Below are 288,358 nucleotides of genomic sequence, written 5' to 3' on the forward strand. Positions count from 1 at the left end.
GGTATGACCTCCAATTAATTAATACCTAATACGTTTTTCTTTCGCACATTCATTTTCGTTTTAAGTAAATCTTACCTTTAAAAATATAAAGTTTTCGAAAATTTTAATGGCGGGTCACAAGACATCTGGACCATGCTGTAGATTATATTTTTGCTGTGAGCAACTTTGTAAACCATATCTCCTTAAAGGCAAATGCTAGTTTAGATAGACTCTCATCTTGTTGGAAATATATCTTGCATAAGTGACAACAAAAGTGAATATTGACGTGGAGAAAGCGATTCTGCATTGTATCTGTCAATGCATTTTCTATCCAGTAGGGAGCAGTGAAGTTGAAATCATCGGCTGATGCAATAGCCACCGGAAGTGTTATCAAACTTCAAATACTATTTCGAGAACACGTCCAATTTTTTTTATTAATTTCAAAATAAAGTGTTCTATCAGCACGTTATAAAATGGAAAATAACGACAATAATTTTACATTTTATGCCATGGCTAATTGTGTTTTAGTTATAACTCATCATTTACTGCATTGTCCTTAGTCAAACCTACTGCTTTTCCATGACGTGTGTTATGAGTGGTCGTGAGCCCGTACTGCACCACGCTAGTCAGTACAGGTCGGTGATGTGGAAGCTCAAAAACCGGTTCAGCAAGTAAGCCATGACCAGGAATGAAACCAGAGGTTGCAAACGGGTTTAGATTTTTTTACCCGTACCCGGCCGCACCAGGGTCGCAAACGGGTATCCGTACCCGGCCGTATCGGGTACCCGATTGCGACCTATGGGATGAAGCCATGTTGCAGGCGCGGGTGGGTTGATTCTAGGAACTTGAATTGTGAGAAGAGACAAGACGTTGGGAAATGAGTGACAGTTACTCACCAGTGACTCACGGTCTACCCGTACCCGGACGCACCAGGGTCGCAAACGGGTACGGGTAGCCGGGTATCGGGTAGGGTACGGGTATCGGGTACCCGGTTGCGACCTCTGAATGAAACTCAGCAAGCCGGGGTTTAGTGCAGTACACGAACCACTGTTCCACCCCACAGGGTTGCCACCTGTACTGGTTTTTCCAAGATCGTCCTCTTCTTTGGAGGTAGCTGTGCTGAGAAAATCTCTTAAGTCTTCCCAGCGCATTAAAAGTTCTGGTTTTTTTAGTTGGAATAATAATACAGTACACAGCTCAAAACAATGCTGGCGTATCGTTTTCCATTCTGATAATGTAAAATATATGTATCTTGTTTAAGATATATCCCGGTTATTTGTAGCTCAGATGTGGCAACCTTAGCCACCCCTTCCCCTCCCCCCGTTTACAATCTAAATAAACAGCAAAGCTTAAAGTAATGGACAAAGTAGCAAATGAGCAAATCAAGTTTTTGTCCAACCATTTTAAAAGTTACACACACTTTATTCTTCGACGAGTACGCATTCGTTAAAAGAGAACAAAATAATTGCTAAACCATACTGTATAACCCGTGTGTGCTATCTTCATGCTTTTGGTAAATTCACAACATGTCAGGGTCACCCGTACCACCTACATTTATGCCAAAGTCCTCCCACGAACAACTAACGCCAAAGAGGCAGTGAGTGTGAATAATTATGTGCGCTTGTGTTCTCTGTAGTCAGGGGCGAGCAGGGGAAATGAATGGATTGTAACGCTAGCAGGGTAAATGAATGGATTTTAACGCTAGCAGGGGAAATGAATGGGTTTTAGCGCTAGCAGGGGAAATTAATGGGTTTTAGCGCTCGCAGGACGTGGAGGATTTCGTGCGAGCACATCCGTTGAGAAAGTTTTTCAGGGGTTCGGCACATGCCTGGTGGGGTTTAGTTTTAATAAAGTAACATTTGCCGAAAACATGAGTCACGCATTGAACACATTCCATAAAACGCCCACGTAAACCACAAATCGAAGGCAACTGCATTCTACACCATACAGGAAAATTTAAACTTGGTAATTTGGAGTTTGCACCTATAAACCACAAACGAGATAATTTAAAAAAAAATGTTACGAGTTGTCACCTAATGGGCAAATATTTCAACAATGTCTTGGCATGCTTAGGTGAAAACAAAGAGGAAGTAAAGTTGTATATGGTTAATAAACACATTCCTCAATACTGACAGTTTTTTGGAATCGATCCAACAGACACAACGACATAAAACAATTAAAAGACGCATAAGCAAATGTAATTAACAAATACGCAGACAGACGTCAACATAAAACGACGCATAGCCGCTGAAATTAAACAAAGTTAAATTAAATCATTAACACAAACGCGCATGCAATGAAATCGAAACAGGGTTTAATGCAACAATTTAACTAATACGCATACATCAACATAAAACAAGACACATTGACAAAGTAATGAACACAGCAGACATAAATCCAAATAAACCCAATAAATGGACGAACAGACGGCTAACCTAACAATGATCAATTATAGTATAACAATGATAAATTACCTGATTACCTTAACACACGCGGACTGACTTGCACAAAACACGCAACTGCCCCCCTCTGAGTTAATTGGCTTAGCCCCCCCCCGGGGTGAGTGATTAGGGGCCGTCCATAAATGACGTCACGCGATTTTGGACGATTTTTGACCCCACCCCCTCGTCACACGGCGTCACAAAAAATCAGACCCCCCCTCAAATATGACGTCACAAAGCTCTGCCCCCCCCCCCCCAGAAACCATATTTCCATTTTGAAAATAAATCATGCTTCAAATCGCTTTAAACTATTGTCATTGTAGTGCGTATTTAATGTGGCGCTGCACTCTGATGTTGTAGGAGAAAACATTTATAAAAAAAGTATATTTAATTAAGTAGAACGTGTTGTCTATATTTATTGAAAGTTGCGCATTTTGATGTGACGTCACATTTCTCAACCCCCCCCCCTCGTCACACATCGTCGCAAATGTCTGACCCCCCCCCCTAGGTCCGTGACGTCATTTATGGACGGCCCCTTAACCCCGAGCCTCATGCGGTTCTAATTGTACGACGGAACCTGCGGAACACGTGGCGATCGAGGAGATTGTCGACATTCCACGTTTCCTCGACGGCACCAAGTACATCAGCCATGATCCACTGCTGGATGAAGGGTCCAGGGATTTGGAAGTGAGTGCCTGCAGTGTGATGGTTGAGAAGTAATGCTTTATACTGGTAGGAACCACCTGGTTCCACCAGCCCACAGGGGATTATTGTGTCCGTCCGTCCGTCGTGAATCCAAAAATGGGAGGAGTGGGGCTGGGTGGAGAGGGGAGGGTGGGGAGGGGCTGGGTGGGGGGGTAGGGAGGGTAGGGCTGGGTGGGGAGGGGCTGGTCACCCCGTGGTGCCCTTATAAAACTCAACGTTTAACCTACTCACGCCGGCTTGTGCCCGCCCTCACAGTCGGGCATATTTGCGGAATACACCACGCCGCCGTTGACCCTGGCCATTGACCGAGCAACCCAACGTTCCTACCAGCTCCCTCCGCAGGAATGTGTTATTACTTGATGGCAGGACTTTGATCTTGTTTTTATCTTAAACGTAGAAAAATTAGGTTAATTAACTTGAATATTTTAACAACGCAGTCGAGGAGCGTAACGCGTTCTAGAGAACGGTGGAGAAGACGGAGCGATTAAATCGGTGAAAGTGCAGATGCTGGATGGACTGTTGCATCGAAATATTGTCAGAGGTGGCAGCGGTTTGAGGCCTTCATCCAGCAGTGGATTGATCATGGCCGATGATGCATTTCTCAGGACTCTTGATCGCATACATTCTTCATCTCTACTTCATTTTGAGAACACTATACATGGAAGTGGTGTGAATAATATTTGTCAAACTCGACACGTTGCTGTGAAACGGCAGTCACTGTGTAAATAATGACATCCTTTCATTTCTTTCCTGGGTTTTTGTTATTGTAATGTACCCCCCCACCACCCCAACACAATGTAATCCCGACGGATGGATTGTGCGATAGGCGTTGTCATGAGATGGTGAATTAATACTGGTACGAACCTCCTGGTTACACCAGCCCACAGGGGATTATTGTGTCCGTCCGTCGTACAGGGAGGGGCTGGGTGGGGAGGTAGGGGCTGGATGGGGAGGGGCTGGGTGGGGATGGTGGGGAGGGGCTGAGTGGGGAGGGTGGGGCTGGGTGGGGGTGGGAGAGGTGGGGCTAGGTGGGGAGGGGCTGGTCACCCCGTGGTGCCCTTATAAAACTCAACGTTTAACCTACTCACGCCGGCTTGTGCCCGCCCTCGCAGTCGGACATATTTGCGGAATACACCACGCCGCCGTTGACCCTGGCCATTGACCGAGCAACCCAACGTTCCTACCAGCTCCCTCCGCAGGAATGTGTTTCGGTCACCTCCGAGATGAGTTGAAGTGACGACGCCTGCTCCACGCAAGTACAGGGGGCAAAATGTTTCTACCTGCTGTGCGTATTGAAAGCGAATATTATCGACCGCACGACGGTCAAACGATGTTTAAACCGAAGAAAAAAATAATTGCAGAAAAACACTTTTTTTTGTTAACGTGAAACCTATATTAATTTGAAAACGCAGGAAATTGGTTGAGGGGAAAGGAGTACTGGATATGAATTTTTTTAAACTAGGTCGTTATAATTACGTCGGCTAGGTTCCTCAAAAGGACTCACAACGAGGTCAATGGTGGATAAAGTAGAACACATAATTGGAGAAAGCCAATTACTCAGAAATGCGAGCCGCGGTTTGGTGTGATTTAGAGGCATGGATTACGTGCACACGCCCGTGCCTGGCCTGAAATGCGTGCTTTACAAACCCACGTGGCATTAAACACATTTGACCCACATGTACAGCCTGTAATAATTTAAATAAAATCTTATTGAAATCTTAATTTTGGAGCTTTCGTGACTGCAGGAATTATTCTTTGTTTCTTTCGGTTAAGTCACGTCTAAAGATAAAATAATAAATTGAAATAATAGCATATTACTACGACGTTTCGATTGCAACACAAGCAATCATCATCAGGCATAAAAGAAATAGCAAACATCAACTAGAAAACTGTGTGCCGTTGTGATGTCTGTCTGCTTGTATGTCTGTCTATAGTTTTCTAGTTAGATTTTTGTTGCTATTTCTTTTATGCCTGATGATGATTGCTTGTGTTGCAATCGAAACGTCGTAGTAATATGCTATTATTTCAATTTATTATTTTATCTTTAGACGTGACTTAACCGAAAGAAACAAAGAATAATCTTATTGAAATTATACGGTATGTTTTTTCCCTGCACTCATAACCAAATTGGAACCGTCTGGGCAAGGAACGACGGATCAAGTCTCCCAACAGGATTGACACCAACTTCATTTGGCAAACAACACAAGTTGAAGCCAACTTTCGTGTTATTATTCACACACAGAGAGAAAACAATAACTTTCATGAATGACCTAAGTTGGGTATTTCAGGTCACCGTATTGAGTGATCACTACTAGCTTGAACTGGGATATGCTTCATCATGGGACCTCCTTTGTCAGTACCAAAATATGAGAAGAGGTTTTCCCCTTTTTTCTGGCAACAAAACAGGTGTTAAGATGTTAAAACACCAAACATACTCTGATAATATATGCATTGTCTGATTGAAACTGATTGATTGGTCCACACCAGAGACACCGTTTGAGACAAGGCTCTAAAGAAAGCTGTCTCTGGTGTGGACCAATCAGTTTCAAAGACAATGCATATATTATCAGAGTATGTTTTTTGTTTGCATTCTGACCACAAGTCTTGTGGTTAATGCAGACATGATTCCTTGTAAAAGGTTTCAGTTTGGTGTTTTAACATCTTAACACCTGTTTTGTTGCCATAAAAAAGGAGAAAACCTATTCTCATATTTTGGGATATGATTGTTACTAATACTCAACTCTTAATACTAACACTTTGAAACGTGCCAATTTCACTCACCAGCATCAGGAATCATCAGAACAGTAGTTTTAAGTTGATTTACGCATTTCATAACGGTTACAATACAGTACACTATAGGTCTGCACATCTGCTTCCAGTTTGAATTGATGTTAGTGTTCCTCAGCTATATGTGAGTCATCATGTTTCAAGTTTCATTTATTAGGTATAGCCCTGTGAGCCATTCGGCTCTTGAATCGGGTGCAACCGCAACAAAAAAAACTAAAACATGAACAAGAAAACATCTTAAAGTGTTAGTCTAAAGTCTAAACCAAGAAAAAGAAGGCTCGTCTCTATGAGCCCTAACGATGTAACAACTTATCGAGTATTGTATTGGCGTTTGGAAAAAAGAAATGCACAAATTATGGTCACATTTCAACAATTGGAAATGAAGCTATTTTAAAACTTTACTCTGAACAGGGCCCAAGGTGTTAGGTGGTCCCTAACCCTTTTTTGGAAGCAGGGGGATTGCCTGAAACGTCGCCATATAAAATGCAGCAAGGTCAGGACACTTAAAACCACTGCTTAAACTCCATGCAGTTGCAACACTGACAGTATCAGTCTTGGACAGCCCTTTGCACGTGTACAAATGCACCACGCACGCTCCGCAAACACGGTGACTCAAGACGACACAAATACGACCTGGAAACAATTGACCCCGTCAAAGAACCACGTGACAAACCGGACGTGAGTCATAATAACAAGCGAAACATCAAATATTTGTCCATTAAAGCGGGCCAGGTTTTGCAACACAACCACCGGCAGCTGGACGTGGCGTGGGTTGGGGGTGGAGGCTCGTGCTCAAAGTGTACCTGGCCTGGCACAGGTGCATGGCCGGGTATTGGAGGCTCGTGAAGGACGCTGCTGCGACTGGGCAGTTGGTAGGCAATCATCCCTCCAGCGGCTGAAACGCAGCAAGTTGGCACAGTATAGGGGGAGTACAGCTGGTGGTGCATCTACCGGTCATCTCAGTCGGCCAACCCATGGCACCTGCTGGAGTCTGTCCCGAGACCTCCTGCACCTAGCCTGGCACAGTAGGGGGTACAGCTGGTGGTGCATCTACCGGTCATCTCAGTCAGCCAACCCATGGCACCTGCTGGGTCTGTCCCGATGACCTCCTCCTGCCAGCAGCGAGCTTTCAACACTTTCACGTGGCAGCCTCAAAGTGCACCTGGCCTGGCACAGGCGCCGTCGTGGTGACGTCACCGTCACTTCGTGGCGCCTGTTGGAATGTGGCGGGGGCGGTGGCCCGCGCGCGCGCGCGGCTAATTATGCGTGACGTCACGACACACCCGCCCACGCCCACATTTGTTCGAGCACGTGGGGGCTTACTCCGCCACGTTTGCTTTTGACGTCACCAGAAGCCGCTGTTGCCACGTGCGCGGTCCCCTCCCCCCATGACGTCACGTCGCCTGGAGTTGACGTTGCCATGACAACGCGGCGCGTGACGGGACAGCGCGCGAGGCGCGTGCCTATTTTTATTAATTGATGAGGTTATCGGCGATAGATTAATGAGAGCGATATTAGCGAGGGTCGTTATTATCAATACATTTTTTGAGGGGGAGAGAAAAAAAATGTGTCCGTCACTTCCTCGCGACGTGAGCGGCCGTCACCGCTGGCCTGTGACTTGCAACGTGGACCAATCGGCGCGCAGCTTCCTGCTTGCGAAACTTTGAATGGCATTGGCCTTGGCTGTTGCGGTGGGTCGGGCAGCTTTTCCGTGCGAGTCGTTTCATTCTCAAAAAATACAGATACGTCGACAGTGGTACGTACTGAAAGCGCATCACTTAAGAGAGCGTGGAGCTTGAATTCCGGTGAAATTAGCGCGCGGGACGGCTCAATTTGGCTCCGCGAAAACCAGGCCTGGATGGAGCCTACGGGCTTTCCTAGAAACATGCCCGGAGAACGGTGGAGTGTTGACGCCAGTATATGGCATTCGAAAAGTAAACATTTACCGGATTTCCAATTGTACTTGAGATAGAATTACTCCACTTGCCGGGCGGGGCGTTGCTCCCATGTGGTCTTGCCCTTTGGAGGCAAGGGTTGGCGATTCGCGTCGAGGTTTTCAAAACTTACAAACCTGCTGGAGGAGGGCAGTACACAAAGTTGGTAACTGGCCTTCTACTGCAGACCTTTGTGTGTTATAATGTTGTGATTTGTGACTGGGTATTCCGGTTTCAACCCAAAATACTCTTCAAAAGGAATTGGTCCTACTGCAAACTGCAGGTCCTTATAACACCGCTTCCTAAATGCAACTATACGGACAATTTGAAACATTTTTGCAGCGAGTTGTAGGAAACATTTTAGGGTATTCACCTGCCATTGAATTGTGTTATATGCAACCAGCCGGAGCTGCTGTGAGTGAGGTACATTTTAAATGGGGGAGGTCTTTTTAAATCCATGATGAATCCCAGTAAATTGGGCAAAACACCCACCTTGAAACTAAATTTGCAGAATGTTTCGAATTACAAACCACGCCGTTTTTTTTGTAAAACTGTTAATCTAAATATGACGGCAGGCACTGCTAATCCTCCATAAGTCGTGTATTGGTTAACAATATTAGTAATTCAGATAATTCGCGTGCACCTGTGCTTGTTTATAATCTTTACTACCAGCCAGGAAGACCTCATATCACATTGCCCCGTGCAGTGGGCAAGATATTTTTTGGGAAATTTAAGATATAAATTGGCTACTTCAGTAATTTTTTACAATAGCAGGCTAGTTAAACCAACGTTACTTCTTTTTACTGCCACAAAGCATAAAGAAAGATGTCAATGACAGTAAAAAAAATATATATAGCCGTGCTTTGAATAACAATTCAATTGTTATTTATTGGAAGAGAAAAGAGGAAGTTAATGTAAATTCCTGGTATGGCAACATTCTTTTTGTCCAAAATTACGCAATGAAATTATCTAATATTTGTATGGGTTGCAAAAACTTGGGGAGAACAATGTGAGAAAATCCAGCAAGCTAGGCAATAACTAATAATTGCTCTTTGTACTTGTGTACTGACGAAAGGCCAGTGAGTGATCTGCACCGTTGCAATATTTGACGTGTTTTGGGTTGTACCACATGTTGGGAATGATGTCCGACTTTTCGTTCCACGTAATGGTATCGTCAGGCACTTTACAATTCAGTTGTATACGAATTGAATTAAGTTCCTCGAGCACGTGGAACGAAACATAGGAACACCGTGCCAAACAACATACAATTCCACTTTTTAAGCCGCCAGGAAGCAGAGCGAAATTTTGGACATGATCTTCTTGGTTCTTTCGGTAAAGTCACGTAGAAGGGACGTGACTTTACCGAAAGAACCAAGAAGATGAATCCCTGCAGTCACGAAAGCGGTACAACCAAAAAAACATCGCAGAGCTGAAAACCTATGCTGTTTGATTTGTGTTTTCACAGAAGAGCAATAATGAAGGCCCTTATCCTGGTGGGTGGGTATGGCACCAGGCTGCGACCCCTCACACTCAGCCTCCCCAAACCGCTGGTGGATTTCTGCAACAAGCCCATCCTGTTCCACCAGGTGGAGGCACTCGTCAAGGTGCGGATCTTGCAATGGAATGTTTCATTGTTTAACATTGAAACGCACAAAGCTGTGATCTGAATGTTTTCAAAGTCCTCACAAAGTTTGCGCCATCACGCTTAGACCGTAAATGCTTGCTGTCTTTGCTGGCCACACCCTGGCACTCTTATGTAGTTGGTATGTTTGTATCCGTTTATACTTGTCCAAATAGTATATTAAACCCTTTGACAGTATGTACAACCCTTTTTATTCCTTGATTGATTGATACATGTGTCGGAAATGCAGGCTGGCGTTAACCATGTAATCCTGGCGGTAAGTTATATGTCCGAGTTGCTGGAAAAGGAACTCAAGCGAGAGGAAAAGAAGGTTGGTACATACCAGCAAAGCTTAACCTTAAGGGTCACATTTGCATGCATTTATTTTGCGTTTCTTTTCAAATTTAACATTTCAACAATTTTCATGACGGTGACAACTCTGGGTAGAGTGGAGTGGTGGCACAGTGGTGAGCACAAGGTACTAATATTTTGGTCATCTGAGTTGGATTCCTCGCCATGGGTAACATAAGTGGAGAGTGGTAACTGGACCAGTCCAGGATCCTTCTCCCAACTCCTCACCCACACTGACCAGCATGGCAAATGTGATCAAATTATCCTCATGACTGACACGAATTGGGGATGCCTTGAGCAGTGTTATTGACAGAGTGCTGAGAATATATTAAATATGTTTATTTATAATATCGCTCATTTATGATCATTCCTGATACGTCATAACTTGGAGCTTAACTTTTCCATGAAGATTCTTGGCTGCCTATATCAATCTACATTTTTGTTTTCCCCATTGCAGTTAGGGATCAGAATATCTATGTCCCATGAGACGGAGCCACTCGGTACAGGTAAGCTTACCAAAGGCATGTGGCCGAAACATCCACCGCATGCCGTGTAGCTGAAAGCACCTTAAAACACGTTTCCTTGCTACCTGCTGCTACCATGTCGTGCATGGAGGGGCTTCCCGTTTTGCGTGTGTGATATGCCACAGCTGGACCACTTGCCCTGGCACGAGACATTCTCAAAGAAGACAACGAGCCCTTCTTTGTCCTCAACAGCGATGTCATCTGCGAGTTCCCCTTCGAGGACATGATCAAGTTTCACAAGCAAAGCAACAGGGAGGGCACTCTTGTGGTACGTCCGAACACTCGGGTTGCCACATACAAGATACCAAAAGTACCCCGGGGCATATCGTGAGAAAATAATACCTCGCAATGCCAAAAGAGGGGAAAATTACGTGTGAATGCAGTTTCCTTCGTCGTGTGTTATTGTTTAACTGGCAAAACAACTGGACTTTTATCATTTGATGTTATGGGAAGATGACTTTCTCAGGACAACTACATCAGATCGTTTGTTACAGTACCACAATGTGACCGGTGTTCAAGGTTATGCCATCTTGGTTGTCTGCCAATTTGTATATGCAGAGATAATTGCCAAAGTCAAGATGACCATTGGCAAGAATCAACAATGTGGTTCATTCATGAGCTAAATTTGGATTGGATGCTGACAGGTTAGGTAATTATTACCTTCAAATACACACAATTGGAATACTATTAATATTTCTGCAGTCTGTCTTCACTTTAACATTAAATTCGTCACACGTGCTTGTCTGATCAGAAACTGCTCCGTATTCAAAGGGCTGTACATTCTTCAGTGGCACATCAAAGAAAGAATGTCATTCCCTCTGGTGTGCAGGCTTAAACCAGCCCTGGCTGTTATCCCACTAAAATATATCTATTTTCTGAAAATTATATCAAATGTGTGGCATATGTAAAGTTGGCTGATGTAGTGACACAAACTATATAAAATATTGCAGGTCCAATTTCATGAATGGGATGTACCAACAAACCCTGATCTTCCTTTTAACCAAAGACATGCATTAAGTTTGTCACGCACACATGCTTTCAGCATCCAAGGCCTTCTGTCAAAGCCCCCAGTCAATATCCACTCTTTGAGAGGTAACTTTTTCTCTCTTGCCACACCTTTGGAATGGAAACCCCCATCCCCTGTCTATTCGCACTGCCTATTAATTCCTTTGTTCAAATCCAGGCTTAATGCTCTGCTGTACTTGTGTGTGGATTTGTTTTGGGCTATTCCAAGATGTTGCTTTAACCTCTCTCCCTTTTGTGTGTTACCTGCCCTGACCCCACCACCCCTCTCTTCTACTCTCATTTAGTTTAAAAAATCTTGCAAAGTGTTTTCAGATGTGATTGCACTTCGATGCAATACATATATGTATTTTGAACTTCTTTCGCACCGTACGTAGCCAACCATCCTCATCGGAGGTACGAAGGAAGGACCATAAACTAAAAACAAAAAGCAGTGAAATCAGAAGTTACTGTTGAACTGCTTTAGCTCCAACCGAATGCCCCTTCACATTGCAAAAGCTTCCTTTGCGCCCTATATCACAACGGTCTTCTCCTTTATAACCTTGTAGCCTTCTACCCCCAGCTCCCTTCTTTTCAAAACAACAATAATGTGAATACACTCCTCTATGTACAGTGTCTTGAAATGCCGATTTTTAAAGACGTTTTTAATCCAAATAATTGTATGGTAGTGTATTTTATATATATATGCATTGTAATACACAGGTTACGAAGGTAGAGGAGCCTTCCAAGTACGGCGTGGTGGTTTACAACTCCGAGGATGGCAGGATCCACCGCTTTGTTGAGAAGCCGCAAGTCTTTGTCTCCAACAAGATTAACGCCGGCATGTACATCTTCAGCCCGCGCATCCTTGACCGCATCCAGGTACGAGCCGGAACGTTCCCTTTTTCTTGTCCCCCTCGACTCTATCCTATGGCACAAGACATCCATTGTTAAGAGCACTGCATGATCAACAATCTGGAAGATTTGCACAATTGGACATTGTGCTAAAGCGGTTACTCCTTTGCAATTCCTCACAAATGTATTCCGATTGTGCTTACTTGGTAGAAATTCGCTGCTGCAGTATGTGTAATCGATGCATGATAGTGTCATGTTTGTTGACATGGGAGCTTTGTGTTTTTTATTGCAGCTTCGACCAACATCCATTGAGAAGGAAATTTTCCCAGCAATGGCTCAAGCAGGGGAGCTTTATGCCCTGGAGCTGCAAGGTAACAATTCTGTTGATGCCACGAATCATTATACGCTTATCTTTCTGGACACTGCATGCTCATGCAAACTATTACTTGTGTATGCTGAGTCAGTGTTTTAATGTGCCAAGCTCTGATAAGGCCTTATGAGTTAAAGAGCGAAAACTCACAGTGGATGATGTGAGTGTCTTGGTGTCAGCGCCGAGTATATCTTCAAATTTGGGGTGTAATAATCGTCCACGTGTCATCGGAGTGCAAATTAAGTTATTATCCTAGTCACATCAGCCGACCTTGAGCTGCGTCAGGATGTGCAAAGTGGAGCCACGTGACATTGTGTGCGCAGGCTTCTGGATGGACATTGGGCAGCCCAAGGACTTCCTCACGGGCATGTGCCTCTATCTGCACGCCGTGCGCCTCAAAGCCCCCGAGCGGCTCCATCACGCGCCGGGGATTCTGGGTAACGTCCTGGTGGTATGCTGACGCAGCGCACCCGTGTCACTGAAACGGCGAGCGAAGGACCCGCATTGATATTTATAACGCACGCCATGTACGGCAATAGATTGCATTGTATTAAATTTATTGCTCACCACTAGAGGGTGCTTTATATACGCATAGTAAAGTGGGGAAATTGCTCTCGGATTGGGTCGTTAAAGATGTACTCTAAAGAATGAGTTGCATTAAAAAAAAAGTTTTATATTATAAGGACGTTTTTAAAAATTCTATAAATAGCTGTAAAATGTTGCAAAACTTTACAGCTAAGATTGTAAGCAACTAAGATTTTAAGCATTTATGTATTATCTCCTTAATGGGGTTTTGGTGGGGGAAGAGGATATCCAGTTTAAATTAACCTGTAGTATTTAGTTGTGTTGCTATTTGATTAATGGATTGGCCAAAACTTGGAGGGACAAACCAGCGCAATGAGCAGTACTTGCAAATAAGTAAATGCATTTGCCCTGAGCTGCCCGTCGACTTCCTTGCTATGAGCGAAATACTTCTGAAGACTAACGCATCTTTGAAAGAGTCAGTGTCCCATGCACATGCATGATTTTTATGTTATTTTTCTAAACCTTACTCGCGATGGTGGTGTGTCTGTGCATGCGGAGCCGTAGCGTAATGGTAAACGCACCTCACCACGAACCCGGCGATCCGGCTTCAATTCTCGCTCGCGACCAACATCGATGACTAATATCTGAACTAGTCCTGGGCCTGTCACGAGCTTGACTCCGCCCCAATTAAATAACTGGTATGGCGTGTAAACATCACCACTTTGGGAAACACAGGCAATTACTCTTTGGTTCTTTCGGTAAAGTCACGTATAAAGAGTGTTTTATCTCTCTCTGAAATTTAGCATTCACAGGAAGAACATAATCAACCAGGTAGGGTGTTGACTGTTATGTTATCCGACTCTCTGTTGTATTACATTACATTTCTAGGTATACTAGATTTGTGTTTCTATTTCATTTATACCTGATGATGATTGCTCGTGTTGCAATAGAAACGTCGTATGCTAGTATTTAATTTATTATTTTCTCTTTATACATGACTTTACCGAAAGAACCAAAGAGTAATTCCTGCAGTCACGAAAGCTCCAAATTAAGTATAAACACAGACAAGCCGGGCATGGAGCTGGGCAACCCACCTCCCAGTGTGCCGTACCGGCCGTAACATATGCCTCACTAATTGTAATTTCCCCAGCATTCTACTCAAGGCTATATGTAGGGGTGAACCTTTGTCTTTGTGCTCCATCCTCCAGGACCCCAGCGCTAAAATCGGCCAGAACTGCCGGATCGGCCCCAACGTGGTGGTGGGGCCGGGCGTGGTGATCGAGGACGGCGTGCGCATCCAGCGCTGCACCGTGCTGCGTGACTCGCGGATCAAGTCGCACTCGTGGCTCGACTCCTGCCTCATCGGCTGGAGCTCTGTCGTCGGGCAGTGGGTCAGTTCTCACTCGCGCTAACGCCAGTAGCAGCAGCGGCATCAGCGGTGGTGGCAGCAGCGAGAGTTAACGATGTTCACGCTCGTTATTTGTGTCGTCACTGCCATTAGCCGCGATCAATCCACTCCTGGGTAAAGGCCTCCCCGAGTCGTCTCCATCTTTATTTTGTGCGTGTATGTTGAACTTCTTTTGCACCGTACGTAGCCAACTGTGATAATCAGAGGTGCGGGGGGCGGACCACATACTAAACACAGCGTCTTTTTTTGCCCTGCTCCGCGCCACAGGTGAGGATGGAGAACGTGACGGTGCTCGGCGAGGACGTGATCGTGAACGACGAGCTGTACCTGAACGGAGCGAGCGTGCTGCCCCACAAGGCCATCGCCGATTCCGTTCCTGAGCCCAAGATCATCATGTAGCGCTCGCTCCGTCTCGTGAGAAACGCGGAGAGAGCGAGATCCCTGTCCGCGCGGCGCTTTTCGTCTCGTCTCGAGTCTTTTCTCTTTTTAGTTACGAAAGGTCAATTGGCTTATGGGATGCTCTTGACATATATAAAATATGTGCACACCGACACAAGTGGACACCATCCGTCTTTCGATCCTACGTGCGTTTTCAAGGAAAACCAGATGGCCCGGTCGGGATGTTTCTCGTTCACTGTGACGCATGCACCCAGCTGAGAAGTCGCCCACTGATGGCGATACAAACTTGTAACATATTGTAAAATGTTTATCGGAAACATCACGTTGTTGCTGTTGTTGTGGACGGCTGTGAACATTTTGAAAGAAGAAAACTGCTGCAAGCCGAGATCGGTTCTTCTAATGTGTAAAAGTTTGGTCCGTTTTCAAATTTTGAAGTGGAACACTGTCGATTGTTCAGGGTCTCTCCAACCGAGGGCAATTGCAGTTGACAAAAGGGGATTGCAATATTTATGAAGCTGCTTAGAAAACAAAAAACCAGTACATTTCACATGTCTGCATGGTTTTTGTTGATGTTTAACCAGTCTTGCCAAATGGTGGACTTAAGTTGCAAATACAATAGGCGTCCTCTTAGCAGCCTTGTATAAAGCATTGCCTGTTAAGTAAACCACGAAACGGGAAACGTTATTCAAGTGCAGGAAAAACTATTGCTAAAAATTTACACATGTAGGAAATACTTTTTGTCTTTTCTGAGAAGCCTACTGACTTCTTAAATGCCTGCCTGCATTGCAATCTACCTGAATTCGAAAATGGTACAGCGCAGTGGTTTTTACTGGGTCACGGAGATTCGATGACGCATATAATTGTATTACTGTAAACTGTTTAAAATGAGCCGGTCGCGTATATATATGGTAGTCGACATAAGACAAATATAAATGCAGTGCTTGTTTATAGACATGTCTTTCACACCCAAATGAAGTTAAATCACGTGCACTTAATGAAGTGTACGTAACATTTTATATCGTCTAAACTGAATGCCTTATTTTTATTTTTGCTTTGGAGAACAACACTATTACAATCCTATTACAATCCTATTCATGAATAGGCATATTATCATTTTGAGATTAAAATATGTAAAATTGTAACGACTGGTTCTATTAAAACTTGTTGGTGGATGGAGTGAAATCGTGTCTGGCATCCGCATTTTTATTTTGCCTTTGCTACATGTGGAGATACAACAATTCCTGTGTTGTGAAAGATATATGGCGCAGTGCGTGACTAAATCCTTTTAAGACGATGCAGTTTCCTTTGAAATCGTTTTTTCAAGTTGAATAAGATAGTTAATGGGGGAGTTGGTGATGCAGTGATTAATATGAGTGATATCTGAACTGGTCCTTGGTGCCAGTTAACTTTCACGACTGACAGCAATGGGAGGGCTTTTATCCAGCAGTGGATTGACAAAGGGCCGTACATACACAAGCGAGTAGAATTGTAGTAACACGACCTTCCCCACGATGCGTCCAAGGATCGGCAACCAAAATAACAAGAAGACATTTTCATTTTCGAACAGTGTAACAAAAAAAAAAACCTTTCAACAGCCGCAATGCGCGTGGTGAACACGAGACGGTGGGGTTATAAATAAACAACGTCACGCTACAGGCCCTGGAAGAGCCGCAGGTTTGCCGAGCCCTGGCCGAGTACAAAAGTAAAATGTGTTGGCTAGCGAGCTTTGAGGGCCAAGATATTAAAGACCGATGAAATCGCGTGACTTGGAGCGGTGATGTGGGCCCGCGGTCGTGCGTTTTTGCCACTCGTTGCAGGGGTTCCACGGTTTGAATCCGGTGGGCCGCACCAGTTAATAATGCAGGTACATGAACCATGCAATACTACGGCGCTGTCTTCTTCAGGGTGGACGTTCAAGGTCCCGTTGTCGTTTGATGAGAGCAAGCCGTTGTGCGCTGGTGTCATCCAAATTTTAAAACTTGGCCGCACTTTACCCAATCGGGATTACACGTACTCTTAGGTTTTTTCGGTAAAGTCACGTAGGTAAAATATATATATATATATAATAAAATAATAATAAATGAAAATAACTAAAACATTTCATTTATTATTTTTACATTTAGTTATTTTCATTTATTACTATTTTATTATTATTTTACCTACGTGACTTTACCGAAAAAACCTAAGAGTATGAATCCTTGCAGTCACGAAAGCTTCAAATCTGGGATTACACGTGGCAACATCGCCCCCTACGGTACTGCAGACTGAAGCGTAGCGTTCTTCGTGATAGCCTTGCCCTCAAAGAATGGCACGAATACCCAATGTACGAAAGATCGTAAGATTATGCTCACATGACTGAAAGTTAATCATGGGATCTTGACCCAGATATTAATGTTTGACATTGCATTACGTGTGTTTAAATTGCATTTATTAAAGCATCTTTTTAAAATAAAATGTTTTTAGCTTTTTGTAATCGCCTGCCCTGAATTACCATCTTTTGTTCCAGGTCCAGAACAAACCTTGATTCTCTTAGCCCAGCAGAGTGCAACGACTAGAGATTGTATATATTTTACTGATGAGCTACCCCCATATTACTGCCAGAATAAAATGAATCATCATTTACCACAACAACAACAAACGGTTTAGCTTACGTCTAACTAAAAAAATCACAGAAATATTCGTAAGGTCAACAATCAAACATAACGAGACATTTAACATGCTTTTCTGGACTTCGTGACCACTGGGGATCTTTGTCAACACATTAGACCAGCCTTGCTCTCTGTTGTGGCGTCATTATGCCTTGGTACACATGGGGTATGATGTATTGTTATTAGGCAGGCAGTGAGCAAATTGGGTTCATAACCCACAGCACTTTTACAGAGGAATTTATGATGATGCGTGCAGCCTCAGACAAGCTACCACCTAATGCAGTGAACTGGCTGCCCATTAAGGTCCGCATAGCCTCCACATGGCAAGTCAGCGAGGATGACCCTTAATGGGATTTTTATTTCCTCTGCTTGAATATTTCTTCTCCGGTCCAAATGCTGCCACGGACACTTTTTCATGGAAAAGCATTTCGACCTACCGATGTCTGCAAAGCAATCAGGGGAGAAATAAAACTCACAGTGTGCTTGTAAAGAGGCCTCCAACACGACTCCCTTCCCTGTGGTTTTAGGACGAGTAAAATTGCATTTCAAAAAGGGTTGCCACGTGCACGAAGCAAGTGCACGAACGGGTGTGGTGGGGGTAATCAACGCAGATAACGAAATGTAGCGCCGGCAGTGTCGCATGATCCTAGTAGCAAAATTAGCTACATATGTGTAGTAGCTACATATGCAGTAGCTACATATGTAGTAGCTACTGGCCCCGCAGTTTCAAGGGCCACGCGCTAAATGTTTTCAAGCTATCAATTCCGGTTCGGAAATTCTGCACTTGCTCTATTATTATAGTACTATACCGCCTTCAACTTTTATGAACGACTGGGTGTTTAAGGTTAGCGATTTGTCGTATTATCTGTCCGGAAAGCAGATGAAAAAATACAATTACTTTGCTATGCAAGTAAAAAATGTGTGTTTTAATATTTGCGTGTTTTTTTGTTATTTATTTAGGGCCCCTTTATAAGATATGCTACAGGCCCCGCACTAGCGGAGTCCGGCACTGAACACCGGTATCCACCCGTTGATACAGGTGGATTCGCCAGGTCAGCGAGAGAAAAGCACCCTGAGAGAGTAACACCCACGCGTGACCAACGACATCAACGCAACGCCCTCGCGTGAGCCTAAAATGACGGATGGCCATTCGTAAAGAGGAAAGGATAAAGGCAGTGGCAGCCAGGGGGTGATGTAAAGCGTCCCGAGAGGGACCTCGCAGGATCGTGAGAAATTCACGGCAGCGGCTCGGACAGGGCCCTTCGTCCAACGATGGATTGACCACGGCTGCAATAATGAGGTGTGCAAAACATATGAACGACAAGCTGACATAATGGGCAATGACCTTTTCCCCAGCGCAGGGGTGGAGTGGGGGGGGGAACCAAGAAGGCAATAAGATTGTTACTCAAGAAGTCATCGCCACGGTGCGCGCACGTGGTGAGCAATTGCTTAGCCTAACGAGCGCCGCCAATGGACTCACGGTTGATGTATTGGTACCGTACCGAGCTTAATGGGCATTGGGGCGGTCGGGAAGGGCTTTGTGGGATCGCCCGGCACAAAGGCGATCCCCGTGTCCTCACCGCGCAGGTAACGCGAGCCTCGCGTGCGCAGTTAAAGCCTTGGAGAAATGAGATAATATTAGAAATCAGAATAGAAGCAATGAGCACAGTGCATGTCGCATGTTGACCTTGACGACATGATTGTCTATTCCTCCAGTAAAATAGAGAGCCACGTGCAGAGATGTATATGCGTATTTTCACGGTAACAGAATAACAGCAGAGCTACAAAAATAACAATCGTCATCGTCAGTCGTAATCAAGCCACCTTCGGATGAAAGCCTCCCCCCAAGACATCGCCATCTGTCACAATCCTGCGATACAACAGCAAACCTTTTCAGGCCATTTATCGATTATGAATAGGCTATCTCAGCATTTATCATTCAAATAAATCAGCCGCCACGCGTTATGTAATTTGTTTTACCTTGAATGCAAAGCAACCAACGTAATACGGCAAAATCGTGCCCAAAATGTGACTGCAGTTTTGTGGCACGTTGGAAAAAAGCAGAGATGGGGATGTGCGTTCATCACGTGCAGTGCTCGATATTCGTTTGCGGCCTTGTACTGCTTAAGTCGGAACGACGTTTCCCTCCACGCGCTGAAGAATCTCCCAGCACGTGGGAGAGAATAATCCAGACATCGCACTAAAGGGGCCGTCCATAAATGACGTCACGCGATTTTAGACGATTTTTTACCCCCCCCCCTCGTCACACGGCGTCACAATAAGTCAGACCCCCCCCTTCAAATATGACGTCACAAAGCTCTGCCCCCCCCCCCCCCCCACCAAAACTATATTTCCATTTTGAAAATAAAACATGCTTCAAATCGTTTTAAACTATTGTCATTGTAGTGCGTATTTAATGTGGCGCTGCACTCTGATGTTGTAGGAGAAAACATTTATTAAAAAGTATATTTAATTAAGTAGAACGTGTCGTCTATATTTATTGAAAGTTGCGCATTTTGATGTGACGTCACATTTCTCAAACCCCCCCCCTCGTCACACATCGTCACAAATGTCTGACCCTCCCCACCCCCCAGGTGCGTGACGTCATTTATGGACGGCCCCTGTAGCATGTGTCATAGATTGTTTATCTGGATGTGCGGTGATGACGAGCTGCACCTTTTCATCTGCGTGCGGTGTAACAAAGCTGCTTGTTACCTTCTAGATTTGAAGCTTTCGTGACTGCAAGGATTCATATTCTTAGGGTTTTTTCGGTAAAGTCACGTAGGTAAAAAAATTAATATTCATAAAAGACGGAAGCTTGTGTTGCCTCCGAAACGTCGTGATTTTTATTTTATTTTTTATTTTACTTTTAATAATTTTAATTTTTTTACCTACGTGACTGCTTGTTACCCCCCATCCCCCCATCTCTCATCCTCCAGCAGAGTCCGACTCGGGCTGCATTCACTGCTGCTGCTGCTGACCGTGCAAGCCCCACCCGGCGCTCCGTGATTTGTGATTCCCATTACCGCGTGGCGCGCGCGGTCCCAGTGATGCCACGCGGTGACGGGCCAGGGGGCCTGGAGGTGACCCCAGGGGACCTGCGGGTGACCCCCGGGGACCTGCGGGTGACGCGAACGAGAGGGACGCCGCGCCCAAATGTCGCGAAGATGACGCGACAAAGCACAACGTGCAAATACGTTGCGGGAGTGGAGGTGAATCTATGTTTTGAAATAAACAACGAACGCAGGCTGTTGGAGTGTTAGTGCAGCTTGCTGATGTCAGGCTCTAGAGCTGTGGTTCTTTCCGACAGCTCTGTTTCTTCACCTGAGGACGGCTGCTTGCGTTGTGGCCGAAACGTCGTGAGAATTGTATTTTGTTTAATTTTGTATTATTTTTTTATTTCCCTTCTACGTGACTTTACCGAAAGAACCAAGAATATGAAACAAAGTTGGTTGTAACTGACGTGCCCGTTCTTAAATTGTGTTTTGATTATTTACCTTAAATATAAATAAATATAAATCTGGTCGCGTTTCGCATCCCCAGGAAGGACATCTCGCACCCCCAGGGGATGCGTGCCCCCCAGGTTAAGAAGAACTGTTAAAGCGCATTGCCTGTTTTAAATGTCTTAACGCGGCCCATCATCACTCTGCGGTCGATAGAATGGCTATCACCTTGTAGTCCTTCTCCACGCATCTCGGATTAGCACGGCTGGCTACGTATGGTGCAAAAAAAGGTCAACATAATGTACATACATTAAAAGGATATCTGAAATGGAGAGACTTTGTGGTTGGATGTCGATTCAGCTCTTAATCCTTTTTCACGATCGATAAAATAGGTACCACTTTGCAGAATGTCAATAGTGGTGATGCTGCTTGTGGCAAGCCTCAAGCCGACCGTGGGAATGTGGAATTGTAACACCACGAAGTCATGGACATCCCCCGAATGCTCACCTTAGGAAGCGGATGCTTTGACGAGATATCGGACGAACACGAACGTTCTCGCGACCAATATTTTTCCACGATGAAGGTTTGGTTTGGGTTGGTTGCAATCGCCAGGGAAACGTCGTTTTCCATTGTACACGTTGCGCGTTTGCTATCCAACACCACGGCGTGCTGAAGTGGTTATACATTGGCACGCTTTGTTCTCGTGACAAACCTTACTGATTTGCCGTGTCGGGTGGAGGTGGGTGCACGGACACTTTCACATTTAAGCGACCGAACCCACTTTTATTTTTATCATGAATGGATGTGGGCAATTTTAACAAATGTAAAGTTCTGTCATCAATTCATCATCAGCAGCCACGGTCAATCCACTGCATGATGAAGGCCTCCCAAAGTAATCGATTCCTCTCCTGGTTATTGGTTACATTACTCAGCGAATCTGATATCACGGAATAAGTTTCACCCCTGTTCCCACATGTGCCACTGGACGGGAGGTGGATGGGCGTGGCTTGATGACATCATCGGGATTGTTGGCCGCGTCTTTCGATGTTGTAGGGGCTGTCCCACCTTTGGGAGATGGAATCAACTTTCAAACTCTTGAATTCCCGAAAGGAATTAAATAAGCATGAGATAAGACATTGGACATTTCGCAGATGCAGAAAACCTTTTTCCAACCATGCAATAGGACCATGTGGTTTGTATTTATACAGCCTCTATCATCATCTTTCGATGCTGACTCTATGCTCGTGTCTCGCAAAAAATCTGCAAATGCAACAACAACACAAATGTTTTATGTCGTATAATTTAAAGCACTTTATCAATCAATTTTACATTAATAAAATATATTACGGTGCCAAAAAACGTATCGAGCCACGTATTCTGAAAGGTTGCCAAGTGGAGAAATGTGGGACTTAAAACTACTCGCAGATTACCTTTAATTGAAAGCGACGGGCGCCACATAATTCCGTCGCTCAGCGTTTGTGCCGCGCGCTTGTGACTGGATGGGATTGTTTTCTTTTTAACCCTCCGTTGTATTCGCAGCCGCGACAAAATTTCACCGCTTTCCCGGGAGCTTCATTTCTGCCGGAGATGTCTTGTGCTGAGCTTTGGTAATAATCCAGCGGGTTTGAAGTTGTGTGGCCCCCTTGTCAAATATTCCGTGAGAAGTTTTTAACCCTGCATTTCGCCAATTGTGCAATAAATGCCGCATCAAATAAATAAAAAAAATCACTACAAAAAGGTCAACCTCATTTTTTGTCCGACCACAAATTCCCCACAACCGAGGATTGCGTCAGCACAGAGTGTGAAATAGACGGCAGTGTGCAGCGATTACGTTACCCGACATCACGGGGCCCTGGCGGATGAGGGTTTTGCAACGGACGATTGCAATCTCGTTGGAGATTTCGGCGTCCATAGCGCCAAGGCCGCATGCCCCCGACCCCCCGTGCCTTGCGTCTTCTGGACACGCGTGACATTTTAAGAGACACCCACAACATCGCTCGGTGTGGCTAAGAGATCGCGTAAATATATAAATGTGTCATTAAACCCGCCACATCGCGACACAGCCAATTCGTAAACAGAACATACTAATTCGTCACTAGTACAGCAACACCGGTGTGTTGGAGAGCCAAACCACAACATTTACAATTACCACCAACATGTGCAGCTGTGGCTAAGAGACACTCACACCATTTTTAGGTGTGGCTACAAGATACCCATCATATGTCGAGATATGGCTGAGACACCCACGTTTTTATACCTTCCAGCAAGGTGACATAAATGCTGATTGTGATGATGGAACCTTTAAATACACGGTAGCGCACTAATAGTATGCGCAGCACTCAGTCAGTATAGGTCCGTAGTTGCGTAGCTGTAATGTATCAAGAGCTGTAATTCTTTATAGTGACAGACATGGTGATGAAACCGGTCCACAGTTGCCTGTCACAGCATCACTGCCGCTCTCAGTCAGTCACATGTGCTCACGATGGTGCCTAAGACAAGAGGCCCACAATTCACCTCTTCAGGAAATGCTGTTGGGGCTTTATTTTTTTTTTGTATAATGCACCAGGGGGCCTTGCAACGAAGGCCACCGCTCTAGGCCATCCGTCACTGCATTATCCAGGACGAGGATTCACCGTGCTTGTGATATTTTTTGTTATACACATATCTTCCCGTGCATGCCGATGTCAGTAGCCGCCACTCACCACTCATCGATGTCAGTGACTCGTTGGCCATGTCGGCAAGGAAGCCGATTCCGTCGCAAAACAATAACAAAGACCAATATCGTCCATAACAAAGAGGTCTTTGTTATGGATGATATCGGTCGCGAAAGCCTTCGTGTTAAACTGAAAGAGGTCTTCACTGGGATCCTAGGCAGGTAAACAGTACGCACCATTGTGTAACCTAATACTGGTAGGAACCGCCAGGTTACACCAGTCCACAGGGGATTATTGTGTCCGTCCGTCCGTCGTGCAGGGAGGGGCTGGGTGGGGAGGGGAGGGTGGGGAGGGGCTGGGTGGGGAGGGTGGGGCGGGGCTGGGTAGGGAGGGTGGGGCTGGATAGGGGGTGGGAGGGGTGGGGCTGGGTGGGGAGGGGCTGGTCACCCCGTGGTGCCCTTATAAAACTCAACGTTTAACCTACTCACGCCGGCTTGTGCCCACCCTCACAGTCGGGCATATTTGTGGAATACACCACGCCGCCGTTGACCCTGGCCATTGACCGAGCAACCCAACACGTTCCTACCAGCTCCCTCTGCAGGAATGTGTTGTACACATGCGTTGCATTATCCCGACAGTGGTGGCACGCACGACAGTAATCGAGCACTGTGAAGTCTGGGGGTTGGCGGATCACGCAAGATGTTGTGAAACTCTCTTCCTATGGCCTGTCGAGGTGCCATACCCCGGCTCGCCAGGAGAAATCAGTACAGCAAGCGTGGACTCCGCCTGCCCCCGTCTGTATGGGATAGTGTGTTGCTCCCTCGCACGCGTGCGTTTCCTCCGGGTGCTCTGGTTTCCTTCCGTATGTATTCGCGCACTCATTCATTGGCTGCAACACTTATTTTAATATACAGAGGACTGCAGAGCTTGGACAACTGTTGTCGTGGGCTCACCGCATGGATGTTCCCGTGAAGATGCAATTTTTATGAACGACGTGATATAAAACTAAACGTTTATTATTGTATCCATGTTTTTGTCTTATCAGGGCAACCGCTCACCCCCATTGCCGCGGAAAATGAAGAGATGATGGTAAATGTGATACATGTGCAGTACACACTTGTATACAGTAGATACATATTATTTGTTTTACTCCCATGGTTATTTGTGCCAAAGAGAAGTATGGTGCACATAGCTCGTGGTTTTAATATTACATGAGATTAGAAGCCAGGAGGCTGGACTGCACTATTGTTCCAACCCACCTTGACATTCGCTGGAAGGCAGCTTCCACTTGAAGCCAGGAGCTCTGCAATAATTTCCAAACTCACCGACACTGTCCCTTGGTCCCAAGAGGAGTGGCATGCCGTCGTGGTTTGAATGCCGAGGTCCAGGGCAAGACGTAACACGGCCACAAAGAAGGCTGTTTGTCTCTGGTGTAGGCCAATCAGTTTCAAAGACAATGCAAATATTAGTATTAGAGCATGTTTGGTTCCATGTTTCAGCACAAGTACGTGTGGTTAATGCAGACTTTGATGCCTTGCAAAAACGGTTTCTATTTGGCGTTGGAACATGTAAACACAACTCCCGTTTTATTTCCGAAAAGGTTTAAACCTATTTATATTTTTCATCATTTTTTCACACGGTGCGTTTACGCAGGCTTACGCATCGCTCTGTCAAAGAGACGATGTCCTTACACAGATCTCAGTGCGTCCGTCATTCGTCGAGAAAAAAAATATTTGCGACGTTTTGGGAAATTACCCTTATTCACAGATATGGAGTCGTGTAGCAGAGAGGCAGAAATGTGGTCTCCTGTGCAGGATAGGCCCAGTGTTCAGTACTAGACAGAATCGTTATCGTCATCATCATGTAATTTACAATCCATTGCCGTATGAAGCCTTCCCCAAACCGTCGCCATCCGCTCACCGTCTTGCGATGCAACAGAACAAATCCTGGCACACTTCGCCGCTCCGTCTCCGTGGTAGACGTCCTCTTGGGCGCGTTCCCTCTTTCTGCTGCCACTCCGTCACGAGTCTCGACCACGCGCCGTCGCTCAACGTCTCACGGCGCGTCCTGCCCATGCCCACCGCTCGTTCTTAACAGTCAGTAGGATACGCACTTTGAAAACTGAGACAAACAGTTGTACGGAAATGAGGATCGAGCGTTCTGTAGCAAGACACACGTGATGTCGTAGTTTTGACTAGTTCGTACTCGGCAGATGAAGTGTTTGGGAATGAAACTGGTTCCGAGTGCAGTGTGTTGACCACTACGCCACCGCTTCACCCCGAATCCGTAAGAACAATCGTGGAATTCTTCCAAGAGGGCATCATTGAGTCTCAATGCCTCTTTTTTAAGAAGGGTCCTGTATTGGTTAAAACGTAATATCTCCATATTATGTTTTAATATGGATAATATCTTCATCTTCATATTTTGCAGCGTTACATGTGTTATTGCTTGAAATGTTCACATTGTAAGCTGTTGTCTGACCTAAGAATACATTTTTAATATCATCAATTGAATATCACCTGGTTAAAATAAAGGATCTGTTAGACGTGTAGACGTGAACCAGAGCACATGGGGGAACCCCCCCCCCCCCATATATACAAGGGCATTACATGCAGACGGCCACACAGATATGCTATTGCTAAAATGCCGTCTCCTGGCCTCCTCGTAGCACAGTGGACTTTGGAGTTTCACGAAACTTTACACGAGTCACCGCGGCTACGTACGGTGCGAAAGAAGGTCAACATACATACAGACAGACATGCCTTGTCTCCAAAGCGTCAGATTACAGGCACGTGGGCTAGCACCCAACCACTTTAAGAGTCGTGATTTAATATTCTCTGCAGGAGAAGCAAGATCTGTAGTGGGAAGTCAGAAGGGAGGCTTTAGGACAGATCACAGAATTGTTCCATGCCAGACAGTGGCACAGTGTTCTCGACTAGACATTAAAGAACTCGGATAATCTGCAACTGGACGATGTCGTGTCGACTTTCAGATTTTCTCCAGTAACGAACAACACTTATTAACTAACATTGTGCATTCCTAACTAAACAAATATTGCAATTTTAAGCTTCACGGTAAACTAACAAAAATGCTTTGCTCAGAACATTTGGGGATAATATTCTGCATTAGTGAGCGTAATACATTGGCAAGCAAACAGGGCACTTATGAGATATACGTTGGGTCAATAAAAAAATGTTGAACGGGCATTCGCAACATAACACTGCTTCCTTTTATGATGCAATTGTCCAATGTTTTGCGACGCTTGACATGGCCTTTTATCAATTTTAATTCCAGTAATCAGCACTCTCAGGTACGAGCCATTAAACTTTACAACGTTCCCTCCCAAACCATTAGAAGTGCGATAAAATATTAACGGTGTTTGGAACTGCAGGTTCACCATCGGCTCACGTGGGGATGTACGGCACGAGATCATCGGTGGAGACCAACCATCACGGGATTCGTGCCCAGAGGAGGAGGAGGAGGAAAGAGGATGAGGCCAAGTTGACAACTCAGCGATTTGTCGCCGGATCAGGCCACTTTGTGGGTTTTCATTAGCGACAACATTTCGCCAAAGTGAAAACTTTCTCGCGACTTTTTTATTGGGACGAGGTCACAATTACAGATCGACGCGCAAGTCCAGGTGCGTGTCAAGGAAGCTTCAAGAGTTTGCGATGTCGAATATGTGCCAAGCGCGTACGCTCTTCACGGCTGCCCATGATGCACAGCTCGTCCGCGATATTTTTGTCGTGAGCCACCTGAAGAATCCTCCTAAAAGAAGCTCCCAAGCATGCGGAGGCCAAAAACGTCGGACATCGTGCCGAACAAAACATCGGAGGGCACGTCTAAGTTGGCATTTTCGATGCGTTTAGTCGCTCTATCGAGCACCGTCGGGAAAACTCTTTGGGGTTCGTGTGCCCGATTTTTTTTTCTCTCTCGAAGGAATTGGTAACGGGCGCTGGGGAGGAGGCAGTAAGCACGGAGAAGACACCACGGGCGGTAGTGCTGGTGGCAAACGTCACGCCAACCAGTTTAACACGTAGAAGTAGTAATAGTGCTTTCACAACCAATATTAACACAATAGAGGGGGTGGTTTTAATGGATTAGATCGCGTAAATATAAATGTGTCGTTAAACCCGCCACCACCCGACACAGCCAATTAGTAAGGTTCGTCACGTGAACAAAGCGTGCCAATTCGTTACTAGTTCAGCAAACGGGTGCGTTGGAGAGTAAAGTCACAACAACATTTACAACTGGAGTACGGCGTATCGCAAGTAATTGCGTCTAGCATCATCAGGTGGAGTAGCCTACGTGTTACACCGTCTTCATCGTCGATTTGGTTTCACTCCTGAGATCGTGAGCCGATTTCGAGTCCAAGGGACCATCTGCGCACAACTCTAACCTGGACGCGACCTGCGAGACGAACTCCCAACACAATGGCTGGAACCATCATTGCCAATGTATGGATTCAATCGTGGAGTTACTTTGCTCTCCAAGGCATCGGTGTGCCGAGCCTAGCAACTAATTGGCACGTTACTCTTTGGTTCTTTCGGTAAAGCCACGTAGGAAATAAATAAAATAAATAAAATCACGACGTTTCGGAAGCAACACAAGCGTCCGTAACGTCGTGATGTAATTTCTTTTATTTTATACCTACGTGACTTTACCAAAAGAACCAAAAAGTATGAATCATTGCAATCACGAAAACTTCAGATCTAGATTAATTGGCCCGTTCTTGTTGAGGCGTTTCACCGACCAGCGAGTTCCTCGGCCGCAACTGAAATAAGAGAACCAACGAAGGCGGACGGTCACGTGAGCTGAGTAAACACTTCAGCAAGAGGGAGCAGCACTTCAAATGAGCGAATTCGCACCGATTTTTTGTGTTTGTGTGTGTGTTGTTTGTTGTTTTGTTCACGCTCGCCGCACACAAGAACGACTTTCTGTTCCGTGAACTATATCGGCTCACTTTCGATGTCCGTCAATTGCATGGATCACGTTGTCAATCCGATGCTGGATGAGAGGCCTTCCTACACCGAGCGACTCGTGGGGAAGATAATCGACCGCGCTGGGTCAGTGACAAGGTTGGTGAGGGCCAGGAGCAAAGACGTGGAAGCACAGAAGTACGTTACAACAATGGATTGCGCTGCACGTTACCCTCTGTAGCAGTGGTTCTTCTTGTTAACCTGGGGTTCACGCCACCCCGTGGGAATGCGAGATGCCCTTTCTCGGGGAGGAGGGGGGTGCGAGACACGGCGCAGATTTCTTTTCTCAAAGGTAAATCATCGAAAACGCACAAATGAATCCCGGGACACGTAAGCGCAACTTACTTCGTTTCATCAAATTGATGCATTTATTAACAGTAGAAACAACACGGCCAAGCCTCCCCGTCGTGGCGCAGAGCGCAGCAAAGTGAACTCTGCCCTCGGCGGTGGCCCCTTCGATCGTTAAACGCTGCGACGGTGATCGCGTGCATCGCCCGAGACGGCGCGCTCGAGGTGAAACAGCGGAGGTGGTGGGAGCCACGGGGCAAGTGCGGCTGTGTTGAATAATAGATAGAGTCGGAGGCTCCTGCCAACTGCGGCGTCACGCGCCCAGCGAGCGCTGCAACACGCCGTGGTATCCGTGCGGGCCCCGTATCGTCAATCCACTGCTGGATGAAGGCCTCGCCCATGCCACCGGGGAGGCGTTATTTGACCATACTTCACCACGCTGGTCAGTGCGCGTTTGTGAAGGCGGAGAGGGTAGGAGTAGCAGTATAATGGGGGATTTTGATTTTGACTCACCGCTCATCATGTAGCCCCGCACCCTATAACACCACTCGTGTGTGGTGATCACGCACCCAAGCGCTATCCAGGCACAAGCTTGATTAGCTTTCCGAAAGCAGACAAGATCGTGCGCATTCTGGGTGATGTGGTCACAGGCGGGGATTCATTCCAGAGGGGGTCCGCGTCCCGATCAACCGAACCGTGTGATGTGATGTGTCTGCAAAGCGGCACACCACATCCTGTATTTACCTCTCGCTATAGCCGTGGCTACTTCGTCACGCGCCTTCCTGCAGTCCACACGCGACTCGGAACATAATAATCAGTGTGAGATTCATCCCTGGTCACAGGCATTCGGTTTGCTTGAAGGTAAAGGCGCGGCCCTGCAATTTCTCGCCAATGCTGGCGAGGAAGGACCCTCCACTCGAGGCAGCTCTCGAAAGCCCCCTAGAAAGGGTCTACTTCCTTTGGCCTACTCTTCTACGCTGGCCAGACCTCGTGTAAAAGGGGGGCCGGTGTACCCACACTTCACCACCCCGCGCACGCGACCTTGCCCGTCGAACGTGGCCAACACAATGAAGACTTTGGGGGTGGTGCATAGAGGCAGGGCGCCACTTTGCAAAACATGGCCAGGGGGAAAAAATATATATCATCGCTCATGAATAATTAACGACACCGACACTTCCGCTCTCGTTACAATCAACGCCGAGGTTAAACTCATCCCGCATTTGACCGAAGCAGCTCCAAATGCGCCGTCCCAACGTGGTCGGAGCCAACTTAGCAAAAAAAATGCAACTGGCCGCCAAGCAGCAGATGTAATCTGCCGGCTTATCGCACGAGACAGCAAGGGCACTCCGGCGTTTCTATTTTGAGGTTCACAACGCAGATATAGGGTCTGGGGTTCCCAGAGAATCCCGGCTTCGTGACAGGGGTGATCGATGCCCTTCCAAGCACCGCGAGACACCAAATACGTGGAACTGCCCGGTATTTTTTTGCTTAACGTGCAAAAGCGAAATTTAACCCGTCAATCCATCGCTTTTCATAGAGCCAACGGGGGAATTGAGACCTCATGGATTCTTTCCCTTCTTCCATAATCATCATAGTCCAGCCAGCTTACGTTTTTTTGTTGTATTGTGACGCAAGCTAGCCTTATATAGTATTACTATTTTTATTCTTGGTTCTTTCGGTAAAGTCACGTAGAAGGGAAATAATAAAATAATACAAATAAAACATTATAAAATGATATTTTCACGACGTTTCGGCCACAACGCAAGCAGCCGTCCTCAGGTGAAGAAATAGAGCTGTCGGAAAGACAGCTGTCTTTGAGAATTTTACTTTATGTTAAATTTTTATTATTTTATTATTTCCCTTCTACGTGACTTTACCGAAAGAACCAAGAATATGAATCCCTGCAGTCACGAAAGCTTTAAATCGAAAAATATTATTACGACTTTAAAAAAAGCCTTTCCAATACTCAATGGGAATTTTAATCATTCATGATCATGACAATAATGGTGGTGATGATGATGGTTGTGCTCTACTGCTCCTATTACTGATAAGGATGATGTTACATATTTGGATACTGCTACTACTGACGATGATGACGATGATGACTGCAATAGCAATAATGATGATGATTCTGCTGCTACTGCTGCTACTGATGGTGAAGATGATGGCATAGATCCCTAACGGCTGTGACTTAAACATTAACCATCGCGTGCTTTCAGTGCACAACTCAGGGTTCATTAGCGCAGGTCGTTAAAATCAATGTCAGCTGCCAGTGGGAAATCAAACAAAATAACAAACCACGGCTTAATGCAGCCCCATATTTCACGCCGAAATGAAAATTCACCGCGACTATATTCCCCGTCGGTTAAAATAACATTTCGGTAAACCTCGGACACATTACGTGGAGCCATCGTCAGGAACTTGACCACCCCAGATTTGTTGTGCCCGCTTCGCAATTCCAAACCGCCGCGTCTCGCAATCGGGCATTTCCCACCGCCGCTCACGAGCGCCGCGCGAGACAGAGAGACAGAGAGAGAGAAAGACAGAGAGAGAGAGAGACAAAGACTTTGACTTTGAAACAACTTTTATTGCCGCCAGCAGCAAAAGCACGGAGGCGATTCCAATATGAAAAAACAGTCGCCAACAAACGAAAAGAAGAGACAAAGAGAGAGACAGAGAGAGACACACACACAGAGACAGAGAGAGAGACAGTTAGAGATAGACAGAAAGAGAGATACAGAGAGACATAGAGAGACACAGAGAGACACAGAGAGACAGAGAGAGAGAGACACACACAGAGAGACAGTTAGAGAGAGACAGAGCGAGAGAGTGAGCGAGAGAGTGAGCGAGAGGTGGGGGTTTACATAAAGCAATTTTTTTTTTTTAAACTACGAAATGATGAACGAAGCAAAGTGCCGACTACACCGAGCATCTTTCTTGTTTCCACTGATCGTAAAAAAAAAGAGACAGAGAGAGACACACAGAGAGAGTGAGAGTTAGAGATAGACAGAGAGAGAGAGAAACACAGAAACACACAGAGAAAGACAGAGAGAAACAGAGACAGAGACGGTGACCATCCGTCTGCCCCCCCCCCACCGCCGCCGAGAGAGCACGCGCGTGGCGTTTGTCGTTTGCTACTGCCCCCCCCCCCCCCCATTAACCTCCGGTGCGAGTCGGGAAATTCCGTCCGGGCTTCTCAACAATCCATCACGACTAACGAAGGTGGAGGGAACAGCGAGCCGACTGTCATGCCCCCCCCCCCACCCATTATGATAATGTTGTTGATGCTGCCAGACCCAAAAGAGATTATAATTATTTTTTTTTCGTATTACACTGGACTTTGAAGGCAACCAAAACTCACAAATTGTCAAAACGATTGTGTATTACCAACATAAATGTATCAATTAGCAACCCAGCTCCCACAGGTGTAGCGAGACCCACGCAGATCTCACGAACTGCTTGATCGAAACCAAATAAGTGGTCAATAATGAACTACGGCAGTGAGTTATTTTCAAGGACCCACGTCGCATTGCCAGTACAACACGACAGTGAGATGTGTCAGCCCTTCTCACAAGATCGGTGCCTTCGCGTTCAGGAATGATTAAACGGAATATAATGTTTCGACGGGGAAGACAGCAAATAAAGTGCGTAAGCAATTTCAATAATTGTATGCAATTGGGAGGACCAAATGCAACGTTTTTGAGTGAATATCATGGACAGATCACCGACGTTTTTGTGAAAGCACATGGCAAACAGATTCTAATTATTCTAATTGAGCAATTACTCCAATCAAGAGATGTACCCCAGGCTCAATTATCATATTTTAATACGCAGCGTGGCAAAATAAGTAAAGATTCGCCAGCCACGAGCGCTGTCTCTTACTGGGCATGTTCTTCCCACGGGAAACCCCCAACGCAATGAATTTGTCCTGCCCCATTGCACGAGCTGGGAAGCGCGGAGCGACAGAGCCGCGCGCGAATATTTAACAAAGCTGAGCGATCGAAACGTCGTGATGTATTATTTTTTGTTTTATTTTTCTACCTACGTGACTTTACCGAAAGAACCAAAGAATAAGTGGGAGAGTATTTGACCTTTTCAAGCTATTAACATACATTGCTTATTATGTTACCGTGTCTTATCCGTTCTTTATCAATTAAAAACGATAGTCCCATCTAAGTGTTCACATTCTTTTTTGGAAGCACCCTGTATTTGTATTCTTCTTCCCGTGACGGCGTCCCTGGACATTTGTACCGCAGCGGTGGCAATGCTCGTCCGGCGACGTTGGAACACAAAGTGCCGCTGTTAATCGCCGTGACGTCCTTGCTGGGACGTGCGTTTGTTTTGTTTCTCACTCCCCTCCCCAGCCCCACCTTTTTCGAGGTGCGCAGATACATTAATCGCTGCGGTGATTCATCAGCTCCGCCACGCTGAGAAGAGGAGGCACACGTGGGTTTTTTTTTATTTCTGTAGACGGAGCCACTTAGAGCACCCCAGCCCTCCCCCCACCACCGTGTGCTTCACTGGCAGAAGAAGAAGATGATGATGAAGTCCGCGCACCGAGCTGGATTGGTGCTCGCACAGCCAATGACGAGTCCCCGCGGGTGACTGGCCCCAGGGTTTGGATTATATATCGCGAGGAGGGTTTGGCGGAGAGGAGCTGTCAGAGCGTCGCCCTTGGTGCGGGAGGAACGCGCAAAGAGGCGCTGACGGCGGCCACGAACGCTCCCACGCTCATCAAGCCATCACCTCTCGGGGTCAAGTGGACCGAGTCCCCCGGGTCTGCTAGCGAATCTCGTCACTTCATGTTCTTGGCAGATCAGCGGCTGCAGGAACTTACTTCGGGATTTATTTTTGTTATTTTTTTTGTTCTTTAATTTTGGGACAAAAAAAGCGTGCGGCAGGTGGCGGTGATTTATCGCGTGGCGACTTTTGAGTCTCCTTGGGCTTTAACATTTAAATACGCGACTCGGCTCACTGCGGCGCGAAGTGGCGAGCTCTCATTTCCGTTTGGGGTCGCGACGAGCAGTGGGAACGCCTCGTCTTGCCGGGCCCGTGAAGACTGACAACGTCTCTTAAGAGAACAAAATCACAACTCTGCCAGGTAAGACACGTGACACGAGCTTCAAAACTCTGTCTGCAAGGAGTTTTTTTTTTTTTGCAGAAATCTTCTCGCAGCGGGTTTAATGTTACCACGGTGAATAAAGAACATAAATAATTCCCAGCTAACGCAAGTTGTTGCCAAGATGCTGCAGAAGGATACTTAGAGGTCAGTAATGTGATCTGCGATCGAGACTGAAGAAATGTAATGCGACCAAATTCCCCGGTGTCTCTCCGAACGCAGCCTTCAATTCTTTCGGCCAAACATTGCAGATACCGCAATTCGGCAACAGTGCAGAGCGAACAGCAGCCGGGCACGCCGCTGTTCCTGGGGCTCCGCAAGTAACTCCATCGTCACGGACACAACAAATGTCGCGCAAAGGACAATGAAGACGCAAATTGGAAGCATCTTAGGCGAGCGGTCGCCACCGCCGCAGCCGCCGCTGCTGCTGTGGCTGCTGGCGCTGCTGCCGTTCAGCTCCGGGCACCGACATCCACCGCTCTGGGCAGGCGAACACGCGGACCTGTGCGCCATCAGGGGGGACTGCGTGTGCGCCGGCGAGATCGTCGACTGCAGCGGCGCGAACCTTTCCTCGCTGCTGCCGCTCTCCGCGCCGGACTACGCCTCCGTCCTCGACCTGAGCCGCGGTCACTTCCCCGCCGTGTCGCGAGGCTGGCTGAGCGGGGCCCGCCGACTGCGCTCGCTCTCGCTGCGCCACTGCGGCGTCCGCAACGTCTCCGCGTCCGCCTTCGACGGCCTGAGCCGCCTCGCGCGCCTCGACCTGTCGTCCAACCGGCTGCGCAGCGTGAGTCGCGCCGCGCTCGCGGGCCTCGCCTCCCTCGAGGAGCTGCTGCTCTACAACAACCGCATCGCCGACGTGGAAGCGCTCGCGTTCGCGGACGCGCGCTCCCTGCGCCGCGTGCTCCTCGCGCGCAACGCCCTCGACGCGTTCCCCGCGGACGCGTGGCCGCCCGGAGCGCTGGCGCGCGTGCACCTGCTCGACCTCTCCTACAACCGCATCGAGGAGGTGCCCGTGGCGCGCGTCGGCTCGCTGCCCGCCGCGCTGCGCCAGAGCCTCCTGCTGCACGGCAACCCGCTGCGCTGCTCGTGCGCGCTCTACCTCATGCTCATGAGCTGGATGAGGCACGAGCTCACGTCCGTCCGGAGGCACCATCGCGAGCTCACGTGCCGCCTGCCCCACGCGCGAGAGCCCATCCGACTCTTCCAGGTGACGATGGCGAGGGTTGGGGGGGGGCAGTGGGAGCAAGGAGAGGGGGGGGGTTAAACATGCAGCTACGCGGTCCCGTGTCTTGAGGGTCGGACGGTGCATTCTGAGATCCAGACAATGCATCTTGAGATTTGGACTCGACGATACTGAACTTTTATGTTTTTAAACCCCGGTCGCACTTTCACGCGTCTCGATGCATCCATTTAATTTCCTAGTTAGAGAACAGATACCGACGGAATATTAAATATTTATGTCCGCATAAGGCACGTTTGGGATGGAGCGGCGTCGCAGTTATTAGCGCAGCGCAGCGCGGATCCGAGGTCGCCGTGGGGTCGCCACTCTACAGAGCGTCGCGCAACACGATAGACATCGTGTCGACCATTTAGCAAAGTATCGTCACATCGTGAGTATCTTTAGCCGTTTAATTGTCGTGTTAAAAAATATATATTTTTTTATCTTGATTTGAAGCTTTCGTGACTGCACGAATTCAAACTCTTTGGTTCTTTCGGTAAAGTCATCACGTAGGTAGAAAAATAAAATAATAATAATTATAGATTTGAAGTTTTCGTGACTGCAAGGGTCCATACTCTTTGTTTTTTTCGGTAAAGTCACTTGATACAGTCATTTTGCTGTGACGGTTCCACCTGAAGACGGAAGCTTGTGTTGCCTCCGAAACGTCGTGATTTAATGTATTTTTATTTTATTTCCTTTTTTTACCGAAGTGACTTTAACGAAATAATAAAATAATAAATCACGACGTTTCGATGGCAACACAAGCGGTCGTCCTCAGGCGGAAAAAATAATCCAGCAGTGGAACTGCTGAACCAGGAGGAACACAGCGAGAGAGCTGCTACACTGTCGAAATCAATTGTCTCCAAAAATAACAATGAGCGATTTACCCGTGAGCCCATGCGGCTCTTGCCCCAGTGATGCCGCCGGTTGGGTGGGTTTGGCCGTGAAAGTTAGTTGGCGATGTTACAGAGTGAGTGATGAAAGTAGTAGTAGTAGTAATGATGTCAACTTTCACCGTGCCACATGAGTCAGAGGGACGAGGAACCACAGTCAGTAAGACAGCAGCCAGGCGGTGAGCAGGAACCAAATTACACCACGCCCTGCCCACCTTCCCACCAAAAGCTCTGCGGTCCTCTACGTATTAAGGTGCTTTTGGTCAATTCTTGAGCATGGAGATCCACGTACTCAGTGATTGAATCCATACATTGGCAATGATGGTTCCAGATTTCGTGTTGAGTTTGTCTCGCAGATCGCGTCCAGGTTAGAGTTGTGCACAGATGGTCCCTTGAGTGGAACCAAATAGACGATGAAGAGACGTACGCCATTCGCGAGTAGCTGAACGACGCGCACATTTGATCCGTTGTTACTTCGTCAAGACAGACTCCGAGTCTCAGGATAAATGCATGGAATCGAGCATCTGACAATCTCTGTTCGGTGTATGTCCAGTACGTATGTACAGTACGTTGTATACAATGGGTTTTCATAACCCCTGCAGGCACTGCCAATCAACAACTTTTATTTTATTTAAACATTGATTCTGGAATCGTATCGTGACACTGAATTGCAACAAATAATTTAATTGCTCTGAGTGGTGGGTGGGGGCGGGTCGCGGAGGGGTGACAGTGGGCAGGGGGCACTGATGGGGGGGGGGGGGTGACAGTGGGCAGGGGGCTCTGATGGGGTGGGGGGGGGGCAGTGGGCAGGGGGCACTGATGGGGGGGGGGGTGACAGTGGGCAGGGGGCACTGATGGGGGGGGGGTGACAGTGGGCAGGGGGCTCTGATGGGGTGGGGGGGGGCAGTGGGCAGGGGGCACTGATGGGGGGGGGGTGACAGTGGGCAGGGGGCTTTGATGGGGTGGGGGGGGGGGGGCAGTGGGCAGGGGGCTCTGATAGGGTGGGGGGGGTGACAGTGGGCAGGGGGCTCTGATGGGGTGGGGGGGGGGGCAGTGGGCAGGGGGCACTGATGGGGGGGGGGGGTGACAGTGGGCAGGGGGCTCTGATGGGGTGGGGGGGGTGACAGTGGGCAGGGGGCTTTGATGGGGTGGGGGGGGGCAGTGGGCAGGGGGCACTGATGGGGGGGGTGACAGTGGGCAGGGGGCTCTGATAGGGTGGGGGGGTGACAGTGGGCAGGGGGCTCTGATGGGGTGGGGGGGGGCAGTGGGCAGGGGGCACTGATGGGGGGGGGGGGGTGACAGTGGGCAGGGGGCTTTGATGGGGTGGGGGGGGGCAGTGGGCAGGGGGCTCTGATAGGGTGGGGGGGGGTGACAGTGGGCAGGGGGCTCTGATGGGGTGGGGGGGGGCAGTGGGCAGGGGGCACTGATGGGGGGGGGGGTGACAGTGGGCAGGGGGCTCTGATGGGGTGGGGGGGGGGGGTGACAGTGGGCAGGGGGCTCTGATGGGGTGGGGGGGGGCAGTGGGCAGGGGGCACTGATGGGGGGGGGTGACAGTGGGCAGGGGGCTCTGATGGGGTGGGGGGGGGTGACAGTGGGCAGGGGGCTCTGATGGGGTGGGGGGGGGGGGCAGTGGGCAGGGGGCACTGATGGGGGGGGGGTGACAGTGGGCAGGGGGCTCTGATGGGGTGGGGGGGGGGTGACAGTGGGCAGGGGGCTCTGATGGGGGGGGGGGCAGTGGGCAGGGGGCACTGATGGGGTGGGTGACAGTGGGCAGGGGGCTCTGATGGGGTGGGGGGGGGTGACAGTGGGCAGGGGGCTCTGATGGGGGGGGGGTGACAGTGGGCAGGGGGCTCTGATGGGGGGGGCAGTGGGCAGGGGGCACTGATGGGGGGGTGACAGTGGGCAGGGGGCTCTGATGGGGTGGGGGGGGGGTGACAGTGGGCAGGGGGCTCTGATGGGGGGGGGGGGGGTGACAGTGGGCAGGGGGCTCTGATGGGGTGGGGGGGGGTGACAGTGGGCAGGGGGCTCTGATGGGGGGGGGGTGACAGTGGGCAGGGGGCTTTGATGGGGGGGGGGTGACAGTGGGCAGGGGGCTCTGATGGGGGGGGGGTGACAGTGGGCTGGGGGCTCTGATGGGGGGGGGGGTGACAGTGGGCAGGGGGCACTGATGGGGTGGGGGGGGGGGTGACAGGGGCAGGGAGCACTGATGGGGTGGGGGGGGGTGACAGTGGGCAGGGGGCACTGATGGGGGGGGGGTGACAGGGGCTGGGGGCTCTGATGGGGGGGGGGGTGACAGTGGGCAGGGGGCACTGATGGGGTGGGGGGGGGGGTGACAGGGGCTGGGGGCTCTGATGGGGGGGGGGATGACAGTGGGCAGGGGGCACTGATGGGGTGGGGGGGGTGACAGTGGGCAGGGGGCACTGATGGGGGGGGGGGGGGTGACAGGGGCAGGGGGCACTGATGGGGGGGGGGGTGACAGTGGGCAGGGGGCACTGATGGGGTGGGGGGGGTGACAGTGGGCAGGGGGCACTGATGGGGGGGGGGGTGACAGGGGCAGGGGGCACTGATGGGGTGGGGGGGGGGTGACAGTGGGCAGGGGGCACTGATGGGGGGGGGGGTGACAGTGGGCAGGGGGCACTGATGGGGGGGGGGTGACAGTGGGCAGGGGGCACTGATGGGGGGGGGGTGACAGTGGGCAGGGGGCACTGATGGGGGGGGGGGTGGGGTGACAGTGGGCAGGGGGCACTGATGGGGGGGGGGGGTGACAGTGGGCAAGGGGCTCTGATGGGGGGGGGGTGGGGTGACAGTGGGCAGGGGGCACTGATGGGGGGGGGGGTGACAGTGGGCAGGGGGCACTGATGGGGGGGGGTGGGGTGACAGTGGGCAGGGGGCACTGATGGGGGGGGGTGGGGTGACAGTGGGCAGGGGGCACTGATGGGAGGGGGGGGGGTGACAGTGGGCAGGGGGCACTGATGGGGTGGGGGGGGGGGTAGCACGATAAATACGTTGCGAGGCTGCGCCTCTGGAGTTGCTTGTTCACGGCAAGCCAGTGGTGAGTCGCACGTCCCAGGCCTGGTGAATGCGGGTACCACTTTGCCTTTTTTCCGATCTTGGCCCTTTCTCGGCAACTAAATCACGCAATTTATTTCGTGTCGAGTCGGGAAGCTGAGCCAGCACGTGGGAAAAAAAGGGTTGCGGATTAGCGAATCCTTCTGACAAAAACGCGGCCGAAATTTTGCACCGCACGAAATTGCCTCCTCGGATTGGGAGTGGCGTTTTATTTCGTTTTTCCCTCTCGGGCATCACAAATTCTCCGTGGGCTTCATCTCTGCGCGCGGTCGCCTCCCCGCGGTACCATCTCTCAGTCAGTGACAACTTCCACTCACCGACCGGAGGAAGCCAGGCAACAGCAGCAGCAGCAGCAGCGACTCCTGCCAGCTCAATATTTGCGATCTCCCTCGACTTGGGAATGTAACGGAGGCCACTCGCGGCAGGACAGCCCGCAAACCACCTGCCCGTGCCACGAGTCAAACGTGAAGTAGTGCCCAGACTACGCCACCTAAACACGCGATGGTCAGCACTCATCTCTGTCGGTGTTCCTGAGCCATGGGTGGAAATTCCACGTTCCTTTTGGCCAGTCTCTTTGTTAAACCCCTGCTAATGTTCTTTGCTCAAAAGCCATAAAGTTGAACTTTATTGAATGGCTCCTTAGAGAGCAGCAAAGAGCAGCAGAGGGCCGTGCAGCAAAATCCATTGTTGTTTTGTACTATGCCCACAAGTCTATGCCCCCGCCCCACCTTCACAAAGCTGCATTTACCAGCGTGGTGAAGTATGGTCAAATAGCCCCCACGAGCCCCATGGCGTGGGTAGGCCCTCGTCGGGCAGTTGATTGACCAATGGGCCGCACGTGTCCACGTGGGAGTAGAATGTTCTAGTCACAGTGACACTTGACCAGGTGGTTTTCTGAAAGCCAAAGCAAAGCCATCGATTCACTCTGCTCGAGTAAGCGCCAGTCCTCCACCACGCCTTTCACAACCTGCACTCACCGGCATGGCTAAAGTGCAGCCGTACAATCACACGTTTATAAAACATGTACCAAAGTGCAGCCGTACAACCACACGTGTATAAAACAACTACTGCATTAAAATAACTCAGGCCTTTGTGTATTATGTAAAAAAAATCAATTAGCAGTTCCTGAATAATAATTCTATTTTATACAGCACTCCTCATCAAGGATCTCAAAGCGCTGTACAGGACACAGCATCAGACACTCCGCGTTAAAATAATCCTATTATAAATACATTTTAAAAATACATTTACTAAATAAGTGCATTGTGGTCCCCTTGTCTCCTGAGGTCACCATCGAAATAAATTGGAGCAACATTTTGACGGACTAACAAGGCAACAGTTGACGATGCCCGAACAATAAAGAGAGAGGACCCACAATGCACCCCTTCAGGCACTGCTGATGATGTTGTTTTTGTTCATAATGCACAAAAAGGGCCGAGTGCTTTCCGTGCACCTTGCTCTGTGTTCTTTGAGACGTCGGGTTCTTTTTGTCCGTAATGATGGGTTTTTCATCTCACCCACGAACCCGCACGGCACGGAAAAGCCCCCCCCCCCCCCATTGACCCCCCCTCCCCCCCACATTGACCCCCCCCCCTTCCCCGGGTTGGGGGTCTCTGCGCTCCTGCACAGGTGCAGGAGGACCTCATGGGCTGCAGCCCCAACGCGTCGCTCCTCGTCAAGTCCAGGTCGGAGTACAGCGCCAACGTGGGCGACACGCTGCTGCTGCAGTGCGACTCGCGCCTCGCCCTCGAGCCCAGCACCACCTTCGCGTGGCTCGACAAGGGCGGCCGGCGCCACGTGCACCTGCACCCTCGCCGCGTCGACAACGGCAGCTCGCCGCTTTACGTGCACGCCAACGGCTCGCTCGAGATCCGCGACTTCAACGCGAAGCTGGAGGGCACGTACGCGTGCCAGGCTCTCAACCTGGCGCTGGAGCTCAACGAGACCCTGTGGGTGAACGTGACGGTGGCGCCGCCCGCGGAGCCCTTCAACACCGCCTTCACCACCCTCATCGCCTCCTCCGCCATCCTCTTCGTCGTGCTCGTCTACCTCTTCCTGCCGCCGTGCGACTGCCACTGCCGCAGCCGGCGTTGCGGCGGCGGCGGCCGCTGCTGCGGCTGCTGCCGCTACGTGGGGGTGTCCGGGTGTCAGGCGGAAGACGCGGCGATGAGCATGCGCGACTCGCAGGCGTCCATCCTGAGCAACGCCACCATGTCGCCACCGACGCCGCCGCAGCAGCAGCAGCTACAGATGCAGCAACAGCAGAAGCACCACCAGCAGCTGGTGGGGGAGGAGAATGGAGCCGGGCAGCAGCTCAGGCGCAAGCTGAGCGGCGTCAAGCGAGTGTCGATCATGGAGCCCGAGGGGCAGGGGGCCCACAACGGGCGCGCGTGCGCGCTGCCGAGCGACGACTTCCACGAGGAGCACCTCCTCAAGATCCTCAAGATGAAGTCGGACTCGGAGTCCAACTGCTCCGTCTACTCCGACACGCCGATCGTGTCGTTGTGAGGGCCGCAGATGGGAGGGGGGCTCGGAGGGGGCTCCCCCATCCCCCAAGGGGGGGGGGTCATCAGCAAGTTCCGTCTCCACTCGCGAGGACGCTTCAGGCTGCAAGGCGGACGCGTCCACGAGCGGGGTGAGGTCACCCTGAGGTTTACGTGCGGGGTGAGGTCACCCTGAGGTTCACATGCAGGGTGAGGTCACCCTGAGGTTCACGTGCGGGGTGAGGTCACCCTGAAGTTCACGTGCGGGGTGAGGTCACCCTGAGGTTCACGTGCGGGGTGAGGTCACCCTGAGGTTCACGTGCGGGGTGAGGTCACCCTGAAGTTCACGTGCGGGGTGAGGTCACCCTGAGGTTCACGTGCGGGGTGAGGTCACCCTGAGGTTCACGTGCGGGGTGAGGTCACCCTGAGGTTCACGTGCGGGGTGAGGTCACCCTGAGGTTCACGAGCGGATGAGGTCATCCGACGTTTAATTCGCAGAGGTCGACAGCAGCGTGCGTCACGTGGCAGGCGTGCGTGTGCGCGCTGGTCGTACGATGGCGAGAAAACAAGTTTTGCTGGCTGGCTTGCTGGCGCACGGGGCAGGCAAGTGTGTGCGGTGGTGACGTCATGCCGCATCCCCCCCCCACCCCCCCCCCCCGGCTACCAACCCTCCACCCCGCGTGTATTCCCACGCAAATGCATGGGAAGTGCGAATCAGAAATTTTAATGGTTTGGATTCGGAAGCATTCGGGTGGTTCAGAGGTCAGAGCACTTCGCTGGCACCGCTGGTATCCTGGGTTCAAATCCAATCTCTCAGCCTCTGCCCGATCATCAACGGCTGCTCACGACAAAAGCATCACATTTGGCTTTGCACTTCATTCCACCAACGTTCCAGCTCTGAGAATCGTAAACTAAAAACTCTGGCTTGGCTGTCATGCTGCCATGTGACAACATTTACTCTGCATAGCAATGTGGGTTGGGAAAGTGCTGCCACCACCCCCCTCCTCCCCCCCCCCCCGAGTATGGATAAGAGGTCACTTGAAGAGATTTCAGAAGCGACTCTGCGATGTCTCCTTCTGCGGACCGCTCCCCAAAGCTCGGCGGTGATGTCCTGCTCTCCGAGACTTCAGAATGGATGTTTCATTTCCTGATGCCATTGGGAAACGTTGAGCAAAAATGTCTCCGAATAATTTAAATTCAGAAGGAAAAAATGACGACAGCTCTCACCAACTAGGCCGCTGTCCTGAAGTCCGATTTGGGTTGTTTTTGTTTGACGAGCCCCACTCTTCGCACACAGCATGCCGGCACGGGCTGCAAAAATGCAGATTATTCACCTTGAGTTCTTCACTTTACCGATTCGAAGACGATGGGGAAATAAAAACCAGGGTCACGAGAATGCAAATGAACTGTTTTGTATTTCACTCTCAAGGGTTCAATTTGAATCCGAGCTCAGCCCTAAATGAAATGCAGCCAAGGCGGACGTTGGCAAAAATCAACGTCACTGTTTGAGTGTTTAATCCCACTTGAGACTCAGCTTGAGACATCCTTAACAAGGATGGAATGATGAGAGGTTGGGACCAAATTTCAATTCTGCATCCGGTTTGTATATCGTGTGCTACTCTGAAGGCATGAAAGGGGTTTTATTCAAAACGTAAAGTGCTTCAGAGGCGAACGTAAGCGATGTTCCCGGAACACGACGGCAATCGAATGACCTCATACCGACCACCGCCGCACCAGTGGGAGAGACACATTTCTACTCGTCCGCGTGAAATTTCGCAATTTTTGCTGAACATCTCTCAATCGATTCTAGATTTGAAGCTTTCGTGACTGCAAGGAATCATCTTCTTAGGTTTTTTCGGTAAAGTCACGTAGAAAGTAAAATAAAATAAAATAAAAAATCACGACGTTTCGGAGGCAACACAAGTCTCCGTCATCAGGTGGGACCGTCACAGCCAGATTAGCTGTATCAAGTGAGGCAATGATTCAAGATGTAATTCCTTAAAAGCGAGTTGAGGGGGGAGGGAGAGGGAGGGGGGAGCTCATCAGACTATGGTAGCCAATGAAAGGAACGTATCGGGAGGGAGGGGGGGGCGAGGCCAAAAGGGTAGGCGATGGACGTGGAAGCGCTTGTGCGCAAGCGGCCAATTACTGCACACGCCAACACAATGGAGCGATTGTGCGCAAGCGGCCAGCCACTCAATCGGCGTCGTTTTTTGAACATCTCCCCCGTCAAATTTTGACGACGTCGATTCACGCGCAAGAGTTTTGTGCCTGCATGAGATCGGGCGGAAAAACCCACTAAAAAATCTGACGAATTATTTGGTGATGAATTTCGTATTTTTTGTTACCTGCTATGTAGAAGGGCCATTGCTCAAAATGTCACCTTGTTGTATAATGCGTTTTTTATTTTATTTAAGGCCACGCGGTGTCACTGACGAATTTATTGAGTTTGGTTTTGACTTTGGTTTGTTAAGCTGAGACCGTGGCATTGAGCACACGCACGCCGCCCATCTCGACGTGAACCCAGATCTGCCCTCTGACGCCCACCACTCGCGATCGCGGCGTTTGAACGCAAAGCGCAATGCAGAAGGTTACACGCGGCAAGATGCAACACGACGCTATTTATACAATGTCAAGACGTAGGCTTTCGCAGCCAAGGCCATGATTCATAGTTAACCGGGGGTCGTCATTACGTGCCCTAACCAGAAAATCAACTGTGAATCAGAGGATAACCTTGATTATAATTCAAACTGAGCAAGTAAGGCATCTCCAAGTCAGCCGATGGCTTTATAGCTTCCTAAACTGCATCGGCACACGAACAACGGCAGCAAGTGGCATATGCGGCGCATACTTGGTGATGCAGAAATAGAATACTAAAACACTAAAACACTCTCCCGCAGTGCGTGGGGAACTGTGGTCGCTCAGAGCGGATCACGAAACATGGAACGACTCAGCGCCCGAGTCGCGTATACACGACGGAGACATCATCATCACAGCGGTACACTCCGCGACTCTTGACGCGGGTATCTGGGCTGAACCACGTGAATGTAATGATCACAGTAGGTGCTCTACATCACCGTCAGTCCATTCGAGGAAGAAGCGACTTCAACGTATCTCGGTTTTCTTTTTGAACGGCAAGGGTTCCGGACCCGTGTCTCCCTGCACCATATTCCTTAAACCCTTGGAGAAAAAAAACCGTGATTGAAGAGACGCCTGCATTTGCCACGACGCCTTTGCCGGCACACGTGGGCCCTAGCTATAAAATGGAAATAGCCTCGTGCCTTTGGGCCGTGGTTGTGCAGCTGCACCGCCTGCACGATCGAGAGCTGCGTCACTGATCCCAGTTGCATGTGCCGCTGTCACACCACGTGATCATTTATCCCCCCCCCCCACCCTCTTTCCCAAGCGGGACACAGTGAAATGTCACTGCGCTCAGAAGAAAACTAATAAAAAAAACTTTACTTTGGGGAGTCAGTCAAGCTGCTCCGTGAAGGAGGGAAAGGAATTAACAGCAGCACACATTGGTGATTGTTTAATAATCATGAACCACGTAAAATGTGAAAATATGAAATCAAATTAGCTACACTTTTTTATGGCAGTTTCCCAGCCGGTTAAACTATCGTACGGTATTAAAAAAAACTATTCTGTGAAAACCTTCAGCATGCAAATTTACTCCTGTAAGGTTATGAATTGCAAAAACTAAAATAGAAACATTATTCTGCTAAAAGCATCATCGCTCATGGTGTAATGTGTAATCTCAAGGTTACACGGTGATAAATATTGTAAAAATTAAATAAAGCATATTCTGTATAAAGATATATATATAAATTTTATATCTTACTGTTATATTATACATATGAAGATGTCATGGGTCTTACTATATCCTGTATATGAATGATTTTGCAAGTTACCACTGTCATATGAATGCAAATGAAAGTGCATAAAAAATTAAACGGAATAATTTTACTGGCGCGACTACTCACGCAAATGCTTGCTTATGTTTTTCATTGCCAAACGTGCGTCAGTGACATTTATGGGGGCAAAACGTACAAATGTCGACGTCGCAATGTTGGGTTTGCGGTTGTTTGGAGAGAGAGAAATGCTCCAGGAGTGTCCGAGTGAGTCAGAGGGCCGAGCTGGCAACGTGGAAATCCTGGGTTCGAATCTCGGCAGCCACCCGTGATGGAACTGGGCTCTCAGGTGTAGCGAGTTGATGGGCTCAGTCCCGTCACAAATTACTCATTCGGCTGAAGTCCGGCTGTAAGAATGAAACATATTGGTTTCATCGTCATGTCAAACCTAGCGCGCCACGCTGGCGGGATGTTAACTACCCTGACTGGTATGCAGGAGGACGTGGGATCAATCCCAACCCTGACGCCTGCTCTACATTTGCAGTTTGCGTGTTCTCCCCGTGGTCGCGTGGATTTTTCTCCGAGTCCTCGGGTTTTTGCCCTTCACTTTTAGAAACATGCGTTTAGAGTATTTGGCTGCTATACATTTCCACGTGATAAGCCACTTCGTTGAACTATAATTTGTGGTCAGATCGCTTCTGAAAAAATAGTTATATAGCTCAGTGGGCCTTCTTACCTTGTCAAATAAAAAATAGTTTTAATAATAGTTCGATGTGACGAATGTCAATCTCCATTTGCAGTGGGTGGGAAAGTGCTGCCCTCTCCTGTGTGGGCCAGGGGTCACTAGAAGGGATCTCAGACGTAGCTCTGTGATGTCCGCTTCCGTGGGCCGTAATCGAGCACGAAGGATTGTCGTGGCATGTGAGAGATCCGAATGTATTCTTAATCTCGTGACAAGATGCTAATATCTTCTTGGTTCTTTCGGTAAAGTCACCTGAGCATGGCTGCTTGCGTTGTGGCCGAAACGTCGTGAGAATTATTTTATTATGTTTATTTTTATTATTTTATTATTTCCCTTCTACGTGACTTTACCGAAAGAACCAAGAAGATGAATCCCTGCAGTCACGAAAGCTTTAAATCGAAAGTTGCTAATAGCACAATAGGGATAAAATGAAGGCAAGATTACACAGACACACACAACATCTCCCTTCCTCCAAATACTTTTAACCTGCAATCACTCATTATTTGTGTGTATTCTAGATTTGAAGCTTTCGTGAATGCAAGGATTCATACTCTTAGGTTTTTTACGTGTAGCTGTGACGATCGTGATTTATTATTTTATTTCTATTATTATTTCTATACTTTTTATTATATATTTCTATTTTTACCTACGTGACTTTACCTAAAAAACCTAAGAGTATATTTGTTTGCACTTTATTGATAAACGCCACAGCCACGGCCTTACACCCGACCTCTAAACTACGACTTCCCAAACTCTGTTCGTCACGGCCTTACCACAGTCCACCCCGCGCATGATTACCAATCTTTTCCGTCGAAGAACACGACACTAAGTCGTGACACAGCTTGCGTGCCTGACGATCGCTAAACAACAGCCCAGCGTGGCGCGGAGATTGCCGAATCCATTACATGTGTCCCACGCGATGCAGAAGCGTGATAATTCACGCAAAGAAAGCGAGCGAGCGGCATTGTGTGTGTCTGCGTGTGTACGTGTGAGTCACGTCGCAGCAGTGGGGAGCGGTGGTGCACTGGTTAGCGCTACGCTGCGCTACGAACCCGGCGACCCGAGTTCGATTCCCGCTCACGGCCAACACCCGGTGACGACTACGAAAATTAAGAGTAGGTTTGACCTTTTCCGGCACCAAGACAGGTGGTGTTAAGGTGTTCAAACACAAAATAGAGAGACCTTTTGCAAGGAATCAATTCTGCATTCACCACACGTGCTTGTGTGTCAACATGCAAACAAAACATGCTCCGGTAATTATAAGAGATGCGTTGCCTTTGAAACTGATTGTCCTACACCAGAGACAGCCCTCTTCATGGCCTCGTCTCACCGGTGTCAGACGAGAGAACAACGCCAAAAGGAGCAGCGACGATTATCTGAACCGTTCCTGGGCCTCTATCCCGGTCGACTCAGCCTCAAGCGAGCACCTGGTGCGGTGTGTAAACATCGCCACTGGGGGAGACAAAGGCGGTCGGGCGTGGTGCCGGCCACCCACCCCCTCGTGTGCCGTGCCGACCTTCATAGGACCTGCGAATTGCTAACAGCACTTGCCCCAACAGTCTGTTAAGGCTACACGGGGGATCTTTGTCTTCGTCACGCAGTACGTAGAGAGTGTCCGTTGCGAGAGATCGGGGCCTTTATTCTGAAGACATCTGGGAAAAACAAAAAGGTGGTTTGGCTGCTGCAGCTCCTTACTATTAAAATGTCCCTCCCTTTATTACTGCTAATCCTACTTCATCCCTTTATGACTGCTAATCCTACATAATACACGAGCATAATATTACCTTGAGACCCCCCCACCACCGCCTACACATTCCACAAGTAGTGACTAATCCCATATCTGCATTTTCCATAAACATTCTAAATTCCTCTGTTGATATGTAAATTCCTTTGTCAAGGCGCTCTCCTCCTCTAACCCAGCTTAGATATACGCTGCCAAGCTTGGTGGTGTTCATTAGGACGCTGTCTTTCCGACAGCGCTGTTCTTCACCTGAGGACGGCTGCTTGCGTTGTGGCCGAAACGTCGTGAGAATTTTATTTTATTATGTTTTATTTTAATTATTTTATTATTTGCCTTCTACGTGACTTTACCGAAAGAACCAAAAAGAAAAAAACAAAGAGCTTTATAGCTCATCGGATTTCCCCACTATAAATACATTTTTTTATTTGTTTTTAGGTAGGAGGGGGTAGAGGGGGAGTGAAAAATGTTGACACTCCGACTGATGATCCTGCTGTTGTGGAGTGACTCATGCAGCCAGCTATGGCTGCAGAGTTTTGTAATACATGTTGTTTACGTCGTATATTGTGACCATTCGGTCACAGTTCCTATGATCACTGTTTCATTGCTTTTATGGCTTTATTTTGGTGATTTTTGAAAAGTTTTTCGGTTTGGCCATGTTTGTTTGTTGTAGTACAGAGTTAGACTGATGGCCTTCATCTAAGTTGTCTTGTGGTTGTTGTTGTTGTTGTTTGACTTGCATCCCACTGGGATTTTTGCACACAGCGTTGGTGTACGGTGCTTTTTATGCAATATTTTGCTGTCTTTTCTTGGAGATTTTCTGTTTGCACATAGTCACTTTAAGATGTTTTCTTGTTCATGTTTTTGTTTTGTTTGTTTGTTGCGGTTGCACCCGATTCAAGAGCCGAATGGCTTACAGGACTATACCTAATAAATTAAACTTGAGTAGGGGGGTAACCAACCCGGGTCTGCAGCCCCAAAATCTTCTGCGTGAATCCGGCCACCGCATCGCGCGCACGCACGCGGTTTTTATTTCTCTCTCGTCAAGTCAGCAAGCAAACTCTGCCGACAATAAAAAAAAGTCCTTGGCGCAGTGCAGAGAGAGGTGGGGAGGGGGGAAGGAGGCAGTTTTGTCGCGTTTCGCTGTTGTATAAAGCACGCGTAGGCATGAAAGCGTGTTATTATGATTATGTAATACATCTTACAACTATAATTCATTGTAGAGGAAACACATACTTATTCACTGATTACTAATCTATTATATAATTACAATAACCCCCCCCACCCCCACGTCCTCCGCCTATGATCTCTGCACCTGATGTGTCCACTGATGACGTCGTCCTTCTGCTGCTGCTCGATTTAAGACCGGAAGCAGGTGGATGGCTTCAGTATTCTGGCAAATTGCCCGATGATGCTGGATGATGTAGTTACCAGCGAAACGTCGTACTACTCAAATTGTAAATCTTGTGGATTTATTCTCCAACACACCGGTGGGTTGAAGTAGTAAACTAATTGGCACGTTTTGTTCACGTGACAAACCTTCCTGGCTGCGTCGGGTGGTGAAGGGTTACTACACATTTATACTTACGCGATCTAATCCAACAAACTTTGTTACGAAGAAGCGATTCTTTTTTTTTTTGCATTGTACCAAGACGTCCCGGTTCTCGAATTGTAAATGTTGTGGGTTTACTTTCCAACACACCGGTGTTGTGTGCTAGTAACGAATTGGCACGTGTCGTTTACGTGACAAACCCTCCTACTAATTTGCTCTGTCGGGTGGTGGCGGATTTAACGACACACATTTACGCGATCTAACCCCAAAAGAAACACAAGGACGAGAAGGTTCCAGAAGACGGGGGGCCCTGAGGAGTATGAAAGTTGAGAGCACGAGAAGTGGTGACGCTGGGAGGAAGCTACGAGCTGACGACACGAACGAATCCTAGGGTCCCGTATTGTGGCTGTGTGCAAGTAAAATGTGTCTCTCACTACTTCGTCAAAGTCGTTGTTACACATACGCAGCAGTGTGCCTCTCAACCTGTGCTTGACTCCTACTGTGTACCCCCACGTGTCCCCCGGGTGTTGAATTTTCTTCAACCGAGTAACCCCGCCACTTTGCCCGACCCAACATGGTTCTGAGAAAGAATATGTTTTTGTTACCAAATTGTAAATGTTGTGAGGTTATTCTAATCTGGCGAAGTAACTGCAGGCGAATTTAAAAAAATCTACGGACGCTCTGCACGCGTGAGGCAATTTGTTAGCAATCTATTGGGAACCACATTGTTCACGATCAATGAGTTTAGAAATGTCGTTTATATCATTAATAGATTACCACATGGATAAAAATGTTATCGTAGTTATTTTACATTGGCAGATTCATACACGATTATTCACCAATGACTCGGGTGCATGATATAATGCCACGCATTTATGAATCAGCTCACGTACCCCCCAGGGAATCTGCGTACCCACCCACCTGAGAACCACTGCGGTAGTAATCTCCCAGCTGCTTTCCCACGAGACGGGAGATTCACGGAGGTGAGCGGCTGCCCGCAGGACACGCGGCAACACGTGACTCGACACTGCCGGGCACCACGGTGGCTCGGAGATATTGACTACCTCGCCTGGTTTTCAGGAGTTCGTGGGTTCGATCCCAACCCTGACGCGTGCATATTTGTAGTTTGTGAGTTCTCCCCGTGGTCGCATGGATGTTTCTCTGGGTTTTCCCTCCACATTCAGAATCAACATCACGCGTTTAGAGTATTTTGCTGCTATAAGTGTATTTTTTTCACTTTATTTGTATTATTATTTTTCTATCTACGTGACTTTAACGAAAGAACCAAAGAATATAAGTGTCCACGTGATAAGCCGCTTCGTTGAGCTATCCATTGTGGCCAGGTCACTGTGACAAAGAGCTACATAGCTCAGAGGACCTTACCTGGTAAAATAAAATAAATAGTTGACAGTAGTTTATTTAGTACATCGTACTGAATTTCAACCGAAGCTGTGCCTGGGCTGGGCTCCAGAAAATTAAATGTCCCTGGGTGCATGGGAAATATTTTTTGGATTAGAGAACGTCCATTAGACGCATCGCGTCCTACGTTAAATAACCCAGAGGGACCTTGGGCACTGGAGACGTCGTTAGTTGAGATCATGAGTGGCGTCCAAAGGAGAGAACACGGCCAGAGATGGCATCTAGCCCACGTGCTGATGCTCGTTCGAAGGATTGGTGTATCACGAGAAAGACGGCGACATTTTGCAGAATCCTTAACCCAGAAGCAGATAGATCATGACCGGTTATGATTAATTGTTTGTATGCGCGTTGAACTTCTTTCGCACCCTACGTAGCCAAACGCGCGCTATATTTTCTGTTGCTTTCATCATTGTCGGAGTCGGCGAGGACAGAGGGTCAAAGTTGGTACCGGCATCATTTGCCCACGTCCGCCTTCGTCTCCCCGGTGATGATATTGAAAACATTGTGCAAAATATATCTATTTTAGGCCGAGTCAGCATAGGAGAGGGTCAAACCAAGCTCACACGGCATTTCATATACAGTGTGTAAACCTTAAAACCAGCAGAATATCCCCCCCCACTCAAGTCCAAAACGCAATTGCGTGGCGCTGTTCCTGAGCTGCCACTCACTCGGTCTATATTTGATAAACCCCTGCGGTTGCATAAAAGTTGGCTGGCGCCAGTGGCAAGTAGCGATGTGCAAAGTGGAGGATTCCTCCCTCCCCAGCACCCACTCGCGTACAAATGGGGTCGTGTTCCCAGCCCCGGGAAACAAAGACGAACGTAGGAGAGAACCACAAAAACCCAAACGGACCACACCAAAACACAATCATCCAAACGAACCACACCAAAACACAATCACCCAAACGGACCACACCAAAATTATTCCAAACCACGACAACAATGAAAGGTCAACGGTCCAGTGCTGCTAACCGATCGTCTCACTCCTCCTGGGCGCCACGGTGACGAGATGTCATCTCCCTCGCCTGGTGTACAAGAGGTCGTGGGTTCGATCCCGACCCTGTCGCTTGCTGTATGTTTGATTCCAAGAATACAGGATGAGATGTTACTATCCTTTGTGCAAGCACTTCCAAGAGTTCATGAACAGTGAGCCTGGTGAAATTTGGGGAGCGCATCGTCAGTAGTGACCCTTTGGTTCCTAGGGTGTTTCGGCCTTTCATACTATACACCCTCCCCACAGGCGGCCAGCGACAGGGTGATCAATCCTACGCTTGCGTCCCATTCCCAATTAGTCATAGGAGTTGCCTTGTTGTTGATAGCCAACATCCCATGGGACTATGCATGGCAGGGGCGTCCTCCTCCCTGAGTCAAGCATTGTTGACTGCATACCTCCTGGCCCTCTCACTTTGGGGCACAGCTGGGGTCTTTCCTCTTCATGCAGAGCCACTGACTGCTGCCTTCTGCCGCCTCCTATACAGCTCTGATTGCCGAACGCTGACTCTGGCCCTTAATTCCCAGTTTGCGGCGTCTCTATCCCCATGGTCGCGTGGGGTTATTTTTCCTCCTTCACATTTAGAAACACGCGTTCAGAGTATTTGGCTCCTGTAAACTTCCGCATGATAAGCCACTTCGTTAAAGCTACCATTTGTGATAGCCAGGTCGCTCCTGAGAAGGGGCTATGTAGCTCCGTGGACCTTACCTAGTAAAATAAAAACACATTTTGTAAAATGTAGTTCGTTTACAGGAGGCCGTCCTCCTGGATACGTCCTCGCATTTCACTGCCATTTAATCGCCGGTCTCGCCAATGGCCATCGTCATTCCGTCTTGCAAGAAAAAAAAATCGAGCTCGTGCCATGGCGACATCGTATTGACAATCGCGTACAGTACTAAATGTGTTTATATATATATAGACAAGGCGGTGGTCCATGGACGAGACCCGTGACGGAATGAAAGACAAACGAGGGTAAACGCAGCCGAGAGGCGAAACAGAATCAGAATATTTATGTGTTACTGCAGGAGGAATCCGATGAGCTATTACGCTCTTTTTCACAGATGTCCAGTTCGGTGCACGGGGTAAGAGCGCCCCAACAACAAACAGTACAAAACCACCATAGTAGTGCAAAAGAAATCACCCAAACTCATACAAATTAAACTAAACAATCCCCATCCTACCAGGCAAAGCCGACAGAGGTATTCACTTATGTTTCAGAAGCGGCCTGGCCACAAACGATAACTCAACAAAGTGGCCCATCATGAGGGGTGGTGATATTGTAGGCCTTCATTCAGCCAGCAGTGGATAAATGTTGACCGATCATGACTCGCTTTGAAAATCAATTGGCCAAACGTCTTCCTGTTCAAACGAGCAATCATCTGTCGGGTGCCATGGGCTGTTTCTTGTTCATGTTTTTGTGTTGCTGCGGTTGCACCCGAGCCAAGAGGCGCATGGCTCACAGGGTTATACCTAATAAATAAAACTGAAATGAAATGAAACTGAAATGGGCCCTGACGTGAATCGCAGACGTCCCGCGTCAGGGTCTCTCAGAGAGAGCCCTGCGGCATCCGCCACTTCCGTGGGGCCAATTTTTCTGAACGCGACGTGGGGTTGCCGTGGTCCCTGCGAGACATTGGAACGGTGACTTTGTCGCACCACGTGACATTGTCGGTAAAGGAAACCCGGTCCACGCCCAGAGCGCAAATTCACACGGTCGAACGACGTCGTAAGGAACGCAGCGAGCGGGTGGGAGTGGCATCTCCGGTGCAAGTGGCGACTCCCAACCCCGTGCCCGTGGGCTGGCGAGGGTTAAGCACTCCCATCGTAGCTGCATTATTGAAGCTTTGCCTGATGCACTTTGAGAGGCAGAGGCGGAGTGGGGCATGGGGGGGTGGGGGAGTGCGCGGAGGGTTGAGAGGAGGGTTTGGCAGACGCGGGGAGATGCACGGAGAGAGATGGGAGACACAGGGATGGGAGACACGGAGAGAGAGAGATGGGAGACACACAGAGAGGTGGGAGATACACAGAAAGATGGGAGACAGAGAGAGATGAGAGACGGAAATGGGAGATAAAAAGAGAGGTCAGAGACACAAAGAGAGATGGGAGACACAGAGAGAGAGATGGGAGACACGGAGATAGGAGACACAGAGAGAGATGGGAGACAGAGATAGGTGGGAGACACGGAGATGGGAGACACAGAGAGAGAGATGTGAAAGGGCTGGATCGTGGTTCACTGCTCTGCCCGTTGAAAAAAGGAGATGTTCCGAGTTTGTTGCTGGTGGCACGAGAGACGTGAGAACCCCAAATCGCCGCCCTCCCCGCGGGTCAATCTGGAACGCGGTTATCTATCGCGCCCTGCCTCCATCTCTCCACCGACTTGGGTTTTGAGTTATAAACAGTCAAACATTTAAGGGAGGCTTATTGTGACATTGGTGCACGTTACTTGTTTTTTTTTTACGATGCATATTTCATTCCGGTGTCCTTGATGGAATGAATAAAGTATAAAAGCAGATATTTTAATTTCGTCCACGTCAACGGAGACGTGAAATGTACGCGGCCTGCACTGTAACCAGGGAGAGGGGCAATTGCTCAAGTTGCGAAAAACAAGAAATAGGTTTATACCCTTTCTGGCAATAAAACTGGAGTTTTGCTAAGATGTTCAAACCCCGACATGGGTCTGATAATAATGTGCTTCGCATTGTCTTTTGAAAAATAATTGGCCATCGAAGGAGTCCGGACCGAGGAAGACACTAACCCATCTCCGCTGTAGATCAAGGAGACTGTTGGGACAAATGCTGTTAGCGAGCGCCTATGAAAAGCCAGCAGAGCACTCAATGTAGGGGGGCCTTGTCTTGCCAGTGTTGTTTTGTGTTTGAACACCGTACCAAGTACTCATTTTGCGGGGCTGAGTCGACATAATGGCAGTCCAAGACCGTTTCAGATATCACCACCACAAACACCGCTTCTTAACAGACTGTTGGGTCAAGTGCTGTTAGCGAGCACCTTTGAAGGCCGGCACGGCACACGAGAGGGTGGGTGGCCAACACCACGCCCGACCGCCTTGGTCTCCCTCGTGGCGATGTTTACACACCGCACCAGGTACTCATTTTAGACTGAATCGACCTAGGGGAGGCCCAGGACCGGTTCAGATAATCCGTCACTGGTGTTGGCCGTGAGCGGGAATCGAACTCGGGAAACGCACGCGCGCGCGCAAAAAAATAAATGATCCTATCAACGAGGGCGGGGAATCAAATCGAGCCTTCAATAACGATCGATCGGAAAGATCCGGAAGAGAACGGTTCATTGGGGGAGAGGCGTCCACGGTTGAAATATCACCCACGACCCGGCTGCTTGCGGGGCGTGTGGAGGGCGGCAGTGGGTGGGTGGGTGAGGCTGGAGGAAATTCAAATCTGCCGCTCATCAATTATGGAGGAGACTGCGACGGCGGTGGTGGTGGTGGTGGAAGGGGGAGTGGTGGCGCAGCGGTTAACGCGCCACGCAACGAACTCGGCGACCCGAGTACAAAACCCGGTGCTGGGACTCCCCCCTAGGTCAACTCGGCCTCAATAGGTATCTGGTGCAGTTTGTAAAAAAACAATTGCCACTGGGGAGACAAAGGCGGTCGGGCGTGGCGCTGGCCGCCCGCCCCCTCGCGTGCCGTGCCGGCCTTCATTGGTGCTACTCGCAAACAGCACTTGCCCCAACAGTCTAAGGCTACGCGGGGGATCTTTGTCTTTGGAAGGGTGGAGCAGTGGCAGGCATGGCAGTCGGTCCATGGTAAAGGTTTTGTTTGAATTCCATCGCGTAAATATATAAATGTGTCGTGAAACCCGCCACCACCCGACAACGGCCAATTAGTAAGGGTTGTCACGTCAACAAAACGTGCCAATTCGTGACTACTTCAGCACGCCGGTGTGTTGGAGAGCAACCCCAGAACAACATTTACAGTTTGAGTACTGTGACGTGTCCGCTGGTGATTGATAACAACAACCACCACCACCACCAGCCTCGTCAGGCGATTTTGCCAGAATTGTGGGCGCGCGTGCGAGCGAGTGGGAGGTGTGAGTGGGAGATGTGAGTGGGAGGTGTGAGTGGGAGGTGTGAGTGGGGGGTGTGAGTAGGAGATGTGAGTGGGGGGTGTGAGTGTGGGGTGTGGGGTGTGAGTGGGAGATGTGAGTTGCAGATGTGAGTGGGAGATGTGAGTGGGAGATGTGAGTGGGAGATGTGAGTGGGGGGTGTGAGTGTGAGGTGTGAGTGGGAGATGTGAGTGGGAGATGTGAGTGGGAGATGTGAGTGGGAGATGTGAGTGGGAGATGTGAGTGTGAGGTGTGAGTGGGAGATGTGAGTGGGGGGTGTGAGTGGGGGATGTTCCCCGTGGTATTGGAGGCTCTTCCGCGCTTTGCTGCTGCAGCACTCCGCGCTGAACAGCACCGCGCATTTTCGCAGCAGCAGCAGCAGCGTCACCTCGTTCACTGCACGTGGGGCACGGCCGAGCCCAACGTTCCACAAACGTTCAAACAACGTTTCTGAAAGATGAACGGAACGGACGACGACTTGGCACGGCCGAGCCCAACGTTCCACAAACGTTCAAACAACGTTTCTGAAAGATGAACGGAACGGACGACGACTTGGGATCTGCTTGCGACTTCAAAGAAATGAACACCCACCACCACCGCCGGTGTTACATTATATTTGCACCAACATTTGGTGTTCTCGTTGTTGTTGTTGTCGTCGTCGTCAAGAATAATGAGAAGAGCGGTCGCCAAGGAACGTATGTGCGTATGTTGAACTTCTTTCGCACCGTACGTAGCCAACCGTGCTAATTGGAGATGCGGGGGAGAAGGGCAAGAGACGAACGCACAGTTCTAAAGAGATGCGTTTTCAATCTAGATGATGACTTTAAAAGTGCATAACCTCCAGTGGATTTCGAATATCAGAGGGGAGAGCATTCCAGACGGCCGCAGAATGGAGTGTGTTCGAGCGGCCGTACCCGGAAGGAGATGGACGAATGAGAAGAGGTCTGTGCAGCTGCTCTGGTGGATTATTACAACGCGAGACCGTGAGAGATTGATACATCGGACTTATATTAATATATTGAATCAATTCATTTATATACTTTTCGTGACCTGCTCCCCCTTTTCCTTTATTTATCGTGTTTTTTGTTGTTGTTGTTGTTGTCACTTGCTAACCCGCCCATCCATACTGGACATCTGTCAAAAAGAGCTTCACAGCTCATCGGATTCCTCCTCAAGTCTAAATACAGATTCTCATTCTGACTTGGTGACGGCTTGACGGGGGGGGGGGGGGGAGCTTAATCCAGCAGTGGATTGTGGCTGACACAGCGAGTGGCCGCTGCTGTGGTGAGCCGGGGCGGTCCGATCAGAACGCAGCCGCGTCACATTCTGGGGTTCACTCTTCGAGCAGCCAATCGACCAATCGATCGATCGATCGCTGCACCTTTATTTAGAAGCAAGCGAAAGCCCTCTGAGACGAGCCGAGTCTAACAGGGGGGGGCGGGCGGGTGGGCTCGATGTTGGAATCCACGCTCGACACGACGTCTCCTCCCTCGCAATCAATGGCCTTTACTCAGAAGCGGATTCCCAAGCGCCAATGGCGTCTCTTCTGCGAGGGAGACTTCGGTGAGATGCCTCGCGTCTGCGGACAGCACCCCGCGTGCGTCCCCGCACGTGGCCTCGTCGTCCGCCATGCTCTCTCCACTGCTGCCGGACGGAGGCCTCCCTGAGCTGCTGCCACCCCTCGCGGTCACGTGGTGCAGCTGTTCATCTTCAGGCGTCTTTCGCTGCTTTGGCTGCCACTCATTCGATAGCCGTCTCCTGCCCAATCCCAATTAATGTTTCCCTCAACAGTGAACGATACTCACCAAACATCCCAATGTGGCAGGGAGGACCCTCCTGAAAATAAAATATTTAAAAAAACGTCTTGACACTCAGCGACGCTTTCACCAAATGAACAATCGACGTTATTGCGATGATGTATCAACCAATTGTGTGCGCCGTTGTTAATGTCACAAATAAAATAAATTGGCGTATCCGGAATAGCCTCGACGTGGCTTCGATGATCTTTCTCAGGCAGCGGTGACCACGTGGATGAATAACGAGTGCGGGCCCGACCGAGCGTGCACATCGCGTACCGCTCATGGGACGTCTTCAACCAACCGCCACTTGCGTTGCGCATGAACGGAGGGGACACGTGACGTTCGCATGGCTGCCCCTCGTTTCTGGTGAACGCAATGGACACGTGACGTTCGCATGGCTACCCCTCGTTTCTGATGGAGGGGACACGTGACGTTCATATCGCTGCCCCTCGCTTCTGGTGAACGCAATGGACACGTGACGTTCATATCGCTGCCCCTCGCTTCTGGTGAACGCAGTGGCCACGTGACGTTCGCTTCGCTGCCCCACGTCAGGTCGCTGCCACCTGGCCGTGTGGTGGAATGCACGCACGCATTTTTCGGAGTGGGGGGGGGCAAAGTGAAACGGACCAAGAAGGGAGAAACTGCATCTCTTTGACGACCCGCATTAAGGATAGACCCCTGCAGTGCGTCTCATCATTTATTCATGAATGTCACAGACGGGGGGGTGGGGGGGTGGTTTGGAGAGAGAAAGATAAATAACCGCGTCGATCCGTTGCAGCAGAAGTTTGTTTCGATGCGAGGGTGATATTTTGCCCATTAAAAAAATGTTTTAATCGTCGAGCGCAGCTGATCACGTGACTTACGACCACAGAAAGACGTCTTGGGGCGGCACAGACACCGCTGCATTCAATCGGCAGTGAGAGCGCATCAACAGCGGAATCCGCAGACCAAAAAAAAGGCATTCATTACCTATTTATCGCTCCATTGTCGTTTTCAAGACGCGTGAAACGTCAGACGCGTTTAAGCCAGCAAGTTTCCCAATAACGAGTTCGCGTAACCCGAGTTACGGGACCGGCGAACAGCGTTCGATCCCTCGCCAGTCGCGGCTAACATCTGTGGCGCGTGATTTCAGAGCCACTCCAGGACCGCGAGGCCCTCTCCGCCAGCCCACAGTAATCAGCGCGTGCGATGAAGCACGGCGCACCGAAACAACCCCTCCCACGAATTTGACAGGGGGAGACGGGGAGACCATCCAGCAGTTGATTGACACAAGGGCTGTTATGAATTGACAGCACCATCACCACCAACAGCTGAGCCAGTTTAAAGTCCCATTGTGCGAGACGCGACATCATTGCCGCTAACTTGACCTTGCGGCAACGGAGTCAGGGCGCAGCGGCAGATGGCACGCATGGGGATCGAATTGAGACCTCCGGCTCGCGTTTCACTGCTCGGTCGAAAGCAAGGAGGTGCCTGTAACTGCAATCGATTCCGGCTAAAATAAGCAACGAGCGGCAGCGGCGGCAGTGGCGTCAGCAGGCCCTGAAACGGATTTACTCTATAGCTCTCACGCCTTCACAAAACTCTTAGAATTAAACCGAACGCGCACGTGTACCCGTTACATGGGTGTCGGGAGCTGCCGAGATGTTGGGTTTGATTGCAGGCAGCCGCCTCTCATTGAACCCGGGGTTCTCAAGGGCAGCGAGTTGTTGGTACCAGCCCGGTGACCGATGGCTGCACACGCGAAAAAATACGCAGAGTAAAATTTGACTAAACTCCGGCTCGGAAAATTCAAAGTTTGACTGCGATGTGCTGCCCGCTGCCCGCTGCTATGCGGACCAGATGTCACTTGAAGGGATATCGGAGGCAGTTCTGTGATAGCCGTATGTGTGGGCCGTTCTCTTTGAGAGATTCGAGAAAAAAGATCTAATCTTCGTCTTAATGCAAAGTCACAATTGGGGAAACAAAATTACAAAAAAGAATGATGCCCTCTTCCATCAGAAATTTGAGGAATAATCACGATCTGCTGTCGCGAATTGATCTGAGAATAAATTTCCCTCCCATTCATTTTTGTTGCCATCTTGTTTGTGTTCTCACTCTCTTGTCCTACCCCAGGTAAGCCATTGTGCGCGCTCTCGTGAGCCCAAATGTAACCCGAGCCACAATTTGTGTACAAGTCGCATGAATTGTAAGTAACGCTTCGTTGCAGTTTCACGCATCGTGGTTGTAAGAATCAATCTTAACCAATATATCAATACGTGCCCAATGTACTGTTGAATCTGCTGGGGGTATACTTATGGGCTTTTTTTAAAGGGATAGATGCAAGGTCAGCAGTTTCGCTTGATGTAATAAATTTACTCAATGCGGTGACACTGGAAAAGTCATCGTTGCACAGATCCGAAGTGGTTTAGGAAACAGGACCATTAAACGCACCACCACCTCTGCAACTTTCGTGGGTCGTTTTCCCAGCTTATTCTAATTCTATCGGCATCAGATCATGGGATGCCAATCTTGTGTGAGTCCATAGCTTCGGGCGCCGCGGTGGCTAGATGTTAACTACCTCGCCTGGTATGCAGGAGGTCGTGGGTTCGATCCCCACCTTGACGCCTGCTGTTGTATATTTGGAGTTTGTTTTCTCAACACGCGTTTATAATATTTGGCTGCTATACATTTCCATAGGATAAGCCACTTCGTTGAGCTATCATTTGAAAAATAGCTAAAAAGCTCAGTGGGCCTTACCTGGTAAAATTAAATGTTTATTTAAAGTTTTCGTTTACTCCCCCAACGGTTTGGTTTAAAAGAAAAACGGTCAAACGTTTATTTCGCATCTGACAGACCTAGAGGATGTATGCAGAAACAAATCAAATACATCCACAAGCTCTACACCATCAGAGTAGTTTCCCCAGGTATTATTTTATTTAAAAATATGATTCAACACATGCAGATCCATAATGTCTACACAACATAAATCTTTACTTAAAATCTCAGCGCCCTATTACAACTTTAAAGTTACGTTATGAAAATATATAAAAACAAAAAAAAAACATTAAAAAGCCGTCACACGCCACGTTCCTCACCTTTCCTATCGGCCACCTCCTCTCGAAGCTCACTGCTGCTCTGAGCTTGCATGCTCGTTGTAGCTTCATAGGACTGCATTCCGTTTTCAAAACCAAAGCCATCGGAACTGTGCAAAGGAGAGCGACGAAGATTGGCCGGATCACAAGGATTTAGGCCTCTGTCACACAAAAACTAACGACTGCCAATAATGCAGGGTGCAGTTCGCGGGCTCTCACTCGGGGTAAAAGCAGGTCCCCGCAAGGGTCGTCATCGGGCCTGATAAATCCACTGCTGTTCGAAAGCGTTCTCAAGCCGCAGCCATCTCTCGTGCTTCTGCTAAGTAATAATCCAGCGAGCCCCCGATAGGTGAAAGCGTCTGAACGACATCTCGATGATAATCTATATCCAGTCACCAATCACCGTGTGATATAAACTATCAGCCATGATCGATAAACTGCTGGATGAAGGCCTCCCTCCCCAAGCCGTGCCTCACCGTCCTGTGATGCAACAATCCATCTGGCTGATGCACGCGGAGTTGATCTTCACCCATGTTACGTTAATTTATTTTGTATTTAATTAACCTAGATGAGCTCAGAGGCTTACATTTGTTTTTTTTTATTCGGAGCTAGGCACAGACTAAACGACTAGTTTTTCTGCGGATCATGATAGTGGGTAGGACATGAATCCTGAAAAGAACATGTGATGTTTTTTTAAATCTAGGTGCCAAAGCATGGTTGAGATGTAGTTTTAAGAAAAAATGTAAAAACTACATTTTACAAAACTGTGCAAAAATTACTTCTGGCCTTTCTGTTTAAAAAAATCAGTGCAAATTAACAAATGTACGTAAGAAACGATGATCGCGTGAATGACGATAACAGACGTCGTCTATTAACATCAGCGAGATTAGAAGGCGTTGTTAGGATTTATTTGAAAAGCAGCTTGCATTTTACCCAACGCGCATCGAAGCTTCCTCGAGCAATAAATAACAAGCGACGGCCTCCAGGCAGGGTTTGAGGATGAACGCTCATCCATCCCTCCGACAGCCGCCGACCGAGAGTCCACAGTTTCAAACGCAGACGGACCGCCGCGGAAACAGCTGGCGGGGTTGACGCGACCATCACAACGAAGAGGCGGCGCTCGGCGTCACCTCGACGACGATTTCACAACAAGAGCGAGCGAGACGTCGACAAAAAAAAGTCAGACCACGCCGCGTTCGCCTGCCTTCGCGTAAGCAACTTCCACGCAACCTTTTCTAGTTTTCCGCAATCCGTCCGGGTGTTCTGCGTAGTGTGCCCCAAACACACTTAGATGGGGGGGGGGGGGGGCGCGTTCGAGACCGACGGTGCCGCGAGATGACCGCGAGTTTCAAGATGCGACGTCGGCGCGCGTGTGTACGCGCGTGTGTACGCACGCACGTGCCCGGAGCGTGCGTGTCTCAGCGCTGACACGAGGGACCGTGTCGTTTCGCTTTTTTTGGCACGGGACGTTGTTGGGGAAAGTGAACAGGAAGCAACGGTGAACAGAATTGGTGTCGGTTCTGCACAGAGGCATCTGGGATCGGCGAGGGGACACAAAAAATAACCGACGTTTCCTTACAAGAACCGCGCGATGCGCACAGCAAGCGCACCCGCTTAAGATTTTAGGCAGGAGACGACGATTTGCTCTCGACTTAAGACCACGGGCAGGGTAGGATTTTTACAGCGATGCTGTATTCACTGGCAAAATAAGTTCCGTGTTAAGCAGCTCCACAAATTGCCAAAAGTGTCGTAGTTTCTATGCCAACCGCCAGCCTTTTATTCCACGGCGGAGATCAAAAAAGAAATCGTTGAAATGCAAATCATTTGAGAATCCACATTCAATTGACCGTCTCTCTCGATATACCGGAACAGTTAACGTCAACAGGGAAAAAATAAAAGACGTTCAGACGTCGATGTGTGTTAACGTAAGTTGTTGAGTGAAAACACAGCCTCTGGAGTAAAATGTATCGGTGCTTTTGACACCAAACGCTCGCTCAAACTTAAACCGGTTCCTCGGTTTAAGTTTGAGCGAGGTTTTGTCCACAACATCGCGAGCTGTCGCACCACCGGCACAGCCGAACAGAGCCCAAGGGGACAACAGCTCCTCTGCATTTCCCAGTCGTGTGAATTGGGTACGGCCGCAGTCAGTCCATGGGCAGGTCGTGGCGCGGTGGGGTAAAGTGTGGGTATTCCCACCTTTATCCAAGATGTCTAGCAAGCAGGCCACATTATCCTCTTGAGAGCGCTCGCTACAACACCCTCCGACGGAGGCCCTGCCGACAGCAGCGGTGCGAGAAATAAATTGCAGGGCGGTACCTTCACCCACGAGAGCCTCACGGAGTTTTCTCCTCACATCCAGCTGGGTCCCGTGTTGGGCCCCATCAGACAGTCCCTCGGGTGCGTTAAGCGTGTGCGACAACATCCACACAATACAAAAACCCGCTCCCTCGCTGCCCAGAGCCTATAATTAAACCTACTTGCTGTACTGACTCGCAAAGGCACCCACACCCGGGTGGATGCCTCGTTCTCTCTGCAAAACTTCGTGTGATCCACAAACCGTCCCCCACCCCGCCGAAATGAATTATGTTGGTGACACCACATTGGCTGCGGCGCACAAGAAATAAAACTCGACCCGTTCGTCATCGACACCGTGGCCTTTAAAATAAACAGCATAGAGCGCGGACGACAATTTCGGGCAACAGTGCCTTCTTCGTTGCACTTCTGATCAATCCGCTCTGATGAAGGGGCCACTGTACGCGACGTTGCCGATTGCGGAATAAACTTTAACTGATCAGGCCACACGGTGTTACTGACGAACAAGGTTTGAGCTCATCATGGCCACCGCACCGAGCAGACATCCTTCCCCCTCCTCCGTCTGCTAAGGAAAATCAGAGCAAGAACAAAGCCACAATGCACAATCCCAGTGTCTTTTATCTCCGTTACGAGGAATTAAGTAACCTTAAAACACGTTATAACATTCAATAAGAAAAATCATATTATCTTCTTAAATTATAATTTTGTTAAAATCGTCAGTCTTGTTGATACGTGGTATGTCTGGTTAGCTGTGTACCGCTAGTTTATACAGCTGACGTGATTATCAGTCGTTTCAGAATATTACGTAACTTCACGTTTTACTCGGAGTAGGCATGTAACGATGCACCAATTAGGCAATTAAACCCGATTCTTGCGCTCACAACCCATGCATCAAATCTCGCGCGGGAGAATCGATCATTTTCAATCCGAACGCATCGAATGCAAGAACTGGATTTCGCGCAATCCCTGCAGCCGGCAGAGGCGCTACATTCTCCCCGACGGCAAAAAAAAGTCTAAATTTCGCTGGTAAAATCTTTACGTGCCCGGTATACACGGGCAGGATGGCAGGTAGCTTCACGCCATTAAGTGTCGTTCTGCGGTTGTTTTTTCCCCCCTGGCCCGAGCACGAACTCCTTCACCGCGCAAGCGGAAAGCGCCCCAGCGTGCCGTGCTTGTACCTCGCAAGCACGCACGCGCTCAGGCTCACGGCAGCCACCGCTTGCCACGCTACGGCGCGAGAGAACTTGCCGCGGTGGTTATTATCGCGGTGCCTCTCGAGAACGCCGTCGCTTTTAAGGCGTTTCTCGTCCGGCGCAGGAATCGGCGGGTCGAGGTTTTCCGAACCGCTCGGCGCCGCGTGATAGAAAAAAAAAAGGAGCGATACATTCGAATGCGAGGTGCGGCGTTTAAAACACGACGCCTCCCGCACCGGCCGCGATCGTCCCGACCGTTTTGCCGAGGCGTTGCGGACGAACGAGAAGCTGTTACAGCAGGATGCCCGACCTCGCCGGGCGAGACCCGACGATCGTGCCATCACGGGCGACAAAACAAATATGCGGCAAAAGGAATGTGGAGAACTTAACAACACGAACCTTGTAAGGCAATGGAGCTAGAGCCGCTTCTTGGAGCCACTTCGGTGAAACGTGATTGGCTAAAAATAGCCTCGCCAGCAACGCCAGCCCACTGCGTTCTCGATGAAATAGAGGCGAGCCGTCATCGGACTGTTACGTGAACGCTGAATGGCCGAACCCACTCTGACGAGGTGAGGCTGCTCTCTGCATCCCCACCGTGGTGAGGCAGTGCTTTGTCTGCGCCGATTAGAGGTATTACCACTGGGGCTGTAGTTGTTTCGCACACTGCCTGCAAACCGTGTGCATGCCGCCCGTTGTGCGGCAAATCTGCGTGTGTGACCCAAACGCCTTCGAGCCGGAACTGTTGAATGCAAAATAAAAATTGAAACAATTTCTGCATTGTTTTTTCTTTGTTCTCTTGAAAGATTAATTAAAATCTTGTTTTTTAAGGTCTTCATGTTTAAGATGACTTTCAAACAATTAATAAAAAATATATATATGATGTCATTCAGTGTAGTGTTAATCCATGAGACACTTAAGGTCGCATGCAGAAGATCTTTCCACGGTAAGACGCTCGGAGAGTTTGAAGAGGACCGCGCAACGCACACACCGACGCAGACGCACGCACGCGCGAGTACACGCACGGACAAGCACAAGCACCGACGCTCAGTATCGCTCACACGTACCGACCGGCACGCTCGACAGCACACTTTACAAACGCAGGCACACGCAGGCACACGCACTCACGCGCACTCACACGCACTCACACGCACTCGCACACGGGCAGGTGCCCGCCACAGTTGCGGACTCGGCTAGGCCTCATCATTTCAGTTCTTCGAAGCACGTGTCGCACACCCGCACTGGCTTCTTGGCTGACGGGATCATCGAATTCCGAGCCGAGCATTCTCCGCAGAAAATGTTCCCGCAGTGCCTGCAGTGGTGCTGCGGGACAGAACAAAAATACAAAGACACACACACACACGCACGTCAGTTGCGTTCTCTCCTAATGGTGTCGTGGCTACATTTAGTTTACAAAAAATGTAAGTGCCACAATCTTCACTTCACCCTCGCTTTCTGTAACAGTCTCACAAATGTTGTGTTTTGTTTGTTTGTAGACAAGGCATTGGCATGTGGTCATGGACGGTAAAAGAAAACAAATTCATTAACAGAATACTATTGAACATAGTGAATATTTTTTCTTTCATTTCACTGCAGTCATGGCAATGACAAATAGTTGTGCACGACCTCAACAAATATTCAGGAAATCCTGCCACAACCAAGCCAGGGATTTGGTCCAAATTCCCACATAATCAGACTCAGTGGGGAATAGATAGGGACTAAAGAGCCAACCTCTGACATCTATATAATTAAATACACGAGGCAACTTAACCAGGCCAAAAGACGGCAAAATGCTGACTGTCACTTGATCCGTACACGCAGCCTTGGCTGTGACCTTTCACCTCGACAGAAACTGCAGCAGCGGCTTGGGAAACGTGACGGTAAGTAGACGTGCATGCACGCGGAAACACGCGGCATGCCAAGACCGCGTCAAGGATCTCAGAGATGCATTAACACAGAGCAGGCTGACATCAGAGGCCGGTGAGGCAGTGTGGGGCGGAGTGCCTCGGCAAATCGCAGTCACTTAAGGTGGCGGCCGCCGACTGAAATGAACCGCGACGTTCCAAACATTTTATTTTCGCCCCCGATTCATATTAAACAAAAAAAAAACTGGACAAAAAAATAAGAGCATCCCCACATATGCGGTCATTAAAAAGAAAACCACCCCGCTTTGTTCAAAACTGAAGTGGCTATCAACTGTTAGCCAAAAGGATTAACAGCAATTCTAGATTTGAAGCTTTCGTGACTGCTAGGATTCATATTCTTAGGTTTTTTCGGTAAAGTCACGTAGGTAAAAAATTAAAATTAATAAAAGTAAAATAAAATTTAAATTAAATTAAAATAAAATAAAAATCACGACGTTTCGGAGGCAACACAAGCTACCATCTTCAGGTGGAACAGTCACAGTACGCTTGCTGTATCAAGTAAATGATTAACAGCAACCCCAACTTAAAAAGGTGTCATCTGCACCACTGGACTCCCCAACACCAAACCTGGTAGGGAGAATGAGAAACAAAATAACTTGTGCTCAGTGATGTAGCGTGGATGGCATTGCCCCTGGGGCACCGAATGAAATGGAGTCGGCCCCCTGTCCAATTCTACCCCCGGTCTTTGTGTCCCAACGCAAGGGCCTCTTGGTCCGTGCGCCCCGGTGCAGTTGCACAGCCTGCACCCTCGATAGCTACGGCCACCGCCTGCGTTTGATAGTCATGATCCTGACGACGACGGCAATGATGATGATGATGGCGCTAATAATAATGACGATGAGAGGGGTGGGTAAGGGTAGCGGTTAAGGCCAAGGGGCAGGGCTGGAAAACACCGCTCACCTTCCTCACAGTGACGGAGAAGCCCTTCCCGCAGCCCATGCAGTTCTGCACCTCGCCGTCTTCCGCCCACTTTCGGCTGAGCAGCTGAGTGTGCTTGATCTGTCACAGGGCAGACGCCGAGTTTAGGTGCACGCGAGAGAGGCGGCTCCATGAATGATGCATGGCGATCTATCCGGCGAGTGTGTCAAAATAGACACGGGATGGATGAGACGGCAACAGACTGCTGTCGCAAATTAAATGTTTTGTGCACGAGTGCCGTCCGTGACTCAAGCGAGCGTGGCGTGCGTTGTGCACGGTTGCGTGGAGTTCAGTATGCGTGCGACGTTAAGTCTTGGGCGGCGACTATTGGGCGCGTAATTATTTACCCGCTTAGAAAATTAACGGCTCATTGTCGTGATTCGATTCAAAGGGTGATCGTAATGTATTGGATTTACCATCTGTTTGTACCTTTCAGTGTGCATATTTCTAATTTGTACACTGTTGTTCCCTCCATTATCCTAAATGCAACATGGGCGTCTGCATGCACAGTCCTTCCTCAATTCCCTGCAGGACAAGGGCCTTCCCACACCTTGTGGAGGATAGATGTGGGGACATAAAAGTGCAATACGATGGATTTTTGCTGCACTGTCCTCTGTTGCCCGCGACGTAGCCCCGCAGCGGTCTATCCACACCAGTTAAGGCATGGTGGTCGCCCCTGCAAGCACTATCCAGGCTTAACACTGATTACATTGCCAATTCACGAGATTGGACGACCTATTCTGGGTGATTTGGCCATAGCCAAACACGCATGCATATCATTTCCATGCATTGTAAATAATCGATTCTCGAACGAATGATTCGGCGCATCCATCTCGAGCATATACCAGCTCGTGTGCAGTTACTCGGTGGATTGCGACATCGCTGGAGCGTGAGAGATGGGAGGCAAATTGGTAAGGGCTTTGAAGATCCAGCAAATTGATTGACGACGATGTGATCTACGAATCTGCGTGTTGCGCTCGGATGACTGGTTGTGCGGTGTCGTGTGCTGGGTGTTGCAAGGGGCCACGTCAAAACGTCAATTCCAGCATCCTTTATGTCACGACAAGAGAATCCAGGAATTATCGCTTACGTAAGACGGATTCATTATTCAGTCACTCGAGCATCTCTTGCTCCGTAACACGGGCACACAATGGCTAACGCTAGGCAAACATCCGAGGGACATTTGTGTTGATAATTAACACCGCGTGCGAGAAGGGGCCACGGTTTGACACTTAACCCACAAGTCAGAAGGTTGCAAGTTGAAATAGCACTGAGGGATTAAACATTAACAATGTACTTTATTCACCCAAAAATGGTTTCGATAAATCTCACAACTTTGGCCAGATTCTCATGTTCACCAAATCATTGACGTTTACGTGATATGAAGAAGGACCATTGTCCAAAACATCGCCTATTACACTTAGTTTTTTCTTTCAAGGCGACAGCGTTATTGACAAATGCATTGATTTGTTTTCATTATTGGTCCCTTGTGAACTGCTGTGCAATGCAGGAACAGCAGGATCACCAAATAGTTTGTTTTCATTTTAGTTTGGGTCCCCGCTTTGGGAAAGTTGACCACTTGCGTGGCTGAGTGGTGATTGTGCGTGCACTGGCGTCACGGCGCAGCCGCGTGTCACGGCGCTAGCGGACTCCCCCACCCACCTGCAGAGACTGGTTCTCCCGGCCCAATTCCTGCATGGCCGCGGTGACGTCATCCAGCTTCCGTCTCAACTCCGTCACCTTCGCCTGCAGCTTCTCGATATCTGCCTCGCTCTTTATGCACCTTGATTGAAACGACACAAAAATAAAAAACACGTGGACGTTTGGAGTGGGCCTGGGTGGGTGGCTTAGGAGGTGTGAGCACGGAACCGATATCGCCGAGATCCCGAGTTTTAGCACGCTGGTGCCTCTTCAGAATCTCATCTACGATCAATCGGAAAGTAACATCTATAAAGAAAAAAACCTGTTTTTATTGTAAAAAGAGATGAAAATACCGGAGTGCATTTGGGCTGACACAACCCAATGAGGGCCCAAGAAGGCTGCATTTGAATGACCGATAACTGCCAAATAAATAAACAAATAAGGGGATGTCTAACATGTACGAGCACAGTAATAATAATAAATAAACATTCACATTTTTGACGCATTTAATTTAGCAACCTGTAGGATCAAATCATTTGTCTTATCACCCGGTCACGCATGAATATATATAACGGCTTTTAATAAACCCAAATGCTAGGTCGTCCGGACTTTTTCTTCTGTGCGTCTTGTTCTCAAAATGTTTTGAGCCTTCCCTTGAACGCCTACGGTTGTGCACGCGCGGGATAGATTGAGTACGCGCAACTCTGCTAACTCAAATTACTCTGTGCCCGCCACTACTGCGGCTATCAACTTGCAATCTATACGGCGAACACCTGATGCGCTTGGGCGAGCGCGTTCAGAAATAACTCTCGCTAATATTTCATTATTGGGTGGGTAAAAATACCCTCCCGCGGGCCAGGGAACAGAGCCGGGGATCCCGCCAGACTACGTCAGCGTTAGGTCCAGTAAGTGAGTCAAGGAAATTGTCGACAAAATAAACCCACACCCGGCGTCACCAACGCCAGAAAGGGACAACGGGCCCAAGTGAGACGGCAGATGACAAATTACTCTGAGCAAAGTGTGCGAGATCGAGACGCAGCGGACAGCCCCATTCAGGAAACGTTTGCGCAATGTCGTTGCCTTCAGCCGAAGTTTAGTGGTGTGTCATTTTCTAGCGGAAAATGTTGTCAACAACGAAGGTTGTACACGTCCCATTGACTCTCATTAAAAGTAAGCGGCCTTGGGGCAGGACACTTCAGAAGCGGGGGGGATGATCGCTGGTGGTGAAGACAAACATCACTGCAGCAACAACAATGAGCGTGTGCAGGTGATCGGCAGATTGCTACATCCAAAGACCGTGACAGATAGCGACGGATTGGAGGAGGCCTTCAACCAGCAGTGCATTTATCACGACTGATGATGATGACGAATGCTGATGACAACAATGTTTTTGTCGGTGTTGCTTTGCTCAAATGGGTTTAATTGACCATACTTCTCCATGCTGGTGGGTGTGGGTTGGGGAGGGTGGTGAGCATAAAAGCAGAGTACAGCAATACAATTTCCTACATTGCCTTATACTTCCCAACAGGGCTTGGTAATAGGCTGGTTGTACACATATTCGGAAATGACCGAGTCTGTTAATCGACTCGAGAGCAAACCAGTTTACCACCCCCCAGAAGAACTCTCGCTTATTAAGCACTACTACATGGGTGGAGTAATTCTCATGCTCAGCACAATCAGCATAAATGATGGCGTTCATAGCACTCAATGAGCTCTTTAAACAGCGCTAATAGCTCTCAGGCTCAGCGGGAGTCAGGGACTAACGAGCGAAATAAAAAAAGTCAGAGGTCAAGGGGTCATAGTTAGGCAGTCAGGGGTTAAACACTCACATATCAAGAAGTGGACGCTGTTCCTTGGCTCAAGTTTCAAGCATCAACTGCCCTAAAACTTCTGCTCACTTCCCGATCCAACCATTTCGTAAACATTACCACGATTCGTACGTGTTTGCCCCCAGATTGTAGCTTTGTTGTTGTATCCGATCAAGATAAAAAAAATATATAACGACAGCTCACTGCTCCACTAACGTGCACTTGTGCAAGGGCGTGGCCAACTTTGATCACAATGCACGTCTGGCATCCAGTGGCAAAATCTTGTTTTCCAAGAATAACTATTTTTATTTTACCAGGTAAGGGCCACTGAGCCATGTAGCTCTTTATCAGAAGTGACCTGGCCACAAATGATAGCTCAACGTGGAAATGTACAGCAGCCAAATGCTCCAAACAATATTACGCATAAGTGCCAGGGGTCATGCCCCATTCGCTACCGCAGTGGCCTCTGTATCAGGGAAATGAAAAGCCCGAGGTGGCTAAGAGCCCGAGGGTTCCGTGTGGATTATTGAACGCCAACCTGTCCAAAAGCACACGCCGCTCCTCCTGGTTGTTCTGCACGGTGGCCTCCATGACCGCGATCTCTCCCCGCAGCTCGTCCCCCTGCTTCTCCAGCTCGGCCGTGCGCCGCTGCGCCGACTGCCACTCCTTGCGCATGGTGCCCAGGTTCTCGTTGAGCGCCGACAGTTGCAGCGCGGCGCGAGACTCCGCCTCCTCGTGCGCCTTGCGCAGCTTCTCCACCTCCTGGCTCTGCTCCTCCTGCGGGGGGGCGGAGGGGGGGGGGGGGGCACGGGCGCTTACGCGAGCGGCACCAGTCAAGACGGCAACACGCGTGCGTGGTGGGGTCAGTAAACATGTGGGCGTTCCCACCTATTCTGAGCCATCTGGTCAGCATGGAAGACGAGGCCAAGTTACCCCCTGGAGGCGCTTTCTAGAGCTCCCTCGAAATCAGGGGTCGTCAACCAAAATAACAAGAGCAGTTATTTGTTTCCGATTCGGTACATAACTCAATATTTCAAGAGCCGCATGATGCACGCAAATAAATACATAACATACATTCATTAATCCCCCGCACTTCGCGCGAGAAGAGCACACAATTGTTGTCATCACATCTACGCCTCTATATAAGGAACGAAACAGGAGGACTTCTCCACAAATCTGTCTGTTGCCTGATGAAGCTGGTTGTAATTACTGGCAAAACGTCGTACTCAGATTGTAAATGTTGTGGCTTGGCTCTCCAACACACCGGTGTTACTGTACTAGTAACTAATTGGCACGTTCTGCTTACGTGACAAACCTTACTAGTTGGCTGTGTTGGGTGGTGGCGGGTTGAACGACACATTTATATATTTACGCGATCTAACCCAAAAAACCTGTATGATGGATACATAACATAGCGTGCATTACGACACCAAGCAGTCCGTAAAGAGCCGCATGCGGCTCCGGAGCTGCAGGTCGCCGACCCCGGCTCGAAACGGTCGTAACGTGAGCGGGCAATTGCTCACTCCACGTTATTGCTCGCACCAACGAAATCGGCAGTCCATCTCACCGACTGCGATCGGTCTCGAAGGGCGTGAGGCCCGCCCGACCGCGCCGGTCTCGGGGAACCCTCACCACTTTCTGCTGCAGCGCGGCGGCCTCCTGCTGCAGCTCCTGCTTCCGCTGGGTGGACGCGTCGCGGGTCGCCTGGTGGTCCTTCTTCTCCTGCTCCATGAGCGAGCGCGCCCCCTCTGCCTTGGACTGCAGCTCCCGCTTCTGCTGCAGCAGCAGCTGCTTGGCCTCGTTCAAGCCGGCCAGCTCCTGGGGTCACAGCGCGCAGGTAGGCGTGAGCACGAGCTGGTGGGCGCGTACCGTGTGGCTGGCATACAAAGATTTTCGTTTTTTCGGAAGCGATGTGGCCACAAATTACAGCTCAACGAAGTGGCTTATGATGTGGGAATGTATAGCAGCCAAATACTATAAATGCACGTTGATTCTAAATGTGGAGGGGAAAACTGGAGGACCCGGAGAAAATGCACTCGACCATGGGGAAAACACGGAAACTCCAAATTTACAACAGGCATCAGTCAGCGTCGGTATCGAACCCACGGCCTCCTGCATACCAGGCGAGGGTGTTAACATCTCGCCACCGAAGTGCCTCGAGTGCCAGTGAGCGACAACGTGTGCCGGTCAGGTGAGCCGTACCTTCTCCCACTGCGCCTTGCTGGACTTAAGCTCCTCGCTCAGCTTGCCATGCTTCTCCTCCAGAGCTGAGCGAGCCTTCTCCAACGCAGCCTTGGCCTTCTTCTCCGCCTGCAGCTCCTCCTCCTTGTGCACCTGTGGGCACAGGCATATCCCATTACTAAAGTAATCGATTAGGCTATAAATAATTATAGGTTCAATTACTTGCTAAATCGCGAAAAAAATGGGCACCTCTGTTACCATATGTGTCGCCAAACGGAAGTTGAAGAGCGGGGCTTGGTAATGACATCGAACTGGAGAGGGGTTTCCCACCTTTATGTAGCAACATTTAGGGGCGGCTATCAATTTGAAAGGGGCCCGAGTTATCGACCACCAAACAAGTAGCCGATTATAATTTTACTTAACCGACAAATCATCCAGGCTCTACGTGGGGATGAGAAGGCCATGCTCACCATCAACGTCCGTCAACAAAGAGTTTGGTGAAGCTTGTAGAGTTGCAAAACAACGTTCCAACGGAATTAAATTCAGGTTCGATTTCAGATAATATTGTGGCCTCACGTCCACAAGCAATTCCAATAACAGACAAGATCGACGGAAAACCGCACCTGCTGCGATGTCACAACGCCGACTCTTAACGGCGACAGACGCAACTTATCAACACTGATTGCGGTGCCTACAATACACTGTGTGATTGGTGCACGATACAGTACAGCACACACACACGCGCACACACAAAAAAACACGCGGAGCAGTCGGACAGCACCGAGCGCTGGCCCTGACCTTGCTGCTCTCGAGCTGCTGAGCGGCCTGAACTTTGACCTCCAGCTCCTGGGCCTGAGAGGCCGCTCGTGCCGCCAGCCCCGCCTTCTCCTGCTCCAGCTCGACGGCACGCTGCTGCAGACCGCTCAGCTCGTTGCGCGATGACGACAGCTCCTCCTGCGCCTCCGACAGCTTCTTCTCCACCGCCTGAGTGCCCCCCCCCCCGCGCCCCCGACACCCCACCAAGGGAAGGACGGATGACAAATAATTAACAAGGCAGCGCTCACACGCATCAGGAACCGATGACCAACGCGGAATTCTGCACGAGCGGAGCAGGAAATGGGTGTGACGCTTCTGTTGCACGTGCACGTCTCTGTGACAAATGCACAGCATAGGAGCTCTGCTGCCACCTGCTGTGAGATGGCAGTTACAACGTGCGATGATGGGTTTTTGAACGGCACATCAACAAGACACTTTTTGTATATCCTGTGGATATGTACCTACCTAATCTGCATGTCCAGCACGGGTGTTCAGCTTTATTATGCGCTGTGACGTTTGGTTCAAGTGGTCTGTGGCTGGGCCCTACTGATATTATTATATTGGAAGGTAAAAAGCATGGAGGTGACATCACAGTGATATAACGAGCTTTAAGCTCTTGCCAGACAGCGAGTATAATAATGCACAGAGCTTAGGCAAACACCTAAATTATAAGAGATTATTCACATATTGAATTTTGGATTAGGCCACGAAATGATCTGGCCATATTTCTGCCGAAAAACCCTCCAACACCCTACATAGAAAAAAACAATTCCAATGTTCATGTGTGCTAGGTGTTTAATGAGCCAGTCATTATAGTTTCCACTCACCGTTAAGCTGAAGAACAAATTTATAAACCAAATTGGCAATTAGATACAACGTTTATCGCTTGAATCTATGTCAAGCATCTTCAGGAAAACCCAGGAAGTCAGCGACTTCCAAAATTTGACCTCGTGGATTTTACACTATGAGACCTCCTTTACCAGTGGCAAAATATAGTAATAGGTTGTTACCCTTTCAACTGGTACAAAAACTGACACCTTTATACAAGGCATCATGTTTGCAATAACCACAACACAAGCAGTCAAAATGCAAACAAAAAGAAACAACTCTGATAATGATAATGATATGCACTGCCCTTGAAGTTGATTGGTCCACACCCGAGATAGCTTTTCTTAGAGCCTAGTCTCCATTGGTGTTGGACCAGATGACGCTTTCTCGGGTGTGGACCAATCCACTTCAAGGGCAGTGCATATCATTATCATTATCAGAGTTGTTTCTTTTTGTTTGCATTTTGACTGCTTGTGTTGTGGTTATTGCAAACATGATGCCTTGTATAAAGGTGTCAGTTTTTGTACCAGTTGAAAGGGTAAAAACCTATTACTATTACTCGTGGATTCCCGTGATTATCCACATACGTGGCCGCCTCCTGCACCATGTTAAAACCGCATCCTCTCCATACAAACGGGCGCAGTAGCGGCCGATACTCGCGTTAAAACGGCAACTTCTGTCGAGGTTGGCGAGGTAACAACCATGGCCTTACCTTGAGGTCCTGATAGGTGGCGGAGACCTCCGACTCCTTGCCGAAGAGGTCCTCCTGCAGACGGGTGCTCTCGGCCTGTGCCGCCTGGAGCCGGCCCTGCAGGTCCTCCACGTGGCCCCTCTCCTGGGCCAGGTGCTCTTTGGTGGCCTTCGTTTCCTGCTGCAAGAGCTGCAGGTCCTCCGTCTGCAGCGCGGTCGGACGGCACGAATGGGACGGGTCGAGCGATACAATTCCCATGACCAAATCGCCCCGACCGTGGCAGATCTCGGAAGCGCAGCGGGGTTAAACCTGCCTACTGGCATGGAGAATCGTTTGGAGGGGAGACTGCATACTGCTTAGAACACCTTTACACCAACCCCGAAGCGTGGTCAGACAAACCCCACGGCTGACATAGCGTGGTGAAACCTTCATCCAGCAGTGGATCGATTAAGAGTTATAAATGGTGACTGAATGAAATGAAATTAACAGGGCTACAAAAATGTGTATTTCAGTTTGTTTCCCAGATGGCTCATACCTAAAACGAAACTATTTTTATTTTACGAGGTAAGACCCAACGAGCTATATATTGCTCTAAATATGGCCCCAAATGATTGCTCAACGCAGTGACTTATCATGTAGAAAATTAAAGCAGCCAAATACTCTAAAAGCATATTTCTAAATGTGGAGGGAAAAACCGGAGAACCCGGAGAAAAATCCACGAGACCACGGGGAGAACACGCAAACTCCATATAAACAGGCGTCAGGGTCGGAATCGAACCCCCGACCTCCTGTATAGCAGGCGAGGTAGTTAACGTCTCGCCACCGTGGCGCCACAAGTTATATCACACCCACCTGAGCCGCAAGTTCGGCTGCGGCTTTGGACAGCTGCCCCTCGTGGTCCTTCCGTTGCTGCTTGGCCGATTTCTCCGACTCGGCTACCTTGCCGCGGAGTTGCTTTGCCTCGGCCTCCTTTTGCCCCACGGTCTGCTTCAGCGACGCCAGCTCAGCCGCGGTACCCGCCGCCTGATCGCGCAGCGACTGCGCCGTCTGGGCGCGTTCACGGCGAGGGGCGAAAAAGCGAGAGTTGAAACATTCTGCGCCGCGCCTGACACCAACAAACGCTAACCGCCGCCTGACCGGAGGAGGACACCCGTCGGCAAAAGTTCACAGGGGTGCCAGAGACACCACTTGAGACGGGAACGCACATGCAAGGCCCCCCCATTAGCGCGGCGTACAGTATATCACACACGTGTGCAGTGTATCATGTGGGAGAGTGGCTTCAAATGACTGTAAAATTACCAACGAGATTCTGCAGAGTTCACGCGATTGATTCTTGCAGACTGAATAGCGATTTCAAATCGGTGTTATTAGCAAAGCACACTATCTGTATTTATTAATTTTAATGTTTTACCTACGTGACTTTACCGAAAAAAACCTAAGAATATAAATCCTTGCAGTAACGAAAGCTTCAAATCTAGAACACACTATCTGTGTTCAAGACCCTATGACTCTCAACAAAACCCAAGAGGATAAACAATAAATGAAATGATTTCTCGGAAAGTGAAGGATTTCTTTCGTCTCATCTGGCCTTTTAACGTACTGGATCACAACCAGAAATTGTTCTCTGGCCGCCAAACATTATCGCTGATAGTCTTCATCATCAGCCATGATCTAACCACTATCGCGATGATGATGAAGATGCAGCAACCTACCGCCTCCGTCTGCGTGACAGTGCCGAGCAGCTGTTCATGCTCCTTCTTCGCCTTCTCCAGCTGCGCCTGGACCTCCTTCATCGCTGCCTTGTGCTTCTTTTTCTGATTCCACAAACACAATTGTGTGAAGGCGTCAATACATGAATGTCGTTACAATGCGGCATATTTCTTGTTTGGTCCTGTTAGAACACGTACGGACGGATCTACGTACGTGTGTATGTTGAACCTCTCTCGCACCGTACGTAGCCAACCGTGATAATCAGAGATAACGCGTACAAATTAGCTGCACTTTGTGCAGATTAACACCGACTCTGGGGCGTGCACACTTAAAGGGACGCTCGTGACACGAACGCGCTCACCGTCTCGGCGACGCCGATCTTGCGAGCCTCCCTCTCGGCTCCCAGCTGCGACTGCGCGTCCGCGACGCCGGCACTCAGCTCCTCCAGCTGCCGCTTGCCCTCGGAGAGCTCCCGCGCGAGGGAATCTCGCTCCGACCGAACCTCGCCGAGCTGCGACTCCAACGCGGCGGCGCGTCCCTCCGCCTCCGCTCGCTGCCTCTCGGCGGCGCCCTTCAGTCGCTCGTGCTCCCCGCGCAGCTCCTCCTCTCTCCGCGCCGCCGCAGATGCCAGCTCCTCGCTCTTTTGGCCCAGCTCAGCCTTGGACCGGGCGAGGCTTGAAGGGAACAACGGCGAGATGTCATTGTGGCCCAAGCGGTCGATGCCGTCACTCAGCTCACCGACGCCGTCGACCCCCTTCCACTTGCCGAGGGCTGCTGCACGGTAGACAAGCGGCCTCCCCAGACCTGTCCTAATCCCCACGCTATCTAGGTGATCAGGTCTTCGCCTCGGTTGTCGGACTCAAGGAAACAAAATGAATCCGTGAAAAGTCTCTAGTGTACGTAGGGACATATGTAAGTACACTACGACATCTTTTGTCAATCGGCTGCTGGAGGAGGGCATCCAACACCGATGTACCCACACATAGCAACCATTTGTCAATAATATAACTCATGAAATCAATACTCTACTTGACAAAATATTGATATAACAAATCTAGCTCATAAGGGAGACCGGTAAAACCACGAAAGAAACTATTTATCTTGATATTGAAAGAAAATAACAAAAACGTCGTAGTTTTTTGTTCTTTTCTCTCAACCTATCCACGTGACTTTACCGAAAGGCCCACAGAATATGGAATTCAAAACATTGGGCTGAATTTGCTTCAGACCAGATAGCACGCTTGGAGGATTCTGCACATCACAACAACAAAAATAAAATCTTAAAAAATACAAACTATGCAAAAATAGGATTTTTTTTTTTACACCTTCCGGGCTTATACAACATGAGACGCACAAACTGGCTCCACAGCAGACGGGCTCCAATCACTCGGCGACGCCGGCTGCTCCTCTTCACAAACCGACCACTCGTTGCTTAAGAAAGGCAAGGCGAGCGTTCCTCGCGGCGATGTCAAAAACGCAAACTACACGCAGTGGGAAAAGTGGTGCGCAACTGACCTCTCTTCTTCTTGGTTCTTTCGGTAAAGTCACGTAGAAGGGAAGTAATAAAATAAAATAATTCTCATGACGTTTCGGCCACAACGCAAGCAGCCGTCCTCAGGTGAAGAAACAGGTCTGTCGAGAAGATAGCGTCTCGACAAATCTGTTTCTTCACCTGAGGACGGCTGCTTGCGTTGTGGCCGAAACGTCGTGAGAATTATTTTTATTATTTTATTACTTCCCTTCTACGTGACTTTACCGAAAGAACCAAGAAGATGAATCCCTGCAGTCACGAAAGCTTTAAATCGAAACTGACCTCTCCTTCTCAAACTCCAGCTGCTGTCCCAGTTCCTGTGTTCGAGCGTCCAACTCTTGCCGCTGCTTGTTGGATTCGCTCAGCTCCTGCCGAGCCTTCTCCATCATGCGCTTCTCCTGCGTCAGTTCCCCCTCCAGCTTCTGCATGGCACATGGACACAGGCCCCGTTCACTGCTGGATGAGGGTCTCCTCACGGCACGTTGGTCGTGGGCGGGGTAGGTTAATTGAACGTAATCGCCACGCTGGTCGGTGCTGGTTGATGAAGGTAGGAAACATAGACGTAGGAGCATAGAAGCACAATACAACAATGGGTTTTCCTGCGTTGCCCTCTGCAACTTAGTCCCGCACCTACGAGACATTGCTGTGCGTGGCGGTCGTACATCCAAGTGCTAAAAGTAGGCTCAAGTCCATTTAGCTTCTCAGATCTGATGAGATCGGGAGCATTCTGCATGATTTGGTCAGAGGCACTGGGCTCTCACCTGGCTTGAAATAAAGTACAGACAGTGTCTGTACTCCTATAACGCGGTAATTGCGTTCCTGAAGAACACCGCATTATGGAAAAGTCGCGTTATAATGTATAGCGTAGGGCAAAGCACAGGCCGCGATAACACGTGAGATGCGTACGCAGGCTGAACAAAGACCGAGGCGTGTGGGTAGCATCCAGCAGCATCCAGCAGCATCCAGCTGCATCCCGCCTCATGCGATGCTGTGCCGAGGCACCCGCACAACCGCCTATTCCTACTCACGCGACGTAGTTCCGTTCACTCGATCGCGTTATATATCCAATTCGCAGCCGCGTTATAAAAAAGATGCGTTCCCTCATACATTCATCTCGTTATATCCAACTCGCGGAATTTTAACCACGCGTTACAGGAGAAGAGGCTGTACATGAACGAAAGAGAGTTGGGACGACGCGGTGAAGCAGGGGAACCAACGAGACCTTGGCTCGCGCCTGCTGCTCCTCCGTCTGCTGCTCAGCCACAAGCAGCTTCTCCCGCTGCTCCTTGAGGCTGCCCTCCAGCTGCGAGCAGTTCTCGGCCCGCACAGCCAGCTCTGCACGGAGCTGCTCCATCTGCGACAGCGACTGCTTCAGCTCCTGCCCGGCACACGAGGAGGGAGGAGGTGGGGGGGGCGGTTAGCGTGAAGGGAAGAAACGAATATACCTCGGACACGGAGGTTGCCCTGTTCCCTACAGTTGGCTGGCTCAGGAGTCAGGATGCTGAGCCGGCACCGATGAGTTTCCTGGGTTCCAATTTGTGTTTGAGACACCGGTGTATAAACCAGGTTCTCTCACGTAATGATTTAGCAGATTTAAGCAGAACTCAGCTAATGTGCGTGGCTGGGAACAGAACCTAGGTCTCATAGACATTTGTGGCAAATGCCATTAGCGGGCACCTATTAAGAGCAGCATGGCACGCGAGGAGAGCATGGTGTGGCCAGCCCAATTCCCAGCAACCGTAGTCTCCCCAGCGCTGATGTTTACGCGAAGCGCCGTGTTACTCATTTGAGGCCGGGAATCGAACTCGTGCCACCGGGTTCATAGCACAATGTGCTAACCACTACGTGCATGCGCGCACACACAGATTCACATTGAGTCTGAGGAGGTTAACATGCAACTCTCACCTGCTGCTTGTCCTGCAGGGCATTCTGCGACTGCTCCGTGTGGTTCTGCAGATCTGCCCTCAGGGCCGCTTTAGCCGCTTCGGCTGCCAGAAGCAGCTCCGACTTGGCTTTCACCTGAAGGGGCGAGAGCCAAGGTGATCACACGGGCATGTGCGCAGCGCTCGCAACGTTTACCAGCAGAGAGGGATTCACGATGCCATGCGTTGAAAGTCCAGTCCGCAGCTCCCGTGAGCACCGTGTGGTAACCCTGGGTTGTGATCGACGTTTTACGCACCAATAATCCAGGGCTTTGAGAGTAAGGGTTGCTGGATCACATATATTTGTGAAGATCCCAAACCTGCTGGGCTGCGGTGTGCGTGGGAAATGACAGTACAGCAAGTGGGTTCCTGTCCCATCTGTGTGGAGCTTTGAGTGTTATCCCCCAATGGAATTGACCGAGTGCACTAAAATACATACACAGTGTGGCCAGGTCAAATATATTCCCCTGCAGTACCTTATTCGTGCTGCTAATATGCTGGCAATGATGAATGCAAGTGACGCGTGAGCCCTTTTATTTAATTGTTTGATCTCGTGCGGCCATGGGCCGTATGAAATAAAGCTGCGGGGGGCCTTATCGGCCCCGTGGGACATCAGTTCCCAAGCCTTGGTGTAAAGGAAGCAGTTGAATCAGGTGTGGTTCAAGCCCACGTGGCAGGCATGGGACAGGGACGTGCCACCACGTGCCTGAGAGTCGAGCTGCGTGGCTTTTTCCCGCACGTCCGCGAGCTGCGAGTTCAGCTCGGACGTCGCCGCCTCCAGCGTGGCGCAGCGATCCTGCGCGGCGCTCAGCTGCGTCTTGAGCTCCTGCACCTTCTTGTGCAGGTCCTCCTGCGCCTGCCGGTGGCTCTCCGTCTGGTGAGCCAGCCGCTCCGTCAGCTGCGACAGCTGCAGGAGGTAAACCAACACGCGCGGCGAGGATCAGCGACAACGACAACAAAGTGTCACGAGGTTTTGGGCGAGTGGGGGCACACAATCGGACAAGATGACTCTGTGGCTTGTCGGTTAGTTTCATACAAAGAGATGAAGCCTCAAATTTCGATTTAAAGCTTTCGTGACTGCAGGGATTCATCTTCTTGGTTCTTTCGGTAAAGTCACGTAGAAGGGAAGTAATAAAATAATAAAAAGAAAACACCTGAGGACGGCTGCTTGCGTTGTGGCCGAAACGTCGTGAGAATTATTTTATTATGTTTTATTTTTATTATTTTATTACTCCCTTCTACGTGACTTTACCGAAATAACCAAGAAGATGAAGCCTCATTTAATATTTTTTAAAACACGGCAATGACTAATGCTAAAATGGGAACAACTGCACTGTAAATACTCTTCAACGTCAGTCAAGTTGTTAATAAACATTATTTTTGGATAATTTTAATTAATATGAAGCAATTGTCGAGCAATAAAACTGCGGAAGTTGTCGCGGTTGTGCTGTACAGCTCTCAGATGTGTTGTCAGGTCGTACCGCGCGGTGTTCGGCTAGGAAGTCCGACGTTCCGCTCCACGCGCTGGGGAGCTTCTTCGGCAACTGACTCTCCAAGCGCATCCCCGAACTGTGGAAGCTCCCAACGACCAGGCCGCCTTAGGAATAGCATCCATATGCGCCCTTCTACCTAACCGTTAACTCTAACCCCCACCCCCAAACATCTTTCCGCCATTCCCCCCGGGGAACCGTCACCTGCTCCTGCAGACCGCTGTTCTTCTCCTGCAGTTGGCTGATTGCCTCGCCGGCACCCTCGCCCGCCTGGATCTTCCCGAAGAGTTCGTCCCGCTCGGCCTCCAGGTGTCCCACGGTGTCGCGGGACTTCTGCAGCAGCGCCTCCAGGTTCTGGGTCTTCTGGTCCTTGTCCCCAATCTGCCGGAGCACCTGCTCCAGGTCACTCTGCCATGCAAGTAGGGGCGGGGGGGGAGTTGACTGCGTGCTTACACTACGCTATGGCATTGCTCGGCACATGCCGGTTTGAATTCTTTGGGTTGTATAACCTCGTACAAGCTGGAGGGAGCCACGAAATGTATTATGCATGGTCATGGTCGATCTTGAGTAATAAAATAACAATAAAACTAAAACTTAACATGCACCACTGCGGAGCTTTATGGATAATGATAATAAACATATTTTCGTCCAAAATAATATTTTTTTGGGGAAATCACCCTCAAGGCCTTGAACACTAATGTTATCCAACAGCATTGATCTAAGCAAATTCTGGAATGGTTTAGAGCTTTCGGATTGTCATCAGCTGAGAGAGGCTTGTCAATCAAACAATGCCGAGCTGCATTCAACTTGTTGGTGAATGGGGTTCCAGCGCCCCCTGGGTGGATTCCCTGGGACTTGTTGGTGCTGCCCTGGCTGCCACAGCTATCACCGGCGCTCGCGATGGGGGGTGCCTTTCAGATTTGTGTATCGTCAAGGGCCGCGCTAAAGGCCACCAGGGGCCGCTAGTGGCCCGCGGGCCTTGCAATGAAGAATACTCACGTAAAGTATCTTCCCACATGCTGTATCTACATAGATATTGCTGTTTTTTTGTAACGGACGCTCGTGTGTTTATTTATTATTTTATGTCACCTGCGCCTCCCGCAGCTTCGCCGTGCTGGTCTGGTGTGCGGCCTGGAGCTCCTGGCTCTGTTTGTGCGATTTGTCCAGCTGGCTCTGCACCTCGGCCACGGACGCCATGCTCTGCTGTAGCTGCACACGCGCGCACACACGTACACGCGCACAAAGACCACCCGTATAGCCTTATTAGACTGTTGGGGCAAGTGCTGTCAGCGAGCACCTATGAAGGCCGGCACGGCACACGAGGGGGTGGGTGGCCAACAACACGACCGGCCGCCTTTCGTCTCCCCAATGGCGATGTTTTTACACACAGAACCAGGTACTCATTTGAGGTTGAGGTGACCTAGGAGAGGCCCAGGACCGGTGCAGATAATCGTCACTGGTGTTACCCGTGAGCGGGAATCAAACTCGGGTCATCCGGTTCGTAGCGTAGCGCTAACCGCTCGACGACCGCTCCCCACACACACACACACACGTACAACAATAATAACTATGTCAACTTCCAGCGCGCCGCCTATCGCCACACAAACCCTCATCTAAAAAGGCACCCTGCCGCCATATGTTACAATTGTGGGCAGCATCACCCACCGTTGTTTTTTTTCATTCAAATGCATTCCGCCCAGCTGGGAACAGCGGGACATATGTCCAGCTCAGCAGGGGAAATGGTGTATTCAAAGAAGCATAGAGTACAGGGCACACTGACAGCATCATATAAGAAGGGGGGGGGGGTAGAGTTGGCATTGGTTGAGTGACTTTTAAAAGTATGTGGTTCAGAGGTGACACGGCAGCTCTCAGGGATTAGAGCACAAATAGGTGTGGGGTGGGGGTAAAAAAAAAAAGGCAAAAAAACGATCATTTATCCAACATCGAGCGATGAAGGGGATACCCGGGCGTAACAAACCTGTTCCTCCATGAGCGACAGTTGCAGGGTGAGGTCGGAGAGCTGCTGCTCCCGTTCCATCACACGCTCGCCCGAGGCCTGCCGCTGCTCCTTGAGCACGCCCTGCACCTCGCCCAGCTGCCGCTCCGTCTCCAGCAGCCGCGCATGCAGCTGCACACAACCCCGCGGTGAAGCGATTGGCGAGGCGGCGGTCTACAAGGTCGCCACCGTTACGGCGCTCCGCTGTGTGTTTTCTGGGTTGTGACCCCCCTCGCAGCACGTGGAGAATAAAACTACCAGGCGTGCCAAACGACGCGTGAAAGCAACCCGAAAACACATCGGCGAGCTGTAAGAGCATCGACTTCGCGGACCGCCGTTAGTTACCGAAGCTCCCAGCACGTGCGGCGAAACGTCGGACATCACGACGACGATGCTTATGTTATTTATGTATGTTGAAATTATTTCGCACCGGGGGAAGAACAAACAACTACACACAAAAAGGCAGTTCTAAAGAACTGAGTTTTCAATTTCGAGAATGATGCTGATGGCGATGCTAATGATGATGCACACCTGCCAGCTCTTACCTGGCTCATCTCTCCCTGCTGCTGGACGTTCTGCTGCTCCTTCTCCTCCTTGCTCTGCCGCGTCTGCTTCAGCTCCAGGCCCAGACGCTGGCCCTGCGCCTCGGCCTCGGCCAGCTCGGCGCGCAGGCGCCCGAGCTCGGCGTCGCGCTCCGCCAGCGTGGCCTCCAGCGTGCCGCGCGCCCCCTGCAGCCCCGCGTTGGCCTCCCGCAGCGTCGCCACCGACGCCTTGAGCTCCCCGTGTGATGCCTGTGGGACGACGGGACTGAAACTAAACTTCTTGGTTCTTTCGGTAAAGTCACGTAGAAGGAAAATAATAAAATAATAATAATAAAACATAATAAATACGCTCCAAGCTTGGTGGTGTTTCATTCTTCACCTGAGGACGGCTGCTTGCGTTGTAGCCGAAACGTCGTGAGAATTATTTGATTATGTTTAATTTTTATTATTTTATTATTTTCCTTCTACGTGACTTTACCGAAAGAACCAAGAAGATGAATCCCTGCAGTCACGAAAGCTTTAAATCGAAATTTGAAACTAAACTGTAAACTATTTTTATTTTACCAGGTAAGGCCCGACTGTGCTATTTAGCTCTTTTTCAAAGCGAGCCAACAACGAAGTGGCTCATCACGTGGAAATGTATTGCGACCAAATACTCTAAAAGCATGTTTCTAAATGAAGGAAAAACCGGAGGCCCCAGAAAAAAAATCCACACGACCACGGGGAGAACATGCAAACTCCAAATAAACAGGCGTCGGGTCACAATCGAACCCACGACCTCCTGTATACCGGGCAAGGTAGTTAACATTTCGCCACAGCGGCACCACCGCTGCTGTCATCGCCACGTGTGGGTTTTAAACGCTTGCTCATAGAGAGAAGCTGCACTGCCACCAGCTGCCAACAGAAGCCTGTAGGCTGCTGCGGGCCAGTGCAGTACACACGCTCTTCATTCCACAGCTCCCCTCTGCATACAGATACAGCTTCACAAACTTCCTAACCTTTTAATAGAGCAACATGCAGGAAGTTCGCACGATGCGAGGGATACTTTTCAGCTGCACTGCCCATGACGATCAGACCCACCCCCCTTCTGACTCCGCCCCCCCCCACGAGGCTCTCTCGCTCGCAGAGCCAATGAAACCGAGGCTCCCACCTGCAGAGCGTTGAGCTCCGAGTGCAGCTTCTCGAGCTGAGTGCGCCGCTCCTCCAGGGTCCCGCTCAGGCCGGCCTGGCCGTGGCTCGCCGCCTGCAGCTGCTCCGACAGCCGCTCGCACTCGGCACGCTTCCCGACCAGCTCCAGCTCCAGGGCCTGGGGAAAAGGCGAACCTCGCGTAACGCGCCGGCGGAGAATACGATCCAGAACAAGGATGTCATCGTGGCCAAAAGCCGTCGATGCGTATCCATCCTTGCCAGATCCTGCAGCTGCTACACAGCAGACACGCGGCCTGCAAGGTGTGCCGTACGATACCACCATCTGGTCTCAGGTCTTCCCCTCGGTCGCCATACTCGTGGAGACTATCCCAATGGCTGTCTCGACAACCGGCCCTTCTCCATCCCGCAAGCATGTGCCACCCAGGCATCACAAAAGCCCCGAGAACGGGTATTCCCGGGTAATCTCCCTTCCGAGTGCTTACCAGGTTCGAGCATGCTTAGCTTGCGACATCTGATGGGATCGGGCACATTCAGGGTGATATGGTCGTAGCACATCTCATCTTGTATTGCAGCACAAAGTCACTTCCAACTTCACTTTGTTCTCGGCAGCAGAGCAATGTGCTGGTTAGATGTGGCCGTTGAAATCAAGCTATAAAGATGCTCTAAGGCAGGGTTATTAAACTTATTTTCTGGTGGGTGACAAGATAAGTCAATAAAATGATAGTCAATTTTTTTTCACCAGGTAAGGCCCACTGAGCTATAGAGCTCTTTTTCAGAAACGACCTGGCCACAAATGATAGCCCAACGAAGTCGCTTATCACGTGGTAAGTACAGCAGCCGAATACTCTCAACGCGTATTTCTAGCGCATGCTGGCAGGCCACGTGACATCTCACCGATCCGCATCTCTTTAGGTTTCGGGGAGCCACTATCTCCTGGAGGGCCACGGCTCGGAGAGCCATTCCAGGAGCCTTCGTGGGCCGCTTCTGTCCCAGGGTCTGCCAGTTTAAAAACCTTTGCCATAAGGCGCTTGCTTGGTGGAGTGACAAGATCCCCTGCGTGAATGTTCCCGTGCGCGGAGCGATCAGTGGCCCTGACCTGGCGCTGCCTCTTTGTCTCCTCGCTGGTGGAGCCCAGCTGCTTGAGTTTCTCCGAGAGGGCTGCCACCTCCTTGGGGGCCTTCTTGAGCTCCTCCTTCAGCTTCTTTATGGTGTCCTTTCACGGCAGCACCGGCACGGCAGAAAGAGTCGTCTGCGTTTAAGTTTCACACGCAGCGGCACTCACGGGGCAAGCAAACAGTGCCGCTACGACGGTGGAAGCCCGAGGATAATAAAACAGTCGACGCTCGGGTAATGGAAATAGTAATTACACAATTTTGAAGTTAATGCGAATGTAAATCACATTTTGTTATTGCCTTGAGAAACACTTAATAAATTATTTAACAAATTAGTAATCGACATGATTATATAATTATACCAGTCAATCTTTTTTTTTACAAACATTAGGTGAGTTGTATAATTGTGTTCTCTTAGATCTCATTAATAAGCTACTCTTCAACGTTGGCTGGCACAACAGCGACAAAATTGATGACGCCGCGCTGATATGCACCAACTTTGGATAAAACTTCCAACGCGGGCCCGTCATTTAAAACAAAACAATATTGGCCGCAACAACTCACTGTGAAGGCGACAGCTGAACTAACATCGCTCATTCGGGGGCAGCATTTGTCAGGGCAGCAATCAATTAATGTTGGAACTGGCCGCTGAACGGAAGCTGCGATGAGTACCTCCAAAGCACACTCATCCTCGGAGCAGCGTGAGTGAGAAAAGACGACAACAATGGGGATGAGCGGAGAGACACAGCGATGGCACGGCACACACTGAACATGAAAATGCACGCGCGCCTTAAGCCAAGCCAAGAAAGGCTGGTCGTAGAGTTTTAACAGAAGCTTGACCAGCGTGTACAGGGATTGATGCTCATACTAATTCGTTTGAAAACTAATTTCTTTCGAACTGTTTTCTGTGTTTAGCTTGTTGTCCTTCCCCCGCAACTCCGATGAGCGCGGTTGGCTACGTACAGCGCGAAAAAAATTACAAACATTACGTAGATCAATAAATATATTATTAAGGTCATGATAGATGGATTAAAACCATGCGCGTAAGGATAGATTATTTTCTGTATCTGCGTGTTGTACGCAACCGTTTTGGGTGACCCACTGCTGCCACGAGAGGCGCTACTCACCACAAAGTTAGAAAACAATCGATCCTTGAATCAAATCGTAATCCAGATTTGGGGAAAGTAATCAAGAATAACCAAGGGGCTGATCATTACATTCCTTATCCTTATGGTAATGTGCAACTTTTGTGTTATGAAACACATGCAATGGGCTTCTCAATGGGGGGAAAAAAAACATGACTTCCGGCCGCCCCGTCTGCACAAGAATGTTAAAACAATCATGACGTAAGTTAATGCAACACAAAGGTAATGCTAATAGCATAGCCGCAGCAATTGATGGGGTTAATACATGAATAATGATGGCAGTAATCACGAATGCTACGTCAACTCTGGTTAGAAAGCACACTTCCAGCCGCGCGCACGTACGGCCCATTTTAGTGCCGTGGCGGAAGGAGAGTTTCCTCTCATGTTACCACGGCATGGCCAAACTGACAACATAGAGAGAGGTCAATTTTCCACGAAACATTAAGTCCCATTCACAAAATATTGAGGCCTTTAAGCTTTCATGACAAGCCAAGCAAAAGATCTTCTTGCGATATCACAACGGTCGGTGCTATTTTCTTCCTCTTGCGAACTTCTCCCTCCTCCCCCCCCCCAAAACATTAAACAAATTGACTAAATTGATCACGACCCGGAGTGTCTCGGCACGTGCTCACATTGAGACACTTTCACAGTTGCCAAACACCCTGCCCCCATTTAAGCGTCAGGCTTCCGATTTTTTAGGATTTTCACCGCATACCGATTGTCAAAGCAACTTTTTTTTCCTCAGCTAATGTTTTAAGTGATACAATTAGCTTTGAACATGAGGATGTGGCGCAAGGATTAAAAAAACGGCAGCCTGCCATTTGTATTCGTAGGGTTGGACAGTATGCACTTTCATCATCATCATCATCTATCCACTGCTGGATGAAAGTCTACGCCAAGCTGTCACCATTTCTCACAATGCAACAAACCATTCACCTCTCACACACTTTATAAATCCATATTTAATTGCATAGGCGTTGTTTAAAAAAGAAGATAATGAAATGCAGCCATGCAAAGCTCCGTAGCAGTAAGTGGGAAGCAGCTGCACCCTTCACCTTGAGCTGACTATTACCCATGCCTGTGCCGTCACCTGTGCACAGGCATGCACCTCATCTGTACCCAGCCACAGTCCCTCACTTGTGCCTACCAATGCCCGTCACCTGTATCCAGCCATGCCCCACACCTGTACCTAGTCATGCCCCTTTACCGATATCTGACCATGCCCCTCGCCTATGCCTGCCAATGCCCCTCACCTGTACCCACAGCCATGCCCTTCACCTGTACCTTGGCATGCACCTTGCCTATTCCCGACCATGCCCCCCACCTGTAGCCCAGCCATGCCCTTCACCTGTACCTAGGCATGCACCTTGCCGAAACCCGACCATGCCCCCCACCTGTAGCCCAGCCATGCCCTTCACCTGTACCTCGGCATGCACCTTGCGCCTATTCCCGACCATGCCCCTCACCTGGGCCTGGCTGTGCTTCTGCTGGAGCTGTCGGTGCTGCTCATTGAGCCGCTCGGATGCCTCCTCGCGCTCACGCGTCAGCTGGTCCATGAGTGTCTGCACCTGCACCAGCTCCTTCTTTAGCACCTCCACATCATCCACGCCTGGGCGTTGCATCTGGGCAGCGGAGCAAGCAGGTTTGTTAATGGGCTGTCAGTCTGCAAAGCGGAGTGTTTAAAGGGGTTTTGACTGTTGTCTGCCCCTCTCGTTTGCAGGAGTTAGGATTTTTTTTTCTCCTGGACACTCGAAGTTTCCTCCCGAATGGAAATGTGCTCAGAGAAAAACAAATGAGAATTGGATAAATAATTCTGGACAGGATCTTCTGTAACAGCTAAATCTTGGGACTCAATTAAACATTGCTGCCAATATTTAAAATTATTACACGTGCACTCTCACAGGTTCAACTGTTAATTTGTATTCGCATTACCTTGGCAATGGAGTTACATGTCTCAAGCGTCTATGGATATGTGTGCATATTCATTTTTGTTTTATTACTGAGCAATATTCATTAGTTAACAACGCATAAAACAAACTTAAACACAGCTGTTGAAAAAAAAAATCACATTTATACTTTGTCCGTGTAAATAATGGTGGACATGACACCACAGCTCATGACATCAGGCTGTGCAATGTCATTCAGCCAGATGGACTAGATAATTAGCAAGACAATACCGAGCACATGCACATTAGGCGGCGGTAGCTAGCGTTCCCAACACGTAACGCAGCACGAGCCAGCGAGGTTCCTCCTCTTAACGCAACTCGCCCCTCCGTGCCACAATCATACCAGCTCTGTTTTTAAGTCTTCCACAACGGCTTTTTCCTTCGTGAGGGCATCACTCAGCTCCCTGATCTTCTCCTCAGCGGCCTCCTTCAGGCCCTTCTCCTCATCCACGCACGACTTCACGCCTGCGGGGCGGCAGGAGGGGAACAGCAGCTGCATGCCATCGTACGCCAGTCGCGAGCCAGTGGCAGTGCAGAAATACGAGTTCATTGCCAGTCTGAAATCATGGGTTCGCCCGTTCTCAATGACCCCCGACATGCTGGCACAAAGCATGACGCTGCACACCAGAGCGCTAACCAAAACACATGGGATTTTAGCAAGCAGAAATTCAAATGTACGTTTTCAACGTTTTTTTGTTGTAATTTCATCTTCAGAGCACTGATAATTACATAGGCAAGAATGTGTAACTTCGTGAGCTCTAAAATGGGAATTATTCAAATGTCCCTGACAAATAATTATATAAACAATATATTATCACACTTTGGATAAAATACATCCGTTTCAAACATGATAATGCCACGTACGTGTGAAGCCCTTTTGTCAAGCCAGTGCTGGATTGAGGGTCTCCCTCATGTTGCGCAAGATTCTGGGGGTTGTTTGACCATACTTTACAATGCTGGATCAGTGCAGATTGGAAAAATTTGTGCAGCACAAAACATTTACGAAAAGTACAGCTCAAGAATGGATCTTTCTAAACTACCATCGGTTAACAATGCAGCTCCACAGCAGCCTACAACCCGTGTTCTACATGGCGGCCATTCATCCAAGCCGTGCCGGATTAAGCTAGTGCAGGGCCTGTAGCACATGTTATAAAGGGGCCCTAAATAAATAAATAAAAACACATAAATATTTTAACTTGCATAGTAAAGCAATTGTTTTTTTTCCCTTGCTATACAGCCAGATAATACGACAAATCGCTAACCATAAACACCCAGTCGTTCATAAAGTTGAAGGCGGTATAGTACTATAGTAATAGAGCAAGTGCAGAATCACTGAACCGGAATGATAGCTTGAAAGCATTTAGCCGGGGGCCCTTGAAAGTGCGGGGCCCATAGCATATGCTACTATGGCTACAACGATAATCCGGCACTGCATCCAAGCACAATCCAGGCTCAGTCCTGCTTAGCTCCAGAGATCTAACAATACCAGGCGTGACCCAAGTGATTTTGTCAGAGGCGATGATTTCATGCCCGAGTGCATAAAGCAGACCCTTCCGTCGAGTGAGCCCCAAACAGTTCTGCATGCAGACGATTTACGATTCGTAAAATGTATGTTTATTACCAAGACTGGTAATAAAGTTACTACTAATAACACGAGCGAGAAATATATTGGCCCCGAGGTGTGAGGTCCTGTCATGATCAGGGGCAGCAATGATCAATCCACTGCTGGATGAAGGCCTGCCCAAGTCGCCACCATCTTTCACCATCCTATCGATGCAACAATCCATTCAGCAACCTGCAAATGAAGCGATCTCTTTACTCCAACTCCGTGGTGTCTAAAAGAAGAGGCTTCTGGGGCTGTAGTCATTTTCCTCCCGTTTTGAGAAGAAGGCCTGAGGCATCATTCCCTTATTATGGTATTTTAATTCTTTTTTTTTACATTTCATGAACAAGTCCACCAATGTCGGTCCCGCTGCTTTGACAATGTCCACAATTACACTGTATGGTCCAGGGACCTTCCCTTATACACATAATACAGGTGAGGTGTGACATAATTTACAATAAATGATGACGACGATGATGATGATGATTCTCACCAGCCATGTCAGAGGCCAAGGAGGCTGCCTTCTGCTCCAAAAGGTCCTTCATGCGCTGAATCTCCTGGTTCGCCGTCAGAGCATCGTCCAGTTGGGCTTGCAGGGCCTGCACCTCTGCAACGACGAATCGGGCACACGTGCACACTCGACGACTCTGCGTGCCCACGCAGTTCGCAAAAAGTGTGGTTTTGCGTCTTTAAATGTAAAAAGGGGTTTGTATCGGGCTTGCGAAATGTGCTTATCTGAAGAGAGAGCAGACCCTTGGTAAACATGTACCTGCCGTATCAACCTTTTCACCGTCTTTGTCGCCTTCCTGCAACGATACAAACAGTCATAAACTAGGCTCAAACGCACGATAATGCTCAGCGATGTGTTGTTAATTACAACTAATGTGGGGTTGTTCACGTGAATCAATGAACGTGTTAATTGCACACATTCACATTTTACTACGTCTATAATGACTCACAAATTTAATTAAATTTGTATCTTTCACTTTTAATGTATGTGTCAAATCATACATGGAATAATTATTTCCACTTTTTTGCAAATGTAATGCAAGTGTTAATTTAACCTAATGGAGAGTAAGACAGAAGAAGACATATCATGCAATGCATATCATACAGTACACATGAATGTACACATGAAGAAGAACTGACCCTTTAATCAAACTGAAAAAAATATTTGGACATGCCTGGTTGGCAGTGGTGCACACGTACAGTTAACTAAATAACTCAAGTGTTATTGACGAACGCGCCGAGTTGTTTTCTTTCACGGAATTTTGATTGTCAAACTTGAAAATCCACCAAACTGTGAGCATGGTAAATCATTGCATTCTTGACATTTATACATCACTTTTAATCCGTCTTGTACAGAAAAAAAACACCTGCGCTTGAACGGAAATCCATGCCTCGGAGCAATCATACACAAAGCATGCCATTATTCGATTGACAGAGATTGGCTTTCAACCAGAGTTAAACGAACCTGCTTGGGCTGCCCCTGTAACTTTTCCAATTCTTTCTTGAGCTCTTCTGAGTACCATCTCTCCTCCTACAAACACGACAGCTCTTCAGTAAGTCAGGCAGGCTGAGACCACACATTCAGTGGCTAAGGAGACAATTATATAGATTATTTAAATGTTAACTGGTACAGTCCCACAGATTTGACACCACCTCTGTGAGACAAACACGAGGACGTTTATACATTTAACAAAAATATGAACTGATTTGGTGCAACCCAATTGTTTGAGGCTTTAATCTTTAATAAGACAAAAATATTTAATTTACCAAAACATTAAACGGAATTTTTTTTTAACAATTGTACGATCGGTGAAATGTCATAAGAGTGTCAATCGGATTTCTCGCAGTGTCAACGCAAACCTATGCCTATAATAATTGGCTCTTAAAAAATAAACACCACAGAACTACTTCTGAGACCCCTTCAAGTGCCCTTGCGTATTCACACATTCGTGGGTAAATGCGATCAGATGTCTGCCAGATCGGAAAATGATCATCACATGGCAGTAAAACCAATATTTAGCATTTTCAGAGATCAAATGTATCCATATTAACTAAATGTAATGTGATGTCTTTTTTCAGTAAGGTCGTTGGTGAACTGCGCTGAGATAACGCACCACACTTAACAACTCGATTTGATCGCGGGAAGCTGAAACCCAGATTCACATCCAGGATTTCCGTGGTGTCAGCGCAATGCTCTGACCTCTATTACACCCAACCACCTTGCAGTTTAATTTCTCTCATGTAGAATGCGCTACCGAGTCACGGCAAATGACATAATCTTTCTTGAACTTCACCAACAGTTACGTTTTGGAGAAACAAACTAGTATACAACATAAGTAGCTTGTACATTTACCACACAACTCTGGGTGTGTTTTTGGGTTCCAAGAATGCAAGTCTTTACTCAACAGGACTTCAGGAATCACGCCATATACAATGAATGCCGCACCTTTAGCGATGTCTGAACTTCATTGAGCTCCTGCCTCAGTATGGTCACCTCCCCGTCCCTGGAAATGCACATCGGCCTTATTATCAGAAACATTTTAAAGTGTTTGTTTTGTGGAAATCCACGGGATGTCCTTAAAACTGTGATTGAGCCAAAATCAATACCAAGACGAACTTGATGCTAAACTATCGATTTTTTTTATAACTTCATTTGCAATTGCATTTGACATACACGGCAAGGCCTCGACATCCGCAAGGGTTCTGTTGTTGAAAGTCTGCGTGAAAGTAGAATTCGCGAATGTAGAGACTATGTTTATATGGCAATAAAGGGGGTTAGATTCCCGTATCCGACTGAACATACGCGAGAAAATGTAAATGTTCCATAACATTAATTACGCCTATTGACAGTCATGCACCGACTACTTTTTGAGTTCAACTCATCACTCATTTCTGCCTTTTACTGTGGCTCGCATTTCCACCGCTCACTTGACTCTTACGCCCCATGATCGAAATATGAAAAAAACCTCATCACAAAATAAGGAAAGAATTGCACAGGAGGCAATGGCACTTGAAAGAGTAAAAGCACTGTGGATGGTGGCAAATGGTCCACAATCCACCGCTGTACTGCACAAGTACAGTACCCCTCCCCCCAGGATGCAGTGGTGGCAAATCGCGAATAGTAGAGGGGAAAAGGCATGAAAACTGAAACCGGTATGCAATTATAATATCGTGTATCATAGAATTTCGCGTAAGAAAAATACGCGAGTGAAAAAGGTTTTACTGTATCCTTGTTTGTTTACATAAAAGTACCCATCACCCTATATCTGTTTATGGTTTCTTTAACTCAATTGTCTAAACACAATGTACGTTCGGGTTTTTTTTTCCTTTTACATCGATTTAATCTCGTGCAATACTTTCGATTCCTCATGTGACACAGTTGTTTTCACTCCGATTCCCGTTCGCTTCATTGCCGTACTTTTATTTGATCTGCTTCTCTCACATCGGTGACCGAGGTCAACTCTTGCAAATTATACTATCCTGCTCTCTTTTGAGTTCTCACCTGGAAAAACAAACGCGTTTAACTCAACCTCATTTATGGGTACTGTAAATGGCATTCATAAAAACCATGCGCACCGCACGTCCTTCCTCCAACAAAACACTTCCGCATATGCTAAGGAAAACCGGGAAAGTGGCATGACACATGACGGGAGGGTGGGCACAATCGACCGGTACCTGTTGTGGGACGGGACGCTGACCGAGTCGGGCGTTCCGTCCGCTGACGACCCCTCGCTGTGGCAGCTCTGGTAGTGCCTGCTGAGCTCATCTGCTGAGCCAAGCGACTTCATGCAAATTGGGCAAATGAAACCCTACGCACGCGCGCACAAACAAGCAAACACGTCGTCGCACGGGTGGCAAAAGAGCCACTCATTCGCTGCTCGCTGATGTTATGCAGAAACGACCAGGACCGTGGACGACAGATAAGCGACGCGTTTGCTCTGGTCAGCCGATTGCTTGCAACAAATGGTCTCCTCCCCAGCCACGGTAAACACACACTTTTTTTAATGAGCATTTGTAAAAGGGCTTCCGTGGCTTGTTCCAGGATGCCGCTAATTGAAGAAACCAATGGGTTTCCTTTGCAATTAACATTTAAGCAACCCAAGACAGCGCCATGCATGTTATTTGGTGAAATCAGAACAGGTTTCCAGCACGGCAAACTCCCTCGAAGAGAATCGCTTCCCTCATCAATGCCAAACAACACAAACAAACCCACACACGAGCAGTCCCAGTGGCCTTAAACAGATGCCAACTTTTTTGTCCTTATTTGTGGGTCAATTTATGAATACAGTAAAACCTTGGATTACGAGTAACTTGGTCTGCGAGTGTTTTGCAAGACGAGCAAAAAATTTAAATAAATATTAATTTGATAAACGAGCGAGGTCTTGCAATACGAGTAGTACGTATATACGCTTTGTGTGCCGAGTGTCACGTGATCACAACTGATATACGAGTGCTTTGATATACGAGTGCTTTGGATTACAAACACGTTTCCGGAACGAATTATGCTCGCAATACAAGGTTTTACTGTAGTGAGAGATATGATTGAACTAGTATCCTGTGTAATGTCTTTATAAATATGAAAACCATTCTAATCGATTTCTTAAATAGCACTGCATATTTCCATCAATTCAATGTTTTATTTGCAATAAAAAATTGAGGTTCAATGTTCAAACGTGAGTGTGATCCACAAATTGTGGGTCAGTTGGTACGTCTGCTTTTAAAAGGTCGCGCGAACACACAGAGTAAAACCCCCTATAACGAGCACACAGCATGCAAACCCAGATTAGCAAGGGATCAATTAAACTGCACTTTAATTAGAGAATTGGGCACTCCGCTCTTTTGCAGGGAGGCCAAAACAGGAGCGGGCCAACATGTGTTTTGGTTTTCTTACGTTTAAACAAGACGTGGTGTGCAGAAACATGTAATTCAATCAACAAAATTCGTCCGCTCCTGAGACTGGCCGTACCCGAATTATGGGCTGGGGGGGGGAAGCTTCATTTCACTAATTCAAAAGCGCAGCCTAATCCATCTCGCGCTCCCACTAGCGCCCTCACTGCAGGCCGCCCTTGCACCACAGCAAGCCAGCGATGCAAAGAGACGACGACATAAAAAACTACTTCGGTGTGGTGCCCGGGCGACGGGGCGGCGCTATCGGGCGCCCTGACCAGCGGCGGAACGCTGTGCGCAGACTCGTGGTGCGAAAACAATTCCACTGCCGAGCTGTACGGCTGCATGCACACGGGGCAGATGAACCCCTGGGGAGACACGTTCACTCTCGAGAGTCAAACGAACCCGGCCACTCCAGGGTGATGATCCCCTCCCTCCCGTCACGTCGCCTTTGCTGAGAAACGTTGACGTCTGCAGTGGCGTGCCTTCGTGGCGGATGCGCACGCCCAGAGGGGCGTCCCGTTTAATAATGGATCTCAGTGGGATAATTCCTGGTTCAATAAAGCGCGGTGAAATGAATAGTATACTGTGAAATGAGATGAAGTCTTTATTTGAAGGGGAGACTGCAACCCATAAAATGTAAACATTTAAATCCATTCTCATTCCACCGACAGATGAAGGCCTCTCATGCTATGTCAGTTATAGGGTTTTTATTTTATTTCCGCATACTTCACCATGTTGGTCAGTGCAAATTGAGAAAGGTGGGGGGGGCAGGACCGGTTCAGATACCGCTCGCCAGTGATATTATCCATGGCTGGAAATCAAACTTGGCTCGCCAGGTTCACCACTATACCACTGCTCCTTCCCCGAGACCCATATATTGGAGATTTATTTACATTTTTTGGTAACTTAATTGTGGGAAAATGTTATAGACACTGGATATATGATTGCAGAACCACATGACCCAATCTTGCACCGCAAAGGAAAATTGTGTCTTCAGGTCTCCCCCTGAGAGCCATTGTGTTCTCCCTCCATTGTGTTCTCCCTCCATTGTGTTCTCCCTCCATTGTGTTCTCCCCCCATTGTGTTCTCCCCCCCATTGTGTTATCCCTCCATTGTTCTCCCTCCATTGTTCTCCCTTCATTGTGTTCTCCCTCCATTGTGTTCTTCCCCCATTGTGTTCTCCCCCCATTGTGTTCTTCCTCCATTGTGTTCTCCCTCCATTGTGTTATGCCTCCATTGTGTCATCCCTCCAACGTATCCTCCCTCCGCGGTCAGTAATGGAGCATAGCAATCACCCCAAACCTGAATCAGCAGTGTAGTTATTAACATAGGGGGCTTGGGGGAAGATTCAATGCAGGTCCTCTGTTGCCCAAAAGGGCACATAATATCACAGCTCAAGGTGGAGCTAAGTTATAGGCGGTAGTTACCGAGGATGCCTATTCACTTTTATTTTATCCAAACAACCATCGGTCATTCATATAAAAGTTGCTGTGAAATCGATAGAATGGATAAAATAAGGTATACATCCCTGCAAAAAAAAAACTATCCTCCTTGCCAAAAGGACAAATAAATTATGCAGCTTTCTGTATTTTGCTGAAAAATACAATTTAGGATGCTGCGTGTTTTACGGCCGAAAATAAGAAACCGTTCTAATCAGGAACACTGTAAAAACTAAATATAAATCAATAGAAGAACACAATTTAAGCAGTGGCTGTTAAAGAGACACCGCTTAAAAAAAAGCAGTTGCACAACTTATTTGCATAAAACAGGGCAATTGTGATATTAATACGTTGAGTGATTCATCCGACGACTGAAACAAAAGCCAGTGGCTGCCTCCTAACACACCTTCGTGCATCTGCTGCACTACACTCCCTGCCACTCTCTCCGACCGGCGACCACAAACGTGAGTTGTAGGTGTGTACGCCATCATCTTACCTCCGAGGAGTCATTGTTGGCATCTGCCGAGGGGTCATCTGTGCCCGGTTTTCCTGGAGTCTACATCGAAACACAGTGCGAGATGTGGTCACGGTTTTGGGTTACGCTTTCCATCAAAAAAAAAAGTTGAAAACTTCATTTGGGCACGAAACTTCCACTCGCACTCCACTGACCGATTACAGTAATTCATTCACGTTTTCTTGGCAGAAGAATCGTCCGCACGGAAGCGCAGTTGTTAAGGGTACAGCCGCGGTGCAGAAAAAGCATGCGGCCCCCGATAATTAACATTCGGCACAAACACAAAGGGGCGCCTTTTTGGCGGTGGAAAGGAAGCGGACATTAAGGAAGAAAAACAGCCTCTGCGAGACACACGATCAAGCTCAACCCAGCTGAAACTCACCAGGGTGCTTCAACACAGGCTTCGCTCAAAGAAATTAAACCCTTAAAAAACGAAACAAAACTCACCTGTTGTTCGTGAGGCATAAAGGCGTTTTGGTGTCATTATTTTCAAATTACTCTTGTCCGATAGGCTACAAACTCTGGGTCTAGTGGCATGCAAATACTTCTCAGTCCATATATTATAATAATAATATGCTATTATTTTCCTGGGAAAGTCTCACCGGGGAATGGGACTTGGTGAAACTTTCCTTCAGGCACATTCTGCATCGGTATGTTTGGCCAGAGCGAGTTTGCCTTTGTCGCATTGAAGGAAAAAACCCACGGATACAAAGAGGTAAAACTCAAGTACTGCTAGTCAGGCTCTGGCTAGCTCTAACTAAGCAGGAACAAACCTGCTTAGCGTCCGAGACATGATGCAATTGGGTGCATTTGGGGTAAATTGGTCGTAGGCGATATAAGCCTAACACGATGGAGCAGTATTCCATGCTGTTTACTACTACTGTAATATCCTTGTGTCAATCAAATCTGCAAATGATGAAAATAAAACATCATAACAGAATAATAATAGTGCACGCTAAAAAAGCACGAGTTTCATATAACACGTAAAAATGTGTGAAGAGCTCTAATACAGCCTTTGTGCAGATGCTAAATCGTCAGCATTTCCTTCTTCAGGAAATATGATCCGTATTGAAGATATCTCACTTGTGAAGTAGCAGGCTGGAGTGTTCCAACATGCTGACGTGTGTGTTCATATTCTCAGCCACGATCAATGTTCAACAGTTTTGATCATATATATATTTTTACAAAATAAGCACGTGAAATAAACAGTGCACGCGTCTCCGCGGAACATATCCCTTAACTCAAGTTATTATCTTTTACAGCCCTTTGCAATTCCACTCTGAATGAAGACATCTCAGTCTATGTTTCTGTATTTAAGTGATTTGTTTAGCCACGCTGGTCAGAAGAGAGACCGGGAGAAGTGGGGGCGCACTGGGAATTGTTCACAGCTCAGTGCACGAACCATTACGTCACCCGCGCCTCCTCCCCCAAGACATTAAAATTCATCACTTTCACAATCAACACTCTTCATACTGCACGGAAGTCCCACTGCCAGACAAATTATGTGGTGATCCCGCATTCGCTGGTTGGTGCACAAGCACAACCAACAGCAACCTCAATGGAAAAAATATATAATAGGTGACGTTTAAACTAAACTATTTTTTATTTTACCAGGTAAGGCCCACCGAGCTATGTAGCTATTTTTTCAGAAGCGACCTGGCCACAAATGATCGCTCAACGAAGTGGCTTATCACGTGGAAATTTAAAGCAGCCAAATACTCTAACAGCATGCTTCTAAATGTGGAGGGAAAAAACCGGAGGGACCTGGAGAAAAATCCACGCGACCACGTGGAAAACACGCAAACTCCAAATATACAGGTGTCAGGGTGGGAATTAAACCCACGACCTCCTGTATACCAGGCAAAGGAGTTAACATCTCGCCACCGCAGCACCCCTGACGTTTAGTGCTATGGCCCTTCTTCATAGCATATACATCCTGCAGCATATAACCGTGACGGCATTACAACGCTATGAAGCCGTGTCATTGCCTGAAACGTCGCCTATTATATATTTTCCAAGTCAAGGTGGTACCATTGCCGCTGGGAGCCTATGGGTTGTGGTCTCTGCGTTCGTAAGTGGGGTAAGCGGCCCAACGCACGCTGTTGTGTCGTTCAACGTTAAAAATAACGCGCCTCTAATTGCAGAGATCTTTTTTTTTCTTGAGCTTAATAGCCTCAGGGGTGTAGGAAAACTGGGCCACGCACGTTTTCCCAAGGCTACTACGATGGCGTTATGACGAATTTGAAAATAGCACGCGCATGTGCCGACCACCATCAGAGCTGATGAATGATTCTAAGAAACTAACGCCGCACGATGCATGCAGCGATGTGTAGATGCATGAATTAAAATAGATTTTTATGCTTATAATTAGGTGAACCGTACATCTCAACGGGCGGATTTGTTTTCGTATGCGTACGCTGTAACTCGTTCACACCGTGGCAAAGTCCAGTGGTAGCAAACCCACTGCACCTTTACATGTTCACCAATGTTCTCTCTTAAATAAACCGCATTAATGTGTTCATTGCTGCACAATCCTTATTACTAAACACGTCCTACAAGATATATAACGCGGCGATTGAAATTCATATTCAAGATTTTGCGTGTGCGTTATGTATAAACGCGAATCTCTTTGTCCCATGCGTCAGCGAGGGCTTTAAATTGTAGTCAACGCTCTAGTCATCGTGTGGACCATGTTTAGCCATCATCAGTCATGTGCGGCGTGCAAGAACTCGATCTGTATTTGAGTGGAGAAGAATGGCAAACTTGGAAAGGCTCCGGAACCGTGGTTAGTCGCCAAGACGCACACAAAAGCAGTTTGTGGACAAGCAATAAAAAAACCTTGCAGGCAGTATCGGTTCTACAATCACCACACCGGAAGAAGACGAAAAATAAAAATAAACGATTGATTCTCAAATAAAATCATGACACCAAATCGTGGCAATTGAAAGACTCACAAAGCAGGGCAGAAACACTACATTCCTACACCGACCCATTACTGCTTTGGGGGGGGGGGTGTGTGGGGGACATTTAGGGGATTCCCAAACCTGCACGTGCACACAACGTCAAAGTGACACATGAGCCGCAACCGTGCTCCTCCACCATTCCGATTCCGAACACAGCACCACCACCACCACCCCCCCAACCCACCGGCCTCGGCCATCTCTCAACGTGCTCTCCTACACGACGCGTCTTTGGCTAAGGGCCGGGCTCGCTGTCACCGCCACCGCCGCTGTCGCCTCGCAGTCCCCGCACAATCCGTTCGCCCCGAGCCACGGGGGTTTTGGCGGTGGTGGCGGCGGCGAGCTGGTCACCGTCACTCCTCGATCGTGGTGGCACGGCCAAGGGAAAAGCCACGGCAACAACAGTGGTGGCAAAGCGTCTGCTGCGGCTGACTGATGCAGACAATTACTGGGAGAAGCAAATTAATGCATTTCAACGTCACCCCCCCCAACTCAACAACGGACTCCAAGGGAGCGGAGCTGGAGCTGCATATAGTTCTGAAGCTATCTGTCACGTGATTAAGACTCCTTGAGTGCAATGCCAAAGAAAGAGCCAGAACAATTTGCCGAAATAACATCTTTAGCCATGTAATTTGGGGGGGGGGGGGACACCTTCTCAACACATGTGTGTAGCAACAAGGCATACTTAGAGCACGCTACTTGGGGGCTATAAATACGGGGGTCTCTCTGTACTCTCGTGTTTGTTTTAATGAGGCACTGCAGGAGTTGTTACAGCTTGTACTGTAATAATGGTCACGGCGTGTACTCATTTGAGGAAACTTCACCAAGTATCAAGACATTTTTTCCATGAGGATCCTGCATCGGGATGTTTGATTCAACTCCATTTCAAGCGTACGTTCTTTCACGCGGGATTGATTCGGGCTACCCTGAGAAAACCCACGGATGTCATGGGGATAAGGCAAAAACTATTTTGATTTTACCACATAAGGCCCACTGAGCTATGTAGCTCTTTTTCAGAAGTGAACTGGCTACTAATGATAGCTGAACGAAGTGGTTTATCACGTGCAAATTTATAGCAGCAACATATTCCAAAAGCATATTTCTAAATGTGGAGGGGAAAAACCGGAGGACCTGGGAAAAAATCCAGACGACCACGGGGAGAACGCGAGCGGGTGAACAGAATGACCTGCCACACTGCCACCTAGTGGCCACCTCACAGCCCATCAGCTTTGGGAGTTTCACACATTTCTGCATGATCCACGAACCTCTCCTTACAAAGATATGTATTACAGGAGCGTGCACCACTATGCCTGGAACGTGTGATAGCCATACATACACGTGGACCATGATGTTCATCGTTCGGATGTACGAACATCTTGGTAGCAATACAATGTTCTTCACCTGAGGACGGCTGCTTGCGTTGTGGCCAAAACGTAGTGAGAATTGAATTTTATTGTTTTATTTTTATTATTTTATTATTTCCCTTCTACGTGACTTTACCGAAAGAACCAAGAAGAGCAATACAGTATTTGACAATTTGCCAAGCTGCTCAGAGCTTTCAAAGTAAGGCCACGCCGTATGAATGCTCACCAGCGTAAAACATCCGTGCACGTTGTACAGGGATGCTTGTGGCATCCAATGACCTACAATTGAATGCATCTGGGGAATATCTCAAAGGGAAAGGAGACAGAAGATGTTATAGCCTCAGCAGGGGTTACTAATATTGTCGAGGTCAGAGAAGCGAGACTTAGATGGTCTGGGCATGTGGCGAGAAGGGGTGCAGGGCAGAAGGAGTAGGCAGAGACCCGAGGGCGAGATGGAAGGATGCCGTGGGGCAAGATGAGAACATTGGATGTGACTAGCTGAGCAAAGCATATCATTTTTATTTATTTTACCAGGTGAAGCTCACTGAGTCATTAGCTCATTTTCATCCAAAACGCACGTTTCTAAATGTGGAGGGAAAAACCGGATGACCCGGAGAAAAATCCACGCGACCACTGGCAGAACATGCAAACTCCAGAAATACAGGTGTCAGGGTCAGGATCGAACTCATGCCCTGTTGTGTACCAGACAAGGCAGTAACATATTGTTGCCACTGTGGCACCCCAGCAGTGCATGGAGGAAAAATATTCAAGCAGTCGACCGCATTCAATAATAGGAATTTGGATTTGAAGCTTTCGTGACTGCAATGTTGTTGGCTCCCTCCCCCTCCCACCCCCCTCCCTCCCGATACGTTCCATTCATTGGCTACCACATTCTGATGAACTCCCCCCCCCTCTCCTCCCCCCCTTCAACTTGCTTATAAGGGATTACATTTTGAATCATTGCTTCACTTGATGCAGCTAATCTGGCTGTGACGGTCCCACCTGATGACGGAGACTTGTGTTGCCTCCGAAACGTCGTGAATTTTATTTTTATTTTTTGTTTTGTTTTATTTTACTTTCATTACTTTTAATGTTTTACCTACGTGACTTTACCGAAAAAACCTGAGAATAGGAATTTGGGCTTAGAATAATACACATGTCTCGATGTGTAAGATGATGGTTGTCTATGTAAGTCGACGAATCATGCACGTGTGAGTCTATAGATCTGTATGTGAGTCGACGGATCTCGATAAGGATAACACTGGTCAACACACTTTTTCTGGTATTCCAACGGTTTTAAGGTAATTTTGGGGTGCTGATTCCAAATCTGGCATCAGTTTTTGTCTATCACCTATCAAATGTCTATCACATATCAAATATTGCATTTTCAATAAAAACTGCAGAAGAAAAATATTAAACAAAATGTGGATATCTACATAAAATGATATTATAAACACACTATTCTAAATATACAGCACCATATTTTAACACTAAAGCAGTCACTGACTCGCAACAACTTGCAATCGTAAGTGACAGAGTTAATTTCGGGTAAAATCAATGAAAATGGGGTATGCCGATAGCATAAAAATAAGATGTGATAGAGCAAATCTGAGATCAGATTTGGAATCAGTACCCTGAAATTAGTCTAAAACAGCTGCAAAAGTCCAGGCCAGAATTTTTTTTTCTTTTGTTGTTGACCAGTGTTATGGGTGCGAGTTGAGAAGGCACAAAAATAAGAATGAGCAGCCGACCCCAATGCAACGATGGGGCTCGGAAGAAGGATGACCTTCCAGCATTATCACAGAGTGCACGTTCCACGGAGCGTCCGACAATCCTTTCTGACACTGCCCCCTCACTGCAACATCACCATGGGAACTGGGACGGGGGTGTCCAAGGTGCGCCGACTGCGAACCTTGGACTCAAGTCGCACGAAGCGTGGCCTGCGACACTCCCGTTTCCACGCTGAACCTCGCACGGCATTTTGACTGCTTGTGTTGTGGTGATTGCAAACATGATGCCTTGTATAAAGGTGTCAGTTTTTGTACCAGTTGAAAGGGTAAAAACCTATTACTATATTTTTGCCACTGGTAAAGGAGGTCTCATAGTGTAAATGCTTACCCCGAGCTCTCAATACTCTGATGGTGCGCTGTTTTTGAGTTGTACGCCTTTTGGCGTCATCTGGTCCAACATCAGTGGAGACTGGGCTCTAAGAAAAGCTCGGGTGTGGACCAATCAACTTCAAGGACAGTGCATATCATTATCATTATCAGAGTTGTTTCTTTTTTGTTTGCATTTTGACTGTTTGTATTGTGATTATTGCAAACATGATCCCTTGTATAAAGGTGTCAGTTTTTGTACCAGTTGAAAGGGTAAAAACCTATTACTATACTTCTAGACACAATGTGGCAGACGTCCATAGTTAGAGCCAAAGCCGGCTCGACAACCCACGATCCCGACACTTGTTTCCGGCTCTTTATGCAAAGGGTATCGTGGGAGGAACAATAGTGTGTTACTGTAGTCATATTATAAGCCAGTCAATCAGTAATGTTTCTTTGAACGTTGCCTTAAGGCAACAAAAGTCTCTTTTTGTCTGATATCAAATAACCCTGAAATGTCCCCGATCTCAACAGATCTCGCAGGAAGTTGGGTTGAGCCGTGTTAGTGCTCTGATTGGGTGAGTGCCTGGGAATGCCAGGTATTGTAGGCTTGAGCCATGAGGTGGCCTAGAGATTACATTATCGCAATGGATTCTCGAATCGATCCACGTAGCGCTTTGAGCATTAACTCCCTGATTTGCGTGGTTTCCTCCCACAAGCCTCCTCCCATAAGCCAAACACTCTTTAATGTAATTAGCCAAACATCCAAATCTGCACCATCCTACAAAAAAAAAGAGTCTTGACACTCAGTGTAGCTATCCTATGAAAAATAAAGAGTTACTAATATCGACGAATCGAAGTCTGTTTCCCAAAGAGAGACGAAACATAAAATATAGGTTAGCCACTGAACACTGCAGCATGTACCGGAGTATAATCATTCTGGTGGGTTAGCACTGCGGTTGTATTTCTCCACTTGCAATAGGATTTACGCGAGTTCAAATATCTTTTTTTAAAGAGTCAATTTGTAACGTAATCCCCCTCCAGGGTCCGTGAAATTAATACCAATTTCTGGCAAGTCACCCTGTGGGTAGGCTTGACCCACCCTCCTCTAAGGCAATGTGGAATTTTCACAACTGCTTTGTGACTGCCAACAGACGTGAACATCCACGCTACGCTCATTTGAGCAAAAAAGACAACTTGCCTGTTGATAATGTTGAAAATGGGATTTGGCACACAATGCCTTCTTGCAGAGAAGTGACTCATACGGTCTAATAGGGGGAGGGAAGAGTGGTACAGTGGGTTCACACATGACGCTATGGACCCAATAAGTTCACGTAAGAGGCTCGTCTCATACAAACCGGTACGAATTCCTGCCCATTAACCAATCGGCACTGACCAGGGTGACGTGCGGTCAAACACTGCCCACGAACTCCAAGCCATGGAGAGACCTTCATGCAGAAGTGCATTGGCAAGGGGCTGTAAATTATTAAAAACATGCACAGCCCTTAATCGTACGAGAGGCAAGATTAAACAGACAGGACTATATTTGTCTATGTGTTGCCACTGGATAGATATTACACGGAATTACCCATCGCTCATGAACAGCGAGTTGGAACACAGTGATACAATTTGGAAAGGAGTATATGGACACAGCACACAACACAAAGAAAGTGCTGTGTGTATATATATACAGTGGGTTACAACACAAACATACAGACGGGGTGAACAAAACACAGCCTCATCACAGGGCCCAAACAACAGAGACAACATCGTAAGTATCACATAATTGGTTACCCACTGAAAATAAAAAAAATATTTTACACAAACCTCCAGGATTAACACGTCATACAACATCCACAGCACAACTAGGAAGTAAGAATAGAGTATTTTGCTGGGCGCTGTGGTGCATGTTTTAGAGTCAAAGGTTGGCGGATTACCGGTGTGTGAAATCAATGAGCTGACAGGTGGCCAGGAGATGACACTACAATATGTGGCTACTTAATCTATCTGTTCAGAACTATGCGTGTTATTCCACATTGCGCATACTGAAGACGTCTTATAATGAATGTGGTTAAACATCCCCTATGCAGGCCACTCCAGTATCTTAAGACTCAGCGAGGGTTTTTCCCCTGGATAAACAAGATTTTTAAAAAGGCATTGCTTTAACAATGCCTGGGATCATACTTAATCGGATTGTCACTGGGCTCAACAATATGTTGGGTGATACTTATCTCAGCAGTTCAATTCTGATGATGCTAGTTGCAGCTACCAGCGAAACATCGGACGACCTGACTGATTGACTGCTATTCAACATAGAAGTGTGTTGGAGCAATAGAGAGTGGCGCTTTAGTTCACGTGGCAACTTTATTCAGTTGTGCTGGGTGGAGGAGGGTGTACAAAACACATTTGAATTGTCCTCACGTGATCTGACCTAAAAAAACTATTATGAATGACACTCATAATTGCCACATTCTTATTGTGAGCACCATTGCCTGATCACTAATTCCATACACTAACAGGTACTAGATTACTTTACGCACCTCAGCAGGGGTTAGAAATACGAACCACATTATCATCATCAGCAACCGTGATCAATTCACTGTTGGAGGAAGGCCTCCCTCCTATATGGTCCTGAAAGGCGACGATCCACCTCGCTCCATGGTGGTCATATGTTCGTGATATGTTGGTCATATGTTCGTGCTATGTTGGTCATGTGTACGTGCTATGTTGCCGCGAACCAGATCATCTGGAGCGTGCTGGAAATTGTCAGATCTCAGAAACGATGCAGGAACTGGATAGTACTGTACCTACTTGGATGGGTTAACGAGCGTGCACAGCAGGTTGTTATCGTGGGGGGCTGTGTGGGGGGCTGTGTGTAGGGTGCTGTGTGTATGGGGCTATGTGTGGGGGGCTGTGTGTAGGGTGCTGTGTAGGGGGCTGTGTGGGGGGCTGTGTGGGGGGCTATGTGTGGGGGCTATGTGTGGGGGGCTATGTGTGGGGGCTATGTGTGGGGGGCTATGTGTGGGGGGCTGTGTGTAGGGTGCTATGTTTGGGGGGCTGTGTGGGGGGCTATGTTTGGGGGGCTGTGTGGGGGGCTATGTGTGGGGGGCTGTGTGTGGGGGGCTGTGTGGTGGGCTATGTGTGGGGGGCTACGTGTGATGGGCTGTGTGTGGGGGGCAGCAGCAGATGACAGTGCACCAAACTGCATTGTTCTACTCTACATCTATGCTCCCTGTCTTCACAGTCCCAGACTTGCCGCCTGAGAGGTCAAATGACGTCCAGGAACGACCAACAGCGTGGGGGGGGGGGCTCTCTCGTGCTGCAATGTATTGACAAAAGGACTCTCTCTTGCACGTTCGATAGTTGAGTTAAGCAACATAATCAAAGATCCCTCTCACTTAAAACGTAATTTATCACAGCCAATGCAATGATCCATACTGGGTTTTTTTTGGGGTCATTCCAAAATTATTTTCATGAACCCTCCACCACCCAACATGGTTATCAGGTTTACAAAGATAGTGTGTTTATCTTGTAATGATCAAATTCCAATAAAACTCCTCACCGGTGGCTTAAGATGTTTCACCACCGACTTTAACATCAAGATGCGACGTTTTGAATAAGGGCATCGATTTCTGAGTTCACTTCCTAATGGAGCTTAAAGCAGTCCAGGCTTTCAAATGAGGTTCATCTGGTTTATCTTTTCATAAGAGGCTCACCTGGTTCAGGCTCTCAGAAGCTCACCTGGTTCAGGCTCTCAGCTCATCTGCTTCAGGCTCTCAGCTCACCTGCTTCAGGCTCTCAGCTCACCTGGTTCAGGCTCTTAGCTCACCTGCTTCAGGCTCTCAGCTCACCTGGTTCAGGCTCTCAGCTCACCTGCTTCAGACTCTCAGAAGCTCACCTGGTTCAGGCTCTCAGCTCACCTGCTTCAGGCTCTCAGCTCACCAGCTTCAGGCTCTCAGCTCACCTGCTTCAGGCTCCCAGCTCACCTGCTTCAGGTTATCGTACAAGGCTCACCTGGTTCAGGCTCTCAGCTCACCTGCTTCAGGCTCTCAGCTCACCTGGTTCAGGCTCCCAGCTCACCTGCTTCAGGTTATCGTACAAGGCTCACCTGGTTCAGGCTCTCAGCTCACCTGCTTCAGGCTCTCAGCTCACCTGCTTCAGGCTCTCAGCTCCCCTGTTTCAGGCTCCCAGCTCACCTGCTTCAGGTTATCGTACAAGGCTCACCTGGTTCAGGCTCTCAGCTCACCTGCTTCAGGCTCTCAGCTCACCTGCTTCAGGCTCTCAGCTCCCCTGTTTCAGGCTCTCAGCTCACCTGCTTCAGGCTATCGTACAAGGCTCACCTGGTTCAGGCTCTCAGCTCACCTGCTTCAGGCTCTCAGCTCCCCTGTTTCAGGCTATCGTACAAGGCTCACCTGGTTCAGGCTCTCAGCTCACCTGCTTCAGGCTCTCAGCTCCCCTGCTTCAGGCTATCGTACAAGGCTCACCTGGTTCAGGCTCTAATACGTTGTACTATGAGCTCTGCCCCAGGGTTCTCAATCAACCATCGCCTTTGATTCGTGTGTTATTATTACAAGACATTGTCACACACACACACACGAACCCCGTGTGGACACACAGCAGGCTGCTTTCGGCAAATGCCATTAACGAGCACGTCAATGGCAGCAGACGCAGTGGCGTGGCTAGAACCGCGCCCGGCCACCTTTGTCTCCCCAACACTTGACAAAGCCCACGCACGCCGGAGCTTGCTACTCAAGGCTGTCTAGGTCAACCATTTAAGGCCGAGTCGACCTAGGGGACGGCTCGGCACAGGCTTCACAACAACCACGTGCCACCGAGAATCGAACCCGGGTTGGAACCCATTCGTCGCACGGCGCGCTAACCATTCCGCCACCGCTCCTTACACGTACACACACACACGATCCCACACATCCACAGAGCACGCTCACCTCGGGTGAGCAGTTAATTGCTCGTCAATTAACGCGGCTCATTAACACACAATGCACCTGCTCGCCTCCGACGCCTCCTCCTCCACTGTTAAGGCCTCGCATTAGTCTCGTCAATCCCAACAGCGAGCCGTACGTAGTCTCAGTGACAACGACCAACCAAATCGTCACCGCCCACGAGGAAAACATTTTACCCACCGGAGCCTTCTGTAAAAGCCTTCGAAACATAGTTTTTGATGAATAAAAATCCGCCTCGGACCGCCTCGCACCGGCCCCGTCCTATGTACAGTGCTTTCCCTGTCTCTCTGTGTGTGTCTGTGTGTGTGTATACACACTGTGTGTAAGCTACTGCACATAGACCCGCCTGTGCGTATCCGCGCTGGTAAATGCAATGAGTGCCGCCTACCCTAACTGCGGTGTCGCGCGCGAGGCCCGAGCGCCCCGTTATATTTCATACTACGGATAAACATCGGCGTAGGAGGGGAGGGGCCCCCAGAGGGCGGGGTTGTAAAGGGGGAGGAGCTGTCGATCCCCCTGCCCCACCCCCCACAGTCACGTGCGCGCGACGGTTTCTCACGTGGGGAGGGGGTTGAGTGGGGGGGGGGAGTGGGGGGGGGAAGTGGGGGGGGATTGTGCATCACGTGATATGTCCAAATATGGATATGCCGGAAGTGATCACGTGGCGTGATTCAGATGGGGGGAGCGGTGGTGCAGCGGTTAGCGTGCTTGCGATACAAACCCAGCGACCAGAGTTCGATTCCCGCTCACGGCCACCAACACCAGTGACGATTATCTGAGCCGGTCCCTGAGCCTCCCCTAGATCGACTCGGCCTCAAATGAGTACCCGGTGCGTTGTGTAAAATCATCGCCACTGGGGAGACAAAGGCGGCTGGGCGTGGTGCTGGCCCACCCACCCCCTCGTGTAACCATGCCGGCCTTCAAAGGTGCTCGCCTGCTGTTGCACTTGCCCCAACAGTCTGTTAAGGCTACACGGGGGATCTTTGGGTGGAGGGGGTGGTCATTGATATAAAAAAAATTAAACACCAAAGTGGCCGATTGTTGCACAACAAATTAAGTGTAATCTCGTAGTTTTTCCACGGATGTATGCAGGAATATAAGGGGTATGTTCACTTTTTTTTATTTAAAGCTTTCGTGACTGCAGGGATTCATATTCTTGGTTCTTTCGGTAGTAACGTAGAAGGGAAATAATAAAATAATAAAGCAATTTTTTTTACTCAAATTATAAAAATAGAAAAAAAAATGCTTTTTTTTAATTTCCCTTCTACGTGACTTTACCGAAAGAACCAAGAATATGGGTGTGTTCACCTTACGTAGTTTTTATGTAACTATCCCCACAAGTACAATTAATAATAATACACACTCAATGTGATTATCCACACAGCAACAGCCGTGTGCGAGCATGGGACACGACGGGAGGAGTGATCCTACTACCTTTAGCCACTGTCTAGGAATATCATTGTGTGGATTCATCACTTTTGCTTCAAACTTTCACGAGCTTTTCAGTCCTGAGGATTTCCTCATCGCTTACAGAAAGTGTTACAAATGGTTTAAAACGGAAGCTTCCCCGCGCACAGCAAGGCTCGTTATGAATTGTTTCATTTCCAGCGCCGGGTTGATTTTGACCACACTTGGATTTGTGACGTCACTTACCTAGGGGGGGGGTCAGACCTTTGTGACGATGTGACGGGAGGGGGAGAAATGTGACGTCACATCAAAATGCGCAACTTTAAATAAATATAAACACGTTCTACTTACTTAAATAGACTTTTTAACAAATGTTTTCTCCTACAACATCAGAGTGCAGCGCCACATTACATACGCACTACAATGACAATAGTTAAGCGATTTGAAGCATGTTTTATTTTCAAAATGGAAATATGGTTTTTGGGGGGGGGGCAGAGCTTTGTGACGTCATATTTGATAGGGGGTCTGACTTTGTGACGCCGCGACGAGGGGGGGGGGTCAAAAATCGACCAAAATCGCGTGACGTCATTTATGGACGGCCCCTTAACGAATGAATCGTTAAATTCAGCCTTGCGTGTTGTTCTCTCTTTGGCGTTTCTATTATCATGGGACATCAGTAAATATAAAATAACATAAACACGAAGAAAAGAACAATGATAATACACTTAAACACAATAACTGCCATCACCAAACACAGGCCATTAAAGCGCAAAACCAAGCAGAACCACAACAAAAAGAGAACCAATACAGCAGTAGGGAAATGAAACTGAAGAGCTCAAATTCTTAGTTCTTTCGGTAAAGTCACGTAGAAGGGAAATAATAAAATAAAAATATAAGAATTTTTATTGTTTTATATATTTTGGATTTTATTATTTCCCTTCTACGTGACTTTACCGAAAGAACCAAGAATATTAATCCCTGCAGTCATGAAAGCTTTAAAACAAAATTTGAAGAGCTCAAGTTGCAGGCACCATTAAAAAGCCAAAGATGGCGGTGGGATGGTATTGAATAACCAAGGACACTGGAAAACAATAAGTTAACAACAGCTTAACAAAGCAAAACATATATCAGATGACGCAAAAAACACTTTAGGAAGGCATTGACAACCTTCATTAAAGATTTGGAGATAAAAGCCCTGATCTTGTCCAAGTCAAGAACTTGGGAATGACTGTTGCCTCACTTGGCACACCACATCCAGTATAGCTACTCACTTTGGTTGTGGTTACAGAATAAGAATCTTTATTTATACTGGAGGAATCCGATGAGCTATAAAGAGCTCGTTTTCACAGATGTCCAGTTACGGAGTTGAATGCCCACCTCATGCAGTCCCCATCAGCGGCACTGAAAAAGTGGGAAATTAAATCCTACCAATGCCTACCCAGTGAATACTGCAAAGAAAGTAGATGATCACAAACATGTATTAGGACTCATACTTTTTGGTTTTTTCGGTAAAGTCACGTAGGTAAAAAATAAAATCTTAATTAAATCACGACATTCGGAGGCTTGTGTTGCTTCCGAAACGTCGTGATTTAATTTAGTTGTTTTCATTTTATATAAAAAATACTAAAAGTATGGATCCTTGCAGTCACGGAAACTTCAAATCTAGAATGTATTAGGACTGTTTTGATATACCTTTTGAAACACAACAGTAATAGCCTTCGAGTATGACGTGATACTAGTTAATTACTATATAATACACTGTGCACACCTACACATCCATTGAATGACCTTTATTTTGAACATTATTGCATACACCATCACAAAAGTATAGGATTCATAATAAAACTTACCATTAATAATCGTGTGCCTCTTTATAGGGGGACAAGTACAAGCTAATGGGCAGGTAACTATACCAAGACGCAACAACATTATATATAGGCCTACAATTTTTGTGCAAAAAAATCTAGACATTAAACAAATAACCATCAGAGAAAGGAATGGATAGTTTAAAACCTGTGACAGCATATTTTAACACGAGGCTTTCTCGACCAATAGAATCTATAATACAGGTGTTTTGGGTTAGATCGCTTAAATAGGAATGTGTCGTTAAACCCGCCACCACCCGACACAGCCAATTAGTAAGGTTTGTCACGTAAACAGAACATGCCAATTCGTTACTAGTACAGCACACCGGTGTGTTGGAGAGCAAATCCACAACATTTGCAATCTTGAGTACGACATTTCGCCAGTAATTACAACCGGTATAGACAGGCGGCAGCCAGATTTGTGGAGAAATCCACCTCCTGTTTAGGTTCCTGCATTTGTCTGTTGGGATGCGGTCCAAAATCCAACTTGTATTGTATAACATCTCACACTTGTAGATCGGTCACCTATTTTTTTTTTATCACCTCACACGTGGGCAACTCTGTCCCTGCAGCGGAGGGTTGTCATGCACATTACTTAAGTGCAATTAATTTTGGTTGCTACAAGCGACATCCACAAGGTGTAAATATAAAACCAAATAAACAGGCACCCCTTTTTCTTTAGGCGTGTATGTTAGCTGTGTCTCCAACTGTGAAACATGAGCTTCAAGTTTCATTGATCCTAAAAATATATTCTTTAAATCTAAAGCCTGGCATCGCCACCATCGCATACGCTCTAGTGATTTATCAACATCGGTTGGTTTAGCTATCGAGTGTGCAGTCGGTGCAACTGCAACCGGTGGCCCAAGAGGCCCAGACGGCAGGTTGCAAAGAGATGAGAAATTGGACAGGCAGGCAGCAACGTCATTTAATTCCCTGCACCAAAGCCTATGCCAAGCATGCTATGTCACTGTTAAAGATAAAAGCCAACAGTATGTTTGTAGTTGCATCTTAATTTACGACATTTCCACTAATAAAATGCTAACGTAAAATGGTTCCGTGTTGTGCACACTTTACAATGCCCCGGATGCCTCACAGCTCCGGTTTTACGGGCGCCTCTTCCACAGCCTCAGCGCCACCCTCTTCCTCTGCGCCGGGGTTGAAGGTCAGCGAGGCGGAGTTAATGCAGAATCGTTTCCCTGTGGGGGGTGGCCCGTCGTCAAACACGTGGCCCAGGTGTGCCCCACACTGTCGGGGGAGTGGGTAGTAAGGAGGGAGAACGGAGTCAATCGCTGCCCTGTGCCTCCCAATTAACACGGTTGGCTATGTACGGTGCGAAAGAAGTTCAACATACGTACATACATACCGTGAACATGATATTCGTGAATCTCTTGTGTTGCTATCAGAACGTGCGTTGAGCAATTATCGTCTCGCTTAAAATCTACTAAACCATGGCAACTGACCACATGGGACATTTGAGAAACAGTTGCCTGAAGGTTTTGATTTTAATTGTAAAAACCTTAAAAGGTTATTCTTATTATTTTTTTTAAACTTGTCTCCGACTGTTCTATGCATAACTTACACCATTACAAAACAAAGTGTCTTGTAAGATTGTCTGCCAAATTCAATGGCAAAAGTAAAGGTGCAACCCTGAAATTGCTTGCTCACGTTACTGCTGGCGGAAGGGCCTCCACTAGAGGGAGCTCTAGAGATCCGCTGAGGGGTATTTTCTGCCTACTCTTCCCTGCTTGCCTGGCATCTTCAAAGAGTTGGGGGTGCCCACACTTTTCACCCACCAAACGAGAACTGCCGATCAAGTTAAATTGCTGTTTTTTTTCCTGGATTTTCTGTTTGCACTTAGTCACATAGTCACTTTAAGATGTTTTCTTGTTCATGTTTTTTGTTTGTTGCGGTTGCACCCGATTCAAGAGCCGAATGTGCTCACAGGGCTATACCTAATAAATTAACTTGAACTAGCTGGGTCGACAGAGGCCGTGAGTGATTGAAGAAACTCGGACATGATTTTCACTGTCGTGCCGGGGGATGAATCCAGCGATCTCTATATTGCAAATCCAGGGCCCTAACCATTGTTGGCACTGTCCTGTGGGACCGCAAATCATGCTGCTGACAGTATCATGACTTGTGGCTGCGAAGAAGACCGATACGTGAGTGGCAGTCTTTTCAATAATGCCTGGCTGTGTAGCTTGACATTTGAGGAAAGGTTGTCCATTGAGACTTTAGTTGTTTGAAGTTTTTTGTTCCAATCTTGAGCTAATCATTAAACCACGGAAGCATGTTGACTTTCGCGGGAATATTTTTTGGTTTTCGGCTCTTGTTAGTTTGCACGTTGCCCGCCTGCGAATCCTGCAGCAACCGCCCACTGCTAGCGATGGTCATGGGCTGTGGCCGCGTCCTTGGAAGAGAACTGCTGAGCTCAATGGGGCCTCACCCGCTAAAATAAAGTCTGAGTCGGCAAACAATGAGTGGGTTGAGCAAAAATTATTACCTACAATCCTAGGATTATATAGCCTTAAGTGGGCCAGCCTAGAGGAAGCCCGAGGTGTTGCATGTACGTATGTTGAACTTATTTCGCATCGTACGTAGCCAACCATGCTAGTCGGGAGGTGCAGGGGAAGGACAACAAACGAAACACAAAAAATATAACAACAGGTTTTACCCTTTCTGGCAATAAAACAGTTGTGTTTAGATGTTAAAACACCAAACAGAATCATTTTTAAAGGAATCCTGTCTGCATTAACCACACAACTGATTGGTCCACACCAGAGACAGCTGATGTGGACCAATCAGTTTCAAAGACAATGGATATATTATAAACACATTTCTGCGGAGGGAGCTGGTAGGAACGTGTTGGGTTGCTCGGTCAATGGCCAGGGTCAACGGCGGCGTGGTGTATTCCGCAAATATGCCCGACTGTGAGGGCGGGCACAAGCCGGCGTGAGTAGGTTAAACGTTGAGTTTTATAAGGGCACCACGGGGTGACCAGCCCCTCCCCACCCAGCCCCACCCAGCCCCTCCCCACCCTCCCCACCCAACCCCTTCCCACCCTCCCCAACCAGCCCACCCTCCCCTCCCCACCCAGCCCCTCCCTGCACGACGGACGGACACAATAATCCCCTGTGGGCTGGTGTAACCAGGAGGTTCCTACCAGTATCATAGCATGTTTTTTGTTTGCATGTTCACCACAAGTACGTGTGGTTAATGCAGACAGGATACATTGAAAAAGGATACTGTTTGGTGTTTTAACATCTAAACACAACTGTTTTATTGCCAAAGGGCCAAACCTAGTGTTAGATTTTTATATTGCCAAGAAAGGTCCCATATTCAAACACAAAAAGCAGATCTAAAGAAATTCGTTTTCAATTTAGTATAGTGGTGGTGTATAGTAATGCAGTGTATCATAGTGTAGTGTATAGTAGTGTATAGTGTAGTGAATAGTGTAGTGAATAGTGTAGTGTATGTTGAACTTTTTTCGCACCGCACGTAGTGAACCGTGCTAGACGGAGGTACGGAGGGAAGGACAACAAACTAAACACAAAAAGCAAGGTGTTCTCACCTGGCCGCATGTCACTTCAGTTCGGTGCATTCCATGCGAACGGTCTTTTGAGTGCGAGACCGCATTTGCACTTATGATATTGTAGAACGAGGGCCATCCTGCAGAACAAAATACACTGCACTCATGTCACAGACTAACGGACACGTTTTTAACGACACATTTATATTTACGCGATCGAACCCAAATAACCTCTATTATGGATAATATTGGTCGCGAAAGCGTGTTAAGCTGTCACAGACTCTTTAATAATTTGGTAATGATGCATTGGCAGTTGTGCAAAAACACAATGAGCAATAAATAACTCACCACATCAGTCAATAAGGTGCCTTAAAATAACAAAATATAATACCGTAGGTGACATCAGACAATGACCTTCTTCAGAGCACAAGTATGTATATGTTGAACTTCTTTTGGACCGTACATAGCCAACTGTGCTAATCGGAGATGCGAAAATATTGTCCACACAAATTATTTATGTGTTGTGAAGAAGCGCCATTTCTCCAAATGCCGCCTATTGTTTTTTTACTTTTAAGGCGAATGTGTTGAATTTTGTTACATTTAACGAGTATCTTGATTTGAAGCTTTCGTGACTGCAGGAATCCATACTCTTTGGTTCTTTCGGTAAAGTCACGTAGGTAGAAAAATAAAATAAAAAATAATATATCACGACGTTTCGATCGCAACACAAGCGGTCGTCCTCAGGTGGAAAAAATAATCCAGCAGTAGAACTGCTGGATCGAAACGTCCTGATGTATTATTTTTTATTTTATTTTTCTACGTACGTGACTTTACTGAAAGAACCAGACTATTTAACGAGTAACTAAATCACTTTCACAAACCAGGGGTTTCCATTAGATCATTTTAAAAAGTCAAATTAAAAGCACAATATGGAGCCAATAAAAATTTCAGTTGAGAGAAATTTCACAATTATACAATCAGATTTATCTGCTGCCCACCTGCCACTTACATGTAATGATTTAAAAAAAAAAATCAGTATTTGTGCTAACATTACATTTCATTTCTCACATTTTAAATAACATAAAAATACACCCATCTAATGGTGCTCAACTTAAGACAACATACCGGAGCCAGAATCATACTTTGCTTGTGATCTAAAATGGGAAACAAAAATATGACAAACATGATCATTTGTGTTTTGCTTCATGTAACATAAATATAAAGCGGTTAGCAGGTAAATTAAAAATCACAGCATGGTGCTTGTACAGTTGCTGAGAGGAAAGAGCTCATCCTTTCATACAAATGATTTTTGCACACTGGAAAAAAACCCATTATAATTGTATTTAATTCAATTATTTACACATTTCACCATGTTAACCCCCACCCCCATCTTAATCATAAACTTGAGCCAGCTGAAACGTTCTCTCAGTGGCATTCAAAATTCCAATTTTTATTTTTCACGAGCCCGTTATTTATTGCGTACGTTTCCAAAGGCAGAATCTTTACAATGTAAATAAAAAAACAGCATCGTACGTACGTAATTAAATTATACATCTGCGGGACAAATAAAACATTTTGAGGTGCACCAGCGATGTCGCGGCGACCTCGCGTGCAGTTCATTTTTAAACCTCACCTTCAAGCATTAAAATATAAAAAGCACAACGGCGTCCGGGGAATAATTTTTACTGGAAAATAAAATAAAGTACAAAAGCGTTCAGCATAACGGCACTGTTTGAATACCACATTTTCAAACATTCGTCAGGGCACACGGAATTTTTTCTCGCGTTTAAGATTTCCACGGCCCCCCCCCGCTGATGAAGTGAATTACCACATTCATAGCACGCGGCACAACACAGGAATCAATTTGAAAATAATAGCAATATATTGTTAAACTGTACAAAACGTAACCTTGAATGTCTGGCAGATCTCTGCGATCAAAAAATTCAAGGAAGCCGGTTGAAAGCAGGTGGAGGCGTAAGCCAATCATAAATCGAAATGCGCCCACTCAAAAAGAATGTTAAACAATCTGGCGTTTAAATTGGACTGAAAGGCTGGTATCGAAAGAAAAGCAACTGCATTACCAGCCATTACAACCGCCAAATTCGTCAAACGCTCTGCGGCTGATAAGCGCCAACACAAGCAGCCCCGCTATGCTACAGTAAAAAAAAAATCACTTTTGAAAAGTTGTGATTTGTCAACTGCACCATGGGGGATGGCTGGGGTAGATGGGGTGGGTGGGTTGGTGGTGGTGGGGGGGGGCCTCGCTAAAAATATCCCTGAACGCTCGACAACGTACGTGAAGAGTGGCACTTGGCAGACGACGCAGCCGTACGTCCCTTTACCCTTGTGCTCCGCAAACTTCCCTGTGAAGGCACTGGGGAGGGAACGGGGAACAGTGCAGAATTCAGTCAGCATTTCTTAGTCGCACGCTTCACGGCTCCGGTAGACGACAAACTGCGCGATTCGAGTCCAGTCTTACTTAGCCCGTGGATCCCATTTAGTCATTGCCTTAGCGACAAAAGCAGGCTAAGGTGTAGTCAACGCTTAGGTAACTAAATGTTGGTGCGAGGGGCGCCCATTTTAAATTCCCCCCAAATATTATCAGGTCGGCCAGTCCGTCAACTCGGTACATTTTTTATGGTAGAAATATAGCTAAATACCATGTTTGATCTTCCTTCGGTAATACACTATCTGCATTCCGAATAGTTAATTTAATTGAAATGATTCACATTTAGTTGTCGTTAGCACTGCAGCAATCGTCACGCACGATGACTTTTGTCCCACTCAATCAACGTTGACTAAAATTAAATCACACTTTGTTGACACATTTTTATGTCAGTAACTTAATTAACAAAATTAGAACTGGATAGGGTGACAGCACAGGTGTCACATGCGAGCCAGAGTAAGCAAACCCCCGCTGAATGAAAGCACTGTCCTACAGTATGCCACAGTGTTCGTAGTACCACGACTCCTCTACTTACGAACATTAGACTTACGAACATACCTATGGAATGAGGTTTTTTTTGGGTTAGATCACATAAATATAAATGTGTCGTTAAACCCGCCACCACCCGACACTGTCAATTAGTAAGGTTTGTCACTTAAACAAAACATGCCAATTTATTACGATAACCCAACTCGTTCGTAAGTAGAGGAGTCGCCGTATAGAGAAGTGGTTCCTAAACCGGAGGTCAGCGGACCACTTGCAGTTCGGCAAGGTCGTGATGGGAAGCGGTCCGGCGACACCGCTTCACGTTAAATTTCTTTCACGGAACACCGTTGGAGTCTGTACTGCAGGGTGGTGCACGAAAACATTTTTGAGGGGTTCATGTTTTAGTCATTTGTAAGGGTGACGGTGCATTCGTCTGGGTGGGTGGGGGATGACTACGATGTATAATGCCGATTGAGTAATTTGCGGGCAAGTTTTGATTTTTATTTTTTGGTCAATTCGGTCTACCACTGCGAATGGAGTCAGGGCCAACCGGTGTCTCCCAAGCCGCGTGCGGCTCCATCGAAGGGGACATGACGTAGAATGCGCTCTCACAGTGGCAAAGAACAATGAATGTATCCCGTGCTGTGCCGAATACTGTCACTAGAGAGAGGGTGCTTAAAAAATGTTTAACACTTATATGGGACTATCGTTTTTAATAGAAAATGAACGGATAATGCACTGTAACATGATAACAAATGTGATATTAATAGCTTCAAAAAGTCAAAGAGTCTCCACTTGTTCGCCATCGTTGTCAACACGTGCCTGGAATCTTCTCCAGGTGGTCTCCAGAGCCCGGAGGCACATTTCTTGTGGCGTTGTTGCAAATTCTCAGAAGTGTTAAAACATTTTTAAAGCACCACCCTGTATATAAACACTTGGCTCATTGCAGGACTCATGGCTACTTTTTGGCGCCTGGCCTCTTACAAGTTGGCCACGCCTGCGTCAGGGGATCCTTTGAGGTCCACTGTGAAGCAGACGGCACATATTATTAAGGTTATTATTATTAGGGTAAACCCTATTCTTATTTTTCATACCTTGATTCTAGTAAAAAGGCCCCATGATACAGCTGCTCACCCCGAGCTATAAATGTTCTGATACGTGCATTGTCTTTGTACTGTCAGCCTTTTGGCGTTCTCTGGCCTAACACTGGTGAGACTAGGCCATAACGAAGGCTGTTTCTGGTGTAGGCAAATCAGTTTCAAGGACAGTGCATACAATACAGAAGTACGTGTGGTTAATGCAGACTTGATTCCTTGCTAAAGGTCTCTATTTGGTGTTTGAACATCTTAACACCTGGTTAATTGCCAGAAAGGGTAAAACCCTATTCTCATTTTTCACACTATGAAGGCCATTACAGCCCGCAGTCATATCCAGGGTGATTGCTGTATCCAAAACGTGCAACAGGCGGCGAACGCCCATGTCACCGTAGACAACATGCCACCCAACGGTGGCACACGTGGGGTACACCGTGTCGATATCTAATGGGGCGGCCGCTTAATCCCTCCAGGATAAATAAAGATTGCGTTTCTGACTGGACTCCACCACAGCACGAAAGGCGACGACGGAGCGAGGCACTCACGGCTCGGTGCCCTTCTCCTGGGTCACGTGGAACTCGAGGGGGCTCAATTTCTTGCGGAGCTCCTCCTCCGCAAAGTTGACGCGACATGTCCTCGTGTCCTTGCACGAAGCTGTGGGCACAGCGCAGGGCAGGCAACCTCTCATGCCCCCACCTTTTTTCCAGCGGCACACCTGAGGCGGAGCTCATGCGTTAGGGGGGCCCTCGACGGTGCAGGCTGTTTTGCACTGGCTAATCGCTGAGCCGCCGAGCCGAGCCAGAACATAACTGTTACATGCTGCCATCAAAATACATCGGTGTCTGGCTCGGGGCTAAGCGGGACGTGGGGATATTGACAGGTTCGCTGCGTGCGACATTGGCCGCAAGCACAGCGAAGACACAGCATCAACCGTGCCTCGACTCGATTCGTTCGTTTTGTGTGATGTTAACGGCACGGCGGTGGAAAATCAACCCGACGCCTCCTGAGCCATCATGAGAATGAAATCTTTATTTAGACTGGAATAATCCGATGAGCTATGAAGCTCTTTATCACAGATGTCCAGTTGGGGCGAGTCAGGAAGTTGCAACACTGAACAATACGAAAAGAGATCAGAGTGCAAATTATAGGAAAGCTAAGCAAGTCACTAAATAAAAATAAAACAGGGCCCCAAAGGGGGGCCCTTTGCACGGCGGAAAACAGGACCTCCAGCATCATCCCCACAGGCAACGAAGCACCTTCTTCTCAGATGGCATCACCAAGAACTCTCCTTCAAGAAAATAAAACAAGGTCCGGATACAACGGCATTCTTGTTTTGAGCCAAATGAACACGCTCGGCTTACCCGTGTTGCTCTTGGCCTATAAAGGCCCCCCCCCCTCCGGCCCCGAGGTTCATTTTAAAATCGGAGCCGCAGATTTTTTCAAATAAGCGAATGGATTTTTTTTTCCCACAATACTTTTTGACATTTTTGTGTGGTTGTTTGTATATGTCCTTGACATTTACCGAAGAAAAAAAAACATTTTAAAATCCTCGGCACTCAATAGTTGATGCTACCTGTGCAATGCTTCAATACCCTAACGTCAACATAAATGCCGTTTTGCCAAAATCAATATCTCTGTCTTCCCATAACAATAAAAAAAATACAAGGCTGTGCGTCAATCCACTACTAGATAAAGCTTTTCGCTCACCATGTCAGTTATGGGGGTTGTTTGACCATACTTTACTATGGCTGCTCAGTGCCGGTTGGTGAAGTGGAGGGGGGGGTACCCAGGACCGGTTCAGATTTCAATCGTTGCTGACATCAGCCGAGGAAGAGAATAGAACTCAGGTCACCGGGTCCATAGCCTCGTGCGCAAGCCACTCCGCCACGACTCCCCATCATCAACTCTGATCAATACACTGTTGGTTAAAAGCATCCTCAAGCCATCGCCATCGCTCGCTGTCCGCCAAATGACAACAACAACAAGCAGCAGCGATCTTGGCAAGCCAGTTAATAACTCTCCGACGTCTCTTTGGGCTCAACCGCGTGTCGTTCGGCACGATGTTCGGCGGTTCGCTCAACGTGCTGGGGAGCTTTTTCTAGGAAATCGGGTGCCGAACAAAAACGCTCCATTGCTCGTGGAGCGGAATGATATGCATCATGATCCGTGTGTGATTTTGGATTAGGCCATGTGTACGTAGTGCAGAACGACACGAGGAACAACGCGAAGAAAACGCACCGGAAAGCAACACACAACAGCCGCGGAAGCCGACGCAGTGTTGTTACTAAACTCGTTCCAAGTTTTATTGCCGTTCAAATTTTGCCAATCCACAATTGCCAAGGATGTTTTGCCCACTGGGGTAGGAAGGGGAAAAAAAACAACAAACGTGCGCGGTGCATTTACCGACTAAGGTCGTCGACAGGGCAATGTGCCTCCTCGCGTGAACGCTACCAAATGCCCTGCCAGCAGCGCGGACAGCGGCGCAGCCCAGCAGCCTCGCTGCCCAGGACATCGTCGCACCTTAAACTGCAAAAAGGCATCACAACAGCGCTTTGGCCACGGCCACGTTCCACGGGCTCTCGGTTTTTATTCATGGCGAGCGTATTGATCCACAAGTGGTGGACCGCTAGAAGCAGTGACAGCAAAGCCAGCTAGTGCGAGGTGTACGTGGACTCGGGGTGGAATAATTCACACACCCCCCCCCATCCCCACCACTCCCTGGCGCTCACACGCCCCCTGCCCAGGGATTGCATTGCCACGATTAGATTCTAGAATGCTAACATCGTGGTACGTGGCAGCTCCTGTCAATCCACTGCTGGATGAAGGTCTCTCCATGCTGTGTAAGCCGTGGGGGGTTGTTTAATCATATTTCCCCACCCTAATCAGCATGGGTTTGTAAAAAAGGGTTCCGTGACAGGGTCAGATTTCACTCGTCACCGATGTTAGCCGTGACCGGAAATTTAACTCTGGTCACGTGGTTCATAATACAGTGTGCTAACCACAATCCCACCGTTCCGCCCCCATACATGTACTGATTGTAAACATTTAATGCAATGCACGTGTGCTAAGCTTAGGAATCGAAGATGCATTGACGTATCATCATTATTCCTCCCATGTGTAACAGTAACATAAACAACATCTAAATTTAAACGAACAAGTGTTCAAATGTTTTACGATCATGTTATTTTTCCAAGCAAGACTTCATTATTACTACCGGGAATACAGTGCACTTGACCGACACATTCTTAAGAATGTGTCAGTGTGTGATGATGAACTTGATCACATGGACGAGTGAAGGCGAGCATGGGTTTTTTTTTAACCACATGACCATGACAATATTCATGTTCTCAAAGCACAGCTCTGAGGTTATTTGGCACGAAGACTTTTCAGTTTTGTTTTATATTTTGGCCTCGGTATTTTTGCATTCCTGTTTTCCCAAAACGCATTACCCGATGAACCCAGAGAACCAGGTTCAATTCCCAGCCACGGTGAATCTCAGTGGGAATTCCCATGTGAATCAGTCCCTCTGCTTCATCAACTCGCAAATGACCGAGTGTCGTGAATTATGGTCAAACCATCCCCACAACCAACAAAGCATGGGGATATTGTCATACAATAGAGGATTTAAAAAGGTCTGTACATTATTCATTTTCATGAAAACTATTTTGCATGAGGCATTTTCTTTTCCTCATTAAATGAACCAATCCATAAAATTTGATGGTGTAAAAAATTTTAAATTACCAAAAATAATTGGCACGGTCAAATATTTTAATGTTAGCATTTTAATGTTAGGTTTTTTTAAATGTATTTCAGAACCAGTGAATGAGAGGTGATTTATTTTTTACATCCATACAAGTGGAACAATTGCTCCTACTTTTACTTGGTTGGATATGGCGAAAGTCTTCAATTTCCCCAGTAGATGGCAAACGGTGACCTCGTAATCAGTGCAGCTCAAGCACAAGATCGAGTTAAGCAATGAGGCAAAGCTCATTTCAAACGAGCTGTACACACTTGAGTGGAAATTCTCACAATTTGCAAAGTGCTCCTGCATGCATAGATATGGACTACCCAGCAGCATTTAACTGTTCACTAAACACAGCATTTGCCTGCTTAAATACATTCTGCTGGGAACACATTGGGAACACATTGGTCCTGGAAGGCCAGTGGGCCTAAGGACTAGAAAACGTTCGTTTATATTTGAAATGGTGCCTAATGATAACTGCATAACACACCGCTCACAATTAATGATTCAATGGTCAGTGCACAAGTGAAAACATCTCTGCCAATGGCAACGTACATGTTGTCAAGCGCCAGCATAATGAGCGCCAATTATTGGAAAGCCAAAAGTGGATTTTTGCCATATGAATGTGCGATTTTGGCTTTTTTGCATTCTCAGAAAAATATCGGCATTGGTAAGAGAGCAAGTTTTGTTCACGACCCAATTTATGAAGCCCTTGATATGTTTATGGTTAATTTTTGTTGTTGCAATTATTGTACCGTTTGTATCTCCCGATTAACACGGATGGCTACATACGGTGCGAAATAAGCTCAACATAACCTTTACTGCAGCCTTGCATCCCTTTGCTTTTCATTCGTTAAAAAAAGTACAATGTTAATAAATGCATATGGTTTAATGAAACAAAGTCGCTGTCTTTACATGCCCATGCTTAGTTTGTGTTTTCGATTATTTACCTTCTAACAAAAGTCTGGCCGTGTCTCGCACCCCCAGAAAGGACATCTCGTACGCCCAGGCGGTGCGTGATGCAGCCCAGGTTAAGCAGAAGAAGAACCACTGCTTTAGAGTATTTGCTTTTGTGAGCCAGGACAATCGGTTCTTACTTGGTTATACGTAAATAAATAGTCTGTCATTGTTGACGATTGTATAAATTAATAATTAGGCAAGAGTCTGCCACCACAAACAAATAAAATACTGCGTTTGTCCATCAGCCGATCGGCGTTCAAAGCCGATGTCTTGCGGCAACATTGACTTGAGCAGGCAAATGTTGTCTGTGTTGAACTTCTTTGCCACCGTACGTAGCAGCCAACCGTGCTCATTGGAGGAGCGAATCAGGCCTGTTAGCATGCCCCTGGGTCGCGCTATTCAGGAGCACTTTGAAAATCGAGAGACTTTTTGGGCTAAGGGTCTCTCCACTCAAGTGTGTGCAGCTCATTTAAGATCATTTAAGATTAGTCCTGTTCCCCAATGCATAAGTTAGTGCAATTATGCATTAATATTAAACGTGCACTTGTTTTGTATTCTAAGGAAGGTGAGCAGCAACCTATGGCCTCGCATTAAAGCCTCATGTTGCCGTGAAAAGCTCTGAGGGGGTTATAAAGAATATACAGTATCTCTAAGTGATATTGTTATTTGCGGGGGGGATGGGAGAACACCGAGTAACACGATGTTTTGAGTTTGGAGATGACCGTAAATATGAAATGTTGGTGCAACGTTAACACGTTTTAAGGGAGAGAGAAAGACTGAGATTGGGAAGCACATGGCCACAAAGTGGGAAGATGGATTCTAGATTTGAAGCTTTCGTGACTGCAAGGATTCATATTCTTAGGTTTTTTCGGTAAAGTCACGTAGGTAAAAAATAAAAATTAATAAAAGTAAAATAAAATAAAAATCACGACGTTTCGGAGGCAACACACGATGGAGTTTGGTGGCACGGAACCCTGGAAAAGCGACGGGGCTTGCGAGCTGACGAGAAGACGCGAACGCACGGGGCGGGCACGTGTTGGTCCAAATCATTGCGCGTGGACATGGAAAAAAAATGCTGCCGGGGTAATAAATGTAGCGGGGCCGTCTCGAACAGCAACAAGCGAGAAGGGTCGCGAGTTCGAAATCACCACCGGTGACCAACTCAAAACCTTCATGCATTGCGTGCCCAGTGTAGCGAGTTAAACAACATGTGCAGCATTAGTCAGTCGTCCTTCCCCCGCGTAACTCTGATCAGCACGATTGGCCACGTACGGTGCGATAGAAGTTCAACACAACAACAACCGCGGCGCTTGTGCCAGGCTAGATGCACGTTGAGGCCACGTGAAATGTCGAACGCCCGCCGGCGGGAGGTCGCGGGGCGAGACCCCGGTGCCACACGGGTCGACCGACTGAGATGACTGAGATGACTGGCCCATGCACCCACATGTGCCCCCCCCTACAGTGCCCCCTACAGTGCTGTATAACACACGCACACACGACGTTCGCGCGCGTGTTTGGATCCCGTTGGCCAAAGCGTTGCGCGTTCACTTGGCGGGCGATGGGCGGACCCGCTTCTTAAGCGGAAGCAGACGGCGGGCGGGAGGCAGGAAGGGAGGGAGGGGGGTGGGGTAACGTGGGGTAACGTGGGGTTACCTGTGAACGTGTATTGCGTCGCGACCACCAACAACACGAAGAGCAGCAACAGGACGGGAGCGATGGCACCCAGCGCCTGCGACTCCCAATCGGCGCACATGGCCACCACGTGGGGGGGGGGCGTCGGCGGAAGGTGACAGCGGGGGGCGGATGTGACGCACCGACCGGATGTCACGAACAGCTGCTGATCGCGCATCGTCACCACGTGCGTGGTAGAAGGGGGACAGGTTACGTGCGTGGGAGAGGGGGGGGGGCAGGCCACGTGCGTGGGAGAGGGGGGGGGCAGGTCACGTGCGTGGTAGAGGGGGGCAGGCCACGTGCGTGGGAGAGGGGGGGGGCAGGCCACGTGCGTGGGAGAGGGGGGGGCAGGTCACGTGCGTGGGAGAGGGGGGGGCAGGTCACGTGCGTGGGAGAGGGGGGGGGCAGGTCACGTGCGTGAGAGAGGGGGGGCAGGTCACGTGCGTGTGAGAGGGGGGACAGGCCACGTGCGTGGGAGAGGGGGGGCAGGTCACGTGCGTGGGAGAGGAGGGGCAGGCCACGTGCGTGGGAGAGGGGGGGCAGGTCACGTGCGTGGGAGAGGGGGAGACAGGTCACGTGCGTGACAAGCGGACGGATCGGAGACAGCGTGGCGTGGTGCATCGATGCCAAGTCTCGGTCAGTCGACCACCCCCCCCCCCCCGTTGGCACCTTGCTGCGCTTGTTGCCATGACCTCCTTTGCCAGCGCGGCCCTTCGACTCCTCACGTGGCCTCAAAAGTGCACCCAGCATGGCACAAGCGCCGTGGTGACGTCACCGCCACTTCGAGGTGCGCGACTGTTCTATATATTGTATTTTTTGGATGGGTTGTTATGGTGGCCTAAACCCGCTCAATTTCAAGTCACGCAGGACAGCGCTGAGGTTTCTGACCACTGGTGGAAATTCCACATTCCTATAACGGGAGTCGGATATTTCTCCACGGTGCGCCGCGTTGAGTGATGCGTATTCTCTCAAAGTGGCACTTTATAGAATCCGGAGAGATGATTATTGTCCTGAGTGGACGTCTGACCGCACGGGCTGTCATTTTTAAAGTCGTCTGGATAAAATAGTTTTTGTTATTTATGGAATAAGTCAATCGTTTGGCACGTACTATTGCACCATGCTACGTACGTACTATTGCCGAGAAATGATCTGCCTTGCCTGGTATACAGGAGGTCGTGGGTTCCATCCCAACCCTGACACCTGTACATTCGGAGCAGAGGTGTGGACTCGAGTCATGTGACTTGGACTCGAGTCAGACTCGAGTCATGAATTTGATGACTTGCGACTCGACTTGGACTTGCATAACAATGACTTTGTCCCACCTATGAGATGTGGACTCGAGTCATGTGACTTGGACTCGAGTCAGACTCGAGTCATGAATTTGATGACTTGCGACTCGACTTGGACTTGCATAACAATGACTTTGTCCCACCTCTGATTCGGAGTTTGCATGTCTAGCTCCCCGTGGTCATGGACATTTTTCTCCGGGTCCTCGGGGTTTCCCTCCACATTTAGAAACATGCCTTTAGAGGATTTAGCTGCTGTAACTTTCTACATGAGATAAGCCACTTCGTTGAGCCATCGTTTGTGGCCAGGTCGCTTCTGAAAACATAACTATAGCTCAGTGGGCCTTACCTGGTAAAATACAAATACAGTAAAACCTTGGATTGCGAGTAACTTGGTCTGCGAGTGTTTTGCAAGACGAGCAAATTTTTAAAATAAATATTAATTTGATAAACGAGCGAGGTCTTGCAACACGAGTAGTACGTGTATACGCTTTGTCTGCCGAGCGCCACGTGATCACAACTGATGTCCGAGTGCTTTGATATACGAGTGCTTTGGATTACAAACGCGTTTCCGGAACGAATTATGCTCGCAATCCAAGGTTTTACTGTAGTTTTTATCACCATGGATGATTACAGTCAGTGATTTCCTGCTTTAATGAGCATCCAGACAGACGGTGCTTATCTTCTGTTTACAGCCCTGAGCCAGTGGTGGAAATTCCACATTGCTATGCTGAGGACGAGACTTATCATTAGGGGCCGACCATAAATGACGTCACGTGATTTTGACCGATTTTTGACCCCCCCCCTCGTCACACGGCGTCACAAAGTCAGACCCCCCCTCAAATATGACGTCACAAAGCTCTGCCCCCCCAAACCATATTTCCATTTTGAAAATAAAACATGCTTCAAATCACTTAAAACTATTGTCATTGTAGTGCGTATTTAATGTGGCGCTGCACTCTGATGTTGTAGGACAAAACATTAAAAAGGAATCGTTGGGAAGCTGAAATTTAGCATAAAATTCACTTCAAAATATTCAGCGTCTAATTAAAACTGCAGATGTTCAGAATATTATATTGAAATTCTCTAATAATTATCAAATATTAAAAGTAATAACTATAAAAAAAATACTTTAAACTTTGTAGTAGAACGAAGCAAAATGGAGAGTACAATTATAACAATCACATATTCATTTCACAGAATGAAAAGCCTGGTAGAATCATTAGAATAAAAATGTTTAATAACAATCATTCAAATAAATTACAAATTGTATGATTCTCCATTCTCCCATGGAGAAGCAAAATGCTCCTTCATGGAATAAATGAAAGGTGACCTTTGTAAATTTAAATAATCAAATAGTTATAATGAAAATTAATCAAAATTTGGGTTCTAACAATCCTATTTAATTTAAATCTATTTAAACTTGTGCATTTTGAAGTGACGTCACATTTCTCGAACCCTCCCCCCCTCGGCACACATCGTCACAAATGTCTGACCCGCCCCCCCCCCCAAGTGCGTGACGTCATTTATGGACGGCCCGTTAGTCCATCATTGCTGAATTCACAAAGTGGTATCTATTTTATCGACCGTGGAGAGATGATGGGATTGAGTTAAATAACCACCTATGAGAATATGAACTCGCAACCTCCCCATTGCAAGCCGCTCGTTCTGCGGCTGAGCCGTCTGTACCGCTGAGCCACATGTCAACAGAAACGTGGACAAGTTGGTTCACATACCATGCACCAGTAAAAAGAAAAACTCAATGATTATACCCGCGATTAACCACATCTGTAAGGTCTCTGAATTTGAGCATCCAAAATCATCGGAACTACCCAGGTGAGTGGCTACTTACAAATGAGCTCACAGTGACGGGTGAGAAACAACATGGGTAGGTGATTGTAATTGAAAGTTGAGTTCCCAAAGAATCCCTGCTGGGACTTGTTCCCAATAACAGCTGCTGGGCTATTCACAGATGAGTGGGTATTGACAGATGAGAGCCATTAATATATATAGAGATCACGTATATACAAGACTCTGTGTGAAACACGTGCCGATATTTAATCTGCCGTAGAATTGCATTTGTATGCGATGACAGATTTCGGTGCAGGTTAATAGATCGCATGCTTTGTGTGGCTGTGCTGCTGAATGTGGCTGTGATCATTAATTTATTTTGGACAATAACGTGATTACAGGGGGCAAAATCGATGTCTTCCTCATTAATATTTCATGCATTGTCTCGTGCATAAAATACAAGTTGGATTCATATTACGTCTGAATGCGACCACATGCTCAAGGCGTGGCACAGAAACAGTAGGTATATGTAATCTAACCTATATAATTCATTTTTTGTCTGTCTGTCTGTCCGTCCGTCCGTCTGCGTACGCTCCCTTGCGGGGGATGTAGCTCTCGGACCGTGGGGTTCGCCGAGATTAAATTTTGCAGGTGGGCACGCCCCCGGCCCCGCGGTAAACTTAGGCATTTCCGATTTTTCGTCTCTAAACTTTAAATCGGCCCGATAATCGATTTAGTGCGATTTCTATTTATTTATAAAAAATATTTATTTATTTAATATCGCCGACCGGCGCGGACCACGGCGGTTGCCGCTGGCAACGGGTAGCAACAACTTCGCTGCAGGGTGGACGCCATTTTTAATTCCCGTTAAAAATATGCGCACGCATTAACACGCGACTCTGAGGTAAATTCATCAAAGTTTCACGTCCTCTTCACTCCGCTTCCACCCCAATGTGTGCAATTACTATTATAGGGTCGGTAGATAATAAAATTATAGCGATTAGACAGTATTATTGTAGCGCGGGGGGGGGGGGTAACGGCCCCAGCACCCAGCCTCAGCCGGGTGGGCAATCTAGGCGAGGCCGGAGGCTCTGCACGGTACTAGGCCTCGACACGCAACTCTGTCAGGCGACGACTTTGTGGTATAAACTCGATATACCCAGCGTTGCCCGGGGGAAAAATACATTTAAAATCTTCTGAAAACTTTAAAACATAACATCCCAATTAAAATACAACTGTGTAATTAAAACTCTTAACCCGACCACGCCAAGAATCGATTCTATGAATCGCGAAAAGGAATCGAAGGTTGTAGATTCATTTAGAATCGCCTTATTTCCGTTTAATATAAGTTGGTTATAGAGTTGATATAAACTGCTACGAATGGGAAATATCCGGCGTTGATCGGGGCTAAAATATAATAAAAAACTCCTGAAAACTTTAAAACATAACATAACAATGAAAATAAAACTCTGTAATTAAAAATGGAAACCTCCTATGCGCCAGGAATCGATTCTTTGAATCGCGCAAAGGAATCATCGAAGGTTGTAGATTCCTTTAGGATCGCCCTTAACGAGTGGTGAGGGAGAGTGGTGAGGGAGAGTGGTGAGGGAAAGTGGTGAGGGTGAATGGTGAGGGTGAGTGGTGAGGGTGAGTGGTGAGGGTGAATGGTGAGGGTGAGTGGTGAGGGTGAGTGGTGATTGGTGAGGGTGAGTGGTGAGGGTGAGTGGGGAGGGTGAGTGGCAGTTGTGAGTGGTGAGGGTGAGTGGTGAGGGTGAGTGGTGAGGGTGAATGGTGAGGGTGAGTGGTGAGGGTGAGTGGTGATTGGTGAGGGTGAGGGTGAGTGGTGAGGGTGAGTGGGGAGGGTGAGTGGCAGTTGTGAGTGGTGAGGGTGAGTGGTGAGGGTGAGTGGTGAGGGTGAATGGTGAGGGTGAGTGGTGAGGGTGAGTGGTGATTGGTGAGGGTGAGTGGTGAGGGTGAGTGGGGAGGGTGAGTGGCAGTTGTGAGTGGTGAGGGTGAGTGGTGAGGGTGAGTGGTGAGGGTGAATGGTGAGGGTGAGTGGTGAGGGTGAGTGGTGATTGGTGAGGGTGAGGGTGAGTGGTGAGGGTGAGTGGGGAGGGTGAGTGGCAGTTGTGAGTGGTGAGGGTGAGCGTGAGTGGTGAGGGTGAGGTTGAGTGGTGAGCGGTGAGGGTGAGCAGTGAGGGTGAGTGGTGATTGGTGAGGGTGCGATTGGTGAGGATGAGTAGTGAGGGTGAGTGGTTGTTGTGAGGGTGAGTGGTGAGTGATGAGGGTGAGTGGTAAGAGTGAGTGGTGAGGGTGAGTGACGGTTGTGAGAGGTGATTAGTGAGTGGTGAGGGTGAGTGGTGAGGGTTAGTGGTGAGCATGAGTGGTGAGGGTGAGTGTTGAGCGTGAGTGGTGAGGGTGAGTGGTGATTGTTGAGGGTGTGATTGGTGAGGATGAGGGGTGAATGGTAAGGGTGAGTGGCGGTTGTGAGTGGTGATTAGTGAGGGGTGTGTGGTGAGGGTGAGCGTGAGTGGTGAATGGTGAGGGTGAGTGGTGAGGGTGAGTTGTGAGGGTGAGCAGTGAGGGTGAGCAGTGAGGGTGAGTGGTGATTGGTGAGGGTGTGATTGGTGAGGATGAGTGGTGAGTGGTCAGGGTGAGTGGTGAGGGTGAGTGGTGAGAGGTGAGGGTGAGTGGTGAGCGTGACTGGTGAGTGGTGAGGGAGAGTGGTGAGGGAGAGTGGTGAGGGTGAATGGTGAGGGTGAGTGGTGAGGGTGAGTGCTGAGCGTTGAGGGTGAGTGGTTGTTGTGAGGGTGAGTGGTGAGAGTGAGTGGTGAGGGTGAGTGGTGAGGGTGAGTGGTGATTGTTGAGGGTGTGATTGGTGAGGATGAGTGGTGAGTAGTGAGGGTGAGTGGTGAGGGTGAGTGGTGAGGGTGAGTGGCGGTTATGAGGGGTGAGTGGTGAGGGTGAGCGTGAGTGGTGAGGGTGAGCAGTGCGGGTGAGTGGTGATTGGTGAGGGTGTGATTGGTGAGGATGAGTGGTGAGTGGTCAGGGTGAGTGGTTGTTGTGAGGGTGAGTGGTGAGGATGAGTGGTGAGGGTGAGTGGCGGTTGTGAGTGGTGATGGGTGAGTGGTGAGCGGTGAGGGGTGAGTGGTGAGCGTGAGTGGTGAGGGTGAGTGGTGAGGGTGAGTGGTGAGGGTGAGTGCTGAGTGGTGAGGGTGAGTGGTGAGAGAGTGGTTAGTTTTGAGGGTGAGTGGTGAGGTTGAGTGGTGAGGGTTAGTGGAGAATGGTGAGTGGTGATTGGTCAGTGGTGATTGGTGAGGATGAATGGTGAGTAGTGAGGGTGAAGTTGAGTGGTGAGGGTGAGTGGTGAGGGTGAGTGGTGAGGCTGAATGGTGAGGGTGAATGGTGAGAGTGAGTGGTGAGGGAGAGTGGTGAGTGAGAGTGGTGAGGGTTAGTGGTGAGGGTTAGTGGTGAGAGTGAGTGGTGAGGGTGAGTGGTGTTTGGTGAGTGGTGAGGGTGAGTGGTGAGGGTGAGTGGTGAGGGAGATTGGTGAGGGAGGTTGGTGAGTGGTGAGTTGTGAGGGTGAATGGTCAATAGTGAGTGGGAGTGGTGAGTGGTGAGGATGAGTGGTAAGGGTGAGTTGTGAGTGGTGAATGGTGAGGGTGAATGATGAGTACAGTCAATATGCACTGCTGTTATCATACCAGGTACCACCACCACAATATGTACTCTCATCATAGCAGATACCACCACAGCAGTATGCACTGCTGTAATCATAGCAGGTACCAACACAGCAGTATGCACTGCTGTAGTGATAGCAGGTACGACCTCAGTCGGTATACACTGCTGTAGTGATAGTAGATACTGCTATCGAGTTGGTAGATACCGCTATAGTAAATACTAAAACAGTCAGTATATACCACTACAGTCAGTCAATACTGCTACAGTCAGTATATACTACTATACAGTCAGTACATACTGCTATGGTGAGTAGCTACTAGAGTCAGTAGATACTATTATAGAGTGAGTAGATACTGCTATAGATTTTGTAGTTACTACTATAGTCAGTGGATACAACTATAGAGTCAGCAGATACTATACAGTTAGTCGTTACGAGTATATAGTCGGTAGATACTACTGTAGGCCCAGTAAATACTACTATGGTCAGTAGTTATTACAGTCACTAAATACTACTACACAGTCAGTAGCTACTACTGGCTCAGTAGATACTACGGTACAGTCAGTAGATACTACTACAGAGTCAATAGATACCACTTCCTCTGTTGTATGTAAGGTGTTGTTAGTATATATACCTATGAGGGGTAAAGATATTTTTTGAGGGGGGGGGGGAGACCACAATTTTCGGAAACATTTTGACATCAACTATTTACCCCACACTTTCTACAACTTTTTGGACTTGTGAAAGCCTCTTATATATTTGTTGGTGGAGAAATGTACAAACAGCCCACCGGGCTTTGACAATACCTTAGTATCTGTGTATATATATGTAAGGTTTTTAAGAAATATATTTTTCACCCGGGCAAAGCCGGGTACTTCCGCTAGTTAAATATATAAAGAGAAGGCGGTTAGTCATAGACAGAGGATAAGATGATGGTCTAGCCTATAGCTTGAACAGGAGCAGGGAGTTGAGCAGGGGTCCCCAACCCCCAGGCCGTGGACCGGTACCAGTCCGTGGCCTGTTAGGAACCGGGCCGCACAGCAGCAGGAGGTGAGAGCGGTGAGTCCGCGTGTGTACACACTCTACACACCGCATAGTGGTGAGCGGTGAGTCTGCATGTGGCCCGCCCATCGTTTTATTGACCACTTCCGTCCGTGCTTCTTTCCCGCACCGCGCACTTGTCTCAGTCACAGTGTTGGTGAGCCCACAAGCTCTAACCCCTAGCCAAAATTAGTAAAAAAACAAACGTTGCCGGAGAGCTTCTTTGAAAAGGGACCCAATGATGAACCCCCCCCCACCCCCCGGTCCGTGAAAAAATTGTCTTCCACGAAACTGGTCGCTGGTGCCAAAAAGTTTGGGGACCGCTGTCCTCCAGGACATCTGTGGAAATTATCTTCAGAGCTCATCAAATTCCTCCGATGTCCATAAATATTGTGATTCTGATTGGTGGAAGGCAGTTTCAGACGATGGCGTGAGCGGAGGAAATTTTTGAGTCCACCAGCCAATGAGTTTTTCCGACCAGCGATACATTTCAGTGTTTGTTCAGAAACGCAAACTGTACTGGTTTTGATCTCCTGGGTCTCATCGGCAGCCTGTTTACAGCCTGTTTACAGCTATTGTCAGGGTCGGGATCGGTGGCTGCTCGCCAACTTTCCCAGTTTAACCTTGTGTTACAGCCATAACACCAATTAAACCTTTTCAATTAATTGAAGAAACTTCAGCCTCGTAACCTAGTTTAAAAAGTGTGAACTGTGAATCCTTTAATTGGTGTGAAGATTCTGGCCTTTATTTTTGCTGAAAGATTTCATCAAGGTGAAAATTAATCACATCAGGGGGCAGTGTTATTCCTCTTCCCAGGAATTACTTTATTTTGCCCTATATTCACGTTTCAGTATTTTCATCCACACCTTTACCACACGTCAATCTCCTTCGCACTCAGCCATGAGCAGTGGGTCCTCACACCACCTTCAAAAAATACAAAAATACCTCCATTCGAAGACCCCCATGAATGCAAATCCCCCCCTCCCTCCGCCCTATGCAGCATCTTGAGATGCGGTCACATTTAGACAATTCATAAATCCAAATTGTCTTTTGTGGTAACCCCTGACCCCTATTAGTATAATTGGGTTATTTTGTGGCAAATTCCTGCTCCCGTGACTAATGAGCTGGATGGACTGGGCTGCCATCTTGAGATCTACTAATGAAGTATATTCATCGTGGAGGAATTCCCTGCGTGCGCTCAAAGTTGCAAGGCCCTGCTTCGTCTTCACCGTTTGCTTCTCGGGCATGTGGGAATTAAGGTGCTGCGCGCATGTGCGCGTGTGTGCGCGTGTGTGTGTACCCCGCTGGTAGTGTAGTGGTTTTCGCACTGCGCTACGAACCCTGCGACCCGGGTTAGATTCCCGCTCACGGCCAACACCAGTGACGATTATCTGAACTGGTCCTAGGCCTCCCCTAGGTCGACTCAGCCTCAAATGAGTACTTGGTGTGAAGTGTAAACATTGCCACTAGGGAGACAAAGGCGGCCGGGCGTGGTGTTGGCCAGCCCCCCATCGTGTGCTGTTCCAGCCATCATAGGTGCTCGCTAGCAGCACTTGCCCCAACAGTCTGTTAAGGCTTTACGGGGGATCTTTGTCTTTGTGTCCCCCGCTATGTGCGTTGGCAGTCGCAACCCCGGCGGCTCGGTATTAATGGGTCACGTTTGCATGTTTGCGTCATTGGCCTAGTTGGGTTGGTGCGGTCCTGTTGTGTGTTTTTTTTTTAAACCTTTTTCCAGATCCTGCAGTTTGTGCAACGTTGATTCACAACTGAAATGTCAAGGTCTGCTCTTACGGTCTACTAACCATCTGGCGTTACGTCTCACCGACCTCTGGGTTGCTCTCCGATGCCTGTCTAGAAACTCTGCCCTCCTCCAATTTGCACACGTGCATCACCCATTGCAAACGTCTTCCTCTCATTAAATCTACAATAATTTATTTGCGCCGTTGTATTCACAACTTCCATATTATCCTGACCATATTCTTCCGTGAATTTCTTGCACATGCTCTTACATTTGAAGACCAGAAGCGTGTTTTTGGTTGCTTTTGTTGAATCCATCTAAGCTATCTGGCCCATGTATTGACACAGACATTACTCCTGCCTCTCTATCAACACTGAAGTTGAACTATCACCTTTACCAAAGTGGTTTATGTAGTCCATAAAAGCCCACACTGTTAATACATCTCTCATCACAATTCCATTTGTTTTGCAAATTGTTTATCCACATAAATCATACTCTGCAGATGCTGGATAGCTTTTTAAATTTGTACACTCACCTCTGTTTTTTGTTTTCATTCATTTCAGCTGAAAAATTGCCCGACCATCAAACAAGAAAACTAAACTGGCACTAAAAATCTTGCAACACTCACGAATTGTCACCGACACCACCACCACCACCACGAACAATGAAGCGGATCGTGAAACCAATCCGGACCTGGATCAGCATCGCCCCACGCACACTGCAGGGCGCAGCACCGTGCCCTGGCTGGCACCGGCCGTCGCTTAACAATTTAGACCTCCGCAGACGTTTTCCGTACGGTCCGTCCGTCATTCCCCTGGCGGCGGGGTCCATTGAAAGCACAGGCAGCGGCACGCCGTTTCAGAGGCCGTGCCAAGAACGATCTCGGGGCGGCCTGCGGTGTCAGGGTCGGGCAGCAGCCCGGCAAAGGAGCGCAGCACGATCCGGAAAATCGGGGCACGGCAGCCTCGCCGGGCCGAGGTGGCCTTCGCCTCCGCGAGACTTCTCCACCTGGATTTGGTCTCCGCGCGCCGGCCGTCCTGTGCCCCCCATCGAGAGTGAAATGACGCGGGCGCGGTCAGCGACTGCGCCTCAAGCCAGGCGGGCGTCTGGAGCCGGGGCGGCCGAGGGTGCGGGAGGGGACGATGGTGACGGCCGTGGCGGCCGTGGCGAAGGTGTGGGAGGACGCGGGAGAGGGGAGACGGCGCTGGGCTGCGTCCGCTCGTGGAGCAGACGATTCCGAGCGGCGGGAATCTCCGAGCCGTGGGAGTCGGCCGCCTACATTGTCGCGCACGTGCTTGGGGCTAAGACGGTGAGGCTGGCGCCGCTCGCGGTCGGTCCCAGGGGCGGGCCTGCCTTAGATGACTTTCCTCACGGCAAAATGTATTAGCTTTTCACTTTGGTTCATGTTTGTGTGCGGTGTTTTCTATTTTTCCTGTAACGCGGTTGTTTTTGCCCTGATTTCTAATTGCGTTTTTTTTATTGCGCTTGTTGAAATTTGCTTCATTATACTGTTGTGTTTTATTTGATTTAATTGATTTTGTATTTTCTGGTGAGCCGGGTCACTCTTGCAAACGAGACTATCGTGGCCGCGAGAGTTCTCCCCTGGCTAAGCAGACAAATCGGAAGTCGAAACGAATGCTGCCGACTTACCACGCGTTCGTGGGAAGAGAGACCCAGTCGGTCAAAACCGGTGCGGATTTGGCTTAAACAGATGCTGCTGGATAATAATGGTCTGAAAAAGCCGCTCGTCCGACAAGCGCAAAAAACCACGCGTGCTCTATTTGTTCGGGGAGACACGTAACTGGGGGGGGGGGGGGAGTGGTGGTTTTGTTTCACAGCACTACGCCGTGTTTTTGCTGATAAAACCCGAGGGATGTTGAGATTTTTGACGCGGGGCGTGTGACTCATCACGCAGATGGCGAGCCTGGGCAGGGCCGTGACTCGGCCCATCGCGGCGGAGGCGCAAGCGAAGGTCGGGGAGCTCTGCCGTCGACGTCTCACGAGGTAGCAGCAGCAGTAACAGCTGTGATAGCAGCAGTAACAGCCGTATTAGCAGCAGTAGCAGCTGTATCAGCAGCAGTAACAGCTGTATCAGCAGCAGTAACAGCTGTATCAGCATTAGTAACAGCTGTGTTAGCAGCAGTAGCAGCTGTATTAGCAGCAGTAACAGCCGTATTAGCAGCAGTAGCAGCTGTATCAGCAGCAGTAACAGCTGTATCAGCATTAGTAACAGCTGTATCAACAGCAGTAGCAGCAGTAACAGCTGTATTAGCAGCAGTAACAGCTGTGTCAGCAGCAGTAGCAGCTGTGTCAGCAGCAGTAGCAGCTGTATTAGCAGCAGTAACAGCTGTATTAGCAGCAGTAACAGCTGTGTTAGCAGCAGTAACAGCTGTGTCAGCAGCAGTAACAGCTGTGTTAGCAGCAGTAACAGCTGTGTTAGCAGCAGTAACAGCTGTGTTAGCAGCAGTAGCAGCTGTATTAGCAGCAGTAACAGCTGTATTAGCAGCAGTAACAGCTGTGTTAGCAGCAGTAACAGCTGTGTTAGCAGCAGTAACAGCTGTGTCAGCAGCAGTAACAGCTGTGTTAGCAGCAGTAACAGCTGTGTCAGCAGCAGTAACAGCTGTATTAGCAGCAGTAACAGCTGTAGCAGCAGCTGTACTAGCAGCAGTAGCAGCTGTATTAGCAGCAGGAGCAGCTGTATTAGCAGCAGTAGCAGCTGTATTAGCAGCAGTAACAGTTGTATTAGCAGCAGCTGTATTAGCAGCAGTTGTATTAGCAGCAGTAACAGTTGTATTAGCAGCAGCTGTATTAGCAGCAGTTGTATTAGCAGCAGCTGTATTCGCAGCTGAAGTAGTATCCTCAGCTGTAACAGTAGTAGCAGCATTAGCAGCACCCACAGCAGTAGCAGCCCAGGACAAGTGCACTGATCTCACTGATGTTAACCTTTGGCAGGATTCAAAGTCAGGTGACCGGCTTCTTAGTGCAGTGCACTCACCACTCTGCCACCACCACCACCACCTTCCCAAACGTTTAATAATCACAGTAACATTGCCTTCCTTTGATATCATGAGCATGGGAGCAGCAGTTTTCATCTCGTGTTCACAGCAGCCCTGAGCATAGTGGTGGGAAAATAAATATATCTATATTCCTGTGGCAGGAGCGAGCGTACACGCTTAGGATGATTACCATTGACTTCCCATGAAGTGGGCGCTGATTTATAACAATGCTGGAAGGATCAAAATGGTGGGGGGGTAAGCCCCCCAACTGGAATTAGCCCGCCCAGGTTTTCTGATTGCGCTGCAGTGGTAATAACTTTGAGGTGCACTCTGTGTATTGCCAAAGGAGATTACCAATTACGTAAAAGCTGCGTGTTTGTGCGACATGTAAAATGGTTATTGGGAACTTTGGACTGAGCGTTATTTAAAAAAAAAAAAGCATTAAAGTCCCCGGCAAGCGCCATCCATTATCATCATCGCCGTCAATGCGTTGGGATTTCGTATCGATCCGTTCTCAGCAGCTACCACCTGCAAGGCACACGTCTCGAGAGTGGTGACTCTTTGTGCTGCATTAGGAATGGAACGCGTCCGAGAGGACATCCAAACGCGCCACTGCACAAAGATCCTCCGTGTAGCCTTTAGAGTTTAGACTGTTGGGGCAAGCGCTATGCGCGAATAGCACCGGTGAAGGCCGGCACGGCACACAAGGGAGTAGGTGGCCAGCACCACGCCCGAACGCCTTTGTATCCCCAGTGCTGATGTTGTTACGCACCGCACCACGTACTCATTTATCTTGAGTCGACGTAGGGGAGCCCCAGGACCGGTTCAGATAATCGTCACTGGCATTGGCCATGAGCTAAACTCGAACCCGGGTCGTCAGGTTCGTAACACAGTGCACTAACCGCTACAATACTGCTCTCACGCGCGCGTGCACACAAGACAAAGATCCCCCGTATATCCTTAACGGACTGTAGAGGCAAGTGCTGTTAGCGAGCACCTATGAAGGCTCCACGCCCGACCGCTTTTGTCTCCCCAGTGGCGATGTTTACACACCACACCAGGTACACGTTTTGAGGCTGAGTCGACCTGGAGGAGGCCCAGGACCTGTTCAGATAATCGTCACTGGTGTTGGCCATGAGCGGGAATCGAACTCGGGTCGCTGGGTTTGTAGCGCAGGGCGCTAACCGCTGCACTACCGCTCCCCACACACACAGACCCACACACGATTGCTCACGATAGGATATGTTTTTCAATAACTTAAAATAGTTTCTAGCATAGAAATAGCACATGCCACATATATACGGTAGAGCAAAAATAACCTGAAGTAAACACCATCTGTAGACACCAGGCAAACTATGTGCATATTCAAGTCGGTGCCAGCACTTGTACAATGATTAATTTGCATTGTGTTTACGTGGGCCTCACGGTGAAACTTTAACAGCCTTGGTGTTTTGGCATGTCGATGATGGGGGGGGGGGCCCAGGGGAAGGTTGCCATACTTCACCACGCCGGTCAGTGCTGGTTGGTGCAGGGAACTACGTTCTGTCTCCCCTCTCGCAAAGTAATAATGATGCAATTTTCTATTCCCAGAATAATTGACGGATAAAAATGATTGTGGCAGAAGGCGCGGAGCCAAACTCGGTGTTGCTCGGAAAGACAGGCGAAAGAGGTCCGGCCTTTAAATTATGTGGTATGCATGCACGTTGAACTTCTTTCGCACCGTACGTAGCCAACCGTGCTAATCGGAGGTGCGGGGGAAGGACAACAGACTGAACACACTAAGCAGTTCCAAAAAAAATAGGTGTCCCTTAAAAGTACGTGGAGATGGAACGTGGGGGGGGCAGGGTGGTGCCACAAAGAAACGACGTCCGGCCGTGATGGTTCTGGTGCCCGGTGTAGAGAGGAGGAGGTTGTGAGTCGCCCTGGGGAGAGAGTTCCACCGTGAGCTGTCGTGCAGGCTGATGGGAGGCGAGAGAGATATGGGAGCTGCCACGAGTTTGTGAGTCGCATTGGGACGAGTTTGTGAGTCGCATTACTGCTCCGGAGAGTTGCACCCATGAGCTACAACGAGTTCCTGGTGCGGTGTGTAAACATCACCACTGGTGGCCAGGTGTAGTGCTGGCCACCCAACCCGATCTTGTGCCATGCCAGCCTTCATAGGTACTCGCTAACAGTCTGTTGAGGCTCTGGGAGGTGGTCTTTGTACTGCCTGTCTGGGTATTGTATTCTGTATCCTGCTACTGAGCCTTTCACACTTCATGGGGCCTCGTGCACCTAGCCTGACACAAGCGCTACGGTGAAGTCACCACCACTTAGTGGCAAGATGGCAGCTATTGTTGCTGCATCCTGTGTGTGTATTCCGTTCATGTACGTGTCAGCTTGCGTATTCCGTGTGTATTTAATAGGTGCTCACGAACAGCACTTGCCCCCAACTCCTTCAACTTTGTTAACATGCACTCTGTGTATGTATGTGTGCATGTATGTGTGCATGTATGTGTGCATGTATGTGTGCATGTATGTGTGCATGTACGTGTATCACAACAACGAGCGGAGCGCCGGGTGGCTAAAGCACAGCAAGTTGGTACAGTAGGGGGCAAAGGTGGTGCATCAGCCAGTCATCTCGGTCATCTCGGTCAGTCGACCCGTGGCACCTGCTGGGTCTGCCCCGTGACCTCCTGCCAGTGGGCGTTCGACACTTCACGTGGCCTCAAGGTGCACTTGGCCTGGCACAAGCGTCGTGGTGACGTCACCGCCACTTAGTGGCGAATGGCGGTTGTTGTTGTATTTTTGTATGTGTGTCTGTGCACGTCTGTTGAGGAGCGGGAGTGCAACGGTTAGCGCGCTGCGCTGTGAACCCGGCGACCCGAATTCGATTCCCACTGACAGCCAACACCGGTGACCATTATCTGAACCGGTCCTGGTCCTTGGCCTCTCCTAGATCGACTCACCCTCAAATTAGTACTTGGTGCGTTGTGTAAAATCATCGCCGTTGGGGAGACAAAGGCGGCCGGGCGTGGCGCTGGCCATCCACTCCTTCTTGAGCCGTGCCAGCCTTCATAGGTGCTCGCGAACAGTACTTGCCCCAACAGTCTGTTAAGACTATACGGGGAATCTTTGCATTTGCCTGCGTGCATGCAATTGAGCGTCTACACATCCTCCGTGTGCATTGCGAGTCGATGTGTGCGCGTCTGCGTAGCGAGCAATTATTAAGTCCCGCTATACTGGTACTCGCTATCAACACTTTCACCAACAGCCCGCTATCGGCTCTACGGTGAACTTCCGGTTTTGCACAATGTCCAACGTTTCGCTCCGCGCACCCGCGCGAGCTTCTCAGGGCACCGGATTCCGAATGTGTCCGTTGTCTGTTTTGTGTTTGTGTGTGCCCGTCTGTGCGCCCCAGCATGCCTGTGCAGTACGTGATCGGCCAGTGGGACTTCATGGATCTCACCCTCAAGATGAGGCCGCCAGTCCTCATCCCAAGGCCGGAGACAGAGGTGAGTCCGGCCGCACCCAACGAGCTCACGCACGACAGTGTTTGTTTTATTTTACCAGGTGATGCCCACTGAGCTATTTCAACTCTTTTCCAGACGAAGTGGAAATGTCCGTGCGTATGTTGAACGTCTTGGCTAACCGTGCTCATCGGAGGTGCGAAACGCTCCTCCTTCCGACATTAAAAAGGCACTGGAGCGATGCACGTTTAAATCTAGATAGAAAACTCATTTATTTTAGAACTGCTCTCTACGTATGTGCTATCTAGAAGGGCCATTGCCTGAAACGTCTTCACCTGTCATATATATTTCCTTTTAAAGCCACACTGTTATTGTTGACGAACGTGTTTTTTGTGTTTGTTATTTGTGCTTGTTCACCACCTGATACTTTGTGTATTTCAAAGGGAGATTCAAAATTCACGTGATGCTTCTTTGTTTCCAAAGTCCTGCCACTTCCTCGTAGTCTATGAGCTAAACACACCCACAGCAGCTGTGTTCCTGCTGCTGCTGCATGCCCAAGGCTCGAGAGTTTGAAGTGCATCTCCACTTGGGATGTTGGTTAATTTGTCTTCACTATTTTGACGTGTGCATGAATACTTAACTCGCCAACAAATATCATGTCAGTCTCAGTGTGTTTTAGGGTTTGTGTCTTTTTTTTAAAGCGGGTGGGGGTGTGTGCCATAAATAGAACAAATGAGATGTTTGTTTTGTGCAGAGGAAGTTTGATCCTGTGGTAGCCGGACTTTGTTTGCTGTGTAATTACCATGTGAATTAGCTCCTGATCACCTGGTGAGAGGTGGGGGTGCTTGTGGGTGGTTGTGGGGAGAGGGCTAAGACAATGGGCAAAGGATGGGGGGGGGAGGGCATCTTTAGCGAGTCACGCGCCCGGCTGCCGGCTCGGGATATAAGAAGGCCCACCACGTACAGCACTCGATCCACCTCTCAGGCACAATGATGGGGCCAGCGTTTCAGGCAGTCAGACTCTGAGAAACCGGCGCGCCAGCTGTGCACGTTTTCATGTTTAGTTGGCTTATACGCACGCACGGACGCACGCACGTGTGTACGTTCGACTCTTTGGTCATTGCAGCTTGACAGAAACAACGAAATTGGAAGGAATAAAAAAAACGAAATCCACACGGACGTGCACGCAGTACCCGCACAGACCCCGTCGATGTTTTTTAAAAGTATAGAGTGACAATGGCCTCCAGCCTGGCTCGGGGAGCTCCCAACGCTGCCCCCCACAGTGCTGGCGCCCGCGGCGGAGGCGGAGGCGGCGGCGGCGAGGACTGCGAGATCTGCTGCGTCGCGTACGACGCGGCGCTCAACCCGCGGCGCTACCTGCTGTGCGGCCACGCGCTCTGCGGCGAGTGCCTGCGCCGGATCGGCTCGCTCGCCACCTCCTCCTCGGCCGCCGTCAGCTGCCCCTTCTGCCGCTGGGCGCCGGCGCTCGTCAGCGCCGGAGACAACGCGGCGCCGGCGGCGGCGGTCGTGCCCTCGCTGGCCTCGCTCGTCCGCCCCTTCAGCGTCGCCATCGTAGCGCTGCCCAGCTGGGACGCCGCGCCGTGCTCGTCCCCTTCTCCTCGGCCGTGCCGAGGCTCGCCGGGCCCCGCGCCGCCACGCCACGGAGACGCGTTTCCCGTCGCCGTCACGGCGCCCTGGCCCTCGCTGGGCGGAATCGTCGCCGGCGGAATCGGCGGAGCGGCCGGCGAGCGAGACGTAGCGTCGGCGGTGCCCGTCGAAGCGTGCGCGTGCGAGCCGACGTTCGCCGTCGACGCCGACGCTGAAAACCCGCAAGAGGACGGCGCCAGCAGGCGCCGCTCGCTCCGGACCTTCTCCATGCTGCACCTGCTCTTCGCCCTCTCCATCCTGGTCATGTGCCTCCTGGGCTTCGTCATGGTCGTCCTGCAGCGGCACGTCAGCATCGGCGTCTTCCTCATCGTCACGTCGCTGCTCGTGCTCGTCTTCTTCGCCTACGTGTGCCTCAGCAGCGACATCCTCAGGGCCGCGTTTTGCACCGGCAAAGCGGACGAGGCAGCGCAGGAGCGGCGGGAGCCCGCGGCGCCGTGACGGGGGACATCGCGCCGCCGATTGCCGGTGGTGTTTTTTTGGGGAACTGGGGAACGGTAAAATGCCCACTCGCATCATTTTTCGTCGTTTGTTTTTCGGTGGAGATTCGGTTGTTTCCTTTATGGACTTTTAAATGCAACGAAGCATCCTTAGGCCGGGTACCGAGTATCTTGCAGAGTCAGCTTCCGTCAACGGTTTGTTGCGCTCAACTGGCGAGGTCGGTGCTTCCGCCACGTTTTTGTGGAACTTCACGATGCCCGCTTGCGCCAGTTTTATTTTTGCCGCGGTGGAGGTTCGGCCGGGAGTGTATGGACAGTAATCGTCCTTAGACCGGAAACTAAGATTGTGCCGAGACAGCGTCTGGTAAAGATGTTGCCGCTGACATTCTTTGCTTCGTCGGTTGATTCTGGCGCGAGCCAGCAACTCGGGGTATTGTAGGTCGCCGATGTAATTGCGTTGGCCGCACGTTACCGGCTAAATGTTTAGAAAACCCTGTTGCCTTTTTGTCCCGACGTTGTTTGTTGTAAACTGATAATTTATTGTCATTGTGTAGTTAGATTGAAATAAAACCACAAACACTGAGCTCTTGTTTAAAACGCAGGAGCTGTGTGTGTTTACGAGCGATGCGTGTGCACGGTTTTGAATTCGCCAAGACTGGCAGCGTTTTCATTTTGTGTGTACTCGAAATACATTTTCACCGTACATGGTATATATCCGTTCAATAATTCATGGAGAGTTCTGCGCATTGTTTTATTAAGATACCTCTATTTTTATTTTAAAGGAGGCCCGATGGCTCAGAGGGCAGAGTGGCACCACTCAGATCCTGGCTTTGAACCCCAGGCATGTTAGTAAGGTTCCAACCTAGTCACTAATGATTCTATTGAAAACAATCATTTAAAAACAAATGTCACACGTTATTGTGGGCACATTCCAGCTCTGAGAACTAAACATTGGTTTACGAGCCACGTGTCTTGAGTGGTCAGTTAAACTGATCTCGGGTTTAAAGTAAATAACAAATTCGTGGCACTTACGTTCCCAGATCTCTGATTATCTGCACAAGTGGTGTTTATTCAAGTCATAGTTATTTGGTAAAATGTGCAGGGTGTGTAAAAAATATGGATATATTGACTTCGCTACAAAAAAATGCACCTGCTCACAATAATCATACAAATGGATATTTATGGCCGTTATATTTTATTGATTAAGGACGCAGTCACTTCGTGAAAGGCGAGGTGGGGCGGGGGGGGGTAGACTACAAATATCCCATTTTTATTTTACATAATAGTATTTATTTTTTGCGCAGAAAGCAGAGACACGGCTCCGTTAATCAGAAATGTTGATGTGATGGACACGCGTGAGTGTGTGCGTGCGTGCGTGACGCACCGCCTAGGGAAGTGGAGGTGCAGTGATTAGCGCGCTGCGCCACCAACCTGGAAACCCGACTTCCATTCCCGCTCACGGAGAAACACCAGTCGTACAGTTATCTGAACCGGTCCTGCGCCTCCCCTAGGTCGACTCAGCCTAAAGTGTGTAGCTTGCATTGCGTGCAGTAACATCTGTTATTTATTATGTTTTATTATTTCCCTTCTACGTGACTTTACCGAAAGAACCAAGAAGATGAATCCCTGCAGTCACGAAAGCTTTAAATCGAAATTTAACATCTGCGTTGTTTATACAGAGACAGTTGAAACCGGGTGGCGCTGGCTGTACCGCCCTCAACCGTGCGCATTGTGCCAGCTTTAATGGGTTCTCGCCAACAGATATTGTGGCCTAATCGGGGAATCTGTGTGCGCGCGCCCACCTGTGTTGTGAACCCCTGTGACCTGATTTAGTTTCATTCACGGCTAACGTCGTGGCAAGCTGTTTCAGAAATTGTCCTGGGTCGCTCCTACAGGGTGTCTCGTCCTTAATTGAGTAGCTGGCGTGATGCGTAAACATCACCACTGGGGAGACAAAGGTGGTCAGCCACGATACTGGACCCACACTACCCCCTCGTGTGCTGCTGTACCCACCTTAATAGGCGCTTGCTAACAGCACTTGCGCTGCCAGCCTTTGTAAGCTGTTTTGGGTCAGTCATTGCGTGGTTTCTAAGCGCGCTTCCTCTCTTGGCGGTTGAGTGTGAACAAAAAACGCAACACGTTCGTCTTTTTGTGGAGGCGACGTTTCAGGCAACGGGCCTTTTAATAGCGCACGAGTTTTATGTTTTAGTTTGGCTGTGTTTTCTCTCTCCGCTCCAAAGAAGAGCCGTGGCCCGAGACGTCGCCTATTATATATAAATAAGCAATTCTCTCTTGAGGGCATCATTATGGACGGGGCCCGCTAAGCACCAGCGCACTCGCTGCCAGCGCAGGGATCGCGAGATGCTTTCGGTTTTAAATGGGACGAGTCGAAGTCGTGAGGGCGACGATGTCGGCTGACAGCCCCTGGGCTGTTTTGTCGCAGGAAGAGTGGAGGGCTCACCAGGATTCCACAATCAACACTCGACTTGTCTGGATTCGCTGGCTACCGTCAGTCAATGCACAAACAATTATTCGGTGCCAGCTGGAGCCCGGCCAGTCGTAGCATAACCATAAATACAGTATAGCATTATATAAGGGCCTACGCTCTTTGTGTACGCGGAATTTGTCGCGAATACGTGGAATCGAGAGCCGGGTTTTTTTTTTTCGCGTCCGCTGCGGCGGCCACGCGAAATAAAATTTTAAAAGCAACAACAACAACAAAAGAAAGAGCACCTCGAAGGCGACAGACATAACAGGTTACCGTGGTACCATGTGTGGCGGAGGGTGGGTTTACTGTAGATAGTTCTAGAAACCGCACTTAAATTAAATAAGTGTTTGTGTATGGCGAAGAGTGCGGTAAACAGCGAATACAGCAAAAGATTTACGACCACAAGTGCTGTGATGATCACTAGATTAATAGTTTCCACGTATATAGTGACGGGTAGGTGAATAAGCGAATATATAGCTGTTCAGAAATACTGCACTGGGTTACAGCATAGAATGAAATAAAACACCGTGCATTATTCGTATGCAGTACAATACAAATTAATAATAATTTACGATCCTTTATCAACACATTTCTGGACAAGTACCTTCCCATGCCGTGCCAGTCACAGGCATTGCTGAACCATACTTCTCCACTCTGGTTGCTTGATGCGGTTTGGGGCACCATCCAGGGACCGGCTCAGAATCGGTCGCCACTGAGAATTAGCTGCAGCTGGGACTCGAACCCAGGTCACCGGGTTCATGGTGCAATGCGCTAATTTACGGTGTGAAAACTCCACCCCAATGTAATTGATACGTATGTATGTTGAACTTCTTTCTCACCGTACGTAGCCAACCCGCGCTAATCGGAGGTGCGAACACACACGAATGTGTATTTTGAGCGTGCGTTAAGCAGCGTGGCGGTTACCAACGTGGTTTTCTATTCTACTCTTTCGCACGATGGGCAAATGTTCAGGAGTTAAACGCCCAACGTCGAGGTCTGCTTCTGGCCACGACGAGAGGGCATCAGGAGTTGTAGAATTCGCGTCATTTTGTCGCGGACCACAGCGGTTTACTGCGTGTCCCGTAGTTTGGCTTGTGTGGCACACCGTCGCACGTTCCCGTGGCCTGTGGCGTTGATGTTGTGTTCATGAAGGAGATGCGTGCATCAGCCTGTTTACGATGTTCCGATGCGGTTGGTGGTTTGTGCCAGCGTATTCGAGGAAGAGGGCACGGGTGGGGGGGGGAGGAGTGGAGGCGGGGAGGCGATGGTGTTTGGGTCTCGATCGATGTGTTCATTGTGTCTGCGTGGAAGACTGCGGTCCCCACCGGCTACGCGTTTTCCTGCCACCTTAAACCACCAAACCTAATGCCGTTGTCGGGGCCGAATGGGCGCCGTTAATTCTAATCCACCCTTCTGCGGTCCGCGCACAGGAGTGTAAATTAAGCAGCGGTGGCGAATAGCAATGCGTTAATTATCGCATGCTCAAAAAAAAAATTACGCGGCTTTATAAAGCGTCGAAAATGCAACCGCTACTCGAACGCGGTGCGGGGAGGGAGGGGAGGGAGCGGGGAGTGTGAAGAGAAGGGTTGTGTTGCTCCCGTAGACCGCTGAAGAGCAGGGGGAATCGAGGCAAGATGATTATCCTGTAGACACTCAACAGAGAGAGGCATTTCCAAGGCAGAAGAGTAGAGGGACATTCTTGAACCAGGGCTTGAGTGTCTCGGTGGTTCATCCGACAATATTACGGAATTTACAAAACTAACACCAACCCTGTCTCACTTGTCATGGCCAGTCGATCTCAACATTGGCATTTAGCTCCTTGAAACAAATTGGTGTGCGTCATATAACATAGTGGAATGCTATTTCCAAACAGAGGGCAAATTTCCTAATTACCAGAAACAGTGGACTGATGTTTCAGGCAATGGCCCTTCTTAAGGGCAGAGTATGTAGATATGTATGTTGAACTTCTTTCGCACCGTACGTAGCCCACCATGCTAATCGGAGGTGCCGGGGAAATGCGTACTGATGCCTTGATTAAGTTTCGTTCATAGGCTCGCAATTCCGGCATCAAATTGCACGTGTAATAGTTGATGTTTTCCCAAAAAAATTGTTCCCATGTATTATTACAGTGCGGTGTTTGTATATAATGAGTAATCTAGCCCCTTGCAGCCACTTGAGGCCGCTATCAATCAAAGAGCCACCTTGAAATGTAAAGGGGTAGGGGGCTGCGGTGGCGGGAATGGATTGTTCCTCCTCTAACAGAGAGGGGTGTCAATCTGTGTGTTGTTTAATCGCCCTAATTTCTCTCAAGAAAAGAGCCCAAATAAGCCCCCATTATCTTTATTTTTTTTCCACAGAGCCAAGTGTAATCAACAATCAACAAAGGCACCTTGAGTAATTAGAGAGTGGGAGGCGGTGTGCATTGAGCTCTCCTTCAAAGAGACCTCTGTTTTTTTTTTGCCGGACACAAATTGATTCAGGTGTGCCTTGAATTATCTGCTGGAGCTGAAGGAGATAATTTGAGATTTGTAGCCGACCCAATTATTGCGAATTTCTTTTGCAAACGATCCAAGGAAGGAAGGAAAGACAGCGGTGGCCGGCTGTGTGGTTGTCTCTTTAGACATTTAACGGAGCAACGATTCCATCTGCAGCTTTGCCCATCTCTACGCCCCTCCCTCACTTGCCCGCGCCACGTTCTCGCATCCCCCCTTTTTGCCGAAATTAAATTCCGTTTAAATGCAACTGTTTGATATCTTTCTAGATTTGAAGCTTTCGTGACTGCAAGGATTCATACTTGTCGGTTTTTCGGTAAAGTCACGTAGGTAAAAAATAAAAATAAAATAATAGAAATAATAATAAAAATAAAATAAAAATCACGACGTTTCGGAGGCAACACAAGTCTCCGTCATCAGGTGGGACCGTCACAGCCAGATTTACTGTCTCACTTGAAACGTCGTGATTTGCTATTTTATTTCTATTATTATTTCTATTATTGTTATTATTTATTTTTTCCTACATGACTTTACCGAAAAAGCTAAGAGTGTTTGATTTCGATTTAAAGCTTTCGTGACTGCAGGTTTTTCATCTTCTTGGTTCTTTGGGTAATGTCACGTAGAAGGGAAATAATAAAATAATATTTTTTTATATTTCACATATTTTTATTTCCCTTCTAAGTGACTTTACCAAAAGAACCAAGAAGAGTATGTTTGATATCTGTTAATATTTAAATGTTATGCCGTGCCGCCCGTCTAGCATATGCTGTTGCCTTTTGTTCCACGCTGCCGGGTGAGTCAGGATTTGCAGAGAAACATTCTCTTCTCCGGGCAGAGCACCCGTCCTGTCTAGCTTGGCCGCATATTCATTTCAAAAAGCGAATGTTAAGTGCCCTCGTAATCCTTGGATATGAAATGTGATTCACCGACCCTGGCGACCGTGCACATATTTGTTGTTTTGACGGTTATTTGTCTCTTGGAGGAAGTAAAAAAAACGCTGAATGTTTTGACCTGGAATGATCTATGGTGAAAAAATTATAATTTATGGGAGAATTTAAAAAAAAACACTCTTAACAAATTAAAAGTTGTTCCAATGGATTGATACATCCTTACTATAGTGGCAAGCGGAAGGAACATATTTCAGGAAAGAGAGTTCCGTGTGTGGTTTATTCACAAATTCCGCTGAAATCTCACCAAGGCTGCTGCAGTAAATGAAGGATGGGTCAGGATGAGAGCCAAGATGGAACATATGGTCTTGAAATTAGGAGATGCTTTATTGCCCACGTTTACACATTACGACAAGCCTTTGCACATCCTTTCTCTTTAACTAAATCTGGTAGCCATAAAACATGTTCCTAATTTATGTCCCTCATTGCTCAGACACACTACGTTAGAAATATCACGTGTCTCCTGCTAAATGCGGCGTTTTTAGACACTGCGTCGCATTTAGAAACATTTGGGAATTGAAAACGTACGTGTGCATTCTGTGTGTGCGTGCGCTACGAAACCCCACCTCAAAGCCGAGTTCAATTCCTGGCCATGGCTAAACATCGGTGGAGAGTGTTAACGTGAGACAAAGGCAGCCGCCAGACATGATGCTCGCCACGCCACCCCCTCTTGTACCTCACCGCCCTTCATGACAAAACATTAGCCAAAACGTCGCCTTTGTATGCGCACGTGTTCTCTCACGGGCCAGGATGTAACATGCACACGCAAATTAATTTCCTAAATGGGTTTTGTTTTTGTGCGCGTGTGTTACTTGTGCAAATGTGCAAGCGCCAACACAGTATCGCCAAAATGATCAGCATTAATAGGTACTCGCGAACAGCACTTAGCCCAACAGTCTATAAGGCTGAGCGGGGCACATTTGTGCTTGGCGTGTGTATGTTACAGAGCAGTGGCTGTGGCTCAATTCTAAGGGGGCGCATAGTTTTTAAATCGAAAAATGCCACGCTTAAACTCAAACATTTAACTCGACAAATACTGTATATATTTAATGTAAGTATATGTACTAAACGTTTTATGTTGCACTTAACCAGATCGGAATCAGAATATTTATTTATACCGGAGGAATCCAATAAGCTATGAAGCTCAGATGTCCAGTAGGATGACACAGAGTACCCATCACTACTTTTTTTTATTTTAACATGTTCAAACTGACGTCCACTAACAAGAATGCATGCGTGAATTATATTTTGAAACGAATCTAAGACTTTTTCTTTAAGATTACACCTGTGTAATCTTTTAGCATTAATCAATTCATGTTATGTCTCAATTAATTCAGGGTTCTTGGTTTAGTTTTGTAAATGACGGATTTGAGGTTACCCCACAGGAAGAAGAAAACTAGATATTACTAATGACAATAGATAAAATAGTAACGAAAAGAATAAACAATGAAAATGTCTTAATTTCAGTATTCAAATAAATTAAATAACCCTGTGTCCTAACTTTTAGGCCACCCTGTATATATATGTGTATCAAAAACAATATCAAATAAGATTATTTACAAAATATATAACTGCTGGCTGAGTCACTCTTTGCAGAATATATCACCAGCCTTGAAAAGACAATACACATTGAAACTACATTGCTTTGTCTGTTTTGCAGTCTGTGTCTCACCTACCTGCTTACGTGACGACAATTAGCAATAGAACAGCCCTGGGTCGTATCAGAATGCCTCTTTCAGCTACTTGAGCAACAAAACGCATTGAACAAATGACATGGCTGGGCTGAAAGGTGTAATGCTTTGCTCAAACACCCGTTCTTACAGCTGGCCTCTCCATTATTTGTGGGCTGCTGCTCAGACTCAACAAAACAAAGAAGCAGACATCACCAGCACTTACTTTAGGTTAATTGCATTGTTTCAGAGTTAATTACTGACGCCGAACGGCTGCGTGGATTGGACCAACCCACACCGGACTCTTGTTTTAAAACTCAGCCTGCTCGAGGAAGGGAGGTCATTCCCAAGGCTCCACATCATCATCATCATCGCCACGAGCGCGCACGACGGAGGCAGAAGGAAACAAGAGCCCGCGTCTAACACCCTGGCAATGAACACCGCGGGTGAACAGAATAACTCGGAGACCTTCGCAGCTGTCCGCGCGGAGCCGCCCGCCGGCGTGGGAACGGGTGGCGCTTCGAGGGTGGCATCCGGCGGGACGGCAGGAACGCGACTCCCCCCGCCTTCCCACGGCGGCGAGGACTGCGAGATCTGCTGCGTCGCGTACGACGCGGCGCTCAACCCGCGGCGCTACCTGCTGTGCGGCCACGCGCTCTGCGGCGAGTGCCTGCGCCGGATCGGCTCGCTCGCCGCCTCCTCCTCGGCCGCCGTCAGCTGCCCCTTCTGCCGCCGGGCGCTGGCCGTGGCGTCCCGCGCGCCGGACGCCGCCGCCCGTCCGCCCGCGCCGCCGTCGGCGCCCCGGATCGCCGATTTTCTCCGCCGATCGGCGAGCACGCCCGCGCACGTCTCGCTCGGCGGGTGGCTCGGGTTCCCGCGGGCGGACCTCGGCTTCCCCGGGAGCTACGGCGCTGCGACGGAGCCGCCTCTCCTCACGACGCCGAGCGTCCCCGGCGGCGACGCGACGGTGGACGTGTCGCCGCGGTGCCCGAGGGCGACGTTGTTTGCGTGCGTGCTGGCGGTGGTGGGGGCGCTCTTGGCCGCGCTCGTGCTCATCGCGCTGCAGTGGAACGTGAACGCGGGCTTATTCCTGTTGGTGCTGGCGATCTTCATGGTCATCTGCATGTGCAACCTCGTGTACCACCTCTGCATGCCGCCGCCACAAAATTTTGTGCCCCTCTTCATTCTCTGATCAGGGGCGGATGAGAGCGATGAAACACGATAACAGAGTGCCAGCGTGAAGCAACTGACGTTTCCAAGACTTGTTTTCCGTATCTCATTATGTTGCGTAACTCTTTGTTAGTTAATTCATAGTTTAGTGGATTTCACTTATCCGCTATTGTACACATGTCTGTGTGTTGAACTTCTTTCGCACCGGAGGTAGCTGACCGTGCTATTGACGGGCTCAGAGCAAGTAAGAGGGCTTGGGCTGGACACGTCGCTGTGTGAGCCCTCGCGGCCGGGGGGTCGGAAAGACGAGAGTGGCAGTCGGGTGTGGGAACGGGCCCCGAGAGGGCTTGCGTCACGGAGACGGAGCGTTGTAATCGTTTCACGTGCAGGCGCTTGGATCGTCGTATCGCAGGGCCGTGCGAGATGGCGATGGCTTGGGGAGGCCTTTATCCATCAACCGATTGATCATGGCTGATGATGATGGTGGAGGAGTAATACATTTTGTGGTTAATTGACGTGAAAACGTGGAGTGGTCCTTCCCCAGACGGTGCGTTGAGCGCGGGCTCCCCGAGCGGTCTCGGCTGCCCACCTCAGCGGCTATTGCGTCACTCTCATGTGGCTACGCCGGGTCCTGGATTCGAACCCCCCCGGGTTCACCTCACGCTCCACACCGGCTCGTAACTCGGAGCCCCGCGAACGGCCGTGCAAGACGGGCGAGCCAAGATCGACTCGATGCTTAAGAAAATAAAGGGATGGCGAGGATACGGAGAAAAGTAAATTGCCTACAAGTGTTTGGCTTTTGGCCCTGGCCGCGTGATGGAATGCGTGGGGAATTGTACAGTTATTTTAATGCTGGTAGCGCCGTGAATTATAAATGGGTTTTGTGCGTTTGTCGTAAATTTAACTTTGATGCCCAGCGCGCAAATAAAAGTGATGAACGGTTTTGAATTGTGCGTGTTGTGTGTTCGTGTTTGTGCTTCATGTACATCTGTGGAAGTGGTGCAGGTTCTTACCACTTGCGATTAATTCTGGTTCTCCAGCGGAGCGAGTTGACTGCTCGGCCATCAAGAGCCGCACAGAAACACAACATTCGATCTTTTGGGTTCCGCACTTGACTTGGCTCAATTCCAGTTTTTTGGCTGGGAATAAAAAAAATTACATTTTGACTCACGTGATGAACATTTATCCCTGTAGCCAGGGTGGGTGACGAAAGAGCTGTGGCCCTACAGTGCATAGGAGGTCACCTGAAATATATTTCAGAAGCCGCTCTGTGATATCCCCTCTCGTGAGCTGCTACGTAGCGCAGGGTGTGTGTGAATCCGAAATGGATTTTTTTGTCTCTCAATGCAGATACAATTGGGGGGAAATTACATTTTAAATAAATAACCCTTGCAGTTTTCCACACACAGAGATCATTGACTACGATAACACCGCTGAGATCCTGGGTTTTAATTGGGGTTGTTAAAACCGTTATCTTTCATTACACGTAACCACATTTAAAAAATCGTTAAAAACACAGTTATCGGTTTGCCTCATATGCAATGACGTACGACAATAAACACGCACGTACAGCCCTGTGTGCCTTTGGATCTGTTGTCTCATGTGTACCGGTTAGGACATTGGACTTGCAATCCAGAGGTCACGGTACTTCAATTTCCCGGCGTGGCAGTTGAAACAATGAGCCGAGTTTTTCTTAAATTTCTTTGCCTCTGGTCCACCCAGCAGTAGTGATGGGTACTCTGCAGTGAGTCGATTGGTAGGTATCGTGCTGTGGGGTAGAGTGTGTGGGTACACCCACCCACCTCTTTTAATGCGTCTGGTCAGCGTGTGAAAAATAAATAGATGAAATATCGTCTGGAGCTTTTGCTGGTGAAGGCCCCTCCTGCCAGCCAGCAGGCAATTGCAGGGCTTGACCTTTTTCAAAATAAATGTTTTACCAGGTAAGGCCCCCACTGAGCTGTCTAGCTCTTCTTCAGAAGCTACCTGATCACAAATGATAGCTCAAAGAAGTAGTGACTCATCACGTGGACATTTATAGCAGCCAAATACTCTGAAACGCATTTGATTCTAATGTGGAGGGAAAAACCGGAGGACCCGGAGAAAAATCCACGCAAACTCCAAATATACAGCAGGCGTCGGGGTCGGGGTCGGGGTCGAACCCACGACCTCCTGTATACCAGGCGAGGTAGTTAATATCTTCTAGCCACCGTGGCGCCCCCTTCATTATCCCTCACTGCACCCTGAACAGGAGCTGGTGAGTGCCGTGCTGGACTCATCGCTGGTGGCTGCCGGAGACCAGGGAGGGCCCAGCCGGGTCCTGGACATCGGCTGCGGGAGTGGAGCCATCTCCCTCGCGATCCTGAGCGCCTCTCCCTTGGTACCTGTGGCCAGCACTACGGGGCGGGTGGGGGGGGTACGGGGGAATCACAAAGACGAGGGGCTTTCTGAGTAGGGAATTTTTAAAATAAATAAACTATTCCAGGGGGCCAGGTGGCTCAGGAGTTTTAGAGCACTAAGCCAGCATCACCGCTGATGAGGTCCTGGTTTCGAATTCCTCCTGTGGAGAGTTGATGATCTCAGCCTGCGAACGAATAACTGCACCCAAACACATCGCCACCGTCATATAAAATGCTTATTTTCACTTCATTTGGCTACATTCTGGCTGTCATACGGTACACATTTATCGGTGAATCGGCCAGTTTATTCATGGTTAGGTCCATGAAGCTAAGAAGCTCTTTGTCAACGGTGACCCGGCCAAATCAGCGGCACGCGTTTTCTCCGGTGGCGTGTGAAGGCGTTGCCCCCGGTGGGTGGATTAAAAAAAAGTCACTTGAATGGGCCTCAGAAGTAGTTCTGTGAAGCTTCCTTCCACGGACCGTCGTCCAACACACGGGGCTGATGCACTGCTGCCCGGGAGACTTTCGAGTGGACGCCTCGTCGCATGACGCCTGTAGCGCAGTTCGAATTAAAATTGGCACCGAATAAAAACTAAACACAAGTAACGTTAAATCGTTACTCGAATGTCTTAAACTGGCGTGTAAATTCGTACGGTTATAATAGATGAGCCCGATTTAAACGGACACTGAGCAAATTAAAGGTGAAACAATTACATTAATAAATATCATTCTTCCATATTTTCTAATATTCTTTTTTTACAATGGATTATAATCGCGAACTATAGTCATGCACGGTATGAATAACACTAGCTATCTCTGAGAGAAGCCAGCGTTGTTAAAAACATTCCTATTTAAGAAGGCTTTCACCTCCTTTTATCTTCAGGATCTTGCTCTCCTTGTACTACAATTATTTTTAGACAATTTAATTGATATGTTTTTATGCTTCTTGTTTTTTTTCATTTGTATGTATATTGTGTACAGCACTGTGCGATCCATGAATAAAGCACGCTATAGAAGTCGAATTTATTATCATTGTTAATGACAAACGTGGTGATTTTATTCTTAATTTGTGCTCGTATATCACTGCCAACTAAAGCCCCTTAATTGTTTTTTTTTACTCGAAATAAAACAATGAGTGTGATAGTTCACTTCAGTTGAAGAATATGCGCTCATCGCGATATAAATAAAATAAAATCCCACGAAAAATAATTCGGCACCAATCATTCCATAATGGCATTTCAGCACCAGTAATCGTTCGCAATAATGAGAAGCGAAAAATAATATTCTTTCATTTCCTTGCGATGATTGAGCTCTTGTACAAATGAAAATACGGCTGATTAATGCATTCTTTTATCAAGGAAGCCGCGGGTAGAAATACAGTCCAAACAATCCGGCGGTGATTAGGAGGTTCAGGTTGGGGTTATCGACGTCCAGCGCAGACTTTGGCGCTAATTCTGCCATCGAGGTGGCCTCGTTAATCTTCATTTGGGTGGCGTTCGGGCGTCGCGCGCGGCCCTTAATTTCTCCGCCGAACCTCGGAGATTTCCCTGACCTCGCCTGGTGGCGGAGAGGAGTTAAGCCACCGACCGAGGTGGGAGAGGAGAATTTTGAAATGAAACGCCTTGTTTTGAAACAAGGTCACAGAGTAATCGAGCGTGTCTTCCAGACGTGCGTTTGTCCTCGGGAGCTTTTCATTATTCAACTAAGCGGTACGCAAGCCGATCTCCACTTGTTCGCCATCATTCTCAACACAGGCCTGGAATCTTCTCCAGGTGGTCTCCACAGCCCGGAGGCACATTTCTTGTAGTGTTGTTGCACGTTCTCAAAAGTGTTCACATTTTTTTGAAGCATCCTCAATATTTATTCAATCCTGACGTCGCGTGCGCGCCAGGCGAGCTGCGTCGCCGTCGACAAGAGTGCGGACGCCGTGGCCCTCGCTCGAGAAAACGCCGAAGAGTTGAGTGAGCCGACTGTGTCTACCAGGCCCCTCACCTCACACTGTCCACCCCCTAGCGTCCACCCCCCCCCACCCCCCCCCCAGTGTCCACCAGGCCGTCTGGCCCGTGGCATTTCCCGCTGGCGGTGCAACGGTGAGCGCGCCGAATTTGCAGTCACGGAGGTCGCCGGTTCGATTTCTGTCTCCCGGCTGAGACGGTTGAAGCGATGGGGGAAAGTTTATTTGCGGAACTCGGCATTGTTAGGTTATTTTTTTGTGCCTTTGTTTTACGTTGTGCGTTTGTGTTTGCGAGGTGCAAAAGTAGGAATGTAAATAGCGATTCAAGCTGTAAACAGGGAAATAACGGGGGCGGGGGTTTACATTGGATAACGCCAGCAGGGCCCCTATTGGGAAATCGTGGACAGACCGGGCGCACCCTCAACCCCTGAAGTTAGCACGGCGAACTGAGGAATACCGTGGACGTGCAGCATGTGCTCCCCTGCCAGCTATGTTTGAATTTTATTTTATTTCGTTTGCTCCCTTTGCTCAGCTTGGGTCTCCAAGACAGATGCAGCGTCGTGCAGTTGGACATCACCGCCGGTACGACCGCGGTGCGCTTCGCGGGGGTCAAGAGAGCCGCACGTGTTGCCAGCAGTGTCTGTCTGTCGCTTTCTCGTGCTCGCAGGCTCTCCTGGGGCCTTGCGCTGTTTTGCGAGCCCCGATATATTTTTTTAAGGCTCACGTAAATGCACCAAGGGGTCATTGTAACCACCAGCAGCACTGCAAAAAAAATAACCATCCATTTCCGAGAAATTTGTCTTCATTCAATCGTATTATTATAAGAATAGTTATGGTATGAATTTCAGTTTGCCTCATCACACATTTGTATCACTGTCAGATATATTATTCAGCTGTAAGGCGTTACATGCCTGTTTGAGTGTGCGACAGCACTCACCTGTTGTCGGCCAGTTCTGAAAATTCCACATTGCCATGGGAAGGGCCCAGCCTCTTACCGCAAAGGTCTGTGCTCATTTAATCTACCAAAGAAATTACGTTTCGCTGATTTGACCTCCGATTGGCATTCGAACTTACGACCTTGTGATCGATTGAGCCAAGCGGAGGTAGCTACGCGCGCCTGTTGATCCAGCACTGTGGAGGCGAGGGCTATTGGATCACGCAAATGTTGCACGGAATGCTGTACAGCAAGTGTGGGCTCGCGTGTGTTCCACCTGTATATGGGATGGAGTGTTTCCCTCTCGTACCCGTGGGTTTTCTCTGGGTGCTCCGGTTTGAATTGGCCGCTCAGCCCAGGCCGTGGGAGCGCTGGGCCCGTTCGACGTCCTCGTCAGCAACCCCCCCTACGTGTTCACCGGCGACATGGCCGCCCTGCAGCCCGAGATACGCAGGTGACTCTACCGCACCAAGCGCAGCAACGGGTACAGCGCCGGGAGGGCTAAAACACGGCGAGTTGGCACAGGAGGGGGCCACGGATGGTGCATCTGCCGGTGATCTCAGTCAGGCGACCCGTGGCACCTGGGTCCGTCCCGTGACCTCCGGTCAACAGCAGGCTTTCGACACCTCGCGCGGCCTTAAAGTGCACGTAGCCTGGCACGAGCGCCTCGGTGACGTCACCGCCACTCGGTGGCGAACGGCAGTTGTTGTTGTTGTTGACCAACAAGGTCACCCCGGTTGTGCCCGATCTCGACGAAGCTCGCAAAGCTAAGCGGGTACTTGAGCCTCGTTAGTACTTGGGGTGGAAGATGGAATAGTGAGAATATCCAGTGTCGGCGTTTTCAACATTATTCTCCCCACAGAATCGCCAACCCACACTGGCGATCGTGACCCCCGTGACCCGCACGATGTGGGGAGTCGCTTGTCCAGCAGTGGATTGACAAAAGGGGCTGTACGTGGACTTGATACCGCAGCGCCCCGGTGGCGAGATGTTATCTGCCTCGACTGGCATACAGGAGGTCGTGGGTTCAATCCCGACCCTGACGCATGTTGTCTATTTGGAGTTTGCGTCTTCTCCCCATGGTCACGTGGATTTTTCTTCCGGGTCCTCCGGTTTTTCCCTCATTTAGAATCGTGCACGTAGAGTGTTTGGCTGCTATAAATGTCCACACGAGAAGCAACTCGGTTGAGCTGTCATTTGTGGCGAAGTCACTTCTGGAAAAGAGCTACGTAGCTCAGTGGGCCTTACCTGGGAAGATAAAAATTAATGATAAATAGTTTAGGAGCGCTTATACACGTCCACAACATATTCTTTCCACGTGCCCTTCTTAACTTCCAAATCTATATTACCCTTCCATTTAAAGCTTTCGTGACTGCAGGGATTCATCTTCTTGGTTCTTTCGGTAAAGTCACGTAGAAGGGAAATAGTAATAAAAATAAATAAGTAGAACTTTTTAAAATAATATAATAACGTCGTTATTTTATTGTATTATGTTTTATTTTTATTATTTTATTATTTCCCTTCTACGTGACTTTACCGAAAGAACCAAGAAGACTATATTACCCTGTCCTTTGAGGATTGAGAGTCAAACGGAAACGCAGGCGGGGGCGGGGGCGCGGGTGGGGGGCTGGGGAATATCGTAGAGGATAAAACCGAGGTGGAGGAGAGAGAGACACCGAATTCGGATGTAGAGAACCGTCAGCGGGGAGAAGGGAAAAATGTTTAAAGGCGCCGGACTTCACCAGCACCGCGGAATCGCCGTGACATTTGCCAGAGCACGTTTCGTCCGATTCAATTCCGCGCTGCGCACTCGGAATATGCAACCGAAAATATTTGCTCTGCGTTTTTTTTTTTAAATGCGACGCTTCCCATTTAGACATTTTTTTTTTTTACGCGGCGAGATTTGTCCGGTTTGCCCCGTTATTTGTTTACGGCTTTGCAAACCCGTGGGGGCTTTTAGGGGCAGGGAAATCAACCGCCGGCTCTTGCGCGGATCCGGCTCAGTGGCGAATCCTCCCGATCTTTTGGTCGGACCAGCCTTCCCGAAATAACGAGCCATGCCAAAACAAATAACAACGTCGTTAGCGGCCTCGTACGCTTTTCTTTTTTAAACTGAATTTATTCCGCTGTTGTCGTGTTTTTATTTTTTTCCCCCCGGCAGTTTCGAGGATCCGGCTGCTTTGCACGGCGGTGAAGACGGAATGGACTTAATCAAAGTTGTCCTCACTCTGGCCGCGGAGGTCGTGAAGGATAATGGGTCTGTATCCCACGCGCACGGCACCCCGTAATTGACTGTTAGCGCGCCCGTTGCGTCGCACTGTCGCGCGTGGCGACCCGCCTGATTGCCTGAGCTGTTCGGCTTCAGGCGTTCGGCCACCCGCCTTCTATTCCTGGCCATGACAAAGATCACTGCCCCGTTTCCCGGAAGTTCCCGCAATGAGCCTCTACCCTAGGTCGACTCAACCTTTAATTGAGCACGGAGTGCTTGGCGAGATGCTGGATGGCCCACACCTGTCAATCCATTACGGTTTACTCCGTATTCTTGTAGAGGGAAATTGAGTTTTCAGGTCCATACCAGCCTGCGTACACGCGTTTAAAAAAAAAATTGCCTATTTGTTTGTGTTTCTCCCTTGTGATGGGACTTTGTAGGATGAACGTTGAGATTTATAAGGGCACGGGGTGACCAATAAGGTCTGAGTTGATCTGTAATAAGGTAGGGGGGCACTGATAAGGGGTTGACAGGTCTGGCTGGCCCCAGCTGCCGCTTTGCATGACTTCCTGACATTAAATAAAAGCTTGCTACCAGAACATGGTCCACTCACTCGGGCAGAGACAAGGCGGCCTTTGGCTTCATTACCGGTGTACCCCCGATGTGCAGGGCGCCACAGTGGCGAGATGTTAACTACCTCGCCTGGTATGCAGGAGGTCGTGGATTCAATCCCAACCCTGTCTTGTGTATTTTTCCCCGGGTCATCCAGTTTTTCCCTCCACATTTAGAATCGTGCTTTTTAGAGAATTTGGCCGCTGTCAATTTTCACGTGATAAGCCACTTCGTTGAGCTATCATTTGTGGCCAGGTCGCTTCTTAAAAAGAGCTGAAGAGCTCAGTGGGCCTTACCTGGTAGAATGAAATAAGATAATTCGACTTGCGACTATTCGTTCTTGCGTTCGTCATACATTCTCGTAGTTTTTTCAGTTTGCATCGGGTTAGTTTCGTCGTTACATTTGATGACCCTGTAGCAGACGCTCCGACTGCCCCTCCCCTCCACCCCTCCCCCCCTCCCCCCCTCCTTACACCTCGCCATCGCTTCCTCCTTGCTGCCTGATCTCGCAGTCATTGTGAACTCGGCACCCGACCTCTGTCCACTCTTAGAGTCTCACCATCATCACCGTCGTTACCACCGTCTGGGTTCAGCTCTTCCCCGTCTTGGTCACCTGTGTTAGTGACCTGTGTAGTGACTTGTCTTGGTGACCTATCCTGGTGACTTGTCTCAGTGACCTGTCCATGACGATGATCATCTTCATCTCTGACATCGTCACTATCATAATAGCCATGATCATAATCATCTTCGTCATCACCGCGATGACGATCATTATCATTGTCCACCATCACCATCATCATCAGCAGCAAGTTTTAGGTCATTGAGTTCCTGTATTACAGCCAAGACGTCAAAATTACTTTTAGATAAAAAATGAATCGTCCCAGTGTAGCCACGGATATTGCACTCTCCCATGCGCAGGAGATACCGAATCCCACTGAGCCCTGGCCCAGGTGATTATTATGTATTTATTCTACTAGTTAAGCCCCCACTGAGCTAAATAGGTCTTTTTCAGAAGCATCCTGGCCCCAAATGATAGCTCAAGGAAGTTGCTTATCATCACTTGTGGAAATGTATAGCAGCCAAATACTCAAAACGATGATTTTAAATGTGGGGAGAAAAACCGTAAGACCCGGAGAAAAATGTATGCGACCACGGGGAGAGAGAGAGACGCGCAAATTCCAACTATACAGCAGGCGTCAGGTATTTTCAGGATCAAACCCACGACCTCCTGTACACCAGGCAAGGTAGTTAACATCCCGACATCATGATGATGATGATAATGAAAGAGACACGCACCGTGATGATGATGATGATGCGAGAGAATTCCACGCGACCACGGGGAGAACATGCAAGCTCAATATACAGCAGGCGTCAGGGTCGGGATTGAACCCACGACCTCCTGTACACCAGGCGAGGTAGTTAACATTTCGGCGCCGTGGCGAGATGCGGAGGAAGTGAGATCGGTGCTTGGTGCGAGGCCCGGAGCTCCGGAGAGCGTGGCTCTCTCGCTCAGCTTTGGCTTCCTCGCTGTTGATCGCTGTAGAAGTAAAAAGACAACGAACCTCCGCTTTGGTTTTGAGTGATTTACCCACGAGGATCACCAGGGGGCAGTACTTCGCGGCCGTCTTGAGACCAAGTCCCATTGACTCGTCAGTCAGTGAGGGAGCTCGGCGGGCGTAAATCAAAAAAAGGATGAAATTTAAAGAAAACCTGATTTTAAAACAAGGAATGAGCCCTCACGGTCACCGCGAAACGTTGGCCGGCATCGCTCTTGCGAGCAGTCGCTCTCCGGATGGATTTTTGCCGTCGTTGCCATCGCATCTTATTTTACCTCCCTGAAATTTGAAACCCAATGAACCGAATAATTACCTTACGTACGGTAATCCCATTTTAACAAAACCACAAACGCCGTTTTGCATATATATATTTATTTTTCACTACCATGCATATATTCAAATTCTGGCAGGAGTGACCAACGGTTGTTATTTTTTTCTATGTGAGGTATGTGAATTTGGAATCATTTTTAATTCCCGGCTGGCTAACCTTGGACGAACATAGCGAGAAAAATCCATTAACGGCGCTGAAAGTGTTGTTTGTTCGCCGTCCTTTAAAGCGTTCGACAATAAGAAACCGGGCGGGGGCGGGGGGGGCGGTCAGAACGCGGGAGGGGAGAAAGAGAAAAAGATTTCGGCGAACTCGATGACCCGTCGCTGGGTTAAAAAAAAAAATCCATACAGTGTTTGCGAAACGGCGTGCGTGCTGCGTGGGTAATTGATTGACGTTCATATTCCTGTCCGCTGCACCGGGGCAGAACCTCGCCGGTTGGGGGAGACAGTTCTCCTAATTACGTCCGCGAAGGAGCGAGTAATTTCTGGCCGTGCGGCGGTGGCGGCGCCAAAAATGAAAACCACTAAAATTAAATTGACTTGTTGCTGCGCTCGCTCGCGCCGGCGAGGAAGAGGTAAACAAAATCGATTATCCGCGGCGGCGGCTATGGCTGCGGCTGTGCCGTCGAACTCGCCGGCCAGTCTAGCGGGGGGGCGAACTGGAGAGTCACGCGCGCGCCCGTCTTGGCGGGCGGGCGGACGGGTGGGCTCAGGCGGGCGGGCGCGGGCGCGAGCGCGAGCGGGCGTTGATTGCGGCGTTGCCTGGCTCTCCGGCGCCGCGCTCTCGTCGTCGCCGGCGTCGCAGCCCCCGACGGCAGCGCTCCGCAGTTGCCAGTTCCAGGAAACGGCGCACTGAAGGGCATTCCTGGAAGCGTTGAATGCGGCGCTTTGATGATAGTAAAGGGGAGGCAGATGAACCCGGAGAAAAAGAGGAGAGTCACCGCTTTCATGAGGCTCCAGGAAATGTCAGGAGCCTTGCAGGAACAGCGCGAGTAATTAGAGAATCGGACAAATATTTTATATATATATATTTATATATGTTATAAAATCGAGAGCGAGAGAGAGGTTTTGTTTTTGTAAGCGCTTGTTTTGCCCAGCTGCCTGGGATAATCTGAATTCCGCGAATTTTGCCCACCGCTCGAAATTCGCTTTTCGGATGCGCAGATAGGAGGCGGCCCTACTCCAGCCAATGGGGGGGGGGGGGTAGGAGCGGTGAAGGGGGGTGGGGGTGCCGCGACACGTTAAACGCGGCGCGATCCGTGCCCCGTCTACCAGGGAGTTGCTCGCGTCTTGTTACGAACTGGGGTGGGGGGGGCCTCACTCCACACCTGTTGCGGCCGTCGTGCGGCCCTACTCGTTGCCGCCATTGGATCGCTCGCGTCCCGTTTCTCGCTGCTGCTGCCACTGCTGCTGCCACTGCCACTGCTGCTGCCACTGCTGCTGCCACTGCCACTGCTGCTGCCACTGCTGTTGCGTGCGCACGGAGCGTTTCTGTGTCACCTGGCGCGCTGCCCAGTGGGGTAATAACGTCGACTTGCGCAGATTAGTGCGGACAGTAATGAGGTCAGTGTAAAAGGGGCTGGGTTTTTTTTTCCCAGCTTTTCTTTTTTACAATAATAACAATTAAAATAGTTTTTTTTATAATCGCTGGCGTTATTAATGCAAGCGGAAGGTGATTTCCAGACAGCGAGAGGTGCGATCGTGTGGCCGGAGCATCGGTTCTCCCATCACACCTTGCGCATCACGTCACAGCACCGCGCCATGCACACACAGTCCTTGTTTTAGGCGGAGAACTCGCGCCTCTGGTCACAACCACCCCGTTTGCCGTCAACAAAATCACCGTCTTGTGTGTCGTCGTGTTAAATATACTCTTTTTTTTTTTAAAGCCATCGCACGCACTTTTCTGCCCAAATTAGCTATTCCCATAATTCCCGGAAAGTGTCTGAGAGATGGTTTATCGTCGCCCTGAGACGGTGCCAAAATGCCCTCTCTGTGACCAAGGAGGGCATGTCCACATGAAGCCACCGAGTCACAAGGCGGCAGCGGCAGCAACAGGAAACGATGGCCATACTCAACCGGTGATTGCTAAATGAGGACGAGAACCCTGCCACTCGTATGAAATCGTAACAGCCGTGGATTTGAACGGCGGTGGGCGGGGGTGAAACCCAGATATTAACCCAGGAGGATCCCGACGGTGTTGCCGTCACGGTGCTCTGACCTCTGAGCCACCCCCGGCCACCTCCGAACAGGCACGGGGGGTTTGGATACCCAATTGCTGATGATGTGCACAGGCAGGCGGTAAAACCTGGGTCAACCGGGATCGTGGTGTGGGGGCGGGGACCCTCTGAGCCACCGCGGCTGGCGCTTCGTGGAGCGTCGTGGCGTGTCGTGGTGCGGGAGTGACTTTGCCGCGGCCGCGCGGTTTTTCGAGGCACGGAACGCGGCAGACCGCCGAGCTCGGTTCCACGCTTGACCGGGGAAATGTCGCTTGGAGGACCCCCAGACGCCGAAGCCGCCGACGCCGCTGCCTCCCCACGTTTAAATTATCTGGCGAGAGGCCAGATAATTTGAACGGTCTGTGGCAACAGCGATAGGAAACTGAAAATGGCAGCGTTTTTTTTTGTTCAACGGCAGCAAAAAAAAAGAAAACAACAATTGGCTCAGACCCCAGAAGTGTGTGCGTCTGGAGAGGACGGGGGGGGGGCATGGGTCAAATGCCGCTCGTATTCTAATCGCAAGAACGGTCGCCCACTCGCCCCCCCTCTCGCTGCACCCCCCCCCCGCTGCCCCCCTGGGCTCCCCACCACCCCTTCGCTCTGCCCTTTCCCCGGCCACAACTCGATACGAATCTCCACTCCCCAGGCGCGCAGCTCTGAGATCACAAAGCCAGGCCTCTTATCCAGCTTTATATCAACTTTGTAGTAAATAACAGGTTAATTACGAATAATAACAGGGGTTTTTTTGTTGTTGCTGTCACTGGAGGGAAAGGGAGGATTTCTTTGGCCGAAAAGCCACCATCCTTGCCAAACGGCGAGAAACAAAAAACAACCCCACCCCCCCGTGTTATTTACAATTAACCTTTGCGATCGTCGCGTGAGCTCACGGACACCGCAGCCTCGAGCAGCCTCATCACGAGGTTACTAAATAAACACATCGGACGAGACCTCGGCGGCGATCCCTAACGAAGGCATAATTTCCGTGCGCGTTATAATTTTGTAATGCCATGCGAAGGGGGGGGGGCTTCCATTCGCCCCACGGCAAGAGCGATAGAAGAGCGGCAGGCCGCCTTTGCTGTGTTAATAAAAATGTATATATATAGAAAAAAAATACCCCTCCGGTGGAAACGCGGTCATGAATACGAATGGACGTGCCGCACCTCGCAAAGCAGGCGTGATATAAATAATAAAAAGGGACCTCGCCAGCGAACGTGTGCGTGTGTGTGCGTGTGTGTGTGTGCATGCGTGCGCGTGTGTGTGTCTCGCTGTCTCTTGCCGCCAACCAGACTGGTGTGGCTGGAAACGGAGCCCAGACACCCGGCCATGATCCGCAAGTGGCTGCAGCAGCAGCAGCAGCAGCAGCTTGTGCTGGAGTTTGTCGAGACGCGCCGCGACTTCCTCGGACAGTGAGCTCGTTTGCCCCCACCCCCCCCCACTCCGGCCGGCACACCTGCGCTCATGCGCGACGTTAAACCACAACGACGGGCGCCAGCAGCACCCGGTGCTTTCAAGTGAAATCCTCCGGCAGGGACAGGAGGCGGGAGTGGGAGGCCGGCCGGCCGGCCAGGCAGCTCAGGAGCCGGAGCACCGGCTGAGAGCCGCCCAGACCATGCTCCTCGAGTGTCGTGAGATGTTGGGCACCAGCCTGGGTCGCTAGAAACTGCTTGCAAGAAAAACTATTCGCGATAATTCGGTTCGCCGCTTGGTGTAGGGAAATCCCAGCTCTGAGAGAGTTAAAATTTGTTACTTTTGCCACTACGATTGAATATTCCTCCGAAGCAGGATGTGCGGAAGAGTGCGGCCGTCACCTCGCGTGCGAATGAGGTCACTTTGAACGGATGTCAAAAGTACTTCTCCGAAATCTCGTTTAGCAGGGCCGTTTCCTGCCACGGAATTGAATCGCCATGTGACAGTGTGAGAGTTCTGGATAGGCGATTCGTCTCGTGGGCACCAATTGGAAAAATCGAAAAGAGAAACGCGTGCAAGAGACAATTTCTTTCGCACAAAATAAAAATCCTCCAGCCAAAAAAATGGCATTCTGGGTCCTCCTCTCACAGTGCAAAAGGCACGGGTTCAAGTCCTAGTCGTGGGTCCGCCAGGACAATTCATCATTGTGTGGTGTTCTACAAGCAAAATGTGGGGTCACTTTGACTTTATTTAATTTTTTATATCATCCAGGGCATAGTAGCGATTATTTTTAAAGGGCTGCGCTAGCGGGTGATGTCTCCAGCTCTTCACACACACACACACGCAGTGATACCTCGTCAAAACAAAGCGTGCTTATAACGATGCCCCTGATTTTTAACGAGCATAGCAGTAGCGACGCGTTCTCCTATGTTGATCTGACCGCCGTATCACTGACGCCCCCCCCCCCCGCGCCATGGCGTTGTCGTGCGGTGCCGTTTGACCGTAGCTCACTGGTCGTCACGGGTCTGTGAAGGACTGGAGGAGTGTAGCCGTGGGGAACATAGAAGTGCGGTACAACAAAGCATTCTGCTGCACCTAAACTAAACTAAACTTGTATCTTACCATGTGAGGCCCACTGAGCTATGTAGCTCTTTTTCAGAAGCGACGAAGTGGCTTATCGTCACGTGGAAATTTATCGCAGCCAAATGCTCTAAACGCGTGACGTTGATTCTAAATGTCGAGGGAAAACCCGGATGACCCGCCCAGAGAAAAATCACGCGAGCAAATTCCAAATAGACAGGCATTGTCAGGGTCGGGATTGAACCCACGACCTCCTTTATACCAGGCGAGGTGGTTAACATCTCGGCACTGTGGTGCCCCCAAAGGCGCAGGCCCCGCAGCAGCCGATAGAAATTGTGTTGTGGCACGTGGTAGGGGCCCATCCAAGCGCTGTCCGGGCTCAAACCCTGCTTAGCGCCCGAGATCTCGCGAGGTCGGGCGCGTTTCCGGCCGATTTGGGTCACGGTGTTGCTGTTTATGGCTACGCAATTGATTATCTTTTGGCTTCGAAAAGTAAGAGGAGCTTGTTCAAAATAACCATTTGGCAGGGCACAGTTCGGCTCGCGATATTGATATCTCAATACCGCCCCCCCCTCACCCAGACGTTGGAAAGGAACAGTCAATCATTAACGAGCCCCGAGGGCTGTTCCTGTATTAATTAAAGTCGTGTTGGTTTAGCCAGCACCCATTGCATCGGTGCGCTCTGAGCAGTGGTCTTCACCGACCTCGCGCCTCTCTGCAACCGTGGCCCAGGTCCCCGCAGTGACCGCCTTCCTGCTGTTTGCAGCCGACGTGCTGTGGAAGGAAGGCGGTGAATGCCGTCGTCGTGATCACGCCCCGCGCGTCCGTCTGTCCGTCCATCTCCCACCGTGCGTCCGTCCGTTTTGGTATCGGCGTGTCCCCGTGCGTCAAATCCGTGCGCGTGACCACATGCCTGTCCATGTGTCGGTCCCTCCGTCTGTCCGTGTGTCTGTCCGTGTGTCCGTCCGTGTGTCCATCCGTGTTGTTGGTTCCTCCATGTGTCCGTCCGTGTGTCTGTCCACGTGTCGGTCCCTCTGTGCGGTCTGCCCCCACGTGTGTGTCCGTCCGTCGCCCGTCTGTCCGCGGCGTCTGCGCCGGCGCGCCGAGGCAGCTGTCCCCACGGGGCCTTTTTCACGTGGCACGGAACCAGAGAACGAACCAGGGGGGGGGGGGGACGGGACGGCTGGAGAACAGCCAACCGCTGCCTTGGGAAGATTTATGATTAATCATTATTTTGTGCCGGCGGTGTCTGCAGGCCAAGGTTCTGCGTACTGCGGAGGAAAGCGCGGGCGGGCGGGCGGCTGTCGGGGGCGACGCACGTCTGACGAACGGTTCCGCAGGGGGGCCCCGGCGGGGACAGATTCTCCGCCGACGCAGAGCGGCCGAGCGAGCGGGCGAGCGGGGAGTTGCGGGAAACGAAAGGGAAGCGTCGTCGCATCGCGGGAGAAGGGCCGGCACCCCCTCCTCCCCCACCCCTCCGCCTCCCACCTCAAAGCCTGAGCCGAGAGAACAAATATTTAAACAGCTCGGCAGGAGAAATAAACGAGTAAACATCATCTCGCCGTGGGCGACCGAACGCCGCCGCTGTGCTCGAGCGGAACACATCACGCGCGGGTGACGACGACGACGACGCCGCCCGTCGCCTGCCGGGAGAGACGCCGCGCCGCTGGCCATGACGGCCAACAGCTCGGGGTCGGGACTCCCGCCGAGAGGAGGCAGATTCCTTCCCCCGCCCGATGAACGTCCCGCACGCGCTGCTGGACGCGAGACGAGGGACACTCTGCGCCGACGCCGTGGGGCGGAGGAGGGCCTGAAGCGTGTTCCAGCCTGACAGATTTTGTCCCCCCACCCCCCCACCGTTTACTGGGAACGTTTAAAACATTTATAATTGAAGGGGAATAGCAGAGGCGTTCTCATAAACAATTTTATATCTTCACAGAGTGTGCGCGCCAAAATTAGTGCCAAGTGTGTAACGTCTAATATTTTAAAATGAATCCTTCTTCCAGATGACAAGGCATTATTCCAGGAACTTTAAGCCACTGCAATTCAATAAATTAAAAATGTAAAAAAAAACAGATATTGCATTCATTGCGTGCTTCAAGCCCTCCGCCAGTTTTCATTCTGGCAGTTTGGCAACGAATTCTGTTTGGCTTTTACGAGCTCGTGAAACGAGTCGGTGGAGCGGAGGGGTAAGCGACGGCGGCCCCGCTGCAGAATCCTTCCCACCCACACCCCCCACGCCCCACACGCCCCCCCCAACCTCCAGGCTTTCCGAGAAAGCGACCATAAAACTGGCGTCTGATGCCGTTCCTGGAAAATCGCAGTAGGGCGCTGTCCGTGGTAGGCCTGTGACTTGCAGTTGGTGCGTAGTGCGTGCACGTGTGTGTGCGTGCGATTGTGGGTGCGTGTGAGTTAGCGTGTGCGTGTGCGCTTGCTTGTGTGTACCAAGTGTGCGTGTCTTGTGTTCGTGCGTGTGACCGAGCGTGTTTCTGCGGGGTTTGCGTTCGTGCGGGTGTCCGTGCGAGTGTGCGTGTCTTTGAGCGTGCGCTTGTGTGTCGTGAGTGTGTGCGCGTGCGTATGTTTGTGCCGGCCTGTGTTTGTGCAAGTGTGGGCGACGACATTTGTGGGCGTTTGTAAAAATCTTGTGTGTTGTGTCTACGCGCGTGCGTGCTTGTGTTGGCACATGCGTCCGCACGCGCGCGCATATGCTCGTGCGTCTGCGCGCACATGTGCGCCCGTGCGTACAGGCGCACGGGCGCTCGGCCGCCCGTATGTGCGTGAGACCGCGTCTGCGCGGGGTGGGCGGCTGAGACTCTGTGGGTTGGGTTGAAGCCAGGCCTGCAGTCTGATACCCCTGGCGACTGCCACAACCCTCCCAGGATTACAAACAAGCATTTTTTTTTCACCTACCCAAATGCATTCTGCGCCGTAATTTACGGTAATATCCCATCCCGAGACAACACGGGGGGAGGAGGGGCGTGCAGGAACCGCCCGACCTCCCAGAAGATTTTTGCTCGCTGCAAAATACCTGCACGTCACGGCCACATGGCTCTCGCTGCCGAGCCCACGTCCCCCACCCCGCGGAACGGCACGTTCCCAAATCCTGGAGGGCCTGCGATCAGGACCCCACGGCGTTCTAGCGCCTTCGCTACCGCCGCCACCGCCGCAATCGATGTGTCTCTGTGCCTGGAAAGCCGAGGCCCCCCCCCCCCGTCCACCCCTGCCCGCTGGGTGCGTCACCGGCCAGAATCCCACCGCGCGGCCCGGCCGAGACAAGATTTTGGAAGCGGCCCGCGCACCCGGTGCCAAACAATATGGCCGTTTTTGTCGGTTTTTAAGTGAAACCGAAAATTATCGTTAAAGTAACAATAATCACAGTGGTTGGTGCCGTCACGCGGTGTGGAGTTGAAAACATTGCGAGCCGAACGAATGGAATCTTTTTTTTTAAGAAAGCGTTCGAGGCCTAGAAAGAAGAAAAAAAACCACCCCGCTAAACTTGGGTTTGACCACATGGCGGTTGGGTCTGTGGCGCCATGAACGTGGCTTTTTTTCGACCGCGCTGGCGAGCGCGTCCGCATTCGGTCTGGCCCTGGCTCTCGGAGAGCTAGTCCCACAATAACACTCAATGCGGCGATGCCATTCACTGCGGGGATTCCAACGGCAGTGCATCAAAGTGTCTCCGGATGCTAAATTATGAAACGTTGTTTTGAGATCACGTCGAACTACGGACTCGTGGTGTGCATGAGACCTGTGGTCGTCTCACTCAAGTGGAAACTTACGCACATACGAGAGGAGAGAAACTGAAAAAATTAATGGTAGGCGATTAAAACTTTGAAAAACATAAACGGACTTGAAATCGAAAAGAAACAAATGGATTTCTCTTTGGCAAACTCGTCGTTCATCAGTGGGTTTTCATAGATTTGTGGAATTTCCACAACTGGTGCAGAGCTACAATCACTGCATTTCGAGTTTGCTTAGTTTTTTCCGCTCGGGAAAGTGCTGTTTGAGTCAGAGAGGATTTGATAAATCAATAGGGCTAATACATTTTTTTTTAAATACAGTATACATTAAATAAAAGTCTTAGACATGTATTTAATAAATTATGACAATACAATTATAGATTATTCTCAATCCAATAGATGAAGGCTTCGCCGTGGCCTTTTCAGTGCTGGGTTTTATTTTTTACCATACTTCACGCTGGTGCGTGCGGGTCGGTGAATGCAGGGAGAGGAGGGCAGGGCTGGTTCCGATATCACTCGCCATTGTTCTTGGCCAAGGCCCGAATCGAACTTGAGGGGTCACCGGTTCGATGGCTCGGCGCGCTAAACGCTGCGCGACCGCTCCACCACCACTCGAGACGAGGGCATGCGTTAGCACTTCTTTAATGATTTTTATTATTTTTTGTTCTCAAAAAGTGCCTCCAGGACACGGCGATAATGAGAAGAAAATAGAAGTAATTATTTTTTTAATGCGTATAATGTGGAATAATTATTCATACTTGTAATTGAAAAGCCACTGAATAATAATAATAATAATGTCCGTAGGAAGCAAAGCGATAATAATACCCAGCGCTTCACCGACGGTGATGCGTAATTAGTAAACAGTGACGGATTACTTTGTTGCGAATCTTCACGTTCCTGTCGCCGCCCGTTGCCGTAGCAGAGGGCCTACCGCAATCCCAGCGCTCGCCCTTTAAGCCGCTCGGGATGGATTGTGGAGAAACCCATGAGACCTGACGGTGGAATTTAAATTTCTATCTGGTGTGAGGGAGCGACGCGCCTGTTGCTCGTGGCACAGACCGCTCGCAACCGCCACGCAATAAACACTCCCGAGGTTAATAAAAATGGTTTTGCGTGACAGCATAATTGCGCGGGGTATTATATTTTTTTTCTTAAAAGACAATTCCAAAAATAACCCTTCCGAAATTACTCCCGAGTTATTGGGAGAGCCACGAGCAGATTTAATGCGGCACTAGACAAAACAGCCCGTGTAATCCTTGATGGGATTTGTGCCAAGTTTTTCATGAAATTATTTATTTCGTCACACGTGCGGTGTGTACAACGCACACGCGCGCGCGCACATCACCGAGTCCGATCCGTTCCATTATTTATGGACGTGAGGTCGGGGGAGCCAACGTCGAGGCAGCCGTTGAGGCTTTCCGAGGGGAAAGAATTGCGAAGAATGCACGGCGCACGGGAAATGTGTTTTCTGCAGAGAAGGCACAAACAAAGAATGGAAACGACCACAAATCACGATAATGAATAATAACCAGAGCGATGCAAATATTAACCCGAAGCCAGAAAGCGATTTTATTTTCTTACGAAAATCAGTTGACGCGCGCGTGCGGAGACGGCGACAGAGCGCGCGCGAAATATAAAAAAGAAATAAATGAAATAAAATGACGAGTCGGAAGCTGGCGGGATTTCCTCTGCGAGAGGAAAATATAAAATCTGCTCATGTTGGCCGAGGGCCTTGGCGAGGAGGGGAATGGGCTTGCACGCGATGCTTCACCTTGAGCCTGCGCTCACCGCGGCGTTTGAGAGGAGAAGAGGCGCAGGCCCTGCAACAGCGCGTTCAAGCCGCTGCTGGTCGAAGGGCCTCCGCTTGAGGGAAGCCCTAGAGAGAGAGAAAGCCCCCCTCGAATGGTTATTTGGTCTGCTTTTCCACACCGACCAGACGTCTTGAAAGAGGTGCAAGTTGCCACACGTTACCCCCCCTCCCCCCCCCCCACGGCATGCGACCTGCTGTCCGACTAACCCGTTTCTACGGCTGGGTGGACGGTGGGGCCAGGAGATTTCAAGAAAGCGTCTCGTTACGCTTCAGCAGCTGCTGATGAACAAGAAAATCATCTACTCGTGTGACTATACTTCACCTCCCATGCACTGGCTCCCTAACCAACATCTCCCCGTGCCCACTGCCTGGGTAACGTAATGAGTGCTGGGCTAATGCAATCCCATCCCTTCTCTCGAGCGTTATTAAAACACTCTCCCTCGGAATTATATTCTTCACGAAGAGAAGCCAGGGCGCATGAACTGTCAAGATCATTTTCTCTCTCGGCGACAGTAAAAACGAAAACATTTGATTTCATATTTTTTTGCCTCGTGTGTGTGTTTTTATGAGTTTTTTTCTTTTTTTTTACACAATCCAACGGCTGCATGGCTTTCCGCGAATTGCATCTCATCGGCAGAATGTCTCCAATACAAGCAAACTGGAACCAGTTTCAACATTCAGTTTTATCACAAGCAGAGTCATAATAAGCAGAGACGATTCATCTCCAGACGTACGCTCGCTTACTTTGTAACTTATATCCTCCACGACGACGCCAGTGGCGGTTCGCGGAGCCGGACTCTTTCGAAGCAACGCGTGGGAGAAGCGCGCACGATGTTGTATTGGCAAGGACCCTTGAAGGAGGCGTTATTGTGTTCTCTTAGAAGGTCAATGTGGCGGTTAAAATTAAATTAACCACTGTTGTGTTTGCACGTCCGTAATTAAAACTGCGGTGGGGCGCAGCGTGACGGGAGCGCGGTGTGAGAGCGACAACGCTTTTCTTTTTTAACGCGGTTTGAACGCGGTGGTAATCTCGCGGGCGGTGTGCGATGACGGGTTGATGCGATGCCCCGTGGTGGCGGCGGCAGTGGCGGCAGTGGCAGCGGGAGCCACAAGGAAGACCAGGGAGGGAAGAGGCCACGCGTGTTGACATTTCCGACCGTTTACCACGACAATGGGAAAACGCTTCGGACGAGTCCAATTACACCGCGCACTTTGATTGGCAGCTAAAGCGCGAGCGATGGAATTTGGAACGTGACCTGGCTCCGCCGCTGCGAGCATCACAAACTCGGCAACGGCGAGGAACAGGCTCCCCCATCACCGTGGAGGGTGGAGGGGGGTGGTGTAGAGATTGTGATGGGTCCCGCATGTTCATTCGCAATTGCTTCATTTCTCGCACTCTGCGTGCCCGCCAGATTCGCCGCTTTCACCTCCCCTCTCTCTCCCCACCCCCGCCACGCGAATGCAGAACGATTTGAGTTAAATAGAAAATATATCCGTCGCGAGAACGATCATCCCGAGGCAAAGTGTAAAAAGGTGCAGCCCTGAAAGCCACTTGTGCCACGTGACCGTTGGCAGGAGGAGGACTTCCACTGGCGGGTTCGCCAGAGAGCCTCTCGCCTGCGCGCTACAATGGGACGCTGCCCCCATTGTAACGTATTCTTAGGTTTTTTCGGTAAAGTCACGTAGGTAAAAAATTAAAATTAATAAAAGTAAAATAAAATAAAAATCACGACGTTTCGGAGGCAACACAAGCTTCCGTCTTCAGGTGAAACAGTCACATCACGATAGCTGTATCAAGTGAGAGAAATTCCAAGAAAACCGTATTTTTATATATGCTGGTTTACTTTTATTAATTTTAATTTTTTACCTACGTGACTTTACCGAAAAAACCTAAGAATATGAATAATTGCAGTCACGAAAGCTTCAAATCTAGAACCCATTGTAACGGTTCGCGCACCGGACTTGCGATCCGAAGGTCGCCGGGTTCGATTGTACCCCCCCCCCCCACCGCGTGACACTTGCAACAATGGGCAGAATTTTTAAAATTCCTTGAGCGTATTTGTTTTCTTTCTTTGTAATCTTAGTCTTTCACGCTGACCAGACATCCTTCAAGAGGGGGGTGGGGAGTACCCACACTTTAGCCCCACAACGGTCCGCCTCTCTGCGGCGTTCGCTCGCCTCCGCTGGGTGGACAGAGCCGTTCTCGTTTCAGCTGCCGCGCCGGGAGATCGAGTCTCGCCAGGGACCTCCGCATGGCAAGTCCAGCGGGGCCGACCGTTACACCGTGAAAACAAAAACACCGAGTTACCCCCAGGCTCCCGTCATCGCTGTGGACTTCAATAACCGCAGCCGGCTATTGTTGTTGTTATTATTATTATTATTTAACTTGTGTTGTTTTGTTAATAGCTTCACATTGATTTGTCTCACACGCTCATCTCGCGTAGCCTTCCCAGTCCAATCCGTGTGACAGATGACAGGTAAATTGGTACTTGTTGGATAGATGAGACCATTTCTGTATCTTAAGCCACTTTGCCACTGCTGCTGGAAACCCAATCTGCCGCACAGCCACCCGCTGTGCTCAGACACTCGCGCCGAGCCGCGGCCAGCATCTGGCAAATAACAATAAATCACAGTTATTTTGGGCCCGCATACAGTAAGCCCGTGGATGCCGCGCGGGGTGCAACGCTTTGCTTGCCGGACGTGCAAAGCGGAGGTCGCCGCTTCGATCGGGTTCCGAGTCGTCGTGGGGTCACTTGGTAGTCGCGCGATTTTTACTCAAATCCAGGTCACGCCGCCCGCCCCGGCTGCCTCTCGTCCAGCGCCGTGGAGGCAGCTCGGGAGGGTCGGTGGATCACCGCTCACACGGATGTTTGTGAAACTCAACTTTCACTTGGGCGTTGAGGAGGTGCCCGCTCCCTGGCCGCCCAGGAGGGAGGAGGCGGTACAGCGAGTGTACTGATGGCCATCAGTGGTTTTTTTTCCCCCAACTGTGCGGGGATAGAGAGTTGCTCCATCGCACGCGTGTGTTTTTGATACCGGGAGCTCTGGTTTTTTCCCACTTGTATAAGCACTCATCACAAACCGGCTGAAAACATGCTCAATCGAAACCCAATGGTTCACAGGCTCTGTGCCGTACTCTTCGACAGGAGCCTGCACAAATGCGGAGCTCCGTACCATCCCCCGCACCTCCGATGAGCGCCGTTGGCTACGTACGGCGCGAAAGAAGTGCAACGCACGTGAGCAGCAGTGCCAGGCCTCGCTGGACCCCCCAATCGACGGCGTCTGCGATCCGCAGCCCACGTTGGCCGCTCTGCTGCCGCTGCTGTACCGACGCGCAAACCTCGCTCGATACGGCGAGTGCACTTTCACCGTGAGTCTCCGGCCCCCGAGACCTGGAACCAGTTACCGGCAGATGTTTTGGATCCAACCTTGAGTCTTCGCCAGCATTGCGACAGACGATGTTGTTCTAACGGGCTTCCTGTGTGTGTGTGGTGTGCGCGCGATCGGTGCGGCGCATTCGTGGTGGACTGGCGATCGGAGGGAGTGCACGGTAACAAAGAGGAGTTCGGACTCGCCGAGCCTTCTTTGGCCGTCGTACTTTTAAACTAAAAACTAAGCGATGAAAAGTTAAATTTCGATTTAAAGCTTTCGTGACTGCAGGGATTCATCTTCTTGGTTCTTTCGGTAAATACACGTAATATAATATTATTTTATTATGTTTTATTTTTATTCTTTTATTATTTCCATTCTACGTGACTTTAATAATATAAAACATGATAAAATGATGTTATATTATTTTATTATGTTTTATTTTTATTATTTTATTATTTCCATTCTACGTGACTTTACCGAAAGAACCAAGAAGACGATGAAAAGTTGTTTTTCATTTTAACCAGGGAAGGCCCCACTGAGCTGTGTAGCTCTGTTTCAGAAGCGACCTGGCCACCAATGACAGCTCAACCAAGTGGCTTATCACGTGGACATTTACAGCAGCCAAATGGCTCGAAACGCGTGACATTGATTCTAAATGTGGAGGGAAAAACCGGAGGACCCGAAAGAAAAAATCACACGACCACGGGGAGAGAAAGAGGCACGCAAACTCCAAATACAGAGGCGTCGGGATCGAACCCAGGACCTCCTGCATACCAGGCGAGGCAGTTAACATCTCGCCACGCGAGTTTGTGAAGGTGGAGAGAGCTCGGACGTTAAGATCGTAGAAGTGCAGTACAACGGAATGGATGTTGATAACGTAGCCCATGCAGCAGCTGCAGGAGAGCCCCCTGGACGTGGAGGAGGAGGAGGGGGAAGAGAGAACTCCACTGAGGTCGTGGCGCTTTCTGTGCGGCTGACGGAAACGCAGAGACCACATCGTGAACGCAGACGTCTGCTTTGTTACGACGCGGGGCAGTTCGTGGGTGTCGGCGCGTTTGGCTTTCTTCGACAGGCAAAATAATTTGAAAGTGTGTTTTCTTCTCACTCCAGGGTAGTAATTCTATTGATAACAATTTTGCCCCATTAATTTACCCAGAAAAGCCTCAATGAGTCTCAAGGTTGTCTGTCAGGAGGAGCCTGCATTTGGATGTTTGGCCAATTCCATGAATCCCATTAATGTTGCGTTGGGCGCAGCAAGGTTCATCCTTTATTATTCTGACGGCGCACGCAAATAATGTTGCGTCCATCGTAAGAATAAGCTTTCGCTATCCGTACATTCCAGCCGGTTCCACCTCCAGGCGCGGCAGTTGAAACAAGGGAGCACGCTTCTTAAATCCTCCTCCCGCCTCTGTCCACCCCCAACAGGCTAAATGTGCACACCGCACGCCGAGTCGATCGGGAGGTCGCGTGTGGCGGGGCGAAGTGTGGGTAACTTCTTTCAAGGCGTCTCGCCAACGTCGAAGAGTGTAGGCCCTTCCGCAGCAGTGGCGCGGCAAGGTAACTGCGCGGCTGCACCTTTACCCTCAGGGGCTTCGGGGACAGCCCTGAACCCGTGTTGCAGGAGTCGCACTCGTTCGTAAGAACCCACTCGCCGTTAACTTTCGGCCGTCGTATAATTATCAGAAGCCGACGAACGAGACTTATCGAGACGACCGCTGACCGCAATGTGAACTCGTGACCTTCCGAGAAGTGGAACGGGCGCTCCGACCCCACTCGCTACCCGGCCCGACCCTCCAAACACAGCGGCGGGAGCAGCCACACAACGGCCTTCCATCAATCTCGGCGGATATCCAGCCAACGCCGCGATATTGCATGTCCGGGGATTTGTCTCGCATGCTCCATATAAAATTATCAATATCAGCCCACGATGGGGGGGGGGGCTTCCTGTGTTAGAGGCCATGTGGCTTTTGGCCACTGTTAGGACGCTCCGGGGGGTGGGGGGGGGTGTTGGGGAGGGGGTCGGGGCGCTCATTAAATTCCTCTGTTGACTCAACCCCCACCGACCGTCAGGACATGGAATGCGTCGTTAGTGATCTCCACAAAAGCGTGATCTAACCGCGTAACTTTGTTGTTTTGTGTGTTTGTGTTTTACTGGGAACGGCGATTCTGAAAAGCGCAACGTGGACGACGATTGGCGGTGCGCTGCGGAGTCCGTCGCAGATGTCTCGCGGGGGGGGGGCTGGAGGGAGGGCTGGAGGGGGGGGCTGGAGGGGGAGGGCTGGAGGGGGGGGGGGCTGGAGGGGGGGGCTGGAGGGGGGGCCCGGCGATGGTGACGAGAGGATGGACGTCCTCGCGGCCCGGCTCACATTTTCGTTGAGAACAAAACACCTCGATTTGAGACGCGTGCCCATGCACGTGACGTCCCGTCGTGCCGGGGGAGGCGCGGGCGGCGGGTGGCGGGCGGGCGGGGGGGGGTTTACATTTCGACGCTGCCTTCTGTCCGAGCGCAGCGTAGGAGTGCGAGCCCCGACGGAGTCCAATCGACGGCGTCTACGATCCGCAGCCCGCGGTGACCACGCCGCCGCTGCTGCTGCTGCCGCTACTGCTGCTGCGCTTGTGCCCAAGCGCTGTGCGGCGATACGCCCAGCGCAGTTGCACCGGGGGTTCCAGCAGCGGACGTGCGCAACAGGGGCCAGGACGTGCAAGCGGAACGTACCCGGGTGGCACTGCCACACAACGCCACTTCGGGCGTGCAGTTACTTTAACGCCTCTTCCGGTGTGTTTTTTTTTTCCCCGAGATTGTTTGGCAGGAGGTCTGACGTATTTGTCAAACACTCCTCCATGACCGAGAGCGAAACGTCGGAGATCACACCGAACGCGATGTTGTGTTCAGAGTTTGCCTTCCTAGCCCCACGCGCTGCGAGATTTCAAGCTCCCCGCATGCGGAGTGAAAACGTGAGATCGACGTCGTCCGGAAAACGTCAGATGGACATCGTTCAGAAAAGAGAGTGGATTGTACAGATGTAATGGGGCAAATTCTCGATTCTGGAGGTGCAGTTGGAGCGAAACGTCGGACATCGTGCCGAACGGACACGCGGCACAACAAACGCATGGAAGAGCTGTTCGGCACAGCCGCGAAAGGCGATGCGCTTAGCGGTGCTTTCATTTACTAGACGCGCGCGCAAATCACAGAACAAACTCTGGGTTCATCTTTTTTAAAACAAAAATCTAAGAGCTCATCTTTTTGTTTAAATGTTAGCAATGAAGTATGGCCAGTCCTCGTTTAACGCAGTAGTGAATGCTTTACTAAAAAGTGCCGCGCCAAGCGAAATCAATTTCCCCATAAATAACGTAACGGTAACATTTGGCGAGATGCGATGTCCGACTACGCACACCACGCAGTGAGATGGCGGGACGAATAACTGACGATAACGCCGCCGTACTGTATCACTCCGCTCAGCCGTGCAGCTCAAGAGAGTACCTTTGCCATCGACTACTCAGAAATCGCGTTATAACGGGGACACGTTCCTCGTTGTGCGAAATTGTTCCGTAACGGACCCCGTTATAGCGAAAGCGCGTGGCGTGAACACCGCCACGCGTTCAGCAAGGAGTCACCGTGCAGGTGAACAGAGGGACAATCCATCACTTGCGGAGCCACTCGCTCGCTGCCCTCCCCGTCGACGCCGCTAGAAATTTGGCAGTGAACACCGACGATTAGTTTTATTATTATTTCAACAAACTCCTCCATTCCAGCCGCGCAGCAATTTTCCCCGACACGAGCGTCCACTGAATCGTAGCTGGCTATCGTGTTTTTTCTTTTCTGCATGATGCAACAATGCATTGCTTTTTCTGCTACTTTAGAATCATCATTGTTGGATTACATACCTTCAATTTGTCAGGCAATGCTTTCCATGAAAATATTCAGGGTTTTTTTTTTGCAAGTTGATTCCGCGTAAAAAATCATGCTGACCTTGTCAATGGTATTTTTTTGTTTAAATTAATCTGGCATGTGCTTCCACTGTTTTGCGTATTAGTTGCCAATTGTGGTGGAGTATGTGGGGGTGGATGTGTGGGACGGTGGTTAGCACGCTGCGCTATGAACACAGCGACCAATTACATCATCACTGCCCTTCCCCTGCCCTCTCATTTATTAATCCGCATTGACCAGCATGGTGAAGTATGGTCAAATATCCACCAGGATTGGCACCGCGTGGTGAGCCCTTCATCCGAGCAGTGGATCAACAGAGGGCTGTGAATCGCTATATCTGAACCAGTTCTGCTCTATGGGTAAAACGGATAATCCACGTTTGATTCCTGGCCATCCATGGCTGGCAGCGGTCAGTGAGATGTTAACTACCTCGTCTGGTATGCAGGAGGTCATGGGTTCGATCCTGACCCTGTCGCCTGTATATTTGGAGTGTGCGTGTCTCTCTCCCCGTGGTCGCGTAGATTTTTCTCCGGGTCCTCCGTTTTCCCCTCTACATTTAGAATCAACGTCACGCGTTGGCTGCTGTACATTTCCACACGTGATAAGCCACTTCGTTGAGCTATCATTTGTGGCCAGGTCGCTTCTGAAAAAGAGCTACATAGCTCAGTGGGCCTTACCTGGTAAAATAAAACTATGTTTTCGTTTCGTTCATATCCCAGCTGGTCACTGGGCTTGCACACCTCGCTAAAGCACACTGACTGTCATTGTGAAGTATGATCATACAGCCTCCACAACCGATAAGGGTAAGGCGAGGCATTACGTCCAGCAGTGGATTGACCAATGGCTATAAAGCATTGTTATTATCGTCATCACACCGCCTACGCAATATATCACGGACGGTTGAAAAGTTACGATGCAATCATTCTTTAAAAAAAAAAACATCTCATGGACCTGATGTTGGGCTTATTACAGAGCGCACGCTCGCGTGAGAAGGGGGGAACTAATCATCGTTACCGCACGGTAGCCCATTAGAAAGCGATCATCGACACTGAATAATACGGCGGCGAGCGAATATCGCTTTGGCTTTTTTGGCTCGACGTCTCGCCCGCAAACCGAACCGCCTTTCCCTGCGAGCGCTCTTGTATTCATATCCGCGCTACAGCCGTCCTGGGAGGGAAGTGATGGGGGGGGGGGTGTTAGAAGACGATCTCCGTAATTACGGCCACCCAACGGCGGCGGCGGCGGGGAGAAGCAAGCGTGGCCGCTGTGCACTCGTAAACGATTGAGACGGACGGGCGGGCACGGTCGGACACAAGTGTCGGGCAGACGATTGGACGGACCGATCCGGCCGTCTCGGTACATCTTGCGGCGGCGGCGGCAGCAGCGGGCGGCCGGGAGATGGGATGGGAAGCACCCCAGCCGTACAAGAGCGGCAACATCGAGAACACTTGATATTTTGATTAAAATCAGCACGCAAGCACCACGATGCCGCGGCAACAGTGAAGCTGCAGCGGCGCTCGCCAAACGCAGCGAGACGACGAGCAGCGACAGGTGATGGCACTGCTCGCTTGTTCTGCGTCGTCGTCCCCCACACTACGAGTTACGGTCGGGGGGGGGCATCTTTGGATTGCAGCCTCGCGCTGGAGGTGTTCATTAGGGGGGCTCCATGCCGCTGGAGGTGTTCTTTAGGGGGGCTCCACACTGCTGGAGGTGTTCTTTAGGGGGGCTCCATCCCGCTGGAGGTGTTCTTTAGGGGGGCTCCATGCCGCTGGAGGTGTTCTTTAGGGGGGCTCCATGCCGCTGGTGTTCTTTAGGGGGGCTCCATGCCGCTGGAGGTGTTCTTTAGGGGGGCTCCACACTGCTGGAGGTGTTCTTTAGGGGGGCTCCATCCCGCTGGAGGTGTTCTTTAGGGGGGCTTCACGCCGCTGGAGGTGTTCTTTAGGGGGGCTCCACCCCACTGGAGGTGTTCTTTAGGGGGGCTCCATCCCGCTGGAGGTGTTCTTTAGGGGGGCTCCACACCGCTGGAGGTGTTCTTTAGGGGGGCTTCACCCCGCTGGAGGTGTTCTTTAGGGGGGCTCCATCCCGCTGGAGGTGTTCTTTAGGGGGGCTCCACACCCGTGGCTCTCCGCCTGGCTGAGGTCTCTCTCCCTCTCTGTCTACGCTCGCCAGGACTTTGATCCATTTTGTCTGCTCGAGCTGAAGTCCGCGCCGGTCCCAAATCTGACTCGGAACCAGGAATTGATTTCCTGACTAAAGCCTCGCGAGCCGCACCGCCGCTCTCTTGCCAGGGCCACTCGGCCCCGCCGCCGCTGTCTGTCACGAGGGTGCCCCCCCTCCCAAACGGGACGGCTTCTCCGTACTTAACCATCCTTAGAGCTGCACGCGCGCGTGTCCTGTGCACAGAAACCCCACGGGCTGACGCCAGTTGCCGAGCTACCGAGTGCGCAGGCACTGCAACTGCGTTAGGGAAGGGGGCCGGGGGCTCAAGAGAAGGCCAATTCCTACCTTGCGTCAGGACCAATGTCACCTAGGCTAAGCCACTGTCACTCGAAGAGTATACGACATATTGTTTTTTTTATCGCAACCACCCGAGTCTCATGCTCGTGTGAAATGTAGCGCAAACAAAATGCAACAACAATGTTCACGTTGAATGCAGAGGCGTTTTTTCTTTTTTTGGGTTTTTATTAAAATTGTACAAAATTGTTTGGTCCAACCGGAAATCGCAACAGCCGCACGCCACGGGATCAGTCGCAACGCAGAGGCCCGACACGAAAAGTCCGGGGGTACTCGGAGCGACACGTCTAACGATCCCCACCATCCCCCGTGCCAGGTGTGTGGCCGAAACGAGCACAGAAGCTTTACGTTGAGCGACTATTTACCAGGCACGCTCGGGTTGCCAACTCTTGAGATCAGAACCAAAAAAAAACCAGGGACATATCACGAGAAATAAGAATATCTCACAATACCAGCAGAGGACAGAGGTTCACATGGATGCATTCGTCTTAAGCGGTGTATTATCATTATTACGCGAGTGACAATAACAGTCAACTTGTCATGGTCCCTGGGAAGATTTCAAAATAATTCTCAGGACTGCAGCTGCCTCAACTAATTGGACGTCTTGGGGGGGGGGGGGGCGAGGGGGACAACAGGACAGGATGGCAACCCTAAACCACATCACAAGCTGGGCAAAGCCAGAAAACCGTGCTAGATTATAACCGCGCACCGACCCACATTTTATCCCTTTGTAAAAAAAAAATATCTCGCGACAACAAAAGATTCGTAATTTCCGCCACTATTATCCGCTTGCCTTGGCCACCGCTCCTTGCAGCGGCCGTCGGACGGGCGGGAATGAGGGATGGCGCCCGTTGTAAACGCCGAGACCGAGATATAGAAAAAAAGGGCAAATCGTTTGTTAAAACTCGCTCCTTTTCTCGACGGCGGGCACAACGTGTCTCGAGAGTGAGCGTCCCGTAAACGGCGACGTCCGCCGCGGGGGATGGCGGTGCGGGGAAGGGGACCCGCGGTGGCCGTGGCCGATTCTCGCCCGACGGGCGTCAAGCGGCGTGGCCGAGGGTTGCGTGCTCTGCCTCGCCGGAAAACAACCCCCGTCACAGCCAGCGAGCGAGCTAGCGAGCGCGTCGCTTCGACATCAAACGGCGGGCAGTAGCACCGACAAGCTCTGTATGATACTGGGGGAGGGGGGGGGGGTCACGAGCTCGTACCCACAGTCCGATCCTGGGGATGCCCCCCGGCGCGCGGACCGAACGTCGCGGCGCCGTTCACGGACAACCACGCGGCGACGCGACCTGGAAAGGCATCGCGGAGCTGCGGTGAGCCTCGCGCGAAAGCTCAGCGAGCGATGCTGTCGGCCGCTCGGACGATTGTTTTTGTTTACGAAATTGTTTTTTAAAAACATCGAGTGAATTGTAATCGCGTGAAGTCGCTTTTGCCCAAGTGATGAGTATTTGAGTGAAAATGTTTGTCTTGCTTATCTTAAAAAAATTTTACTCGGGGCTTAATATGGCATTTTATTAAATGACTCCCAAGAAGAGAAAATGCATCCCATAGTGCACATGCGAACATACCAGTCTGGAATAAAAATCCTAAATTGGGCGTAACATTTAAATGTTCAATCTGAAAACCCATCGTCCAATGTACAGCGTGCCTCCGTTTGCCAGTGTTTTCAAGGCCCCCACATTGTTATTCTTCACCACTGTAGGCAAACCCATTTCCGAAAGCAATGACCGACAAACCGCATTTTGTATCGCTTAGAAATGTTACCGATGATTTTGGTCACGTTCGATGAACTTGATTGCGTCTTTGGTAAAGTGCAGTTTAATAATGAAGTATCTACGACCATATCATCCTATATTACACATCTCAACAGCTAAGCAGGATTAAGCACAACTCAGATTTGGATGGGTGATCAGCAGTGCTTATCAGGTATTGTAAGCGGTGGGGGGGTGGGGGGGGCATTGGGTGGGAGGTGTGGCCAAGAGATAAGTGCCTTGTGTGTGTGGAGCTTTCATCACATCACGGAGGGGGCGTAGGATGAGGGGGCAAATCGTTACAAGCCTCATTGAGAAATGCTTGGAATTGGTTTATCTGACCCCTGCAGCCACGGTGTGATGGGGCATTGTGGGGATGGGGGAGGGGTGCAGATCGTTACAAACCGAGTTGGGAGATGTCGCCAGACCGTTCCTGAAACGCATCGTTCCATCGTCACGGGAACGGCCGTTAACGATGACAGCTACAGCGGTATCGTTAATTGATAACGAGCACGCTTGGGTCGATCGTGCGATGGGGATCTAACGGAGTTCGGACGCGCTCCGCTTAATTTTCCGCTCGAGCGTGTGGTCCGCCGTGACTCGAGACAAATCGCCCCCGGCTCAAGCGGGGCCTGATAAAGGCAAAGGCATCTGCAGCTGGCGGGGAGGGGGGGGGCGTTTGCGTAGTCACGACGGCTGCGATCGCAGCACAAGGAAAGGGGGGGGGGGGGGGGGGGGGGGGCCGGGGGGGGGGGGGCGCGTGAGTCACTAGCCAGAGGACCGAGCTGCCGCAGACGCCCGCGGTATTCTCCCGTTAATCGGCTGAAGCGGCAAAAGCGGCAGCAGTCGTATAATTTCATCCCCCGCGCGTGAGGCAGGGGGGGGGGGAATGAGGAGCGGGGTTGAGCAGAGAGGAGGCGACGCTGACGGGCGAAATGGGATGTTCTCACAGCTCAGTCGGGCGTCTAACGCATTTGACTTGGCGCGTTGCCGTCGGCTAAACGGGCGAACGCAGGGGACGCTTCTCCGCGCTCCGTGCCCCGAAGCTCCGTGAGACGAGGCGAGGATTCATCCACGCTTTCGCAGAAATGGGTTCGAGCTTCGCAGAGTCAAAGGCTTCGTGCCGGTAATCAAATGAGTGCCGGGCGGAGATTATTTTTGTAGGCGGTCCCTGAACCGGTGATGGAAATGCCACGTTCCCATGGCAGTGGTGATAACAAAGTAGATGCCTGTTGCAGAAAATAGTAGGCACGCAACGATTCACCCACCATGGCAACATCGTGAATTGTCTGCATTTGCGATTCGTGAATAAGTAGTTTTTTGCAATTATACAATCCCATTTGTATCGTTTGTTTTTTTGGCTGTTTGCGCTGCTCGCAAAAACTTAACAAGGGCACATCACTTGCACATCATTTGCATACATCCTAAATTATCAATTCTTACACGCACAATTCTTCGCACGCAGTGTAAATATTAGTCCTAATCCATTTATCCCACCATCATTATAAGCTCAAAGTAACAGTGTGTTGGCATTTTAATAAAGCGCCATAACCCTACGACCCCTATAAAATTATAAAACATCCCGACATAATTTTCAAACGTAAAAAAAATGTACATCTCCTCATGCTTTATCGGCGGCCAGGGTGGCATCGCAAGCCTTGCCCACTTGGTCAAGGTCTGCTGCGCCATCTCACCTGACGTTACAAACGCGGTATGAAAGTGACAGCGTGCCCCGTAGAATTCTGACCCCAGGGGCCAGACCACTATAAAATATTTGAACTTCCGCCCCGCTGTGGTAATTTAAAGCCCGGGCCCAATTCTGACCCCATAGATCAGATGTTTGTACCCCGGGTCAAACTGTATCCTACACAGTACTGATCCCAGGGTTCGACTACCACTATTTTATTTTACCAGGTAGGGCCCACTGAGCTGTAGAGCTTTTTTCCAGAAGCAACCTGGCCACAAATGATAGCTCAACGAAGTGGCTTATCACGTGGAAATGTATAGCAGGAGCCAAATACTCTAAAACGCACGTCGATTCTAAATGTCGATAGAAAAACGGGAGGACCCGGAGAAAAATCCACGCGGCCACGGGAAGAGAAACATTAAAACTCCAAATATACAGCAGCAGGCGTCAGGGTCGGGGTCGAACCCACGACCTCCTGTATACCGGGCGAGGCAGTTAACGTCTCGTCATCAGCGGAGAGTCCCAACTTATACGGGCGTCACAATGCTTCAGGGGGGGTGGGGTCACGGTGACAGGGAGAAGACGGTGTGCAGGTCGACCTCGGCTTGCTGCAGAGCGACGCACAGGGCCCGGCGCGTGGCGGCGCTGCCGGCGCCCTGGCGCCACGCGAGCAGCATGGCGAGCGTCTGGGCGTGCGCGCTGTGAGGGTGAGCCACGCGGCAGCGGTAGGCCCGGGCCTGCGAGACGCCCAGCACCGACACCAGGTGCTCGCACTCGGGCCCCAGCGAGGCGGCCAGGTCGCTCAGCTCCTTCTCGTCGGGAGGAGAGTCCAAATACTCGGGAGAGAAACGCGCCAGCACGCCTGGGGAGGGGAGGGGAGGGAGTGACATTTGAATGCGAGATACAATTTATTATTATTTTTAAAAAATGCTTACACAACGCACAATGCTTTCGTAGGTAAACTTTTTTCGTGAACGATCGCCGAGCAAAGGCTTAAAGTCGTCAAACGGCAGCACTATCCGAGTTGTAATATGTGGGAGTTATAACGTGTTTATAACGTGTTTCTTGAGTTGTGCATGGTTATTGTAAGATAGCTCCGGAGAAGAGGCGATGGGAGGGAATTCCTAAAGTATAACAGGAAGAGTGAAGAAGCAAAAAGTTATTTTGACCTGCAGTGTATTGAGTAGGTGAGTGAGTGGGTGAGTGGTGGCTTAGTGAGTGGGTGGTGGTGACCTGCAGTGTATTGAGTAGGTGAGTGAGTGGGTGGTGGTGACCTGCAGTGTGGTGAGGGCTGAGTGAGTGAGTGGTTGAGTGAGTGGTGGTGACCTGCAGTGTGGTGAGTAGGTGAGTGAGTGGGTGAGTGGTGGCTTAGTGAGTGGGTGGTGGTGACCTGCAGTGTGGTGAGGGCCGAGTGAGTGAGTGAGTGGTTGAGTGGTGGTGGTGACCTGCAGTGTGGTGGTTGAATACAGTACGGGTGGAGGCAAAAACAGTCACTGTCTGGTCGACCGACTCCTTCACGTGGGTGAAGGAATCGTCGAGTGAAGTTCCCGGGAACGGTCACCATGGCAGCAGCGATGGCCGCTTGATGAGGGGGCAATTGACCGCCGATGAGCGAGTGACTGGAGTGAATCGGCGTGAGCTGGATTGGCAATCGGATCGACTGCTTCACGCCGTCATCGATTTGGTCGAGATTCGACAAAATGCCGCCGCTGCGCACGTTTTTGGCGGCTGTGTTCCGCAACCCTCCCAAGTATCCCGAGGGTTGCATCGCGTGTCCCACATTTGGCTCCACGAAGCAAATTGACGCTCCGAGCACGTGGAGCGAAGATGACATCGCAGTCGTACTTTAAAAATCACTTCAATCGGCTTCTTTATCCACGCTGGGAGCGCACGTGTTATTCGTCTCAAAATAGTCGTTTCATCGTATGGCCAGCCAAATAAAATGTTCATTTCCAAGAACTGGAACACTGCACGCCAAATGAAGTGAAAACCCAAAATTTAATGGGATGCTGGCTGGGGGGTTTTTTTTTTTGTGCGGTCATTGGTGACCAGGGCTAAGCTCATTAAAAATCGCTACACGAAAAAAAAAACACCCGGTTTAATCATGGGTGGCTGCAAAAAGTTGATCCCAGGATTCCAGCGGTGCTGACTCAGGGCTTGGCCATGGTATTAGCAATGCCGTGCCACCTGCCTGCTTTCACAAGAGCCACCGCCGTCATAAAAGAACACAAAATGTGTGCAGATGCATCTATGCCCTTGTACACAACATTAACTAGAAAATAAAAAAACAAAAGCCTCGGTACTCGTACGCGTCTATGGTCTCGGTGTTGTTCTTCGTATGCATGCGTACGTGCAAGGGCGTGTATGTGTGTAGGTCTACGCGTGTGTGCGGTCGTGTAGCGGTTAGCGCGCTGCGCTACTAACCCGGCGACCCAAGATCGATTCTCGCTCACGGCCAACACCAGGTGACGATTATCTGAACTAGTCCTGGGCCTCCCATAGGTCGACTCAGCCTCAAACGAGGATCTGGTGCGGTGTGTAAACATTGCCACTAGGGAGACAAAGGCGGCCGGGCGTGGTGTTGGCCACCCACCGCCTCGTGTGCCGTTCCGGCCTTCATAGGTGCTCGCTAACGGCAGTTGCCCCTACAGTCTGTTAAGGATGTATGGGGGATCATTGTCTTTTTATATATGTGTGTGCACGTGCGCACTTGTGAAAGCCTCCTAAACGCAATATTTCATCGAGTGCCAGGTGAGACGAGGCGACAGCCCCGAGTGTAGTCGGTCTGTGTAAGCACACAACGTTGTACGTGCGTGCATGCGCGCTTGCATGCAACGTTAGGTGTCCGTGCGAGTACGTGACACCTCTGTCTTTGTGTGCGACTACGTATGGGCAGAGGTGGGGAACCTGTTCCTCGCCAAGCGCCGTAGAGGACTTTCAAATGACTTTAGGGGGCAACCGCACATTAACGTGGGGAACAAAAATGCTGAATCTAGAAACTCTGCTGCGAGGTCAAGTAAATACCCCTCCAGTACCCGATTAGTGCGGCTACCATGCTTGCGGTGACAAACAGATATCGTCAATGCGCCGCTTCATAGTAATGCCGCGGGCTGCATTCGGTCTGTGGGCTTATGAAATGGCCGGCCCTTATCCGGTCCATGTATCACACACACACACACTCAATTCGCAAGAGGTGGTACAGTCCGTGAGGCTATTTAAAATTAAGTTGTGAGTTCCCCTCCTCACTCCCATCTCCTTCCCCTCCTCTAAATACACCACGTTCCCGGTCGTTGCCTCCTCCGTGAGTAGGGGATCCCAGTCGCCCGTGACTGTCCCCTTACCTCGGGACTGACGTCCGTGGATTACCTCTACCCCCAAATATGGGACCTTTCTTGGCAGTATCAAAATATAAACAATGAGGTTTTACCCTTCATAGCAATAAAACAGGTGTTAAGATGTTAAAACGCCAAACAGAATCCTTTTTTCAAGGAATGCTGTCTGCATTAACCACACACAGTACTTGTGGTGAACATGCAAAGAAAAACACGCTCTGATAATATATGCATTGTCTTTGAAACTGATTGGTCCACAACAGAGACAGCTTTCTTTTGAGCCTAGTCTCAAACAGAGTTTGACCAGAGAACCCCAAAAGGCGAACAGCACAGAGACAACGCCACCATCAGGGCATTTATAGCCCGGGGTGAGCAGCTACAACATGGGACCTTAACACCTCAACACCTGTTTTATTGCCAGGATGGGTAAAACAGATTGCTATACCTCTACCCCCGCCATCACTCGTGCTTTGTACCGGGCTTTTGTTCAATAATAACAATACAAAATTTAAACTTGAAGTTGTGGGTCCCGTGAGATCAGCTCGCGGGGGCCGCACACAGGTCCCCCGCCGCCAGTGCCCGCAACCTGCGCCGGCTCGCGCGTTCTTCCGCGCCAGAGCGAAATCACCGTCGAGGGGGTCGCCCCGCGCGGCCTCCTCCTGACCGACGGCGCTCTCCTCGCGCGTGATGCGCTCCAGCAGCCACGGGGACTCTTTGCCCAGCGTCTCGCACAGCGCCGCGAAGGCGCGCGGCCCGCGCCGCGGCAGCTCGTCCAGCAGGCGGTAGGCACGCCGCCGGGAGCCGCGCTCCGCCAGGACCTCCTCCAGCTGCTGCGCCGAGATGATGCCCTCCTGGTACAGGTACTGGCTCGCCGACTCGGCGCACATATCCGTTGCCAGCTGCGTGCGCAGCCGCCGCAGCGTCAGCTTGTGCCGCTGGTCCATGGGCGGCCGCGAGCCTGCGCGTGGGTACGGTGAAGTCCTCGAGTGACGAGGCGAATTTAGAGGCGGGCGGGAGGGGTGGGGACGGCCTCCCTGTTGTTCCCATGAAGGGCGACGTTTATCTCGTTTGGGGAGTGCTACGTTGTTTTTATTTTGTGCGACTAGCAGAGCCGGGAGCGCGTGCTGCAAGAGATGTGTTTGCGGTTCAAATTCCGCAGGGCACCCTGGTTAATAAGTTGCGGTAGTTGAGCTATGAGGTACACTGCCATCTCCAGTGTATTTTAAACGTTCCGAGATCCCGTGACATCATTAGAAGAAGAGTAGGCCCACTGTGTGCCAAAGTCACGGTCCTAAACTTTTCCAAAGAAAAACAATCACTTGGAAATTAGCCGATTGGAAAACAAATCGCGATCATCGGCCCCCCGACTGCGAAAGCGTCGCGGGTCGCCTCCTGGATATTAACGTTTATTTTTAAACTCGCAAACATATAAATATATAACATGCGATACTAAAGAATGGCAGAACAACACAATTGAAACCACTGAAAAAGTAATTCTGGAACGCCAAATCCACCGCTGCAGTCGTGATTTTAAACTGGCACCGCCTGGCACGGGACATCTCTGCTCAGCGTGGAACCGCGGCTAACTCAAGCCACCAGTGATTTGCAACGCTGTTCAATTATTGAGGCTCGGAGAGCGAGTTTTGAAAGTTTGCCCATTTTATTATTATTCTATTCTTGCACACGAGCGCCAATATGTCCGTGAAGCTTAATGCCAAATGTCAAGGTCTGCCAGCCATGACGAGCGGGCTTCAGACGAGAGAGTCGGTGAGGTTTTTTTGACATTCCTTCGCCTCCGTTGATGGAGTTTTCGAATATAGTTTGGGTTGCAAGGCCACAATCAATGGCTTGTCCTTTCAGAAGTGAACTGCAAGGGATCTGAACCCGGGTTGCCTGCTTCTGAGGTAGGCAAGCTACCCAATACAGCCGAATACTCCAGCCTTGGCGAGTTTCGATTACGAACGTAATCGATGACTACCGATTAATTATCCGTTTGTCGATCGCTCGACAAATTGGATAACTCAAAAGAGGTGTCGTCTCTTAATTCTCACATGTGCCGCTGGACGGGAAGTAAGAGGATGTGGAGGAGGGTGACGTCATCAACATCACAAGCTGCATCACCACGGCCATCGATTTGTGGGGGGGGGGGGGTTCCCACCTTTAGCGCGTTGTTAAAAGGGCCGAGTGACAGCCCACAAAGTGAAAGGCTCTGTCGTCGACTTCAACATCGACTGATTCATCGACTTAACTAATCGATCCACCTCGTTACAATTATTGTGCGATGAACTTGTAGACAAATAGTAAACAACTTGTGTTCTCCATAAGACAGCGCTGTTTATTTGGGGGGGGGGGTTAGATCGAGCAAATGTGTGTGTCGTTAAACCCGCCACCACCCGACACAGCCAATTAGTACGGTTTGTGACGTTAGATGTTGCTGTACTAGTAACGTTGTGTTTTTGATGTAAAGCTTTCGTGACTGCAGGGATTCATATGCTTGGTTCTTTCGGTAAAGTCACGTAGAAGGGAAATAATAAAATAATATAAATATAAAACAATTAAAATTCTCACGACGTTTCGACTGCAACACAAGCAATCATCATCAGCTGTGAAATCCAGGATGATGGTAGTGATGTTGCTGATGATGACGGTAGTGATGATAGTGATGTTCCTGATGATGATGGTAGTAATGTTCCACTGCTGTGGATTTCACATCTGATGACAGCTGTGGATTTCACGCCTGATGATGATTGCTTGTGTTGCAGTCGAAACGTCGTGATAATTTTTATTGTTTTATATTTTTATTATTTCCCTTCTACGTGACTTTACCGAAAGAACCAAAAATAGTAACGTTGTGTTTACGTGACAAACCTCACGAATTATGGATATTGGTCGTGAAATCTCGCTGCGTGTTAAACTAAAGTCGTGTTCTGTGCGTCGTGCAGTCTACGCGCGTTGCGTGACGTGCTGTGGTGTGGGTACAAGGGTCACTTTCTCTATCCACTGCTGGATTAAGGCCTCCCCCTAAGCCGGGTCGGTCATGGGGGTGGGTGCGATTTGACCATACTTCACCACGACGGTGAGCTCGTCTTGCGTGTGGGGTCGCAGTGCAGAGACTCGCGGTACAGTGCGCGCACGTGTTTACAGCCAGCAGCACTGTACTAGGCCATGGCTTTGTTTAGGTTGTTACAGCGATGATGATGGTGGTGGTAGTGATGATGGTGATAGTGATGATGGTGGTGATGGTGGTAGTGATGATGGTGGTGATGGTGGTAGTGATGATGGTGGTAGTGATGTTCTTGATGATGATAGTGATGTTCTTGATGATGGTAGTGATGATGGTAGTGATGTTCTTGATGATGATGGTAGTGATGTTCCTGATGGTAGTGATGTTCTTGATGATGATGGTAGTGATGTTTCTGATGATGGTAGTGATGTTCTTGATGATGATGATGGTAGTGATGTTCCTGATGATGGTAGTGATGATGATGGTAGTGATGATGTTGGTAATGATGTTCCTGTTGATGGTAGTGATGATGATGTTAGTGATGTTCCTGATGATGATGGTAGTGATCGTGATGTTTCTGATGACGATGGCAGTGATGCTGCTGCTGATGATGTTAGTGATCTTGATGATGACGTAAGTGATATGAAGTTGGTGGCGTTGGTGATGATGGCTGAATCCAGCAGCCCGTCTCCCTGGCAAGCAGCGAACAATGGTGAACTACAAAGACAAAGGTCCCCCTACCCCCGTATAGCCTTCACCGACTTGTGGTTCCAAGTGCCGTGAGAGGAGGACCTGCGGAGACCGTCACGGGATGGCCTTCGTCTCCCTCGTGGCGATGTTTGTGTTTGGCTCACGCCGCAGCCGGCAGCCAGTGAAGGCGGAGCCGACCTGGAGGGGTAGAAACGACCACGGGACGGGCACAACAGAGTCGTGGATTGGTGAATGGATGGAGATGGCCGTGATGATGATGGTGGTGGTGATGGAGGTGATGGTGGTGGTGATGATGGTGGAGGTGGTGATGGTGGTGGTGGTGATGGTGGTGATGATGATGATGGTGGTGGTGGAGGTGATGGTGGTGGAGGTGATGGTGATGATGATGGTTGTGGTGATGGTGATGGTGGTGGTGATGGTGATGATGGTGGTGATGATGGTGGTGGTGAAGATGGTAGTGGTGATGATGATGGTGGTGGTGATGATGGTGGTAGTGGTGATGGTGGTGGTGATGATGATGATGGTGATGATGGTGGTGGTTGATGATGATGGTTGGTGATGATGGTGGTAGTGGTGATGGTGGTGATGATGATGGTGGTGATGGTGATGGGGAGGCAAACTACCCACCTCTTTTATAGCCGTGCAACCATCGGTTAAGCAGTGAACGCTCGGATTAAAAGAAGAACCGAAAGCTGAACGATAACAAGAAGGTGGTCGAGACGACACTTCCGCGCAAGCGAAGGGCTCGGCGTGACGTCACGGGGGGGGGGGGCGGGGCGCAGGGGGGGGGCAGCATCCTCCCCCGCACCGCGTCACGGACTCGCTGGTGATGCTGAGCACCCAGTCACTCTGCTCCGTTCAGGCTGAAAAAAAAGTTATTTCCGATTGCTTTCTACGGTTTAAAACGTTTATTTGTAAATATAATCAGAGATGTATGCTATGCCCGAATCAATTCCTGCCTCTTTCATCTTATCTCACTCTACTCCCCTCCACGCACTCTCCTACCTCTCCCCTCTCATCTCACTCTACTCCCCTCCACGCACTCTCCTACCTCTCCCCTCTCATCTCACTCTACTCCCCTCCACGCACTCTCCTACCTCTCCCCTCTCATCTCACTCTACTCCCCTCCACGCACTCTCCTACCTCTCCCCTCTCATCTCACTCTACTCCCCTCCACGCACTCTCCTACCTCTCCCCTCTCATCTCACTCTACTCCCCTCCACGCACTCTCCTACCTCTCCCCTCTCATCTCACTCTACTCTCCTCCACACACTCTCCTACCTCTCCCTCTCATCTCACTCTACTCCCCTCCACGCACTCTCTTGCCTCTCCCCTCTCATCTCACTCCACTCCCCTCCACGCACTCTCCTACCTCTCCCCTCTCATCTCACTCTACTCCCCTCCACGCACTCTCCTACCTCTCCCCTCTCATCTCACTCTACTCCCCTCCACGCACTCTCCTACCTCTCCCCTCTCATCTCACTCTACTCCCCTCCACGCACTCTCCTACCTCTCCCCTCTCATCTCACTCTACTCTCCTCCACACACTCTCCTACCTCTCCCTCTCATCTCACTCTACTCCCCTCCACGCACTCTCTTGCCTCTCCCCTCTCATCTCACTCCACTCCCCTCCACGCACTCTCCTACCTCTCCCCTCTCATCTCACTCTACTCCCCTCCACGCACTCGCCTACCTCTCCCCTCTCATCTCACTCTACTCCCCTCCACGCATTCTCCTACCTCTCCCCTCTCATCTCACTCTACTCCCCTCCACACACTCTCCTACCCCTCCCCTCTCATCTCACTCCACTCCCCTCTACACTCTCTCCTGCCTCTCCCTCTCATCCCACTCCCCTCCACGCACTCTCCTGCCTCTCCCCTCTCATCTCACTCTACTCCCCTCCACAGCTAACCACAAACCCTTGTTGAGAAAGTCCTCCCACCTGAAGATGGTTGCTTGTGTGGCGATCGAAACGTCGTGATCTATTATTAGTTTTCTACCTACGTAACTTCACCGACAGAACCAAAGAGTGTGGATTCCTGCAGTCACGAAAGCTTCAAATCAAGATTCCTCAGTCAACCTTTACTCAGTCAAAATGAGCGAGCCCACTGTTTCTGTACGGCGCCCTGCGATCTGCACGGACGATCGACAAATGCACATTGTATCAAGTCTTTTGATTGGGATTAGGAGCTGAATCAAAAGTTTGCCCCCAACCCCGCTCACGTCCGCCGTTATTTTCCGAGATTAGCGCAGCGGCGACATTTCTGAGAATCGTACCAGTTTCCACTGCGCTTGCCAAACTCTTTCTCTCTCTACCACTATTGTTTTTGCTCGTGTACAACTTTGTACCGCATTCGACGAATTTGTAAGATCCTCAGGAAAGTAAGACGCAGATCCCAACCCACCGGGCTTCTGCTCGTGTCCGGTCTCAAGATCCGCGGTCACGCACGGCCCATTCGCCGTTCCTTGTCGATGTTCGCGGTTCTGACTCCACCGACCGCCCCCGACTAACGCTGCTGCCGCCGCTTCGCTGAACAACGCACGTTTAGATTTAAAAAAAATAAAAGACAGACCCATCCCCCCCCCCCCCCCGTTGTCGCCCTTCGCAAGAGGAGGTCATTTTGTACAAATTTGTTGAATATTTAAATGTTCAACAAATGTACTCGTTTGCGAATTTGCACAGCGGCACTGCCAACGGAATGTGAAACTACTGCGGGCTTTTTTGTTTGTTTAATCCGAGAAACAGCGCCTTCATGTCAGCCTCACCAACGTGGTTTAAGCATTGCATAGGAGTGCTTATTTCCCCTTAATGATGGTGGTGTGTCAGCCGTTGGCTGGGACATGAACCATTGACTCAGAGTTACACGTATCCACGTGATTGAACATAGCGCTTGGTTGTCAAAACGTCTTGACCCAGATTTGTATCGCTCGTCCCATAACCGCATGTCTTTATTGTTCTCAGAACTTCAGTGTGCGTTCAACGCGTGGTCAAAACTTTTTGCGAATCTTACACGGTATTTCGCAGGAGAGTTCCAACATTGCGGGTGTTGTACTCATGGTGAAAAAAAAAACATCATCATGGTTGCGTTATAGTGACCTATAACCATGATGATGTTTGTTTTTTATCCTGCTGGCGATGATGATGTTTATTATATTAGCAGTAATGACGGTTAATCAATCAACCAACATTATTTAAGTGCCGTCAATTCATCTATATAAGAATTCATATAAGAATTAACGGTGATTTAACGGTGTGAATATCAGGGCCGTCCATAGGGTATGGCGAATAGGGGGTGACCGCCTCGGGCCCCGGGGTCACGGTGTGAGATGTAATACTGCCTCTTTAGTATGGATGGCCGTACACACTAACACCAAGTCATACAGACTATGGGGGGGGGGGAGTGCTGTTCGCTTCATCTCCCCGGTGTCGCTCTGTACACGCCGGAGCAGGTACTCATTTAAGGCTGAGTCAACCTAGGGGGAGACCGATCACCGGTGTAGACAGAACTCGTCACTGATGTTGGTGCTGGCCGCTATCTTACTCCGTCGGCCGGGTCACGAGTTCGGTGTGATCACCACTACACCATCGCTTCATCGACACAAAGGCAAAAATCCCCCGTATAGCCTTTGACAGACTGTTGGGTCAGGTGCTGTTCGCAACCGCAGGGAAGGCACACGGGAGGGTGGGTGGCCAACACCACGCCCGACCCCCTTTGTATCCCCAGTGCTGATGTTTTACACACCGTACCATGTACACATTTAAGGCTGAGTCGACCTAGGGGAGGAGGCTCAGGAACGATTATCATTCTTATTCGCTGCGGTTATTATAATTGATCGTGAGCGGGAATGGTCGCCGGGTTCGCAGCGCAGCGCGCCTAACCACTGCGCCACCGCTCCCCATCACGCGTGCCCCGCACGTACGACAAACGTGTCATGTGCACACACACACACGTGTACATCCACGCACAGACTTCGATATCAGTAAGGCGTGCTTTTAATAACGTCACGTGGACAGAGGGAGAGTTCGCTCTGTCATCGTATACCGATGTGCACTTTGTACCACAGTCCACACTTAATAGGCGACAGTCACGAAAACAACCCAACAGAGATTATACGGGGGGCGCGGGGGGGTTGGAGATATTTAAACGGGAAACCATAATTCACAAAACAAATGTGCATGCCACACCACTCCATAGGACTGTACCACGCGCATCCACGCACGTACGCATGTGCACACACAAAATATAAATTATACACCGAGAAATATCTTGAAAGGTACAAATGGTCCTGCCGTATGCGGCAGTGCGTTTGCGGTCAGGGCGTGTTGGGGTTAAATCGCGACGTTGTTCCTTGACCACATTGTCAACGCGTTGTCCGAATTTCCGAATGCACGCAGTCTCGCACGCGCCCAAGGCGGAACGATCCACAGCACTCCGTACAAAACTAGTGAGAGGAGATTGTGACTTTGTTGTCTGTTTGTAAAAATATTGCAGTCATCTAAAGAATATATATCAGCATATTTTTGTGTTTTCATCTGGAAGATACAACTACAGTACACACACACACCACATTGCATCCTCAAAACCGATACGTGTCATCGTTTTTTTTTTTCGTTTTAAATATCCAGCTCATGACATTGGCTCCCTTATAAAATAAAATCGCCCGGCTGAGAATGGACCATATTCTCCAGAATATTAAGACGCTCCGGAAATTAAGACGCACCCGAAAAGAGGTCTCTCTCTCTCTCGCACACACCATATACACAGCTGCCGGATTATAAGACACTCCTCCAAAATTCGACTTTAAAATACACGTCTGGGGAGAGAGGAGGGGATGGTGGGATTGAGGGAAGCGCATCTTATCCAGAGAATATGCCAATCTCTTGTATTTCACTGAAATTTCACTGCGCTCGTAACAGGGGGCCTTCTCAGGCATGCTCAACACCCAGGCAAATGCAATCAGATCTTTTGTGATGTCTCCCCCCCGCCGCCCGCATACTTTTACCACATTCATTCTCAGTGGCCCTTCAGGACAGCATGTAAGGGGTGACATTGTAATTCAAATAAATACATTCCAGCCATTCCACTTGTTCCCACCAGCTGATTGAAGGTCTCTCTCCACACGCGGGAGCGTTGTTGTTATTTGCCATACTTCACCGCGCTGGTCATCAATGTGGGTTGGCGAAGGCTGAGAGCATACGGGGCACATAAGTACAGTACAACAATGTGGGTGGAGGGAGGGGTAGAGAGGGGGGGGTGGTTCGGACACTGATGTTAAGACGTGGCCGGGATTCGATCTCCACTTTTGTGCTCTTAGTTCTTTCGGTAAAGTCACGTAGGTAAAAATGAAATTAAAATTAATAAAAAATAAAATAAAAATCACGACGTTTCGGAGGCAACACAAGCATCAAGTGCTGCAGCAAATCTGGCTGTGACGGTCCCACCTGATGACGGAGACTTGTGTTGCCTCCGAAACGTCGTGATTTTTATTTTATTTTTATTAATTTTAATTGCATTTTTTACCTACGTGACTTTACCGAAAGAACTAAGAGTATGAATCCTTGCAGTCACGAAAGCTTCAAATCTAGAATTAATATCCACTTTTGTGGCTTCATCGCAGCAGCGCGCTCACCACTGCACCACCACCCCTGTCATTGTAATGAGCAGTTCTGTTTAGCTAAACGCCATCATCATCATCATCAATACAACATTTATTGTTACTGAGTGATGGCATGTACGCTTGTTATTATTCCGTTTCAATCGTATGGCCAAATTAGACCCTCGAGGTGATGAAGAGAACATTTTCGACTTGCGCGTGTGAATACGTTCGGGATTGTGTGCTGTGTGTAACGCGAGCCGTGTGAATACGTTGGTGTACACGCGCCATGCACGTGTCGGTACAGGTATGTAGGTGCACTGTTGTCAACGTGTGTGCCATGTGTGTTATTAAGTCTATATGTAGACTTTATATATCTGCGTGTGTGTGAGTGTCTTTGTCATCTCATTCAACCCATGGCACCCGCGTCTGTTCCGTGACCTGCCAGCGAGTGTTCGACACTTCGCGTGGCCTCAAAGTGCACCTAGCCTGGTACAAGCGCGGTTGTTATCTGCGTGTGTGCACGTGCGTGCGCTTTTAAAGTTGTGTGCACGTGTTTAACTACATGTACTTGTGTGTACGCATGTAGCAAATCCACTCGTGTATACTCGTTTGTATAGCTACATGTACAGTACTTGTGTTCACGTGTGTAAAGTATATGTACTCGTGTGCACACGTGCAATGTGATCGCTTGCAGTTCCGTCCTGTACATGTTAAGCGTGCGGATATGTGCAAGTTTACATACGTGCGTACAAGTGTGAGTGTGTGCGCGTGTTTGTGTCTTGCAGCACAAAGGCCAACAACCAGTACCGGATTATCCTAGTAGCAAAAGTAGCTACATATGTAGTAGCTACGGGCCTCGCACTTTCAAGGGCCCCGCGCTAAATGCTTTCAAGCCATCAATTCCGGTTCAGTGATTCTGCACTTGCTCTATTACTATAGTACTATACCGCCTTCAACTGTTATGAACGACCGGGTGTTTAAGGTTAGCGATTTGTCGTATTATCTGGCTGTATAGCAAACGAAAAAATACAATTACTTTACTATGCAAGTAAACAAATGTGTGTTTTAATATTTACGTGTTTGTTTTATTTCGGGCCCCTTTATAACATGTGCTACAGGCCCCGCACTAGCTTAACCCGGCACTGCCAACAACACGTGTAACAGGGATACTCCTGCCTGGGCCGGATTAATATTTACAAGGGGATCAAGGGCTGTTTCAGTTTGCGGAGGGGTTGGGGTGGTGGTGGTGGTGGGGTTTGGCGGGGGGGGGGGAGCTCTTGTCCAGGTAGACCTCACCGAACGTAGGGGTTGCGTTCCTCAACAAATGCCGCGTTGGGCAAGGTTTTACTGTTTAGTTAATTCCTTGGCGCCACGGTGACGAGATGTTACCTACCTCGCCTGGTTACAGGAGGTCGTGGGTTCGATCCTGACGCCTGCTGTATATTTGGAGTTTACCTGTCTCTCTCTCCCCGTGGTGGCGTGGATTTTTCTCCACATTTAGAATCAACATCACACGTTTAGAATATTTGGCTGCTATAAATGTCCACGTGATAAGCCACTCCGTCGAGCTATCATTTGTGAGAGCCAGGTCGCTTCTGAAACAAGAGCGACATATCTTCTTGGTTCTTTCGGTAAAGTCACGTAGAAGGGAAGTAATAAAATAATAAAAATAAAACATAATAAAACAATTCTCACGACGTTTCGGCCACAACGCAAGCAGCCATCCTCAGGCGAAGAATGAAACACCCCAAGCTTGGAGCGTATATTTAAGCTGGGTTAGAGGGGGGGGAGGTGGGAAGAAGAGCGCCTAAACAAAATAATTTGCATATCAAGAGGAATTCAGCATATGGAAAATGCGTAGGAGGTGGGCGGGGGGGGTTCCAAATCAATACTATGCCCGTGCATTATGCAGGATTAGCAGCATCAAGGGGGGGGGGGGAAAGGGGGGGAGCATTAACAAAGGAAAGGAATGTTAATAGTATGTAGCTGTAGTTACTAAACAACCACGTAAAAAACTACAGTATAAACTGCATGACAAACTAAAGTATAAACTACATAGCATCATCAGTAAACTTACTATACTCTACAATAAGCTGAGTTACTAACAGTAAGTAATACATGAAAAATTCTACGTTGTAAAAAATTATATAATATGCTTCCATCTAAACTTTATTCTCTTACATCACACGCGTCTATACCGTACTATATACTTCCATAGGCAAAACCAACATTAAATTACATACTGTATTGCTATAAACCACCCTATACCTTATACATTTTTAATATAACACTATGTATTATTCTACCCACCCTAATGTGTATCAAAATGGTTTATTACGTCCTTCCAGTGATTGCTAAGCCAGAATCCATCTTCTCGGTTAAAATTGTCTCTGTGTTTGTAAATGTGGATCGCCTCATGTACGAATCTCTCATGATAGCCAGATGGCTTGCAGAGAACCTCTGTCTTGGAGAAGTCAATGTCATGTGAGCCCACTGAGTTGTAACAGTGATCTGCCACGGCTGAGGTGTTTGTCCTACAGTGTTTCAGGTCAGCTTTATGTTCACGGATGCGGTCCGAGACATGTCGTTTGGTTTCCCCAATGTAACTGCTACCACAGAGGCAACTTAGTTTGTAGACACCAGGGTACTGTATGTCTGGAACCACATCTTTTACAGACGGTACCAGATCACGGATTTTATGTACTGTGTTGAATCGGACCTGGATCTTGTGTTTAATCAGGATTTTGGAGATCTTTTTTGTGACCCCAGCAATGTAGGGTAAGGTGATGGTCTTGAAAGGCTCCTCAACAGGATCCTTCTTGGTGGTTGGAGTGATGGCTTTGCGGATTGTGTAGTCGGAGTAACCATTAGCCTTAAGAGCTTGGCGTACGTGTTTGAGTTCACTGGAAATGTGTTCATGGTCGGAGATGCATTGGGCTCTATGATATAGAGTCTTGATGAGGGAATTCTTCTGGGATGGATGGTGGTGGGAATCCGGTTTTAGATAAGCATCCGTGTGGGTGGCTTTCCTGTAGACAGAGTGGCTCATTGAACCATCAGGTCTCCTTTTGATTAGGACATCCAAAAAGGGTAGCTTGCCATCATTTTCGACTTCCATGGTGAATCTGATGGCTGGGTGTATGGAATTGATATGGTCGAGAAATTGGTCTAGAGCAGGCCGGCCATGTGGCCAGATGACAAAAGTGTCGTCTACGTACCTCTTCCATAAGGTCGGGCGTAGAGTGGCAGTCTGGATGGCGTCCGTCTCAAATTTCTCCATGAAGATGTTGGCTACAACCGGAGATAAGGGGGAGCCCATTGGGGTGCCCTCAATTTGCTTGTAGAAGGTTCCATTCCAGGTGAAGTATGTATTGGTTAAGCAGTGTCTCACCAGGGGGGGTACCCCAGCATTCAGTCCTTGATGAACCAAGTCTTCAATGATTGCGATGGTGTCAGGCACAGGCACCTTGGTGAACAAGGAAACCACATCAAAACTGACAAGCAGGTCGTCTGGGGACAGGGCAATCCCCTTGATTGTTGATACCAGGTCAGTAGAGTTTAGTACTGCAGAGGTGGTTTTTCCAGTGAAAGGCCGTAGGATTTCGGACAAAAAACGAGCCAGTTTGTAAGTCGGGGAGTTGATAGTAGAGACAATGGGACGAAGAGGTGTATCTTCTTTATGTATCTTTGGCAAGCCATACAATCTTGGTGGCCTGGCTGCAGAAGGTTTCAACGAGAACTGTTTGGTCTGATCAATTAATGCGGTTGAAGCAGAAATGATGTTGTTGGTTTTGGAGACGAGGCTGTTGGTGGGGTCTCTTTTTATTTTTGTATAGCTGCCATCGGTGAGTAGTTCTTGAATTTTGTTGTTGTATTCTATTTTGTCCATGATGACAGTGGCATTGCCTTTGTCGGCTGAGAGGATGACAATGTCATCCCTCTTTTTTAATTGAGCTAATTCAAAACGCTCATCTTTGCTGATGTTGCTAGCTGGCATCTTAGCGACTGAATGCTGGGGTACCCCCCCTGGTGAGACACTGCTTAACCAATACATACTTCACCTGGAATGGAACCTTCTACAAGCAAATTGAGGGCACCCCAATGGGCTCCCCCTTATCTCCGGTTGTAGCCAACATCTTCATGGAGAAATTTGAGACGGACGCCATCCAGACTGCCACTCTACGCCCGACCTTATGGAAGAGGTACGTAGACGACACTTTTGTCATCTGGCCACATGGCCGGCCTGCTCTAGACCAATTTCTCGACCATATCAATTCCATACACCCAGCCATCAGATTCACCATGGAAGTCGAAAATGATGGCAAGCTACCCTTTTTGGATGTCCTAATCAAAAGGAGACCTGATGGTTCAATGAGCCACTCTGTCTACAGGAAAGCCACCCACACGGATGCTTATCTAAAACCGGATTCCCACCACCATCCATCCCAGAAGAATTCCCTCATCAAGACTCTATATCATAGAGCCCAATGCATCTCCGACCATGAACACATTTCCAGTGAACTCAAACACGTACGCCAAGCTCTTAAGGCTAATGGTTACTCCGACTACACAATCCGCAAAGCCATCACTCCAACCACCAAGAAGGATCCTGTTGAGGAGCCTTTCAAGACCATCACCTTACCCTACATTGCTGGGGTCACAAAAAAGATCTCCAAAATCCTGATTAAACACAAGATCCAGGTCCGATTCAACACAGTACATAAAATCCGTGATCTGGTACCGTCTGTAAAAGATGTGGTTCCAGACATACAGTACCCTGGTGTCTACAAACTAAGTTGCCTCTGTGGTAGCAGTTACATTGGGGAAACCAAACGACATGTCTCGGACCGCATCCGTGAACATAAAGCTGACCTGAAACACTGTAGGACAAACACCTCAGCCGTGGCAGATCACTGTTACAACTCAGTGGGCTCACATGACATTGACTTCTCCAAGACAGAGGTTCTCTGCAAGCCATCTGGCTATCATGAGAGATTCGTACATGAGGCGATCCACATTTACAAACACAGAGACAATTTTAACCGAGAAGATGGATTCTGGCTTAGCAATCACTGGAAGGACGTAATAAACCATTTTGATACACATTAGGGTGGGTAGAATAATACATAGTGTTATATTAAAAATGTATAAGGTATAGGGTGGTTTATAGCAATACAGTATGTAATTTAATGTTGGTTTTGCCTATGGAAGTATATAGTACGGTATAGACGCGTGTGATGTAAGAGAATAAAGTTTAGATGGAAGCATATTATATAATTTTTTACAACGTAGAATTTTTCATGTATTACTTACTGTTAGTAACTCAGCTTATTGTAGAGTATAGTAAGTTTACTGATGATGCTATGTAGTTTATACTTTAGTTTGTCATGCAGTTTATACTGTAGTTTTTTACGTGGTTGTTTAGTAACTACAGCTACATACTATTAACATTCCTTTCCTTTGTTAATGCTCCCCCCCCTTCCCCCCCCCCCTTGATGCTGCTAATCCTGCATAATGCACGGGCATAGTATTGATTTGGAACCCCCCCCGCCCACCTCCTACGCATTTTCCATATGCTGAATTCCTCTTGATATGCAAATTATTTTGTTTAGGCGCTCTTCTTCCCACCTCCCCCCCCTCTAACCCAGCTTAAATATACGCTCCAAGCTTGGGGTGTTTCATTCTTCGCCTGAGGATGGCTGCTTGCGTTGTGGCCGAAACGTCGTGAGAATTGTTTTATTATGTTTTATTTTTATTATTTTATTACTTCCCTTCTACGTGACTTTACCGAAAGAACCAAGAAGATGAATCCCTGCAGTCACGAAAGCTTTAAATCGAAATTTAAGAGCGACATAGTTTAGTGGGCCTTACCTGGTAAAATAAAAAAATCAAGTTTAAATAGTTTCGTTTCCTACCCTTGACTGTTTCACCACCACCTATGATGTCAAACACTCAATTGCTATCCACCTTGGTTATTTCTGTTCTGAAACATTTTTTTACACGATACGCGAATTATGTGTAAAGTTAAATCAGAGTTAAAACTATCGCAACGCTATTTTAATCACGGCCCATCACCAAACGGTCGTAATGCTGCGAGTGGTGCTACGGTTTTAATGACCAAGTTACCTGAAGGAGATTTCATGGTGCTGATTTTGCATTTAAGCTGGTATAAAGCGGCTTATATATTTCAGAGGGGAAGTCCCCGCATAATTCAGGGCCACTGGCCTCTGCAGGCCCTAAGGCCCCTGTCTTAAACCGGCCCTGCTCCCCAATCCATGAGCCCAAAGGGCCAAATGTTTCACTCGTCGGTACCCACCCGAGGTGGCGTAACTTTAGCGGTTCCAATTGCCTTACGTGACCAGTGGGAGCGAATTGCGCGATAACCACTTGAAATTCGTGGAGTTATCAAGTACGTAAACGACTGTTACGACTCAAGTTGTGCTACATTAGGCGGTATACCGACTTCCGACCTTGGCCCATGGACTACCCGACCCATCACACGCGCGGAAGAAGAAGGAGGAGTGTGTGTGTGCTCCTGCGCCCAGGGTTTAATTTGTCACGATATATTTTTCTGGAGCTCAGCCTATGGACGGCCCTGGCTTGGCACGAAGCGCTCTCGGCTCACGCCCATCACAAGTGGAAGGGGTACTCCTCCAGGTAGCTCCGTATGCGTTTGGGCAGCCTGACGGAGCCGGGCAGCCGCTGCCTGGCCCTGTGCATCGCTGTCCTGCACTGGTGCTGAAGACTCGGCGGCGCCACGTAGCACGGCTTGCACAGCCGGAGCGGCAGCGGCTCCTCCACCTCCGCTCCCTCCTCCCAGAGACACCTCGACAGGTGCCAGCCATTTTCCTCCTTCTGTTGGCGCTGATGGTGATTCTGCTGGAGCTGATGCTGATCATGATCATGGTGATTCTGCTGATGCTGCTGCTGCCTCTCCTCACTCAAATCCTGCTGCTGCTGCAGGTGACGCTGCTGCTGCTGCTGCTGCTGCTGCTGTTGCTGCTGCTGCTGCTGCTGCTGCTTGCACCCGACGTAGAACTGCACGAGCTTGACGACGTCGTCGAAATGCACGAGGTGGGGCTTGACGAAGCGCACCGAGTCGAGGCTGAAGGCGCCGCCGCGGTGCTCGATGCGCACGTTCGTGGGCCCGCGGCTCGTCTGCACGGACAGCGTGAGCAGGAAGTCCGGGTGCGCGCTGTCTCGCACCAGGAACGTGCCCTCGGCCGCCGACATCAGCTGCTGCCGGGCCTGCGTGGCCGTCAGGCTGCCCCAGTACCAGCCTGGGGGAGAGGGGGGAGGTGGACGGAAAAAAATTAAAACCTTTGTTGTGAGGGTTTCATTGCAGCCGCTGTGACTCACACCCACCTCCCCTACTGGCCACAGGTGATGCTCCGCAGCCTATAGCACCTGTGTTTTTCTTCTTCTTGGTTCTTTCGGTAAAGTCACGTAGAAGGGAAATAATAAAATAATAAGAATAAAACATAATAAAATAATTCTCACCACGTTACGGCTACAACGCAAGCAGCCTGAGGACGGCTGCTTGCGTTGTGGCCGAAACGTCGTGAGAATTATTTTATTATGTTTTATTTTTATTATTTTATTATTTCCCTTCTACGTGACGGCTGCTTGCGTTGTGGCCGAAACGTGAGGATTATTTTATTATGTTTTCTTTTTATTATTGTATTATTTCCCTTCTACGTGACTTTACCGAAAGAACCAAGAAGATGAATCTCTGCAGTAACGAAAGCTTTAAATCGAAATTTCACCTGTGTTGTTTTTGTTCGTATGCGTGGCCGTCGTGCGTTCCAGCACTGTGTAGGCTAAAGCAGCCTGCTTGGCTTCCGAGATCTGGCACATCGAGGAGGTTGTGTGTGTTTTTTTAATAAGAGCCGAGTCGATGGTTCGATTCCAGCTACAGTGTCCTCATAATAATATTGAGAATGTTTATTAACGTATCATTGCGTATGATGTCACCATGGGTAGGAGTAGGGTAATCTTAAGATGTAACAGTGTCTTAGCCAAGCAAAACCCTCCCCAGTATGCAAATGATAAACCCAACAAAACACTGTAACGTATTAAAGTAATCCCCAACTGTAAGTCAGCCACTCCACTCCCGTCTCTGCACTCTACAGAAGGGACATTGCCCGAAACATTTACATCGCGGTGGCTAGGATATGTTAACTGTTATACAGGAGGTCGTGGGTTCGATCCAGACCCGGACGCCCGCTGTATATTTGTAATCGTTGCTAAAATCAGTGATTGCGTCCCTCCACGCATCTCGTGACTCCGGTCTTTCGGCTGCTTACCATCGAACAAAGACGACGGTCACCGCTTTTAGATGTGCTTCTGCGGCCGTCTGGAACCCTCTTCCTTCCGATATTATGAAGAAGCCACTGGAGCTATGCACTTTAAAATCATTATCTAGATTGAAAACCCATTGCTTTAGAACTGCTTTTGTGTTTAGTTTGTTGTCCTTCCCCCACCTCCGATTAGTATGGTTGGCTGCGTACGATGCGACAGAACAATACATCTCAACTCCCTCCAGACTGAGTCCGTGAAGAGGCACTGAATGTCAACAGGCTCTCTAACCTGGTGACATAAACGACACGGTTATGAAAGTACTCCCCTCCCGACACCCATATTACCAAATAATAATAACAGTGATGATGCTGTTGTTTTACCCAGGGATCCACCACGCTGGGATTTTTTGGCCAAATTCCATGAACGAACGTTTCACATGCGGGAGGAAAACCGGAGCGAGGGCAAAGCGTGGGGTAACAATCGGAGCTGTGCACACAACCATTGTGATGCTCTCCTGCCTTGTCCCAGCCAACGTTATTTTTTCACGAGCACCTTTGAAAATAACAGAAGCATCAGAAATCTTTATTTATAGTGGAGGAGAAATCCGATGAGCTATGAAGCTCTTTTTTTTTAATAAATGTCCAGTCGGGGGCCGGTCAGAAAGTTACAGCAACAAAAAAAACGATAGGAGTGTAAAACATAGGAAAGGTAAAGTATAGGAAAGGTGATAAAGTCACGCGATTGACATTGACAATGCAATAATAGTTTCAAACGATAGAATGAATTACTCCCAAAAATTAATTTGACTTATAATTATCAAAGTCCTTGATTTATCCTTTATCGAGACTCTGTCACTGGGGGGTCGTGCTTTTGAATGTCAGCCTATATTGTAACCCTTTGGGTACGATGTCTAGAAACCAGATGATTATTCTCATCGCTAATCAGCTTGCGTAGATGGGCCAGACCATGGTGGTGTACGCCAGTGATCCAGTGCTTTGGACGCAAGGGTTGGTGGATCATGCAGAGATTTGTAATACAGTATTTCCAAATTCCGTGGATTGCGAGTTGCTAGGAAATGGCAGAACAACAAGTTGATTCAGGAACCCAACTGTGTGGCCCTTTGGATGTCATCCTCTTGTAGGTACGATGGATTGTCTCCGGATGCTCCGTTTTCCTTAAATATAACACGAACCAAAACATCCCAGTAGTCGGAGAGTAATCGTAGCGCTGGGCTCTCCAATTATTTAAAGTCATTAAAGTTATCTTCTGATTCTCGGTTTACATTATCATAATAATGGGACAACACGACAATAATTGGGATTAGAAAAAAAAAGTCTTACCTCTGTTCCCCACGTGTGCCGCTGTACGGGAGGTGATGGCGTGGGGCTTGAAGGGGGTTTCCTTCCATCCGGACGTGGGATGTGAGGCGGGGTGGCTATCATCTTTAAATGGTCCCAAGTAATCAACCACAAAACAGTCGATTTCAATGCTTTAGTTGATTTCCTGGTTTGATCGACTAATCATCTCACCTTTAATAATAACCACGACGAGAATGAAAATCACTTCCATTAATACTTGTCAGCTGTGTTAACCAGGAGAGCATCGGCCATCTTGTTCAGCAGCAGAGTTTATATTTCTGGAGAGTTTACATTGGCAGGAGCTTGCTGGAAAATTGGACCATCCCAGCAGGAGCCACTTGAAAGCGAGTCTTACCGAGACTCTTTCTCTCTCGCGGGGAAATCATTGAGAAGCGACAATGGCTGGGAGTTAAGGGGGTCCCCCAGCTGTCCTCGCGGGAGAAAACCGTGGCACTTGGATCAATCGATCGATCTGAAGGATTCATTCCGAGTTGCAAAGCGGACCCTGCGATAATTGGACACGCTCGGCTGAATCCCGTGTCCTCAGGCTGCATCGCCATCCGCGGGCGCATGAAAAGACGGTTCTTAATTGGACCTCAAAGGGCAGTTATCGGGATCGCTGTAAAGGCATTAAAATTTAAATTACAGAGATAATAGTCTCACTTATATATTTTCTCAGTCTCGAGAAGAATCCCGCTCGGAATGTTTCGTTTGTTTGTTCAGTAGCTCTTTGTCACATTGCAAAGATCGCGAGAGATGTCTGCGGTTTGGGTGGAGGAGGGTTCGTCCAGCAGTGGATTGACCATGACCGCTGCCACTGCTGACGAAGAGCCCTTTTCTCAATCCCACTGCTGGATTAAGGGCCTTCCCTACATCACTGGCTATGTCGCCTTCTCCTGCCCACGTCGCGAAAACCAAAGCCGACGGACGATCCACGACGTGGCAATTCCCCCACGACGCAGTCTCCCGTCCGAGCGAGTGGCAGCCCACGGGGTTGGAGGAGCCACCACCACCGCCCCCCTCCTCTCTCACCGGACATCTGCAGGTGCCTCATGGTAGCCACGGGAATGCGCTCCGCGTGCTTTCCGCCGGGCTCCGTGGTGGTGGTGGTGGCGGCGGCCTCGCCCTCGGCGGCCGGCAGGGCGGCTGCCTCGGTCTCTGTCTCGCAAGTCATGCCTGGGGGGCATGTGGGGGGAAAGGGGCAGTGGGGTTTGGGGCAGCAGGGCCCGGTGGAGAGAGAGAGAGAGAAGGGCATGAGGCATTGGGCATGGTTTTTGCCAGGGGTCAGCAAACCGAAATAACAAGAAGAGCGATTGTTTTTTTTCGAATTCGGTAGGAAACTCAATATTTTTCAAGAGCCGCGTAGCAACGTGGGTACGAGTCGGTGGTGCCTTCCATAAAGGACGTCACGAAGCAGTCATTTGAAGAGCCGCATGCTACTCCCGAGTCGCAGATTGCCGATCGCGGGTCTTGGGCAATGCCATACGCACGTCACAAGCAGTTTGCCTGCAAGCGCCACTGCTGGCAAAAGGCCCTCTTGCTAGAGGGAGCTCTGGAGAGCACCTCTAAGAGGGCACTTTGGTCTAATATTTGGTGGTGCTGGCCTGATGTTTTGGGAAGAGGTGGGAGTGCCCACGATTTACCCCACCACTCGCGACTTCCAGATCTGCTTACTAACCGCGGTGTATCCACGTACAGTCGACTGCTGGGTGATTAAACGGGGGGGAGGAGGGTGGGGGAGCGAGAGATATGGAAGGAACCTGCCCATTGTTTTAACTGCTGCCGCGCCGTCAGATTGAACCGGTGGCGACCTCTGGGGATGCTGAGCGGTGCGTCCCACGTCAGCGTGGAGGCGCTCGAGCCGAGGGGAGGGACGCGAGAGGCCGAGCTTAACCGCGAAATTACACGCAGGCTTCCGATCTTGAACGCGGATTTACAAATCACACAAAGACCAACAGATCCATGTCAACAATGGCTTCAAGGCGTGCCTATTATACATTTCTGTGGACTTTAAAAGGTCGCTGCAGTGCAGTCTCCAACTCGAATTATCCACTCTAGCCTCTCCAATGTGTGTGTCATGAACAAGAGCCATTGCCTGAAACGTCGCCTATTATATCTCTTTTTAAGGCCACGGCGTTGTCGACAAAGTATTATTTGGCTGCTGATATACATTCCCAGAGGTGCTGATTTGTCAGGCACTGCGTTGAGCTGTCATGCGTGGCCAGGTCGCCTTCTCTGAAAAGGAGCGAATGACTCAGTGGGTTTTATCTCGTAAGGAAAATAACATCATTTAGTTGAGCTCGATGTGTTTGTGTTTGGTGCAGAATTCACAAATAATTTGTTTAACATTTAGGTTTTGTGTACCCAAACCCTCTACTCCGCTCAGCGAGGCTGCGTTTAACTTCCATCACGAACAAAAAATGTCAGATGACGTTCAATAAATAATATTGATATACTATTGTAAAAGTAGAACTGTACGTTCATAATTAAATGTTAACTTGTTGGTAAAGGCCATGAATTCCCACTGTGCACAGTGGGAAAATTCCACGGGGATTTCTTTTTTTTGTATGTGGAGTGGGAGAGGTTGATACAATGGCTCATCGTCGTATTTTCACAATATTATGGGTTTACTCTCCCAACACGCCGGTGTGCTGAAGTAGTAACTAATTGTCACATTTTGTTTACGTGACCAACCTCACGAATTGACCGTGTCGGGTGGTGGTGGGTTCACGACACATTTATATTTAGGCGATCTGACCCAAAAAAAAATTAACACCTTCATCATGAATAATATTGTTCGCGAAAGCCTGCCTACGTGTTACGTTGAATACATGTGTTTTTTTTTACACGCTTTTATTTAACTTACTCTGTTGTTGTTGTTGTATCCTCAAATCTTGTAACTCTATTTTAACCCACTTCCCAATGTGGTGTCGACTGCAAACTTGGTATACTTATGTCATACTGATGACAATACTATATTCTATCGTTAAAAAATAAAAAAAACATATTTTAAAACATTATTTTTTATATGTTATGTTTCGGCTTGGGTTTAATTATCCACGGGAAACTGACGTTGGCTGTAATTTATCATGGTCCCTTACGTTATGGCAAGCTTCCTGGAGTCGTGGAGTACTTCCATTACTAGTACGGTACATTTTATTAAAGCGTGTTTTTTAAAAAGTTTTTTTTTTATATTTCTTATTTCATTTTTCATTTGCACCACCCCTCCTTCTCCCCCCAGTGTAGGAAATGGGGGGCTGTGTGCCCCCCCCAAGCCACGATTAGCGCCCCCTACGGGCATGTGGAAATGTTGCAGTTATCGTTGAAGCGGTCTTGCCGAACAGCGCGGAATGAGACGAAATCATTATTGTTGTCATTGCAGTCCACGACGTTTGCGCTCGACATTCACAGACCGCTGTGTATATATATGTGTGTATGCGTGCGTACATACACACATATATATATACGTAACATACACACGGGTTTTTATACTTTCATATACATAACACGTGCACATGCATTATTCACGTTTGTTTTCATTCATATTCATATATAATACGCGCATACATACATACATAATTGACACTCACGCGTGCATATGTATGCAACACATACATAATATACACAAGATAAATAAAGATAAATACTAAGATCCCCCGTATAGCCTTAACAGACTCTCAGAGCTGTGAGCGAGCACCTATGAAGGCCGGAACGGCACACGAGGGGTGGGTGGCCAGCCTCCACCCCGGCCCCCTTTGTCTTCCCAGTGGTACTCATTTGAGGCTGAGTCGACCTAGACGAGGCCCAAGGCCGGTTCGGATCATCGTCGCTGGTGTTGACCGTGATCGGGAATCGAACTCGGGCCGCCGGGTTCGTAGCGCGGCGCGTTAACACAACACACGGGAAGCACTCTCACACCACGATCCAGTAACGAGTGTAAACCCCGTGCCGTACACGCGCGGGTATCTTCCCAAAATGACAAACTCGCGCGTACACAAAGACCCCCCCCCCCCTCCGTGTAGCCTTAACAGACTGTTGGGGCAAGTGCTGCTAGCGAGTAGCACCTGTGAAGGTTGTTAAGCTGTGAATCTTGAACACACGATTTGCCAAGTGGCGATGCTTTCACACACCGCGCGCCAGGTCATCATTTGAGGCCGAGTCGACCTAGGGGAGGCCCAGGACCGGTTCAAGATAATCGTCACTGGGTGTTGGCCGCGAGCGGGAATTGAACTCGGGTCGCTGGGATTGTAGCGGTAGCGTAGCGCTAACCGCTAACCGCTACGCTACCGCTCCCCACACACACAAACATACATACGTACACACACTCACGTACACATAACGTTACATACAGAAATAAACTCAAGGAACGAAGACTTGCAAAGACAAAGATCCCCCGTATAGCCTTGAACAGACTTGGGGCAAGTGTTGTTAGCGAGCACCTATGAAGGCCGGCACTGTGGCACACGAGGGGATGGGTGGCTAGCACCACGCCCGGCCGCTTTTGTCTCCCTAGTGGCGATGTTTAAACACCGCACCAGGTACTCATTTGAGGTTGAGTCGACCTAGGGGAGACCCAGGACCGGTTCAGATACTCGTCACTGATGTTGACCGTGAGCGAGAATCTAACCCGGGTCGCCAGGTTCATAGCGCAACGCGCTAACCGCTACACCACCGCTCCCCACACGCACACACACGAAACAAAGACAAAGATCCCACGTATAGCACGTAGACTGTTGGGACAAGTGCTATGGAGCGGTGGCGCAGCGGTTAGCGTACTGCGCGCGATGAAGCCTGCGATCTAAGCTCGAATCCCGACCACGGCCATCACGAGCCTCACCCAGGCTGACTCACGCTTAAACGGGTATCTGATACGGTGTGCGAACGTCGAACGCCAACGCTGGGTGAGACAAAGGCGGTCGGGCGTTGTGCTCGCCACGTCAGCCGCGCGTGCTCCTGCCTGGGTTTATTGATAGGCGCTTGCTACCAGCACTTGCCCCGACAGTGAATAAGGCTGCAATAAACGCGGTGGAATATTTGTCTTTTGTTGTCACGCGTGAATGTATACGAATGCACCCGCTCACACGCAGACGAAAGTTTCTTCCCCTCCCCCCTCCTCCCCACCAACACTTACAGCCACACAATTGCAAAAGGCCGGAAAATAATGCCCAAGCTCAAAGCCACAATGCCGACATCCGCCTCTGTCTGCAATTTGCGTTTGAAGTTTCACTCAGCCGGGTTCCACCTTCTAAGGGCCGAGTCGCCCCAAATGCAACCACCGCAGGCTTCGGATAAACCCCACGCGGTTATTTTCCCTAATCGGGAATCGAACTTGCGTGTTTTGTGTTGCGTGTGTGAATCTCGCGCGCACAGATCTACTCATTCACACTACACACGCGGGCGCGCAAAGATCCCCCAAACCCATATGGCCTGGACGGACTTTTGGGGCACGTGTGGCACACGATGGGGTGGGTGGCCAGCACTACGCCGGACCGCCTTTGTCTCCCCAATGGCGATGTTTACACACCGCACTAGGTACTAATTTCAGGCTGAGTCGACCTAGGGGATGCCCAAGACAAGTTCAGATAATCGTCACTGGTGTTGGACGTGAGCGGGAATCGAACTCGTGTCGCCGGATTCATAGCGCAGCGCGCTAGCCGCTACACTATCGCTCCCCACGGGTACACACACACAGGTACACACACACAGGTACACACACACAGGTACACACACACAGGTACACAGGTACACACACACACAGGTACACACATACACAGGTACACACATACACAGGTACACACATACACAGGTACACACACACAGGTTCACACACACAGGTACACACACACAGGTACACACACACAGGTACACAGGTACACACACACAGGTACACACATACACAGGTACAAACATACACAGGTACACACACACAGGTACACACACACAGGTACACACATACACAGGGTACACACATACACACATACACAGGTACACACATACACATGTACACACATACACAATGTACACACATACACAGGATACACACACACACACAGGTACACACATACACACACACAACACAGGTACACACATACACAGGTACACACATACACAGGGTACAAGACAACAAACAAGACAGAGACCCCGAGTTAAGATTTGCGGACTGTTGGGGCGCAAGTGCTGTTAGCGAGCGCCTATGAAGGCCGGCACGGATACAGGAGAGGGTGGATAGCCAGCACCACGCCCGACCGCCTTTGTCTCCCCAAACACACACACACACACACCCCGATGGACGCGCATACAACCAGCAAGAAGCAGACGATAAAGAGCAATACGTTAATGGAGAGTTAATTATAATCATCTTGATTGAATTCAAATCGAGATGCTCGGGGGCTTTCATAACGCGATGCATTCTAAGATGTTAGAGAGAGTATTTGATTTTCAACGAAACAATGTATTGTCCCAAGGCTTCCCAACGGCGTAAGTGGGTAAAATGAAACTACATCAGTCAATGTGTAGTAAGTTGCGTGTGTGTGCGCGTGTGTACGTGGGGAGCGGTAGTGTCGTGGTTAGCGCGCTGCGAACCCGGTGACCCGAGTATGATTCCCGCTCACGGCCAACATCGTTGACGATCATCTAAACCGGTCCTGGACCTCCCCTAGGTCGACTCAGCCTCAAGTGAGTATCCGGTGCGGTGTGTAAACATCGCCACTGGGGAGACAAAGGCGGCCGGGCGTGGTGTTGGCCACCCACCCCCTCGAGTGCCGTGCCGGCCTTCATAGGCGCTCGCTAACAGCACTTGCCCCTACAGTTTGTTGAGGCTATATAGGGGGTGGGGGTCTTTATCTTTGTGTCTACATGCGTGTCAGAGCGTGCATGGTGTACATGTGGCAGAGCCGGTTAGTTGTGCTGCTCTCCAAACCCGGCGCACCGGAGTTCGATTCCCGCTCACGGCCAACACCGATGACGAATATTTGAACCGGTGGGCTCATCCTTAACTGAACACGTGGGCGCGGTGTGTACACATCAGCATGGGGTAGGCAAAGGCGGCCGGGCGTGGTGCTGGCCACCCATCCGCACATCATGTGGCGTTCCGGCCTTCAAATAGGTACAGCACTTGCCCCAACAGTCTGTTCAAAGGCTAGACTGTACGGGGGAGATCTTTGTCTTTTGTTCATTGTTGGGCGAGCGGTGGTGCAGTGGTTAGCGCACTGCGCCTACGATCTAAGGTTGTGTCGTTGTTATTCTTGTTAAACACCGGGGGGTGGTTTTGCTTTCTGAGTAACGAACAAAAAAAACCGGTTAACGATTTTTCCGCACGTACTGTTTAAAAAGGTCGAACGTGACGTTGACATCATTGCACATTTCCACGTTATTAACTCTGAAACGAAGGCAGCCTCCGCAACACACACACACACGGGTTTATCCAGGATGTTTCTGTTGCGCGTCGTCGCTTTAAGATGTTCTCTGTTCATATTTAGTTTGTTGCGGTTGCACCCGACTCAAGAGCCGCATGGCTCACAGGGCTATTCCTAATACATGACACTTGAATCACACAACCAGCACACATATACACCCAGCACACACACAACCAGCACACATATACACCCAGCACACACACAACCAGCACACATGTACACCCAGCACACACACAACCAGCACACATATACACCCAGCACACACACAACCAGCACACATATACACCCAGCACACACACAACCAGCACACATGTACACCCAGCACACACACAACCTGGGCATTCTGGAAGGGGCACCTGCTTCAATTCCATCTCCCCGCGTGCCGCAGTTGGAACGCGTCAATCGGAGCAACTTTCTGAGTTTGTTAACCCCCCCCACCACCCCCACCACGTCTTCCGTGTGTGTCCTGTGTCCACCCAGCAGAATATATTCTGCTGAATTCGAATGTAAAACGATTCCTGGCGTTCCATAAACTTTCGTAACCGGAAATTATCAATTATACAACAACAACAAACAAGGTTTGCCGGTTTATCGGTTGCCTTTTAACAACGGTGCTCACGGCTACCGCCGGTGGCGCTTGATATCCGTGCCGTTTATGTTCTACACACCTGGTGCGTTGTGTAAAACAAAAACTTTTTTTTTTTAAAACATCGTACACTGGGGGAGACAAAGGGCGACCGGGCACGTTGGACACATCATCCATCGCGTCTCCTCGTGCGCCGTGGCCTCGTAGGCCACTCGCGCTGCGTGACCCAGCGACACCGAGTTCGATCTCCGCTCACGGCTAACGTTAGTGCCGGCCATGCGAAGCGGTCCCTGGCCTCGCTCGTGTCGACGACTCGGCCTCGAGCGAGTGACTGCTGCGACGCGTCCACGTTTCCACGAGGGGGGCAGAAGCGGCCGCGTTGTGTGGGTCGGGGGGGGGGTCATAACGCCGGTGTCGCTCGCTATAAAACGGGATTCTCTTTGTTCTTTGAACAACCGCCCCAGCGGCTTCAACGTAGCTCGCGTTTTAAAGCGATTTACTCGGCGATAACTGGGGGGGCGGGGGGGGGAATAAGACGAAGCTCCCCCGTGTAGCCTTAGCAGACTTTAGTGGCAAGTGCTGTTGACGAGTACCTATGAAGGCCGCCAAGATACACGCGGGGGGGGGGGCGGTCAGCATCACGCCCGGCCGCCTTTTGTCGACCCGAGTGGTGACGTTTAAATATCGCACCGGGTACCCATTTGAGGAGGCTGAGTCGGCCTAGGGGAGGCCCAGAACCGGATCAGACGATCGCCACTGATGTTGGCCGTGAGCGGGAATCGAACGCGCTAACCGCCGCGCCACCGCTCCCCGCACAACGTACGACAGAGCGTGGTGGTGGTATCTTTAAGAACTGCAATTAGGCCAACATTGAACCATTTTAGACGCAGTTAGCGTGGAGTTTACGCCCTGCACAATTGCCCCACGACACACCCCCCCCCTAAGCCCTAAAATGAGGTGATCATTAGTCAGGGCATCATTTCTACACCCATTACTCATGCGCATCTGATTAAGCGTTGCCATTTGTCGCTAAGGGTTACTCACGATTATTACATTACGCGTGGGTTTAATGAAAGAGCGGCGATCAGGTTGCACACGTGGAGAAGAGACCATCATCGTTCTTACAAGCGACGCGTCAAAACCAGTCGTGCTCAAGTCGCTTCGAGTTTATTTTCGATTCGTGTCAAAATTATCACGCACTTGGATTTTATGTCGAGTTATCCTGGGGGGGTTTCTTCTTCAATGCTTGTCGAGTTATCTCGTTTGTTAGAATCCGTGTCGAGTTAACCCGGAGTTTTGTATCAATCCGTGTCGAGTTATCCTGTTTTGAATGTAATCGAGTTATACCGGTTGTTTTTAAATTCGCGTCAAATTATCCCGTTTTATAAAAAAAAAATCCGTGTCGAGTTATCCGGTGTTTTTAAAATCCGTGTCGAGTAAACCCGTTTGTTAGAATCCGTATCGAGTTATCCCGTTTTTCCCCAATGCGTCCGTGGCGCGCTGTCATCCATAAACTTGTCATCGAGGGTGCACTTCTACTGGAGGTATAGTTGGGGGGGGGACACTTGAGACAAAGAAGCAACATATGCCTGCCTGTGCCACCCGTGTCGGACTGAACATACTAAACAACAACAGCAAGACGAACACACAATGGGTCGTGTGTAGTCTTGTAGTGTTCCTGGTCACTTTGCTCGCAGACAGCGTTCCGTGGGTAATTGCGTCAAGCGCGTTTTTGTGGTTTTTTGGTGCGTTCACCGCACGCCTGCGTGGCGCATTCATTACTGCGATTATTGTCTGCGGAATAATTAACGAGGCACGTTCAGTATCCGAGGCCGCTGTGTTGCACGTACGAAGTGCGGACGCGTGTGTTTGCGAAGACGACGGCGGTTTGTTAGCGGTGAGCGCAACTTGCGCCTCGAAACCCCGGCGACTACTTCAACCGGTCCTGCGCCACCCCCCAACGTCGAATCGACCTCAAATGAGTAGCCCGTGCGAGGTGTGTACACATTAGCACTGGGGCAACAAAGGCGGCCAGGCGTGGTGTTGGCCACTACATCCCTTCTCGTGTGTCGTGCCGGCCTTCATAAGGTGCTAACAGCACGTGCCCCAAAAGTCTGTTAAACGCTATGATGCAGAGGATCTTTTGTCTTTTTTGTGAATGTACATATGTGTGTGTGTGTGTTTGTGGGTTCACGTCAAAGGTGAGGATCGGTAGCGCGCTGCGCTACGAAGCTGGCGACCCGAGTTCGCTTCCCGCTCACGGCCCTCACCAGTGACGACTATCTAGGTCGACTCAGCCTAAAATGAGTACCTAGTGTGACGTGTAAAAAAAAACATTGGCAACACGGGGGGGGGGGGGATCTTTGTCACGGACACGCAGGCGCGGCGACGTTTACGCGCGTGGAGTTTGGTGATAAATTTTGCGCCGCCGCCGTTGTCGGTTCGGGGTGAGCGTCAAATTCGAAAGCGGCAAAATTCGCCGCGCTCTGACGAATCCGACAGGACGGCTACCCTGGTCACAGAGAGATGACAGAAAAGATCCCCAGTGTGGCCTTAACAGACTTTTGGGGAAAAGTGCTGCTATAGCGAGCACCTATGAAGGCCGGCACGGCACACGAGGTTTGTGGGTGGCCAGCACCACGCCCGGCCGCCTTTGTCTCCCCAGTGGCGATGTTTACACACCGCACCAGGTACTCATTTGAGGCTGAGTCGACCTAGGGGATGCACAGGACCGGTTCAGATAATCGTCACTGGGTGTTGGCCGTGAGCGGGAATTGAACCCGGGTGGCCAGCTTCGTAGCGCAGCGCGCTAACCGCTACACTACCGCTCCCCACCACCACACCGCAATTCACCATCACTCCACACCACCACCACACCACCACCACTCCACACCACCCTCCCCCCGTGCGACGCGGCGAAGAGGCGACACCGAAGCGCAACAATGCGAGCGATCCGCGCGCAAGCAGGCAGGCAGGCACGCCGAGCACTCGTTCGACCCGAGGAGAGCGACGTTTCGGGACAAGATGCAGTGGCGGGTTTACGACGGAGTTTGCTCTTGTGGCGAGCGCAGACTCGCACGGAATAGACAAAGATGCCCCGTATCGCCTTCGACATACGGTTCGGGCAAGTGCTGTTAGCGAGTAGCACCTGTGAAGGCCGGCACGGCACACGAGACGGCGGGTAACCAAGACCCCGCCCGACCGCCTTTGCCTTCCCTTGCGGCGAATATTTACACACATCGCACCAGATACTGGTTTAAGGCTGAGCCGATCCAAGGGGCGGCCCAGATGCCCGGCTCAGATATCCGTCAACTGCTTTTTGGTCGTCAACGGGAATCGAACTCGGGTGGTTGGGTTCGTAGCGCGGCGCGCTCACCACCACCACCACCACCGTGAACGCACTCACGACGCGAAACTAGCGAGCGCGCGCGCTAGTTTTGCATCTAATTCGCTTTTCATCATCACCACCACCATCATAGTCGTCGTCGTGGGTCATCGTCAATTTACTTTTGAATGAATGCCTCGGCGAAGCGCCACCACCACCTCGTGCGATCCCACGGCATCACAATCCACCTGCACGCGAACCGACTGCATTTTGCGCGCGTTCTGAATTGCCTTTTTTTTTACACCTCTGAACCGACACGTGCTGTTCTGTCCATGCGCAATATAATGGTGGGCGCACTCAACTCGGTTCAAGATGACTTGCATCATTCTAACAGACGCAGTGGTAATCACTGGCAGGTTCCGTCCGCCTCCCTCCCAGTCACAACTAAACAAATACTCAAAACAATTCTACCCGTGACACCGGTTTACACGTACCGGGTGGACAACACCGGCCGCATTCAAATGCACGCCGACCACAAACAGACAGGCGTGACAAACAGACGCAGTGACTCAAGCCCACAAGAACTACGATTGGGAAGACGAGAACGACTCACTACGACGGTTGCAACAACAACAACTACTGCTAATGCCGCCGCTGCGCACACTTACCAAATATTGCGAGTGACGGACGGGGGTCGGAGTGTCGCTTGCGCCCAAAAAAGCAGAAGACGGTCGGTCGCCTGCTGAGAGGCGAAGTGGAAACGTCTCGGACTTTGTCTGGCGGGTGTTTTAATTTTAGACTCGCACCAGAGCCCACCCTTTGCCAAATCTGTCGCGCGTGTAACAATGTGTAACAATGTGCAACAACGTGCTCGCGCTTTCGTGGCGCTGCCGCACTTGCTCGGGTGCAAACCAGGGCTCAAGAGTTTCACATCCAGTGAGACACGCACGCGCACGCGCGCGCGCGCGAACCCGTATCTCCTCCTGCTCGTCCTCTACTGCCCCCCCCCCACCCTCTCTATCTCCGTCCTTGCGTCCGTCGCTTTCTCTTGACGATGTTGCAACTGTTGGGTGATGATGTTGACGACGACGACGTTGTTGTTGTTGTTGTTGTTTTCGATGCCGGTCACCCAGCCCCGTTTGGCGACGTGCGGATCCTGGAGCTTTCAATCTGAGACCCGGCGCACGTCTGGTGGTGGCGTGGGGTTGTTCCTTCTGGCTTCGCGTGGAGGCTGGGTTTGTGGAGAGCGTTGCCTCCTCTCCGAGCCGATTTCTTGGAAGCTTCCAGGAATTACGCTCACGTGCTGCCCTCCTCCGGCACGGTGCATTTCAGATGTCTGCTGATGCTGCTGCTGCTGCTGCCGCTTGTGATGTCGGTGGTCGTGGTGGTGGTGGTGACAGTGTAGCCGTTCGCGCGCTGCGCTACGCACCCGGCGACCCGAGTTCGATTCCCGCTCACGACCAACATCAGTGGCGAGTATCTGAACCGGTCATGGGCCTCGTCTAGGTCGACTCAGATTTAAATGAGTAACTGGTGCGGTGTGTAAACATCGTCACTGCACAGGGGAGACAAAGGCGGCAGGGCGTAGTGCTGGCCGCCCCCCCCCCTCGTGCGCCTTCATAGGTGCTACTCGCTAAGAGCACTTGGCTCAACAGTCTGCTAAGGCTACACGGGTGACCTTTGTCTTTGGCACTTTCCCCGCCATCAACGGCTCAACAGCTCACAACATCTCACACATACAAGGCGACCCTGTCTGTAAATAGTTGTCGATCGAATAAATCAAAAATCTTTATTTAGCCTGGAAGATTCTGTAAATGACGAGACAGAGCCATCGTAACAGCAACATAGTCATTCGCGTCGAGCTGGGATAGCCGATGGTTTTCAGCGATCGATAGTGGGATATCTTCCGTCCGACGGATGATTATCAATCGCCCACAGTGAAAGTGCGGTCAGCTTGTCTCGAGCCACGGGGCCACTTTGAAAGCGCCACTTATACTGGTAGGAACCTCCTGGTTACACCAGCCCACAGGGGATTATTGTGTCCTCCGTCGTGCAGGGAGGGGCTGGGTGGGGAGGGGCTGGGTGGGGAGGGTGGGGAGGGGCTGGGTGGGGAGAGTGGGGCTGGGTGGGGGGTGGGAGGGGTGGGGCTGGGTGGGGAGGGGCTGGTCATTCCGTGGTGCCCTTATAAAACTCAACGTTTAACCTACTCACGCCGGCTTGTGCCCGCCCTCACAGTCGGGCATATTTGCGGAATACACCACGCCGCCGTTGACCCTGGCCATTGACCGAGCAACCCAACGTTCCTACCAGCTCCCTCCGCAGGAATGTGTTTGTAGTTTCCTCTGGCAGCACCGCAGACATCCGCCGTGCGGCGACTCTTGAAGCCACCCACTGGCTCACTCGGACCGACCTCAACATGCACACAGAGAGACGTCGCTGTCCACGTGCAAAGTATATCGGTGTCTGTGGGGGTCTCTGCGTAAGTCCATGAGTCTCTTATGCGAGTCTATGGGTGTCCGTGTAAGTCTATGAATATGCGCGTGAGTCTTATCTCAAACCATGGACCGCACACAATCACGCAATTGCCCGATTCGATTATTCGCGGGCACAATCACAGTTTCGTCACACCACGAGGCCACTCCTCTGTTATGTACAGAACGTTGAACTTCTTTCGCATCGTACGTAGCCAACCGGAGGTGCGGCTCAGTGGTGGCTCACTCATCCACCCAACCTCGACATGAACACGGACACGCTGGCGATCCGTCTTCGCCGCCATGCAAGTAGACGAAGAAGCGATCGGTTACTCGGCTAGCCGGAGAGCACGAAGATAGTTGGGCAAACGTGTGCCGCTGGACGGGAGGTGACGGGCGGGACTCGCTGGCGACATCGACATCGGTTGCGTCACGGTGGGCGGAAAGTTGATTCGAATATAAATGAGAATGTATACTGATTGTAACGCTGTGTTGCTATAAGGCACTTAGGCTGTTGAAAGCCGGCCACAGCGTTGAAGGATTGCCCATAACTTGGGAGATTGAAAAAAAAATCTGCGCCAAAAGGCCAAACTGTGAACAGACGGTTTTCCCCGGTGTCACAATCCGTCATCTTATTATATACAGCACTGTTTCTTGAATGAACTAAACGTACACGGACAAAGGCATGTTGGATTTACAGAATCCGTGCGAACGGGTGATTTATCGCACCCCCCCACCCCTCTTCCTGCTGAGTGTGTAAGTCCATTTAACATTTGAAGCTTGCGTGGCGTGGGTCGTTATGATTGTATTTTGCGTGTGTGGGGAGGGAAGCCAGCCAGGCGAAGCCTCGACGCGCAGAGCGCCTGGGGTAAGAACGCGAATTCGCCGCTCCACGTGCCGCCAACGAGAGAACGTTCGACTGACAATGCTGCCATCTAGAGGCGAAATGCGGGTCGCCCATAGCCACACAATCCGTAATAGACTGGGTTTTTTGGTTGTTGGGTTAGATCGCGTAAATATAAATGCGTCGTGAAACCCGCCAGATGTATCTGGCTGCCGCCTGATGAGGCTGGTTGTAATTAGCGGCAGAACCGTCGTACCCGAATTGTAAATGCTGTGGGTTCACTCTCCAACACATCGGTGTGCTGAACTAGTACCGAATTGGCATGTTTTGTTAACGTAACAAATCTTACCAATCGGCTGTCGGGTGATAGCGGGCTTAGCGACACATTATATATTTACGCGATCTCACCCAAACAACCTCTATTACGGATAATATTGGTCGTGAAAGCCTACTACGTGTTAAACTGACGTAGAAATCACAGTTAAAAAAAAACCCTAAAGGAATTACAGAATAAATTGAAAACAGTGCACACATGTAACATTAATTAGCAGCCTCGGGAAATGAGATATACACTCGCGAAAGTTAGTCAGAACAACATGGGAAGATGTTTACAGATTATTAGAATGAAATAATAAAGGCATACATATAAACGAGGGGAATACTAACCGTCTGAAATTTGCTGATGCCAGTCGGTATAGAAACCGATAGAACAGTCAGTTTAACACGTAGGCTTTCGCGACCAATATTATTCATAATCAACGTTTTTGGGTTTAGATCGCGTTATTTATAAATGTGTCGTAACCCTCCACCACTCGACACGGCCAAATCTTTGCACCTGATGAGTTAATCAGTTAATGATGACGTCACCCTGCTGCTGCTCTATATAAGAACGGGAGACACAGCAGAGCCTCACCATTTTGGCGAATTGCCCGATGATGCTGGATGCAATTACCAGCGAAACGTCGTACTCAAATTGTAAATGTTGTGGTTTCGCGCTTCAACACACCGGTGGGCTAAAGCAGTTAACTAATTTGTCTTTTGTCAACGTGACACTTTTTTACTGATTGGCCGTGTCGGGTGGTGGAGGGTTACGACACATTTATAAATAACGCGATCTAAACCCAAAAACGTTGATTATGAACGATAGAACAGTGTTGAATAACTTAATGCAGAAGTTAACGAAAAACGATTTAAACTAAACTATATTTTATTTTACCATATAAGGCCCACTGAACTATGTATCTCTTTTTTAGAAGCGACCTGGCCAAAATGATAGCTCAACGAAGTGGCTTATGTGGACATTTATAGCAGTGACTAAACACTCTAAACGCGTGTTGAAATTTAAATGTGGAGGGAAAACCTAGAGGTCCCGGAGAAAATTCCACGTGAGCACGGGGAGAGACATGCAAACTCCAAATATACAGCAGGTGTCAGGGTCGGGATCGAACCCACGACCTCCTGTATACCAGGCGAGGTCGTTAATATCTCGCCACCAAACAAAAGCCAGTACATGACATCGACTGGAAAACACATCAGAGTAGAATGTCCTAAGGGCAGTTTTTCAAACAGTACCTGGATAACAATGATGACATAGAGACGAGCGAGACAGTCAGATTTGAGTGTTTGCTGAACTCTTGAAAAGCAACGTATCGATACGCTTAAAGGAAGTGGTGTTCACACAACACGCATGTTTTTCTGCTATGACACGTAGATTTGAGAAAAAATATACACGATGAAAATGCAACCAAAACCTGAAAAGTGCACAAAGAAGCGCGTGAAATTCACACTGGCCGGAACACGTAAAAAATTAAAGGTAGAGACATCATATTGACTATTGTTAAGTGGGCTTGGCCAGAGCATGGTCGCGAGAACGGATGATAACCATGCGGTCGAGACTGATGACAGAATGGCAGCCAAAGTAGGGAACAGAGCTGGGAGGACGCCCACCACCACCATCACGACCATGGAGTTGTGGCATCGCAGGAACGTGAGAGATAGTCGGCGACTGCTTTGGGAGGCCTTCATCCAGCAGTGGATTGATCATGGCTGATGACAATTGAGGCCCTTTTATTCTATTGGGCCTTAAGAACCGAGTTGACTATGAGGATGAAGACGATGTGACCCTGGTGTGGGATTCTATTATTACAACGTATACCATGACCCCCACGTATTTTAAATTAAGTAAAAGATAACACATGTATTCAAACATCTGAATACTTCATGGAATATGGCGCAGCCTCATTGAAATACGAGCAAAGATAAACAAAGACTAAGTCGCGTCTTCACACGCAAATTACGACGTTTTAATCCGATGATAAAATAATAGGCTTTACCCTTTTCCGGCAATGTTGTAATACACGAGGTGTTAAGACGTACAAACACCAAATTGACACCCATTGCAGGGCATCAAGTCTGCATTGATCGCACATGATTGTGGTGAAAAATGCAAACAAAAATGATTCGATAATAATGCAGGCATTAAATTTCGATTTAAAGCTTTCGTGACTGCAGGGATTCATCTTCTTGGTTCTTTCGGTAACTTTACCGGTAACTTTACCGAAAGAACCATGAAAAATGCACGCATTGTTTTTTAAACTGATTGGCCTCCTTGATGGCATTGTCTCACCAACCAGTGATAGGCGAGAGAACGCCAAAAGCCGAACAGCACAAATTATTTCGATTTAAAGCTTTCGTGACTGCAGGGATTTATCTTCTTGGTTCTTTCGGTAAAGTCACGTAGAATGGAAACAATACAAATATTCAGACGCTGTCTCCCCGACAGACCTGGTCTTCACCTGATGACGGCTGCTTGCGTTGTGGCCGAAACGTCGTGAGAATTATTTTATTATGTTTTATTTTAATATTTTTATTGTTTCCATTTTACGTGACTTTACCGAAAGAACCAAGAAGCACAAATGATACCGACGAAAAGGGACCCATAGATAGAACTTGCTCAACCCAGTGGCGTAGTGACGACTTTATCAGCCCAGGGGGGTGCGGAAATTGGCCCCGTGGGGCCCCAATATTCAATTGGTTTTCTTGCCTCCATGGAATCGTTTCGTTTACTACGGCGCTGCTCGTCTACCTGCTGGTTACACGATGGTAATGATCATGACTACAACGTACACACAAACACGCCATGCGCATTTTTGCGGAGGCGAAACGTTACTGCTCCAATTAAGTTAAAATAAAACGTGGCACGTAACATGAAAGCATTTTCACGAGAGTACAGTACATTTAAACCGTGTTTTAAATTATCGTGTGTTGTTCTTGTTACACTGTTGTTGAAAACAATTACAGGGTGATTCCCATTTTTTTTAAAAACACTTATTAAAATTTGCAACAAAACCACAAGAAACGTTAACAATGATGGCGAACGAGTAGGATTCTCTTTAGCTTTTTGAAGCTATTAACATACATTTGTTATCATGTTACAGTGTTTTATCCGTTCTTTTCCTATTAAAAACGATAGTGCCATTTAAGTGTTATCACTTTTTGAAGCAATCTGTATTGGATGGCGGTCGTCAAGGAAGGGGCCACATCTCGTAGCTTTACCCACCAGGATGGCCAATGCACTCCCCCTGCCTGCCCTCCACGCTAGTCACGCCGCTGACTCAACCCGAGGTCGTTGATGTTGTTTGAATAATTGTAAATTTTATTCTGGGTTTACTCTCCAACAAGCCGGTGTGCTGAAAACGTAACTACCGTAATTGGCACATTTGTTTTGATTAATTTGCGTGACAAACACCTTGATAATTGGCCGTGTGACGTGGTTGGTGGTTGGTGGGTTTAACGACGCGTCTATATTTAACCTACAATAAAAAAAACCTCTTACGATATACCCAACACCATGTGAGACTAGGCTCTAAGAAAAGCTGTCTCGGGTGTGGACCAATCAACTTCAAGGACAGTGCATACATTATCAGAGTTATGTTTTTTGTTTGCATTATGACTGCAGGTATTGTGGTCTATGCAAACATGACTCCTTGTAAAACAGGTGCCAGTTTTGTTGCCAGATAAAAGGGTAAAAACCAGAGGTGGGACAAAGTCATTGTTATGCAAGTCCAAGTCGAGTCGCAAGTCATCAAATTCATGACTCGAGTCTGACTCGAGTCCAAGTCACATGACTCGAGTCCACATCTCAGAGGTGGGACAAAGTCATTGTTATGCAAGTCCAAGTCGAGTCGCAAGTCATCAAATTCATGACTCGAGTCTGACTCGAGTCCAAGTCACATGACTCGAGTCCACACCTCTGGTAAAAACCCAATTATCAAATACCCAATGCTTCAATATTCTGCATCGCCCGATGTTCCAATAAAGTTATTCCAACGTTCACCCCTGGGGGCGGGGCCTTGGTGGTGCTGCCCCGTTCCAATAAAGTTATTCCGAGCGTGACGTCACGCAAGGTCGCTTCCACGCGTGGCCAGGCGGCGTCTCGTCACAGCCCTTAGATACTTCAACTCCTTTGTTTTCAGTCTAGTTTAGTCGTCGCTGTTAACTACATTTGTGTTTTCAAAGAGAGGAGTGCGAGCCCGCAGCAGGAGATGAACGCGCTGGCTCGCCTGGCCGCTGTGCGGAGCGCGGTGCGTCTGCCTCGGCTGGGTAAGCGACGAGGGACGGGGGTGGATGGGGGGGAAAGGCCTCAAGTCGAGGCAACCTTCGGCGCTTGTTTTTAGTTTTGTTAAACATTTAAACATTGAAGGCGTTGTTTCACCGAACTGGCCTGTCACGGAGGCGTGGATTGAGGCCCCTCGGTCCAGCAGTGGATCGATCAAGAGCTGGACGCGTTGTGGGCACTCAAATTACGCATCTCGTAAGAGAAGTATGCGTTTTAAAGCTTTCGTGACTGCAGGGATTCATCTTCTTGGTTCTTTTTCGCCTGAGGATGGCTGCTTGCGTTGTGGCCGAAACGTCGTGAGAATTGTTTTATTATGTTTTATTTTTATTATTTTATTACTTCCCTTCTACGTGACTTTACCGAAAGAACCAAGAAGAAGAAGTATGCGTGTGTGTGTGTTTAACCCTTCGTCGTATCCCACGTAGCCCAGCGTGCTAATTATTCAAGGTGCCTGGGTAGGGCAATTACCTAAGTACATCTGACCCTGCACAGTGCTCTGCCAGTCGATCAACCCTCAACACCTTTTACTCTGCCCCCCATCACCTTCTGCCCAGCGAGCCTTCGACACTTCACGTGGCCTCGAGGTGCACCTAGCCTGGCGCAAGTGTCGTGGCTGTTGTTGAGGTTCCTGTACGTCAACAGCGGGCGGTGCAGCGAAATCATTGTTGTACTGTGCTTGTATGCTCCCCACGTCTACACTCACGTGACTTCACCAGCACGCAACAAACTTTGCGTTGGTGGTAGTTCGGTGGTGTTTACAGGAGAGGACTTCTGCCAAGGAGATGGAGCGATGGACTCGGCTCGTGGTGTGTGGAGGTGTTGTGGGCATAGGTGGTGGAGTGTTGCATCGCAGGATCCAGAGATGTGGCGTCAGCTGCACGGGGAGGCTTTTATTCAGCAGTGGAGCGAGCCTGGCTGACGATGGCTTGCTTTACACCCATTTGGTTCGCAATCATTCAAAAATGTAATGTTATTAAATACATGGGTTTGATGAAACAAAGTAAGTTGTACTTACGTGCCCGTGGCTTATTTTGTGTTTTGATGATTTACCTTTTAAAATAAATGTGGCCATGTCTCGCACCCCCAGAGCGCATCTCGCACCCCCAGGTTAAACACTGCGTTTGAACTGTGGTCTGGAAACGCAGGCTGGCTCCACCCGTGTTACAAGTCTTCATACTCCGCCTTGCCCGATGACTACAACTGGTACGACGTTCACTTTACACTCGCATGGGCTCGGTTAGTCGGTGCTTGTGATGTATGTAGAACTTCTTACGCACCGTACGTAGCCAACCGTGCTAATCGGAGGTGCGGGGAAGGACAGCAAACTATCAGAGTTATTATTAGTAAACACCGTGTTTGTGATACTGCTCGTGTTTCACTAAATTGTCCATAGTTTGAGTTGTGGCCATGCAACCCAAACTATCGACCGTCGAGTAATCAATCCACTGTAGCCTGTGCTCCTTCAGTGGAGGAGGAACAGCAAAACTACGCCAACTCTCTGCTGAAGGCCCTCTTAGTGGCTAGAACACCTCGAATTTTGCCATTTAGCTCCTGAACACACTTCTATACGCAAGAAAATAGATGTGTGATGCATAAACACGTGCCCATGAAAAAGTGCCATTGCCAGGAACGTCTTATCATATGCAGTTCTTACTTTTAGGGCAGTGTTATTGATGTTTTTTTCCATTTATATCTTATGTTTTAAAACGTGACACAGCAAGGTGGAGCTGGCCCTGACGTCCGATGGGCGCACCATCGTCTGCCACCACCCGGCCCTGGAGTTCCCATACGAGCTGTCACAGGTTTGTGCTGCTTGCATCTACAACATTTTTGTTTTTACGACCTATACGATATAATGTCAGTTATCACGCCATGAACGATAATCACGAGATCACTTTCCCCTAACTTTTAAATTGTGCTTGGCATTTCCATCGTATTTGTTTATTGCCGTGCCTGGTAATCTCGACTAATTGTCGGTTCGATTTCTCGACTAATTGAATAACACGTACCGCTGGACGGGAGGTGATTTGGCGGTGCTCGGTGACTGAACATCATCGGCCGCGTCGCGCTGGTTGTGGCTTGTGGGAGACAGGATGTGGGGGGCTGTCATTTTGAAAGGGGCCCAGATAACACTGGTCAACAAAAAAAAACATTTTTTTCTGGCTTGGACTTTTGCAGCTGTTTTAGACTAATTTCAGGGTGCTGATTCCAAATCTGATCTCAGATTTGCTCTATCACATCTCATTTTTATGCTATCGGCATACCCTATTTTCATTGATTTTACCCGAAATTAACTCTGTCACTTATGATTGCAAGTTGTTGCGAGTCAGTGACTGCTTTAGTGTTAAAATATGGTGCTGTATTTTTAGGATGGTGTGTTTATAATATCATTGTATGTAGATATCCACATTTATTTTATATTTTTCTTCTGCAGTTTTTATTGAAAATGCTATATTTTATATCTCAAAAACCTGATGTGATAGACAAAAACTGATGCCAGATTTGGAATCAGCACCCCAAAATTACCTTAGAACCTTTGGAATACCTTATGCCAGAAAAAGTGTGTTGACCAGTGTAATCGACCACAAAACAAGTTGTCATCGGCCTGTAGCTTAACACTGCTGGGCAAAAGGTCTCTCTTATTTACTTCCGTTCCGTGATATCTTTAGTTTCTCCTGTTATCCAGCAGCGGTCACCAAACGTTTCGAGTTCATCTTGCCATCTCTTCCAATTGTCTTCCCCTCCTTTTGTCTCCTCTCGGTCTTCACGCCACATTTAATTTTGTCCCCCCCCTCCCTCCACCCCCACCCCCCCCTCCCTCTACCCCCACCCCCCCCCCATGCAGCCGATGCCCAGGCCAGACCCCGTAAACAACACGGAGGAGACCTACGAGGAGATGCTCAAGGCTCGACTCAAAGTGAACCCGCTGACGCAGCTCAGGAAGAAACCGCACCACGCCATTGAGGAGCTGAGCCGCTTGTTCTACACCAGCAAGCACCGCTGGTTCCCTGTCGGACAGTAAGTTGACATCTTAAATAACTACATCCAGACTGCGTGTGGGGAAACTGTGCCACCTTGTGCCCAATCTTGTCGGATATCAGAAGCTAAGTGGGGTAGGGGGCCCATCAAGCTTTGACAGTGCTTGAACAGTGGGTGACCACCACGCACAAACAGCTTGTCATAGGGCTTGCAGGGCTACGTTGTGAGCAGCAAAATCTGTTGTGCGACGCTTCGGTGTTTGCAAGTCTACGGTGCCCACCTTCGCCATCCCACACTGACCGACGTGGGCCAGCGTGCTCACGACCCCCCCGACCCCACGAGCTGCTTGGTGTGGGGAAGCCCTCGTCCAACAGCGGATTGACAACGTTTTGTACACTACCACGATGAATATATCAACTATATGTTAATTGAAATGTACGACTTAAAAGTATGCGATTTAGTATCATGGACATTGTGGGGTCGTGGTGTAAACTGTGGGGTTGGCGTACATTGTGGCTAAAAGCTTTTCTTTGTTCATTGCAGGTATCACCTGAGGAGGATTAAAAAAAATCCACCCAAAGACAGGTCGGATTCCTGATATTAACTTGCAGCCAAGGTGTACGTGTTGCACAGCACTTCCCCTCGCCTGCAATATGGAGTCATTCTAAAATTTAGACGAAGCTGGAAAGCCGTCCTTTCGGTTGTAACTCTTTCACGTACTTTATTTCCCATGATGCAACAACTCATTTATAAAGTTAAGTTGGAAATACACAACGGAGATTACTTTGTCGTCTTATATCATTCCAGTGAAGCAATGTGGTCTGTTATTTCGCAGGGGGGAACACCCCACAATTATGCCTACAACTTTTAAGAATTTTTTCAACAAATTTATTACAATGTTTATTTGTGTAATAATCCACACCCTTCGAACCAAACCTGAACCGCAAACTTTTATAGTTTTTAAAAATATTTATTTAAGAAATAAAGAGCGTGAAGATTTACACTCAAGAATTCAACACGCAACGGTGTATCCAGTGGTCAGATGCATCGGATTGAAAATAAAAATGGTAAGGTCTGCAAATAAGGTTGTAGGGCAAACTTGTTCAGAACCAGCAGCCCTTAAGCTTTGCCAGAGCTTTCGCAAAGTGCCGATGTCGCATGAGAAATTCGATCGGATAGTGTGTGGTAAAGTGTTAAGTACCTGGTGTAAATGGGGAGCGCATGGACAATTGAATGACAATGTCACTGGAGACGCATCTGTTTGGAGATACTTCACCGTTTCTTTAGTGTAATAATGTGCAGTTCTTTGCCTATCCACTGTTGGATAAAGGCCTCCCAATGGTGTATTCGTTGCAAGGATTGTATTGATCATGCTTCACCACGCTGGTCTGTGTGGATTGGTGAAGGGGGGGGGGAGGCCCATGCCATTGCTTGCCGTCGCCAAGAATTGAACCTGGGTCAGTTCATCGTACAGTACGCCAACCACTGATTCACAAAAAGCTTCTAGTACACTTACATTTTGTGTAATTGCTCTTTAGCAGAAAGGAGCATTTTTCAGTTTGAAAGCGGCAAATGTTAGTGACGGAGAATTTTTATCCTTGGCTCGCCGTCAGACAGTTACCGCATCACGCGCTTTTAGATGCATTTCCGTGGCAGTCTGGAACGCTCTTTCCATATCAGGAAACCACCAGAGCAATGCACTTTAAAATATAGATTGAAAAAGTCTTAAACTGCTTTTTGTATTTAGTTTGTCCTTCCCCACGCTTCTGATTAGCATGGTTGGTTACGTATGGCATGCAAGCAGTTATACATACCCAATCCTTTTCCACCTCTGGAAAAGCAATTCCTGAACAGTAATTCCTTAATACACAACCACAAAGTATCTTGAATTGATGCGCTCGTAATTTTTTTAGACTTTTTAATTGTACACCGCTCTTATAAGCCTGCTCCCGCTGGACCAAACATGTTGCGTAGACAGTGGTGCACACAGCAAGAAGCCAACATTCATGAGCAGAGAGATCATCTTTCCAAGCTGAAGGGCCATTGCTCAAAATGTCACCTGTCGTGTGTGTATATATATTTTTTATTGAGGGAAGTGTTATTGATGAACTGTTGAGGTCTAGATATGCCTGGAAATTCCAAGTACGATTTCAATACCAAGGGCAACACATTTAATGACATTGAATCAAGGAAGAAAATTTAAGGACTAATTGCAAAGGCCCATTCACAAACGCAACTGCCCTGCAATCTGGCTGCGCATGCTGCCGTAGATTGCACGTGCAAATGAGCGTGCAGAGTGAATCGGAGCAGGCCCGTCGTGGGTGAGAGCATCATTTTAACAGGCACATCATTTGAAGCAGCGTACTCGGGCCTTCCGTCATGGATCTTTTTGACAGTTTTTACGCACGCACTTCACAACCGGCGCGTTGCTGCGGGCGTGCAAGTACGCTGAGCGCGCACGGGTGCTTTTAACAATCCTGCCGAGCACAAAAAAACACATCCGTGGAAACCAAAACGCTATTAATAGTGAACCTAACGGCATACGTCAGCAGAGTGAGAGTTTTTTAGAGTGCGTTTTTACAGCTAGCCGCAAGTTGGAAAGCATCCTGTCGAGAAGATTCAAGCATTACGGCAACTCAAGTGCACTCCTCGTTACTGATTGCTCCTCGCGTGAAGCTTCGTCCAAGCCCTTGCTGTAAACACAAAGTGACATTTTGTTGACATTAGAATACTTAAATATCGTATGGTTATAATAGCACACGATCCACCCACAGTCCAAGGGCCTCAACAGAAATTGGCAGCGCGGGTCTCGGGTGAGCAGCCATGGTGGTGGGATGTTAACTCCCTCGCCCGGTATACAGGAGGTCGTGGGTTCGATTTGGACCCTGACATCTGCTCCATATTCGGAGTTTGCATGCTCTCCCTGTGGTCGTGTGGATTTTTAGAATCGATGTGCGTTTTAGAGTATTTGGCTCCTGCTATACATTTCCACGCGATAAGCCACTTCGCTGAGCAATCATTTGTGGCCAGGTCACTTCTGAAAAAAAAAGAGCCAGAAAGCTCAAGGGGCTGGTAAAATAGTAACTGCCATGGGCTCGACAGGCCAGAGGGGCCCCATGTGCCGGGTAACAGGGGAGGGGGCCCCCATGCCAACTCCACTGCGTCACTGGAGATTTGTAGAAGCTGAAGTGCACACATTAAACGGTACAATTTTCATCAAATATCCAATTAAACAAATCTGTGATGGCTTACTCATTTGAAAAGGTCACGTAATTTACGTTTATTGGCTGACACGAAAACGTAACACGCGAGGTTTGTCTCGGGGTGGTACTAATTTTTTTTAAATATCTGGACTGCCTTACCGTCTACGGGGGGTATATAACATCAAACATTACAGTGTAGAAATATGCATTGTTTACTGCCGTGTCCTTAGACCTATGATGGCTTGTGCTGGTATTTACTAACGGTCTTCATAATTTAACAATTTTAATTGCACCCTTCTAAAACATTAATATATACGTGCACATGTTGTTGGGAACGTGCAGATTTCCTCCCAACACGCTGCTTATTTATCTAGAGCAATCACAACCCCCAGTGAAACCGAGCAAAGCAATTGCTGTCAACCTCTGCTGAAAACCTTCGAGATACCACTCCACGTAGCCCGGACCTGATGCTCCCTTACAGGGGCTCCCACACATCTCGCCACCACGTACGGTTGTATGCAGCTTTTGTGAGCGGCGAGTTGCCTACCCGCATCTAAGCACTCGCCCACCCACTCACACTCGCATCCACAAAGTCAACGACCTGCTCACTCGCTCACGCATCCACCTACTCGCGAATACACCCAGAAGCATCGACACACCCATTCGCCCATGCACTAAATGCACCACATTCGCACACCCACAAACTAACCTACTCATCCAATCACCCGCTCAAGCACCCACCTACCCACGCACATACCCTCCCGCACCTACGCACTCACTCACCCACACACTTGCTCACGCCCGCACTCACCTACCGACCCACTTGTACACCCACCCGCTCGCCCAATCGCATCCACCCAACCGCTCGCCCACCCACAAATCCACCCAACCACCCACCCACCCACCCACACATCAACCCACCAAGCACACCCACCCTACTCACCCATCTAACCACCATGCTCACCCATGCCACTCTTTCACCCATCCCACTCACCCACCCATGCATCGAACCACCATGCTCACCCACGCCGCTCACCCACCCATCCCACACGTCTACCCACCCCGCTCACCCATCCACGCATCTAACCACCATGCTCGCCCACCCACCCACGCGGCTACCCACCCCGCTCACCCACTCACCTTTCTCAAGGGCCTGGGCCTCGTTAACCTTCCACAGCTCGGCGACATCATTGGCGAGGGGGTCGTCCGGATTGGGTGCACTCAGCAGCGCCTGGATCGACAGCAGCACCGTGCGGATCTGCAGCGCCGGTGACCACTTGTCTGCAAGGGAAGACAATCGTCTGCATCGTCTGCCCCGCCCTCGCATTCTCGTGAAAAGCTGCTACCGGTGCAAGAATTATAGAGCTGAACTTAAATCGGTGACGACTGTTGCAATACATTGACCGAGGGTTGTGGCAGTAGCGCACAAGCGTGTCAACTCTGTCCTAAAACGGTATAAGGTGATGAGACACTGAGCATGGTTTACCGAGTCGAAAGGAACCGGCAGTGTTTGCGATGCTTGGTGCTCCGTTTGGCCTTCATTGTTAGAAAAAAAAACACTGAATAACATTTCCTGGATAAGACTGCAAACATATACACTTTCCCTTTTTGCCAAACTATTATTGGACCAGCACTTCCTGACACCATTTGGGTCGTTGAGGTTATTTGACCATACTTGACACTGGTCAGTGTGTTGGTGAAGATATGGAGAATAGACACGGGGGGGGGGGGGAAATACAGTACAAAAATGTACTTTGGTGCACTGCTCTCTACTGTTTACAACGTAGCCCAGTGTCTCACATCCAAGCACTGTCCAGGTGCAGCCCTACCGAGCTTCCGAAATCTGACGAGATTGGGGTGAATTGCGAATGATTTGATCAGGGCCCCGTTGGCAGGCTACGAAAATGTGAACAGTTCAAGTGTGAACCGTAGGGAAAGCAGGAAGCGAGCTGTTATCCCGCATTTGCACGGTGCGTTTTAAATCCAAAACGCTTGTTTATCGCCAAGACAAATCACTTTGAAAATTTAGTGACGGCCACGACAATCGACCTCCAGTGTCCGCTTGCTGTACCCTTTACCCTTGAGTATGTCCAGGCAGATGCGTCCCAGCTTGTCCACGTTGGGGTGGTAGATCTTGGTCATGAAGCGCACCTTGGGCGGCGCCATGGGGTAGTCCTCGGGGAGGAAGAGCTCCAGCTTGAAGGTGCCGTCCTCGAAGGGGGAGTCGGGAGGCCCGATGATGATGACGTGGAAGTGGCGCGCATTGCTCTCATCCGGCTCGGCGCTGATTCCCGGCACGGGCTCCGTCATCAGCCGCTGCGTCTCCTGCGGACAGCCGAGGAAGATTTTTAGTTTTTTTATCTTTATTTTGTATTATTATTTTTAATTACTGAACGAACCAAGAATAAGGCTACATTATAGACTGCCAGTATGCTCACTCAGTTTAATAATCATTGCTACAGTCTACATTAGATTTCTAATACGCTCACCAAACTTAAAAACCAGGCTACAGTCTACATTATAGACTGCCAGTATGCTCACTGAGGTTAAGAACCAGGCTACAGTCTACATTATAGACTGCCAGTACACTCACTCCGATTAAGAACCAGGCTACAGTCTACGTTAATAGTTTTTTTAAAATCATTTTTATTCACTTTTTTATTATTCTACCCACGTCACTTTACCGAAAGAACCAAAGAATATTAATACCTGCAGTCACGAAAGTTAAGTCAATATTTTGTTTGTTTAATCGGTGAGTATTAACCGCGCTGTGACCTATAGAGCTTACACGTGGACACTTTGAAGAAAGTGTGACGAGCGGAAAAGTATACGGAGAGGCATGGCGAGAGAGGTGCAACTCGGTAATTAAACTGAGAGCAAGAGGGCATGTGGATTAACATAAATAAACTGCTACAAGATGAAAGCATCAGTGTGTGTGTGTTAACTTGCTATGACCTATAGATCTGAAATGTGGACAATGCCAAAGAAAAGAAAACCCAAGTAGAAAAGCGTACCGTGATGCAGGCTTGCAACTACCGTGCGAGGCAGAATGACGAAGACATTGACCAGATAAACCCAAGTTAGAAACATGACATTGACTGTGAAGGAGGCAAGTGGGCCAAGTCGCAGGAAAGGAATACTGGCCGGTGGTCCAGTCTCAAGATGAAGCGGCAGCGGGGACGTGGCTGGAAGGGAGGACCGACCACCAGGGAGATGTGGGGCTATATGATCATCTCACGTGCAGGAGCGATATAAAGAGTGTTGCGTCGAATGGCCATAGATGACAGGGAGGCCTTGATCCAGCAGTGGATAGATCATGGCTGCCGATGATGACCCGGATTCACGTGAAATGTAACCATCGTCTTCCCGCTCTAACGGAGACATCGTCTAAGCTGGTGGCCACTGAGGTGTGGTGGAAGTTCCACATTGGCATGGTCGTGGGCAGTCCTCATTGACACATCGACAGTACTGTTTGGTTGTCAGCGATTCGTCCATGAATGGTTATGTTTGTGGAGAGATGATGCAATGACATCATCGTTGTGTGAACTGCTTAAATCGTCACCATGATCAAAGGTGGGCTGGAGTTAAGTGTTGCTTTAAAATGTTTGGGTTATTAAATTGTATCCAGAACACCCCCGCCTGCCCCCCTCAATTCATTCCTTCCTGGATTCGAACCGGACCTCTCGACTTGCCGTGGTGGCAAGATGTGAACTACCTCGTCTGGTATACAATTCCAGCATCATCGGGCAATTTGCCCGATGATGCTGGATGTAATTACCAGCGAAACGTCGTACTCAACAACTGTAAATGTGGATTCACTCTTCAACACCCCGGTGGGCTAAAATAGTAAACTATTTGTGTTTTGTCAACGTGACACTTTTTTGCTGTTTGGCCGTGTCGGGTGGTGGAGGGTTACGACACATTTATAAATAACGCGATCTAACCCAAACACCTTTATTATGAATAATATTGGTCGCGAAAGCCTGCTACGTGTTACACCAATGGTGATCTCACACACACACACCAATGGTGACACACACACACTAATGGTGATGACACACACACACAGCAATGGTGATGACACACACACAGCAATGGTGATGACACACACACATACCAATGGTGATCTCACACACGCACATACCAATGGTGGTCACACACACAAATGGTGACACACACACACCAATGGTGACACACACACACATACCAATGGTGATCTCACACACACACCAATGGTGACACACACACACACACCAATGGTGACACACACACCAATGGTGACACACACACACACCAATGGTGGCCACACACACACACACACCAATGGTCACACACACACACACCAATGGTGATCACACACACACACCAATGGTGACACACACACACACCAATGGTGGCCACACACACACACACCAATGGTCACACACACACACACCAATGGTGATCACACACACACACCAATGGTGGCCACACACACACACCAATGGTGGCCACACACACACACCAATGGTGGCCACACACACACACCAATGGTGGCCACACACACACACACACCAATGGTGATCACACACACACACCAATGGTGGCCACACACACACACCAATGGTGGCCACACACACACACCAATGGTGGCCACACACACACACCAATGGTGGTCACACACACACACTCACACACCAATGGTGACACACACACACCAATGGTCTCACACACACACACACCAATGGTGGCCACACACACACACCAATGGTGGCCACACACACACACCAATGGTGGCCACACACACACACCAATGGTGGCCACACACACACACCAATGGTGGCCACACACACACACCAATGGTGGCCACACACACACACCAATGGTGATCACACACACACACCAATGGTGGCCACACACACACCAATGGTGGTCACACACACACACACCAATGGTGGTCACACACACACACACACCAATGGTGGTCACACACACACACACCAATGGTGGCCACACACACACACACACACCAATGGTGGCCACACACACACACACACCAATGGTGGTCACACACACACACACCAATGGTGGTCACACACACACACACACCAATGGTGGCCACACACACACACACACCAATGGTGGCCACACACACACACCAATGGTGATCTCACACACACACTAATGGTGGTCACACACACACACCAATGGTGGTCACACACACCCCAATGGTGGTCACACACACACACACACCAATGGTGGTCACACACACACACCAATGGTGGCCACACACACACACCAATGGTGGTCACACACACACACTCACACACCAATGGTGACACACACACACCAATGGTCTCACACACACACACACCAATGGTGGCCACACACACACACCAATGGTGGCCACACACACACACTCACACACCAATGGTGGCCACACACACACACCAATGGTGGCCACACACACACACCAATGGTGGCCACACACACACACCAATGGTGGCCACACACACACACCAATGGTGATCACACACACACACCAATGGTGGCCACACACACACCAATGGTGGTCACACACACACACACCAATGGTGGTCACACACACACACACCAATGGTGGTCACACACACACACACCAATGGTGGCCACACACACACACACACACCAATGGTGGCCACACACACACACACACACCAATGGTGGTCACACACACACACACCAATGGTGGTCACACACACACACACACCAATGGTGGCCACACACACACACACACCAATGGTGGCCACACACACACACCAATGGTGATCTCACACACACACTAATGGTGGTCACACACACACACACACAATATTGATCACACACACACACAATGGTGACACACACACACCAATGGTGGTCACACACACACACTCACACAACAATGGTGACAAACACACACACCAATGGTGGTCACACACACACACACCAATGGTGGTCACACACACACACTCACACACCAATGGTGACACACACACACCAATGGTGGTCTCACACACACACACACACCAATGGTGGTCTCACACACACACACACACACCAATGGTGGTCTCACACACACACACACACACCAATGGTGGTCACACACACACACACCAATGGTGGTCACACACACACACACACCAATGGTGGTCACACACACACACACACCAATGGTGGTCACACACACACACTCACACACCAATGGTGGTCACACACACACACACACCAATGGTGGCCACAAACACACACACCAATGGTGGTCACACACACACACACACCAATGGTGGTCACACACACACACACACACCAATGGTGGTCACACACACACACACACCAATGGTGGTCACACACACACACACACCAATGGTGGTCACACACACACACACACCAATGGTGGCCACACACACACACCAATGGTGGTCACACACACACACTCACACACCAATGGTGACACACACACACCAATGGTGGTCTCACACACACACACACCAATGGTGGTCTCACACACACACACACACCAATGGTGGTCACACACACACACACCAATGGTGGTCACACACACACACACCAATGGTGGTCTCACACACACACACACCAATGGTGGCCACACACACCCCAATGGTGGTCACACACACACACCAATGGTGGTCACACACACACACACACCAATGGTGATCACACACACACACACCAATGGTGGCCACACACACACACACCAATGGTGGCCACACACACACACACACACCAATGGTGGTCACACACACACACCAATGGTGGTCACACACACACACCAATGGTGGTCTCACACACACACACACACCAATGGTGGTCTCACACACACACACACACCAATGGTGGCCACACACACACACACCAATGGTGGTCACACACACACACACCAATGGTGGTCACACACACACACACCAATGGTGGCCACACACACACACACCAATGGTGGTCACACACACACACCAATGGTGGCCACACACACACACACCAATGGTGGCCACACACACACACCAATGGTGGCCACACACACACACACCAATGGTGGCCACACACACACACACCAATGGTGGCCACACACACACACACCAATGGTGGCCACACACACACACACCAATGGTGGCCACACACACACACACCAATGGTGGCCACACACACACACCAATGGTGGCCACACACACACACACCAATGGTGGCCACACACACACACACCAATGGTGGCCACACACACACACACCAATGGTGGCCACACACACACACCAATGGTGGTCACACACACACACACCAATGGTGGTCACACACACACACACCAATGGTGGCCACACACACACACACAATGGTGGTCACACACACACACCAATGGTGATCACACACACACACACCAATGGTGGCCACACACACACACACCAATGGTGGTCACACACACACACACCAATGGTGGCCACACACACACACCAATGGTGGCCACACACACACACACCAATGGTGGCCACACACACACACACCAATGGTGATCACACACACACACCAATGGTGATCACACACACACACCAATGGTGATCACACACACACACACTAATGGTGGCCACACACACACACACACCAATGGTGGTCACACACACACACACACCAATGGTGGTCACACACACACACACACCAATGGTGGTCACACACACACACACACCAATGGTGGTCACACACACACACACCAATGGTGGTCACACACACACACACCAATGGTGGCCACACACACACACACCAATGGTGATCACACACACACACACCAATGGTGGCCACACACACACACACCAATGGTGGTCACACACACACACACACACACCAATGGTGGTCACACACACACACACCAATGGTGGTCTCACACACACACACCAATGGTGATCACACACACACACACCAATGGTGGCCACACACACACACACCAATGGTGGTCACACACACACACACACACCAATGGTGGTCACACACACACACACACCAATGGTGGTCACACACACACACACCAATGGTGGTCACACACACACACACCAATGGTGATCACACACACACACACACCAATGGTGGTCACACACACACACACACCAATGGTGGTCACACACACACACACCAATGGTGGTCACACACACACACACCAATGGTGGTCACACACACACACACACCAATGGTGGTCACACACACACACACACCAATGGTGGTCACACACACACACACACACACCAATGGTGGTCACACACACACACACACCAATGGTGGTCACACACACACACACACCAATGGTGGTCACACACACACCAATGGTGGTCTCACACACACACACACCAATGGTGGTCACACACACACACCAATGGTGGTCACACACACACAATGGTGATCACACACACACACAATGGTGATCACACACACACACAATGGTGACAAACACACACACCAATGGTGGTCACACACACACACTCACACAACAATGGTGACAAACACACACCAATGGTGGTCACACACACACACACCAATAGTGACACACACACACCAATGGTGGTCTCACACACACACACACACACCAATGGTGGTCTCACACACACACACACACACCAATGGTGGTCTCACACACACACACACCAATGGTGGTCACACACACCAATGGTGACACACACACACCAATGGCGGTCTCACACACACACACACACCAATGGTGGTCTCACACACACACACACACCAATGGTGACACACACACACACACCAATGGTGGTCACCCACACACACACCAATGGTGATCTCACACACACACACCAATGGTGGTCACACACACACACACCAATGGTGGTCACACACACACACACCAATGGTGGTCACCCACACACACACCAATGGTGATCTCACACACACACACCAATGGTGGTCACACACACACACACCAATGGTGGTCACACACACACACACCAATGGTGATCTCACACACACACACCAATGGTGGTCACACACACACACACCAATGGTGGTCACACACACACACACCAATGGTGGCCACACACACACACACCAATGGTGGTCACACACACACACCAATGGTGGCCACACACACACACCAATGGTGGCCACACACACACACACACACCAATGGTGGTCACACACACACCAATGGTGGCCACACACACACACACCAATGGTGGTCACACACACACACCAATGGTGGCCACACACACACACCAATGGTGGCCACACACACACACCAATGGTGGCCACACACACACACACACACCAATGGTGGCCACACACACACACACCAATGGTGGCCACACACACACACACACCAATGGTGGTCACACACACACACCAATGGTGGTCACACACACACACCAATGGTGGCCACACACACACACCAATGGTGGCCACACACACACACACCAATGGTGGCCACACACACACACACACCAATGGTGGCCACACACACACACACACCAATGGTGGCCACACACACACACACACCAATGGTGATCTCACACACACACACCAATGGTGGTCACACACACACACACCAATGGTGGTCACACACACACACCAATGGTGGTCACACACACACACACACAATGGTGATCACACACACACACAATGGTGATCACACACACACAACAATGGTGACAAACACACACACCAATGGTGGTCACACACACACACTCACACAACAATGGTGACAAACACACACACCAATGGTGGTCACACACACACACACACCAATGGTGGTCACACACACACACACACACCAATGGTGACACACACACACCAATGGTGGTCACACACACTCACACACCAATGGTGACACACACACACCAATGGTGGTCTCACACACACACACACCAATGGTGGTCTCACACACACACACACCAATGGTGGTCACACACACACACACACCAATGGTGGCCACACACACACCAATCAATGGTGGTCACACACACACACACCAATGGTGATCACACACACCACACACACACCAATGGTGGTCACACACACCCCAATGGTGGTCACACACACCCCAATGGTGGTCACACACACACCAATGGTGGTCACACACACACCAATGGTGGTCACACACACACACACACCAATGGTGGCCACACACACACACACCAATGGTGGCCACACACACACACACACCAATGGTGGTCACACACACACACCAATGGTGGTCACACACACACCAATGGTGGTCACACACACACCAATGGTGGTCACACACACACACACCAATGGTGGCCACACACACACACACCAATGGTGGCCACACACACACACACACCAATGGTGGTCACACACACACACCAATGGTGGTCACACACACACACCAATGGTGGCCACACACACACACCAATGGTGGCCACACACACACACACCAATGGTGGCCACACACACACACACACCAATGGTGGCCACACACACACACACACCAATGGTGGCCACACACACACACACACCAATGGTGATCTCACACACACACACCAATGGTGGTCACACACACACACACCAATGGTGGTCACACACACACACCAATGGTGGTCACACACACACACACACAATGGTGATCACACACACACACAATGGTGATCACACACACACAACAATGGTGACAAACACACACACCAATGGTGGTCACACACACACACTCACACAACAATGGTGACAAACACACACACCAATGGTGGTCACACACACACACACACCAATGGTGGTCACACACACACACACACACCAATGGTGACACACACACACCAATGGTGGTCACACACACTCACACACCAATGGTGACACACACACACCAATGGTGGTCTCACACACACCAATGGTGGTCTCACACACACACACACCAATGGTGGTCACACACACACACACCAATGGTGGCCACACACACACACACACCAATGGTGGTCACACACACACACCAATGGTGGTCACACACACACCAATGGTGGCCACACACACACCAATCAATGGTGGTCACACACACACACACCAATGGTGATCACACACACCACACACACACCAATGGTGGTCACACACACCCCAATGGTGGTCACACACACCCCAATGGTGGTCACACACACACCAATGGTGGTCACACACACACCAATGGTGGTCACACACACACACACACCAATGGTGGCCACACACACACACACCAATGGTGGCCACACACACACACACACCAATGGTGGTCACACACACACACCAATGGTGGTCACACACACACCAATGGTGGTCACACACACACCAATGGTGGTCACACACACACACACACCAATGGTGGCCACACACACACACACCAATGGTGGCCACACACCAGAGGTGTGGACTCGAGTCATGTGACTTGGACTCGAGTCAGACTCGAGTCATGAATTTGATGACTTGCGACTCGACTTGGACTTGCATAACAATGACTTTGTCCCACCTCTGCCACACACACACCAATGGTGGCCACACACACACACCAATGGTGGCCACACACACACACCAATGGTGGCCACACACACACACCCCCATCGTCAATCTTCAACGTCCGCGGGGCTGGACAGGCAGTCAGGCGGGGGGGTGAGGGGGGGGGGTCGAACAATTCCCTCTCCTCACCTTGATGATGCGCTTGGGCAGCTCGGCCATGTGCGCGCGTGTGTGTGCGCGTTACCCTCGACGCAAAACGGAGCGATTCGAGGGAAGCGACCGGCGACGTGGAGACGACGACGACGACGACGACCCTGGACTTGAAGAAGGCGGCCAAGGGGAGCAAAATCAACGCCGCCGCTGTACTCAGGAGCGGGCGGCACTTCCTGGATGTCACGTGGGGGGCGAGCAGGGGAGGAAATCGATTCGATTTGCCGTTTGGTGCCAAATCGATTCCCGCAATGATATTAAACGAGAAAGTAAATCGACAGAATCGACAAAGGCGCGGGGGGGAGTCGATTCTCGGTGAATGTCATTTAGCGCCGAGGCTGTGGAAATCGGAAAGTAGGGGACATTTGGAATCGATGACAGCTGGAATCGTTAGGGTCATTCATAAAAAATGAATGAGTTCACACGCGTAGTAAGTGAATGAAAGAATGAATCAGATGAGACACATTGACATTGTATGTTTGTTGTTGTTGTTGAATGTAACAGTTGCTGAGCACAGGCCAAAAACGCCAAGCGGTCAATAACAAACAACACCACTGGAGACAGAATAGATTATTTATGTAAGTTGAACTTATTCTTGGTTCTTTCGGTAAATGCACGTAGAAGGGAAATAATAAAATAATAAACATAAAACAAAATTCTCACAAGAATAATAAAAAAAAATTCTCACAAGAATTGTATTGTTTTATTATTTCCCTTCTACGTGACTTTACCGAAATAACCAAGAATATGAATCTCTGCAGTCACGAAAGCTTTAAATCGAAATTTTGGTTGAACTTCTTTCGCACCGTACGTCGCCAACCGTGCTTAACAGAAGTGCGGGGAAAGGACAACTAATTCAGCAAATTTCTGTGTACATATAAAATGTTACAGTTTATAGCATAGTATAGGTAATTAAGAATAGATCATTGAACAAGGTTATGATTCTGAGAGTTAGAGAATACAGACGAGGGGAGGGAATTCCAAAGTGGAGAGATGCGAAGGAAGAAGCAGAAAGAAAAGCGTTGTTACCTGCAGTGTGGATTGTGTCGTGGTTGAGCGTGGGTGAGTGTGTTGGGTGGGAGCAGACGTGGTGCATCTGCCAGTCATCTCAGTCAGTCAAACCCATGGCACCTGGGTCTTCTGTTCCGTGACCTCCTGCCAGCGAGCCTTCGAAGTTTCACGTGGCCTGACGGTGCACCTAGCCTGGCACAAACGCCGTAGTGACGTCACCGCCACTTAGTGGAGAATGGCGGTTGTTGTTGCTGCTGTTGTTGTTGTGACCTGCAGTGATGGTGGTGGAGCACAGTGTGGATGGGACGAAACAGTCTGGCAGACAGACTCCTCAACATGGGATGAGGCATCGATGAGCGAGTTGTCCACTTCTTGCAAAGAGATGAGTTTGTAAGATGCATATGTAGTGTCAATCAGGGGCGGTTTCTTCATTAGGGCGATTGGGCGACGCACCACCAATGTCATTCAACCACAGAGTCACGCTAGCCGTCACTGTGCCTCTGGATATAGTCCAATCAGCGTCATGTCACGTTCTGTGGAGTACCGCCTCTTTTTGGGCCATTTCACTCCGGCTGAGAATCGCCCCGAGTGGCCCCATAGACTTACATTCAAAGATGTTTCTTTTCGAACGGGGGCGCTGCAATGCATTCTCTATGGCTTCCGGGAGGGCATGCACTAACGTGCTTACGTCATCATACGTGCTAACGTCATCATACGTAAGCACGTTTCATCCAACAATATAATTTATCGCCACCTAGTGGAATCTTTAATAAAAAAAACTTGAGTGGTTTGTTTTAATAGTGAGTATATAAACAAACAAGATGTATTGTAAGAGTCACTTTATTTTTCATTAATATTAAAGAAGTGAAGTTGCCTTTACATGCTTAAGCTGTTAATTTATTCATTGCATGGGTGGACCTTATCCTTATCAATCATCCAGACATTTGCCCCCCCTGAGAGATTTTGCAGGAGCCGCCACTGGTGTCAATGATTCGGAGACAAGGGTTTTCCAGGAGATGCCTTCTTTATTTAGACCTTCACATTTCACAGGTTCGCACTCTCGCTCGTCGTCTAGCCCAGCCTCGACACAACCCTGACCGTGTAACACTGATGGCGCTGACCGAGACAGCCAACAACTATCCGGCCGCGCAATATCTAGCGAAGACGACGACACGAGTTCACTCCCAGAACCGGCAGCCTCGAGCCCCCGCTCTCAGCTGCTTTTATGCTCCCAGCGCGGCCTGGCTCCGCCCTGGCCGCGCCTCCCTTCTCGAACTCACTAGCAGGTTCCAGGGGCTTCCAGATGGGGTCTTCCGTGACCCTTGCCCCAGTTCGTCCGCCCTGCCGACACGCACCCGTGGAGGTGCTGTTTGTCCACCGCAGTTGCCGCTGCTGGGCAGCAGCCGGCGCTATTACACTACACAACAAAAAGCTAGACTTAATTTTCGGCTGTTAATAAGAGTGCGTGAGTGGGCTTGCGCAGGACACGTGGCAAAAAGGGATGGCAGGCAAAGCAGGCAGGCAAGCCGTGGTCGAGGGTCCACCAAGAAGGTGGAGCGTTGACATCAGCTCGCGTGCAGGAGCTCGATGACATCGTTGCTTTTCGAGTCCGTGAGCCGACCACGGTTTGGAGACGGCTGTTTGGAGACGCCTTCATCTAGCAGTGTATGATTGATCATGACTACTGGGGCAGCACAGTAGTGGAGTGTGTGGCTTCCGAATGCAGTTTCGAAGTTTAAATCCCAGTCGGGGTGGAGTCAGCTTTTAATTCCTCTGGGATTGATGAAATTAGCACTTCGCAGGTAATCAAGTTATTGATTTAAATAATTAAACCTGCAAAAGCAGTGTGGTATTTTCACCACAAGTTCAGGGCCTTTGAGTAAGCAATGCACCATGCTCAAGAGTAGGAAACCACTCTGACCTATTCTCAAGGTGGATTTGGTCAGTATTGTTTCCCGCACCTCCGATTAGCACGGTTGGCTACGCATGGCGTGAAATAAGTTCAACATAAAATGTAGGATTTCGTTTTGTACAACACTGCCTACAACTATATTTTCCACCCGAGTAGAGAAACCACTTCAGTGCATCAGCTTTCGCTGAAATTGAGATAATTTACAAGGTGGCCCAAGTCAGGGCACAAAGGGTTATATTTGAACAAATCACATAAAAGGTTTTTTCAATTTCACAAATATTCAAACCCACTTCTCTGAACACTAACGTATGCATGGATTCTTTTGAAATTAATTTAAGACTTAAAAAAAGATTACAGCTGTGTAATCTTGAAGCATTCACCAATTGTTTTGTTTCAATTAATTCAGGGTTCTTGGTCCAGTTTCGTACATGACGCATACGAGGTGACCCCACAGAAATAAGAAAATATATTGAGATAAAATATTAACTTAAATAATACATTAAAATGTTTTAAATAAATGAAATAACCGTATGTATATTCTTGGTTCTATCGGTAAAGTCACGTGGAAGGGAAATAATAAAATAGAAATATAAAAAATTTAAATTCTCACGACGTTTCGACTGCAACACAAGCAATCATCATCAGGTGTGAAATCCACAGCAAGAGGGAGCGATGATTTCACACCTGATGATGATTGCTTGTGTTGCAGTCGAAACGTCGTGAGAATTTTTATAGTTTTATATTTATATTATTTTATTATTTCCCTTCTACGTGACTTTACCGAACGAACCAAGAATATGAATCCCTGCAGTCATGAAAGCTTGAAATCAAAATATAACCGTATGTGTTCCGCATTTTGGGCCAACCTGTACCACTGACCGCGCAGCTGTGAATGTACAACAGAAGAGGAGACGGCGTCTGAAAAATGAGTAAACTTTAATTAAATACCTTTGTACAGTACTCGGATAACAAATTTAGGGCTGCAGCCTTTAGACAAAAAAAGTTCCGCCCGTCCACGCGGGGCGAGCGGCCACGACGCGTCCTCTCGTGTTCCGAGCGCACTCCACCGCCACCACAACCAAAAGCCAAACCAACCCCAAGCTCGCACCAGTTCACGGAATTTAAATCGAACCGTGTTCCAAAACTTGCGCGGACGAGGGAGCGAGGTGACCGCAAATCCCCGTCCCTGTCCCCGACACGGAGAGCGCAGAGTGCGCGCGCGAACACTACGCGCCACATGCACTCGTGCGCGCGCGTGTGCGTGCACGCACGTGTGTTTAAAATAAAAAAGCACCTTTTTATTGTTTGTAATATATAGGAACACACACGTCAGACACACTGACATGACTTTACGCGTGAATCCCCCCCCACCACCACCCCCATTAAAAAAACCAAAACGCCGTGCAACAACATTCAAACAGCAGCCTCTTCAAGCATGAAATGCAGTTTCTTTTTGTAGTTAAGGCACACCAACAAGATATGCATCGCCAGTACGCAAGCTGGGTAACACTGTCTAATAATGTCTTTGCACTTTAGGTACACGTACGCAATGCGGTGGTATTGCTGTAATACTTTGGAAATACATTTTTAAAGAAAAATATAACAGGGAGCTGCTCAGCTGTCAACAGAAGGCTATGCTCATGCAATGGGACGTCAACGTTTCCACAACCGGCTTTAGGTGTTTGGTGAACAAAAGCGCACTTAAAAAAAAAGAAATAAACTGGAAAATCTAAGCGGTTTTGCTGCAGTGTAAATTGGGGATTGAGACATAATTGAGCCTGGAATACTGTGCTGTCCAAACCCAAGCACCAGATAACATTGTCAGTACAAGGTTGTTTCACAGGGCCCGTTTTGTAAACAGATGCTGGAAATGGAGGTCAGATTTTTTTTTTTGGCCAAACATTTTTTTGCAAGAGCCCGAGAAGAGGTCGTGAGCAATGGTGGGTCAAGGGGTCACGTGGTGGTTTTTTTTTGTTGTATTCGTATAAACACCGCGATTGTGAACGAAACCACGGCTCCAACGGAAACTCTCTTGCGATGCGGCCACTTCTTGACGGAAATGCAAATGCATTCAAGTGCACAGCAATGGAAATGAAGCAAATGGCAAAATGTTTAAATATAAATGCATTAATAATAATACATGTTTAAAAATGTACAAAGTCCAATTGTTTAAAAATAAGAAAAGCAAGTGCCCCTTGCAATTACGCATTTTATAATGGTTTCAGTCACAAAATGGCTTTAATGGAATTGCAATCTCAGCACTGTCGTTACAAAAAACGCTTTAAAACAAAACACCGAACCTGTACAAAAAACGAGACCTTTAAAAAAAATTGTTCAATTCACACTTTGCGCAATTGTTGCTCAGCAGTTTCAAGAGTTTCATAAAATTTTGTGAGATTCGAGTGCGCTTTCGGATGGGGGATCGCGGTCTGTTCCGGACCAACATCGCCACCCGAGAGGCGGGCACGCAAACAAAGCATCACCATTACAACTTTACATCTTTGCAAAATAACCCGACGGAAAAAATAAAATGTACAGTTTGCATTTACACTCGGGAGATGCACCCACTTAAAACATTTGTAACAACCACCCCGCCTCCCCACTCTCCTAACGCAGGTAGCATCCAATACAAACACAACCTATTAACAGGTCCCAAAAAAGACACGAAAATCAATATATGCGATTAGGTAGGAAAATATAGATATAAAACTAAAATAAACGAATCCATCGCAAACGCAACACCAAGAGTGGACCGTCAGGAACAAATTGTAATACGGGAGCTTGGGTGACTCGCCGTGTATCTTGCTTGCAGTAAGAATTTTAAAACACCCTGTGTACCGGGGGACCCTCAAACTCCTGTGCTCAATCCCCACCACAGGCCAAGGTTTGTTTCGTCTCGCTTCAACAGACTGAACACGTCATAAAACCACAATTTCACGTCGTACAGAAGAGTGTTGTACTTTTTTGGAATCCAAGGAAGTCGTGGCCGAGCCTCGGGACTCTCTCAGGAGGAGGGTCCCGCATTGAGAAGTTTCGGCCAATTCCTCACTTGCACGCGAACATGGGGGGTGGGGGCGCGCTTGGCAACAACCGGCACACTCTCGTACTCCGAAAGAGAAATACATGGGCGATCTACTTACCAGTACCCCGCTTAAATAAGCGAAAAACTATAAGGAGAGCACAACTTCATTTTGAAGCGTCCGGCACGTCTCCTAACAATCTCATTCCACTCATTACATCACCAATGCCCTCCCGATGCACTCCAACGTAGCGGGTGTGACGTGCTTACACAACATTTAATCACGCGCGAGCTCAGGTCAGTCGATAAAATGGATCACCCTGTTCGCAAACTATTTGCTTTACTTTCCGGTGGCCAGCGCACAGCACTGCAAAAACCTTGGGTGTTTTCGCACACACGGCATGGTGTCCAGAGCGATCCGACCCCAGTCAACAAGGCGGCGGATAGCAAGCGTCTCTCGCTCGGCGATTGTAAAAGGCAGACCGTGGCGGGGGTGCGAGGAATTTAGCCTGGAGATCCCCTGTGGGGAGGCGGAGAGGCAAGCCCCCCCGGCGTTATTGTGCAAACGAATGCCAGCGAGAGAGGGAGGCCGTGGCGGTTATGCAACGCGTCTCCCACCGTGGACCCACGGTGATCAAGCAGCGCTGCGGCTCGCACGGGGACATGGCGAAACAGTCCACGGGGTTGCCACGGCTGTCAAGGAGGCCTTTGCAACAAAATATACAAGGTAAAAAATATATAACGAAACACCGCAATTTGCAGTATTCGTTAAGAAACATCAGACTTATTGTTTAAAAGATTTTTGTAATTTTTTTCTCACATGTAAAAAAGGTTGACGCTACTTCTTACATAAAAATAAGAAAATTGAGTTCAATTAAGTTGATTGTAAAAATGGCTTTTTTTAAATGCACATTTTTCAGATGGGATTGGAATCTGTAGACCAGAGTGAATTCAAGGGTCCTACAACAAGAAGCATATGCCAAACCCCCCCACCCCCATTAGTAATACTGCACTTTGACAGAATAGCAGCGTACATACGGGCACTCGCAGGCAGTAGTCCAAAGGGTCAAACACAAAAAAGTCGAGCCGTAGGGGGGATAAACAGAAAAACGAAGCATCAAGCGATCGTCTGAGATCAACGCCGACTCAACGGGTGATTTTTCCCATGCGTAAAAAGGGAGCACGGTGGGGAAAGGGGGGGGGGGTGGGTGAGTGGAGTGTTGGCGCGACGGGTAGCAGGGGACGGTCAAGGAAGGAGAGAGAACTTGAGGCAGGCAAGGCCGGTTTGAAGAAGGCGAGGGGACTCGCGGTGTTGCGGCGAGGAAGCAGCGTGATTTTTAGATTGTCTTGTCGCCGTGCCTCTCCACTTGGCAACCGGGGGGGGAGGAGGAGGGGGCCGCGTTTGCCGCTCGGTTCGACGGCTGCATGGGGATGTTGCTGGTGACGGCGTGCGGAAACCGCTGGTGGTACCGCTCCAACCACAGGTACTTCACCGTCACCAGCTTGCCTGTGGGAAACAGTGGCACGCGCTTTAACGTAAAAGGAAACGCCAGTCATTTGTTTACAATAACCACTTTTGTCCCTCCAGCAATGAAGGCACCAGCCCCACCTTTCCCTCCAGGGTCGATAGAATTAATAACACTTCGTGGCAAGTCAAAGTGGCTGTCCGTATGGGTAGACTGCCTCCTGATATTTCCCTCTTTCTTTTCTTCCAAAAGTCGCCGCAAGGCAGTCGACGGATAAGGCTGGATGAACGTGTTCCACTTCTTGTTTTCTCTGGTCATGGTGATCGTTCCAGAGGGAGCTAGGTTTTTGCCTTTGAATTCCTCCTCTACGCTCCCGACATAGGAATATGGGATTGGCACATGCAAAGGCGACCAAGGAGAAGAAATACCCCTTTGCTGCGATACCACGGTTATTAATTATTGCCATTCCAGGCGCGGAGGGTGATGGTTGTGCTCCTTACCGTCAAACCACGATCCGTGCAACGATTTGAATGCCTTCCCAGCGTGCTCAGGCGAAAGGCACTTGACGTACACGCAGCCCTGGGCAGCACACGAAAGGCAGAATGAGTCTGTGTGTATGTATGCTCAACTTCTTTCGCACCGTACGTAGCCAACCGTCCTAAATCGGAGGCAGTGGGGTGGTGGGCGCAGCAGCTGCACTGTTCACCTCATGCGAGGTCTTGTCCACCTCGATGTGGACGATGCCACCGTTGTCATGGCACTTCTCCATGATGGCATCGTGGATTGACAGGTGCCAGTTCTCCCCAATTTCCCTGAAAAGGACAATAGCATCATCGTCATCAACAGCAAAGCATCAACATCATCGGCAGCAGCAAAACATCATCATCAACAGAGATGCAGAGCCTCCGCAGTGCCAGTGGCAAGAACCGAGAAGAGGATTTTTTTTTTATGACAAAATATCAGCAATCCAAGAATTAATGCCTCGCCTCCACAGCAGAGAAAATAAGATGCTCTCTAGCTCGCCCATGTGTTCTCGGAATGCACAGCGTGCTCTGTGCCATGTCATAGGTTTCGCCCAATGTTTTGGGAGGTTCTACTACCGCCTCCTCGTTTATACGGCATGAGCTGCTCAATTCAGGTCTTGAAGAAGGTCCCAGCGCGAACAGCGAAGCTCACGCGTCGTGCCAATCAACCTTTGCCGTCTCTCACGATCGTGCGATAGAACACGCCTAGCACCTGCACATGAGCTGGTTTTATCGCTCGATGTCAGAATATGTCCTCCCGGATGTGTCCCATGCCTTGGCTGCTGCTCCGTCGTTCTGAGCGACGCGTGCTGCCCAAGCCAAATAATTTTTCTTAACGGTCAGAATTTTATCATGAACCTGCACGTGTTGTCTAATTCCTATGTTCCCCTTTGTCTCAATGTGTTTCCAAGCAGGCATCTGTGTGTGCTTCTTCACAGGTTGAGTTCAATTAATTTATTTCATGTCCATGTTTTTGATCCACACGCCACAGAAGGGTGTTTTTGCATTGATTACGAACGTTCCTGCACAGGCACATTTGTATTCGGCGGCCACTCCAGCTGCAAGTAAGCTACTTCACCACAAATACACCCCCTCATCCCCCTCCCAGACGGGAAGGCTAATCCGCTTAAGACAGTGTACATACATGTCTGGGTCAAACATGTTGCGTATCTTGAGGCAGGGAGTGAGGCTGTGCAGTGGGGAGTTCCTCCGATCCAGATGGAAGGCTGCAAAGAGGCACAGAAAAACATTGCCACGTCAGTCAGAGCATGCCAGCATGCACTTTGAAGAACAAACACCGAGTAATCATTAAACTACCGCAATATCAGGAAAGAAATGTTCAAGGGTAAAGTATGATAAACTCCCAAGGCAAGCGTTGCATTGTAATTAGGGCTGAATGATAGGCACGTAATGAGTCATCGATTAAAATCAATGCCAACACTCGCAACTACTACTACACATGGCAACCGGTGTGAGAATTTTTTTTTTGAGACTCTGGTACCCGATTAGTGGGTACAAAAACAGGTGCTCCAGTCTCCTCCTGCAAGTAAACACACTCAGTAAATGTCCGCTAACACCTTCACGTAGAGCTGGGGAAAATTATTGGCGCCGGCTCATGGCGCGGCCTGCCGCCTCCCGGCTTGCCTGTGGTTCCTCATGCCTCAGTCGTTCTCTCGCTCTTCGAGAGCGAGCGAACAACAGGGCGGTGTGTTACAAGTTGAAATAATCATTATTATTGTTATCGGTGGGCCGTGGTGGCATGTTCTCCACTCCTGGGAAGCCTACGCTGTATTTAACTCGTGGTTCGTCCCACGCACCTCCGATTAGTACGGTTGGCTACGTACGGCGTGAAAGAAGCTCAACATGCAGGACATACGAAAGGCCCGAACCCTGCGCGTGCGCACGGCTGAGCAAAGCGGAGGGGGGGGGATCACGCCGAGCAGCTCACCCTTGCCCTGCCAGATCTTGGCGGGCAGCTTCCCCGGCGGCGGAGCCGTGACCGCGGCCTGCGTCCAGCGCCAGACCTCGCAGTCCTCGCCGGCCATGCGCTGCCGCTCCGTGCGCACGCGCGATTCGTTGGCGGCGATGAACGCCACGGCGCGGCGCCAGACCCGGCGCATCCTCCGCCTGCGTACAAAGACGAAGACAAAGATCCCCCGTATAGCATTAGCAGACTGTCGGAGCAAGTGCTGTTCGTGTGCGTAGTCACACACCCACAAAATAAAGATCCTCCCGCATTTTTCCATTATCATATTTAGGCTTCTTTATCCAGGAAAGCCTCACTTAATCGCACAATTCTTTTTCAGGAGGGGTCTGCCAGATTTCCACATTTGTGAGCAATAATACTGGTAGGAACCACCTGGTTCCACCAGCCCACAGGAGATTATTGTGTCCGTCCGTCCGTCGTGCATCCAAAAATGGGAGGGGTGGGGCTGGGTGGAGAGGGGAGGGTGGGGAAAAGCTGGGTGGGGAGGGTGGGGGGTGGGAGGGGTGGGGCTGGGTGGGGAGGGGCTGGTCATCCCGTGGTGCCCTTATAAAACTCAACGTTTAACCTCCTCACGCCGGCTTGTGCCCCGCCCTCAGTCGGCCATATTTGCGGAATACACCACGCCGCCGTTGACCCTGGCTCCCTCCGCAGGAATGTGTTAATCATTTACATTTGTAAGGCGCATTCCATCTGTGGATGTCAACAAATAAGAGTAATATGTGTGCGTTTTTTTATTTGGCAAAATTTGAACCACGACGCCGGCACACAAGGGCCCAGTCACGTAGCGTATTCTTGCGGTTAATGCCCACCGCAGTATTAATCAGGGCGGCCGCTGGATTTACACCGTAACATCTGTGGAAAAAAAGCTTTGCAGCTCATCGGATTCCTCTAATAAATAAATATTCTGATTCATACCGTGAACATCTGCAGAAAGTGGTGAACGTGCTCCCACTGGGCACGTCATCACCCACTGCCGCAGAGACTGTTGGGACAAGTGCTGTTGTACACGCACATGTACAGCCCCTTTTGTCAATCCACTGCTGGATGAGGGCCTCCCGATGCCGTGTGGGTCGTGGAAGTTTAAAAAACAAAAATTCACCACGTTGGTCATTGCGTGTTGGTGAATGCAGGGAGCATTGATGTAAGAGCATAAAATCACAGTACGATGGATTTTGCTCCACTACTCTCCGCTGCCCACATCTACTGTCATCCTCATCAGTCGAATGTGTTGAGCTTGTTTGATAAGTGAGGGAAGATGGGTGGGTCGGTGTCCCACAAAAGATGCTTTCAACCTTTCGTCTCTCATGGAAAGTCCTGTCCAACTGCTCAAATTGTCCCACAAACCGATCCATTCCCTTCCTCATCTCTTTCCTTTTCCCTTGCGGAATCGTTTTTGGGAAGCCCGCCCTTGTCTTCAAGAGCTTCTCCAGGATAAATAAAGATTCCGATTCTAAAAAGAGGTTGCCCCACGAGCTACTCACCTCTCCTGCAGCGGAATGAGCGTGTCCCTGACGTGGGGAAGAGGCAGCACGGGCTGCAGGGATTTGTTCTCCACGCAGTTCTCGCTGTGGCTCCGCAGCATTTCTGCAACAACGAGCGGGCCTTTCAGTTACAAATGAACGCACATCTTCCATTCACCCACCTCATTTATCTGTACACTTACAACCTCATTGTTTGTCGTCCTTCTCCGCACCTCCGATTGGCGTGGTCGGCTACGTACGGTGCGAGAGACGTTCCACGTGCGTACAATCCACGACTGAATCGCACCCTCCCCGCGCTGTGCGGGTTGTGGGGTTTGTTTGACCGCACCGTCACGCTCCCGTCAGTGTGGATTGGTGACGGTGGGCAGCAAAGTACAGTACATAATTGTATTATGCTGCACTGCCCTCTGCTGCCCACAACCACATAGCCCCCACAGCTGTCATGCTTGGTGGCTGCCCATCCAAGCACTATCCAGGCTCCACCCCAGCTTAGTCTCTGAGATCTGAAGAGATTGAGTGCATTGCAGATGAGTTGTCATATAGCTACACGAAACACACACACACACACATAATGGTATTTAAACAACTGCAGGTTTAAACGTTCTATATTTAAATATATAACCACATCAGTAATTTATAGTTGCAATATGTTCTGTGCATGTTGAGTATTCACGTGAAAGTAAATAATTCCTCCTGTTTTATTGCAGGTCAAAAAATGTGTTAGAAATGTCACAAGGAGTAAACAGCGATCATCATTGTGCACTGTATGATGAAAACGGAAAACAAAAAAACCACGCACACACAGAATCGCCGTCATGTCTCCAAACTCCGTAATCTTAGGGCATGTAAACCAGTTGCAAAGTAACAATCGTTACACACACCACGGCAGCCGCCAGCACCGGTGTTACAGAGCGACCGGTCCCATGCCGCTGTATTAACTTGCGCTGTACCCGGGGGAGTGGGGGGAAAGAATGCAATCGAGATTTCACACACGGACCATCCCCCTGAGGTTCGTGGCGTGCGAGATCTGCCGACAGCCAAAGCGTCAAAGCGAAAGACGGCCACCACCGAAAGCGAAGCTATTAATATGTTCGACCTTCAAAGCCCGGAATCTGGTGTAACTGTGCCAATTAGGAATGCGCCAACTCTCCTTCAAGCCATTTCATTTCAAACCCACTCGACGCCTCGACGCTTTTGTCAGCCGGGAAAGGCACCGACAGCCGGTGGGGCAGGATAAGTGGCCGGCACGCGATGATCCTAACAAGTCACCTAATTGGAGATTCAACAAAGGAACTACCACCTGGCTTCTCCTCGTCTCTTAACCACCGTGTTAGCACGACACGTGGCAGGTAATTCCCTCCATCACCTAATTTGTGACAGCAGTCAAGTGAAATTAAATCTCTCTCGCATCACCAAACATCGCCACGGATGCTTTTGCAGGAGAAACAAAATGGAATCGATTCATGAGAGGTTTTTTTTGGTTTCCGGTTAGATCGCGTACAGATAAATGTGTAGTTAAACCCGCCATCACCTGACACAGCCAATTAGTGAGGTTTGTCACGTAAGAAAAACATGCCAATTAGATAATAGTTTAGCACACAGGTGTGTTGGAGAGTAAACCCACATTTACAATTCGAGTACCGTGGCGTTTCGCTGGTAATTACAACCAGCTTCAACAGGCGATGGCAAGAATTGTGGATAATTCCTCCTGTTTCGGTCTTAAATAGATGCAAGATGACATTGAACGGCCTTAGAAACTCACCATAACAGTCATGGGCTTTCAAATTAAGTAAGAAAGAAAGGTGATTTACTTACCGACGATTCTCTCGACCAGGTCATACATGTTCCTGGTCTCTTCCTCCTCCTTCCGCCAGCGATACTTCATGTAGGCCAGCACGCCCAGCACAATCCCCACACCTGTAGGCGCACACAACACGCGTCCAGGTTTGACCGCCGTGTGCACTCGGCTATGGAAATTTTTCAACCGGTGGTGTCACGAGAACGCGTCGCAAATGTCGCAAATGTCGATTCGACGAGGGCCGGTTGATAGGGAAGAGGCGATAAGATTATCTACATTGAGGAATTTACCTGAAGCTTAGAGGTAATCGTATCACTAGCTCTCACCTTTGCCATGCAATTAATCCTAGCACAAAATCTAGGCTACATCAAGATTGTTTCAAACTGCTGCCCAATCTGCAGCTCCCTTACCCCAGCCATCCGTGCTTTTGATTCCAAGCCTCTTCAAGTTCAGGCAAAAAAAAACATCCTGTTCTCCTCTGCCATTGGCAAACTGCCATTCTCTATTACATAAATATGATGACTGTTGCTGTACAACATCTTGAGATGCGGTAACACTTAGACACATCTATAATTTTGCAATGTAAATAATCCATCACCATGTAAATTCCCTTACCGACTACTCGGTTTGACAAACAGTTGTCAAACCGTGAGGCCTGCGCTGATTTACTATACAGTGGCACCTCTTCCCGAGGTAATTAATGTTGCCACGGTGGCGAGATGGTAACTACCTCGCCTGGTATACAGGAGGTTGTGGGGTCTATATTTGGAGTTTGCATGTTCTACCCGTGGTTGCATGGATTTTTCTCCAGGTCCTCCGGTTTTTCCCTCCACATTTAGAATCAACATGCGTTTAGAGTATTTGGCAAGCTATACATTTCCACATGTGATAAGCCACTTCGTTGGGCCATCATTTGTGACCAGATCACTTCTGATAAAGAGCAGCATAGCTCAGTGGGCTTTACCTGGTAGAATACAAAATAATGTCGTTTTCAGTTTATCTTCACGGCTCCGCAAGTGTGGTGGCGGTGCTGGTAGTGGCGACAAAGGTGGCAAGAGAGGGTGTGTGTGTGTGTGGCCCCTCACCTGCAAACACAATGAACAGCTTGTGCAGCACTGTGAGGAAGGCCCTGCGCAGGCGGCAGATGAAGGACCTCTGCGGGTGCGTCGACTCGAGGTATCGAACGTCCACGAGGTTCGCGACCTCCTGCTCCGTGTCCTCGCCGAGCAACCTGGTGACACGCAAAATGGTGGCGAACGTCAAAAGTAGCATCAAGCGGATTAAAATGTACGCGTGTTGAACTTCTTTCGCACTGTACGTAGCCAACCGAGCTGAAGGGAGGTGCGGGGTTAGAATCACACCGTGAATTAGAATCGCACTGTAGAATCGCACAAAATGTAGCCACCTGCCGAGGTGGCCCAGTGACTCAAACGTTGAGAGTTTGGGTTCAGTTTAATCAAAGTGAATTCTGGTCACCAATAACTGCACCAAATAAATGATATAAATCACATTTGCTTTCGTACTTAATTTGGTTAGAATTAAAGATATGGGTTTGACTGTCGTGTAGAGGCAGGTGGGAAACTGCTGTCCACGACTGTCTGGACCAGAGGGTCACTTCAAGGGATTTCAGAGGTAGCTCTGCAACATCCTCTTTCATGGACCGTTCCTCTAACGTGAAAGGTTACCACTGCCCTGTAACAGATGCGAAATGGATGCTTCGTCGCATGACGCGATGACGACAGCACAGCTGGGATCAGTTGTGGGAATAAGACCGTCGTTTGTCAACCAGTAGCCGACTGCTCTGCGATTCATGGAGCACGCTATATTCATCTTTCACACGAGGTCCTGCTCACGGTGTCCTGTGCACAGAGTGTTGGGGGGTGATGCAAACTCACCGAATGCCGAGGTCGGCTTCGCTCCCGATGATCGTCTGGAGTGAAGCGTTGAACATCGACTCGTTGACCAATGGGGATGTCGACTGCAACACAAAGACGACGCAAACTCACGAGCAGCAAATGACGTCCGCCAATTAGGAGACCTCTCGGTGTCTACGCCAAAGGCACAAGGGAAAACTTGAGTCTAAAACCATCAAACACATCAGTGGAGATAACATAGCAAAAATAAACGTACTAGTGGGAGGGGGCGGGGGTAACACTCCCTCCGTTGTGTTTCTTCGCAAAATATAGCAATGGTGTAGCAGAATCAATATGTACACTGCACACAGCTGCATGACTACAGCTCACTTGTTAATCCACTGCTGGATGACGGCCTCCCCACAGCTTATTTAACCATACTTTACCACGATGATAGCTGCAGATTTCGATAAGACCGGAAGAATAGGCGAAAAGTAAAATAATCGAATTTGCTGCTCTTCCCAAGCTAATGCCCACCACGTCTCCTCCCAAGCCCTATAACAACCTGCCTGTGCATAGTTGACACCCACCCAAGCACTATCCACACTTAACCGAGCTTAGATTCCGAGATCTAATGAGATGAGGTGCATTCCAGGTGATGTGGTCATCGGGGGCTGAATGAATATCATTACTAAATTTGGAAAAAACTCAGGATAGTATATCCATTACACATAACTTAATTAATGATTGATACAACTTTGTGCCCATGGGACACCACGGGAAGGCGAGAAGAGTCGGTTGCACAGAAAGGCAGATGAGCAAGTAGACTGGGATAGGGTAGGGCCGCTGGGACAAGAGTCCCCAAGACGGGCAAAGTGGACACGGCTCAAGATGAGGAGCGGGAAGAAATGGAGAGAGCCAAACAGGAAGGGGAAGAGAAGGCATGACCCGGCAAAGATGTCAGGGATGAGAGGGGAGGGAAGAGAGGGAGTGATGAGGAAAGAGCAAACAGAGTGACCCGTAACGGAGCAGCGGCTGTTCACAGGGGGTGGAGGGGGGAGAAGGGAGGGATTTAGAGTGGGGGTGGCCACACAGAAATCACGTGATTTTACGGCAGGCTTGAACCGGTTTAGGTATATCGTTAAATGGCACCGATGTCATACCCCCTCCCCCGACTATATAGGATCGCTCAGTGTCGCGATGCGAGAATGGTGCAGCGCCGACCGAAAGTTACCGTGATGAACGCGTATGCATCTACAAACGAAATCCTGCGGCTCTTGATGTGAACGTGGTCCCCGCAGTCCAGGTCACCTGTGCGAGACACGTGGCGTTCGTGAGCAGGTCCAGACATTTTATCGATGCGAGTAATCATTGGTATAACGGCTAAGTGGCTTTTCTTTTCACATAGGTACGGCATAAAAAGCAACCAGGACTGCAATTCAAGCAAAAGTAATGTGACAAGGGGAGAAATGCTCAAAATATTGAATTGTCTGACACCCAGCTGAACTAACGTTTTAATACATTACAATACAATTTGATGCCCATAGCATCCAAATGCTACAGTATCTCCGCAAATTATGCTGTGCAGAAATACTGGACATTTCATTTACGTAGAGAGGCAGTCGGTCACAGGCACTTGAACAGTGGGCAGCGAGTCAACTAACTAGGACTGCACTTTAGATATAAATACTGTCCAACTTTCTCCCCATACGGGAGAAATGCTCATGAAATACCGCGGTGTTGGATGCACCCAGACGAACTCACGATTTCATCAGCGCAGGGACGACAGTGGTGCATTAAGTTTCACGTACGTGGGCCATTCACTCATTCCATAAATAAGCCACATTTTCTACAACTAAAATTACCATCAAAATGACACTCCATGTGCATGAACAGAATCAGAATATGTATTTATACTGGAGGAATCCGATGAGCTATGAAGCTCTTTTTCACAAATGTCCAGAAGGGGCGGGTAAACACATTACAACAATATAAAAAAATACAAAAACACGATAGTCGTGCAAAGTACAAGGTAAACAAATCACCCAAACATACAAATACAACGAAACCATTCCCATCCTACCAGTCAAACCCACCGAGGTATTAGCTTATTTGTCAGAAGAAGTGACCTGGGCCACAAATGACAGCTCAACAAAGTGGCTTATCATTTGGACATTTGTAGCAAAAAAATAATCAAAAGAATGCACGTTTATAAATGTGGAGGGAAAAACCGGAGGACCCTAAGACTTTTGCTCCAAGATTGCCCCAATATGCGGAAACTTCCCCCCTTGTTACCGGCACAGTGGTGCTCACCGCCCCCACCCCCCACCAAGAGAAATCTCTTCGAAATCAAAACCCGAGGAGGGAAATCTCGCCCTTTCCACCGTCTCCCAGAAACACTGCGGTGCGGTAATGAACGAGACCTGAACCCGCAGGCGGGGGAAGGGGGGGTACCACCTTGCACTCAATTACACACGCGCCACTCCGGCGATCGGGCGCTACGCTCGCCGCGCAACAATTACGCTGCGCCAATTCAGATTTAACTGTAATGAGCTCCAAGTTATTCATGCGTTTCACGTGTAATTACCTGTGCAGTGTTCTAAAGGTGCAATCGCCACTACTAATTGCACTGCTGTAGTCTACAAGCGAGCGAAAGAACTTTGACTTGGGTGCATCTTTAAATGGGCAATTAAAACAACTTATTCTTGCCCGCGGTTAATTCTAGGTTCAATTATTTCACCGGATTCTTTGAATGCCTTGGAAAAAAATTTACACGAACTTTGAGGACACGCTCAAGAAATAATTGCTAGCACATTGCCTTGGCCAAGTAATTTTTTTTTACTAAATTAAACACCGCTGGAGTATCGGCGTATAATTTATCAGCTAATTTGGTATGTACAGATAAAATTGATCCGATATGCTGTGCTGCAATTATTGTGGACAGCAAGACAATTCGCGTCAAAGAGAACCAGCTGTTGCTACTGCTGCTGTTGTCAATGTACCGGCGATGGTGGCCAGATGATCGTAGAGTTTGCTGAGGATCTGCCACTCGGGGCCATCGTCCTGTCAGGGAAGAAGCATAGCAAATGTCAACACAAAAAGAACCGGCTCTTACAACCGTTTCACAACCACCTCAGATATGAGATGTACGTATGCATTATTTCAATGCATACGTACATCTAATATTAGTTCATTCAGGGCAATGTCAAGCATTGTTTTTTTTAAAGCTAATGTTGCAATAACAATCTGCTCAGAAATGCCAGGATATAGAAATGAACAAGGAACCATTCAACATCGACTCCCAATGCTTTGGTCATTAATATTGCATTATTTATGCTGACTTGTGCAACTTTTTTTTTCAACATTAACTTAAAAATCGCCCTTGATTTGCCCATAATTGAATCTCAAGACTTTTTTTGGAGACTCCTGTATTGGGATGCTTGGTTAAATATGGTATTGCGCATTTGACAAACGGAAGCATCCAGAGAACACACTGGCATGAAATGATAACACTCAAAGCTCTGCACAGATGGATTCAAGTATCCAGTGCTCTACTACCACCTCCTGGCCATTTCACAAACCTATCCAAGTAAAAACCAGGACGAAAACCAGCTTGGTTTCCAAGATCTGACGAGACACAGTGAACTCGGGAGTGGTTTTGTTATAACCAAATTGCAGTGCAGAAAAACTAAAAGAAACCAACCGCATTGAACGTTAATGCCTCTAAGTGCGCATCTCAAATATCTACGGGACACAGACACATCCGGGGGTCAGCGGGGACAGAGTGGCGCTCACGCAGACGCTCCGCGCGCCAGGCCCGCGGACCGGCGTACTCCCCGCCCGCCCCCCACCCGTCACCGGCACAAGGCCAGGGCGACCGCCGCCAAACGAGCGCCAGCGAGCACGCACCGACACCGCCGCGCATCCATGGCAGTGCCGCTGCAGCTGCCCAATCCATTATGCACCCCGGGGGTCCGTGGCAGCATTCCGTTTACAAGGCACCGAACGCCACGACAGAAACAAAACCCTCGCCGCTGAACCATCGCTCTCAATACCATAAATCCCAATTGAAGCTGGGACGATCAGCCGATTAAGTCAATTTATCTCCTAAAAATTGTTAACGACTACTTTTTTTTGTACGTTCGATTACTCAGGCCGCATTGAGAATGGAAACGACCCTGACATTCTGAATCCTTAAGGTGGGAAAACCCCCTATAAGCAATGCCCAACGTGACGCGTCTGATAATGACGATGAGGTAAGGTTTGACTTGTTTTTCCTCCAACTATTTTGCCATTATACGATTACTCGAGTATCAACCTCAAAATCGGCCGCGTTATCTATTACTGAAATAATCAGGTGGCCCAGCAATAATGACAGGGACATACACGCACGTCTGACAGCGAGGCCCTAACACGTGACGGCGGTGACATCGGCAGCTGCAGGACACTCAGCGAGGCATCTGCAGATGGGCACGCACAAGAGCAGAGGGCTCCAAACGTCTAGGCATTACTGCAAGTACGGCCCAAACGACTCCTGCTTCCATAGCGGCGGACAAATTAGATTTTCTTGTTACAAATTGGCTGCATCCACTTGCAAAGTCTCACAATGTGCAAGGGGTGCAACCTGCAAGGAGCGATTCATCTAGCGCACTTTTGTAATGTGCCCCCCGCCCCGCCACGGAGGCTCCTAATCCAATCACAAACTGTAGGCACGATATCATCAGGCTCTGTCGAGGGAGTCAACTGCTTATTCTGTGGCATGTATATGAACTTAGTACAGTAAGGTAAAGGAATGCTGCGCTTGACATTCAGAGTACCAAGTAGCTTATAATCTGTGACAGAGCCACAGTGAAAGACTGCCAAACCACAAGTGGTCCGATAATTACATTACAGTACAATGCATATTCATCGAGCTCAACTGTGGATATGTTCAGACTCGGTCGCACAGACTGGGAGTGGATGTATCACATGTTACAACCATGCTTCAGATGATGCCACACCAAACCTCATATAGGGCCGAAACAATGCTGTTTAAACAATACTGAATGTTTTAACACTTAATTCCGCTCGATTTTAAAAAAAATCAAAACTTTCATATTATTTTCCCTTTTTCAAACCTAGCCTCTGCGAAGCACCGACATATTTTAAGTGCATTTTCCCCATTCCCATTTAAAATTAACTCGTTCTATGGCAATACAAAGAAAACGCATTCAGTGGAACTCACAATGGGTTTGAACTTCAATCTCTTTCAGAATTCACGCAAATAAGTAGCCGGACTTGGACATGAGTCACTGGATATCTCTCGTGTCGGTGGAACAATGCCAGACATCTTTTTTTTTTGCTACGAACAAGCACGCATGCAACTGCACATGACTCGAATTCACAGACAGCTCTGCACATTTCTGCCTCATTTCCTGGCAGTCTCCTGTCTAGCTGCAGGACACGCCCGCCCGCCCGCCCCCCACCACTTCCTAACAGACCCTTCACATCCTCCTAGCACTTAATCGCACATCGACTTAACCTATTCCAGCAACATAAGTCTATCACAAAGCAAAGGGCCGCCCCCAATTCCAGAACTCGAATACACATTGCCGGAACTTGGCTTGCACATCACGTGTACGTGCCGTAATCTTCACTTTTCCCTCCGTGTTTATTGGGGGGGGGGGTGGGGGGCAAAAAAAGCAAGGAAATCAAGCAAACGAGTGGATTCTGTTAAGCTTTCCGCCATACGCTCATCCTCAAAGCGACACTATCAGTAGCATTTTCACGAGGCAGACGGGAAGCGGTGTGTTTGGAGGCCAACCTGAGACACCGGCGTTCGGATAACGGCTCTGCCCGGGGAAACCGTTTGATCACTTTCCCTGGTTTTCTCGGTTTGGGTAAGTCCCTAATAGCAACACAACCCTCACACCAAAGTCGTGTTCGCATTGGATCACCTCTTAGAGTTAAAATGATCCCCTCCTGCCACAGACGGACAGAGCGAACGCATTAATTGCTTTCAACCTTCTTTGGAAAGCGTTAAAAGCAACGGGCATGCTTGCAAAGGGCACTTACAGTGCTTTTGTAAAAGAACTGCGAATGCTGAATGCATTTTGCGGCACTCATCAGGGGCAGCAGGAATGAATGATCGTTAGCCCCCCGTTGCTAAACTATAATTCAATCCTCCGTGTTCTCTTTTTTATGAATATTTCCACTTTCCCGCCTCCTCCCCAGGTTTTAAAGAGCTGGGCGCCCCATATTATGGCAACAGGCCCGATTCTTTACCCGGTGCCAGCCACCGTGATACAACCAGTAATTCTGTTCACGAGACCTCCGTCAACTCCTCACTTGCTCACCCCATGTCTGTCTCCCAGTGGGACAATGCCAATGTTCTGAACAAGCACTCTAATCGCCGACCCCATGGAAGAAACCTCCCGGTTTCAATTTACCCACGCAAACAATGGCCTGTATTGAACCGCACAAGAACATCGTATCGCATATGCGGCTATCGCATACACCGGTGGACAATTAAGAATAGCCAAGGGTGCGACTGAGGTCGCCAGTCTCAAAACCATGGACCACATAGAAATGCCCGCTGCCCCGCTTCCATCATTCAACGGCAGAATTTCAGATACTCACCTTGAGGCTACTCCTGAAGGTTCCCACTCGCTCACCCACCAACCTCAACATGAATATAGAAACATTGCTGATTAACTCCGTCATACCAAATTGCCGATCGACGCCCCGTCGCACGAAATAAGAACTCTGTATTCAAGTCTGTGGGTCTCTATGTAAGCTGGTGGCAGAGTACTGTGCCCTCCAGCCTGGTCCAAGAGTTTGTAACCTAAACTGCTATATGCACAAGCAAATAATGCGATACGCACCATAACTGGTACACCGCAACCGACACAAATCCGCTGGCTCCCTGTTATGGTGAACTTTTACCACCAAATATCTGCAGGGAGATGCGAACTGCAAAATAAATGTACATGGTTTTCTTGCCAACGACAACCTGCCCATCAATGAAGACCTCATCAATGTAACTCTTAGCTGAAAAGTCCTGATGATCCCCCCCTTCTGGGATCGTGCTGTTACCCTCCTAGAATCTCACCCAGATCTGGAATGTCAAATAGCTTTGACATTCCTCGAAGACACTGATGTACCATCAACCACATCAGAAAATTAACGAACTAATGCACCCATCTCCTTAATATATGAAAGATTAAAGACAAACCACGGTGCAATTATGGCCAAGCAACCCAAACTACGGACCACATAGTACACCACCGTAGTCTGCGCTTCATCAACGGAAGAGGAATAGCAAAACTACAACAACTCTCTCCTGAAGCCCTCTTGTGGCTCGCAAACCTCATAGGCATTTAGCTACTGAACATACCGCCATAGGCAAGAATAGAATATGCGAGTTTATGAACCTCTATATGACTCGATCTGAAAAAAATAAGCACAAAGTAATGCCACTGCCCGCTTCGCTAACTGACTGGCAGAAATGTTGATAAGTCACCACGAAGATACTCCTGACGCCATCCACTGGCTCACTCACCAGCCTCGGACATGAACACAAACATAGTTGATCAAATCCTCGGCATACGAAACAGAAAAAAAATGCATGTTGCCCCTGACCTTTGACCTACCAGCTAAACTGCAATCAGAGCCATCAGTTTGAGATACTGGCATAACCCATAAAACCACCATCCAATCTGGTCAAAGTTGAACAGATATCATGTGCACAGGCAAACACACTGGTACGAGAGAGAGGCTTTCAGAACATCGGACTCAACTTTCAAGTTTTTGACCTTAAAATTACTGGTAAAAAAAAAAATCAATGCGCAATAAACGTTCTATGAAACGCCATGAACTGCGCTGACATTAAGAGAAGGCATAGAGGTCATACGGAGACGGTAGCTAACCTCAGCTTACCTCTGTTGTGGGGGGGGGGACTCGTATTGATCAGAATGAGTAAATAGTCAAAACCTAAACGGCGGCATAAGCGGGAAAACTGCGGCGGCAACAATGCAGCAGCAGCTGTGCCTGATCACAAGTTGCCTCAGATAACCTATGTTTCAATCAAGCATTCGCAAAGCCGACAGCTGAAAAGAGTCAGGCACTCTGAAGTTACAAATGTATTTATAACATTAGCATTCAGCACAGTGTAATGGTAAGAAGGGGGGGGGGGAGGTGGGGGAACATTTTATTTTAAATTATCCCACACCACCCCAAGGGCACTCCCCTTCCAGTGCCCGGTTACCAATGAGCAGCAGTTTAATGCCGCAGTTTTGCCGGCTAATTTAGGCCAATTACTTTGCTGCAATTGCACCTTGTAATGTGGGTTTAATGAAGCCTATCTCTTTTTTGCCAGACAAACCACCACCAACAACGTGACCATTTAACAACAGGGGGTTATAGCCCCTTTGTGGAAAAACTACGTGTGCTAATGCAGGGTTGAGCAAATTATGGCCCAGATAGGGCCCATGACTTCACTTCATACGACCCGGTGCCACACAAGGCCTACAGACTTCAACATGGACAGCAAAATATATTTATCCTTCAACTGCAAACATCATAGCCACATGTCTTATTTCAGAAATGCAGCCCGCCATTCACTATGTGCTTGCGAGAGGAAAGCATACGTGATATAAAAAAAAAATCGCACGAGGCAATAATGCGAGCCCTCTTATTTCTCGAAATAATAATGCCAAGGTGTGCCCGTCGTAGTCTTCTCCTCAGGGGAAAAGATTTCTCCCTCCTCTTTGCCAAAGGGTTCACACTCTAGTCTTGGCACATGCAAGTTGTTGGTGCGGTTATAAACTTACCAAGGCAGAATGGTTACAGCAAGCACTGCTTGATGCTGCAGAAAAAACACAGAAAAAACATTGAAGCACATAACAGGTGTGTTTAATCTCTTAAATTACTCTTTCTACAGCCCTTTGGCAACCAACTGATGGATAAAGGCCTCCCCACACAATTGCTGGTCATGGGCGATTCTTTATTTTCACCATACTTCACCATACTGGTCAGAACAGGTTACACAGAAATAGATTCTGTGCAATAATGAAGCCCAATATAAACTTCTAATTTCAAGACAAGCAGGTCGACCAAGTCACATTTAGCAATAATCTGTGGTTGGCAATTAAATATTAGTGTAGCACAGCAAAAAAGATTTGCCCCTTCCTGAAAAGTGGGTTTTTCCTATCATCCACTAATGCTCGTGTGGGTTAATGCAAAGGTTTGATCGAGCCTTTAATTCAAACAAGAAACCCATTCGACCTCATTTTGCTCATACGTCTGTTTTGGCAAAAGGTGCCCAACGTCGCAGCAAATATGCACCACGACTGGGCGACTAAACTGCACTCTCGTCCCACGCTTGCAATCCCAGCGTTCGCTTCAGCTTCACGTGAGCCAGCATTGGGGGAAGGCCCTCTCATCCGCTGCTGGACGAGGGGCTCCCCCACGCCGTGCGGGATCATTTGACCATCAAGTAACCCACGCTGGTGCGGTGTGGGTGAACACGGAGCGCATAGATGTGAGAGCATAAAATTACGCAGCATAACAGTGCACTTTGGTGCACTGCTTTATGCTGCCCACCAAGTAGTCCGGTGGCCCCATGTATCTGTGGATGTATTCCGCCCATCCAAGCACTAGCCGGGCTCAGTGCTGCATAGCTTCCAAGCATCGATGAGATGGGGCAAATTCTGGGCACTTTGGTTATATGCCATCAGTTTAGGTAACAGAATTGGTCTGAGTTGGTTTGGGGTCGGCTATATGTGGCAGAAATCAGGTTTTATTTTTTTCAAGCTTCCTATCCATAAAGGATGCTACAACGCATTGCCTAAGCAGCAGAGCTGGGTTTATGTTAGAACGTTACAAAAGAGATGTGTCAGTTCACACACATCCACCTGTTCACTGGCGCAACATAGCAGTTAGTTGCTTATAGCCTTTTTGTGAACAGGTGAATCTTTTTTGGCTTTTTCAATTTGTTGATGAAAATACTTAAGGTTTTCTTTACTATTTATCCCAGTACTACACATTTCTTTGGACGCCCTGCCTTTCTTACACGTTTAATTACTTTTACCGTTTCGTATGTCGTAATTTAAACCCAAATTTAAATGCCTGGTGTCAAAGGGCACCCACATAGACATATGATTCCACGCATTACAACACCTACCTACCCTCTACATTATATTTGAAAGGTTTCCCTTGCAAAACAGACTCTTGATCTTAATGAGACGTGGGGTTATTTGACCAGAATTCACCGCATTGGTCAGTGCGGGTTGGTGAAGGAGTGGAGCAGCGGTCTTCATTGCAAGGCCTGCAGGCCACTGCCCCCCCGACAACACACAAATGTGAAAACACCCCGATCGTGTCGTCAAACCCAATGGTTTTAAATGGTGTGGCGGCCCTCACACTGATGATGTCTTATCGCCGAAAGTGCCCCCTCCCCCCCTCTGAAAATTATTTAAGAACACTGGCGTGGAGCATGGTCGTGGAATCAGAGGTACAGAACAACACATTTTGCTATACTGCCCAACCACGCATGCCTGCAAGCCCTATGACAACCTGTTGTACGTGTGGTGATCACCCACCAAAGCCCTAGCGCCAGGCTCATGCCTAGTTGGCTTCTGAGATATTGGTGCAGCATTCCAGGCGAGATGCAAATCATCAACCGTGGTTAATCCACCGTGAATGAAGGGCTTTCCAAAGCACCACCAGCTGAAGTAACTTTGCCGTGTAATAATCCACCTAGCACCCTGCACTGGAGCGGATTTTATCACTCCATCTCCCTGGTGGACGTCCTCTCGGATATGAACTTATCCGGCTATGACCTTATCTAACCTCTACATTTAACTCCCAAGTCTCCCTTTCAAAAAGGATTCCTGGTGTCCTACTTGGTCATAACATTAAACAGATGATCTAATCTAACCCTCCTTTATCTCATCTCCGTCTGCCTCTACAACCGACTGTCTTATTCTTCTCTTCCTTCAGATATTAGGAAGCCCATGGGAGCCATGCACTTTTAAATCCAGATTTAAAAAAAAAACACATTTTCTTTAGAACTGCTTTTTGCCTTCAGCGTGTCGTCTTTCCCCCGCATCCCAGACTTATTAACGCACGATACGAAATAAGTTCAACACACACGCACAGATACACAACCATCCCCCCACCCCATCCATCCCACGTTGACCACGGCCACCCAGCCTCAACAACTCACTGGCGTTGCCCTGTCGCTCGTTCGCCGTCCTGATGTTCACGTAGACGAACGCGAGGCACAGGAAGAAGAGAGCCGTGCTCAGCAGGAGCAGCATGGACAGGTACTGGGCACAGAAGGCTCGCCGGCGGGTCACCGCCTCGCCCTCCTCCACCTTGAACTGGCGAAGCAGCTCCCGCTCAGTCTCCGAGCCGCGTCTCGCTCGCGTGTGGTTGCTGCCAGAGTGGTTGGCGTCCGGGGGGGTGGAGGTGGTGGTGGTTGTAGTAGACGACGACGAGGTTGAGGTGGTGGTGGTGACCGTGGGTGCGTGGGTCTCGCTTGACCCCGCAACCTGCCGGTTTCGCACCACGCAGTTGCCGTGATGGTCACCCTGCTTGGTGGCACGATCACCACCAACACCGCCACCAGCCACCACTCCGTCGCCAGCAACGCCATCAACTTCAACACCACGTCCAGTTCCACCGCCGTTTGTGCCATCAGCTACGTAACGCGCCCCGAACAACTTCTCGCTCGGATTCTGCTGGACGCCCGGAGAAGACTTGACAAGCCCTCTGCCCACAGCCTGTTGTTGTTGCTGCTGCTGTTGTTGCCTCTGCAACCGGTGGTGTTGATGCTGCTGCTGGTGGTGGTGCTGGTGGCGAGGGTGTTGATGCCTCCTCGAGTCCCCGTGCAACCTCGCGGCACCAGTGGGCTTCCTCCCCTCGTCGTCCTCGCCCTCGGATGCCGAATATCCTTCGCTGCCGCTGCTGCTGCTACCGCTGCTGTTCCCATTGGCACCCCCTCCTCGGCCATTGGGGCTCGGCAACGGCGCCGGGGCTTTGAACTGCGAAGCGTCGCCGCGCTTGAGGCCGTTGTTGAGTTCGGCCTTGCGGGGAGAAGGTGGAGGGGGATGTTGGTAGCGAGGAGGGGAGTGAGGGGACAGCGGCGGCGGGTGCGGAATGGATGGGAACGGGGACACGGGATGATGATGATGGTGGTGGTGGGACACACCCGCCTCTCCCTCGCTCTCGTCCGAGCTGAAGCCCACGCCGATCCGCCGACTGCGCGGCCTCCCGACCGACCTCGCCGCCGCCGCCTGCTGCTGCTGCTGCTGCTCAGGGTGGAGGTGACGCTGCTGCTGCTGCTCCTGAACTCGGCTCTCCCTCTCCTTATCGTCGTCGCGTTGATCGAAGCCGCCGCCGCCGCTGCCTCCTCCTCCTCCATCTCCGTCCTTGGAGCGCCTGCCGAGTCTGCTGCGTGCGGGCAGCCGCGTGGAGGAGGAGGAGGTGACGGCGGAGCGAGGCGAGACGCCGTCCCTCACCCGCGCCGCCATCTTCTTCTTCTTCTCATGCGGGGGGGGGGGCTCCTCATCCCCCCCACCCCACCAAGTGGGGGAGGGGGAGCCGGACGTGACGTCACTCGCAACAGGAAGTAGCGGCATGTGTACGCGACGGGACGCGCACGTGCGAGGGAGAGCGAAGCCACTATTACCGTATTGTCCCGATTATAAGACGCACCACCACTATTGCCGTAATGTCTCGATTATAAGACGCACTCACCACTATTGCCGTATTGTCCCGATTATAAGACGCACCACCACTATTGCCGTAATGTCTCGATTATAAGACGCACCACCACTATTGCCGTAATGTCTCGATTATAAGACGCACTCACCACTATTGCCGTATTGTCCCGATTATAAGACGCACCACCACTATTGCCGTAATGTCTCGATTATAAGACGCACCACCACTATTGCCGTATTGTCCCGATTATAAGACGCACCACCACTATTGCCGTAATGTCTCGATTATAAGACGCACCACCACTATTGCCGTAATGTCTCGATTATAAGACGCACTCACCACTATTGCCGTATTGTCCCGATTATAAGACGCACCACCACTATTACCGTATTGTCCCGATTATAAGACGCACCACCACTATTACCGTATTGTCCCAATTATAAGACGCACCACCACTATTACCGTATTTTCCCGATTATAAGACGCACCACCACTATTACCGTATTGTCCCAATTATAAGACGCACCACCACTATTACCGTATTGTCCCGATTAAAAGACGCACCACCACTATTACCGCATTGTCCCGATTATAAGACGCACCACCACTATTACCGTATTGTCCCGATTATAAGACGCACCACCACTATTACCGTATTGCCCCAATTATAAGACGCACCACCACTATTACCGTATTGTCCCGATTATAAGACGCACCACCACTATTACCGTATTGTCCCGATTATAAGACGCACCACCACTATTACCGTATTGTCCCGATTATAAGACGCACCACCACTATTACCGTATTGTCCCGATTAAAAGACGCACCACCACTATTGCCGTATTGTCTCGATTATAAGACGCATCCACCACTATTACCGTATTGTCTCAATTATAAGGCGTTGGGGGCCCCAGACGCACTCTACACATGCCTGGTTGTCAATAAAGTTACAGTTATTGCGAATATAACAATAGATAAGCAATGCCTTCTTCATATAACCTGTTACTGGTAGGAACCACCTGGTTCCACCAGCCCACAGGGGATTATTGTGTCCGTCCATCTGTCGTGAATCCAAAAATGGGAGGGGTGGGGCTGGGTGGAGAGGGGAGGGTGGAGAGGGGCTGGGTGGGGAGGGGAGGGTGGGGAGGGGCTGGGTGGGGAGGGTGGGGCTGGGTGGGGGGTGGGAGGGGTGGGGCTGGGTGGGGAGGGGCTGGTCACCGCGTGGTGCCCTTATAAAACTCAACGTTTAACCTACTCACGCCGGCTTGTGCCCGCCCTCGCAGTCGGGCATATTTGCGGAATACACCACGCCGCCGTTGACCCTGGCCATTGACCGAGCAACCCAACGTTCCTACCAGCTCCCTCCGTGTTCCACGTAAAATATGTTTATTTTAGTCAACCCATCAGCCCCAAGGCCTCCCAGTAAACGATTAACGTTGACCCAACTTTGCTCCAACGTTGGGCCACGTAACCACATGCCCTGCGAGTGTATAATTTAATCAGCATTCAGTTCAAGCAAACTAGACTGGTTTCAGCACACCGTGTCTCATCAGTTGTCAGACCTGCTCAAAGCACTGCGCTGGTAAACTGCCAGACGTTATTGGCAAGGACCATCACTGTCTTGAATAAATTAGTAATATGCAAATATCACCACTCGCAACTACCTGGAGATTAATGTTTGTTATTTACAGGAGTTCCAAAGTAAGGGCATATAAGTACAGATACGTAGAGTACTGTTTGTGTTCTAGTCTGCTTGTCGGCGAGATGCCTGAAGTTTGACCCGATACAAATCACGTGGTGATGCTTCGTTGGCAGTGGTGCATAAGCAAAACGAACAAAAACTCAACACATTTGTCCAAAAATTGTATATACATAATATGCGACGTTTTACTGAATGGCTCTTTTCATGAAGGGAAGTGATGTTATTGATGAATGTGTTGAGTTTCATGTGTCTGAGTGCAGGATCAAATAAAATGTGCACCCGTACCTGTTGGATATTCCTACATCTGAGGCTGAGAGAGGAGAACGTCCTAGAAAAAAACGTTAAAAAACCTTACATAATCGTGGTGTTTTGTTGATACTTCTGCATCAGAGATGTCCCTTTTCACATCAAGCCACGAATACGCTGCCTTTGATGTTGATGGAGGGCATTGAGATTCGATTTAGAAGAACAATAAACAGTGATGCATTCGGTGGGTTTTTTGAATGCCCCGTGATTGTAATTGGCAAAACTGCAATGCTTATTTTTTCATTTATCCTGTAAATTCAGGGGTGGAGAACCTACGTGTGTATGTTGAACTTCTTTTGCGCCGTACGTAGCCACCAACCGTGTTAATCGGAGGTGCGCGGGGAAGGATAACAAACCAAACAAATGTAATGTGACCTCGTGGTCGCACTCGACCTAACCATGCAAGAAGAGACCATCAACTATTTTGTTTTAATCCGTCACTGCAAGCATCTTGGCGGCACTAATTGGGTACTGGGGGAGGACTGTCGTCCAACGGACAATTCTCAGCAGCTTTGGCTCGCTTAGTCACTCTTTTAACGACGAGTGCCACTTTATACTCGGCTTTACACGCATGCTATTGCTTTTGTTGCCAGTTATTATTGGATAACACCGAGGTTTGTGTTAACGTGTGGCTGCTCGCTAAAGGTATTTAAAGTCTTCTTGAATTGGAATGAAATGTTTCGTGATATACTGCCTTGGGAGCGGTCCACAAGCACAGATAATAAAAATTTCAACACATTACACAGCCAGCGGAGAGACCAAATATATCATCTCTCTGTTGTGTCATAAAGAAGGGACATTTCCCGAAACGTCGCCTATATTGTGTCTGTGTTGTTGACGCACGTGTTTTTAGTTTTCGAATTGAAGTAGCGGCAGGTCGACTTTAGGTGGCAATTTTGATTTAGGTGGCAGTGTCAGCCAACTACCATCAGAGGGCGCAGCCTGATTGCAAAATCAGAGTGGCAGAGACACAGGGTCACATGTGAATTCCTCGTGAAAAAGGATGACCGCGTTATTTTTGTTCACCCGGGGTAGGGACCAATTGAGATTTTAAAATATATATTTATCAAGGGGTCAGCAGGGGGAGTAGAAGGAGGATGCAGAAAAATGAAGCATTGAAAAATAAAAAATGTAACAGCGAAACAATTTTAAAAGGAAAATTCACCACAACAACAGCAGCAGCAACTTAAGACTAAGAAGCAGCCATTCGGACTGTTGAACGGTGAATACAAAAAAAAATGCACAAACGTGTAGCACCTTGCAACTTAAAACAGCCGAGAATAATCAGTACTAGGTAATAAAAATGTAAGATTCCCACATGGGAGTGCTTTCGGTGGCTGACATTAATAACTCGTTTGATTTACAGGTGATGTCATTCACGAAGTTGTAATTCATAAAAGGGAGTTATTATTGCCAAGTGTAGCGTGTGTATGTGTATATACGATATAAATATAGTGGGGAGCAGTAGTGTAATGGTGATCGCACTGTGCTACAAACCCAGCTACCCAAATTCGATTCCCACTCACGATCGATAACAGTAGCACATATATGAATTGCTTCCGAGCCTCCCCTAGATCGATTCATCCTTGAATGAGTGCCTGGTGCCGTCTGTAGAACATAACACATTTGGGGAGACAAGACGACTGGGTGTGATGTTTCTCCATTTAATGTAAACATTACTTTTTAATGATATTCCTTGTTAAGTAGAAAATTTCGATGATGCCGTGGTGTAATGGTGAGCACTCTGGACAATTTCCAGGTACGTGTGCCGTGCTGGTCTTCATAGGTGCTCACCGACATGACTTGCCCAAACATTTTGTTAAATCCTCTATGGGGTATCTTTCTATATTTTGTTGTATATGATTTATAAGCTGTTTTTTTTTGAGAATAGGTTTTCCCATTTTTTCTGGCAACAAACAGTTGTTAAGATGTTAAAACACCAAACTGAAACCTTTTACAAGGAATCATGTCTGCATTAACCACAATATTTGTGGTCGGAATGCAAACAAAAAAATACTCTGATAATATATGCATTTTCTTGGTTATTTCGGTAAAGTCACGTAGAAAGGAAATAATAAAATAATAAAAATAAAACAATTAAATAATATAATATTTTCGGTAAAGTCACGTACAAGGGAAATAATAAAATAATAAAAATAAAACATAATAAAATATTATATTACTTTATTATTTTTTATATCTTATTATGTTTTATTTTTATTTAAAGTCACGTAGAAGGAAAATAATAAAATAACAAAAATAAAACATTAAAATATGATATTATTTTATTATGTTTTATTTTCAATAAAAAAATTTTCAATAAAAATAAAACATAATAAGATATAAAAAATAATATAATATTTTATTATCTTGAATTTGTATTCTTTTATTATTTCCCTTATACGTGACTTTACCGAAAGAAACAAGAAGATGAATCCCTGCAGTCACGAAAGCTTTAAATCGAAATTTTGTATATGCATTGTCTTTGAAACTAATTGGTCCACACCAGAGACAGATTTCTTTCGAGCCTAGTCTCAAACGGTGTTAGACCAGAGGACGCCAAAAGGCGTTCTTTTTTGTTCACGTTGTGGAGATCACAAACATCTTTGAAGAATTTGAACTGTCGATCAAGATGCCCCATTATTGCACAACCGTTGTAAAATTTAGTTTCTCCTGAGCCAAAATCAGCTTCAAAGTTCGTAGAGGAATGCCATGCATGTTTTATACGTTCTCCCTGTCAGTCCACTGCTGGGATAGTCACATGGAATTGTTTTTTATCATACCTCACCACGCTCTGTGTGTTGGTGAAGGGAGATGAGCCAGGGCTAGTCTTGGAATCGAACTCTGGTCGCCGGGATCACAGTACAGGACGCCAAACGCTGTGCCACAACTCCAGCCTGATCCTGCAATAATGTGTTAATTTAATTGCATGTCAGAGTACCTACCCAAATGTAATTCAATTTCGCGTCAGCAACTCTTCCTTTCAAATGAAATCCCTTTGCGTATCATTTGTCAACAAAACCCAAACGCGCGGCATCCAAATACATGTCAACGTCGCATATCCCAGAGTGACGAATTCTTCCCGACCAATTAACCGCCCACAGCCAGTGCAGAATTTGTTCACGACATAACTTCCATTTTTATAAATATGTTCACAATCATGAATAATGAGCAGTCTGAATTTTAACACACACAAAGCAGAGGCGTGGGAGACAGATCTGACCTCTTCACATACAGCAACTTAACCTTGATACTCCACACATTTGCCTACTTCTAAAGTACTTCTAAAGTAGGCGAATGTGTGCTTTATATTGTTTGTGTACACATGTTCACATACGAAGAGAAAGATTCCCTATATAGCCTTTACAGACTGTTGGGGCAAATACTGTTTGTGAGCACCTATGAAGGCCGGAACGGCACATAGTTACGATATGTACACACCGCACCAGGTACTCATTTGAGGCTGAGTCGACCTAGGGGTGGCCCAGGACCGACTCAGAAAATCGTCACAGGTGTTGGTGGCCGTGAGCGGGAATCGAACTCGGGTCGCTGGGTTTGTAGCGCAGCGCGTTAACCGCTCCGCCACCGCTCACATATCCCGCCTTGTCACACGCACTCGCCTATCACCCAGTCCCGAGCGACTTGAATACGTAACATCGTACGGTGCGTGTCAACGTGCCGATCCCCATGGAACCGATCCAGGCATGACGCTGCCCTTTGGCTCACAGCTCTAGCTGACAACTCCACCCCCCACCCACCCCATCTTATTAACCTTTAATGTGCATGGGTATGGATTGGGCGAGCGCTAAGCCTGTTAACACGCAACCCGATTCCCAGAGGATCGTGCTCGTTAAAGGTGCCTGTGAATCCCACCGGGATAGGCTTGTGAACGTGAAATACGATTCCTCGAGGGTTAAGCCTATGGGTATGCAATTTGATTCGCTTGCAGTCGAGCACATGGCTGCAGCCCAACTGGACTAGTGCATTATGGCCAAGGCTACGATTCTGTCGCGGTAATCTTGAGCAACATTTATGACCGAGATGGAATAAGGTGGGGGGGGGGGGCAGTGCCCCCCACCCACGACCCCGATCCACGGAATTTCTGAATGGAAACAAAGAAAATACCTAATCCATCGAATGGGAAATGTTGTGGATTTACTCTCCAACAAACCGGCGTTGCTGAAGTCGTAACGAATTGGCACGTTTTGTTTACGTGAGAAACAGTACTAATTGGCTGCGTCGGGTGGTGGCGGGTTTAACGACACAACATTTATATTTACGCGATCTAACCCAAAAAACTTCCGTTACGGATAATCCGTCGTGTTTCTCGTGCCATTTGCAAGATTCCACTTGAGACGTTATTCCAATTCAAGTCCACAACCACTGTGACCTCCATGCCAAAATGGTAGTCTTAATAATAATAATATTTGTGCAATCAACTAATCCGCCCTTTGTGTCAATCCACTGTTGGATGAGTGCGGGCGGTGCGGGTTTTGATGAAACTCCACCCACGCTGCTCAGTGTGGGATGGCGACGGTGGGGAGCATAGGAGTACAGGCTAACAATTTTTCTTGCCGCACCTCCCCTCCGCTGGCAACCACAAATTGCCCCCCCCACCACCTCCCGCAAACGTAACGATAACTCGCTGTGAATCGTGCTGAAGAGATCGGACGCATACCGAGTGTTGTTTTTTTCCAAAGGCTGATTGTGATAGCCATTTTAGACGCTGTCTTTCCGACACACCTGTTCTTCACCTGAGGACGGCTGCTTGCGTTGTGGCCGAAACGTCGTGAGAATTATTTTATTATGTTTTATTTTTATTATTTTATTATTTCCCTTCTACGTGACTTTACCGAAAGAACCAAGAAGATGAATCCCTGCAGTCACGAAAGCTTTAAATCGAAATTTGATTGTGATAGCTTTATCTTCCTTTTAATTTTGGACGGTGTGGATTTGTTTCATCAGTGGCCAAAGCTGTGTGGATCAGAGAGTTTTGCAGCTAAGGATGACTCATGCACTGCACGTTGTACACACGCACATTGGCCAGGCAATAAATTACCACATTGCATCTTAAAGTTATCACGGAGGCTGGCAGCGTTGCCCACAATGTCAATTTTCACAATGATTCAATTTTTTTTAGATATGACGTTACGGTGATATCAGTCTCCCGTTCCTTTGTACTTCTAATTTGCACTTGCATTGTATTATTTTTGTGCTTTGCTGCACTTGCTTTTCAAACAAATATCTTTCTTAGAAATCCCTCAACTGCAGTTCAAATCAACGCGTGGCCACCCTTACGTCGCATCATCATCGCGACTTCAGGATCGACGTTTAGAATTTCGTCTTGCGACGCGTCGCATAGCATTCGCTCGCTCTCGGAGAGCGAGAACGAGTGAGGGGCGCGCGGAGGAAGGAAGGAATCCACGTCGCGAACGGGCGTGATCAACACTTGGTCCAAGTTCTGCGCTCCTTTCCGTATCGCGCTGCGTTATCGGCCAATGAACGGGTGCTGCCGTGCGGGAGGAAAGTGGAGCGCCTCTCCCCCGCACGGGCAGAACAGAGGTGGTGGAGCAGAGGCACACGTTTTGCTGTGCTCGATGTTGCTGCCTTCTTCTGGTGAGCCAGGGTTATGGCACCTACGCTTTGGCTTTTTCGATGAAGTCACGTAGGTAAAATATATCAAATAAATTAAAATTAAAAACAAATAAAATAAACTCACGACGTTTCGGAAGCAACACAAGCAACCGTCATCAGGTGTTGACTGCTCCAGCAAAAATTACTGAGGCTTCTGAAGAGAGTTATTACGAGACACCGTGTTTATATATGGTGTAATGGGGAGGGGGGTCTGTGGCAAGCACCAAGCTGGAGCAGTCAACACCTGATGGCGGTTGCTTGCATTGATCCGAAACGTCGTAATTTTATTTTATTTGTTTTCATTTTTATTTATTTAATATTTTTTACCTACCTGACTTAACCGAAAAAAACAAAGTGTATGTATCCTTGCAGTCACGAAAACTTCAAATCTAGAATTATGGCACCTACTCGACACCAACTTGGCACGAGCATCAGCGGGCATTTGTGCGATCCACCAACAACCTTCGCGTCCACGGTGCTGGATTGCGGCCGTGCGCCACCACCGTCCCGACTCGGACGCAAATTTACTGCGAGAAACTTGGAGCGTGGCCCAGCCTCGTGCCACATCAGTGACGTGCCAGAGATGGCACGGGCGCTGCAACAACGAGGAGATTGAGAACCTCCCCCCCCCCCGGTGCATTTCCCCTCCTCTTTGTGGCTAGGCTCATAGACCCCCCCCCCCTCCATCCCAATGGGCGTCGTCGGTGCAGTTGCACGGCCTGCACACTGCTCGATTGTTCATGCCATAGGGGCGCGGAGAGGATGAGCACAAATGTGGGTATGTACTGTATACAAAACTCGTCGACAGGCTAAATTAAAACAATTATTTGTTATTATAGCAGATAAGGCTCGCTCAGCTATAGAGCTCTTTTTTCAGAAGCGAAGTGGCTTATAACCACGTGGAAATACATCGCAGCCAAATACTCCACGCGCGTGATGTTGATTCCAAATGTGGAGGGAAGAACCGGAGGAACCGGGCAAAAATCCATGCGACCCACGGGGAGAACACGCAAACTCCAAATATACAGCAGGCGTCATGGGTTGGGATCGAACCCACGACCCACGACTCCCCTCGCCACCCATTAGGACTGCATTGACGCTGCAGCCGGCGCTGTGATTGGGGGGGGGGGGTGGGGTGGGGTGGGGTGGGGTGGGAGGGGTGGGGGTAGCCAAATGTATATTTTAAATATAAACATGTGCCGTCTTATAATAGTTGAAATGCATTACTCCCACGAAGATAATTTCTCGAGGTAACTTTATCATTAAAACCAATCGCACCACTACGAATGTATTGCTTCCAGTTACGGGCCAAATCTAACATCGTTTTAACTCTAGATTTGAAGCTTTTGTGACTGCAAGGATTCATACTCTTAGGTTTTTTAAATCCTTTATATTAAGTTCACTTGCTTGCTTGCTTGCTTACGACCGTGCAAATCTTTCGGTCGTTTTTTTAACCCACTTCCCGTGATCCAATCGAGCTGACATTTTGCACACACACTCGTTGTGCGTGACAATAAATTTTCGTGAAAATTTTTTTCCTAAATTTTACACTGTTTAGGCAATTTTTTAAAAATATTTAATTACCAATTGCTTAATGGTGGCAGACAATCATCTGACCCATAGGTGGCAGCCATCTCAAGCCAGAGGACGAGAGGACTCTAGCCGCCACGCATATCAAGGATTTATAGTGAAAGACTTTGTTTTTACGGGTTAATTTTTTTTCGGTAAAGTCACGTAGGTAAAAAATAAAACTAAATAATAAAGATAATAGAAATAATAATAGAAATCACAAGTGATTTATTATTTTATTTCTATTTTTTTTACAATTATTTTTATTATTCATTTTTATTTTTTACCTACGTGACTTTACCGAAAAAAAACCCTAAGAGGATCGTTTTAACTGTTCAGTAACGCTCGTACACTTTGTACGTCACATTGAGAAACCAGAGAACTCATAATAACACAAGGTGGCTGCACCACGGGAGGGAGTGGTTGGCACTGGGCATGTGTGGAGGTGAACAAAATAATGCGGGAAGGAATCGAACGTGGAAAAATAGCCCCCCCTCCAAATCATCATATCCCCAGGCACACATATCAAAGTTAAGATTGCTCTACACCCAGCCAGTAGGTGGGGTTTGGGAGGTGCGTACGTGTGCGGTGTTTTCCTTTTTGCAGGGCTCCTAATCAAGAGAGCTGTGATCCGCCCAGTGCCCAGCCAGGACCCCTGGACGCAATCGGCTCCTCCTCCTACGTACAACCCCCACCCCACCACCTTCTTATGGGCAATGCAAGGCAGAGAGAGAGAGCAGAAACAGCAGTCGGTGGAGAGGGGGAGAGCGGCGAACAGAGAGAGAGACGCGGAGACTCACGGGGAGGGAGGGGCAGCACTTGTTGAGAAAAAGTCACTCGAGCAACCGATAAGAGAGAGAGACGCTGCAACTCGGATGGGGCATAAGCTTGCACGTTTGTGTCACGCTCCATGTGTAGTCGATAGTCAAAGCAAGAGTAAGTAGCTACATCTCTAAGTAAACTAAACGTAACTAAAATACGACATCTATAGGTTAGGATATACATAAATACTTTTAGTCAGTAGATTTTGACGTTGGTTATTCGTGTAAAATTCACGAGATCTATACTGAGTATATGCATATTCGATATATTCCCAACCATACACAGGCAACACAAATATAACAACCTACACATTGTCTATTGTTACATGGGTCACATTATACAGGGAAATAGTTCAGGGCAATCGTTCATAAAATAACATATTTTATAGATATATTCCAGAGCGCATATTGACACACATTCAGCAAATATTTTATATTTAGCCTAACATCCGTTCTGTTGGTATCACGACAGTTGAGAGCACATTCACTTTGCTGAACCATAACCACACTTCAGCACAAGACCCATCGAGCATAGCCCCAGTGTGTTTTTTTGTATAGCTCATCATTGCCCATCGAAGGTAGTTCAGTAGCGATGGGTCCTTTGTGGGCGATGGTGGCCCTGACGGTGGTGGTCGTGTGTGGAGCCCCGGGCATCCATGCGGGACCCATGATGAGCCAAGACCCGTTGGCGCTGTGGATAGATGCGACCCAAGCCCGTGACCTGATCGGTAAGAGCCTGCATGCCACAGCGGCACCGTGACACTTTAACAGCTGGGGTGGCAGCCCATTCATTTAGCAGTGACTAAAACACGATCAACTTTGTATTTTGCCAGGTAAGGCCCACTGAGTTGTGTAGCTCTTTTTCAGAAGCCACCTGGCCACAAATGATAGCTCACCGAAGTGGCTTCTCGTGTGGAAATTTATAGCAGCCGAATACTTCAAGCGCATGTTTCTAAATGTGGAGGGGAAAACCGGAGGACTCGGAGAAAAATCTATGCGATTACGGAGAAAGAGATATGCAAACTCCAAATATCCAGGCGTCATGGTCGAGATCAAACCTACGACCTCCTGTATACCCGGCGAGGTAGTTAACATCTCGCCATCGCGACAAAGCGCTCTCTCAGTTTTCGTTGATATTTTCAGGAAACCCCCATTGAACCTTAAGGATTTATATTTCAAGGGAGAATGGACTCGCGTGGGACGGTGATTTTCTCCGTTAATGGTTCTAAGCCAGTGGTGGAAATTCCACAATCCCATGCCAGAGACCGCTACATCTCTTGGCATAATGTATAGGCATAATGTAATGTCGAGCGTTATAGGTTATGACTAGTTCACCGCTCCTTCTCCGGGCGTGATTCCTTCCTCCTTTGGTTGTCATTCCGTCGCACGTCTTGACAACGGACCGTCATCATCATCATCATCCTTTCCAGCTTCTGCCCGTACAGAAATGAGGTGCAGAGTGACCAGCAGCATTCATTGAACTCGATATTTCAGTCACGGTGCCGAGGACGGTGACGATATCTTGGTCAGCGTTGTACCTTTAAGGATGAAAAAAGAAAGTTGTAAACAATGCAAGGAAGCTGTCAAGAGTTGAAAGATCATGACGAAGCAATTTTTGCGCACTATATGGTCTGGGAATATTGAGTAGTCTGCACAATATCGTCTTCATTGACAATGATTTACCTTGGAGGTTACTTTTTCCCAGTACCTGAGAAATACTTCTTCTAGTATAATCGTATTTGTCTTGGCAACCGAATGAAGTCTGTAATATTTAATGAAATTACACAATGTATTTAAACCAGGTGCCAATCCTTTCAGACGAAATGTCATGTACATATATATATAATACAATTATCGTATTTTTCTATGATAAATCGAAAGCCTCGAATCAATCAGTTGCTGAACGAATGCCTTTCCCATGCTGACGTAATTATGGAGGTTATTCCACCATACTTCACCACGGTTCATACATCACTCGTCTGAGCATGCACGCATAGTTCAATACGTAAATCGCCAATCTTATCAGCCGCTATCTATCCACCGCTGGATGTAGAAATCCCCAAGTCCGTTGCCGTCTTTCACAATCCTTCGACGCAACAGCCCATCCGCCTCCTGCACGCGGTCCGATTCCATCGGGACGTGCTGTCTTGCGCGGACTCGGATTCAGATGGCGGTGGTCAATTGTCGAGACAGTGTAAAGCATGAACGTCGACATCACTCGCGTGATGTCGCAAGTGCATGTTTGTGTGCGTGCTTAATGCATTCGTATTTCAGTGGAATTGATCGCTCTTCTCCGCAGACCCTGAGTTACACGTGCGATTTTGTTCGTGTGTTTGTTTTCTAATAAACTCACCGATCTTAATCGGTCTCTGTTTTTTTGTGCACCCAATACTTTTCTCGCAACTTGACCGTGTATAGCTTTTGGAGTGTTTCTGTCCGCGTTGTTTTGCTGTAACCAGGGTGTCTATGCTATATGTCCCCATCAATCTATTGCGCAATGAGTTTTACCTGCGCCCAAAATAAACGAGACCATCACCAAAGGATCGGTAGCTTAACACCGTTTTTTTCAAATATCTCATCGCATCTGACAAGACTCTGCTAGATGCTCACCACGTGGCTGATTTGGACAATGCCGCTTCACCATGTCCGATGCTCTATCGGCGCCAGAGAGCACGGGAAGGGATTTCATTATTTGCAGATGGATACAATCGTCAGATGATGCTGCTGCTGCGTTGTTAACGATGCGCATGCTGTGACTTGCATTCCAAAGGTCGCCGGTTCGATTCGATCTCCTGGCGCGGCTGTTTAAAATGGGAGAGGTTTCTTGAATCTCACCGGCGCTGTCAAAATCAAATGGAAACACACACCACGGCAATACTGGAAGGTCACGTGTGGTGGGGTAAAGTGGGGGGTATACCTCTTAGAAGATGTTGGGCCAGTGTGGAAGTGTGGGCAGAATTACTTGTAAATGGTCTTGGTTTAACACGCAGGCTTTCGCGACAAATATCATCCATAATAGAGGTTTGTTTGCGTTAGATCGATTAAATATAAATGCGTCGTTAAACCCGCCACCACCCGACACAACCAGTTGGTAAAGTTTGTCACGTAAACAAAACGTGACAATTAGTTACTACTTCAGCACACCGGTGTGTTGGAGAGTAAACCTCCAACATTTACAATTCGGGTACCGTGACGTTTAGCTGGTAATTACTAACCAACTTCATCAGGCGATTAGCCAGAATCGTGAAGAAATCTCCCTGTTTCGGTCTCTATAGCTTCTGTGAGCGAAGTCCCCTTCCGCCAGCAGTGGCATGAGCAAGCAATTGCAGGGCTGCGCCTTAACCTTTGCGTTTAAAAATATTTTTTTTACAAACACACACTGGGCTTTGGTAGGACACGTCGCTAGAAGGGGCACGATGGCCGATGGCCGGTAGTCGAGACTTGCGACGGAGCGACAGCCAAAGGTGGGGTTAGGAGGGCGAACGATCGAGAGAACGCCCAACGAGGAGATGGAGCCCTGGTATCGGCTCGCGTGATCTTGGAGCTGTATGGAATGATGTTGAATTGCGATGGTTGGTGGCTCGGAGAGGCCTTCTTCATCGAGCAGGGGATGGATCGCAGCTCCTGCTGCTGCCGATGATGCTGATGACGCTGCGGCATTGATGAGCGATCGTCTCAGTCGACGGATCAGGACCGACGGTGAAACTTTCCACGTTCCCATGGCGGGAGTTGGTCAGTTCCATCGGACAGTTCCATCGGACAGTTGGCTGTTGATTTTCCATATAAGTGTAAGAACTTCTCATGTGCTGGACCCCCGGTTTTGTCAGGCGGGTGAAAGTGGAGGGGAGGGGCAGGACAACATTGGGTTCGCTGCACATGCCCTCTACGATCAACACAGACAAAGATCCCCCCACCCCCCACACCGTGTAGCCTAAACAGACTGCTGGGGAAAGTGTCATTAGCAAGCACCTATGAAGGCCGTCATGGCA

At 49.0% G+C, this 288,358-nt stretch overlaps 11 protein-coding genes across 17 annotated transcripts in view; 5 read left to right on the plus strand and 6 right to left on the minus strand.

The window, feature by feature from the left end:
• Positions 1 to 7,326: 7,326 nt before the first annotated feature.
• On the plus strand, positions 7,327 to 16,059 carry GMPPB (GDP-mannose pyrophosphorylase B). The gene is made up of 10 exons (XM_078861030.1): positions 7,327 to 7,668; positions 9,312 to 9,450; positions 9,718 to 9,798; positions 10,276 to 10,324; positions 10,468 to 10,610; positions 12,068 to 12,226; positions 12,492 to 12,570; positions 12,893 to 13,020; positions 14,303 to 14,485; positions 14,770 to 16,059. Exons 2-10 carry the CDS (start codon positions 9,322 to 9,324, stop codon positions 14,899 to 14,901), a joined length of 1,083 nt encoding a protein of 360 aa, XP_078717156.1. The 5' UTR covers positions 7,327 to 7,668; positions 9,312 to 9,321; the 3' UTR covers positions 14,902 to 16,059.
• Positions 16,060 to 34,396: 18,337 nt separating this feature from the next.
• LOC144934902 (amphoterin-induced protein 2-like) lies at positions 34,397 to 41,721 on the plus strand. Its single transcript, XM_078861171.1, has 2 exons — positions 34,397 to 35,239; positions 40,843 to 41,721. Exons 1-2 carry the CDS (start codon positions 34,397 to 34,399, stop codon positions 41,719 to 41,721), a joined length of 1,722 nt encoding a protein of 573 aa, XP_078717297.1.
• Positions 41,722 to 60,664: 18,943 nt separating this feature from the next.
• Positions 60,665 to 110,010, minus strand: EEA1 (early endosome antigen 1). 2 transcript variants are annotated; one of them, XM_078861031.1, is made up of 31 exons: positions 109,805 to 110,010; positions 98,226 to 98,285; positions 95,076 to 95,209; positions 93,847 to 93,904; positions 92,866 to 92,931; positions 92,161 to 92,197; positions 91,885 to 91,998; positions 90,132 to 90,253; positions 89,309 to 89,464; positions 87,370 to 87,387; positions 86,682 to 86,798; positions 85,587 to 85,742; positions 84,440 to 84,685; positions 83,877 to 84,026; positions 82,988 to 83,107; positions 82,103 to 82,306; positions 81,115 to 81,315; positions 80,392 to 80,505; positions 79,709 to 79,864; positions 78,769 to 78,908; positions 77,317 to 77,629; positions 76,958 to 77,059; positions 76,098 to 76,292; positions 75,267 to 75,449; positions 73,709 to 73,894; positions 72,932 to 73,063; positions 72,362 to 72,547; positions 71,268 to 71,506; positions 68,943 to 69,063; positions 67,263 to 67,361; positions 60,665 to 65,760 (listed from the first exon to the last, which is right to left on the minus strand). In XM_078861031.1, exons 1-31 carry the CDS (start codon positions 109,832 to 109,834, stop codon positions 65,641 to 65,643), a joined length of 4,275 nt encoding a protein of 1,424 aa, XP_078717157.1. In that variant the 5' UTR covers positions 109,835 to 110,010; the 3' UTR covers positions 60,665 to 65,640. The 2 variants fall into 2 exon arrangements, with proteins under 2 accessions (XP_078717157.1, XP_078717158.1); XM_078861032.1 differs by lacking the exon at positions 87,370 to 87,387 and having other exon boundaries at positions 109,805 to 110,009.
• A 2,647-nt stretch (positions 110,011 to 112,657) lies between these two features.
• LOC144934831 (peptide methionine sulfoxide reductase MsrB-like) lies at positions 112,658 to 126,938 on the minus strand. 2 transcript variants are annotated; one of them, XM_078861033.1, is made up of 7 exons: positions 126,807 to 126,901; positions 122,855 to 122,977; positions 120,997 to 121,105; positions 118,722 to 118,799; positions 117,551 to 117,579; positions 116,468 to 116,565; positions 112,658 to 114,141 (listed from the first exon to the last, which is right to left on the minus strand). In XM_078861033.1, the coding sequence occupies exons 2-7, from the start codon at positions 122,961 to 122,963 to the stop codon at positions 113,986 to 113,988; spliced, it is 579 nt and encodes a 192-aa protein (XP_078717159.1). In that variant the 5' UTR covers positions 122,964 to 122,977; positions 126,807 to 126,901; the 3' UTR covers positions 112,658 to 113,985. The 2 variants fall into 2 exon arrangements, with proteins under 2 accessions (XP_078717159.1, XP_078717160.1); XM_078861034.1 differs by lacking the exon at positions 122,855 to 122,977 and having other exon boundaries at positions 126,807 to 126,938.
• A 402-nt stretch (positions 126,939 to 127,340) lies between these two features.
• Positions 127,341 to 172,862, plus strand: HEMK1 (HemK methyltransferase 1, mitochondrial release factors N(5)-glutamine). 2 transcript variants are annotated; one of them, XM_078861039.1, is made up of 11 exons: positions 127,341 to 127,611; positions 136,923 to 137,668; positions 138,275 to 138,363; positions 142,756 to 142,849; positions 155,925 to 156,053; positions 157,964 to 158,028; positions 158,559 to 158,608; positions 159,315 to 159,414; positions 161,122 to 161,217; positions 167,170 to 167,289; positions 169,626 to 170,247. In XM_078861039.1, exons 2-11 carry the CDS (start codon positions 137,024 to 137,026, stop codon positions 169,693 to 169,695), a joined length of 1,458 nt encoding a protein of 485 aa, XP_078717165.1. In that variant the 5' UTR covers positions 127,341 to 127,611; positions 136,923 to 137,023; the 3' UTR covers positions 169,696 to 170,247. The 2 variants fall into 2 exon arrangements, with proteins under 2 accessions (XP_078717165.1, XP_078717166.1); XM_078861040.1 differs by lacking the exon at positions 167,170 to 167,289 and having other exon boundaries at positions 169,626 to 172,862.
• A 13,381-nt stretch (positions 172,863 to 186,243) lies between these two features.
• On the minus strand, positions 186,244 to 196,287 carry CRADD (CARD and death domain containing adaptor protein). 4 transcript variants are annotated; one of them, XM_078861043.1, is made up of 5 exons: positions 196,165 to 196,287; positions 194,850 to 195,085; positions 194,304 to 194,399; positions 191,136 to 191,465; positions 186,244 to 188,037 (listed from the first exon to the last, which is right to left on the minus strand). In XM_078861043.1, exons 4-5 carry the CDS (start codon positions 191,449 to 191,451, stop codon positions 187,739 to 187,741), a joined length of 615 nt encoding a protein of 204 aa, XP_078717169.1. In that variant the 5' UTR covers positions 191,452 to 191,465; positions 194,304 to 194,399; positions 194,850 to 195,085; positions 196,165 to 196,287; the 3' UTR covers positions 186,244 to 187,738. The 4 variants fall into 4 exon arrangements, with proteins under 4 accessions (XP_078717169.1, XP_078717168.1, XP_078717170.1 ...); XM_078861042.1 differs by having other exon boundaries at positions 194,274 to 194,399; XM_078861044.1 differs by having other exon boundaries at positions 191,136 to 191,406; positions 194,253 to 194,399.
• A 9,413-nt stretch (positions 196,288 to 205,700) lies between these two features.
• LOC144934903 (suppressor of cytokine signaling 2-like) lies at positions 205,701 to 210,518 on the minus strand. The gene is made up of 2 exons (XM_078861172.1): positions 210,512 to 210,518; positions 205,701 to 207,100 (listed from the first exon to the last, which is right to left on the minus strand). Exons 1-2 carry the CDS (start codon positions 210,516 to 210,518, stop codon positions 206,451 to 206,453), a joined length of 657 nt encoding a protein of 218 aa, XP_078717298.1. The 3' UTR covers positions 205,701 to 206,450.
• A 17,983-nt stretch (positions 210,519 to 228,501) lies between these two features.
• MRPL42 (mitochondrial ribosomal protein L42) lies at positions 228,502 to 234,156 on the plus strand. The gene is made up of 5 exons (XM_078861037.1): positions 228,502 to 228,722; positions 229,884 to 229,941; positions 230,456 to 230,540; positions 231,584 to 231,756; positions 232,261 to 234,156. Exons 1-5 carry the CDS (start codon positions 228,665 to 228,667, stop codon positions 232,313 to 232,315), a joined length of 429 nt encoding a protein of 142 aa, XP_078717163.1. The 5' UTR covers positions 228,502 to 228,664; the 3' UTR covers positions 232,316 to 234,156.
• On the minus strand, positions 233,701 to 246,787 carry LOC144934832 (ubiquitin-conjugating enzyme E2 N-like). The gene is made up of 4 exons (XM_078861036.1): positions 246,555 to 246,787; positions 236,999 to 237,245; positions 236,061 to 236,201; positions 233,701 to 234,410 (listed from the first exon to the last, which is right to left on the minus strand). The coding sequence occupies exons 1-4, from the start codon at positions 246,582 to 246,584 to the stop codon at positions 234,370 to 234,372; spliced, it is 459 nt and encodes a 152-aa protein (XP_078717162.1). The 5' UTR covers positions 246,585 to 246,787; the 3' UTR covers positions 233,701 to 234,369.
• A 3,628-nt stretch (positions 246,788 to 250,415) lies between these two features.
• LOC144934834 (inner nuclear membrane protein Man1-like) lies at positions 250,416 to 274,141 on the minus strand. The gene is made up of 13 exons (XM_078861038.1): positions 272,833 to 274,141; positions 270,437 to 270,471; positions 264,629 to 264,689; positions 262,861 to 262,937; positions 261,669 to 261,751; positions 260,859 to 261,004; positions 259,791 to 259,892; positions 257,976 to 258,078; positions 256,456 to 256,634; positions 255,652 to 255,733; positions 254,690 to 254,795; positions 254,484 to 254,562; positions 250,416 to 254,024 (listed from the first exon to the last, which is right to left on the minus strand). Exons 1-13 carry the CDS (start codon positions 274,139 to 274,141, stop codon positions 253,855 to 253,857), a joined length of 2,532 nt encoding a protein of 843 aa, XP_078717164.1. The 3' UTR covers positions 250,416 to 253,854.
• Positions 274,142 to 284,272: 10,131 nt separating this feature from the next.
• The window catches only part of LOC144934905 (wnt inhibitory factor 1-like), a 6,151-nt gene continuing 2,065 nt past the window's right edge, over positions 284,273 to 288,358 (plus strand). Inside the window, exon 1 of the mRNA XM_078861173.1 lies at positions 284,273 to 285,097. Coding sequence (XP_078717299.1) covers positions 284,962 to 285,097 — 136 coding nt within the window. The 5' untranslated portion in view covers positions 284,273 to 284,961. The remainder of the gene's footprint in view (positions 285,098 to 288,358) is intronic.

The sequence above is a fragment of the Lampetra fluviatilis genome, chromosome 11 (genome assembly GCF_964198595.1).
Source record: "Lampetra fluviatilis chromosome 11, kcLamFluv1.1, whole genome shotgun sequence".
Classification (NCBI taxonomy): domain Eukaryota; kingdom Metazoa; phylum Chordata; class Hyperoartia; order Petromyzontiformes; family Petromyzontidae; genus Lampetra; species Lampetra fluviatilis.

What these genes read in the sequence shown, in the direction of transcription:
- LOC144934834 (XM_078861038.1), bottom strand. Translation starts at nt 274,141, where the DNA reads ATGGCGGCGCGGGTGAGGGACGGCGTCTCGCCTCGCTCCGCCGTCACC. An exon ending in GCTGTTCATTGTGTTTGCAG is followed by an intron (nt 259,893 to 260,858) that starts GTGAGGGGCCAC and finishes GTGCGCCTACAG; the next exon opens with GTGTGGGGATTGTGCTGGGC. An exon ending in AACATGTTTGACCCAGACAT is followed by an intron (nt 254,796 to 255,651) that starts GTATGTACACTG and finishes TGTCCTTTTCAG; the next exon opens with GGAAATTGGGGAGAACTGGC.
- LOC144934831 (XM_078861033.1), bottom strand. Translation starts at nt 122,963, where the DNA reads ATGTCCTGGGCAGCGAGGCTGCTGGGCTGCGCCGCTGTCCGCGCTGCT. An exon ending in AAAGTATGATTCTGGCTCCG is followed by an intron (nt 116,566 to 117,550) that starts GTATGTTGTCTT and finishes TTTGTTCTGCAG; the next exon opens with GATGGCCCTCGTTCTACAAT. An exon ending in CTGAAGTGACATGCGGCCAG is followed by an intron (nt 114,142 to 116,467) that starts GTGAGAACACCT and finishes CTCCCCCGACAG; the next exon opens with TGTGGGGCACACCTGGGCCA.
- EEA1 (XM_078861031.1), bottom strand. Translation starts at nt 109,834, where the DNA reads ATGTTTCGAAGGCTTTTACAGAAGGCTCCG. An exon ending in AGACAAAGAGGCAGCGCCAG is followed by an intron (nt 85,743 to 86,681) that starts GTCAGGGCCACT and finishes CCTTTTCCCCAG; the next exon opens with GCCCTGGAGCTGGAGCTGGT. An exon ending in AGCAGCTCGAGAGCAGCAAG is followed by an intron (nt 73,064 to 73,708) that starts GTCAGGGCCAGC and finishes CTGTGCCCACAG; the next exon opens with GTGCACAAGGAGGAGGAGCT.
- GMPPB (XM_078861030.1), top strand. Translation starts at nt 9,322, where the DNA reads ATGAAGGCCCTTATCCTGGTGGGTGGGTATGGCACCAGGCTGCGACCC. An exon ending in GACGGAGCCACTCGGTACAG is followed by an intron (nt 10,325 to 10,467) that starts GTAAGCTTACCA and finishes GATATGCCACAG; the next exon opens with CTGGACCACTTGCCCTGGCA. An exon ending in GCATCCTTGACCGCATCCAG is followed by an intron (nt 12,227 to 12,491) that starts GTACGAGCCGGA and finishes TTTTTATTGCAG; the next exon opens with CTTCGACCAACATCCATTGA.
- LOC144934902 (XM_078861171.1), top strand. Translation starts at nt 34,397, where the DNA reads ATGAAGACGCAAATTGGAAGCATCTTAGGCGAGCGGTCGCCACCGCCG. An exon ending in AGCCCATCCGACTCTTCCAG is followed by an intron (nt 35,240 to 40,842) that starts GTGACGATGGCG and finishes GCTCCTGCACAG; the next exon opens with GTGCAGGAGGACCTCATGGG.
- CRADD (XM_078861043.1), bottom strand. Translation starts at nt 191,451, where the DNA reads ATGGACCAGCGGCACAAGCTGACGCTGCGGCGGCTGCGCACGCAGCTG. An exon ending in GCGGGGCGACCCCCTCGACG is followed by an intron (nt 188,038 to 191,135) that starts GTGATTTCGCTC and finishes TCCCCTCCCCAG; the next exon opens with GCGTGCTGGCGCGTTTCTCT.
- LOC144934832 (XM_078861036.1), bottom strand. Translation starts at nt 246,584, where the DNA reads ATGGCCGAGCTGCCCAAGCGCATCATCAAG. An exon ending in CTGCCTGGACATACTCAAGG is followed by an intron (nt 236,202 to 236,998) that starts GTAAAGGGTACA and finishes CTTCCCTTGCAG; the next exon opens with ACAAGTGGTCACCGGCGCTG. An exon ending in GGCCCAGGCCCTTGAGAAAG is followed by an intron (nt 234,411 to 236,060) that starts GTGAGTGGGTGA and finishes TTGTGTTTACAG; the next exon opens with CAAGGGCTTGGACGAAGCTT.
- HEMK1 (XM_078861039.1), top strand. Translation starts at nt 137,024, where the DNA reads ATGAAGCGGATCGTGAAACCAATCCGGACCTGGATCAGCATCGCCCCA. An exon ending in GCAGTTGGACATCACCGCCG is followed by an intron (nt 158,609 to 159,314) that starts GTACGACCGCGG and finishes TTGGCCGCTCAG; the next exon opens with CCCAGGCCGTGGGAGCGCTG. An exon ending in GAGGTCGTGAAGGATAATGG is followed by an intron (nt 161,218 to 167,169) that starts GTCTGTATCCCA and finishes GCCGCCAACCAG; the next exon opens with ACTGGTGTGGCTGGAAACGG.
- MRPL42 (XM_078861037.1), top strand. Translation starts at nt 228,665, where the DNA reads ATGAACGCGCTGGCTCGCCTGGCCGCTGTGCGGAGCGCGGTGCGTCTG. An exon ending in GGTGCGTCTGCCTCGGCTGG is followed by an intron (nt 228,723 to 229,883) that starts GTAAGCGACGAG and finishes CTGGAAACGCAG; the next exon opens with GCTGGCTCCACCCGTGTTAC. An exon ending in TTGCCCGATGACTACAACTG is followed by an intron (nt 229,942 to 230,455) that starts GTACGACGTTCA and finishes AACGTGACACAG; the next exon opens with CAAGGTGGAGCTGGCCCTGA.